We start from the raw sequence: 234388 nt of genomic DNA, 5'->3' as shown, positions 1-234388 counted from the left end.
TCCTTACCTTGGACCAGGGTAACTATGGAGGTAGTCCTTACCTTGGACCAGGGTAACTATGGAGGTAGTCCTTACCTTGGACCAGGGTTACTGGGTTAATGATGTCGCTCTTGTTGCTGGTGAATCTCTGATCCACCTCTACGCAGATGACACCATTCTGTATACTTCTGGCCCTTCTTTGGACACTGTGTTAACAACCCTCCAGACGAGCTTCAATGCCATACAACTCTCCTTCCGTGGTCTCCAACTGCTCCTAAATACAAGTAAAACTAAATGCATGCTCTTCAACCGATCGCTGCCTGCACCTGCCCGCCTGTCCAGCATCACTTCTCTGGACGGTTCTGACTCAGAATTTGTGGACAACTACAAATATCTAGGTGTCTGGTTAGACTGTAAACTCTCCTTCCAGACACATCAATCATCTCCAATCCAAAGTTAAATCTAGAATTAACTTCCTATTTTGCAACAAAGCACCCTTCACTCATGCTGCCAAACTAACCCTCGTAAAACTGACCATCCTACCAATCCTCGACTTCGGCGATGTCATTTACAAAATAGCCTCCAATACCCTACTCAACAAGCTGGATGCAGTCTATCACAGTGCCATCCATTTTGTCACCAAAGCCCCATATACTACCCACCACTGCGACCTGTATGCTCTTGTTGGCTGGCCTTCGCTTCATAATCGTCGCCAAATACATTGGCTCTAGGTCATCTACAAGACCCTGCTAGGTAAAGTCCCCCCTTATCTCCGCTCACTGGTCACCATAGCAGCACGCGCTCCAGCAGGTATATCTCTCTGGTCACCCCTAAAGCCAACTCCTCCTTTGGTCGTCTCTCCTTCCAGTTCTCTGCTGCCAATGACTGGAACGAACTACAAAAATCGCTGAAACTGGAAACACTTATCTCCCTCACTAGCTTTAAGCACCAGCTGTCAGAGCAGCTCACAGATCACTGCACCTGTACATAGCCCATCTATAATTTAGCCCAAACTACTACCTCTTCCCCTACTTTATTTATTTATTTAATTTATTTTGCTCCTTTGCACCATATTATTTATATTTTAACTTTGAACTTTCTTCAAATAACAAATCTACCATTCCAGTGTTTTACTTGCTATACTTGATTTACTCTGCCACCATGGCCTTTTTGCCTTTACCTCCCTTATCTCACATCATTTGCTCACATTGTATATAGTCTTATTTCTTTCTACTGTATCATTGATTGTATGTTGTTTTACCCCATGTGTAACTCTGTGTTTTTGTATGTTGTCGAACTGCTTTGCTTTATCTTGGCCAGTTCGCAATTGTAAATGAGAACTTGTTCTCAACTTGCCTACCTGGTTAAATAAAGGTGAAATAAAATAAATAAATAAAAATACTATGGAGGTAGTCCTTACCTTGGACCAGGGTTACTATGGAGGTAGTTCTTACCTTGGACCAGGGTAACTATGGAGGTAGTCCTTACCTTGGACCAGGGTTACTATGGAGGTAGTCCTCACCTTGGACCAGGGTAATTATGGAGGTAGTTCTTACCTTGGACCAGGGTAACTATGGAGGTAGTCCTCACCTTGGACCAGGGTTACTATGGAGGTAGTCCTCACCTTGGACCAGGGTAACTATGGAGGTAATCCTCACCTTGGACCAGGGTAACTATGGAGGTAGTCCTTACCTTGGACCAGGGTAACTATGGAGGTAGTCCTTACCTTGGACCAGGGTTACTATGGAGGTAGTCCTTACCTTGGACCAGGGTAACTATGGAGGTAGTCCTTACCTTGGACCAGGGTAACTATGGAGGTAGTCCTTACCTTGGACCAGGGTAACTATGGAGGTAGTCCTTACCTTGGACCAGGGTAACTATGGAGGTAGTCCTTACCTTGGACCAGGGTTACTATGGAGGTAGTCCTTACCTTGGACCAGGGTTACTATGGAGGTAGTCCTCACCTTGGACCAGGGTTACCATGGAGGTAGTCCTCACCTTGGACCTGGGTAATTATGGAGGTAGTCCTTACCTTGGACCAGGGTAACTATGGAGGTAGTCCTTACCTTGGACCAGGGTAACTATGGAGGTAGTCCTTACCTTGGACCAGGGTAACTATGGAGGTAGTCCTTACCTTGGACCAGGGTAACTATGGAGGTAGTCCTTACCTTGGACCAGGGTTACTATGGAGGTAGTCCTTACCTTGGACCAGGGTAACTATGGAGGTAGTCCTTACCTTGGACCAGGGTTACTATGGAGGTAGTCCTCACCTTGGACCAGGGTTACTATGGAGGTAGTCCTTACCTTGGACCAGGGTTACTATGGAGGTAGTCCTCACCTTGGACCAGGGTTACCATGGAGGTAGTCCTCACCTTGGACCAGGGTAATTATGGAGGTAGTCCTTACCTTGGACCAGGGTAACTATGGAGGTAGTCCTTACCTTGGACCAGGGTTACTATGGAGGTAGTCCTTACCTTGGACCAGGGTAACTATGGAGGTAGTCCTTACCTTGGACCAGGGTTACTATGGAGGTAGTCCTCACCTTGGACCAGGGTAATTATGGAGGTAGTCCTTACCTTGGACCAGGGTAACTATGGAGGTAGTCCTTACCTTGGACCAGGGTTACTATGGAGGTAGTCCTTACGTTGGACCCATTTCAAACTGAATTGATCCAGACTAGTCTGAGGAGATCAGATTAACTAGGGATATTTCAGTGTACAGTAGTTTGTGTCTGTGTGTTGTGTAGCTGTAGTGTGAAAAGGACTGTGTTCTGTGTCTAATCTCTTCTCACAGCCAGTGTGGATGACTGTGGACAGGCCTGGTCCTCATTAAATGCATGTCATTGGCGGTGTGTTCATTAGGCAGGTGACAGGCAGGGTGAAGGGGTGATTGAAGAGGTGCAGAAAGTGGTGATGTATCCAGGGGTGACAGAGGTGTTCAGACTGCTGTCTGTCTGTCTGTCTGTAGCTCAGTAATGATATTTAGGACCTCTCTCTCCCCTCTTTCTCCCCCCCCCCCTCTCTCAATTCAATTTAAGGGGCTTTATTGGCATGGGAAACATGTTTACATTGCCAAAGCAAGTGAAATAGATCAAACAAAAGTGAAATAAACAAAAGTGAACAGTAAACATTACACTCACAAAAGTTCCAAAGCAATAGAGACATTTCAAATGTCATATTATGTATATATACAGTGTTGTAATGATGTGCAAATAGTTAAAGTACACAAGGGAAAATAAATAAACATCAATATGGGTTGTATTTACAATGGTGTTTGTTCTTCACTGGTTGCCCTTTTCTTGTGGCAACAGGTCACACATCTTGTTGCTGTGATATAACACTGTGGTATTTCACCCAGTAGATATGGGAGTTTTTCGAATTCTTTGTGGATCTGTGTAATCTGAGGGAAATATGTATCTCTAATATGGTCATACATTTGGCAGGAGGTTAGGAAGTGCAGCTCAGTTTCCACCTCAATTTGTGGACAGTGTGCACATAGCCTGTCTTCTCTTGAGAGCCAGGTCGGCCTACGGCGGCCTTTCTCAATAGCAAGGCTATGCTCACTGATTCTGTACATAGTCAAAGCTTTCCTTAAGTTTGGGTCAGTCACAGTGGTCAGGTATTCTGCCACTGTGTACTCTCTGTTTAGGGCCAAACAGCATTCTAGTTTGCTGTTTTTTTGTTAATTCTTTCCAATGAGTCAAGTAATTATATTTTTGTTTTCTCATGATTTGGTTGGGTCTAATTGTGTTGATGTCCTGAGACTCTTGTGGTGTCTGTTTGTGAACAGAGCCCTAGGACCAGCTTGCTTAGGGGACTCTTCTCCCAGTTCATCACTTTGTAGGTGATGGCCTTGTTATGGAAGGTTTTGGAATCACTTCCTTTTAGGTGGTTGTAGAATTTAACGGCTCTTCTCCCTCTCTCTATAACGAACAGCATGAAGGTATGTACTGCTACAGCAATATAAATGAATCCACCACCGACTGGGAAATGTATGAATGATACTAAGCACCTTGTCCTCTCTTTCCCTAGATCCATTACTTTGTGAATTAATTGTGTTTTTGGTCATCATCCTATTCTCTGCATGCAACACATCCTGGAGGTAGACTACAGAGAGCCTCTTCAATAAATAGGTTTAGCCAGGGATGGTCTATCATTTAACAGGCTTTGGTTTAGCATCTAAAAGATATCTGCTCCCTGTATGGTATTGGAAGGATGGTTACTGTATATCCCATCTAGAGATCACCTCCCTGTATGGTACTGGAAGGATGGTTACTGTATATGCCATCTAGAGATCACCTCCCTGTATGGTACTGGAAGGATAGTTACTGTATATCCCATCTAGAGATCACCTCCCTGTATGGTATTGGAAGGATGGTTACTGTATATCACATCTAGAGATCACCTCCCTGTATGGTACTGGAAGGATGGTTACTGTATATCCCATCTAGAGATCACCTCCCTGTATGGTACTGGAAGGATGGTTACTGTATATCCCATCTAGAGATCACCTCCCTGTATGGTACTGGAAGGATGGTTACTGTATATCACATCTAGAGATCACCTCCCTGTATGGTACTGGAAGGATGGTTACTGTATATCACATCTAGAGATCACCTCCCTGTATGGTACTGGAAGGATGGTTACTGTATATCACATCTAGAGATCACCTCCCTGTATGGTACTGGAAGGATGGTTACTGTATATCACATCTAGAGATCACCTCCCTGTATGGTACTGGAAGGATGGTTACTGTATATCCCATCTAGAGATCACCTCCCTGTATGGTACTGGAAGGATGGTTACTGTATATCACATCTAGAGATCACCTCCGTGTATGGTACTGGAAGGATGGTTACTGTATATCACATCTAGAGATCACCTCCCTGTATGGTACTGGAAGGATGGTTACTGTATATCACATCTAGAGATCACCTCCCTGTATGGTACTGGAAGGATGGTTACTGTATATCCCATCTAGAGATCACCTCCCTGTATGGTACTGGAAGGATAGTTACTGTATATCCCATCTAGAGATCACCTCCCTGTATGGTACTGGAAGGATGGTTACTGTATATCCCAATGTTGATCATTGCTGTTGTGCTAGCACAGACTGGAATATGTTCCGGGATTCATCCAATGGCATTGAGGAATACACCACCTCAGTCACTGGCTTCATCAATAAGTGCATCGATGACGTCATCCCCACACTGACTGTACGTACATATCCCAACCAGAAGCCATGGATAACAGGCAACATCCGCATCAAGCTAAAGGCTAGAGCTGCCGCTTTCAAGGAGCGGGAGACTAATCCGGACGCATATAAGAAATCCCGCTATGCCCTCTGACAAACCATCAAACAAGCAAAGCATCAATACAGGATTAAGATTGAATCCTACTACACCGGCTCTGACGCTCGTCGGATGTGGCAGGGCTTGAAAAGTATTACGGACTACAAAGGGAAACCAAGATGCAAGCTTCCCAGTGACGCAAGCCTACCAGACAAATTAAATGCCTTTTATGTTCGCTTCGAGGCTAGCAACACTAAAGCATGCACGAGAGCACCAGCTGTTCTGGATGACTGTGTGATAACGCTCTCGGTAGCCGATGTGAACAAAACCTTTAAACAGGTCAACATTCACAAAGCCGCTGGGCCAGACAGATTACCAGGACCTGTACTCAAAGCATGCGCGGACCAACTGTCAAGTGTCTTCACTGACATTTTCAACCTCTCCCTGACCGAGTCTGTAATACCTACATGTTTCAAGCAGACCACCACAGTCCCTGTGCCCAAGGAAGTGAAGGTAACCTGCCTAAATGATTACCGCCTGTGGCACTCACTTCGGTGGCCATGAAGTGCTTTGAAAGGCTGGTCATGGCTCACATCAACAACATCCTCCCAGACACCCTAGACCCACTCTAATTCGTATTCCGCCCCAACAGATCCACAGATGACGCAATCTCAATTGCACTCCACACTGCCCTTTCTCACCTGGACATAAGGAACACCTATGTGAGAATCCTGTTCATTGACTACAGCTCAGCATTCAACACTATAGTGCCCACGAAGCTCATCACTAAGCTAAGGACTCTGGGACTAAACACCTCCCTCTGCAACTGGATCCTGGACTTCCTGACGGGCAGCCCCCAGGTGGTAAGAGTAGGCAATAACACGTCTGACACGCTGATCCTTAACACTCTGGGCCCCTAGGGGTGTGTACTTAGTCCCCTCCTGTATTCCCAGTTCACCCACGACTGCGTGGCCAAACACAACTCCAATACCATCATTAAGTTTGCTGATGACACAACAGTGGTAGGCCTGATCACCGACAACGATGAGACGGCCAATAGGGAGGTGGTCAGAGAACTGGCAGTGTGGTGCCAGGACAACAACCTTTCCCTCAATGTGAGCAAGACTAAGGAGCTGATCGTGGACTACAGGAAAAGGCGGGCCGAACAGGCCCCCATTAACATTGACGGGGCTGTAGTGGAGCGGGTCGAGAGTTTCAAGTTCCTTGGTGTCCACATCACCAACGAACTATCATGGTCCAAACATACCAAGACAGTCGTGAAGAGGGCACGACAAAACCTTTTCCCCCTCAGGAGACACCACTTTGAGGCATTGAGGAATACACCACTTCAGTCATCGGCTTCATCAATAAGTGCATTGATGACGTTGTCCCCACAATGACTGTACGTACATATCCCAACCAGAAGCCATGGATTACAGGCAACATCCGCATCGAGCTAAAGGCTAGAGCTGCCGCTTTCAAGGAGTGTGAGACTAATCTGGACGCTTATAAGAAATCCCACTATGACCTCAGACGAACCATCAAACAAGCAAAGCGTCAATACAAGATTAAGATTGAATCCCTGATCCTCAAAAGGTTCTACAGCTGCACCATCGAGAGCATCCTGACCGGTTGCATCACTGCCTGGTATGGCAACTGCTCGGCATCTGACCGGCATCTGACCGTAAGGCACTACAGGGGGTAGTGCGTACAGCTCAGTACATCACTGGGGCCAAGCTTCCTGCCATCCAGTACCTATATAATAGGCGGTGTCAGAGGAAAGCCCATAAAATTGCTACTGCACGGCATGCGATACCGGAGCGCCAAGTCTAGGACCAAAAGGCTCCTCAACAGCTTCTACACCCAAGCCATAAGTCTGCTGAACAATTCATAAAATCGCCACCGGACAATTTACACTGAACCCCCCCTTTTGTACACTGCTGCTACTCGCTGTTTGTTTGTTACCTATGCATAGTCATGTCACCCCACCTACATGTACAGATTACCTCAACTAACCTGTACCCCTGCACACTGACTCGGTACCGGTGCCCCCTGTATATAACCTCGTTATTGTTATTCTTATTTTGTTACTTTTTATTTTAGTCTACTTGGTAAATATTTTCTACTTCTTGAACTGCACTGTTGGTTAAGGGCTTGTAAGTAAGCATTTCACGGTAAAGTCTACACTTGTTGTATTCGGTGCATGTGACAAATAAAGTTTAATTTGAATTGCTGTAAATGTAATTTGCAAAGGCTATCAGACAGTTATAGTAAAACTAACCACCCATCAGACAGACAGGATGGACATTGGACAGACTGAACACCTACTGACAGTGATGTTGTTTTTCCCAGGGCCTGGCGGGAGGGGCTGGAGTTTACCCAACACCAACAGACGAAGCATCACGTGACTCTGGCTGCTCTTTAATCAACGGGCCCTCTGGGAAGAGAGAGAACGCTGTGATGCAGCCGCACGTCTTCATCTGCTGCCAGGACGCTCCATACGGCTCCCTCCATACGGCTCCCTCCGTCTGCGCTCGGCGTTATTAAAGTTCTCCCCCCTCTCTCCCCCCAATCCTCCCTCCTGGCTTGAGTGTAATAAAAGAAGCAGGGAGACAGCCGTATGAGGGGAGGGAGAGAGAGGCCCGGCTGCAGTAACCTTTGTAAAGTTCCATCCATCTACAGGTGTGGACCGAAGAAAGCAGGCCGTGGAGCGCTGGCTGCCAGCTGACAGGGACAGAAAGGGCATGTCAGGATGCTGCCTCCCTGTGAGATGTCCAGTACTCAAAGTGAGCCTGCCGGCTCAGTCAGACAGACAGCAGAGGGACAACTGCCATATTAAGTGGAGACCTGGCTGGAGCCCTTCAGCAGATGTAGAGGACTGAGGACGAGGCACAAGGCTCCCGATAAAGATGTTAGTCGTCTCGCATGGAATCCAAACTGAGAAGCTCAGTTGAAATAATGCTGAACCAGGAAGTTAGCATTCCAGACTAGAAGTGGTCTTAGCTGGGCTGGGGATACCTTTATCTGATGTGATTGATTGACATGAGCTGTATTAGGGATACTGAGGTCCCATTATCTGTGCACATCATCCTCCCTTTGTCCTTTGTCTGGTCTGAGCCAGTCAACCAGGTCTGGTGTGGATGTGTTCTATCAGGAGGGTTGGGATCTGCAAGCTCAGCTGCAAACTCCCAGAACCAACATGGCCTACTCATGTTTCCACTGTACAACGAGCTGGATGGACCACCTGAGACTGTTGAGCAGAGATACTCTGATGGCAGACTGATACAGACAGGAGGCTGGTGAGATACTCTGATGGCAGACTGATACAGACAGGAGGCTAGTGAGATTGATTGCAGCCAGCTGCTGATCTGTAGCCTGAACTCTAAACAGAGGAGCTGTGAAAATGGTTCAATATTCTCCCTCCGCAATGCCGATCACCAACACACAGGTCTACTGTTTCCATAGTAACCTTTCCTTCCTCTCTCTCTCTTCTTTATTGAGTTAAGTCCTTTCAGAAGAACACAGGGGGGCAGGAAGATGGATAGACTGTCAGAATGGGGATATTAGTACCTTTCTGTTGGTCTTTAAGCGATGCACATTTGCACAGTACATTTTATGCTGTGAGATTAAGTTCTTCTGTACATTCCTAATACTGATCAAATGGTTTGCCTGGGAAAGTCCTCCTACACTCCAGACCCTGGTTCGATCCCGCTGTATCACAACCGGGAGTCCCATAGGGCGGCGCACAATTGGCCCAGCGTCGTCCGGGTTAGGGAGGGTTTGGCCGGGGGTAGGCCTTCATTGTAAAATAACAATTTGTTATTGACTTACTTGCCTAGTTAAATAAAAGGTAAAAAAAAAATATATACATATATATTTATTAAGAGACGTTTGGCTTTGAAACATCCATTTACATTTACATTGTAGTCATTTAGCAGACGCTCTTATCCAGAGCGACTTACAGTAGTGAATGCATACATTTCATAAAATGTCATACATTTTTTTCTGTGCTGGCCCCCCGTGGGAATCGAACCCACAACCCTGGCGTTGCAAACACCATGCTCTACCAACTGAGCTACAGGGAACCATCACAACCACACAGACAACAGTCAGATCACTAAACAGAAGAGAGAAAAATAGTTTTTATTTTCATTTCAGTCAAGTTTGTTCATCCATTCATGCTCAGTCTAACAAATCCAAGACTCCTGCTAAAACAGTAGACATCACAGAAAACCTTTCAACTAGACTACATGTAGAGGACATAAAGACATTACCAACTAGACTACATGTAGAGGACATAAAGACATTACCAACTAGACTACATGTAGAGGACATAAAGACACTATCAACTAGACTACATGTAGAGGACATAAAGACACTACCAACTAGACTAAATGTAGAGGACATAAAGACACTATCAACGAGACTACATGTAGAGGACATAAAGACACTATCAACTAGACTACATGTAGAGGACATAAAGACACTACCAACTAGACTACATGTAGAGGACATAAAGACACTACCAACTAGACTACATGTAGAGGACATAAAGACTATCAACTAGACTACATGTAGAGGACATAAAGACTATCAACTAGACTACATGTAGAGGACATAAAGACACTATCAACTAGACTACATGTAGAGGACATAAAGACACTATCAACTAGACTACATGTAGAGGACATAAAGACACTATCAACTAGACTACATGTAGAGGACATAAAGACACTACCAACTAGACTACATGTAGAGGACATAAAGACACTATCAACTAGACTACATGTAGAGGACATAAAGACACTATCAACTAGACTACATGTAGAGGACATAAAGACACTATCAACTAGACTACATGTAGAGGACATAAAGACTATCAACTAGACTACATGTAGAGGACATAAAGACTATCAACTAGACTACATGTAGAGGACATAAAGACACTATCAACTAGACTACATGTAGAGGACATAAAGACATTACCAACTAGACTACATGTAGAGGACATAAAGACATTACCAACTAGACTACATGTAGAGGACATAAAGACACTACCAACTAGACTACATGTAGAGGACATAAAGACACTATCAACTAGACTACATGTAGAGGACATAAAGACTATCAACTAGACTACATGTAGAGGACATAAAGACTATCAACTAGACTACATGTAGAGGAGATAAAGACACTATCAACTAGACTACATGTAGAGGACATAAAGACTATCAACTAGACTACATGTAGAGGACATAAAGACACTATCAACTAGACTACATGTAGAGGACATAAAGACACTACCAACTAGACTACATGTAGAGGAGATAAAGACACTACCAACTAGACTACATGTAGAGGACATGAAGACTATCAACTAGACTACATATAGAGGACATAAAGACACTATCAACTAGACTACATGTAGAGGACATAAAGACACTATCAACTAGACTACATGTAGAGGACATAAAGACACTATCAACTAAACTACATGTAGAGGACATAAAGACTATCAACTAGACTACATGTAGAGGACATAAAGACACTATCAACTAGACTACATGTAGAGGACATAAAGACACTATCAACTAGACTACATGTAGAGGACATAAAGACACTATCAACTAGACTACATGTAGAGGACATAAAGACACTATCAACTAGACTACATGTAGAGGACATAAAGACACTATCAACTAGACTACATGTAGAGGACATAAAGACACTACCAACTAGACTACATGTAGAGGACATAAAGACACTACCAACTAGACTACATGTAGAGGACATAAAGACACTACCAACTAGACTACATGTAGAGGACATAAAGACACTATCAACTAGACTACATGTAGAGGACATAAAGACACTACCAACTAGACTACATGTAGAGGATATAAAGACTATCAACTAGACTACATGTAGAGGAGATAAAGACACTATCAACTAGACTACATGTAGAGGACATAAAGACTATCAACTAGACTACATGTAGAGGACATAAAGACACTATCAACTAGACTACATGTAGAGGACATAAAGACACTACCAACTAGACTACATGTAGAGGAGATAAAGACACTACCAACTAGACTACATGTAGAGGACATGAAGACTATCAACTAGACTACATATAGAGGACATAAAGACACTATCAACTAGACTACATGTAGAGGACATAAAGACACTATCAACTAGACTACATGTAGAGGACATAAAGACACTATCAACTAAACTACATGTAGAGGACATAAAGACTATCAACTAGACTACATGTAGAGGACATAAAGACACTATCAACTAGACTACATGTAGAGGACATAAAGACACTATCAACTAGACTACATGTAGAGGACATAAAGACACTATCAACTAGACTACATGTAGAGGACATAAAGACACTATCAACTAGACTACATGTAGAGGACATAAAGACACTATCAACTAGACTACATGTAGAGGACATAAAGACACTACCAACTAGACTACATGTAGAGGACATAAAGACACTACCAACTAGACTACATGTAGAGGACATAAAGACTATCAACTAGACTACATGTAGAGGACATAAAGACACTATCAACTAGACTACATGTAGAGGACATAAAGACTACCAACTAGACTACATGTAGAGGACATAAAGACACTATCAACTAGACTACATGTAGAGGACATAAAGACACTACCAACTAGACTACATGTAGAGGACATAAAGACACTACCAACTAGACTACATGTAGAGGACATAAAGACACTACCAACTAGACTACATGTAGAGGACATAAAGACACTACCAACTAGACTACATGTAGAGGACATAAAGACTATCAACTAGACTACATGTAGAGGACATAAAGACTATCAACTAGACTACATGTAGAGGACATAAAGACACTACCAACTAGACTACATGTAGAGGACATAAAGACACTACCAACTAGACTACATGTAGAGGACATAAAGACACTATCAACTAGACTACATGTAGAGGACATAAAGACTATCAACTAGACTACATGTAGAGGACATAAAGACACTATCAACTAGACTACATGTAGAGGACATAAAGACACTATCAACTAGACTACATGTAGAGGACATAAAGATAATACCAACTAGACTACATGTAGAGGACATAAAGACTATCAACTAGACTACATGTAGAGGACATAAAGACACTATCAACTAGACTACATGTAGAGGACATAAAGACACTATCAACTAGACTACATGTAGAGGACATAAAGACACTATCAACTAGACTACATGTAGAGGACATAAAGACACTATCAACTAGACTACATGTAGAGGACATAAAGACACTATCAACTAGACTACATGTAGAGGACAAAAAGACACTACCAACTAGACTACATGTAGAGGACATAAAGACTATCAACTAGACTACATGTAGAGGACATAAAGACTATCAACTAGACTACATGTAGAGGACATAAAGACACTATCAACTAGACTACATGTAGAGGACATAAAGACACTATCAACTAGACTACATGTAGAGGACATAAAGACACTATCAACTAGACTACATGTAGAGGACATAAAGACACTACCAACTAGACTACATGTAGAGGACATAAAGACACTATCAACTAGACTACATGTAGAGGACATAAAGACTATCAACTAGACTACATGTAGAGGACATAAAGACTATCAACTAGACTACATGTAGAGGACATAAAGACTATCAACTAGACTACATGTAGAGGACATAAAGACGCTACCAACTAGACTACATGTAGAGGACATAAAGACTATCAACTAGACTACATGTAGAGGACATAAAGACTATCAACTAGACTACATGTAGAGGACATAAAGACTATCAACTAGACTACATGTAGAGGACATAAAGACACTATCAACTAGACTACATGTAGAGGACATAAAGACTATCAACTAGACTACATGTAGAGGACATAAAGACTATCAACTAGACTACATGTAGAGGACATAAAGACATTACCAACTAGACTACATGTAGAGGACATAAAGACTATCAACTAGACTACATGTAGAGGACATAAAGACACTATCAACTAGACTACATGTAGAGGACATAAAGACATTACCAACTAGACTACATGTAGAGGACATAAAGACATTACCAACTAGACTACATGTAGAGGACATAAAGACACTACCAACTAGACTACATGTAGAGGACATAAAGACACTACCAACTAGACTACATGTAGAGGACATAAAGACACTACCAACTAGACTACATGTAGAGGACATAAAGACACTACCAACTAGACTACATGTAGAGGACATAAAGACACTATCAACTAGACTACATGTAGAGGACATAAAGACTATCAACTAGACTACATGTAGAGGACATAAAGACTATCAACTAGACTACATGTAGAGGACATAAAGACTATCAACTAGACTACATGTAGAGGACATAAAGACACTATCAACTAGACTACATGTAGAGGACATAAAGACACTATCAACTAGACTACATGTAGAGGACATAAAGACACTATCAACTAGACTACATGTAGAGGACATAAAGACACTATCAACTAGACTACATGTAGAGGACATAAAGACTATCAACTAGACTACATGTAGAGGACATAAAGACACTATCAACTAGACTACATGTAGAGGACATAAAGACTATCAACTAGACTACATGTAGAGGAGATAAAGACACTATCAACTAGACTACATGTAGAGGACATAAAGACACTATCAACTAGACTACATGTAGAGGACATAAAGACTATCAACTAGACAACATGTAGAGGACATAAAGATTATGAACTAGACTGCATGTAGAGAACATAAAGACACTATCAACTAGACTACATGTAGAGGACATAAAGACTATCAACTAGACTACATGTAGAGGACATAAAGACTATCAACTAGACTACATGTAGAGGACATAAAGACATTACCAACTAGACAACATGTAGAGGACATAAAGACTATCAACTAGACTACATGTAGAGGACATAAAGACACTATCAACTAGACTACATGTAGAGGACATAAAGACTACCAACTAGACTACATGTAGAGGACATAAAGACACTATCAACTAGACTACATGTAGAGGACATAAAGACACTATCAACTAGACTACATGTAGAGGACATAAAGACACTATCAACTAGACTACATGTAGAGGACATAAAGACACTATCAACTAGACTACATGTAGAGGACATAAAGACTATCAACTAGACTACATGTAGAGGACATAAAGACACTATCAACTAGACTACATGTAGAGGACAAAAAGACACTACCAACTAGACTACATGTAGAGGACATAAAGACTATCAACTAGACTACATGTAGAGGACATAAAGACACTATCAACTAGACTACATGTAGAGGACATAAAGACACTACCAACTAGACTACATGTAGAGGACATAAAGACACTACCAACTAGACTACATGTAGAGGACATAAAGACACTATCAACTAGACTACATGTAGAGGACATAAAGACATATCAACTAGACTACATGTAGAGGACATAAAGACTATCAACTAGACTACATGTAGAGGACATAAAGACTATCAACTAGACTACATGTAGAGGACATAAAGACACTACCAACTAGACTACATGTAGAGGACATAAAGACCTATCAACTAGACTACATGTAGAGGACATAAAGACACTATCAACTAGACTACATGTAGAGGACATAAAGACACTATCAACTAGACTACATGTAGAGGACATAAAGACACTACCAACTAGACTACATGTAGAGGACATAAAGACACTACCAACTAGACTACATGTAGAGGACATAAAGACACTATCAACTAGACTACATGTAGAGGACATAAAGACACTACCAACTAGACTACATGTAGAGGACATAAAGACTATCAACTAGACTACATGTAGAGGACATAAAGACTATCAACTAGACTACATGTAGAGGACATAAAGACACTATCAACTAGACTACATGTAGAGGACATAAAGACACTATCAACTAGACTACATGTAGAGGACATAAAGACTACCAACTAGACTACATGTAGAGGACATAAAGACTATCAACTAGACTACATGTAGAGGACATAAAGACACTATCAACTAGACTACATGTAGAGGACATAAAGACTATCAACTAGACTACATGTAGAGGACATAAAGACTATCAACTAGACTACATGTAGAGGACATAAAGACACTACCAACTAGACTACATGTAGAGGACATAAAGACTATCAACTAGACTACATGTAGAGGACATAAAGACACTATCAACTAGACTACATGTAGAGGACATAAAGACATATCAACTAGACTACATGTAGAGGACATAAAGACACTATCAACTAGACTACATGTAGAGGACATAAAGACACTACCAACTAGACTACATGTAGAGGACATAAAGACACTATCAACTAGACTACATGTAGAGGACATAAAGACACTACCAACTAGACTACATGTAGAGGACATAAAGACACTATCAACTAGACTACATGTAGAGGACATAAAGACTATCAACTAGACTACATGTAGAGGGACATAAAGACACTATCAACTAGACTACATGTAGAGGACATAAAGACACTACCAACTAGACTACATGTAGAGGACATAAAGACACTATCAACTAGACTACATGTAGAGGACATAAAGACACTATCAACTAGACTACATGTAGAGGACATAAAGACACTACCAACTAGACTACATGTAGAGGACATAAAGACACTATCAACTAGACTACATGTAGAGGACATAAAGACACTATCAACTAGACTACATGTAGAGGACATAAAGACATATCAACTAGACTACATGTAGAGGACATAAAGACACTATCAACTAGACTACATGTAGAGGACATAAAGACACTACCAACTAGACTACATGTAGAGGACATAAAGACACTACCAACTAGACTACATGTAGAGGACATAAAGACACTATCAACTAGACTACATGTAGAGGACATAAAGACACTATCAACTAGACTACATGTAGAGGACATAAAGACACTACCAACTAGACTACATGTAGAGGACATAAAGACACTATCAACTAGACTACATGTAGAGGACATAAAGACACTATCAACTAGACTACATGTAGAGGACATAAAGACACTACCAACTAGACTACATGTAGAGGACATAAAGACACTACCAACTAGACTACATGTAGAGGACATAAAGACACTATCAACTAGACTACATGTAGAGGACATAAAGACACTATCAACTAGACTACATGTAGAGGACATAAAGACACTATCAACTAGACTACATGTAGAGGACATAAAGACACTATCAACTAGACTACATGTAGAGGACATAAAGACACTATCAACTAGACTACATGTAGAGGACATAAAGACACTATCAACTAGACTACATGTAGAGGACATAAAGACACTATCAACTAGACTACATGTAGAGGACATAAAGACACTACCAACTAGACTACATGTAGAGGACATAAAGACACTACCAACTAGACTACATGTAGAGGACATAAAGACACTACCAACTAGACTACATGTAGAGGACATAAAGACACTATCAACTAGACTACATGTAGAGGACATAAAGACCTATCAACTAGACTACATGTAGAGGACATAAAGACACTATCAACTAGACTACATGTAGAGGACATAAAGACCTATCAACTAGACTACATGTAGAGGACATAAAGACACTATCAACTAGACTACATGTAGAGGACATAAAGACACTACCAACTAGACTACATGTAGAGGACATAAAGACATATCAACTAGACTACATGTAGAGGACATAAAGACACTATCAACTAGACTACATGTAGAGGACATAAAGACACTATCAACTAGACTACATGTAGAGGACATAAAGACACTATCAACTAGACTACATGTAGAGGACATAAAGACACTATCAACTAGACTACATGTAGAGGACATAAAGACACTATCAACTAGACTACATGTAGAGGACATAAAGACACTACCAACTAGACTACATGTAGAGGACATAAAGACCTATCAACTAGACTACATGTAGAGGACATAAAGACACTATCAACTAGACTACATGTAGAGGACATAAAGACCTATCAACTAGACTACATGTAGAGGACATAAAGACCTATCAACTAGACTACATGTAGAGGACATAAAGACACTATCAACTAGACTACATGTAGAGGACATAAAGACACTATCAACTAGACTACATGTAGAGGACATAAAGACACTATCAACTAGACTACATGTAGAGGACATAAAGACACTATCAACTAGACTACATGTAGAGGACATAAAGACACTATCAACTAGACTACATGTAGAGGACATAAAGACATATCAACTAGACTACATGTAGAGGACATAAAGACCTACCAACTAGACTACATGTAGAGGACATAAAGACACTATCAACTAGACTACATGTAGAGGACATAAAGACTATCAACTAGACTACATGTAGAGGACATAAAGACATATCAACTAGACTACATGTAGAGGACATAAAGACACTACCAACTAGACTACATGTAGAGGACATAAAGACTATCAACTAGACTACATGTAGAGGACATAAAGACCTATCAACTAGACTACATGTAGAGGACATAAAGACATTATCAACTAGACTACATGTAGAGGACATAAAGACACTATCAACTAGACTACATGTAGAGGACATAAAGACACTACCAACTAGACTACATGTAGAGGACATAAAGACACTACCAACTAGACTACATGTAGAGGACATAAAGACACTACCAACTAGACTACATGTAGAGGACATAAAGACACTATCAACTAGACTACATGTAGAGGACATAAAGACACTACCAACTAGACTACATGTAGAGGACATAAAGACATATCAACTAGACTACATGTAGAGGACATAAAGACATATCAACTAGACTACATGTAGAGGACATAAAGACACTATCAACTAGACTACATGTAGAGGACATAAAGACTATCAACTAGACTACATGTAGAGGACATAAAGACACTATCAACTAGACTACATGTAGAGGACATAAAGACACTATCAACTAGACTACATGTAGAGGACATAAAGACACTATCAACTAGACTACATGTAGAGGACATAAAGACACTACCAACTAGACTACATGTAGAGGACATAAAGACACTATCAACTAGACTACATGTAGAGGACATAAAGACACTATCAACTAGACTACATGTAGAGGACATAAAGACTATCAACTAGACTACATGTAGAGGACATAAAGACACTATCAACTAGACTACATGTAGAGGACATAAAGACACTACCAACTAGACTACATGTAGAGGACATAAAGACACTATCAACTAGACTACATGTAGAGGACATAAAGACCTATCAACTAGACTACATGTAGAGAACATAAAGACACTATCAACTAGACTACATGTAGAGGACATAAAGACTATCAACTAGACTACATGTAGAGGACATAAAGACTATCAACTAGACTACATGTAGAGGACATAAAGACACTATCAACTAGACTACATGTAGAGGACATAAAGACTATCAACTAGACTACATGTAGAGGACATAAAGACACTATCAACTAGACTACATGTAGAGGACATAAAGACACTATCAACTAGACTACATGTAGAGGACATAAAGACACTACCAACTAGACTACATGTAGAGGACATAAAGACCTATCAACTAGACTACATGTAGAGGACATAAAGACTATCAACTAGACTACATGTAGAGGACATAAAGACACTACCAACTAGACTACATGTAGAGGACATAAAGACACTATCAACTAGACTACATGTAGAGGACATAAAGACACTATCAACTAGACTACATGTAGAGGACATAAAGACACTACCAACTAGACTACATGTAGAGGACATAAAGACACTACCAACTAGACTACATGTAGAGGACATAAAGACACTATCAACTAGACTACATGTAGAGGACATAAAGACACTATCAACTAGACTACATGTAGAGGACATAAAGACTATCAACTAGACTACATGTAGAGGACATAAAGACACTATCAACTAGACTACATGTAGAGGACATAAAGACCTATCAACTAGACTACATGTAGAGGACATAAAGACACTATCAACTAGACTACATGTAGAGGACATAAAGACATACCAACTAGACTACATGTAGAGGACATAAAGACCTATCAACTAGACTACATGTAGAGGACATAAAGACCTATCAACTAGACTACATGTAGAGGACATAAAGACACTACCAACTAGACTACATGTAGAGGACATAAAGACACTATCAACTAGACTACATGTAGAGGACATAAAGACACTATCAACTAGACTACATGTAGAGGACATAAAGACACTACCAACTAGACTACATGTAGAGGACATAAAGACACTATCAACTAGACTACATGTAGAGGACATAAAGACCTATCAACTAGACTACATGTAGAGGACATAAAGACATATCAACTAGACTACATGTAGAGGACATAAAGACCTATCAACTAGACTACATGTAGAGGACATAAAGACGCTACCAACTAGACTACATGTAGAGGACATAAAGACACTATCAACTAGACTACATGTAGAGGACATAAAGACACTATCAACTAGACTACATGTAGAGGACATAAAGACACTATCAACTAGACTACATGTAGAGGACATAAAGACACTACCAACTAGACTACATGTAGAGGACATAAAGACCTATCAACTAGACTACATGTAGAGGGACATAAAGACACTATCAACTAGACTACATGTAGAGGACATAAAGACACTATCAACTAGACTACATGTAGAGGACATAAAGACCTATCAACTAGACTACATGTAGAGGACATAAAGACACTATCAACTAGACTACATGTAGAGGACATAAAGACACTATCAACTAGACTACATGTAGAGGACATAAAGACATATCAACTAGACTACATGTAGAGGACATAAAGACACTATCAACTAGACTACATGTAGAGGACATAAAGACACTATCAACTAGACTACATGTAGAGGACATAAAGACTATCAACTAGACTACATGTAGAGGACATAAAGACTATCAACTAGACTACATGTAGAGGACATAAAGACACTATCAACTAGACTACATGTAGAGGACATAAAGACTATCAACTAGACTACATGTAGAGGACATAAAGACACTATCAACTAGACTACATGTAGAGGACATAAAGACTATCAACTAGACTACATGTAGAGGACATAAAGACACTATCAACTAGACTACATGTAGAGGACATAAAGACTATCAACTAGACTACATGTAGAGGACATAAAGACTATCAACTAGACTACATGTAGAGGACATAAAGACATATCAACTAGACTACATGTAGAGGACATAAAGACACTATCAACTAGACTACATGTAGAGGACATAAAGACACTACCAACTAGACTACATGTAGAGGACATAAAGACACTATCAACTAGACTACATGTAGAGGACATAAAGACACTACCAACTAGACTACATGTAGAGGACATAAAGACCTATCAACTAGACTACATGTAGAGGACATAAAGACACTATCAACTAGACTACATGTAGAGGACATAAAGACACTACCAACTAGACTACATGTAGAGGACATAAAGACACTACCAACTAGACTACATGTAGAGGACATAAAGACACTACCAACTAGACTACATGTAGAGGACATAAAGACACTACCAACTAGACTACATGTAGAGGACATAAAGACACTACCAACTAGACTACATGTAGAGGGACATAAAGACTATCAACTAGACTACATGTAGAGGACATAAAGACCTATCAACTAGACTACATGTAGAGGACATAAAGACACTATCAACTAGACTACATGTAGAGGACATAAAGACACTATCAACTAGACTACATGTAGAGGACATAAAGACACTATCAACTAGACTACATGTAGAGGACATAAAGACACTATCAACTAGACTACATGTAGAGGACATAAAGACACTATCAACTAGACTACATGTAGAGGACATAAAGACACTATCAACTAGACTACATGTAGAGGACATAAAGACTATCAACTAGACTACATGTAGAGGACATAAAGACTATCAACTAGACTACATGTAGAGGACATAAAGACACTACCAACTAGACTACATGTAGAGGACATAAAGACACTATCAACTAGACTACATGTAGAGGACATAAAGACACTATCAACTAGACTACATGTAGAGGACATAAAGACCTATCAACTAGACTACATGTAGAGGACATAAAGACACTACCAACTAGACTACATGTAGAGGACATAAAGACCTATCAACTAGACTACATGTAGAGGACATAAAGACACTATCAACTAGACTACATGTAGAGGACATAAAGACACTATCAACTAGACTACATGTAGAGGACATAAAGACACTACCAACTAGACTACATGTAGAGGACATAAAGACACTACCAACTAGACTACATGTAGAGGACATAAAGACACTATCAACTAGACTACATGTAGAGGACATAAAGACCTATCAACTAGACTACATGTAGAGGACATAAAGACACTATCAACTAGACTACATGTAGAGGACATAAAGACTATCAACTAGACTACATGTAGAGGACATAAAGACTATCAACTAGACTACATGTAGAGGACATAAAGACACTACCAACTAGACTACATGTAGAGGACATAAAGACACTATCAACTAGACTACATGTAGAGGACATAAAGACACTATCAACTAGACTACATGTAGAGGACATAAAGACCTACCAACTAGACTACATGTAGAGGACATAAAGACACTATCAACTAGACTACATGTAGAGGACATAAAGACACTACCAACTAGACTACATGTAGAGGACATAAAGACACTATCAACTAGACTACATGTAGAGGACATAAAGACTATCAACTAGACTACATGTAGAGGACATAAAGACACTACCAACTAGACTACATGTAGAGGACATAAAGACACTACCAACTAGACTACATGTAGAGGACATAAAGACACTATCAACTAGACTACATGTAGAGGACATAAAGACACTATCAACTAGACTACATGTAGAGGACATAAAGACACTACCAACTAGACTACATGTAGAGGACATAAAGACACTACCAACTAGACTACATGTAGAGGACATAAAGACACTACCAACTAGACTACATGTAGAGGACATAAAGACTATCAACTAGACTACATGTAGAGGACATAAAGACACTATCAACTAGACTACATGTAGAGGACATAAAGACACTACCAACTAGACTACATGTAGAGGACATAAAGACCTATCAACTAGACTACATGTAGAGGACATAAAGACACTATCAACTAGACTACATGTAGAGGACATAAAGACACTACCAACTAGACTACATGTAGAGGACATAAAGACACTATCAACTAGACTACATGTAGAGGACATAAAGACCTATCAACTAGACTACATGTAGAGGACATAAAGACACTATCAACTAGACTACATGTAGAGGACATAAAGACACTACCAACTAGACTACATGTAGAGGACATAAAGACACTATCAACTAGACTACATGTAGAGGACATAAAGACACTATCAACTAGACTACATGTAGAGGACATAAAGACACTACCAACTAGACTACATGTAGAGGACATAAAGACACTATCAACTAGACTACATGTAGAGGACATAAAGACACTATCAACTAGACTACATGTAGAGGACATAAAGACACTACCAACTAGACTACATGTAGAGGACATAAAGACACTATCAACTAGACTACATGTAGAGGACATAAAGACACTATCAACTAGACTACATGTAGAGGACATAAAGACTATCAACTAGACTACATGTAGAGGACATAAAGACTATCAACTAGACTACTGGACATAAAGCACTATCAACTAGACTACATGTAGAGGACATAAAGACATATCAACTAGACTACATGTAGAGGACATAAAGACTATCAACTAGACTACATGTAGAGGACATAAAGACACTATCAACTAGACTACATGTAGAGGACATAAAGACACTACCAACTAGACTACATGTAGAGGACATAAAGACACTATCAACTAGACTACATGTAGAGGACATAAAGACTATCAACTAGACTACATGTAGAGGACATAAAGACACTATCAACTAGACTACATGTAGAGGACATAAAGACTATCAACTAGACTACATGTAGAGGACATAAAGACACTACCAACTAGACTACATGTAGAGGACATAAAGACACTATCAACTAGACTACATGTAGAGGACATAAAGACACTACCAACTAGACTACATGTAGAGGACATAAAGACACTACCAACTAGACTACATGTAGAGGACATAAAGACACTATCAACTAGACTACATGTAGAGGACATAAAGACACTATCAACTAGACTACATGTAGAGGACATAAAGACTATCAACTAGACTACATGTAGAGGACATAAAGACTATCAACTAGACTACATGTAGAGGACATAAAGACTATCAACTAGACTACATGTAGAGGACATAAAGACACTATCAACTAGACTACATGTAGAGGACATAAAGACACTATCAACTAGACTACATGTAGAGGACATAAAGACACTATCAACTAGACTACATGTAGAGGACATAAAGACACTACCAACTAGACTACATGTAGAGGACATAAAGACTATCAACTAGACTACATGTAGAGGACATAAAGACACTATCAACTAGACTACATGTAGAGGACATAAAGACTATCAACTAGACTACATGTAGAGGAGATAAAGACACTATCAACTAGACTACATGTAGAGGACATAAAGACACTATCAACTAGACTACATGTAGAGGACATAAAGACTATCAACTAGACAACATGTAGAGGACATAAAGACTATCAACTAGACTGCATGTAGAGAACATAAAGACACTATCAACTAGACTACATGTAGAGGACATAAAGACTATCAACTAGACTACATGTAGAGGACATAAAGACTATCAACTAGACTACATGTAGAGGACATAAAGACACTACCAACTAGACAACATGTAGAGGACATAAAGACTATCAACTAGACTACATGTAGAGGACATAAAGACACTATCAACTAGACTACATGTAGAGGACATAAAGACCTATCAACTAGACTACATGTAGAGGACATAAAGACACTACCAACTAGACTACATGTAGAGGACATAAAGACACTATCAACTAGACTACATGTAGAGGACATAAAGACACTATCAACTAGACTACATGTAGAGGACATAAAGACACTACCAACTAGACTACATGTAGAGGACATAAAGACACTATCAACTAGACTACATGTAGAGGACATAAAGACTCTCAACTAGACTACATGTAGAGGACATAAAGACACTACCAACTAGACTACATGTAGAGGACATAAAGACACTACCAACTAGACTACATGTAGAGGACATAAAGACACTATCAACTAGACTACATGTAGAGGACATAAAGACTATCAACTAGACTACATGTAGAGGACATAAAGACTATCAACTAGACTACATGTAGAGGACATAAAGACTATCAACTAGACTACATGTAGAGGACATAAAGACGCTACCAACTAGACTACATGTAGAGGACATAAAGACACTATCAACTAGACTACATGTAGAGGACATAAAGACACTATCAACTAGACTACATGTAGAGGACATAAAGACACTACCAACTAGACTACATGTAGAGGACATAAAGACACTACCAACTAGACTACATGTAGAGGACATAAAGACACTATCAACTAGACTACATGTAGAGGACATAAAGACACTATCAACTAGACTACATGTAGAGGACATAAAGACACTATCAACTAGACTACATGTAGAGGACATAAAGACACTATCAACTAGACTACATGTAGAGGACATAAAGACACTATCAACTAGACTACATGTAGAGGACATAAAGACACTATCAACTAGACTACATGTAGAGGACATAAAGACATATCAACTAGACTACATGTAGAGGACATAAAGACTATCAACTAGACTACATGTAGAGGACATAAAGACACTATCAACTAGACTACATGTAGAGGACATAAAGACATATCAACTAGACTACATGTAGAGGACATAAAGACCTATCAACTAGACTACATGTAGAGGACATAAAGACACTATCAACTAGACTACATGTAGAGGACATAAAGACTATCAACTAGACTACATGTAGAGGACATAAAGACACTATCAACTAGACTACATGTAGAGGACATAAAGACCTATCAACTAGACTACATGTAGAGGACATAAAGACTATCAACTAGACTACATGTAGAGGACATAAAGACATATCAACTAGACTACATGTAGAGGACATAAAGACACTACCAACTAGACTACATGTAGAGGACATAAAGACACTATCAACTAGACTACATGTAGAGGACATAAAGACACTATCAACTAGACTACATGTAGAGGACATAAAGACTATCAACTAGACTACATGTAGAGGACATAAAGACCTATCAACTAGACTACATGTAGAGGACATAAAGACCTATCAACTAGACTACATGTAGAGGACATAAAGACACTATCAACTAGACTACATGTAGAGGACATAAAGACACTACCAACTAGACTACATGTAGAGGACATAAAGACACTACCAACTAGACTACATGTAGAGGACATAAAGACACTACCAACTAGACTACATGTAGAGGACATAAAGACACTATCAACTAGACTACATGTAGAGGACATAAAGACACTATCAACTAGACTACATGTAGAGGACATAAAGACACTATCAACTAGACTACATGTAGAGGACATAAAGACTATCAACTAGACTACATGTAGAGGACATAAAGACACTACCAACTAGACTACATGTAGAGGACATAAAGACACTATCAACTAGACTACATGTAGAGGACATAAAGACACTATCAACTAGACTACATGTAGAGGACATAAAGACACTATCAACTAGACTACATGTAGAGGACATAAAGACACTACCAACTAGACTACATGTAGAGGACATAAAGACACTATCAACTAGACTACATGTAGAGGACATAAAGACACTATCAACTAGACTACATGTAGAGGACATAAAGACCTATCAACTAGACTACATGTAGAGGACATAAAGACACTACCAACTAGACTACATGTAGAGGACATAAAGACACTATCAACTAGACTACGTGTAGAGGACATAAAGACACTATCAACTAGACTACATGTAGAGGACATAAAGACACTATCAACTAGACTACATGTAGAGGACATAAAGACACTATCAACTAGACTACATGTAGAGGACAAAAGACACTATCAACTAGACTACATGTAGAGGACATAAAGACCTATCAACTAGACTACATGTAGAGGACATAAAGACACTACCAACTAGACTACATGTAGAGGACATAAAGACACTATCAACTAGACTACATGTAGAGGACATAAAGACACTATCAACTAGACTACATGTAGAGGACATAAAGACCTATCAACTAGACTACATGTAGAGGACATAAAGACACTATCAACTAGACTACATGTAGAGGACATAAAGACACTATCAACTAGACTACATGTAGAGGACATAAAGACACTATCAACTAGACTACATGTAGAGGACATAAAGACTATCAACTAGACTACATGTAGAGGACATAAAGACACTACCAACTAGACTACATGTAGAGGACATAAAGACACTACCAACTAGACTACATGTAGAGGACATAAAGACACTATCAACTAGACTACATGTAGAGGACATAAAGACACTATCAACTAGACTACATGTAGAGTACATAAAGACACTATCAACTAGACTACATGTAGAGGACATAAAGACACTATCAACTAGACTACATGTAGAGGACATAAAGACTATCAACTAGACTACATGTAGAGGACATAAAGACACTATCAACTAGACTACATGTAGAGGACATAAAGACACTATCAACTAGACTACATGTAGAGGACATAAAGACCTATCAACTAGACTACATGTAGAGGACATAAAGACACTACCAACTAGACTACATGTAGAGGACATAAAGACACTACCAACTAGACTACATGTAGAGGACATAAAGACACTATCAACTAGACTACATGTAGAGGACATAAAGACACTATCAACTAGACTACATGTAGAGGACATAAAGACACTATCAACTAGACTACATGTAGAGGACATAAAGACACTACCAACTAGACTACATGTAGAGGACATAAAGACACTATCAACTAGACTACATGTAGAGGACATAAAGAGACTACCAACTAGACTACATGTAGAGGACATAAAGACACTACCAACTAGACTACATGTAGAGGACATAAAGACACTACCAACTAGACTACGTGTAGAGGACATAAACGACTATCAACTAGACTACATGTAGAGGACATAAAGACACTATCAACTAGACTACATGTAGAGGACATAAAGACACTACCAACTAGACTACATGTAGAGGACATAAAGACACTACCAACTAGACTACATGTAGAGGACATAAAGACTATCAACTAGACTACATGTAGAGGACATAAAGACTATCAACTAGACTACATGTAGAGGACATAAAGACCTATCAACTAGACTACATGTAGAGGACATAAAGACACTACCAACTAGACTACATGTAGAGGACATAAAGACTATCAACTAGACTACATGTAGAGGACATAAAGACCTATCAACTAGACTACATGTAGAGGACATAAAGACACTATCAACTAGACTACATGTAGAGGACATAAAGACACTATCAACTAGACTACATGTAGAGGACATAAAGACACTATCAACTAGACTACATGTAGAGGACATAAAGACTACCAACTAGACTACATGTAGAGGACATAAAGACTATCAACTAGACTACATGTAGAGGACATAAAGACCTATCAACTAGACTACATGTAGAGGACATAAAGACACTATCAACTAGACTACATGTAGAGGACATAAAGACACTATCAACTAGACTACATGTAGAGGACATAAAGACTATCAACTAGACTACATGTAGAGGACATAAAGACTATCAACTAGACTACATGTAGAGGACATAAAGACATTACCAACTAGACTACATGTAGAGGACATAAAGACTATCAACTAGACTACATGTAGAGGACATAAAGACACTATCAACTAGACTACATGTAGAGGACATAAAGACTATCAACTAGACTACATGTAGAGGACATAAAGACACTACCAACTAGACTACATGTAGAGGACATAAAGACACTACCAACTAGACTACATGTAGAGGACATAAAGACACTATCAACTAGACTACATGTAGAGGACATAAAGACACTACCAACTAGACTACATGTAGAGGACATAAAGACACTACCAACTAGACTACATGTAGAGGACATAAAGACACTATCAACTAGACTACATGTAGAGGACATAAAGACTATCAACTAGACTACATGTAGAGGACATAAAGACTATCAACTAGACTACATGTAGAGGACATAAAGACTATCAACTAGACTACATGTAGAGGACATAAAGACTATCAACTAGACTACATGTAGAGGACATAAAGACACTATCAACTAGACTACATGTAGAGGACATAAAGACACTATCAACTAGACTACATGTAGAGGACATAAAGACACTATCAACTAGACTACATGTAGAGGACATAAAGACACTACCAACTAGACTACATGTAGAGGACATAAAGACTATCAACTAGACTACATGTAGAGGACATAAAGACACTATCAACTAGACTACATGTAGAGGACATAAAGACCTATCAACTAGACTACATGTAGAGGAGATAAAGACACTATCAACTAGACTACATGTAGAGGACATAAAGACACTATCAACTAGACTACATGTAGAGGACATAAAGACTATCAACTAGACAACATGTAGAGGACATAAAGATTATGAACTAGACTGCATGTAGAGAACATAAAGACACTATCAACTAGACTACATGTAGAGGACATAAAGACTATCAACTAGACTACATGTAGAGGACATAAAGACTATCAACTAGACTACATGTAGAGGACATAAAGACATTACCAACTAGACAACATGTAGAGGACATAAAGACTATCAACTAGACTACATGTAGAGGACATAAAGACACTATCAACTAGACTACATGTAGAGGACATAAAGACTACCAACTAGACTACATGTAGAGGACATAAAGACACTATCAACTAGACTACATGTAGAGGACATAAAGACACTATCAACTAGACTACATGTAGAGGACAAAAAGACACTACCAACTAGACTACATGTAGAGGACATAAAGACTATCAACTAGACTACATGTAGAGGACATAAAGACACTATCAACTAGACTACATGTAGAGGACATAAAGACACTACCAACTAGACTACATGTAGAGGACATAAAGACACTATCAACTAGACTACATGTAGAGGACATAAAGACTATCAACTAGACTACATGTAGAGGACATAAAGACTATCAACTAGACTACATGTAGAGGACATAAAGACTATCAACTAGACTACATGTAGAGGACATAAAGACGCTACCAACTAGACTACATGTAGAGGACATAAAGACTATCAACTAGACTACATGTAGAGGACATAAAGACACTATCAACTAGACTACATGTAGAGGACATAAAGACACTACCAACTAGACTACATGTAGAGGACATAAAGACACTACCAACTAGACTACATGTAGAGGACATAAAGACACTATCAACTAGACTACATGTAGAGGACATAAAGACACTATCAACTAGACTACATGTAGAGGACATAAAGACTATCAACTAGACTACATGTAGAGGACATAAAGACTATCAACTAGACTACATGTAGAGGACATAAAGACACTATCAACTAGACTACATGTAGAGGACATAAAGACACTATCAACTAGACTACATGTAGAGGACATAAAGACTATCAACTAGACTACATGTAGAGGACATAAAGACTATCAACTAGACTACATGTAGAGGACATAAAGACACTATCAACTAGACTACATGTAGAGGACATAAAGACTATCAACTAGACTACATGTAGAGGACATAAAGACTATCAACTAGACTACATGTAGAGGACATAAAGACATTACCAACTAGACTACATGTAGAGGACATAAAGACTATCAACTAGACTACATGTAGAGGACATAAAGACACTATCAACTAGACTACATGTAGAGGACATAAAGACTATCAACTAGACTACATGTAGAGGACATAAAGACACTATCAACTAGACTACATGTAGAGGACATAAAGACTATCAACTAGACTACATGTAGAGGACATAAAGACTATCAACTAGACTACATGTAGAGGACATAAAGACTATCAACTAGACTACATGTAGAGGACATAAAGACATTACCAACTAGACTACATGTAGAGGACATAAAGACACTACCAACTAGACTACATGTAGAGGACATAAAGACACTATCAACTAGACTACATGTAGAGGACATAAAGACGCTACCAACTAGACTACATGTAGAGGACATAAAGACTATCAACTAGACTACATGTAGAGGACATAAAGACACTATCAACTAGACTACATGTAGAGGACATAAAGACACTACAAACTAGACTACATGTAGAGGACATAAAGACACTACCAACTAGACTACATGTAGAGGACATAAAGACACTACCAACTAGACTACATGTAGAGGACATAAAGACACTACCAACTAGACTACATGTAGAGGACATAAAGACACTACCAACTAGACTACATGTAGAGGACATAAAGACATATCAACTAGACTACATGTAGAGGACATAAAGACACTATCAACTAGACTACATGTAGAGGACATAAAGACTATCAACTAGACTACATGTAGAGGACATAAAGACACTATCAACTAGACTACATGTAGAGGACATAAAGACACTATCAACTAGACTACATGTAGAGGACATAAAGACTATCAACTAGACTACATGTAGAGGACATAAAGACACTATCAACTAGACTACATGTAGAGGACATAAAGACACTATCAACTAGACTACATGTAGAGGACATAAGACTATCAACTAGACTACATGTAGAGGACATAAAGACTATCAACTAGACTACATGTAGAGGACATAAAGACACTACCAACTAGACTACATGTAGAGGACATAAAGACTATCAACTAGACTACATGTAGAGGACATAAAGACACTATCAACTAGACTACATGTAGAGGACATAAAGACTATCAACTAGACTACATGTAGAGGACATAAAGACACTATCAACTAGACTACATGTAGAGGACATAAAGACTATCAACTAGACTACATGTAGAGGACATAAAGACTATCAACTAGACTACATGTAGAGGACATAAAGACTATCAACTAGACTACATGTAGAGGACATAAAGACACTACCAACTAGACTACATGTAGAGGACATAAAGACACTACCAACTAGACTACATGTAGAGGACATAAAGACACTATCAACTAGACTACATGTAGAGGACATAAAGACACTATCAACTAGACTACATGTAGAGTACATAAAGACACTATCAACTAGACTACATGTAGAGGACATAAAGACTATCAACTAGACTACATGTAGAGGACATAAAGACTATCAACGAGACTACATGTAGAGGACATAAAGACACTATCAACTAGACTACATGTAGAGGACATAAAGACACTATCAACTAGACTACATGTAGAGGACATAAAGACACTATCAACTAGACTACATGTAGAGGACATAAAGACTATCAACTAGACTACATGTAGAGGACATAAAGACACTACCAACTAGACTACATGTAGAGGACATAAAGACACTACCAACTAGACTACATGTAGAGGACATAAAGACACTATCAACTAGACTACATGTAGAGGACATAAAGACTATCAACTAGACTACATGTAGAGGACATAAAGACACTACCAACTAGACTACATGTAGAGGACATAAAGACACTACCAACTAGACTACATGTAGAGGACATAAAGACACTATCAACTAGACTACATGTAGAGGACATAAAGACACTATCAACTAGACTACATGTAGAGGACATAAAGAGACTACCAACTAGACTACATGTAGAGGACATAAAGACACTACCAACTAGACTACATGTAGAGGACATAAAGACACTACCAACTAGACTACATGTAGAGGACATAAAGACTATCAACTAGACTACATGTAGAGGACATAAAGACACTATCAACTAGACTACATGTAGAGGACATAAAGAGACTACCAACTAGACTACATGTAGAGGACATAAAGACTATCAACTAGACTCATGTAGAGGACATAAAGACACTATCAACTAGACTACATGTAGAGGACATAAAGACACTATCAACTAGACTACATGTAGAGGACATAAAGACACTATCAACTAGACTACATGTAGAGGACATAAAGACACTATCAACTAGACTACATGTAGAGGACATAAAGACACTATCAACTAGACTACATGTAGAGGACAAAAAGACACTACCAACTAGACTACATGTAGAGGACATAAAGACTATCAACTAGACTACATGTAGAGGACATAAAGACTATCAACTAGACTACATGTAGAGGACATAAAGACACTATCAACTAGACTACATGTAGAGGACATAAAGACACTATCAACTAGACTACATGTAGAGGACATAAAGACACTATCAACTAGACTACATGTAGAGGACATAAAGACACTACCAACTAGACTACATGTAGAGGACATAAAGACACTATCAACTAGACTACATGTAGAGGACATAAAGACTATCAACTAGACTACATGTAGAGGACATAAAGACTATCAACTAGACTACATGTAGAGGACATAAAGACTATCAACTAGACTACATGTAGAGGACATAAAGACGCTACCAACTAGACTACATGTAGAGGACATAAAGACTATCAACTAGACTACATGTAGAGGACATAAAGACTATCAACTAGACTACATGTAGAGGACATAAAGACTATCAACTAGACTACATGTAGAGGACATAAAGACACTATCAACTAGACTACATGTAGAGGACATAAAGACTATCAACTAGACTACATGTAGAGGACATAAAGACTATCAACTAGACTACATGTAGAGGACATAAAGACATTACCAACTAGACTACATGTAGAGGACATAAAGACTATCAACTAGACTACATGTAGAGGACATAAAGACACTATCAACTAGACTACATGTAGAGGACATAAAGACACTATCAACTAGACTACATGTAGAGGACATAAAGACACTACCAACTAGACTACATGTAGAGGACATAAAGACACTACCAACTAGACTACATGTAGAGGACATAAAGACACTACCAACTAGACTACATGTAGAGGACATAAAGACACTACCAACTAGACTACATGTAGAGGACATAAAGACACTACCAACTAGACTACATGTAGAGGACATAAAGACACTATCAACTAGACTACATGTAGAGGACATAAAGACTATCAACTAGACTACATGTAGAGGACATAAAGACATATCAACTAGACTACATGTAGAGGACATAAAGACCTATCAACTAGACTACATGTAGAGGACATAAAGACACTATCAACTAGACTACATGTAGAGGACATAAAGACACTATCAACTAGACTACATGTAGAGGACATAAAGACACTATCAACTAGACTACATGTAGAGGACATAAAGACACTATCAACTAGACTACATGTAGAGGACATAAAGACACTACCAACTAGACTACATGTAGAGGACATAAAGACTATCAACTAGACTACATGTAGAGGACATAAAGACACTATCAACTAGACTACATGTAGAGGACATAAAGAGACTACCAACTAGACTACATGTAGAGGACATAAAGACTATCAACTAGACTACATGTAGAGGACATAAAGACACTATCAACTAGACTACATGTAGAGGACATAAAGACTATCAACTAGACTACATGTAGAGGACATAAAGACTATCAACTAGACTACATGTAGAGGACATAAAGACACTATCAACTAGACTACATGTAGAGGACATAAAGACACTATCAACTAGACTACATGTAGAGGACATAAAGACACTACCAACTAGACTACATGTAGAGGACATAAAGACACTATCAACTAGACTACATGTAGAGGACATAAAGACACTATCAACTAGACTACATGTAGAGGACATAAAGACACTATCAACTAGACTACATGTAGAGGACATAAAGACTATCAACTAGACTACATGTAGAGGACATAAAGACTATCAACTAGACTACATGTAGAGGACATAAAGACACTATCAACTAGACTACATGTAGAGGACATAAAGACACTACCAACTAGACTACATGTAGAGGACATAAAGACACTATCAACTAGACTACATGTAGAGGACATAAAGACTATCAACTAGACTACATGTAGAGGACATAAAGACACTACCAACTAGACTACATGTAGAGGACATAAAGACACTACCAACTAGACTACATGTAGAGGACATAAAGACACTATCAACTAGACTACATGTAGAGGACATAAAGACTATCAACTAGACTACATGTAGAGGACATAAAGACACTATCAACTAGACTACATGTAGAGGACATAAAGACACTACCAACTAGACTACATGTAGAGGACATAAAGACACTATCAACTAGACTACATGTAGAGGACATAAAGACACTATCAACTAGACTACATGTAGAGGACATAAAGACACTACCAACTAGACTACATGTAGAGGACATAAAGACACTACCAACTAGACTACATGTAGAGGACATAAAGACACTACCAACTAGACTACATGTAGAGGACATAAAGACTATCAACTAGACTACATGTAGAGGACATAAAGACACTATCAACTAGACTACATGTAGAGGACATAAAGAGACTACCAACTAGACTACATGTAGAGGACATAAAGACTATCAACTAGACTACATGTAGAGGACATAAAGACACTATCAACTAGACTACATGTAGAGGACATAAAGACACTATCAACTAGACTACATGTAGAGGACATAAAGACACTATCAACTAGACTACATGTAGAGGACATAAAGACACTATCAACTAGACTACATGTAGAGGACATAAAGACACTATCAACTAGACTACATGTAGAGGACATAAAGACACTACCAACTAGACTACATGTAGAGGACATAAAGACTATCAACTAGACTACATGTAGAGGACATAAAGACTATCAACTAGACTACATGTAGAGGACATAAAGACACTATCAACTAGACTACATGTAGAGGACATAAAGACACTATCAACTAGACTACATGTAGAGGACATAAAGACACTATCAACTAGACTACATGTAGAGGACATAAAGACACTACCAACTAGACTACATGTAGAGGACATAAAGACACTACCAACTAGACTACATGTAGAGGACATAAAGACACTATCAACTAGACTACATGTAGAGGACATAAAGACTATCAACTAGACTACATGTAGAGGACATAAAGACACTATCAACTAGACTACATGTAGAGGACATAAAGACGCTACCAACTAGACTACATGTAGAGGACATAAAGACTATCAACTAGACTACATGTAGAGGACATAAAGACTATCAACTAGACTACATGTAGAGGACATAAAGACATATCAACTAGACTACATGTAGAGGACATAAAGACACTACCAACTAGACTACATGTAGAGGACATAAAGACTATCAACTAGACTACATGTAGAGGACATAAAGACTATCAACTAGACTACATGTAGAGGACATAAAGACATTACCAACTAGACTACATGTAGAGGACATAAAGACTACCAACTAGACTACATGTAGAGGACATAAAGACACTATCAACTAGACTACATGTAGAGGACATAAAGACTATCAACTAGACTACATGTAGAGGACATAAAGACACTACCAACTAGACTACATGTAGAGGACATAAAGACACTACCAACTAGACTACATGTAGAGGACATAAAGACACTATCAACTAGACTACATGTAGAGGACATAAAGACACTACCAACTAGACTACATGTAGAGGACATAAAGACACTACCAACTAGACTACATGTAGAGGACATAAAGACACTATCAACTAGACTACATGTAGAGGACATAAAGACTATCAACTAGACTACATGTAGAGGACATAAAGACACTATCAACTAGACTACATGTAGAGGACATAAAGACTATCAACTAGACTACATGTAGAGGACATAAAGACACTATCAACTAGACTACATGTAGAGGACATAAAGACACTATCAACTAGACTACATGTAGAGGACATAAAGACACTATCAACTAGACTACATGTAGAGGACATAAAGACACTATCAACTAGACTACATGTAGAGGACATAAAGACACTACCAACTAGACTACATGTAGAGGACATAAAGACCTATCAACTAGACTACATGTAGAGGACATAAAGACACTATCAACTAGACTACATGTAGAGGACATAAAGACTATCAACTAGACTACATGTAGAGGAGATAAAGACACTATCAACTAGACTACATGTAGAGGACATAAAGACACTATCAACTAGACTACATGTAGAGGACATAAAGACTATCAACTAGACTACATGTAGAGGACATAAAGACTATCAACTAGACTACATGTAGAGAACATAAAGACACTATCAACTAGACTACATGTAGAGGACATAAAGACTATCAACTAGACTACATGTAGAGGACATAAAGACTATCAACTAGACTACATGTAGAGGACATAAAGACACTACCAACTAGACTACATGTAGAGGACATAAAGACTATCAACTAGACTACATGTAGAGGACATAAAGACACTATCAACTAGACTACATGTAGAGGACATAAAGACACTACCAACTAGACTACATGTAGAGGACATAAAGACACTATCAACTAGACTACATGTAGAGGACATAAAGACACTATCAACTAGACTACATGTAGAGGACATAAAAGACACTACCAACTAGACTACATGTAGAGGACATAAAGACACTATCAACTAGACTACATGTAGAGGACATAAAGACACTATCAACTAGACTACATGTAGAGGACATAAAGACACTACCAACTAGACTACATGTAGAGGACATAAAGACACTATCAACTAGACTACATGTAGAGGACATAAAGACACTATCAACTAGACTACATGTAGAGGACATAAAGACTACCAACTAGACTACATGTAGAGGACATAAAGACATATCAACTAGACTACATGTAGAGGACATAAAGACCTATCAACTAGACTACATGTAGAGGACATAAAGACACTATCAACTAGACTACATGTAGAGGACATAAAGACGCTACCAACTAGACTACATGTAGAGGACATAAAGACTATCAACTAGACTACATGTAGAGGACATAAAGACTATCAACTAGACTACATGTAGAGGACATAAAGACTATCAACTAGACTACATGTAGAGGACATAAAGACACTATCAACTAGACTACATGTAGAGGACATAAAGACTATCAACTAGACTACATGTAGAGGACATAAAGACCTATCAACTAGACTACATGTAGAGGACATAAAGACACTACCAACTAGACTACATGTAGAGGACATAAAGACCTATCAACTAGACTACATGTAGAGGACATAAAGACACTATCAACTAGACTACATGTAGAGGACATAAAGACTATCAACTAGACTACATGTAGAGGACATAAAGACACTACCAACTAGACTACATGTAGAGGACATAAAGACACTACCAACTAGACTACATGTAGAGGACATAAAGACACTATCAACTAGACTACATGTAGAGGACATAAAGACACTACCAACTAGACTACATGTAGAGGACATAAAGACACTACCAACTAGACTACATGTAGAGGACATAAAGACACTATCAACTAGACTACATGTAGAGGACATAAAGACTATCAACTAGACTACATGTAGAGGACATAAAGACACTATCAACTAGACTACATGTAGAGGACATAAAGACCTATCAACTAGACTACATGTAGAGGACATAAAGACACTATCAACTAGACTACATGTAGAGGACATAAAGACACTATCAACTAGACTACATGTAGAGGACATAAAGACACTATCAACTAGACTACATGTAGAGGACATAAAGACACTATCAACTAGACTACATGTAGAGGACATAAAGACACTACCAACTAGACTACATGTAGAGGACATAAAGACTATCAACTAGACTACATGTAGAGGACATAAAGACACTATCAACTAGACTACATGTAGAGGACATAAAGACACTACCAACTAGACTACATGTAGAGGACATAAAGACTATCAACTAGACTACATGTAGAGGACATAAAGACACTATCAACTAGACTACATGTAGAGGACATAAAGACTATCAACTAGACTACATGTAGAGGACATAAAGACTATCAACTAGACTACATGTAGAGGACATAAAGACTATCAACTAGACTACATGTAGAGGACATAAAGACATTACCAACTAGACTACATGTAGAGGACATAAAGACACTACCAACTAGACTACATGTAGAGGACATAAAGACACTATCAACTAGACTACATGTAGAGGACATAAAGACACTATCAACTAGACTACATGTAGAGTACATAAAGACACTATCAACTAGACTACATGTAGAGGACATAAAGACTATCAACTAGACTACATGTAGAGGACATAAAGACTATCAACTAGACTACATGTAGAGGACATAAAGACACTATCAACTAGACTACATGTAGAGGACATAAAGACACTATCAACTAGACTACATGTAGAGGACATAAAGACACTACCAACTAGACTACATGTAGAGGACATAAAGACTATCAACTAGACTACATGTAGAGGACATAAAGACACTACCAACTAGACTACATGTAGAGGACATAAAGACACTACCAACTAGACTACATGTAGAGGACATAAAGACACTATCAACTAGACTACATGTAGAGGACATAAAGACTATCAACTAGACTACATGTAGAGGACATAAAGACACTATCAACTAGACTACATGTAGAGGACATAAAGACACTACCAACTAGACTACATGTAGAGGACATAAAGACACTATCAACTAGACTACATGTAGAGGACATAAAGACACTATCAACTAGACTACATGTAGAGGACATAAAGACACTACCAACTAGACTACATGTAGAGGACATAAAGACACTACCAACTAGACTACATGTAGAGGACATAAAGACACTACCAACTAGACTACATGTAGAGGACATAAAGACTATCAACTAGACTACATGTAGAGGACATAAAGACACTATCAACTAGACTACATGTAGAGGACATAAAGAGACTACCAACTAGACTACATGTAGAGGACATAAAGACTATCAACTAGACTACATGTAGAGGACATAAAGACACTATCAACTAGACTACATGTAGAGGACATAAAGACACTATCAACTAGACTACATGTAGAGGACATAAAGACACTATCAACTAGACTACATGTAGAGGACATAAAGACACTATCAACTAGACTACATGTAGAGGACATAAAGACACTATCAACTAGACTACATGTAGAGGACATAAAGACACTACCAACTAGACTACATGTAGAGGACATAAAGACTATCAACTAGACTACATGTAGAGGACATAAAGACTATCAACTAGACTACATGTAGAGGACATAAAGACACTATCAACTAGACTACATGTAGAGGACATAAAGACACTATCAACTAGACTACATGTAGAGGACATAAAGACACTATCAACTAGACTACATGTAGAGGACATAAAGACACTACCAACTAGACTACATGTAGAGGACATAAAGACACTATCAACTAGACTACATGTAGAGGACATAAAGACTATCAACTAGACTACATGTAGAGGACATAAAGACTATCAACTAGACTACATGTAGAGGACATAAAGACTATCAACTAGACTACATGTAGAGGACATAAAGACGCTACCAACTAGACTACATGTAGAGGACATAAAGACTATCAACTAGACTACATGTAGAGGACATAAAGACTATCAACTAGACTACATGTAGAGGACATAAAGACTATCAACTAGACTACATGTAGAGGACATAAAGACACTATCAACTAGACTACATGTAGAGGACATAAAGACTATCAACTAGACTACATGTAGAGGACATAAAGACATATCAACTAGACTACATGTAGAGGACATAAAGACACTACCAACTAGACTACATGTAGAGGACATAAAGACTATCAACTAGACTACATGTAGAGGACATAAAGACACTATCAACTAGACTACATGTAGAGGACATAAAGACTATCAACTAGACTACATGTAGAGGACATAAAGACATTACCAACTAGACTACATGTAGAGGACATAAAGACACTACCAACTAGACTACATGTAGAGGACATAAAGACACTATCAACTAGACTACATGTAGAGGACATAAAGACACTACCAACTAGACTACATGTAGAGGACATAAAGACACTACCAACTAGACTACATGTAGAGGACATAAAGACACTATCAACTAGACTACATGTAGAGGACATAAAGACTATCAACTAGACTACATGTAGAGGACATAAAGACTATCAACTAGACTACATGTAGAGGACATAAAGACTATCAACTAGACTACATGTAGAGGACATAAAGACTATCAACTAGACTACATGTAGAGGACATAAAGACACTATCAACTAGACTACATGTAGAGGACATAAAGACACTATCAACTAGACTACATGTAGAGGACATAAAGACACTATCAACTAGACTACATGTAGAGGACATAAAGACACTACCAACTAGACTACATGTAGAGGACATAAAGACCTATCAACTAGACTACATGTAGAGGACATAAAGACACTATCAACTAGACTACATGTAGAGGACATAAAGACTATCAACTAGACTACATGTAGAGGACATAAAGACACTATCAACTAGACTACATGTAGAGGACATAAAGACACTATCAACTAGACTACATGTAGAGGACATAAAGACTATCAACTAGACTACATGTAGAGGACATAAAGACTATGAACTAGACTGCATGTAGAGGACATAAAGACACTATCAACTAGACTACATGTAGAGGACATAAAGACTATCAACTAGACTACATGTAGAGGACATAAAGACTATCAACTAGACTACATGTAGAGGACATAAAGACACTACCAACTAGACTACATGTAGAGGACATAAAGACACTATCAACTAGACTACATGTAGAGGACATAAAGACACTATCAACTAGACTACATGTAGAGGACATAAAGACACTACCAACTAGACTACATGTAGAGGACATAAAGACACTATCAACTAGACTACATGTAGAGGACATAAAGACACTATCAACTAGACTACATGTAGAGGACATAAAAGACACTACCAACTAGACTACATGTAGAGGACATAAAGACCTATCAACTAGACTACATGTAGAGGACATAAAGACTATCAACTAGACTACATGTAGAGGACATAAAGACATTACCAACTAGACAACATGTAGAGGACATAAAGACTATCAACTAGACTACATGTAGAGGACATAAAGACACTATCAACTAGACTACATGTAGAGGACATAAAGACTACCAACTAGACTACATGTAGAGGACATAAAGACACTATCAACTAGACTACATGTAGAGGACATAAAGACACTATCAACTAGACTACATGTAGAGGACAAAAAGACACTACCAACTAGACTACATGTAGAGGACATAAAGACTATCAACTAGACTACATGTAGAGGACATAAAGACTATCAACTAGACTACATGTAGAGGACATAAAGACACTATCAACTAGACTACATGTAGAGGACATAAAGACACTACCAACTAGACTACATGTAGAGGACATAAAGACACTATCAACTAGACTACATGTAGAGGACATAAAGACTATCAACTAGACTACATGTAGAGGACATAAAGACTATCAACTAGACTACATGTAGAGGACATAAAGACTATCAACTAGACTACATGTAGAGGACATAAAGACGCTACCAACTAGACTACATGTAGAGGACATAAAGACTATCAACTAGACTACATGTAGAGGACATAAAGACACTATCAACTAGACTACATGTAGAGGACATAAAGACACTACCAACTAGACTACATGTAGAGGACATAAAGACACTACCAACTAGACTACATGTAGAGGACATAAAGACACTATCAACTAGACTACATGTAGAGGACATAAAGACACTATCAACTAGACTACATGTAGAGGACATAAAGACTATCAACTAGACTACATGTAGAGGACATAAAGACTATCAACTAGACTACATGTAGAGGAGATAAAGACACTATCAACTAGACTACATGTAGAGGACATAAAGACACTATCAACTAGACTACATGTAGAGGACATAAAGACTATCAACTAGACTACATGTAGAGGACATAAAGACTATCAACTAGACTACATGTAGAGGACATAAAGACACTATCAACTAGACTACATGTAGAGGACATAAAGACTATCAACTAGACTACATGTAGAGGACATAAAGACTATCAACTAGACTACATGTAGAGGACATAAAGACACTACCAACTAGACTACATGTAGAGGACATAAAGACTATCAACTAGACTACATGTAGAGGACATAAAGACACTATCAACTAGACTACATGTAGAGGACATAAAGACTATCAACTAGACTACATGTAGAGGACATAAAGACACTATCAACTAGACTACATGTAGAGGACATAAAGACACTATCAACTAGACTACATGTAGAGGACATAAAGACTATCAACTAGACTACATGTAGAGGACATAAAGACTATCAACTAGACTACATGTAGAGGACATAAAGACATTACCAACTAGACTACATGTAGAGGACATAAAGACACTACCAACTAGACTACATGTAGAGGACATAAAGACACTATCAACTAGACTACATGTAGAGGACATAAAGACGCTACCAACTAGACTACATGTAGAGGACATAAAGACTATCAACTAGACTACATGTAGAGGACATAAAGACACTATCAACTAGACTACATGTAGAGGACATAAAGACACTACCAACTAGACTACATGTAGAGGACATAAAGACACTACCAACTAGACTACATGTAGAGGACATAAAGACACTACCAACTAGACTACATGTAGAGGACATAAAGACACTACCAACTAGACTACATGTAGAGGACATAAAGACACTACCAACTAGACTACATGTAGAGGACATAAAGACTATCAACTAGACTACATGTAGAGGACATAAAGACACTATCAACTAGACTACATGTAGAGGACATAAAGACTATCAACTAGACTACATGTAGAGGAGATAAAGACACTATCAACTAGACTACATGTAGAGGACATAAAGACACTATCAACTAGACTACATGTAGAGGACATAAAGACTATCAACTAGACTACATGTAGAGGACATAAAGACTATCAACTAGACTACATGTAGAGGACATAAAGACACTATCAACTAGACTACATGTAGAGGACAAAGACTATCAACTAGACTACATGTAGAGGACATAAAGACTATCAACTAGACTACATGTAGAGGACATAAAGACATTACCAACTAGACTACATGTAGAGGACATAAAGACTATCAACTAGACTACATGTAGAGGACATAAAGACACTATCAACTAGACTACATGTAGAGGACATAAAGACTATCAACTAGACTACATGTAGAGGACATAAAGACACTATCAACTAGACTACATGTAGAGGACATAAAGACTATCAACTAGACTACATGTAGAGGACATAAAGACTATCAACTAGACTACATGTAGAGGACATAAAGACTATCAACTAGACTACATGTAGAGGACATAAAGACATTACCAACTAGACTACATGTAGAGGACATAAAGACACTACCAACTAGACTACATGTAGAGGACATAAAGACACTATCAACTAGACTACATGTAGAGGACATAAAGACACTATCAACTAGACTACATGTAGAGTACATAAAGACACTATCAACTAGACTACATGTAGAGGACATAAAGACTATCAACTAGACTACATGTAGAGGACATAAAGACTATCAACTAGACTACATGTAGAGGACATAAAGACACTACCAACTAGACTACATGTAGAGGACATAAAGACACTATCAACTAGACTACATGTAGAGGACATAAAGACACTATCAACTAGACTACATGTAGAGGACATAAAGACTATCAACTAGACTACATGTAGAGGACATAAAGACACTACCAACTAGACTACATGTAGAGGACATAAAGACACTACCAACTAGACTACATGTAGAGGACATAAAGACACTATCAACTAGACTACATGTAGAGGACATAAAGACTATCAACTAGACTACATGTAGAGGACATAAAGACACTATCAACTAGACTACATGTAGAGGACATAAAGACACTACCAACTAGACTACATGTAGAGGACATAAAGACACTATCAACTAGACTACATGTAGAGGACATAAAGACACTATCAACTAGACTACATGTAGAGGACATAAAGAGACTACCAACTAGACTACATGTAGAGGACATAAAGACACTACCAACTAGACTACATGTAGAGGACATAAAGACACTACCAACTAGACTACATGTAGAGGACATAAAGACTATCAACTAGACTACATGTAGAGGACATAAAGACACTATCAACTAGACTACATGTAGAGGACATAAAGAGACTACCAACTAGACTACATGTAGAGGACATAAAGACTATCAACTAGACTCATGTAGAGGACATAAAGACACTATCAACTAGACTACATGTAGAGGACATAAAGACACTATCAACTAGACTACATGTAGAGGACATAAAGACACTATCAACTAGACTACATGTAGAGGACATAAAGACACTATCAACTAGACTACATGTAGAGGACATAAAGACACTATCAACTAGACTACATGTAGAGGACAAAAAGACACTACCAACTAGACTACATGTAGAGGACATAAAGACTATCAACTAGACTACATGTAGAGGACATAAAGACTATCAACTAGACTACATGTAGAGGACATAAAGACACTATCAACTAGACTACATGTAGAGGACATAAAGACACTATCAACTAGACTACATGTAGAGGACATAAAGACACTATCAACTAGACTACATGTAGAGGACATAAAGACACTACCAACTAGACTACATGTAGAGGACATAAAGACACTATCAACTAGACTACATGTAGAGGACATAAAGACTATCAACTAGACTACATGTAGAGGACATAAAGACTATCAACTAGACTACATGTAGAGGACATAAAGACTATCAACTAGACTACATGTAGAGGACATAAAGACACTACCAACTAGACTACATGTAGAGGACATAAAGACTATCAACTAGACTACATGTAGAGGACATAAAGACTATCAACTAGACTACATGTAGAGGACATAAAGACTATCAACTAGACTACATGTAGAGGACATAAAGACACTATCAACTAGACTACATGTAGAGGACATAAAGACTATCAACTAGACTACATGTAGAGGACATAAAGACTATCAACTAGACTACATGTAGAGGACATAAAGACACTACCAACTAGACTACATGTAGAGGACATAAAGACTATCAACTAGACTACATGTAGAGGACATAAAGACACTATCAACTAGACTACATGTAGAGGACATAAAGACTATCAACTAGACTACATGTAGAGGACATAAAGACATTACCAACTAGACTACATGTAGAGGACATAAAGACACTACCAACTAGACTACATGTAGAGGACATAAAGACACTATCAACTAGACTACATGTAGAGGACATAAAGACACTACCAACTAGACTACATGTAGAGGACATAAAGACACTACCAACTAGACTACATGTAGAGGACATAAAGACACTATCAACTAGACTACATGTAGAGGACATAAAGACCTATCAACTAGACTACATGTAGAGGACATAAAGACCTATCAACTAGACTACATGTAGAGGACATAAAGACTATCAACTAGACTACATGTAGAGGACATAAAGACCTATCAACTAGACTACATGTAGAGGACATAAAGACACTATCAACTAGACTACATGTAGAGGACATAAAGACACTATCAACTAGACTACATGTAGAGGACATAAAGACACTATCAACTAGACTACATGTAGAGGACATAAAGACACTACCAACTAGACTACATGTAGAGGACATAAAGACTATCAACTAGACTACATGTAGAGGACATAAAGACACTATCAACTAGACTACATGTAGAGGACATAAAGACTATCAACTAGACTACATGTAGAGGAGATAAAGACACTATCAACTAGACTACATGTAGAGGACATAAAGACACTATCAACTAGACTACATGTAGAGGACATAAAGACTATCAACTAGACAACATGTAGAGGACATAAAGATTATGAACTAGACTGCATGTAGAGAACATAAAGACACTATCAACTAGACTACATGTAGAGGACATAAAGACTATCAACTAGACTACATGTAGAGGACATAAAGACCTATCAACTAGACTACATGTAGAGGACATAAAGACACTACCAACTAGACAACATGTAGAGGACATAAAGACTATCAACTAGACTACATGTAGAGGACATAAAGACACTATCAACTAGACTACATGTAGAGGACATAAAGACTACCAACTAGACTACATGTAGAGGACATAAAGACACTATCAACTAGACTACATGTAGAGGACATAAAGACACTATCAACTAGACTACATGTAGAGGACAAAAAGACACTACCAACTAGACTACATGTAGAGGACATAAAGACTATCAACTAGACTACATGTAGAGGACATAAAGACTATCAACTAGACTACATGTAGAGGACATAAAGACACTACCAACTAGACTACATGTAGAGGACATAAAGACCTACCAACTAGACTACATGTAGAGGACATAAAGACACTATCAACTAGACTACATGTAGAGGACATAAAGACTACCAACTAGACTACATGTAGAGGACATAAAGACACTATCAACTAGACTACATGTAGAGGACATAAAGACACTATCAACTAGACTACATGTAGAGGACATAAAAGACACTACCAACTAGACTACATGTAGAGGACATAAAGACTATCAACTAGACTACATGTAGAGGACATAAAGACCTATCAACTAGACTACATGTAGAGGACATAAAGACACTATCAACTAGACTACATGTAGAGGACATAAAGACACTACCAACTAGACTACATGTAGAGGACATAAAGACACTATCAACTAGACTACATGTAGAGGACATAAAGACACTATCAACTAGACTACATGTAGAGGACATAAAGACTATCAACTAGACTACATGTAGAGGACATAAAGACTATCAACTAGACTACATGTAGAGGACATAAAGACGCTACCAACTAGACTACATGTAGAGGACATAAAGACTATCAACTAGACTACATGTAGAGGACATAAAGACACTATCAACTAGACTACATGTAGAGGACATAAAGACACTACCAACTAGACTACATGTAGAGGACATAAAGACACTACCAACTAGACTACATGTAGAGGACATAAAGACACTACCAACTAGACTACATGTAGAGGACATAAAGACACTATCAACTAGACTACATGTAGAGGACATAAAGACACTATCAACTAGACTACATGTAGAGGACATAAAGACACTATCAACTAGACTACATGTAGAGGACATAAAGACTATCAACTAGACTACATGCAGAGGACATAAAGACACTATCAACTAGACTACATGTAGAGGACATAAAGACACTATCAACTAGACTACATGTAGAGGACATAAAGACTATCAACTAGACTACATGTAGAGGACATAAAGACACTATCAACTAGACTACATGTAGAGGACATAAAGACTATCAACTAGACTACATGTAGAGGACATAAAGACACTATCAACTAGACTACATGTAGAGGACATAAAGACACTATCAACTAGACTACATGTAGAGGACATAAAGACTATCAACTAGACTACATGTAGAGGACATAAAGACTATCAACTAGACTACATGTAGAGGACATAAAGACACTATCAACTAGACTACATGTAGAGGACATAAAGACTATCAACTAGACTACATGTAGAGGACATAAAGACACTATCAACTAGACTACATGTAGAGGACATAAAGACACTACCAACTAGACTACATGTAGAGGACATAAAGACTATCAACTAGACTACATGTAGAGGACATAAAGACACTATCAACTAGACTACATGTAGAGGACATAAAGACCTATCAACTAGACTACATGTAGAGGACATAAAGACACTATCAACTAGACTACATGTAGAGGACATAAAGACATATCAACTAGACTACATGTAGAGGACATAAAGACCTATCAACTAGACTACATGTAGAGGACATAAAGACACTATCAACTAGACTACATGTAGAGGACATAAAGACACTACCAACTAGACTACATGTAGAGGACATAAAGACACTACCAACTAGACTACATGTAGAGGACATAAAGACACTACCAACTAGACTACATGTAGAGGACATAAAGACACTATCAACTAGACTACATGTAGAGTACATAAAGACACTATCAACTAGACTACATGTAGAGGACATAAAGACTATCAACTAGACTACATGTAGAGGACATAAAGACCTATCAACGAGACTACATGTAGAGGACATAAAGACACTACCAACTAGACTACATGTAGAGGACATAAAGACACTACCAACTAGACTACATGTAGAGGACATAAAGACTATCAACTAGACTACATGTAGAGGACATAAAGACACTATCAACTAGACTACATGTAGAGGACATAAAGACACTACCAACTAGACTACATGTAGAGGACATAAAGACACTACCAACTAGACTACATGTAGAGGACATAAAGACACTATCAACTAGACTACATGTAGAGGACATAAAGACACTACCAACTAGACTACATGTAGAGGACATAAAGACACTACCAACTAGACTACATGTAGAGGACATAAAGACACTACCAACTAGACTACGTGTAGAGGACATAAAGACTATCAACTAGACTACATGTAGAGGACATAAAGACACTATCAACTAGACTACATGTAGAGGACATAAAGACACTATCAACTAGACTACATGTAGAGGACAAAAGACTATCAACTAGACTACATGTAGAGGACATAAAGACTATCAACTAGACTACATGTAGAGGACATAAAGACACTACCAACTAGACTACGTGTAGAGGACATAAAGACTATCAACTAGACTACATGTAGAGGACATAAAGACACTATCAACTAGACTACATGTAGAGGACATAAAGACTATCAACTAGACTACATGTAGAGGACATAAAGACACTATCAACTAGACTACATGTAGAGGACATAAAGACTATCAACTAGACTACATGTAGAGGACATAAAGACTATCAACTAGACTACATGTAGAGGACATAAAGACTATCAACTAGACTACATGTAGAGGACATAAAGACACTACCAACTAGACTACATGTAGAGGACATAAAGACACTACCAACTAGACTACATGTAGAGGACATAAAGACACTATCAACTAGACTACATGTAGAGGACATAAAGACACTATCAACTAGACTACATGTAGAGTACATAAAGACACTATCAACTAGACTACATGTAGAGGACATAAAGACTATCAACTAGACTACATGTAGAGGACATAAAGACTATCAACTAGACTACATGTAGAGGACATAAAGACACTATCAACTAGACTACATGTAGAGGACATAAAGACACTATCAACTAGACTACATGTAGAGGACATAAAGACTATCAACTAGACTACATGTAGAGGACATAAAGACACTACCAACTAGACTACATGTAGAGGACATAAAGACACTACCAACTAGACTACATGTAGAGGACATAAAGACACTATCAACTAGACTACATGTAGAGGACATAAAGACTATCAACTAGACTACATGTAGAGGACATAAAGACACTATCAACTAGACTACATGTAGAGGACATAAAGACACTACCAACTAGACTACATGTAGAGGACATAAAGACACTATCAACTAGACTACATGTAGAGGACATAAAGAGACTACCAACTAGACTACATGTAGAGGACATAAAGACACTACCAACTAGACTACATGTAGAGGACATAAAGACACTACCAACTAGACTACGTGTAGAGGACATAAAGACTATCAACTAGACTACATGTAGAGGACATAAAGACACTATCAACTAGACTACATGTAGAGGACATAAAGAGACTACCAACTAGACTACATGTAGAGGACATAAAGATACTACCAACTAGACTACATGTAGAGGACATAAAGACTATCAACTAGACTACATGTAGAGGACATAAAGACTATCAACTAGACTACATGTAGAGGACATAAAGACTATCAACTAGACTACATGTAGAGGACAAAAAGACACTACCAACTAGACTACATGTAGAGGACATAAAGACTATCAACTAGACTACATGTAGAGGACATAAAGACTATCAACTAGACTACATGTAGAGGACATAAAGACACTATCAACTAGACTACATGTAGAGGACATAAAGACACTACCAACTAGACTACATGTAGAGGACATAAAGACACTATCAACTAGACTACATGTAGAGGACATAAAGACTATCAACTAGACTACATGTAGAGGACATAAAGACTATCAACTAGACTACATGTAGAGGACATAAAGACTATCAACTAGACTACATGTAGAGGACATAAAGACGCTACCAACTAGACTACATGTAGAGGACATAAAGACTATCAACTAGACTACATGTAGAGGACATAAAGACACTATCAACTAGACTACATGTAGAGGACATAAAGACACTACCAACTAGACTACATGTAGAGGACATAAAGACACTACCAACTAGACTACATGTAGAGGACATAAAGACACTACCAACTAGACTACATGTAGAGGACATAAAGACACTATCAACTAGACTACATGTAGAGGACATAAAGACACTATCAACTAGACTACATGTAGAGGACATAAAGACTATCAACTAGACTACATGTAGAGGACATAAAGACACTATCAACTAGACTACATGTAGAGGAGATAAAGACACTATCAACTAGACTACATGTAGAGGACATAAAGACACTATCAACTAGACTACATGTAGAGGACATAAAGACATATCAACTAGACTACATGTAGAGGACATAAAGACTATCAACTAGACTACATGTAGAGGACATAAAGACACTATCAACTAGACTACATGTAGAGGACATAAAGACTATCAACTAGACTACATGTAGAGGAGATAAAGACACTATCAACTAGACTACATGTAGAGGACATAAAGACACTATCAACTAGACTACATGTAGAGGACATAAAGACTATCAACTAGACTACATGTAGAGGACATAAAGACTATCAACTAGACTACATGTAGAGGACATAAAGACACTATCAACTAGACTACATGTAGAGGACAAAGACTATCAACTAGACTACATGTAGAGGACATAAAGACTATCAACTAGACTACATGTAGAGGACATAAAGACATTACCAACTAGACTACATGTAGAGGACATAAAGACTATCAACTAGACTACATGTAGAGGACATAAAGACACTATCAACTAGACTACATGTAGAGGACATAAAGACTATCAACTAGACTACATGTAGAGGACATAAAGACACTATCAACTAGACTACATGTAGAGGACATAAAGACTATCAACTAGACTACATGTAGAGGACATAAAGACTATCAACTAGACTACATGTAGAGGACATAAAGACTATCAACTAGACTACATGTAGAGGACATAAAGACACTACCAACTAGACTACATGTAGAGGACATAAAGACACTACCAACTAGACTACATGTAGAGGACATAAAGACACTATCAACTAGACTACATGTAGAGGACATAAAGACACTATCAACTAGACTACATGTAGAGTACATAAAGACACTATCAACTAGACTACATGTAGAGGACATAAAGACTATCAACTAGACTACATGTAGAGGACATAAAGACTATCAACGAGACTACATGTAGAGGACATAAAGACACTACCAACTAGACTACATGTAGAGGACATAAAGACACTATCAACTAGACTACATGTAGAGGACATAAAGACTATCAACTAGACTACATGTAGAGGACATAAAGACACTATCAACTAGACTACATGTAGAGGACATAAAGACACTACCAACTAGACTACATGTAGAGGACATAAAGACACTATCAACTAGACTACATGTAGAGGACATAAAGACACTATCAACTAGACTACATGTAGAGGACATAAAGAGACTACCAACTAGACTACATGTAGAGGACATAAAGACACTACCAACTAGACTACATGTAGAGGACATAAAGACACTACCAACTAGACTACGTGTAGAGGACATAAAGACTATCAACTAGACTACATGTAGAGGACATAAAGACACTATCAACTAGACTACATGTAGAGGACATAAAGACACTATCAACTAGACTACATGTAGAGGACAAAGACTATCAACTAGACTACATGTAGAGGACATAAAGACTATCAACTAGACTACATGTAGAGGACATAAAGACATTACCAACTAGACTACATGTAGAGGACATAAAGACTATCAACTAGACTACATGTAGAGGACATAAAGACACTATCAACTAGACTACATGTAGAGGACATAAAGACTATCAACTAGACTACATGTAGAGGACATAAAGACACTATCAACTAGACTACATGTAGAGGACATAAAGACTATCAACTAGACTACATGTAGAGGACATAAAGACTATCAACTAGACTACATGTAGAGGACATAAAGACTATCAACTAGACTACATGTAGAGGACATAAAGACATTACCAACTAGACTACATGTAGAGGACATAAAGACACTACCAACTAGACTACATGTAGAGGACATAAAGACACTATCAACTAGACTACATGTAGAGGACATAAAGACACTATCAACTAGACTACATGTAGAGTACATAAAGACACTATCAACTAGACTACATGTAGAGGACATAAAGACTATCAACTAGACTACATGTAGAGGACATAAAGACTATCAACGAGACTACATGTAGAGGACATAAAGACACTATCAACTAGACTACATGTAGAGGACATAAAGACACTATCAACTAGACTACATGTAGAGGACATAAAGACTATCAACTAGACTACATGTAGAGGACATAAAGACACTACCAACTAGACTACATGTAGAGGACATAAAGACACTACCAACTAGACTACATGTAGAGGACATAAAGACACTATCAACTAGACTACATGTAGAGGACATAAAGACTATCAACTAGACTACATGTAGAGGACATAAAGACACTATCAACTAGACTACATGTAGAGGACATAAAGACACTACCAACTAGACTACATGTAGAGGACATAAAGACACTATCAACTAGACTACATGTAGAGGACATAAAGACACTATCAACTAGACTACATGTAGAGGACATAAAGAGACTACCAACTAGACTACATGTAGAGGACATAAAGACACTACCAACTAGACTACATGTAGAGGACATAAAGACACTACCAACTAGACTACGTGTAGAGGACATAAAGACTATCAACTAGACTACATGTAGAGGACATAAAGACACTATCAACTAGACTACATGTAGAGGACATAAAGAGACTACCAACTAGACTACATGTAGAGGACATAAAGATACTACCAACTAGACTACATGTAGAGGACATAAAGACTATCAACTAGACTACATGTAGAGGACATAAAGACTATCAACTAGACTACATGTAGAGGACATAAAGACTATCAACGAGACTACATGTAGAGGACATAAAGACACTATCAACTAGACTACATGTAGAGGACATAAAGACACTATCAACTAGACTACATGTAGAGGACATAAAGACCTATCAACTAGACTACATGTAGAGGACATAAAGACACTACCAACTAGACTACATGTAGAGGACATAAAGACACTACCAACTAGACTACATGTAGAGGACATAAAGACACTACCAACTAGACTACATGTAGAGGACATAAAGACACTATCAACTAGACTACATGTAGAGGACATAAAGACTATCAACTAGACTACATGTAGAGGACATAAAGACACTATCAACTAGACTACATGTAGAGGACATAAAGACACTACCAACTAGACTACATGTAGAGGACATAAAGACACTATCAACTAGACTACATGTAGAGGACATAAAGACACTACCAACTAGACTACATGTAGAGGACATAAAGAGACTACCAACTAGACTACATGTAGAGGACATAAAGACACTACCAACTAGACTACATGTAGAGGACATAAAGACACTACCAACTAGACTACATGTAGAGGACATAAAGACTATCAACTAGACTACATGTAGAGGACATAAAGACACTATCAACTAGACTACATGTAGAGGACATAAAGACACTACCAACTAGACTACATGTAGAGGACATAAAGACACTATCAACTAGACTACATGTAGAGGACATAAAGACACTATCAACTAGACTACATGTAGAGGACATAAAGAGACTACCAACTAGACTACATGTAGAGGACATAAAGACACTACCAACTAGACTACATGTAGAGGACATAAAGACACTACCAACTAGACTACATGTAGAGGACATAAAGACTATCAACTAGACTACATGTAGAGGACATAAAGACACTATCAACTAGACTACATGTAGAGGACATAAAGAGACTACCAACTAGACTACATGTAGAGGACATAAAGACTATCAACTAGACTCATGTAGAGGACATAAAGACATTACCAACTAGACTACATGTAGAGGACATAAAGACTATCAACTAGACTACATGTAGAGGACATAAAGACACTACCAACTAGACTACATGTAGAGGACATAAAGACTATCAACTAGACTCATGTAGAGGACATAAAGACATTACCAACTAGACTACATGTAGAGGACATGAAGGACAACACTTAACTAGGCTACATGTAGAGGACATGAAGGAAAAAACTTGCTTGTGATATCCTGTCAAGATGTAAACTAGAGCATCACACATATCAGGGTTTTTCTACCAAGTTTGCACAACCTAAAATAGCAGCGAGCGCTCGGCAGGCAGGCAGGCAGGCTGGCAATTGAAACAGGCAGCAGCCTGCCCAGCTTGGTTCAGTTCAGCCTGTATCTGAGCTAGATAAGCCTGTTATAAATCAACCCAGGCTCACTGCTGACGCTTCGGGGACAACATGGGAAGGAGCGTAGCTGCACATTTGGAACATTTGCATTTGATACAGGCAGCATTGTTTAGTTAAATCTATTCAGGTAACTCAACAAAAACAACCCTGAAAGAACAGTCTTCACACCAACAATCTCAATGATCCAACTTGAACATGATGAAATTAAAGGAAGGAGGCTCTGTTCCTCTACATTACATTGGATTGCTGGTGAATCCATAACATGGACAGTAGTGGCAGCATTGAGAACCCACTGTGACATGTAGCCTTCTTCACAGAGATGACAACACACTCAAGAAGCATCCTTCCTATGTCACTCAGTACTCCTCCAACTTTCCCTCCTTCCTTGGATGAGGAAAACATTTCATTTAATTTTCATTTCTTTATGAAGAAGCGAGTGATGTCTGAAGCCACCTTGGAGGCTGCCAGTCCTTTCTTCATCTGGCTTCTGTCTTTGGCTTGCTGAGCTGTCCTCTGTAAAACAAACAACATACTGTCATCAATACTCTGTAAAACAAACAACATACTGTCATCAATACTCTGTCCTCTGTAAAACAAACAACATACTGTCATCAATACTCTGTCCTCTGTAAAACAAACAACATACTGTCATCAATACTCTGTCCTCTGTAAAACAAACAGCATACTGTCATCAATACTCTGTCCTCTGTAAAACAAACAACATACTGTCATCAATACTCTGTCCTCTGTAAAACAAACAACATACTGTCATCAATACTCTGTCCTCTGTAAACCAAACAGCATACTGTCATCAATACTCTGTCCTCTGTAAAACAAACAGCATACTGTCATCAATACTCTGTCCTCTGTAAAACAAACAACATACTGTCATAAATACTCTGTCCTCTGTAAAACAAACAACATACTGTCATCAATACTCTGTCCTCTGTAAAACAAACAGCATACTGTCATCAATACTCTGTCCTCTGTAAAACAAACAACATACTGTCATCAATACTCTGTCCTCTGTAAAACAAACAACATACTGTCATCAATACTCTGTCCTCTGTAAAACAAACAGCATACTGTCATCAATACTCTGTCCTCTGTAAAACAAACAACATACTGTCATCAATACTCTGTCCTCTGTAAAACAAACAGCATACTGTCATCAATACTCTGTCCTCTGTAAAACAAACAACATACTGTCATCAATACTCTGTCCTCTGTAAAACAAACAGCATACTGTCATCAATACTCTGTCCTCTGTAAAACAAACAACATACTGTCATCAATACTCTGTCCTCTGTAAAACAAACAGCATACTGTCATCAATACTCTGTCCTCTGTAAAACAAACAGCATACTGTCATCAATACTCTGTCCTCTGTAAAACAAACAGCATACTGTCATCAATACTCTGTCCTCTGTAAAACAAACAGCATACTGTCATCAATACTCTGTCCTCTGTAAAACAAACAGCATACTGTCATCAATACTCGGTCCTCTGTAAAACAAACAGCATACTGTCATCAATACTCTGTCCTCTGTAAAACAAACAACATACTGTCATCAATACTCTGTCCTCTGTAAAACAAACAGCATACTGTCATCAATACTCTGTCCTCTGTAAAACAAACAACATACTGTCATCAATACTCTGTCCTCTGTAAAACAAACAGCATACTGTCATCAATACTCTGTCCTCTGTAAAACAAACAACATACTGTCATCAATACTCTGTCCTCTGTAAAACAAACAGCATACTGTCATCAATACTCTGTCCTCTGTAAAACAAACAACATACTGTCATCAATACTCTGTCCTCTGTAAAACAAACAGCATACTGTCATCAATACTCTGTCCTCTGTAAAACAAACAGCATACTGTCATCAATACTCTGTCCTCTGTAAAACAAACAGCATACTGTCATCAATACTCTGTCCTCTGTAAAACAAACAACATACTGTCATCAATACTCTGTCCTCTGTAAAACAAACAGCATACTGTCATCAATACTCTGTCCTCTGTAAAACAAACAACATACTGTCATCAATACTCTGTCCTCTGTAAAACAAACAGCATACTGTCATCAATACTCTGTCCTCTGTAAAACAAACAGCATACTGTCATCAATACTCTGTCCTCTGTAAAACAAACAGCATACTGTCATCAATACTCTGTCCTCTGTAAAACAAACAGCATACGGTCATCAATACTCTGTCCTCTGTAAAACAAACAACATACTGTCATCAATACTCTGTCCTCTGTAAAACAAACAGCATACTGTCATCAATACTCTGTCCTCTGTAAAACAAACAACATACTGTCATCAATACTCTGTCCTCTGTAAAACAAACAGCATACTGTCATCAATACTCTGTCCTCTGTAAAACAAACAGCATACTGTCATCAATACTCTGTCCTCTGTAAAACAAACAGCATACTGTCATCAATACTCTGTCCTCTGTAAAACAAACAACATACTGTCATCAATACTCTGTCCTCTGTAAAACAAACAACATACTGTCATCAATACTCTGTCCTCTGTAAAACAAACAACATACTGTCATCAATACTCTGTCCTCTGTAAAACAAACAGCATACTGTCATCAATACTCTGTCCTCTGTAAAACAAACAGCATACTGTCATCAATACTCTGTCCTCTGTAAAACAAACAGCATTCCGTCATCAATACTCTGTCCTCTGTAAAACAAACAGCATACTGTCATCAATACTCTGTCCTCTGTAAAACAAACAACATACTGTCATCAATACTCTGTCCTCTGTAAAACAAACAGCATACTGTCATCAATACTCTGTCCTCTGTAAAACAAACAGCATACTGTCATCAATACTCTGTCCTCTGTAAAACAAACAGCATTCCGTCATCAATACTCTGTCCTCTGTAAAACAAACAGCATACTGTCATCAATACTCTGTCCTCTGTAAAACAAACAACATACTGTCATCAATACTCTGTCCTCTGTAAAACAAACAGCATACTGTCATCAATACTCTGTCCTCTGTAAAACAAACAGCATACTGTCATCAATACTCTGTCCTCTGTAAAACAAACAACACACTGTCATCAATACTCTGTCCTCTGTAAAACAAACAGCATTCCGTCATCAATACTGTATTATATTATAACATGGTGTATTATATTATAACATGGTATTATACTATAACATGATACTATAACATGGTATTATACTATAACATGGTATTATACTATAACATGGTATTATACTATAACATGGTATTATACTATAACATGGTATTATATTATAACATGGTATTATACTATAACATGGTATTATATTATAAAATGTTATTATACTATAACATGGTATTATACTATAACATGGTATTATACTATAACATGGTATTATACTATAACATGGTATTATACTATAACATGGTATTATACTATAACATGGTATTATATTATAACATGGTATTATACTATAACATGGTATTATATTATAAAATGTTATTATACTATAACATGGTATTATACTATAATATGGTATTATACTATAATATGGTATTATACTATAATATGGTATTATATTATAACATGGTATTATATCATGGTGGTGGTTTGAGAGGGCATACGGCTAGGGTGTAATGAAACACCATGTGGGACTGAGTGTTTATGTGGACTCAGAGGAGCGGGGACCAGGACCCTTGTGGTTCTGTGGCAGACAGTGCGGGTTGTCCAGTGAACACTGTGTGTCTGTGTGTGATGGTGTGTGTGTGTCTGTGTGTACTGGACTCTTACGGTTCTGTGGCAGACGGTGCAGAGTGTCTGTAGGTTGTCCAGGGAACACTGTCCTCCCCCACTGTAGACGGGTCGGATGTGGTCCACCTGCCAGAACTGACCCTCCACGGGGGCACGAATCATCTCATTCAGCTGGACACAACACAGACAATTTTAATAAATACATTTTTCAGTAAAGAGGTAGTATAATGATTATATAATTTACAGTTTTAGTAGCTCAAACGGGTAAACAAACAATTTGGTGTAAGAAATATTTGTAAAATCCCTTGTGAGTTTTGTCCATGTGTTTTTCATAATAGGATCTTCTCAGCCTTCCCATGTCAGCATCACATTTCCTCAGGCTGGCTGTTTGTCTGTGTCCGTCTGTCTCTCTTCAGACAGTGAGAATGACAAGGCTCTAATGTCAGAGAACGAGCTGGGGACTCTGGGAACCGGTAGGAAATCAAACGCCTGTAATTCTAGTTCTATGGCCTGGAGCTGGGGAACACTAGAACCAAAATGGAGGCATTTCAATTTGAAGCTAAGCCTTTTCTTTTCTCCATTTTATGTGGAAAGAGCCAGAGAAGGGGAACCCTGGGGACAATTCAGCCCAGAAATCAATCTCCATTCCTGGGTAGAAGTGGTAGTTAGAGTATCGCTCTCCCAACATTAGCCACAAGAGAACCAGAGAGGAGAAGAAAAGCAAAGCTGTACTAAGGAGCAAGCCCCGTTCCCCCATGACTACCGACCCCCCCCCCTCCTCGCTCCATACAGAACATTCACTCTGCATTCCCCCCCTTCCTCGCTCCATACAGAACATTCACTCTGCATTCCCCCCCCCTCCTCGCTCCATACAGAACATTCACTCTGCATTCCCCCCCCCTCCTCGCTCCATACAGAACATTCACTCTGCATTCCCCCCCTCCTCGCTCCATACAGAACATTCACTCTGCATTCCCCCCCCTCCTCGCTCCATACAGAACATTCACTCTGCATTCCCCCCCTCCTCGCTCCATACAGAACATTCACTCTGCATTCCCCCCTCCTCGCTCCATACAGAACATTCACTCTGCATCCCCCCCTCCATACAGAACATTCACTCTGCACCCCCCCTCCATACAGAACATTCACTCTGCATTCCCCCCCCTCCTCGCTCCATACAGAACATTCACTCTGCATTCCCCCCTCCTCGCTCCATACAGAACATTCACTCTGCATTCCCCCCCTCCTCGCTCCATACAGAACATTCACTCTGCATTCCCCCCTCGCTCCATACAGAACATTCACTCTGTATCCCCCCCTCCTCGCTCAATACAGAACATTCACTCTGTATCCCCCCCTCCTCGCTCCATACAGAACATTCACTCTGTATCCCCCCCTCCTCGCTCCATACAGAACATTCACTCTGTATCCCCCCCCTCCTCGCTCCATACAGAACATTCACTCTGCATTCCCCCCCCTCCTCGCTCCATTCAGAACATTCACTCTGCATTCCCCCCCCTCCTCGCTCCATACAGAACATTCACTCTGCATTCCCCCCCCCTCCTCGCTCCATACAGAACATTCACTCTGCATTCCCCCACCCCTCCTCGCTCCATACAGAACATTCACTCTGTATCCCACCCCCTCCTCGCTCCATACAGAACATTCACTCTGCATTCCCCCCCTCCTCGCTCCATACAGAACATTCACTCTGTATTCCCCCCCTCGCTCCATACAGAACATTCACTCTGCATTCCCCCCCTCCTCGCTCCATACAGAACATTCACTCTGTATTCCCCCACTGGTGTACTAATGCCTTAGAAACCCTCTACTAAAGCCAGAGAAGGGGAACCCTGGGGATGATTCAGCCCAGAAACCAGCATGCACACACACCATCACACACAGACACAATTACCAGCGCACCAATACAATGTATTAATCAGCAGTTGTTCTCGGTGGTTTCTGTGCAGTACAGAGGTCCTGTTAGTGTCAGGCCAAATCCAGCCATTGATCTGTGAGCGAGACGGCACAAGGTCTTTACAGTAGAAATGGCAGAGCTGTGGGAGAAATCCATGGAGGATCTGACAGTACTGGCCAATCTATTTACTGTGAGCCGAGAGAGAGGAAGTCACACACGCACACAGGCTGAGAGAGGAACTTGTGTGTCCACAGTACAGTACACCCCCTCCACACACCCACACCCCCTCCACCCACCCACACCGCCTCCACCCACCCACACCGCCTCCACCCACCCACACCGCCTCCACCCCCTCCACACACACCCCCTCCACACACACCCCCTCCACACACACCCCCTCCACATCTAATGGTTTATCTTCCCCCAGCACAAAGCAGCAGATTCCAAGGAAGATAAGTGTCAGTCAGTAGTGGAGAGGACTGAGTGTTCTCCTCTTCTCTCTCCCCCTCCTCTCCCAGTGTATAATATAATGTCTACTAAAGCCTTTAGTGGTCTCTCTCCCCTCCTCTCCCAGTGTATAATATAATGTCTACTAAAGCCTTTAGTGGTCTCTCTCCCCTCCTCTCCCAGTGTATAATATAATGTCTACTAAAGCCTTTAGTGGTCTCTCTCCCCCTCCTCTCCCAGTGTATAATATAATGTCTACTAAAGCCTTTAGTGGTCTCTCCCCCTCCTCTCCCAGTGTATAATATAATGTCTACTAAAGCCTTTAGTGGTCTCTCCCCTCCTCTCCCAGTGTATAATATAATGTCTACTAAAGCCTTTAGTGGTCTCTCTCCCCCTCCTCTCCCAGTGTATAATATAATGTCTACTAAAGCCTTTAGTGGTCTCTCCCCCTCCTCTCCCAGTGTATAATATAATGTCTACTAAAGCCTTTAGTGGTCTCTCCCCTCCTCTCCCAGTGTATAATATAATGTCTACTAAAGCCTTTAGTGGTCTCTCCCCTCCTCTCCCAGTGTATAATATAATGTCTACTAAAGCCTTTAGTGGTCTCTCTCCCCTCCTCTCCCAGTGTATAATATAATGTCTACTAAAGCCTTTAGTGGTCTCTCCCCCTCCTCTCCCAGTGTATAATATAATGTCTACTAAAGCCTTTAGTGGTCTCTCCCCTCCTCTCCCAGTGTATAATATAATGTCTACTAAAGCCTTTAGTGGTCTCTCCCCCTCCTCTCCCAGTGTATAATATAATGTCTACTAAAGCCTTTAGTGGTCTCTCCCCCTCCTCTCCCAGTGTATAATATAATGTCTACTAAAGCCTTTAGTGGTCTCTCCCCTCCTCTCCCAGTGTATAATATAATGTCTACTAAAGCCTTTAGTGGTCTCTCTCCCTCCTCTCCCAGTGTATAATATAATGTCTACTAAAGCCTTTAGTGGTCTCTCCCCCTCCTCTCCCAGTGTATAATATAATGTCTACTAAAGCCTTTAGTGGTCTCTCTCCCCTCCTCTCCCAGTGTATAATATAATGTCTACTAAAGCCTTTAGTGGTCTCTCTCCCCTCCTCTCCCAGTGTATAATATAATGTCTACTAAAGCCTTTAGTGGTCTCTCTCCCCTCCTCTCCCAGTGTATAATATAATGTCTACTAAAGCCTTTAGTGGTCTCTCTCCCCTCCTCTCCCAGTGTATAATATAATGTCTACTAAAGCCTTTAGTGGTCTCTCCCCCCTCCTCTCCCAGTGTATAATATAATGTCTACTAAAGCCTTTAGTGGTCTCTCCCCCTCCTCTCCCAGTGTATAATATAATGTCTACTAAAGCCTTTAGTGGTCTCTCCCCTCCTCTCCCAGTGTATAATATAATGTCTACTAAAGCCTTTAGTGGTCTCTCCCCTCCTCTCCCAGTGTATAATATAATGTCTACTAAAGCCTTTAGTGGTCTCTCCCCCTCCTCTCCCAGTGTATAATATAATGTCTACTAAAGCCTTTAGTGGTCTCTCCCCTCCTCTCCCAGTGTATAATATAATGTCTACTAAAGCCTTTAGTGGTCTCTCCCCCTCCTCTCCCAGTGTATAATATAATGTCTACTAAAGCCTTTAGTGGTCTCTCCCCTCCTCTCCCAGTGTATAATATAATGTCTACTAAAGCCTTTAGTGGTCTCTCTCCCCTCCTCTCCCAGTGTATAATATAATGTCTACTAAAGCCTTTAGTGGTCTCTCCCCTCCTCTCCCAGTGTATAATATAATGTCTACTAAAGCCTTTAGTGGTCTCTCTCCCCTCCTCTCCCAGTGTATAATATAATGTCTACTAAAGCCTTTAGTGGTCTCTCCCCTCCTCTCCCAGTGTATAATATAATGTCTACTAAAGCCTTTAGTGGTCTCTCTCCCCTCCTCTCCCAGTGTATAATATAATGTCTACTAAAGCCTTTAGTGGTCTCTCTCCCCCTCCTCTCCCAGTGTATAATATAATGTCTACTAAAGCCTTTAGTGGTCTCTCCCCTCCTCTCCCAGTGTATAATATAATGTCTACTAAAGCCTTTAGTGGTCTCTCTCCCCTCCTCTCCCAGTGTATAATATAATGTCTACTAAAGCCTTTAGTGGTCTCTCCCCTCCTCTCCCAGTGTATAATATAATGTCTACTAAAGCCTTTAGTGGTCTCTCTCCCCTCCTCTCCCAGTGTATAATATAATGTCTACTAAAGCCTTTAGTGGTCTCTCCCCCTCCTCTCCCAGTGTATAATATAATGTCTACTAAAGCCTTTAGTGGTCTCTCCCCTCCTCTCCCAGTGTATAATATAATGTCTACTAAAGCCTTTAGTGGTCTCTCTCCCCTCCTCTCCCAGTGTATAATATAATGTCTACTAAAGCCTTTAGTGGTCTCTCCCCCTCCTCTCCCAGTGTATAATATAATGTCTACTAAAGCCTTTAGTGGTCTCTCCCCTCCTCTCCCAGTGTATAATATAATGTCTACTAAAGCCTTTAGTGGTCTCTCCCCTCCTCTCCCAGTGTATAATATAATGTCTACTAAAGCCTTTAGTGGTCTCTCCCCCTCCTCTCCCAGTGTATAATATAATGTCTACTAAAGCCTTTAGTGGTCTCTCCCCCTCCTCTCCCAGTGTATAATATAATGTCTACTAAAGCCTTTAGTGGTCTCTCCCCTCCTCTCCCAGTGTATAATATAATGTCTACTAAAGCCTTTAGTGGTCTCTCCCCCTCCTCTCCCAGTGTATAATATAATGTCTACTAAAGCCTTTAGTGGTCTCTCTCCCTCCTCTCCCAGTGTATAATATAATGTCTACTAAAGCCTTTAGTGGTCTCTCTCCCCTCCTCTCCCAGTGTATAATATAATGTCTACTAAAGCCTTTAGTGGTCTCTCTCCCCTCCTCTCCCAGTGTATAATATAATGTCTACTAAAGCCTTTAGTGGTCTCTCCCCTCCTCTCCCAGTGTATAATATAATGTCTACTAAAGCCTTTAGTGGTCTCTCCCCCTCCTCTCCCAGTGTATAATATAATGTCTACTAAAGCCTTTAGTGGTCTCTCTCCCCTCCTCTCCCAGTGTATAATATAATGTCTACTAAAGCCTTTAGTGGTCTCTCTCCCCTCCTCTCCCAGTGTATAATATAATGTCTACTAAAGCCTTTAGTGGTCTCTCTCCCCTCCTCTCCCAGTGTATAATATAATGTCTACTAAAGCCTTTAGTGGTCTCTCCCCTCCTCTCCCAGTGTATAATATAATGTCTACTAAAGCCTTTAGTGGTCTCTCCCCCTCCTCTCCCAGTGTATAATATAATGTCTACTAAAGCCTTTAGTGGTCTCTCCCCTCCTCTCCCAGTGTATAATATAATGTCTACTAAAGCCTTTAGTGGTCTCTCCCCTCCTCTCCCAGTGTATAATATAATGTCTACTAAAGCCTTTAGTGGTCTCTCCCCTCCTCTCCCAGTGTATAATATAATGTCTACTAAAGCCTTTAGTGGTCTCTCCCCCTCCTCTCCCAGTGTATAATATAATGTCTACTAAAGCCTTTAGTGGTCTCTCCCCCTCCTCTCCCAGTGTATAATATAATGTCTACTAAAGCCTTTAGTGGTCTCTCCCCCTCCTCTCCCAGTGTATAATATAATGTCTACTAAAGCCTTTAGTGGTCTCTCTCCCCTCCTCTCCCAGTGTATAATATAATGTCTACTAAAGCCTTTAGTGGTCTCTCCCCTCCTCTCCCAGTGTATAATATAATGTCTACTAAAGCCTTTAGTGGTCTCTCTCCCCTCCTCTCCCAGTGTATAATATAATGTCTACTAAAGCCTTTAGTGGTCTCTCCCCTCCTCTCCCAGTGTATAATATAATGTCTACTAAAGCCTTTAGTGGTCTCTCTCCCCTCCTCTCCCAGTGTATAATATAATGTCTACTAAAGCCTTTAGTGGTCTCTCTCCCCTCCTCTCCCAGTGTATAATATAATGTCTACTAAAGCCTTTAGTGGTCTCTCCCCTCCTCTCCCAGTGTATAATATAATGTCTACTAAAGCCTTTAGTGGTCTCTCCCCTCCTCTCCCAGTGTATAATATAATGTCTACTAAAGCCTTTAGTGGTCTCTCCCCCTCCTCTCCCAGTGTATAATATAATGTCTACTAAAGCCTTTAGTGGTCTCTCCCCTCCTCTCCCAGTGTATAATATAATGTCTACTAAAGCCTTTAGTGGTCTCTCCCCCTCCTCTCCCAGTGTATAATATAATGTCTACTAAAGCCTTTAGTGGTCTCTCCCCTCCTCTCCCAGTGTATAATATAATGTCTACTAAAGCCTTTAGTGGTCTCTCTCCCTCCTCTCCCAGTGTATAATATAATGTCTACTAAAGCCTTTAGTGGTCTCTCCCCCTCCTCTCCCAGTGTATAATATAATGTCTACTAAAGCCTTTAGTGGTCTCTCCCCCTCCTCTCCCAGTGTATAATATAATGTCTACTAAAGCCTTTAGTGGTCTCTCCCCTCCTCTCCCAGTGTATAATATAATGTCTACTAAAGCCTTTAGTGGTCTCTCCCCTCCTCTCCCAGTGTATAATATAATGTCTACTAAAGCCTTTAGTGGTCTCTCTCCCCTCCTCTCCCAGTGTATAATATAATGTCTACTAAAGCCTTTAGTGGTCTCTCCCCTCCTCTCCCAGTGTATAATATAATGTCTACTAAAGCCTTTAGTGGTCTCTCTCCCCTCCTCTCCCAGTGTATAATATAATGTCTACTAAAGCCTTTAGTGGTCTCTCCCCCTCCTCTCCCAGTGTATAATATAATGTCTACTAAAGCCTTTAGTGGTCTCTCCCCTCCTCTCCCAGTGTATAATATAATGTCTACTAAAGCCTTTAGTGGTCTCTCCCCTCCTCTCCCAGTGTATAATATAATGTCTACTAAAGCCTTTAGTGGTCTCTCCCCTCCTCTCCCAGTGTATAATATAATGTCTACTAAAGCCTTTAGTGGTCTCTCTCCCCTCCTCTCCCAGTGTATAATATAATGTCTACTAAAGCCTTTAGTGGTCTCTCCCCTCCTCTCCCAGTGTATAATATAATGTCTACTAAAGCCTTTAGTGGTCTCTCCCCCTCCTCTCCCAGTGTATAATATAATGTCTACTAAAGCCTTTAGTGGTCTCTCCCCCCTCCTCTCCCAGTGTATAATATAATGTCTACTAAAGCCTTTAGTGGTCTCTCCCCTCCTCTCCCAGTGTATAATATAATGTCTACTAAAGCCTTTAGTGGTCTCTCTCCCCTCCTCTCCCAGTGTATAATATAATGTCTACTAAAGCCTTTAGTGGTCTCTCCCCTCCTCTCCCAGTGTATAATATAATGTCTACTAAAGCCTTTAGTGGTCTCTCCCCTCCTCTCCCAGTGTATAATATAATGTCTACTAAAGCCTTTAGTGGTCTCTCCCCTCCTCTCCCAGTGTATAATATAATGTCTACTAAAGCCTTTAGTGGTCTCTCCCCCTCCTCTCCCAGTGTATAATATAATGTCTACTAAAGCCTTTAGTGGTCTCTCCCCCTCCTCTCCCAGTGTATAATATAATGTCTACTAAAGCCTTTAGTGGTCTCTCTCCCCTCCTCTCCCAGTGTATAATATAATGTCTACTAAAGCCTTTAGTGGTCTCTCCCCCTCCTCTCCCAGTGTATAATATAATGTCTACTAAAGCCTTTAGTGGTCTCTCCCCTCCTCTCCCAGTGTATAATATAATGTCTACTAAAGCCTTTAGTGGTCTCTCTCCCCTCCTCTCCCAGTGTATAATATAATGTCTACTAAAGCCTTTAGTGGTCTCTCCCCCTCCTCTCCCAGTGTATAATATAATGTCTACTAAAGCCTTTAGTGGTCTCTCCCCCTCCTCTCCCAGTGTATAATATAATGTCTACTAAAGCCTTTAGTGGTCTCTCTCCCCTCCTCTCCCAGTGTATAATATAATGTCTACTAAAGCCTTTAGTGGTCTCTCCCCCTCCTCTCCCAGTGTATAATATAATGTCTACTAAAGCCTTTAGTGGTCTCTCCCCCTCCTCTCCCAGTGTATAATATAATGTCTACTAAAGCCTTTAGTGGTCTCTCCCCTCCTCTCCCAGTGTATAATATAATGTCTACTAAAGCCTTTAGTGGTCTCTCTCCCCTCCTCTCCCAGTGTATAATATAATGTCTACTAAAGCCTTTAGTGGTCTCTCCCCTCCTCTCCCAGTGTATAATATAATGTCTACTAAAGCCTTTAGTGGTCTCTCCCCTCCTCTCCCAGTGTATAATATAATGTCTACTAAAGCCTTTAGTGGTCTCTCTCCCCTCCTCTCCCAGTGTATAATATAATGTCTACTAAAGCCTTTAGTGGTCTCTCCCCTCCTCTCCCAGTGTATAATATAATGTCTACTAAAGCCTTTAGTGGTCTCTCTCCCCTCCTCTCCCAGTGTATAATATAATGTCTACTAAAGCCTTTAGTGGTCTCTCCCCCTCCTCTCCCAGTGTATAATATAATGTCTACTAAAGCCTTTAGTGGTCTCTCTCCCCTCCTCTCCCAGTGTATAATATAATGTCTACTAAAGCCTTTAGTGGTCTCTCCCCCTCCTCTCCCAGTGTATAATATAATGTCTACTAAAGCCTTTAGTGGTCTCTCCCCTCCTCTCCCAGTGTATAATATAATGTCTACTAAAGCCTTTAGTGGTCTCTCCCCTCCTCTCCCAGTGTATAATATAATGTCTACTAAAGCCTTTAGTGGTCTCTCCCCCTCCTCTCCCAGTGTATAATATAATGTCTACTAAAGCCTTTAGTGGTCTCTCCCCTCCTCTCCCAGTGTATAATATAATGTCTACTAAAGCCTTTAGTGGTCTCTCTCCCTCCTCTCCCAGTGTATAATATAATGTCTACTAAAGCCTTTAGTGGTCTCTCTCCCCTCCTCTCCCAGTGTATAATATAATGTCTACTAAAGCCTTTAGTGGTCTCTCCCCCTCCTCTCCCAGTGTATAATATAATGTCTACTAAAGCCTTTAGTGGTCTCTCTCCCCTCCTCTCCCAGTGTATAATATAATGTCTACTAAAGCCTTTAGTGGTCTCTCCCCTCCTCTCCCAGTGTATAATATAATGTCTACTAAAGCCTTTAGTGGTCTCTCCCCCTCCTCTCCCAGTGTATAATATAATGTCTACTAAAGCCTTTAGTGGTCTCTCCCCCTCCTCTCCCAGTGTATAATATAATGTCTACTAAAGCCTTTAGTGGTCTCTCTCCCCTCCTCTCCCAGTGTATAATATAATGTCTACTAAAGCCTTTAGTGGTCTCTCTCCCCTCCTCTCCCAGTGTATAATATAATGTCTACTAAAGCCTTTAGTGGTCTCTCTCCCCTCCTCTCCCAGTGTATAATATAATGTCTACTAAAGCCTTTAGTGGTCTCTCCCCCTCCTCTCCCAGTGTATAATATAATGTCTACTAAAGCCTTTAGTGGTCTCTCCCCTCCTCTCCCAGTGTATAATATAATGTCTACTAAAGCCTTTAGTGGTCTCTCCCCCTCCTCTCCCAGTGTATAATATAATGTCTACTAAAGCCTTTAGTGGTCTCTCTCCCCTCCTCTCCCAGTGTATAATATAATGTCTACTAAAGCCTTTAGTGGTCTCTCCCCCTCCTCTCCCAGTGTATAATATAATGTCTACTAAAGCCTTTAGTGGTCTCTCCCCCTCCTCTCCCAGTGTATAATATAATGTCTACTAAAGCCTTTAGTGGTCTCTCTCCCCCTCCTCTCCCAGTGTATAATATAATGTCTACTAAAGCCTTTAGTGGTCTCTCCCCCTCCTCTCCCAGTGTATAATATAATGTCTACTAAAGCCTTTAGTGGTCTCTCCCCCTCCTCTCCCAGTGTATAATATAATGTCTACTAAAGCCTTTAGTGGTCTCTCCCCCTCCTCTCCCAGTGTATAATATAATGTCTACTAAAGCCTTTAGTGGTCTCTCCCCTCCTCTCCCAGTGTATAATATAATGTCTACTAAAGCCTTTAGTGGTCTCTCTCCCCTCCTCTCCCAGTGTATAATATAATGTCTACTAAAGCCTTTAGTGGTCTCTCCCCCTCCTCTCCCAGTGTATAATATAATGTCTACTAAAGCCTTTAGTGGTCTCTCTCCCCTCCTCTCCCAGTGTATAATATAATGTCTACTAAAGCCTTTAGTGGTCTCTCCCCTCCTCTCCCAGTGTATAATATAATGTCTACTAAAGCCTTTAGTGGTCTCTCTCCCCTCCTCTCCCAGTGTATAATATAATGTCTACTAAAGCCTTTAGTGGTCTCTCCCCTCCTCTCCCAGTGTATAATATAATGTCTACTAAAGCCTTTAGTGGTCTCTCCCCCTCCTCTCCCAGTGTATAATATAATGTCTACTAAAGCCTTTAGTGGTCTCTCCCCTCCTCTCCCAGTGTATAATATAATGTCTACTAAAGCCTTTAGTGGTCTCTCTCCCCTCCTCTCCCAGTGTATAATATAATGTCTACTAAAGCCTTTAGTGGTCTCTCTCCCCTCCTCTCCCAGTGTATAATATAATGTCTACTAAAGCCTTTAGTGGTCTCTCCCCCTCCTCTCCCAGTGTATAATATAATGTCTACTAAAGCCTTTAGTGGTCTCTCCCCTCCTCTCCCAGTGTATAATATAATGTCTACTAAAGCCTTTAGTGGTCTCTCCCCCTCCTCTCCCAGTGTATAATATAATGTCTACTAAAGCCTTTAGTGGTCTCTCCCCCTCCTCTCCCAGTGTATAATATAATGTCTACTAAAGCCTTTAGTGGTCTCTCTCCCCTCCTCTCCCAGTGTATAATATAATGTCTACTAAAGCCTTTAGTGGTCTCTCTCCCCTCCTCTCCCAGTGTATAATATAATGTCTACTAAAGCCTTTAGTGGTCTCTCCCCCTCCTCTCCCAGTGTATAATATAATGTCTACTAAAGCCTTTAGTGGTCTCTCCCCCCTCCTCTCCCAGTGTATAATATAATGTCTACTAAAGCCTTTAGTGGTCTCTCCCCTCCTCTCCCAGTGTATAATATAATGTCTACTAAAGCCTTTAGTGGTCTCTCCCCTCCTCTCCCAGTGTATAATATAATGTCTACTAAAGCCTTTAGTGGTCTCTCCCCTCCTCTCCCAGTGTATAATATAATGTCTACTAAAGCCTTTAGTGGTCTCTCCCCTCCTCTCCCAGTGTATAATATAATGTCTACTAAAGCCTTTAGTGGTCTCTCTCCCCTCCTCTCCCAGTGTATAATATAATGTCTACTAAAGCCTTTAGTGGTCTCTCTCCCCTCCTCTCCCAGTGTATAATATAATGTCTACTAAAGCCTTTAGTGGTCTCTCCCCTCCTCTCCCAGTGTATAATATAATGTCTACTAAAGCCTTTAGTGGTCTCTCCCCCTCCTCTCCCAGTGTATAATATAATGTCTACTAAAGCCTTTAGTGGTCTCTCTCCCCTCCTCTCCCAGTGTATAATATAATGTCTACTAAAGCCTTTAGTGGTCTCTCTCCCCTCCTCTCCCAGTGTATAATATAATGTCTACTAAAGCCTTTAGTGGTCTCTCTCCCCTCCTCTCCCAGTGTATAATATAATGTCTACTAAAGCCTTTAGTGGTCTCTCTCCCCTCCTCTCCCAGTGTATAATATAATGTCTACTAAAGCCTTTAGTGGTCTCTCCCCCTCCTCTCCCAGTGTATAATATAATGTCTACTAAAGCCTTTAGTGGTCTCTCTCCCCTCCTCTCCCAGTGTATAATATAATGTCTACTAAAGCCTTTAGTGGTCTCTCCCCCTCCTCTCCCAGTGTATAATATAATGTCTACTAAAGCCTTTAGTGGTCTCTCTCCCCTCCTCTCCCAGTGTATAATATAATGTCTACTAAAGCCTTTAGTGGTCTCTCCCAGTGTATAATATAATGTCTACTAAAGCCTTTAGTGGTCTCTCTCCCCTCCTCTCCCAGTGTATAATATAATGTCTACTAAAGCCTTTAGTGGTCTCTCCCCTCCTCTCCCAGTGTATAATATAATGTCTACTAAAGCCTTTAGTGGTCTCTCCCCCTCCTCTCCCAGTGTATAATATAATGTCTACTAAAGCCTTTAGTGGTCTCTCTCCCCTCCTCTCCCAGTGTATAATATAATGTCTACTAAAGCCTTTAGTGGTCTCTCCCCTCCTCTCCCAGTGTATAATATAATGTCTACTAAAGCCTTTAGTGGTCTCTCCCCTCCTCTCCCAGTGTATAATATAATGTCTACTAAAGCCTTTAGTGGTCTCTCTCCCCTCCTCTCCCAGTGTATAATATAATGTCTACTAAAGCCTTTAGTGGTCTCTCTCCCCTCCTCTCCCAGTGTATAATATAATGTCTACTAAAGCCTTTAGTGGTCTCTCTCCCCTCCTCTCCCAGTGTATAATATAATGTCTACTAAAGCCTTTAGTGGTCTCTCTCCCCTCCTCTCCCAGTGTATAATATAATGTCTACTAAAGCCTTTAGTGGTCTCTCTCCCCTCCTCTCCCAGTGTATAATATAATGTCTACTAAAGCCTTTAGTGGTCTCTCCCCCTCCTCTCCCAGTGTATAATATAATGTCTACTAAAGCCTTTAGTGGTCTCTCTCCCCCTCCTCTCCCAGTGTATAATATAATGTCTACTAAAGCCTTTAGTGGTCTCTCTCCCCTCCTCTCCCAGTGTATAATATAATGTCTACTAAAGCCTTTAGTGGTCTCTCCCCCTCCTCTCCCAGTGTATAATATAATGTCTACTAAAGCCTTTAGTGGTCTCTCCCCTCCTCTCCCAGTGTATAATATAATGTCTACTAAAGCCTTTAGTGGTCTCTCTCCCCTCCTCTCCCAGTGTATAATATAATGTCTACTAAAGCCTTTAGTGGTCTCTCCCCCTCCTCTCCCAGTGTATAATATAATGTCTACTAAAGCCTTTAGTGGTCTCTCTCCCCTCCTCTCCCAGTGTATAATATAATGTCTACTAAAGCCTTTAGTGGTCTCTCTCCCCTCCTCTCCCAGTGTATAATATAATGTCTACTAAAGCCTTTAGTGGTCTCTCCCCTCCTCTCCCAGTGTATAATATAATGTCTACTAAAGCCTTTAGTGGTCTCTCTCCCCTCCTCTCCCAGTGTATAATATAATGTCTACTAAAGCCTTTAGTGGTCTCTCCCCCTCCTCTCCCAGTGTATAATATAATGTCTACTAAAGCCTTTAGTGGTCTCTCTCCCCTCCTCTCCCAGTGTATAATATAATGTCTACTAAAGCCTTTAGTGGTCTCTCTCCCCTCCTCTCCCAGTGTATAATATAATGTCTACTAAAGCCTTTAGTGGTCTCTCTCCCCTCCTCTCCCAGTGTATAATATAATGTCTACTAAAGCCTTTAGTGGTCTCTCCCCCTCCTCTCCCAGTGTATAATATAATGTCTACTAAAGCCTTTAGTGGTCTCTCCCCCCTCCTCTCCCAGTGTATAATATAATGTCTACTAAAGCCTTTAGTGGTCTCTCCCCTCCTCTCCCAGTGTATAATATAATGTCTACTAAAGCCTTTAGTGGTCTCTCTCCCCTCCTCTCCCAGTGTATAATATAATGTCTACTAAAGCCTTTAGTGGTCTCTCTCCCCTCCTCTCCCAGTGTATAATATAATGTCTACTAAAGCCTTTAGTGGTCTCTCTCCCCTCCTCTCCCAGTGTATAATATAATGTCTACTAAAGCCTTTAGTGGTCTCTCCCCCTCCTCTCCCAGTGTATAATATAATGTCTACTAAAGCCTTTAGTGGTCTCTCTCCCCTCCTCTCCCAGTGTATAATATAATGTCTACTAAAGCCTTTAGTGGTCTCTCCCCTCCTCTCCCAGTGTATAATATAATGTCTACTAAAGCCTTTAGTGGTCTCTCTCCCCTCCTCTCCCAGTGTATAATATAATGTCTACTAAAGCCTTTAGTGGTCTCTCCCCTCCTCTCCCAGTGTATAATATAATGTCTACTAAAGCCTTTAGTGGTCTCTCCCCCTCCTCTCCCAGTGTATAATATAATGTCTACTAAAGCCTTTAGTGGTCTCTCTCCCCTCCTCTCCCAGTGTATAATATAATGTCTACTAAAGCCTTTAGTGGTCTCTCTCCCCTCCTCTCCCAGTGTATAATATAATGTCTACTAAAGCCTTTAGTGGTCTCTCTCCCCTCCTCTCCCAGTGTATAATATAATGTCTACTAAAGCCTTTAGTGGTCTCTCCCCTCCTCTCCCAGTGTATAATATAATGTCTACTAAAGCCTTTAGTGGTCTCTCCCCTCCTCTCCCAGTGTATAATATAATGTCTACTAAAGCCTTTAGTGGTCTCTCCCCCTCCTCTCCCAGTGTATAATATAATGTCTACTAAAGCCTTTAGTGGTCTCTCTCCCCTCCTCTCCCAGTGTATAATATAATGTCTACTAAAGCCTTTAGTGGTCTCTCCCCCTCCTCTCCCAGTGTATAATATAATGTCTACTAAAGCCTTTAGTGGTCTCTCCCCCTCCTCTCCCAGTGTATAATATAATGTCTACTAAAGCCTTTAGTGGTCTCTCTCCCCCTCCTCTCCCAGTGTATAATATAATGTCTACTAAAGCCTTTAGTGGTCTCTCTCCCCTCCTCTCCCAGTGTATAATATAATGTCTACTAAAGCCTTTAGTGGTCTCTCTCCCCCTCCTCTCCCAGTGTATAATATAATGTCTACTAAAGCCTTTAGTGGTCTCTCTCCCCTCCTCTCCCAGTGTATAATATAATGTCTACTAAAGCCTTTAGTGGTCTCTCCCCCTCCTCTCCCAGTGTATAATATAATGTCTACTAAAGCCTTTAGTGGTCTCTCTCCCCTCCTCTCCCAGTGTATAATATAATGTCTACTAAAGCCTTTAGTGGTCTCTCTCCCCTCCTCTCCCAGTGTATAATATAATGTCTACTAAAGCCTTTAGTGGTCTCTCCCCCTCCTCTCCCAGTGTATAATATAATGTCTACTAAAGCCTTTAGTGGTCTCTCCCCCTCCTCTCCCAGTGTATAATATAATGTCTACTAAAGCCTTTAGTGGTCTCTCTCCCCTCCTCTCCCAGTGTATAATATAATGTCTACTAAAGCCTTTAGTGGTCTCTCTCCCCTCCTCTCCCAGTGTATAATATAATGTCTACTAAAGCCTTTAGTGGTCTCTCTCCCCCTCCTCTCCCAGTGTATAATATAATGTCTACTAAAGCCTTTAGTGGTCTCTCTCCCCTCCTCTCCCAGTGTATAATATAATGTCTACTAAAGCCTTTAGTGGTCTCTCTCCCCTCCTCTCCCAGTGTATAATATAATGTCTACTAAAGCCTTTAGTGGTCTCTCTCCCCTCCTCTCCCAGTGTATAATATAATGTCTACTAAAGCCTTTAGTGGTCTCTCCCCCTCCTCTCCCAGTGTATAATATAATGTCTACTAAAGCCTTTAGTGGTCTCTCCCCCTCCTCTCCCAGTGTATAATATAATGTCTACTAAAGCCTTTAGTGGTCTCTCTCCCCTCCTCTCCCAGTGTATAATATAATGTCTACTAAAGCCTTTAGTGGTCTCTCTCCCCTCCTCTCCCAGTGTATAATATAATGTCTACTAAAGCCTTTAGTGGTCTCTCTCCCTCCTCTCCCAGTGTATAATATAATGTCTACTAAAGCCTTTAGTGGTCTCTCTCCCCTCCTCTCCCAGTGTATAATATAATGTCTACTAAAGCCTTTAGTGGTCTCTCCCCCTCCTCTCCCAGTGTATAATATAATGTCTACTAAAGCCTTTAGTGGTCTCTCTCCCCTCCTCTCCCAGTGTATAATATAATGTCTACTAAAGCCTTTAGTGGTCTCTCTCCCCTCCTCTCCCAGTGTATAATATAATGTCTACTAAAGCCTTTAGTGGTCTCTCTCCCCTCCTCTCCCAGTGTATAATATAATGTCTACTAAAGCCTTTAGTGGTCTCTCCCCTCCTCTCCCAGTGTATAATATAATGTCTACTAAAGCCTTTAGTGGTCTCTCTCCCCTCCTCTCCCAGTGTATAATATAATGTCTACTAAAGCCTTTAGTGGTCTCTCTCCCCTCCTCTCCCAGTGTATAATATAATGTCTACTAAAGCCTTTAGTGGTCTCTCTCCCCTCCTCTCCCAGTGTATAATATAATGTCTACTAAAGCCTTTAGTGGTCTCTCTCCCCTCCTCTCCCAGTGTATAATATAATGTCTACTAAAGCCTTTAGTGGTCTCTCTCCCCCTCCTCTCCCAGTGTATAATATAATGTCTACTAAAGCCTTTAGTGGTCTCTCCCCCTCCTCTCCCAGTGTATAATATAATGTCTACTAAAGCCTTTAGTGGTCTCTCTCCCCTCCTCTCCCAGTGTATAATATAATGTCTACTAAAGCCTTTAGTGGTCTCTCTCCCCTCCTCTCCCAGTGTATAATATAATGTCTACTAAAGCCTTTAGTGGTCTCTCCCCCTCCTCTCCCAGTGTATAATATAATGTCTACTAAAGCCTTTAGTGGTCTCTCTCCCCTCCTCTCCCAGTGTATAATATAATGTCTACTAAAGCCTTTAGTGGTCTCTCTCCCCTCCTCTCCCAGTGTATAATATAATGTCTACTAAAGCCTTTAGTGGTCTCTCTCCCCTCCTCTCCCAGTGTATAATATAATGTCTACTAAAGCCTTTAGTGGTCTCTCCCCCTCCTCTCCCAGTGTATAATATAATGTCTACTAAAGCCTTTAGTGGTCTCTCTCCCCTCCTCTCCCAGTGTATAATATAATGTCTACTAAAGCCTTTAGTGGTCTCTCCCCCTCCTCTCCCAGTGTATAATATAATGTCTACTAAAGCCTTTAGTGGTCTCTCTCCCCTCCTCTCCCAGTGTATAATATAATGTCTACTAAAGCCTTTAGTGGTCTCTCTCCCCTCCTCTCCCAGTGTATAATATAATGTCTACTAAAGCCTTTAGTGGTCTCTCCCCCTCCTCTCCCAGTGTATAATATAATGTCTACTAAAGCCTTTAGTGGTCTCTCCCCTCCTCTCCCAGTGTATAATATAATGTCTACTAAAGCCTTTAGTGGTCTCTCTCCCCTCCTCTCCCAGTGTATAATATAATGTCTACTAAAGCCTTTAGTGGTCTCTCTCCCCTCCTCTCCCAGTGTATAATATAATGTCTACTAAAGCCTTTAGTGGTCTCTCCCCTCCTCTCCCAGTGTATAATATAATGTCTACTAAAGCCTTTAGTGGTCTCTCTCCCCTCCTCTCCCAGTGTATAATATAATGTCTACTAAAGCCTTTAGTGGTCTCTCCCCCTCCTCTCCCAGTGTATAATATAATGTCTACTAAAGCCTTTAGTGGTCTCTCCCCTCCTCTCCCAGTGTATAATATAATGTCTACTAAAGCCTTTAGTGGTCTCTCTCCCCCTCCTCTCCCAGTGTATAATATAATGTCTACTAAAGCCTTTAGTGGTCTCTCCCCCTCCTCTCCCAGTGTATAATATAATGTCTACTAAAGCCTTTAGTGGTCTCTCTCCCCTCCTCTCCCAGTGTATAATATAATGTCTACTAAAGCCTTTAGTGGTCTCTCCCCTCCTCTCCCAGTGTATAATATAATGTCTACTAAAGCCTTTAGTGGTCTCTCCCCCTCCTCTCCCAGTGTATAATATAATGTCTACTAAAGCCTTTAGTGGTCTCTCTCCCCTCCTCTCCCAGTGTATAATATAATGTCTACTAAAGCCTTTAGTGGTCTCTCCCCCTCCTCTCCCAGTGTATAATATAATGTCTACTAAAGCCTTTAGTGGTCTCTCTCCCCTCCTCTCCCAGTGTATAATATAATGTCTACTAAAGCCTTTAGTGGTCTCTCTCCCCTCCTCTCCCAGTGTATAATATAATGTCTACTAAAGCCTTTAGTGGTCTCTCTCCCCTCCTCTCCCAGTGTATAATATAATGTCTACTAAAGCCTTTAGTGGTCTCTCTCCCCTCCTCTCCCAGTGTATAATATAATGTCTACTAAAGCCTTTAGTGGTCTCTCTCCCCTCCTCTCCCAGTGTATAATATAATGTCTACTAAAGCCTTTAGTGGTCTCTCTCCCCTCCTCTCCCAGTGTATAATATAATGTCTACTAAAGCCTTTAGTGGTCTCTCCCCCTCCTCTCCCAGTGTATAATATAATGTCTACTAAAGCCTTTAGTGGTCTCTCTCCCCTCCTCTCCCAGTGTATAATATAATGTCTACTAAAGCCTTTAGTGGTCTCTCCCCCCTCCTCTCCCAGTGTATAATATAATGTCTACTAAAGCCTTTAGTGGTCTCTCTCCCCTCCTCTCCCAGTGTATAATATAATGTCTACTAAAGCCTTTAGTGGTCTCTCTCCCCTCCTCTCCCAGTGTATAATATAATGTCTACTAAAGCCTTTAGTGGTCTCTCCCCCTCCTCTCCCAGTGTATAATATAATGTCTACTAAAGCCTTTAGTGGTCTCTCTCCCCTCCTCTCCCAGTGTATAATATAATGTCTACTAAAGCCTTTAGTGGTCTCTCTCCCCCTCCTCTCCCAGTGTATAATATAATGTCTACTAAAGCCTTTAGTGGTCTCTCTCCCTCCTCTCCCAGTGTATAATATAATGTCTACTAAAGCCTTTAGTGGTCTCTCTCCCCTCCTCTCCCAGTGTATAATATAATGTCTACTAAAGCCTTTAGTGGTCTCTCCCCTCCTCTCCCAGTGTATAATATAATGTCTACTAAAGCCTTTAGTGGTCTCTCTCCCCCTCCTCTCCCAGTGTATAATATAATGTCTACTAAAGCCTTTAGTGGTCTCTCTCCCCTCCTCTCCCAGTGTATAATATAATGTCTACTAAAGCCTTTAGTGGTCTCTCTCCCCTCCTCTCCCAGTGTATAATATAATGTCTACTAAAGCCTTTAGTGGTCTCTCCCCCTCCTCTCCCAGTGTATAATATAATGTCTACTAAAGCCTTTAGTGGTCTCTCTCCCCTCCTCTCCCAGTGTATAATATAATGTCTACTAAAGCCTTTAGTGGTCTCTCCCCTCCTCTCCCAGTGTATAATATAATGTCTACTAAAGCCTTTAGTGGTCTCTCCCCCTCCTCTCCCAGTGTATAATATAATGTCTACTAAAGCCTTTAGTGGTCTCTCCCCCTCCTCTCCCAGTGTATAATATAATGTCTACTAAAGCCTTTAGTGGTCTCTCTCCCCTCCTCTCCCAGTGTATAATATAATGTCTACTAAAGCCTTTAGTGGTCTCTCTCCCCTCCTCTCCCAGTGTATAATATAATGTCTACTAAAGCCTTTAGTGGTCTCTCCCCTCCTCTCCCAGTGTATAATATAATGTCTACTAAAGCCTTTAGTGGTCTCTCTCCCCTCCTCTCCCAGTGTATAATATAATGTCTACTAAAGCCTTTAGTGGTCTCTCTCCCCTCCTCTCCCAGTGTATAATATAATGTCTACTAAAGCCTTTAGTGGTCTCTCTCCCCTCCTCTCCCAGTGTATAATATAATGTCTACTAAAGCCTTTAGTGGTCTCTCTCCCCTCCTCTCCCAGTGTATAATATAATGTCTACTAAAGCCTTTAGTGGTCTCTCTCCCCTCCTCTCCCAGTGTATAATATAATGTCTACTAAAGCCTTTAGTGGTCTCTCCCCCTCCTCTCCCAGTGTATAATATAATGTCTACTAAAGCCTTTAGTGGTCTCTCTCCCCCTCCTCTCCCAGTGTATAATATAATGTCTACTAAAGCCTTTAGTGGTCTCTCTCCCCTCCTCTCCCAGTGTATAATATAATGTCTACTAAAGCCTTTAGTGGTCTCTCTCCCCTCCTCTCCCAGTGTATAATATAATGTCTACTAAAGCCTTTAGTGGTCTCTCTCCCCTCCTCTCCCAGTGTATAATATAATGTCTACTAAAGCCTTTAGTGGTCTCTCCCCCTCCTCTCCCAGTGTATAATATAATGTCTACTAAAGCCTTTAGTGGTCTCTCTCCCCTCCTCTCCCAGTGTATAATATAATGTCTACTAAAGCCTTTAGTGGTCTCTCCCCTCCTCTCCCAGTGTATAATATAATGTCTACTAAAGCCTTTAGTGGTCTCTCTCCCCCTCCTCTCCCAGTGTATAATATAATGTCTACTAAAGCCTTTAGTGGTCTCTCCCCTCCTCTCCCAGTGTATAATATAATGTCTACTAAAGCCTTTAGTGGTCTCTCCCCCTCCTCTCCCAGTGTATAATATAATGTCTACTAAAGCCTTTAGTGGTCTCTCTCCCCTCCTCTCCCAGTGTATAATATAATGTCTACTAAAGCCTTTAGTGGTCTCTCTCCCCCTCCTCTCCCAGTGTATAATATAATGTCTACTAAAGCCTTTAGTGGTCTCTCTCCCCTCCTCTCCCAGTGTATAATATAATGTCTACTAAAGCCTTTAGTGGTCTCTCTCCCCTCCTCTCCCAGTGTATAATATAATGTCTACTAAAGCCTTTAGTGGTCTCTCCCCTCCTCTCCCAGTGTATAATATAATGTCTACTAAAGCCTTTAGTGGTCTCTCTCCCCTCCTCTCCCAGTGTATAATATAATGTCTACTAAAGCCTTTAGTGGTCTCTCCCCCTCCTCTCCCAGTGTATAATATAATGTCTACTAAAGCCTTTAGTGGTCTCTCCCCCTCCTCTCCCAGTGTATAATATAATGTCTACTAAAGCCTTTAGTGGTCTCTCTCCCCCTCCTCTCCCAGTGTATAATATAATGTCTACTAAAGCCTTTAGTGGTCTCTCCCCCTCCTCTCCCAGTGTATAATATAATGTCTACTAAAGCCTTTAGTGGTCTCTCTCCCCTCCTCTCCCAGTGTATAATATAATGTCTACTAAAGCCTTTAGTGGTCTCTCTCCCCTCCTCTCCCAGTGTATAATATAATGTCTACTAAAGCCTTTAGTGGTCTCTCCCCTCCTCTCCCAGTGTATAATATAATGTCTACTAAAGCCTTTAGTGGTCTCTCTCCCCTCCTCTCCCAGTGTATAATATAATGTCTACTAAAGCCTTTAGTGGTCTCTCTCCCCTCCTCTCCCAGTGTATAATATAATGTCTACTAAAGCCTTTAGTGGTCTCTCCCCTCCTCTCCCAGTGTATAATATAATGTCTACTAAAGCCTTTAGTGGTCTCTCTCCCCTCCTCTCCCAGTGTATAATATAATGTCTACTAAAGCCTTTAGTGGTCTCTCTCCCCCTCCTCTCCCAGTGTATAATATAATGTCTACTAAAGCCTTTAGTGGTCTCTCCCCTCCTCTCCCAGTGTATAATATAATGTCTACTAAAGCCTTTAGTGGTCTCTCTCCCCTCCTCTCCCAGTGTATAATATAATGTCTACTAAAGCCTTTAGTGGTCTCTCTCCCCTCCTCTCCCAGTGTATAATATAATGTCTACTAAAGCCTTTAGTGGTCTCTCTCCCCTCCTCTCCCAGTGTATAATATAATGTCTACTAAAGCCTTTAGTGGTCTCTCTCCCCTCCTCTCCCAGTGTATAATATAATGTCTACTAAAGCCTTTAGTGGTCTCTCCCCCTCCTCTCCCAGTGTATAATATAATGTCTACTAAAGCCTTTAGTGGTCTCTCTCCCCTCCTCTCCCAGTGTATAATATAATGTCTACTAAAGCCTTTAGTGGTCTCTCTCCCCTCCTCTCCCAGTGTATAATATAATGTCTACTAAAGCCTTTAGTGGTCTCTCTCCCCTCCTCTCCCAGTGTATAATATAATGTCTACTAAAGCCTTTAGTGGTCTCTCTCCCCTCCTCTCCCAGTGTATAATATAATGTCTACTAAAGCCTTTAGTGGTCTCTCTCCCCCTCCTCTCCCAGTGTATAATATAATGTCTACTAAAGCCTTTAGTGGTCTCTCTCCCCCTCCTCTCCCAGTGTATAATATAATGTCTACTAAAGCCTTTAGTGGTCTCTCTCCCCTCCTCTCCCAGTGTATAATATAATGTCTACTAAAGCCTTTAGTGGTCTCTCTCCCCCTCCTCTCCCAGTGTATAATATAATGTCTACTAAAGCCTTTAGTGGTCTCTCTCCCCTCCTCTCCCAGTGTATAATATAATGTCTACTAAAGCCTTTAGTGGTCTCTCCCCCTCCTCTCCCAGTGTATAATATAATGTCTACTAAAGCCTTTAGTGGTCTCTCCCCTCCTCTCCCAGTGTATAATATAATGTCTACTAAAGCCTTTAGTGGTCTCTCCCCCTCCTCTCCCAGTGTATAATATAATGTCTACTAAAGCCTTTAGTGGTCTCTCTCCCCTCCTCTCCCAGTGTATAATATAATGTCTACTAAAGCCTTTAGTGGTCTCTCTCCCCTCCTCTCCCAGTGTATAATATAATGTCTACTAAAGCCTTTAGTGGTCTCTCCCCCTCCTCTCCCAGTGTATAATATAATGTCTACTAAAGCCTTTAGTGGTCTCTCTCCCTCCTCTCCCAGTGTATAATATAATGTCTACTAAAGCCTTTAGTGGTCTCTCCCCTCCTCTCCCAGTGTATAATATAATGTCTATTAAAGCCTTTAGTGGTCTTCCCAGGTCTGTTCTCGACGCTACACACTCTGCTTTACATCATAAGTGGCTTCAACTGTCTAAATGGGTCCTATCCATTTCAGCGGAGTGTTTTCTGTACAACTTCAGTAATGTGATATGCTAATTTGAGAAGAGAGAGATGATACTACTCTTTGATAAATCCAGTTGAAAATCAACCCACATCAATAGTATGACTTTTACCCTCCTGTTCTCTCTGTCTGTAGATTTGTGGACCTTTAAAAATCTCCTGTCTGTAAAGGGCTCATGAAGTCATGTAGAAGACTGTATTCTGGCTAAGAGAGCTCAGGTAGTGTAGGTCAGACCCCATACAGAGTAATGGAATGGTCCTAGGTCCCCCCATACAGAGTAATGGAATGGTCCTAGGTCCCTCTCTGTATCACAGACCTGGGGGGCTAAAGACATCCAAACCAACCAACCTGTTTGAGTGACAGCTGGGCCAGCCAGGTGTTCTCTAGCATCTCCTTCCTGTGTGTGGGCGGGGCATCGCGGACCTTCAGGTACAGCTGGTGGGCTTGCAGGCCGCAGCTCTGACACACCCCCTGCTCCGTCTGCAGTACCCGGGCACGCATGTAGGCCTGGCTGGAGCGTAGCTGGAACTCCTCCTGACATCTATGATAGGATAGATGAAGTAGAATACAACAGAATAACAATGTTTCCTTTGTAGAGCTTTAATAATGGAACACAGTAGACCTACGAGGCAACACTAATAATAGCAGGATATACAACACCACTAATGGGTGAACTTGGCTTTACTTTGATGATGCAGCGACTTACGTCTGGCTACAGAAGCAGGTGTCCCAGGCTCCTCCGGTGGACCCACAGGCCTTGTGGCAGGAAAGACACAAGGGTTGACCCTCACTGTCCAGCACCTGCAGGTACCCAGCTTCAGCCTCTGACGGGCCCTCAGGAGCACCAACAGGAGGCTCTGGGTGCACCTCAGATGGTCTGGGGGGAGAGATGGTAAGAGACAGCGATAGAGAGAGAGACAGAGACAAAGAGAGGGAGGGAGGCATGTCAGTCATCTGCCAAACAAGTTAATAAACAGTATTAATCCACTGGGCACAGACGTCAATTCAACTTCTATTCCACGTTGGTTCAACGTAATTTCATTGACATGATGATTCTGTCTGCCTTGCGGTCAGAGGCCAAGCAATTGCCGTACCAGGCAGTGAAGCAACCAGTCAGGATGCTCTCGATAGTGCAGCTGTAGAACCTTTTGAGGATCTGAGGACCCATGACAAATCTTTTTAGTTTTCTGAGGGGGAATAGGCTTTGTCGTGCTCTCTTCACGACTGTCTTGGTATGCTTGGACCATTCTAGTTTGTTGGTGATGTGGACACCAAGGAACTTGAAGCTCTCAACCTGCTCCACTACAGCCCCGTCGATGAGAATGGGGGCGTGCTCGGTCCTCCTTTTCCTGTAGTCCACAATCATCTCCTTAGTCTTGGTTACGTTGAGGGATAGGTTATTCTGGCACCACCCGGCCAGGTCTCTGACCTCCTCCCTATAGGCTGTCTGGTCGTTGTCGGTGATCAGGCCTACCACTGTTGTGTCGACTGCAAACTTAATGATGGTGTTGGAGTCGTGCCTGGCCATGCAGTGAGCACGTACCCCTGAGGGGCTCCAGTGTTGAGGATCAGCGTGGCAGATGTGTTGCTACCTACCCTTACCACCTGGGGGCGACCCGTCAGGAAGTCCGGGATCCAGTTGCAGAGGGAGGTGTTTAGTCCCAGGATCCTTAGCTTAGTGATGAGCTTTGAGGGCACTATGGTGTTGAACGCTGAGCTGTAGTCAATGAATAAAATTCTCACGAAGGTGTTATTTTTGTCCAGGTGGGAAAGGGCAGTGTGGAGTGCAATAGAGATTGCATCATCTGTGGATCTGTTTGGGTGATATGCAAATTGGAGTGGGTCTAGCGTTTCTGGGATAATGGTGTTGATGTGAGCCATTACCAGCCTTTCAAAGTACTTCATGGCTATGGATGAGAGTGCTACGGGTCTGTAGTCATTTAGGCAGGTTGCCTTCGTGTTCTTGGGCACAGGGACTATGGTGGTCTGCTTGAAACATGTTGGTATTACAGACTCAATCAGGGACATGTTGAAAATGTCAGTGAAGACACCTGCCAGTGCCCGGAGCACACGTCCTGGTAATCCGTCTGGCCCCACAGCCTTGTGAATAATGACCTGTTTAAAGGTCTTACTCACGTCGGCTACAGAGAGCGTGATCACACAGTCATCCGGAACAGCTGATACTCTCATGTATGCCTCAGTGTTGCTTGCCTCGAAGCTAGCATAGAAGTGACTGTGACGCGGCTGTGCTTCCCTTTGTAGTCTGTAATAGTTTGCAAGCCCTGCCACATCCGACGAGCGTCGGAGCCGGTGTAGTACGATTCAATCTTAGCCCTGTATTGACGCTTTGCCTGTTTGATGGTTCATCGGAGGGCATAGCAGGATTTCTTATAAGCTTCCGGGTTAGAGTCCCGCACCTTGAAAGCGGCAGTTCTACCCTTTAGCTCAGTGCGAATGTTGCCTGTAATCCATGGCTTCTGGTTGGGGTATGTACGTACAGTCACTGTGGGGACGACGTCCTCGATGCACTTATTGATAAAGCCAGTGACTGATGTTGTGTACTCCTCAATGCCATCGGAAGAATCCTGGAACATGTTCCAGTCTGTGCTAGCAAAACAGTCCTGTAGTTCAGCATCTGCTTCACCTGAAAACTTTTTTTATAGACCGAGTCACTGGTGCTTCCTGCTTTAATTTTTGCTTGTAAGCAGGAATCAGGAGGATACAATTGTGGTCGGATTTACCAAATGGAGGGTGAGGGAGAGCTTTGTACGCGTCTCTGTGTGTGGAGTACAGGTGATCTAGAATTTCTTTCCCTCTGGTTGCACATTTAATATGCTGGTAGAAATTAGGTAGAACTGATTTAAGTTTCCCTGCATTAAAGTCTCTGGCCACTAGGAGCGCCGCCTCTGGATGAGTGGTTTCCTGTTTGCTAATTTCTTTATACAGCTGACTGAGTGCAGTCTTAGTGCCAGGATCCGTCTGTGGTGGTAAATAAACAGCCACGGAAAGTATAGCTGAAAACTCTCTAGGCAAGTAGTGTCCTGCAATTTATCACAATAGACTCTACTTCAGGCGATCAAAATCTAGAGACTTCCTTAGATTTCGTGCACCAGCTGTTGTTTACAAATATGCACAGACCGCCCCACCCTGGTCTTACCGGAGTGTGCTGTTCTATCTTGCCGGTGCAGTGTATATCCCGCTAGCTGAATATCCATGTCGTCATTCAGCCACGATTCCGTGAAACATAAGATATTACAGAGTTCGATGTCCCGTTGGTAGGATATTCGTGATCGTACCTCATCTAATTTATTGTCCAATGATTGCACGTTGGCGAGTAATATTGACGGTAACGGCAGCTTTCCCAGTCGCCTTCTGCGGATCCTTACGAGGCATCCCGGTCTGTGTCCTCTGTACCTGCGTCTCTTCCTCTTGCAAATAATGGGGATGTTGGCCTTGTCGGGTGTTTGGAGAATGTCCTGCGCGTCCTGCTTGTTGAAGAAAAAATCTAATCCGAGGTGAGTGATCGCTGTCCTGATATCCAGAAGCTCTTTTTTGCCGTAAGATACGGTGGCAGAAACATTATTTACAAAATAAGTTACAAATAACGCGAAAAAACCGACATAGTAGCACAATTGGTTGGGTGCCTGTAAAACTGCTGCCAATTCTTCCAGCGCCATTTTATGCTACAGCTACTCTCTGTTTATCATATATGCATAGTCACTTTAACCATATCTACATGTACATACTACCTCAATCAGCCCGACTAACCGGTGCCTGTATATAGCCTCGCTACTGTTATTTTTCACTGTTGTTTTTATTTCTTTACTTACCTATTGTTCACCTAATACCTTTTTTGCACTGTTGGTTAGAGCCCGTAAGTAAGCATTTCACTGTAAGGTCTACACCTGTTGTATTCAGCATTTCACTGTAAGGTCTACACCTGTTGTATTCAGCATTTCACTGTAAGGTCTACACCTGTTGTATTCAGCATTTCACTGTAAGGTCTACACCTGTTGTATTCAGCATTTCACTGTAAGGCCTACTACACCTGTTGTATTCAGCATTTCACTGTGAGGTCTACTACACCTGTTGTATTCAGCATTTCACTGTAAGGTCTACTACACCTGTTGTATTCAGCGTTTCACTGTAAGGTCTACTACACCTGTTGTATTCAGCGTTTCACTGTAAGGTCTACTACACCTGTTGTATTCAGCGTTTCACTGTAAGGTCTACTACACCTGTTGTATTCAGCGTTTCACTGTAAGGTCTACTACGCCTGTTGTATTCAGCGTTTCACTGTAAGGTCTACTACGCCTGTTGTATTCAGCGTTTCACTGTAAGGTCTACTACGCCTGTTGTATTCAGCATTTCACTGTAAGGTCTACTACGCCTGTTGTATTCAGCATTTCACTGTGAGGTCTACTACACCTGTTGTATTCAGCGTTTCACTGTAAGGTCTACTACGCCTGTTGTATTCAGCATTTCACTGTAAGGTCTACTACGCCTGTTGTATTCAGCGTTTCACTGTAAGGTCTACTACACCTGTTGTATTCAGCATTTCACTGTGAGGTCTACTACACCTGTTGTATTCAGCATTTCACTGTGAGGTCTACTACACCTGTTGTATTCAGCATTTCACTGTGAGGTCTACTACACCTGTTGTATTCAGCATTTCACTGTGAGGTCTACTACACCTGTTGTATTCAGCATTTCACTGTGAGGTCTACTACACCTGTTGTATTCAGCATTTCACTGTGAGGTCTACTACACCTGTTGTATTCAGCATTTCACTGTGAGGTCTACTACACCTGTTGTATTCAGCATTTCACTGTGAGGTCTACTACACCTGTTGTATTCAGCATTTCACTGTGAGGTCTACTACACCTGTTGTATTCAGCATTTCACTGTGAGGTCTACTACACCTGTTGTATTCAGCATTTCACTGTGAGGTCTACTACACCTGTTGTATTCAGCATTTCACTGTGAGGTCTACTACACCTGTTGTATTCAGCATTTCACTGTAAGGTCTACTACACCTGTTGTATTCAGCATTTCACTGTAAGGTCTACTACACCTGTTGTATTCAGCATTTCACTTTAAGGTCTACTACACCTCCTGTATTCAGCATTTCACTGTAAGGTCTACTACACCTGTTGTATTCAGCATTTCACTGTAAGGTCTACTACACCTGTTGTATTCAGCATTTCACTGTAAGGTCTACTACACCTGTTGTATTCAGCATTTCACTGTAAGGTCTACTACACCTGTTGTATTCAGCATTTCACTGTAAGGTCTACTACACCTGTTGTATTCAGCATTTCACTGTAAGGTCTACTACACCTGTTGTATTCAGCATTTCACTGTAAGGTCTACTACACCTGTTGTATTCAGCATTTCACTGTAAGGTCTACTACACCTGTTGTATTCAGCATTTCACTGTAAGGTCTACACCTGTTGTATTCGGAGCATGTGACTAATAAACTTTGATTTGAAACAACGTTGATTCAACCAGTGTGTGGAAGCCTCTGTATTACTATACAGTTACATTCATTCAATAGGAACTTTAAGCATGCTCTGGGGAGCTGGGACATATGGTTGTTGTCTGCGTGAGTCTTCCTCCTGGCTGGAGAAGCAGAGGGAGAGGATGTGTTCTTACAGCGTTCCACCGGGTACTGCCTGTCCACACGTTAGGGAACAGATGGGACACAGCTCTCTGGGGCGTCCCCGATGATCCTCAACCAATCAGCAAGACTCACTGGGTGAGAGAGAAGGAGCCAGTCCCTGTGGTGGTTGCCATAGCGATGTGCTCCATCTATCCAACAAGCCTTCAGTCAATTGCCTCTAAAACAGTGGATTATAGCCTGGTCCCTCTGTGGTAAACACTCACTGGTCCCACAGTCTCTTGTACAGGCCAGGCCATACAGTCTAAGAAGACATAGACAAGAGTTCATTGAGCCTCACTGGCGAAACCCACAAAAAGACAGACTTACTTCAACCTTCTAAATGTCAACTGAGGACACATTTAGTTCCTTGGGTATTGAACAACAATTGTACAGACAGGACCGTGGTCTTTCAATGTAATATCATTTGAATGTGGAGGAGAAAGTTTGACACTATGAACTAGTGTTGCTATGACTCTCTAGGAGACTGAACACCTACTTCTCTGGGACGGAGGCAGAGGTGTTGGGTCGTGACATAGAGGTGGTTCTCCTCTTGGTGAAGAACATCTCCTTGTGGACCATGCGGACAGTTCCTCCATCACACTGGGCCTTACTGAGAGAGGCCTGGGACACATCTTCTTTGGTTAAATACCTGGATGGAGGGAGGAAGAGTATGGTTAGGTACCGGAATGGAGGGATGGGGGAGGAGAGTGGGACTTTGGTTAGGATGGAGGGAGGAGGAAGTTACCTGGGGGGAGGAAGGACGAGAAGGAGGAGAGGAAGAGTAAGGTCAGATAGCTGGTTGAGGAGAGGAAGGAGACACATCAAAGAGGAAGAATCTTGAAGAAAGGAGGAGGAGGAAGAAGAGAGGAAGGGGCAGATTTGCATGAAAGAGAGAAGGGGTGAGGGGACTGTTGGGCTTCAAACAGCCCAGTGTAGAGAGGCTGGATGAAAGGACATGAAAGCCAGGTCCATCTGACAGTAGTACTGAGAGGTGTTGGGCGGAGGGGTGTGTGTGTGTGTGTGTGTGTGTGTGTGTGTGTGTGTGTGTGTGTGTGTGTCTAAAAGGCTAAACTGATCCTATATCAGCAGCACTCCTACTCTGAGTCTCTTTGTGAAGACGGCCCTGATCCTTCAGGACAACGCAGCACAGCACTACAGTCTAACTAACCTCAGGATAATCACCTTCCCATCCATCTCCTTACTACACAATAATCACCTTCCCATCCATCTCCTTACTACACAATAATCACCTTCCCATCCATCTCCTTACTACACAAATCACCTTCCCATCCATCTCCTTACTACACAAATCACCTTCCCATCCAACTCCTTACTACATGATAATCACCTTCCCATCCATCTCCTTACTACACAATAATCACCTTCCCATCCATCTCCTTACTATACAATAATCACCTTCCCATCCAACTCCTTACTACACAATAATCACCTTCCCATCCATCTCCTTACTACACAAATCACCTTCCCATCCATCTCCTTACTACACAATAATCACCTTCCCATCCATCTCCTTACTACACAAATCACCTTCCCATCCATCTCCTTACTACACAATAATCACCTTCCCATCCATCTCCTTACTATACAATAATCACCTTCCCATCCATCTCCTTACTACACAATAATCACCTTCCCATCCATCTCCTTACTACACAAATCACCTTCCCATCCATCTCCTTACTATACAATAATCACCTTCCCATCCATCTCCTTACTACACAATAATCACCTTCCCATCCATCTCCTTACTACACAAATCACCTTCCCATCCATCTCCTTACTACACAATAATCACCTTCCCATCCATCTCCTTACTACACAAATCACCTTCCCATCCAACTCCTTACTACAAGATAATCACCTTCCCATCCATCTCCTTACTACACAATAATCCCCTTCCCATCCATCTCCTTACTACACAAATCACCTTCCCATCCAACTTCTTACTACAAGATAATCACCTTCCCATCCATCTCCTTACTACACAATAATCACCTTCCCATCCAACTCCTTACTACAAGATAATCACCTTCCCATCCATCTCCTTACTACATGAAAATCTCCTTCCCATCCATCTCCTTACTACACAATAATCACCTTCCCATCCATCTCCTTACTACATGATAATCCCCTTCCCATCCATCTCCTTACTACACAAATCACCTTCCCATCCAACTTCTTACTACAAGATAATCACCTTCCTATCCATCTCCTTACTACACAATAATCACCTTCCCATCCAACTCCTTACTACAAGATAATCACCTTCCTATCCATCTCCTTACTACAAGATAATCACCTTCCCATCCATCTCCTTACTACAAGATAATCACCTTCCCATCCATCTCCTTACTACATGAAAATCTCCTTCCCATCCATCTCCTTACTACACAATAATCACCTTCCCATCCATCTCCTTACTACATGATAATCTCCTTCCTATCCATCTCCTTACTACAAGATAATCACCTTCCTATCCATCTCCTTACTCCTGTATTGTATTAGCTCAGTTACAGTGTGAATCTCTACCTCTGTAGGAACCAGGGTTCCCAGTTGGACTTTGTTTCTACCATACGTTCTCAGCATGAAGTCTTTAACCAACATATCATCTCTGGAAATCAGCTTGATGTGCAGTCAATGGGGCAAACCTTGATTAGAGAATAAACCCCACATTCTGTCAAATGCTTTCCTCCTACATCCACTGTGATTGGCTCTTGAGACACCCACCCCACATGAAGCAGGATGAATCTGTGATTATCTGATGCCGTCTGGACACCAACACAGTAGGATGGAGACATAGGACAGGTTCAATCCCTCCCCCCACCTACCTCTTGGTGCTGCCGTGTTTGCGCTGGGTGCTGGTCAGTTGGTCCAGGACCAGGACTGGGCTGCAGAACAGGAGACCACTGCGGCGGTTCAGTCTCTGCTTCATGGCTGTCAGAGTGCTCCACTGCTGGACATACCTCAATATCTGACCCACACAGAGAGAGTCACAACACCACTTTAAACCTCAGTACCTAACCCACACAGAGAGTCACAACACCACTTTAAACCTTAGTACCTAACCCATACAGAGTCACATCAACACCACTTTAAACCTCAGTACCTAACCCACACAGTCACATCAACACCACTTTAAACCTCAGTACCTAACCCACACAGAGTCACATCAACACCACTTTAAACCTTAGTACCTAACCCACACAGAGTCACATCAACACCACTTTAAACCTCAGTACCTAACCCACACACAGAGTCACATCAACACCACTTTAAACCTCAGTACCTAACCCACACAGAGTCACATCAACACCACTTTAAACCTCAGTACCTAAACCACACAGTCACATCAACACCACTTTAAACCTCAGTACCTAACCCACACAGAGTCACATCAACACCACTTTAAACCTCAGTACCTAACCCACACAGAGTCACATCAACACCACTTTAAACCTCAGTACCTAACCCACACAGAGTCACATCAACACCACTTTAAACCTTAGTACCTAACCCACACAGAGAGTCACATCAACACCACTTTAAACCTCAGTACCTAACCCACACAGAGTCACATCAACACCACTTTAAACCTCATTGCCTGACCCACACAGAGTCACATCAACACCACTTTAAACCTCAGTACCTGACCCACACAGAGTCACATCAACACCACTTTAAACCTCAGTACCTAACCCACACAGTCACATCAACACCACTTTAAACCTCAGTACCTGACCCACACAGAGAGTCACATCAACACCACTTTAAACCTCATTGCCTGACCCACACAGAGTCACATCAACACCACTTTAAACCTTAGTACCTAACCCACACAGAGAGTCACATCAACACCACTTTAAACCTCAGTACCTAACCCACACAGAGTCACATCAACACCACTTTAAACCTCATTGCCTGACCCACACAGAGTCACATCAACACCACTTTAAACCTCAGTACCTGACCCACACAGAGTCACATCAACACCACTTTAAACCTCAGTACCTAACCCACACAGTCACATCAACACCACTTTAAACCTCAGTACCTGACCCACACAGAGAGTCACATCAACACCACTTTAAACCTCATTGCCTGACCCACACAGAGAGTCACATCAACACCACTTTAAACCTTAGTACCTAACCCACACAGAGTCACATCGACACCACTTTAAACCTCAGTACCTAACCCACACAGAGTCACATCAACACCACTTTAAACCTCAGTACCTAACCCACACAGAGTCACATCAACACCACTTTAAACCTCAGTACCTAACCCACACAGAGAGTCACATCAACACCACTTTAAACCTCAGTACCTAACCCACACAGAGTCACATCAACACCACTTTAAACCTCAGTACCTAACCCACACAGAGTCACATCAACACCACTTTAAACCTCAGTACCTAACCCACACAGTCACATCAACACCACTTTAAACCTCAGTACCTAACCCACACAGAGTCACATCAACACCACTTTAAACCTCAGTACCTAACGCACACAGTCACATCAACACCACTTTAAACCTCAGTACCTGACCCACACAGAGTCACATCAACACCACTTTACACCTCAGTACCTAACCCACACGAGTCACATCAACACCACTTTAAACCTCAGTACCTAACCCACACAGAGTCACATCAACACCACTTTAAACCTCAGTACCTAACCCACACAGAGTCACATCAACACCACTTTAAACCTCAGTACCTAACCCACACAGAGTCACATCAACACCACTTTAAACCTCAGTACCTAACCCACACAGAGTCACATCAACACCACTTTAAACCTCAGTACCTAACCCACACAGAGTCACATCAACACCACTTTAAACCTCAGTACCTAACCCACACAGAGTCACATCAACACCACTTTAAACCTCATTGCCTGACCCACACAGAGAGTCACTTTAAAGCATTCAAACAAAGACACAATCTGTAATTCATTTTACAGCCAAACGGCAGCCACATTAAACAGCACCTTTAAATGACTGCGCCTTTAAAATGACTGCGCCTTTAAAATGTCTACCTCTAGGTGACAGCTTCCCTCCTGTGACTAGACTACAGTGTGGTCTACCTCTAGGTGACAGCTTCCCTCCTGTGACTAGACTACAGTGTGGTCTACCTCTAGGTGACAGCTTCCCTGTAGTGACTGCAGCGATGTCTACCTCTAGGTCACAGCTTCCCTGTAGTGACTGTAGTGATGTCTACCTCTAGGTGACAGCTGCCCTCCTGTGACTAGACTACAGTGTGATCTACCTCTAGGTGACAGCTTCCCTCCTGTGACTAGACTACAGTGTGGTCTACCTCTAGGTGACAGCTTCCCTCCTGTGACTAGACTACAGTGTGATCTACCTCTAGGTGACAGCTTCCCTCCTGTGACTAGACTACAGTGATGTCTACCTCTAGGTGACAGCTTCCCTCCTGTGACTAGACTACAGTGTGGTCTACCTCTAGGTGACAGCTTCCCTCCTGTGACTAGACTACAGTGATGTCTACCTCTAGGTGACAGCTTCCCTCCTGTAACTAGACTACAGTGTGGTCTACCTCTAGGTGACAGCTTCCCTGTAGTGACTAGACTACAGTGTGGTCTACCTCTAGGTGACAGCTTCCCTCCTGTGACTAGACTACAGTGTGGTCTACCTCTAGGTGACAGCTTCCCTCCTGTGACTAGACTACAGTGTGGTCTACCTCTAGGTGACAGCTTCCCTCCTGTGACTAGACTACAGTGTGGTCTACCTCTAGGTGACAGCTTCCCTCCTGTGACTAGACTACAGTGTTGTCTACCTCTAGGTGACAGCTTCCCTCCTGTGACTAGACTACAGTGTGGTCTACCTCTAGGTGACAGCTTCCCTGTAGTGACTAGACTACAGTGTGGTCTACCTCTAGGTGACAGCTTCCCTCCTGTAACTAGACTACAGTGTGGTCTACCTCTAGGTGACAGCTTCCCTCCTGTGACTAGACTACAGTGTGGTCTACCTCTAGGTGACAGCTTCCCTCCTGTGACTAGACTACAGTGTGGTCTACCTCTAGGTGACAGCTTCCCTCCTGTGACTAGACTACAGTGTGGTCTACCTCTAGGTGACAGCTTCCCTCCTGTGACTAGACTACAGTGTGGTCTACCTCTAGGTGACAGCTTCCCTCCTGTGACTAGACTACAGTGTTGTCCACCTCTAGGTGACAGCTTCCCTCCTGTGACTAGACTACAGTGTGGTCTACCTCTAGGTGACAGCTTCCCTCCTGTGACTAGACTACAGTGTGGTCTACCTCTAGGTGACAGCTTCCCTCCTGTGACTAGACTACAGTGATGTCTACCTCTAGGTGACAGCTTCCCTCCTGTAACTAGACTACAGTGATGTCTACCTCTAGGTGACAGCTTCCCTCCTGTAACTAGACTACAGTGATGTCTACCTCTAGGTGACAGCTTCCCTCCTGTGACTAGACTACAGTGTGGTCTACCTCTAGGTGACAGCTTCCCTCCTGTGACTAGACTACAGTGTGGTCTACCTCTAGGTGACAGCTTCCCTCCTGTGACTAGACTACAGTGATGTCTACCTCTAGGTGACAGCTTCCCTCCTGTGACTAGACTACAGTGATGTCCACCTCTAGGTGACAGCTTCCCTCCTGTGACTAGACTACAGTGATGTCTACCTCTAGGTGACAGCTTCCCTCCTGTGACTAGACTACAGTGATGTCTACCTCTAGGTGACAGCTTCCCTCCTGTGACTAGACTACAGTGATGTCTACCTCTAGGTGACAGCTTCCCTCCTGTGACTAGACTACAGTGTGGTCTACCTCTAGGTGACAGCTTCCCTCCTGTGACTAGACTACAGTGTGGTCTACCTCTAGGTGACAGCTTCCCTCCTGTGACTAGACTACAGTGTGGTCTACCTCTAGGTGACAGCTTCCCTCCTGTGACTAGACTACAGTGATGTCTACCTCTAGGTGACAGCTTCCCTCCTGTGACTAGACTACAGTGTGGTCTACCTCTAGGTGACAGCTTCCCTCCTGTGACTAGACTACAGTGTGGTCTACCTCTAGGTGACAGCTTCCCTCCTGTGACTAGACTACAGTGATGTCTACCTCTAGGTGACAGCTTCCCTCCTGTGACTAGACTACAGTGATGTCTACCTCTAGGTGACAGCTTCCCTCCTGTGACTAGACTACAGTGTGGTCTACCTCTAGGTGACAGCTTCCCTCCTGTAACTAGACTACAGTGTGGTCTACCTCTAGGTGACAGCTTCCCTCCTGTGACTAGACTACAGTGTGGTCTACCTCTAGGTGACAGCTTCCCTCCTGTGACTAGACTACAGTGTGGTCTACCTCTAGGTGACAGCTTCCCTCCTGTGACTAGACTACAGTGTGGTCTACCTCTAGGTGACAGCTTCCCTCCTGTGACTAGACTACAGTGTGGTCTACCTCTAGGTGACAGCTTCCCTCCTGTGACTAGACTACAGTGATGTCCACCTCTAGGTGACAGCTTCCCTCCTGTGACTAGACTACAGTGTGGTCTACCTCTAGGTGACAGCTTCCCTCCTGTGACTAGACTACAGTGTGGTCTACCTCTAGGTGACAGCTTCCCTCCTGTGACTAGACTACAGTGATGTCTACCTCTAGGTGACAGCTTCCCTCCTGTAACTAGACTACAGTGATGTCTACCTCTAGGTGACAGCTTCCCTCCTGTGACTAGACTACAGTGTGGTCTACCTCTAGGTGACAGCTTCCCTCCTGTAACTAGACTACAGTGTGGTCTACCTCTAGGTGACAGCTTCCCTCCTGTGACTAGACTACAGTGTGGTCTACCTCTAGGTGACAGCTTCCCTCCTGTGACTAGACTACAGTGTGGTCTACCTCTAGGTGACAGCTTCCCTCCTGTGACTAGACTACAGTGTGGTCTACCTCTAGGTGACAGCTTCCCTCCTGTGACTAGACTACAGTGTGGTCTACCTCTAGGTGACAGCTTCCCTCCTGTGACTAGACTACAGTGATGTCTACCTCTAGGTGACAGCTTCCCTCCTGTGACTAGACTACAGTGTGGTCTACCTCTAGGTGACAGCTTCCCTCCTGTGACTAGACTACAGTGTGGTCTACCTCTAGGTGACAGCTTCCCTCCTGTGACTAGACTACAGTGATGTCCACCTCTAGGTGACAGCTTCCCTCCTGTGACTAGACTACAGTGTGGTCTACCTCTAGGTGACAGCTTCCCTCCTGTGACTAGACTACAGTGTGGTCTACCTCTAGGTGACAGCTTCCCTCCTGTGACTAGACTACAGTGATGTCTACCTCTAGGTGACAGCTTCCCTCCTGTAACTAGACTACAGTGATGTCTACCTCTAGGTGACAGCTTCCCTCCTGTGACTAGACTACAGTGTGGTCTACCTCTAGGTGACAGCTTCCCTCCTGTAACTAGACTACAGTGTGGTCTACCTCTAGGTGACAGCTTCCCTCCTGTGACTAGACTACAGTGTGGTCTACCTCTAGGTGACAGCTTCCCTCCTGTGACTAGACTACAGTGTGGTCTACCTCTAGGTGACAGCTTCCCTCCTGTGACTAGACTACAGTGTGGTCTACCTCTAGGTGACAGCTTCCCTCCTGTGACTAGACTACAGTGTGGTCTACCTCTAGGTGACAGCTTCCCTCCTGTGACTAGACTACAGTGATGTCCACCTCTAGGTGACAGCTTCCCTCCTGTGACTAGACTACAGTGTGGTCTACCTCTAGGTGACAGCTTCCCTCCTGTGACTAGACTACAGTGATGTCTACCTCTAGGTGACAGCTTCCCTCCTGTGACTAGACTACAGTGATGTCTACCTCTAGGTGACAGCTTCCCTCCTGTAACTAGACTACAGTGATGTCTACCTCTAGGTGACAGCTTCCCTCCTGTAACTAGACTACAGTGTGATCTACCTCTAGGTGACAGCTTCCCTCCTGTGACTAGACTACAGTGTGGTCTACCTCTAGGTGACAGCTTCCCTCCTGTGACTAGACTACAGTGTGGTCTACCTCTAGGTGACAGCTTCCCTCCTGTGACTAGACTACAGTGTGGTCTACCTCTAGGTGACAGCTTCCCTCCTGTGACTAGACTACAGTGTGGTCTACCTCTAGGTGACAGCTTCCCTCCTGTGACTAGACTACAGTGATGTCTACCTCTAGGTGACAGCTTCCCTCCTGTGACTAGACTACAGTGATGTCCACCTCTAGGTGACAGCTTCCCTCCTGTGACTAGACTACAGTGATGTCTACCTCTAGGTGACAGCTTCCCTCCTGTAACTAGACTACAGTGTTGTCTACCTCTAGGTGACAGCTTCCCTCCTGTGACTAGACTACAGTGTTGTCTACCTCTAGGTGACAGCTTCCCTCCTGTGACTAGACTACAGTGTGGTCTACCTCTAGGTGACAGCTTCCCTCCTGTGACTAGACTACAGTGTGGTCTACCTCTAGGTGACAGCTTCCCTCCTGTGACTAGACTACAGTGTGGTCTACCTCTAGGTGACAGCTTCCCTCCTGTGACTAGACTACAGTGATGTCTACCTCTAGGTGACAGCTTCCCTCCTGTGACTAGACTACAGTGTGGTCTACCTCTAGGTGACAGCTTCCCTCCTGTGACTAGACTACAGTGTGGTCTACCTCTAGGTGACAGCTTCCCTCCTGTGACTAGACTACAGTGATGTCTACCTCTAGGTGACAGCTTCCCTCCTGTGACTAGACTACAGTGATGTCTACCTCTAGGTGACAGCTTCCCTCCTGTGACTAGACTACAGTGTGGTCTACCTCTAGGTGACAGCTTCCCTCCTGTAACTAGACTACAGTGTGGTCTACCTCTAGGTGACAGCTTCCCTCCTGTGACTAGACTACAGTGTGGTCTACCTCTAGGTGACAGCTTCCCTCCTGTGACTAGACTACAGTGTGGTCTACCTCTAGGTGACAGCTTCCCTCCTGTGACTAGACTACAGTGTGGTCTACCTCTAGGTGACAGCTTCCCTCCTGTGACTAGACTACAGTGTGGTCTACCTCTAGGTGACAGCTTCCCTCCTGTGACTAGACTACAGTGATGTCCACCTCTAGGTGACAGCTTCCCTCCTGTGACTAGACTACAGTGTGGTCTACCTCTAGGTGACAGCTTCCCTCCTGTGACTAGACTACAGTGTGGTCTACCTCTAGGTGACAGCTTCCCTCCTGTGACTAGACTACAGTGATGTCTACCTCTAGGTGACAGCTTCCCTCCTGTAACTAGACTACAGTGATGTCTACCTCTAGGTGACAGCTTCCCTCCTGTGACTAGACTACAGTGTGGTCTACCTCTAGGTGACAGCTTCCCTCCTGTAACTAGACTACAGTGTGGTCTACCTCTAGGTGACAGCTTCCCTCCTGTGACTAGACTACAGTGTGGTCTACCTCTAGGTGACAGCTTCCCTCCTGTGACTAGACTACAGTGTGGTCTACCTCTAGGTGACAGCTTCCCTCCTGTGACTAGACTACAGTGTGGTCTACCTCTAGGTGACAGCTTCCCTCCTGTGACTAGACTACAGTGTGGTCTACCTCTAGGTGACAGCTTCCCTCCTGTGACTAGACTACAGTGTGGTCTACCTCTAGGTGACAGCTTCCCTCCTGTGACTAGACTACAGTGTGGTCTACCTCTAGGTGACAGCTTCCCTCCTGTGACTAGACTACAGTGTGGTCTACCTCTAGGTGACAGCTTCCCTCCTGTGACTAGACTACAGTGATGTCCACCTCTAGGTGACAGCTTCCCTCCTGTGACTAGACTACAGTGTGGTCTACCTCTAGGTGACAGCTTCCCTCCTGTGACTAGACTACAGTGTGGTCTACCTCTAGGTGACAGCTTCCCTCCTGTGACTAGACTACAGTGATGTCTACCTCTAGGTGACAGCTTCCCTCCTGTGACTAGACTACAGTGATGTCTACCTCTAGGTGACAGCTTCCCTCCTGTAACTAGACTACAGTGATGTCTACCTCTAGGTGACAGCTTCCCTCCTGTAACTAGACTACAGTGTGATCTACCTCTAGGTGACAGCTTCCCTCCTGTGACTAGACTACAGTGTGGTCTACCTCTAGGTGACAGCTTCCCTCCTGTGACTAGACTACAGTGTGGTCTACCTCTAGGTGACAGCTTCCCTCCTGTGACTAGACTACAGTGTGGTCTACCTCTAGGTGACAGCTTCCCTCCTGTGACTAGACTACAGTGTGGTCTACCTCTAGGTGACAGCTTCCCTCCTGTGACTAGACTACAGTGTGGTCTACCTCTAGGTGACAGCTTCCCTCCTGTGACTAGACTACAGTGTGGTCTACCTCTAGGTGACAGCTTCCCTCCTGTGACTAGACTACAGTGTGGTCTACCTCTAGGTGACAGCTTCCCTCCTGTGACTAGACTACAGTGTGGTCTACCTCTAGGTGACAGCTTCCCTCCTGTGACTAGACTACAGTGTGGTCTACCTCTAGGTGACAGCTTCCCTCCTGTGACTAGACTACAGTGTGGTCTACCTCTAGGTGACAGCTTCCCTCCTGTGACTAGACTACAGTGTGGTCTACCTCTAGGTGACAGCTTCCCTCCTGTGACTAGACTACAGTGATGTCTACCTCTAGGTGACAGCTTCCCTCCTGTAACTAGACTACAGTGATGTCTACCTCTAGGTGACAGCTTCCCTCCTGTGACTAGACTACAGTGTGGTCTACCTCTAGGTGACAGCTTCCCTCCTGTAACTAGACTACAGTGTGGTCTACCTCTAGGTGACAGCTTCCCTCCTGTGACTAGACTACAGTGTGGTCTACCTCTAGGTGACAGCTTCCCTCCTGTGACTAGACTACAGTGTGGTCTACCTCTAGGTGACAGCTTCCCTCCTGTGACTAGACTACAGTGTGGTCTACCTCTAGGTGACAGCTTCCCTCCTGTGACTAGACTACAGTGTGGTCTACCTCTAGGTGACAGCTTCCCTCCTGTGACTAGACTACAGTGATGTCCACCTCTAGGTGACAGCTTCCCTCCTGTGACTAGACTACAGTGTGGTCTACCTCTAGGTGACAGCTTCCCTCCTGTGACTAGACTACAGTGATGTCTACCTCTAGGTGACAGCTTCCCTCCTGTGACTAGACTACAGTGATGTCTACCTCTAGGTGACAGCTTCCCTCCTGTAACTAGACTACAGTGATGTCTACCTCTAGGTGACAGCTTCCCTCCTGTAACTAGACTACAGTGATGTCTACCTCTAGGTGACAGCTTCCCTCCTGTAACTAGACTACAGTGTGGTCTACCTCTAGGTGACAGCTTCCCTCCTGTGACTAGACTACAGTGATGTCTACCTCTAGGTGACAGCTTCCCTCCTGTGACTAGACTACAGTGTGATCTACCTCTAGGTGACAGCTTCCCTCCTGTGACTAGACTACAGTGATGTCTACCTCTAGGTGACAGCTTCCCTCCTGTGACTAGACTACAGTGTGGTCTACCTCTAGGTGACAGCTTCCCTCCTGTGACTAGACTACAGTGTGGTCTACCTCTAGGTGACAGCTTCCCTCCTGTGACTAGACTACAGTGTGGTCTACCTCTAGGTGACAGCTTCCCTCCTGTGACTAGACTACAGTGTGGTCTACCTCTAGGTGACAGCTTCCCTCCTGTGACTAGACTACAGTGATGTCTTCCTCTAGGTGACAGCTTCCCTCCTGTGACTAGACTACAGTGTGGTCTACTTGCAGGTCAAACAAACCGACCTGTGCCCTGTTCTCTCTGCGTCTGAAGGCTTCAGGCAGGTCCTCCCAGTTGTCCAGTTGAATGTCCAGAGGAAGGAAGTTCCAGTGCAGTGGACTGTCCTCCTGATGAAGGGAGAGACACAGAGATTAGATAAGACAGCTGAAAACACATTCACACACTTCAACTGGGCATTGCAACCAATTGAAAAAAGACATTTGTCAGCCAATTCCTCATACGTAATACTTTACATTTCACCCAGACTGACAAATCTGATCACATTTTTATTTAGCAGTTGATTAAATCCCTTTGTGAATAATGTGAGTGGCCTAGGATTAAGCAAATCAGACATGATTTAAAAGGGTAAAACACATCTGATGTATGCCTTAAAAGGGTATTGTTATGTTGAAGAAGGTAGATAGATGCTTATCCTTTGATGGTACATAAGAGGTGTGTCACAGAAAATATTACATTTCCATTTTAATTGGTCACTCATATCAAAGACATATTGGACTACAGGTATTAAAGAGGGGAAGGAGGAGAGAGGAGAAGGAGGAAGAGGAGAGAGGGGAAGGAGGAGGAGGGAGGAGGAAGAGGAGAGAGGAGGAGGAAGAGGAGAGAGGGGAAGGAGGAGGAGGGAGGAGGAAGAGGAGAGAGGGAAAGGAGGAGGAGGGAGGAGGAAGAGGAGAGAGGGGAAGAGGAGAAGTAAGAGGAGGAGAGGGAGAGGGGAAGGAGGAGGGAGGGGGAAGGAGGAGGAAGGAGAAGTAAGAGGAGGAGGAGAGGGGAAGGAGGAGGGAGGAGGAAGGAGGAGGAAGAGGAGAGAGGGGAAGAGGAGAAGTAAGAGGAGGAGAGGGAGAGGGGAAGGAGGAGGGAGGGGGAAGGAGGAGGAAGGAGAAGTAAGAGGAGGAGGAGAGGGGAAGGAGGAGGGAGGAGGAAGGAGGAGGAAGAAGAGGAGAGGGGAAGAGGAGAAGTAAGAGGAGGAGGAGAGGGGAAGGAGGAGGGAGGAGGAAGAGGAGAGAGGGGAAGAGGAGAAGGAGGAGGAGAGGGGAAGGAGGAGGAAGGAGGAAGAGGAGAGAGGGGAAGGAGGAGGAGAGAGGGAAAGAGGAGAAGTAAGGGGAGGAGGAGAGGGGAAGGAGGACGGAGGAGGAGGAAGCAGAAAGAAGGGAATGAGGAGTAGGAGAGAGGGGAAGGAGGAGGAGGGAGGAGGAAGAGGAGAGGGGAAGATGAGGAGGAGAGGGGAAGGAGGAGGAAGCAGAAAGAAGGGAATGAGGAGTAGGAGAGAGGGGAAGGAAGAGGAGGAAGAGGAGGAGGAGAGGGGAAGGGGGAGGGAGGAGGAGGAAGCAGAAAGAAGGGAATGAGGAGTAGGAGAGAGGGGAAGGGAGGAGGAAGAGGAGGCGAGAGGGGAAGAGGAGGCGAGAGGGGAAGAGGAGGCGAGAGGGGACGGGGAGGCGAGAGGGGACGGGGAGGCGAGAGGGGACGGGGAGGCGAGAGGGGACGGGGAGGCGAGGGGGGATGGGGAGGCGAGGGGGGACGAGGAGGCGAGAGAGGAAGAAGAAGGAGGATTGTTGAGTACAGAGTAGAAGCATCGTCATGTACCTGGGAGTAAAGGTAGATACGCTCAGTGTTCTTGCTGGCGCAGAACTTCATGTTGGGGTACAGGGGGAGACTGGCCGTAGTGTCAACACCATCAGCAGGACAAGATACACTGTCTGTCTGGGCTGCAGGGAGGGAGAGGAGAAAGGTCATTACACTCTAGGGGTGAGGCGCCCTAATGATGACAATGCCTGCAAGAAAAGGTCAATTGGTGGAAATTAGACTCCATAATACATCTATGAGGGACCGCCACAGTACACAGCAGCGTTAGTTAGAATAGACAGGATATCTATCTAGGTGGCGACAGCAGCTTTAGTTAGAATAGACAGGATATCTATCTAGGTGGCGACAGCAGCTTTAGTTAGAACAGACAGGATATCTATCTAGGTGGGCGACAGCAGCTTTAGTTAGAATAGACAGGATATCTATCTAGGTGGCGACAGCAGCTTTAGTTAGAACAGACAGGATATCTATCTAGGTGGGCGACAGCAGCTTTAGTTAGAATAGACAGGATATCTATCTAGGTGGCGACAGCAGCTTTAGTTAGAATAGACAGGATATCTATCTAGGTGGGCGACAGCAGCTTTAGTTAGAATAGACAGGATATCTATCTAGGTGGGCGACAGCAGCTTTAGTTAGAACAGACAGGATATCTATCTAGGTGGCGACAGCAGCTTTAGTTAGAACAGACAGGATATCTATCTAGGTGGCGACAGCAGCTTTAGTTAGAACAGACAGGATATCTATCTAGGTGGCGACAGCAGCTTTAGTTAGAACAGACAGGATATCTATCTAGGTGGCGACAGCAGCTTTAGTTAGAACAGACAGGATATCTATCTAGGTGGCGACAGCAGCTTTAGTTAGAACAGACAGGATATCTATCTAGGTGGCGACAGCAGCTTTAGTTAGAACAGACAGGATATCTATCTAGGTGGCGACAGCAGCTTTAGTTAGAATAGACAGGATATCTATCTAGGTGGCGACAGCAGCTTTAGTTAGAACAGACAGGATATCTATCTAGGTGGCGACAGCAGCTTTAGTTAGAACAGACAGGATATCTATCTAGGTGGCGACAGCAGCTTTAGTTAGAACAGACAGGATATCTATCTAGGTGGCGACAGCAGCTTTAGTTAGAACAGACAGGATATCTATCTAGGTGGCGACAGCAGCTTTAGTTAGAACAGACAGGATATCTATCTAGGTGGCGACAGCAGCTTTAGTTAGAACAGACAGGATATCTATCTAGGTGGCGACAGCAGCTTTAGTTAGAACAGACAGGATATCTATCTAGGTGGCGACAGCAGCTTTAGTTAGAACAGACAGGATATCTATCTAGGTGGCGACAGCAGCTTTAGTTAGAACAGACAGGATATCTATCTAGGTGGCGACAGCAGCTTTAGTTAGAACAGACAGGATATCTATCTAGGTGGCGACAGCAGCTTTAGTTAGAACAGACAGGATATCTATCTAGGTGGCGACAGCAGCTTTAGTTAGAACAGACAGGATATCTATCTAGGTGGCGACAGCAGCTTTAGTTAGAACAGACAGGATATCTATCTAGGTGGCGACAGCAGCTTTAGTTAGAACAGACAGGATATCTATCTAGGTGGCGACAGCAGCTTTAGTTAGAACAGACAGGATATCTATCTAGGTGGCGACAGCAGCTTTAGTTAGAACAGACAGGATATCTATCTAGGTGGCGACAGCAGCTTTAGTTAGAACAGACAGGATATCTATCTAGGTGGCGACAGCAGCTTTAGTTAGAACAGACAGGATATCTATCTAGGTGGCGACAGCAGCTTTAGTTAGAACAGACAGGATATCTATCTAGGTGGCGACAGCAGCTTTAGTTAGAACAGACAGGATATCTATCTAGGTGGCGACAGCAGCTTTAGTTAGAACAGACAGGATATCTATCTAGGTGGCGACAGCAGCTTTAGTTAGAACAGACAGGATATCTATCTAGGTGGCGACAGCAGCTTTAGTTAGAACAGACAGGATATCTATCTAGGTGGCGACAGCAGCTTTAGTTAGAACAGACAGGATATCTATCTAGGTGGCGACAGCAGCTTTAGTTAGAACAGACAGGATATCTATCTAGGTGGCGACAGCAGCTTTAGTTAGAACAGACAGGATATCTATCTAGGTGGCGACAGCAGCTTTAGTTAGAACAGACAGGATATCTATCTAGGTGGCGACAGCAGCTTTAGTTAGAACAGACAGGATATCTATCTAGGTGGCGACAGCAGCTTTAGTTAGAACAGACAGGATATCTATCTAGGTGGCGACAGCAGCTTTAGTTAGAACAGACAGGATATCTATCTAGGTGGCGACAGCAGCGTTAGTTAGAACAGACAGGATATCTATCTAGGTGGCGACAGCAGCTTTAGTTAGAACAGACAGGATATCTATCTAGGTGACGACAGCAGCTTTAGTTAGAATAGACAGGATATCTATCTAGGTGGCGACAGCAGCTTTAGTTAGAATAGACAGGATATCTATCTAGGTGGCGACAGCAGCTTTAGTTAGAACAGACAGGATATCTATCTAGGTGGCGACAGCAGCTTTAGTTAGAACAGACAGGATATCTATCTAGGTGGCGACAGCAGCTTTAGTTAGAACAGACAGGATATCTATCTAGGTGGCGACAGCAGCTTTAGTTAGAACAGACAGGATATCTATCTAGGTGACGACAGCAGCTTTAGTTAGAACAGACAGGATATCTATCTAGGTGGCGACAGCAGCTTTAGTTAGAACAGACAGGATATCTATCTAGGTGGCGACAGCAGCTTTAGTTAGAACAGACAGGATATCTATCTAGGTGGCGACAGCAGCTTTAGTTAGAACAGACAGGATATCTATCTAGGTGGCGACAGCAGCTTTAGTTAGAACAGACAGGATATCTATCTAGGTGGCGACAGCAGCTTTAGTTAGAATAGACAGGATATCTATCTAGGTGGGCGACAGCAGCTTTAGTTAGAACAGACAGGATATCTATCTAGGTGGCGACAGCAGCTTTAGTTAGAACAGACAGGATATCTATCTAGGTGGCGACAGCAGCTTTAGTTAGAACAGACAGGATATCTATCTAGGTGGCGACAGCAGCTTTAGTTAGAACAGACAGGATATCTATCTAGGTGGCGACAGCAGCTTTAGTTAGAACAGACAGGATATCTATCTAGGTGGCGACAGCAGCTTTAGTTAGAACAGACAGGATATCTATCTAGGTGGCGACAGCAGCTTTAGTTAGAACAGACAGGATATCTATCTAGGTGGCGACAGCAGCTTTAGTTAGAACAGACAGGATATCTATCTAGGTGGCGACAGCAGCTTTAGTTAGAACAGACAGGATATCTATCTAGGTGGCGACAGCAGCTTTAGTTAGAACAGACAGGATATCTATCTAGGTGGCGACAGCAGCGTTAGTTAGAATAGACAGGATATCTATCTAGGTGGCGACAGCAGATTGTTGGTGTTTTAGTTCTAACTGAATTTGGTGTGATGTCACTACTGCATTAAATGGGGCGGTTTATAATACTAGAATCTAATGCCTCTCTGTGGTCCAGAATCTAATGCCTCTCTGTGGTCCAGAATCTAATGCCTCTCTGTGGTCCAGAATCTAATGCCTCTCTGTGGTCCAGAATCTAATGCCTCTCTGTGGTCCAGAATCTAATGCCTCTCTGTGGTCCAGAATCTAATGCCTCTCTGTGGTCCAGAATCTAATGCCTCTCTGTGGTCCAGAACCTAATGCCTCTCTGTGGTCCAGAACCTAATGCCTCTCTGTGGTCCAGAATCTAATGCCTCTCTGTGGTCCAGAACCTAATGCCTCTCTGTGGTCCAGAATCTAATGCCTCTCTGTCTTCTAGAATCCTCTCCCTCTCTCCATGGGAAATATATGTTAACATTGCCAAAGCAAGTGAAGTAGATAATAAACAAAAAAGGTAAATAAACAATAAAAATGATCAGTAAACATTACACTCACAGAAGTTCCAAAAGAATAAAGACATTACAAATGTCATATTATGTCTATAAACAGTGTTTTAACAATGTGCAAATGGTTAGTACAAAAGGGAAAATAAATAAACATAAATATGGGTTGTATTTACAATGGTGTTTGTTCTTCACTGGTTGACCTTTTCTTGTGGCAACAGGTCACACATCTTGCTGCTGTGATGGCACACTGTGGTATTTCACCCAGTAGATATGGGAGTTTATCAAAATTGGGTTTGTTTTCGAATTCTTTGTGGATCTGTATAATCTGAGGGAAATATGTGTCTCTAATATGGTCATACATTTGGCAGGAGGTTAGGAAGTGCAGCTCAGTTTCCAACTCATTTTGTGGGCAGTGTGCACATAGCCTGTCTTGAGAGCCAGGTCTGTCTACGGCTGCCTTTCTCAATAGCAAGGCTATGCTCACTGAGTCTCTCTCGCTCTCATTAAGCTGCTCCGAACCCGATAGGTCACTTATTGGTCCACTGCAGTGTTCCACATTAACCCTGAGCTTGAGGAATGTCTGTCTGGAAATAGAACACCCAGCCACCAGTGTCACATCACCATCAGAAGTGAGTGACATACACAAGGCCATTAACTGTGCTTTAGGAAAAGACCCGAATGGGAAAGACAAGACAGGACTAACAGAACAGAACATATTTCTGGATCAGAATGTGTGATGATGTGTTATGATGACTGGGTGAAAGCATGCAGGGGTGTCTGGAGCAGGTCGGTGCTGTTGAGGGTGTTAATTCATGTAGAGACAGAGACAGACAGACAGACAGACAGACAGACAGACAGAATGACTCATTCTTATGGAGTTTTTCAGAGCAATTAAAAAGCAATTAAAAACTTGAGGTAAATGCAAAACACACAAAATAAAAGCAATTTCATGAACCTATAGTTCAGAGCCAGTTGTAATCCCATAAGGCCATGCTGTGAAGAGAAGAAACAATCCCCTTCTATAATGATACTAACAATAATAATATGTCACACCCTCCCTTACCCAATCACCACACAACGGAGGGAGGCAGCTGGCGGCATATGGATGACTACCTCAGTGATACACAGCATTATAACATATTGATGACTACCTCAGTGATACACAGCATTACAACATATTGATGACTACCTCAGTGATACATAGCATTATAACATATTGATGACTACCTCAGTGATACACAGCATTATAACATATTGATGACTACCTCAGTGACACATAGCATTACAGCATTATAACATATTGATGACTACCTCAGTGATACATAGCATTATAACATATTGATGACTACCTCAGTGATACATAGCATTACAGCATTATAACATATTGATGACTACCTCAGTGATACATAGCATTATAACATATTGATGACTACCTCAGTGATACATAGCATTATAACATATTGATGACTACCTCAGTGATACATAGCATTACAACATATTGATGACTACCTCAGTGATACATAGCATTACAGCATTACGACATATTGATGACAACCTCAGTGATACATAGCATTATAACATTCCCAGTTACATAGCATTATAACATATTGATGACTACCTCAGTGATACATAGCATTATAACATATTGATGACTACCTCAGTGATACATAGCATTATAACATATTGATGACTACCTCAGTGACACATAGCATTATAACATATTGATGACTACCTCAGTGATACACAGCATTACAGCATTATAACATATTGATGACTACCTCAGTGATACACAGCATTACAGCATTATAACATATTGATGACTACCTCAGTGACACATAGCATTATAACATATTGATGACTACCTCAGTGATACATAGCATTATAACATATTGATGACTACCTCAGTGACACATAGCATTATAACATATTGATGACTACCTCAGTGATACATAGCATTATAACATATTGATGACTACCTCAGTGATACATAGCATTACAACATATTGATGACTACCTCAGTGATACACAGCATTATAACATATTGATGACTACCTCAGTGATACACAGCATTATAACATATTGATGACTACCTCAGTGACACATAGCATTATAACATATTGATGACTACCTCAGTGATACATAGCATTACAGCATTATAACATATTGATGACTACCTCAGTGATACACAGCATTATAACATATTGATGACTACCTCAGTGATACACAGCATTACAGCATTATAACATATTGATGACTACCTCAGTGATACATAGCATTATAACATATTGATGACTACCTCAGTGATACACAGCATTACAGCATTATAACATATTGATGACTACCTCAGTGATACACAGCATTACAGCATTATAACATATTGATGACTACCTCAGTGATACATAGCATTATAACATATTGATGACTACCTCAGTGATACACAGCATTATAACATATTGATGACTACCTCAGTGATACATAGCATTACAACATATTGATGACTACCTCAGTGATACACAGCATTACAGCATTATAACATATTGATGACTACCTCAGTGATACATAGCATTACAGCATTATAACATATTGATGACTACCTCAGTGATACATAGCATTATAACATATTGATGACTACCTCAGTGATACATAGCATTATAACATATTGATGACTACCTCAGTGATACATAGCATTACAACATATTGATGACTACCTCAGTGATACATAGCATTACAACATATTGATGACTACCTCAGTGATACATAGCATTATAACATATTGATGACTACCTCAGTGATACATAGCATTACAACATATTGATGACTACCTCAGTGATACACAGCATTACAGCATTATAACATATTGATGACTACCTCAGTGATACATAGCATTATAACATATTGATGACTACCTCAGTGATACACAGCATTACAGCATTATAACATATTGATGACTACCTCAGTGATACATAGCATTATAACATATTGATGACTACCTCAGTGATACACAGCATTACAGCATTATAACATATTGATGACTACCTCAGTGATACATAGCATTATACCATATTGATGACTACCTCAGTGATACATAGCATTATAACATATTGATGACTACCTCAGTGATACATAGCATTATACCATATTGATGACTACCTCAGTGATACACAGCATTATAACATATTGATGACTACCTCAGTGATACACAGCATTATAACATATTGATGACTACCTCAGTGATACATAGCATTACAGCATTACAACATATTGATGACTACTTCAGTGATACACAGCATTACAGCATTACAACATATTGATGACTACCTCAGTGATACATAGCATTACAGCATTACAACATATTGATGACTACCTCAGTGATACATAGCATTACAGCATTACAACATATTGATGACTACCTCAGTGATACACAGCATTATAACATATTGATGACTACCTCAGTGATACACAGCATTACAGCATTATAACATATTGATGACTACCTCAGTGATACATAGCATTATAACATTTTCCTACATAGCATTATAACATATTGATGACTACCTCAGTGATACATAGCATTATAACATATTGATGACTACCTCAGTGATACCTAGCATTATAACATATTGATGACTACCTCAGTGATACACAGCATTATAACATATTGATGACTACCTCAGTGATACATAGCATTATAACATATTGATGACTACCTCAGTGATACATAGCATTACAGCATTACAACATATTGATGACTACCTCAGTGATACACAGCATTATAACATATTGATGACTACCTCAGTGATACACAGCATTATAACATATTGATGACTACCTCAGTGATACATAGCATTATAACATATTGATGACTACCTCAGTGACACATAGCATTATAACATATTGATGACTACCTCAGTGATACATAGCATTACAGACATATTGATGACTACCTCAGTGATACACAGCATTACAGCATTACAACATATGGGTGACTATTCACCCTAGACAATATCCCCCAGATATGTTGGAGGGTAGGAGGAAAGGAGGGTAGGAGGAAAGGAGGGAAGGAGAAAAGGGAAGATTAAAGTTGGATTACCATCAGTGTGCTCATGAGGGGCTGACTGGTTCTCTCCTGGTGATTGTTTGCCTTTGAGCTTCTCCTCCTCCTGCTCTCTCTGTTGACCGTCTGTCTGTCTCTCCTCCTCCTGCCCTCTCTGTTGACCGTCTGTCTGTCTCTCCTCCTCCTGCCCTCTCTGTTGACCGTCTGTCTGTCTCTCCTCCTCCTGCCCTCTCTGTTGACCGTCTGTCTGTCTCTCCTCCTCCTGCCCTCTCTGTTGACCGTCTGTCTGTCTCTCCTCCTCCTGCCCTCTCTGTTGACCGTCTGTCTGTCTCTCCTCCTCCTGCTCTCTCTGTACCTTTTCTCTCCTCCTCCTGCCCTCTCTGTTGACCGTCTGTCTGTCTCTCCTCCTCCTGCCCTCTCTGTTGACCGTCTGTCTGTCTCTCCTCCTCCTGCCCTCTCTGTTGACCGTCTGTCTGTCTCTCCTCCTCCTGACCGTCTGTTTGTGGTTCAGTTGTCCCGGGAGAGGCAGGACCAGGACAGGGGGGGTCCTCCTGCTCGCTGTCCAAGTCAGAGTGGAGGATCCAGGGGTGTTCTCTAGGGGTGGACTGATCAGGCCTGGAGCCTGGGGACACAGCAGGTGAACCTGTAGACTGTGTATCTGGAGCTGAGAGGTGGAAAAGAGAAAACACAACAAGGTTTTTTATAGATTTACATGTAGCCTAACAGTTCATATCAGTGTAGAAAACATGTACAACTACACAGATTCGTTTTGTACAGTTGTGTTCAGTGAAATGTACATAGGCCAAGATTTCAGTAAGTAGTTCAAAGAACTGTTAGGGGAGCAGAGAAGCAATGCGTCACACAGTCACTAAAATAATGCGTGAATTCAAATGTGAGCAGCTGCTTGTTGAGAGAAACAGATTCTTGTCATTCTGCTCAGACAGTGTGGAATATTTGTGACTTGGTAACACATGGTGAAAACTAATAAAATGCTGCTGATATGTTGAAAATGAGCAGGATACGGACCATCAATATGTAACTGATTCTCAACTAAAATTTCATCTGTGGGCAATTATGGCCCCTCCTTTGATAAATTGTGACATCCTGAACGTGTTTTGTTTTGTCGTGGAAGAACAGTGGAAGAACTGGAACTAACAGACTAATTCATGATGTTTCCATTGTAAGGTTTGTTTATGAAAGGCCATCCTCTTATAGATTTTCTAAAATGTCACCTGAATTTCCCAGCGCCCGACGCCGAGCCCCTACAACTAACGAGCTGAGGGGACAAGAGACTGAAGCTCAATTCTCCTCAGACTAGACCACTGCCTGCCAAACAAGACATTCTCCTCAGACTAGACCGCTGCCTGCCAAACAAGACAGTCTCCTCAGACTAGACCACTGCCTGCCAAACAAGACATTCTCCTCAGACTAGACCACTGCCTGCCAAACAAGACAGTCTCCTCAGACTAGACCGCTGCCTGCCAAACAAGACATTCTCCTCAGACTAGACCGCTGCCTGCCAAACAAGACAGTCTCCTCAGACTAGACCGCTGCCTGCCAAACAAGACATTCTCCTCAGACTAGACCACTGCCTGCCAAACAAGACATTCTCCTCAGACTAGACCGCTGCCTGCCAAACAAGACATTCTCCTCAGACTAGACCGCTGCCTGCCAAACAAGACAGTCTCCTCAGACTAGACCACTGCCTGCCAAACAAGACAGTCTCCTCAGACTAGACCGCTGCCTGCCAAACAAGACATTCTCCTCAGACTAGACCGCTGCCTGCCAAACAAGACATTCTCCTCAGACTAGACCACTGCCTGCCAAACAAGACATTCTCCTGACGATTCTAAAAAAGTGATCTTTGTCAAAAGTCCGTGAATGCAATATGCATTTATTTACTAATGCTGTGATATAGTAGTGCTTATTTTCTCTGCATTTCCTGTTTGGTTACAGTGATTACAGTGTCATGTTTAGAGAGATGTGAAGTCTTAATACCATCAGAGTTGTTGTTCTGCCTCGGTTGTCATTACAGATCTGACGGCCTGGTAAATTCCCCTTCTAACATGCTGCCTGTGGTGCCAGCAGTACCATAACAGAGAACTGGGTTTGTTTGCTGATTAGATATCAAACACTACACACCTCAGTCAAGCATGAAATGGAGCAGATTTTGTTAATGGATTGTGTGTGTGTGTGTGTGTGTGTGTGTGACAAAAAAACACAATTGTAATGGTGTGTTTGATCAGTCCTTGATGATCGAGCTAGTCTAGCGTAGAAGTACAATGTATGTTCTAGTGATCCTATTTCTATGATTGAGACAACCCTCCTCTAGTGTTGACAGACAGTCAGGTGCCTGTATAACATCCCCTACACCAGCGCTATTCAGATCCCACCTGGAGGTCCTGAGTACTGCTGCATTTCTGTTCTATCTCATAACTATACTGAACACAAATGTTAATGCAACATGCAACAATTTCAACAATTTTACTGAGTTAAAGTTCATATAAGGAAATCAGTCAATTTAAATAAATTCATTAGGCCCTAATCTATGGATTTCACATGACTGGGCAGAGGCGCAGCCATGGGTGGGCCTGGGAAGGTATAGGCCCACCCACTTGGGAGCCAGGCCCACCCACCGAGGAGCCAGGCTCAGCCAATCAGAATGAGTTTTCCCCCACAAAAGGGGTTTATTACAGAAAGAAAAACTGCTGTTTCATCAGCTGTCCAGGGGGCTGGTCTCAGACGATCCCGCAGGTGAAGACGGATGTAGAGGTCCTGGGCTGATGTGGTTACACCTGGTCTGGTCTGAGGCAGCTTGGACGTATTGCCAAATTCTCTAAAACTTAGTTGGAGCCAGCTTCTGGTTGAGAAATGAACATTCAACTCTCTGGCAACAGCTCTGGTGGACATTCCTGCAGTCAGCACGCCAATTACACACTCCCTCAAATCATCTGTGGCATTGTGTTGTGTGACAAAACTGCACATTTAAGAGTGACCTTTTACTGATGGTCATTATTGATATGCCACAGCAGCAAGCCAGCCTTACAGAGCAGCAAGCCAGCCTTACAGAGCAGCAAGCCAGGCTTACAGAGCAGCAAGCCAGGCTTACAGAGCAGCATCCCAGCCTTACAGAGCAGCAAGCCAGGCTTACAGAGCAGCAAGCCAGGCTTACAGAGCAGCATCCCAGCCTTACAGAGCAGCATCCCAGGCTTACAGAGCAGCATCCCAGGCTTACAGAGCAGCATCCCAGGCTTACAGAGCAGCAAGCCAGGCTTACAGAGCAGCAAGCCAGCCTTACAGAGCAGCAAGCCAGGCTTACAGAGCAGCAAGCCAGGCTTACAGAGCAGCAAGCCAGGCTTACAGAGCAGCAAGCCAGGCTTACAGAGCAGCAAGCCAGGCTTACAGAGCAGCAAGCCAGGCTTACAGAGCAGCAAGCCAGGCAGGTAGAAGGGTTATTATTACTGAGAGACAGACAGGAGGGATGCTGAAGAACAGGTAATCCTTTAAAGACTGAGGAGTGATCTCAACCCTCCCTCACCCCCCTCTTTACGCCCTCCACTTCCCCCGGTACTGCCAACTGAACCAGGAGGTGTCTGTGTTTGAGGTGAGACAGTTACCTTCCTTCTCCCAGTCTTATTAGATAGTCAGCCAGAGTGCCTTGGGGAACTTTAACTTCAGCCCAGCCAATTCATCAACTTTACTTTGTAAACTTTGAGACACGCGGCACAACGAGAGCAGGCCTTGTGACTGTTTCTCACTTGACAGTGAGGTGAACAATGTGTTGCGTCCTCTTCTCCTCGTTGTCATCTAGCAGAGACACGTTGTCACGCTGGTCTATTTCTGACTTGGTGTATGTTACGCCTGCCAACGTGTGTGTGTGTGTGTGTGTGTGTGTACACTCACCAGTGCTGGGCCTGTGGAGTGGGGACTCACACATCTCACAGTAAAGGAGCAGGATGCTGTTGGAGTAAGTACAGGCCCCACAGCTCCACTCATCTCCCTTCTCCTGATCTGGTGGTCCTGGTCTGGGGCTCAGCCTTGGTTTCGGGGTCCCTTTCTCAGAGAGCCGACGGGGGGTAAACAGAGAGGCCAGGGGGCTGCTGCTGGTGTCTCTGCCCCCATGGAGGGACCTCCTCTTCCCCCCAAGACAAGACCTGGGGCTGTGGGTAGCGCTGGGGGTGGGGGTGGGCAGACACAGCCTCTTCACCTGGGGCGAGAAGTCTTGGTCCTGGAGGTCAGGGGGATCTTGGGAGTTGTAGTTTTGCTCCTTGTCGTTCTCTGGGTTCTCCACGTCTATAGAACCCTCCTCCTCTGAGGGGGTAACGGGGGATAGGCAAACCTCACCCTCTGTTCTCTTCCTTTTCTTCTCTTTAGCCGCGTCCGGAGAGAAGAAGAACGAACGGATGTCGTGCTGTTTGTCCTTCTCAAACTGCAGAGAGGAGGGATAGAGTCACGGTAAGACTGTTGAAAAGCACATCATTCATCTGATCTGTTGTAAAGCCTGTCATTCATCTGATCTATTGTAAAGCAGGTCATTCATCTGATCTGTTGTAAAGCAGGTCATTCATCTGATCTGTTGTAAAGCAGGTCATTCATCTGATCTGTTGTAAAGCAGGTCATTCATCTGATCTATTGTAAAGCCTGTCATTCATCTGATCTGTTGTAAAGCAGGTCATTCATCTGATCTGTTGTAAAGCAGGTCATTCATCTGATCTGTTGTAAAGCCTGTCATTCATCTGATCTGTTGTAAAGCCTGTCATTCATCTGATCTATTGTAAAGCCTGTCATTCATCTGATCTGTTGTAAAGCCTGTCATTCATCTGATCTATTGTAAAGCCTGTCATTCATCTGATCTGTTGTAAAGCCTGTCATTCATCTGATCTGTTGTAAAGCCTGCCATTCATCTGATCTATTGTAAAGCCTGTCATTCATCTGATCTGTTGTAAAGCCTGTCATTCATCTGATCTATTGTAAAGCAGGTCATTCATCTGATCTGTTGTAAAGCCTGTCATTCATCTGATCTGTTGTAAAGCCTGTCATTCATCTGATCTGTTGTAAAGCCTGTCATTCATCTGATCTGTTGTAAAGCCTGCCATTCATCTGATCTGTTGTAAAGCAGGTCATTCATCTGATCTGTTGTAAAGCCTGTCATTCATCTGATCTGTTGTAAAGCCTGTCATTCATCTGATCTGTTGTAAAGCAGGTCATTCAGCTGATCTGTTGTAAAGCCTGTCATTCATCTGATCTGTTGTAAAGCCTGTCATTCATCTGATCTGTTGTAAAGCCTGTCATTCATCTGATCTGTTGTAAAGCCTGCCATTCATCTGATCTATTGTAAAGCCTGTCATTCATCTGATCTGTTGTAAAGCCTGTCATTCATCTGATCTATTATAAAGCAGGTCATTCATCTGATCTGTTGTAAAGCCTGTCATTCATCTGATCTGTTGTAAAGCCTGTCATTCATCTGATCTGTTGTAAAGCCTGTCATTCATCTGATCTGTTGTAAAGCCTGCCATTCATCTGATCTGTTGTAAAGCAGGTCATTCATCTGATCTGTTGTAAAGCCTGTCATTCATCTGATCTGTTGTAAAGCCTGTCATTCATCTGATCTGTTGTAAAGCAGGTCATTCAGCTGATCTGTTGTAAAGCCTGTCATTCATCTGATCTGTTGTAAAGCCTGTCATTCATCTGATCTGTTGTAAAGCCTGTCATTCATATGATCTGTTGTAAAGCCTGTCATTCATCTGATCTGTTGTAAAGCCTGTCATTCAGCTGATCTGTTGTAAAGCAGGTCATTCAGCTGATCTGTTGTAAAGCAGTGCCTCACATGGTTAAAGAACCCAGATCACTAGACCAGTGCCTCACATGGTTAAAGAACCCAGATCACTAGACCAGTGACTCACATGGTTAAAGAACCCAGATCACTAGACCAGTGCCTCACATGGTTAAAGAACCCAGATCACTAGACCAGTGACTCACATGGTTAAAGAACCCAGATCACTAGACCAGTGCCTCACATGGTTAAAGAACCCAGATCACTAGACCAGTGACTCACATGGTTAAAGAACCCAGATCACTAGACCAGTGACTCACATGGTTAAAGAACCCAGATCACTAGACCAGTGACTCACATGGTTAAAGAACCCAGATCACTAGACCAGTGCCTCACATGGTTAAAGAACCCAGATCACTAGACCAGTGACTCACATGGTTAAAGAACCCAGATCACTAGACCAGTGACTCACATGGTTAAAGAACCCAGATCACTAGACCAGTGCCTCACATGGTTAAAGAACACAGGATCTTTGTCATTGTCAACCACTCCTCCTGCTGCCAGGGTCGTCTTGCTTGGTGTCCACGCCTCGGCGAAATTCAGGAAGTCCCATTTGTCCTTATCCCCCAACTCTGCCTTTAAGTACTCCTTCTTACCGTTCAGAGTAGTGCCAGTTACCGTTTCCTGTCAACAACACAGACACACACACAGTCTCCTATCAGAACAACACATACAGGGAAACTCCACTCAAAAATAAAATGTTTTGGACTTTCAAGAAGCATTTTCCTTTTAAGTACTTAATGGCAGAAAATTGACAAAATCAGGGAGGCGCAATCAGGACTTGTCCAATAAGAAACACTTGTTTTGCTACAATGTACACTAATGAATGTGACCATAAACTGCTCTGTTCTTTGCAGCATAATTAACAACAACAAGGTCAATAAACAACAGAAACACACCAAGGTCAACAACCTCACTCTGATACTTCTGTAATGGTCTTTAAACGTTTTTTTTCTAAAGAAGGAAGGCAGTCATTTTATTGATTCAAATCCAGTTCATTGGAAACTGTGGTCCTGCAGTGGATATTAGTACCCCATAGAATTACAGATATATTGAGTGTACCCGCCATTCAACCCACTGTGTTCCAGTCAAAATGACAAGGTGGTCTCGGGGGCTTTGTGCTGTCCCTTTAAGTAAATCTACAGTACTAGTCAAAAGTTTGGACACCTACTTATTTCATAGTTTTTCTGTATTTTTACTATTTTCTACATTGTAGAATAATAGTGAAGACATCAACACTATGAAATAACACATATGGAATCATGTAGTAACCAAAAAAGTGTTAAACAAATCAAAATATATTTGAGATTTGAGATTCTTCAAAGTAGCCACTCTTTGCCTTGATGACAGCTTTGCACACTCTGGGCATTCTCTCAACCAGCTTCATGAGGTCGACACCTGGAATGCATTTCAATTAACAGGTGTGCCTTGTTAAAAGTTACATTTGTGGATTTTCTTTCCTTCTTAATGCGTTTGAGCCAATCAGTTGTGTTGTGTCAAGGTAGGGGTTAGCAGGTAGGGGTACACAGAAGATAGCCCTATTTGGTTAAAGACCAAGTCCATATTATGGCAAGGACTGCTCAAATAAGCAAAGAGAAACGACAGTCCATCATTACTTTAAGACATGAAGGTCAGTCAATCCGGGAACATTTCAAGAACATTGAATATTTCTTCAAGTACAGTTGCAAAAACCCTCGCTTTGATGAAACTGGCTCTCAAGAGGATCACCACAGGAAAGGAGGACTACTGCAGAGGATCAGTTCATTAGAGTTAACTGCACATCAGATTGCAGCCCAAATAAATGCTTCACAGAGTTCAAGTAACAGACACATCTCAACATCAACTGTTCAGAGGACAGAATCAGGCCTTCATGGTCGGATTGCTGCAAAGAAACCACTACTAAAGGACACCAATAAGAAGAAGCGACTTGCTTGGGCCAAGAAACACGAGCAATGAACATGACCGGTGAAGCATGGAGGAGGTGGTGTGATGGTGCTTTGCTGGTGATACTGTCAGTGATTCATTTAGAATTCAAAGCACACTTAACCAGCATGGATACCACAGCATTCTGCAGCGACACACCATACCATCTGGTTTGAGTTTAATGGGACTATCATTTGTTTTTCAACAGGACAATGACCCAACACACCTCCAGACTGTGTAAGGTCTATTTGACCAAGGAGAGTAATGGAGAGCTGCATCAGATGACCTGGCCTCCACAATCACTCGACCTCAACCCAATTGAGATGGTTTGGGATGAGTTGGACCGCAGAGTGAAGGAAAAGCAGCCAACAAGTGCTCAGCATATGTGGGAACTCCTTCAAGACTGTTGGAAAAGCATTCCTCATGAAGCTGGTTGAGAGAATGCCAAGAGTGTGCAAAGCTGTCATCAAGGCAAAGGGTGGCTACTTTGAAGAATCTAAAATCTAAAATATATGTTGATTTGTTTAACACTTTTTTGGCTACTACATGATTCCATATGTGTTGTTTCCTAGTTTTGATGTCCACTATTATTCTACAATGTAGAAAATAGTAAAAATAAAGAAAAACCCTTGGATAAGTAGGTGTGTCAACTTTTGACTGGTACTGTATTTCTATGAAAAGTACCTACCTTCCAGTTAAAACGAAACACACGCACACGCACGCACACACACACACACACACACACGCACGCACACACACACACACCTTCCTGTTGAGCATGGCCCACATGACGGTGTCAAAGGTGCCCTTGGCAATGAGGTAGTGCACGTGGACGGAGGCGGTCTGTCCGATGCGGTGCGCCCGGTCCTCAGCCTGCTTCACATGGCCAGGGTTCCAGTACAGCTCAGCAAACACCACGTGAGTGGCCGCTGTGAACGTCAGGCCCTGGACAGCACAGAACACACTCACTTAAGGGAAAAACTCACCGGAAGCAGACAGGTGGAGAAAGCAGAGCGAGGCGGGTGAAAAGTACAGGAACAGGCAGAGCAGTGACTGTATGCTAGCAGGATAGTACATATACAGTTGAAGTCGGAAGTTTACATACACTTAGGTTGGAGTCATTAAAACCCGTTTTTCAACCACTCCACAAATTTCTTGTTAACAAACTATAGTTTTGGCAAGTCAGTTAGGACATCTACTTTGTGCTTGACACAAGTATTTTTTCTTACAATTGTTTACAGAAAGATTATTTTGCTTATAATTCACTGTATCACAATTCCAGTGGGTCAGAAGTTTACATACACTAAGTTCACTGTGGCTTTAAACAGCTTGGAAAATTCCAGAAAATGTCATGCTTTAGAAGCTTCTGATAGGCTAATTGACATTATTTGAGTCAATTGGAGGTGTACCTGTGGATATATTTCAAGGTCTACCTTCAAACTCAGTGCCTCTTTGCTTGACATCATGGGAAAATCAAAAGAAATCAGCCAAGACATCAGAAAAAAAGACATTGGAGACCTCCACAAGTCTGGTTCATCCTTGGGAGCAATTTCCAAATGCCTGAAGGTACCACGTTAATCTGTACAAACATTAGTACGCAAGTATTAACACCATGGGACCACGCAGCCGTCATACGTCTCAGGAAGGAGACGCGTTCTGTCTCCTAGAGATGAGCGTACTTTGGTGCAAAAAGTGCAAATCAATCCCAGAACAGCAGCAAAGGACCTTGTGAAAATGCTCGAGGAAACAGGTACAAAATTTCCACAGTAAAACGAGTCCTATATCGACATAACCTAAAAGGCCACTCAGCAAGGAAGAAGCCACTGCTCCAAAACCGCCATAAAAAAGCCAGACTACGGTTTGCAACTGCACATGGAGGACAAAGATCGTACTTTTTGGAGAAATGTCCTCTGGTCTGATGAAACAAAAATAGAACTGTTTGGCCATAATGAGCATCGTTATGTTTGGAGGAAAAAGGGGAAGCTTGCAAGCCGAAGAACACCATCCCAACAGTGAAGCACGGGGGTGGCAGCATCATGTTGTGGGGGTGCTTTGCTGCAGGAAGGACTCGTGCACTTCACAAAATAGATGGCATCATGAGAAGGAAAATGATGTGGATATATTAAAGCAACATCTCCAGACATGAGTCAGGAAGTTAAAGCTTGGTTGCAAATGAGTCTTCCAAATGGACAATGACCCCAAGCATACTTCCAAAGTTGTGGCAATATGGCTTAAGGACAACAAAGTCAAGGTATTGGAGTGGCCATCACAAAGCCCTGACCTCAATCCAATAGAACATTTGTGGGCAGAACTGAAAAAGCTTGTGCGAGCAAGGAGGCCTACAAACCTGACTCAGTTACACCAGCTCTGTCAGGAGGAATGGGCCAAAATTCACCCAACTTATTGTGGGAAGCTTGTGGAAGGCTACCTGAAACGTTTAACCCAAGTTAAACAATTTAAAGCCAATACTACCAAATACTAATTGAGTATATGTAAACTTCTGACCCACTGGGAATGTGATTAAAGAATTAAAAGCTGAAATAAATTATTCTCTATACTATTATTCTTTATTTCACATTCTTAAAATAAAGCGGTGATCCTAACTGACATAAGACAGGGAATTTTTACCAGGATTAAATGTCAGGAATTGTGAGAAACTGAGTTTAATGTATTTGGCTAAGGTGTATGTAAACTTCAACTGTAATATTATAATATCATCTATGCTTTTATCTTACAGTCATTCATACATTTGACATTTGGGTGGTCCCGGGAATGGAACCCCCCCACCCTGGCTTTACAAGCGCCATGCTCTACCAACTAAGCTACAAAGGACCATACCTCCAATCAGCTTTGCTGATAGCGATGTTGTTTCCATAAGTGGATGAATTGGTGTAACTTAGCATGTATAGTAAAGCCTCAACCCTTAGCTACCTCTTCCAATTAAAATGAGCTCGGGAAAAAAGTGAATCATTAAATTGGTATTGTTTTGTGTGACTACAGCTCTAGCGATACAACACAAAAATAGAGACGTTTTAATTGAGTGAGGCGTCAAAGAGGACAACCTGCCTGCCCCGTTTCGGTTGGGTCATTAGAATTCAAAACAACAGATTCTAAAATAAATCACACACGCTTCGCATGCTCGCCTTCAGTGAGTTTAGGCCATTAGTCAAGAACTTTCTCACTCTTTTTAATGCTCTTTTTAATTTGAGAGCTCTGGAAAGAAAGACTTCCTATCTATTTACTACATATGACAAACTGGAACAGGTCTTGGAAGATATCAATCAAAAAGTGCTACTTTGGGACTGGAATTAGAACACATGGTGGATGTATACAGTGCTACTGGGACTGGAATTAGAACACATGGTGGATGTATACAGTGCTACTGGGACTGGAATTAGAACACATGGTGGATGTATACAGTGCTACTGGGACTGGAATTAGGACACATGGTGGATGTATACAGTGTTACTGGGACTGGAATTAGAACACATGGTGGATGTATACAGTGCTACTGGGACTGGAATTAGGACACATGGTGGATGTATACAGTGTTACTGGAATTAGGACACATGGTGGATGTATACAGTGTTACTGGGACTGGAATTAGGACACATGGTGGATGTATACAGTGTTACTGGGACTGGAATTAGGACACATGGTGGATGTATACAGTGTTACTTGGACTGGAATTAGGACACATGGTGGATGTATACAGTGTTACTGGGACTGGAATTGGGACACATGGTGGATGTATATGCCCAGTAGATGGTCTGTACCGTAGAAATATAATTACTATTCTATCATCACTGTTTCTATGGTCTGTACGTGCAGTACCTGCCCAGCAGCCTGTATGCTGAGGACGGCCACGCGCGTCTCAGGGTCATTCTGGAACTGGTGAACCAGGTGGATACGCTCTGAGGACGGAACACTGCCATCGATACGGATGTAATTGGCCTGAGAGAGATGGGGAGAGAGGGGGAGATGGGGAGAGAGGGGGAGATGGGGAGAGCGTGGTCATTACTGATGGGACACTGCCAATGATATGGATGTAACTGGCCTGAGAGAGAGAGAGGAGATAGGGAGAGGTAAATGTCAGCGCTGATTAAAACCTTGACCTCTGAACCCACCACTAAAACAACAGCAACATCCTATAGCATTGTTGTATAGAAAAATAACAATTTACTAATACATCGGCGTACACGTCACTGACAAACTGAAATGGTTCACTCACACAGACAGTGTGGTGAAGAAAATTTGGCTTGTCACCTAAAACCCTCAAACTTTTACAGATGCACAAATCGAGAGCATCCTGTTGGGCTGTATCACCGCCTGGTACGGCAACTGCACCGCCCGCAACCGCAAGGTTCTCCAGAGGGCAGTGAGGTCTGCCCAACACATCACCGGGGGGGCAAGCTACCTGCCCTCCAGGACACCTATAGCACCCAATGTCACAGGAAGGCCAAAAAGATCATCAAGGACATCAACCCCCTGAGCCACTGCCTGTTCACCCCGCTATCATCCAGAAGGCGAGGTCAGTACAGGTGCATCAAAGCTGGGACAAAGAGACTGAAAAACAGCTTCTTTCTCAAGGCCATCAGACTGTTAAACAGCATCACTAACATAGAGAGGCTGCTGCCTACATACATAGACTTGATATCACTGGCCACTTTAATAAATACAACACTAGTCACTTGAATAATGTCTACATATCTTACATTACACATCTCATATGTATATACTGTCTCCTATTCTACTGTATCTTATTCTATACTAATCTCACATTGCATGTCCATATGTTTGTATATTCTTAATTCCATTCCTTTACTAGATGTGTGTGTACTGGGTATATGTTGTGTAATTGTTAGATATTACTTGTTAGATATTACTTGTTAGATATTGCTGCACAAGCATTTCGCTACACCCGCAATAACATCTGCTAAACACGTGTATGTGACCAATTCAATTTGATTTGACATTTAGTCAATTCCACTCCACACAGACTGTACCCATATACAGGAAGAACAATTTTGTGTTCTAATACACCTGTCACAGTGATGTCATTGATTTCATTATTTTTTTATTAGATTAGTCGTCTCTCTCTCTGTCTCCCCCTCTCGGTCTCCCCCTCTCTCTCTCGGTCTCCCCCTCTCTCTCTCCGTATCCCCCTCTCTCTCTCTGTCTCCCCCTCTCTGTCTCCCCCTCTCTCTCTCTGTCTCCCCGTTCTCACAGCTGTAGTTCATCACAGCAGCATGCAGCTCCTTATTTTAGTATTTTTCCTGTTAATGGGTGATGATGCTTCTGCGAGTGGGAGACTTTTCAAATTAGAAGGTGTGATCACACTTGATCACGTATCATAACAGCAGACGACATACCCTTCCTCTCACATCACTGCCATCGAGCTGAGAAACGCGTGAAACTGGCTTAAAATAAAAACAGTGTGTGTGTATTTTCTGTTTTGAGTTTCTACATAAGTGGAGATGAGATTCAGCAACACTTGGAGAACAATGGAATTCAATAAAAAAAGAAGCTTCTTTAGTAGAACCAACATTGGTTAATAAAAAATAAAATTAATAAATTCCACTTTCCTTCAAGTGTTGCTGAATCTCTTCTCTCCTTGGTTGGAAAGCGAGGGAGCGACAGTGATCCCTTCCCTTTGACTTTCTACATAGACAGTCTGTTCTAGTGAAAACACAAGCCGTTGGAAGTGTGTGTGGTATCACTGCCAGTGGCTGGTTCAACATGTATAGACTTGAGGGGAAAGCACACACGTATATAACACTAACATGTATCTGCTGCTGTGTGCACTGTATCTGACGTTCTGTACTCGGAGCCAAACACACAGAGTGCATTTACATTTGATTCATTTAGCAGACGCTCTTATCCAGAGTGACATACAGGAGCAATTAGGGTTAAGTGCCTTGGTCAAGGGCAGATCGACAGATTTTTCACCTAGTCCGCTCGGGGATTGGAACCTTTCGGTTACTGGCCCAATGCTCTGAACCGCTAGGTTACCTGTAGCTACAGGGTGGAACTCACTGGTGTGTGTAAACAGTAGCAGTCTATGACCCCCACGCCTGGGAATCATGGTCCCTACAGGGCTGTGATGACAACATCAGGGTTTTGTGACGCCTGTCCAGTAGGAACACAAGGTTACATTTCTCTAGCCCATTTCTTCAGCTTTATGGTAAAAACAGTGGTGGACTGCTGTTCAACTGAAAATCTAATTAAAGAACAGTCGATTTAAAAGGCCCAGTGCCTTCAAAAGTATATTTTTCTTGTGTTTTTTATTTATTTATCGTATTATACAACAGTTGATAAAACACTGTAAAAGTGTGATACATTTTTTTTAATTCGGTGTTATTTCAACACAGTTGCTGGTTGAAAATACAATCTACCGGTACACAGGATCTTCTAATCAACCGGTTTGCATGGGCAGGTGTTTCGGCTGGGGACATACCAGGCGGCAAATTGGTTAATAGACCAATAACAAAGAGAGTTCCAAACCTCTCTGCCAATAACAGCTAGTTTTAAGTTTCCCCCTCCCCACCCAGAAATGATTTGATATACACTAATGTCCATTGCTTCCATTGTTTCTTGGCCCAAGCAAGTCTCTTCTTCTTATTGGTGTCCTTTAGTAGTGGTTTCTTTGCAGCAATTCGACCATGAAGGCCTGATTCACACAGTCTCCTCTGAACAGTTGATGTTGAGATGTGGTTCTTTCTTGAACTCTGTGAAGCATTTATTTGGGCTGCAATTTCTGAGGCTGGTAACTCTAATGAACTTATCCTCTGCAAGAGAGGTAACTCTGGGTCTTCCTTTCCTGTGGCGGTCATCATGAGAGCCAGTTTCATCATAGCGCTTGATGGTTTTTGCGACTACACTTGAAGAAACTTTCAAAGATATTGAAATGTTCCCGGATTGACTAACCTTCATGTCTTAAAGTAATGATGGACTGTCGTTTCTCTTTGCTTATTTGAGCAGTTCTTGCCATAATAGTCAATCACCACCTTCCGGAGACACCTGAAACCCCACCTCTTTAAGGAATACCTGGGATAGGATGAAGTAATCCTTCTAAACCCCCCCCCAAAAAAAAGATATAGATGTACTATTGTAAAGTGGTTGTTCCACTGGATATCATAAGGTGAATGCACCAATTTGTAAGTCGCTCTGGATAAGAGCGTCTGCTAAATGACGTAAATGTAAATGTATACCGTAATTTCCGGACTATTAAGTGCACCTGAATATAAGCCGCACCCACTGAATTTAATTTTTTTTTTTTTTTTGAACATAAATAAGCCGCACATGTCTATAAGCCGCAGGTGCCTACCGGTACATTGAAACAAATGAACTTTACACAGGCTTTAACGAAACACGGCTTGTAACAAAAAAAAAAATTTGCAGTAAACTTTAGTTGTCTTTTTGCACTGAGTCCATTCCTCATGCTGCTGTTTCCAACGTCTTATCATCGACTCATTAAGACCAAGCTCCCGTGCAGCAGCTCTATTTCCTTTTCCAACAGCCAGATCAATCGCCTTCAACTTGAAAGCTGCATCATATGCATTTCTCCGTGTCTTTGCCATGATGAGGGTGACAAAATGACTACCGTAATCAGAATGATGGGAAGTTTGAGAGCGCTCGATTTAATCTAAACAGTAATCAAAAAAGTTGTTTGACCGTAACCCGTTCGGCAATTTCATTGGTCTAATGAAAGCTTCATGCCGCCAAAAAACTGAGCACGTCACAGAATGTGTTTTTTTGGAGCAAAAAAAAATTGAAAGCGGGAAAAATCCATATATTAGCCGCGTCATCGTTTAAGCCGCGAGGTTCAAAGCCTGGGAAAAAAGTTGCGGCTTATAGTCCGGAATTTACGGTAATATGAACTTGGTCTTTTACCAAATAGGGCTATCTTCTGTATACCACCCCTACCTTGTCACAACACAACTGATTGGCTCAAACGCATTAAGGAAAGAAATTCCACAAATTAACTTTTAACAAGGCACACCTGTTAATTTAAATGCATTCCAGATGACTACCTCATGAAGCTGGTTGAGAGAATGCCAAGACTGTTCAAAGCTGTCATCAAAGCAAAGGGGGGCTACTTTGAAGAATCTCAAATCTAAAATATATTTAGATTTATTTAACACTTTTTTTTGGTTACTACATAATTTAATGTGTTATTTCATAGTGTTGATGTCTTCACTATTATTCTACAATGTACAAAACAGTAAAAATAAAGAAAAACCCTTGAATGAGTAGATTTTTTAAAGCTTTTAACCAGTAGAACACTGAACTAAAATATTAACACAACATGTAAAGTGTTGGTCCCATGTTTCATGAGCTGAAATGCTCCATATGCACAAAAAGCTTATTTCTCTCAAATTTTATGCACATCCCTGTTAGTGAGCATTTCTCCTTTGCCAAGATAATCCATCCATCTGACAGGTGTGGTATATCAAGAAGCTGATTTAACAGCCTGGTCATTACACAGGTGCACCGTGTGATGGGGACAATAAAAGGCCACTCATTTTTTTTTTACATTTAAAAATAAATAATATATTTCACCTTTATTTAACCAGGTAGGCTAGTTGAGAACAAGTTCTCATTTGCAACTGTGACCTGGCCAAGATAAAGCATAGCAATTCGACACATACAACAACACAGAGTTACACATGGAATAAACAAAACATACAGTCAATAATACAGTACAACAATAGAAAACAAAAAGTCTATATACAGTGAGTGCAAATTATGTAAGATAAGGGAGTTAAGGCAATAAATAGGCCATGGTGGCGAAGTAATTACAATATAGCAATTAAACACTGGAATGGTAGATGTGCAGAAGGTGAATGTGCAAGTAGAGATACTGGGGTGGAAAGGAGCAAGATAAATAAATAAATAAATACAGAATGGGGATGAGGTAGATAGATGGGCTGTTTACAGATGGGCTATGTACAGGTGCAGTGATCTGTTAGCTGCTCTGACAGCTGGTGCTTAAAGCTAGTGAGGGAGTGCAGTTCTGTCACACAACACAATGCCAGAGATGTCTCAAGTTGAGAGAGCGTGCAATTGGCATGCTGACTGCAGGAACGTCCACCAGAGCTGTTGCCAGATCATTTTATGTTCATTTCTCTACCATAACCCACCTCCAATGTCATTTTAGAGAATTTGGCAATAGGTCCAACAACTGCAGACCACGTGTATGGCGTCATATTCGCGGGCAGTTTGCTGATGTCAATGTTGTGAATGGTACGGGCAGGCATAAACTACGGACAACGAACACAATTGAATTTTAGCGATGTCAATTTGAATGCACAGAGATACCGTGACGACCATGGCCCATTGTCGTGCCATTCATCTGCCGCCATCAGCTCATGTTTCAGCATGATAATGCACAGCCCCATGTCGCAAGGATCTGGACATAATTCATGGAATCTGAAATTGTCCCAGTTCTTCTACGTACAAAAGCTGAAGAACATACCCACATCCAGGTACTTTCTGCAGGTGCTGGAGTTGTAGACAAACTCATGGAAAACAGAGAGGAAAACGCTGCACACTGCTGCTCATGCTCCCAGGTGATATTTGTTTATAACAACATTTTGACCCTTAGGTCTTCATCAGGCATCCATATCCCAGTTCTTCCATGGCCTGCATACTCACCAGACATGTCACCCATTGAGCATGTTTGGGATGCTCTGGATCGACGTGTACGGCAGCGTGTTCCAGTTCCTGCCAATATCCAGAAACTTCGCACAGCCATTGACGAGGAGCAGAACAACATTCCTCAGGCCATAATCAACACCCTGATCAACTCTATGCGAAGGAGATGTGTCGTGCTGCATGAGGCAAATGGTGGTCACATCACATACCGATTGTTTTTTCTGATCCACGCCCCTCCTTTTTTTTTTTTTTTTAAAGGCATCTGTGACCAACAGATTCCTATCTGTATTCCCAGTCATGTGAAATCCATAGATGCATTTCTTTCAATTACTGTTTTCTTTATATGAACTGTAACTCAGTAAAATCTTTGAAATTGTTGCATATTGCTTTATATTTTTGTTCAGATTAGTTATTTTGTTAGATACTTTTCCCTATTAGCTGAAATCTTATTTTCTTCAAAGCCCTTTGCTAGCAAACATGTTTCACTATGAAACAAAAAAGAATACTGCACTCTGAACCACAAAACTTTGCTAGATTCATGAAAGTGTTGTTGGACAAAGCAAGACAAGTGAACTTCAAAGTGGGATGTAGTTTTAGTGGGATTTGCAGCTGTTGTTGGTAAGTAATGAATCTGCTAGCTTCTAGAGTAACTTCCTCAACCTGTAAGTGTTTTAGGATTTGAAGACAGGTATGGAATCAACTCCACAATAGTTTGACAGGTCTGAGAAAGTACCTGAGGGCACATCTGTGTGCTGTGTCAGGGAGAGGGAGAGAGATGGCCCCTTAATGGTGAATTTGTGACAGAAGGGGCTGCTGAACAGTGGGAGAGGTGTGCGTGTCCATTAGTTGTGATGAGTGAACAACAGTTACCTTGGCTTCGATGACAGCCTCGGTACATGCCTGTAGCATGGTCAGGTGATGAGCGAACACCAGGAACTTTAACTTCTCAGTCTCCAGCAGCATCTTTATGTAGTCTTTCACCGCTCCGGCCTATAGGAGGAGACCACAGAGGGGCCAATAGAAATGCAATAACAACATATTACAATACATCTCTATGCAAAGGCCATACAGGGGAAATCAACCAATGGAAGGAAGGGAATGAATCATGAATTGCTATGAGACACATACTCAAGACTTCACATATATTTGTCATGAAGGACCACTTATACGACCCCCCCCCAATCGACAGTCTTGTCCTGCTGTCCACATGCCACACACCTCCTGGACTTCAGACCTCTGTCACCAGTCTCTCACCAGTCTCTCCTCGCTCACCTAGAGAGATGGACTGTTAATTATGAGAAGGCCTTTCCTCTCAGAGGGGGATAATGAAAGTAGGTCTAAGCAGGTCTAGCTAGAAGCCCCCTCCTCCATCTGCTAATGGGAACTTCTCATTACTGGGTTGCTTTTAACTCTGCAGAAGTTTAATTAGTGCAACACAAACTTCCTGTCCACTGAAGCAGTGATATGTTATCTCTCTTTAAAGTCCATCATCAGAGGCAGCAGGGTCTCTGGGTAATTGGGAGCATCTGCTGCTGCTGGTAGACGGGGTAAAAATAAAAACCCTGTCCCCCTCCACACTGCCAAACTCGGTCCCAAAATGACACCCTATTCCCTATGTAGTGCACTACTTTTGACCAGGGCCCAATGAGCTCTGGTCAAAAGTAGTGCACCATGTAGGGAATAGGGTGCACTTTGGGATGCATCCATGGTCCACTCGCCAGGCATTCACATACGCTTCAGAAGTGACATGAGATGTGTGTGTGTGTATCCACTCACCTCCCCAAAAAGTTATTTTCTGTCAGTGTGTGTAGCAGCAGCCAACCAAAAGGGATGGGCGAGGAAATGAGACAGGAGGATGACACGTCTACAGCGACGCAACGGTGAACTTTAATCAAGCGGAGGAGGAGGAAGGGAAACCGAGAGAAAAAAACAATCAGCAAACAAGACGGAGCGAAACAAGCCAACCGGTGAGGAAGGATTCCTCCGCTGATTACGTTCAGCAGGCTGAGGCTGTCTGAGGCTTTGTTAACCTTGGTGCAGGGTCCTTATTACAGAGGAGCCTGGGTCATGTTCAGTTAGACACCAAACAAAAGTAAAACTGTCCAAAACAGAGCGAAACAGGGGGAGGTACTATCTGTGCTTGTTTTCTGTTGACTGTTGAAAAACGTTTGTATCCTGCGTACCAAGCCAGCTTCCTTCACTTAAAGTCACCTGGAAGTTAACGGCTGACATTCTTGCCTGGTGGTGTTACCATGGCAACCCCATTAGAATTAACACCTTGGAAAGGTTCTGCTATATTTGGGTTCGGTCTGCTGTGCGAAAAGGTTTACTTTAGAAAAAACAGAGGAATTGAAAGGCCACAGTTATAGCTGTCCAGAGTTATGATGGCCAGCCAGAATGCTTTCACTAAGGGGTGGCAGACCTTCACTCTGTTCCCATGGCGATGCGCTCTGAGTAATGTGAAGCATAATAACCTATGGGAGGGAGGGCCTTGCACCTAAGAAGAAAAAAACATGCTTTTCACCTTTTGACACCGCCCTTCAACAAACAATCTCTCTAGAGAGAGAGAGCGAGAGAGTGCGAGAGAAAGAGAGAGCGAGAGAAAGAGAGAGAAAGAGAGACCCTTTTCTAGAACGGTGCAGAAGTGCTGGGCCAGGAGGGGGTTAGGTGCCTGTGTGTGTATATACACTGTACCTTAGCGATGGCGGTCTGTTTGTACATGCGTGTCACGAGCCCCATGACTTCAGTGAAGGGGTTGTCTGTGGCAGAGACCCCCGAACCCATCGTCCTCATCAGGCGCTCCCACTCCTCCAAGCTGCCGCTCGCTTCCTGCACACACACACACACACACACACACACACACACACACACGTGTCAAAAGGCCTGTCTGTTTCCTTCTCTTCCCCCTCTTCTCTGTTTGCAGCTCTAAGGGCAGAACATGCTGCTGTGGATGGTAGCCTACTTCTCCTCCTTCAGGTGGAGAGAAAGGAGGGAGAAAAGAAGACAATTCCCAAAGACGCTGCTCCTCTCCTCTCCTCTCCTCTCCCTCTCCTCTCCCTCTCCTCTCCTCTCCTCTCCTCTCCTCTCCTCTCCTCACGTCAGTAGTGCCTAGGTAGGTCACATGGGCTAGCCCAATTATAGCTGGATTGTGACAAGGGGATGTTGAAGATGGAGAACACACTGGCCCAATACAATAAATCACACACACAGTCTGCTCTCAAGGTGAAACACAATGAGGATTTAGGGGAGTTACTGTACAACGGCAGTATGAAGGAGTATTTAGGGGAGTTACTCTACAACGGCAGTATGAAGGAGTATTTAGGGGAGTTACTCTACAACGGCAGTATGAAGGAGTATTTAGGGGAGTTACTGTACAACGGCAGTATGAAGGAGTATTTAGGGGAGTTACTGTACAACGGCAGTATGAAGGAGTATTTAGGGGAGTTACTCTACAACGGCAGTATGAAGGAGTATTTCGGGGAGTTACTGTACAACGGCAGTATGAAGGAGTATTTAGGGGAGTTACTGTACAACGGCAGTATGAAGGAGTATTTAGGGGAGTTACTGTACAACGGCAGTATGAAGGAGTATTTCGGGGAGTTACTGTACAACGGCAGTATGAAGGAGTATTTAGGGGAGTTACTGTAGAAAGGCAGCATGAAGGAGTATTTAGGGGAGTTACTGTACAACGGCAGTATGAAGGAGTATTTAAGGGAGTTACTGTACAACGGCAGTATGAAGGAGTATTTAGGGGAGTTACTGTACAACGGCAGCATGAAGGAGTATTTAGGGGAGTTACTGTACAACGGCAGTATGAAGGAGTATTTAGGGGAGTTACTGTACAACGGCAGTATGAAGGAGTATTTAGGGGAGTTACTGTACAACGGCAGTATGAAGGAGTATTTAGGGGAGTTACTGTACAACGGCAGCATGAAGGAGTATTTAGGGGAGTTACTGTACAACGGCAGTATGAAGGAGTATTTAGGGGAGTTACTGTACAACGGCAGCATGAAGGAGTATTTAGGGAGATAGGGGTATTACTGTAGAAAGGCAGTAGGAAGGAGTATTTAAGGGAGTTAGGGGTATTACTGTTGAAAGGCAGTAGGAAGGAGTATTTAAGGGAGTTAGGGGTATTACTGTAGAAAGGCAGTAGGAAGGAGTATTTAAGGGAGTTAGGGGTATTACTATAGAAAGGCAGTATGAAGGAGTATTTAAGGGAGTTAGGGGTATTACTATAGAATGGCAGTATGAAGGAGTATTTAAGGGAGTTAGGGGTATTACTGTAGAAAGGCAGTAGGAAGCAGCTCTGAGAGGACAACAGATACACCAGACAGATACATCTGAATTATACATATCTGAGGCACCTTTATTTAACCAGGTAGGCCAGTTGAGAACAAGTTCTCATTTACAACTAAGACACAGTCACATACATGTCCCCTTAACTTTGGTATGTAAATACAAAGACATATATTATGATATTTAGACACACAGGGCATTTGGAAAGTATTCAGACCCCTGGACTTTTTCCACATTGTTACATTACAGCCTTATTCTCAAATTAATTAAATTGTTATTTTTCTCCTTCAATCTACACACAATACCCCATAATGACAAAGCAAAAACAGTTTTTTAGAAATGTTTGCTAATTTATAAAAAATAGAAAACTGAAATATCACATTTACATAAGTATTCAGACCCTTTACCCAGTACTTTGTTGAAACACCTTTTGCAACGATTACAGTCTTGAGTCTTCTTGGGTATGACGCTACAAGCTTGTCACACCTGTATTTGGGGAGTTTCTCCCATTCTTCTCTGCAGATCCTCTCAAGCTCTGTCAGGTTGGATGTGGAGTGTCGCTGCACAGCTATTTTCAGGTCTCTTCAGAGATGTTCGATCAGGTTCAAGTCCGGGCTCTGGCTGGGCCACTCAAGGACATTCAGAGACTTGTCCTGAAGCCACTCCTGTGTTGTCTTGGCTGTGTGCTTAGGGTCGTTGTCCTGTTGGAAGGTGAACCGTCGCCCCAGTCTGAGGACTTTGCACCGTTCATCTTTCCCTCGATCCTGACTAGTCTCCTAGTCCCTGCGCTGAAAAGCATCCCCACAGCATGATGCTGCCACCACCATGCTTCACCGTAGGGATGGTGCCATGTTTCCTCCAGACTTGACACTTGGCATTCAGGCCAAAGATTCCATCTTGGCTTCATCAGACCAGAGAATCTGGCCACTCTACCATAAAGGCTTGATTGGTGGAGTGCTGCAGAGATGGTTGTCCTTCTGGAAGGTTCTTCCATCTCCACAGAGGAACTCTAGAGCTCTGTCAGAGTGACTATCAGGTTCTTGGTCACCTCCCTAACCAAGGCCCTTCCCCAGATCTGTGCCTCGACACAATCCTGTCTCGGAGCTCTATGGACAATTCCTGTGCCTCTGATATACACTGTCAACTGTGGGACCTTATATAGACAGGTGTGTGCCTTTCCAAATCATGTCCAAACAATTGAATTTACCACAGAGGGACTCCAATCAAGTTGTAGAAACATCTCAAGGATGATCAATGGAAACAGGATGCAGCTGAGCCTCATAGCAAACAGTCATTATGGGGTATTGTGTGTAGATTGCTGAGGATTAAAAAAAAAGTAATCGATTTTAGAATAAGGCTGTAACGTAACAAAATGTGGAAAAAGTCAAGGGGTCTGAATACTTTCTGAATGCACTGTAGATAAACCCCATACATGCATATATTCATTATTTCATTCACACTGACTGCATACATACAGTCCATTAATTAGCCAGCCAGTGGAGAGCGTAGGCTGAGGAGTGTGTGTGTGTGTTGACAGCATGTGATTTTGGAGTGCAGCAGCAGGTGAGGTCTCTTTGTACTGAGAGAGAGAGAGAGAGAGAGAGAGAGAGAGAGAGAGAGAGAGAGAGAGAGATCAGAGTGAGATCAGAGAGATGACAGAGAGAGATCAGAGTGAGATCAGAGAGATGACAGAGAGATATCAGAGAGATGACAGAGAGAGATGACAGAAAGAGTTCAGAGTGAGATCAGAGAGATGACAGAGAGACGACAGAAAGAGATCAGAGTGAGATCAGAGAGATGACAGAGAGAGATCAGAGAGATGACAGAGATGACAGAAAGAGAGCAGAGTGAGATCAGAGAGATGACAGAGAGAGATGACAGAGAGAGATGACAGAGAGAGATGACAGAGAGAGATGACAGAGAGAGATGACAGAGAGAGATGACAGAAAGAGATCAGAGTGAGATCAGAGTGAGATCAGAGTGAGATCAGAGAGATGACAGAGAGAGATCAGAGAGAGAGAAAAGAGGGAATGTGCTGGCCATGCATTCCGTTGGCTGACGGAGGTAACAGAGGATGAGAGGGAACAGAGGATGAGTTCTACCTCATTACTTCAGCCTTACACAGCAGCACAGAGAGGAGCGTAGCGGAGGACAGAGGGCACAGAGTTTAGAGCTCACAGAGTAGTTTACACACTAGACTAGAGAGCTCACAGAGGCTAATTAAGAGATTATGCGTAGCAGAGTATAGAGTACACAGAGTTTAGAGCTCACAAGGTAGAGCTATAGAGCTTACAGGGTATAGAGCTCACAGAGTTTACACACTAGACTAGAGAGCTAGTTCAGAGATTATGGAGTTCACACAGAGTTTATACAGCTCAGAGTATAGAGCTCACAGGATATAGAGATCAGAGTTTAGAGCTCACACGGTATCGAGTTCTAGAGCTCACAGAGTATAGAGCTCACACGATATAGAACTCACCAGGTATAGAGCTCACAGGGTACAGAGGTACAGTGCCTTGCGAAAGTATTCGGCCCCCTTGAACTTTTCGACCTTTTGCCACATTTCAGGCTTCAAACATAAAGATATAAAACTGTATTTTTTTGTGAAGAATAAACAACAAGTGGGACACAATCATGAAGTGGAACGAAATTTATTGGATATTTCAAACTTTTTTAACAAATAAAAAACTGAAAAATTGGGCAAGCTAAATTATTCAGCCCCTTTACTTTCAGTGCAGCAAACTCTCTCCAGAAGTTCAGTGAGGATCTTTGAATGATCCAATGTTGACCTAAATGACTAATGATGATAAATAGAATCCACCTGTGTGTAATCAAGTCTCCGTATAAATGCACCTGCTCTGTGATAGTCTCAGAGGTCCGTTTAAAGCGCAGAGAGCATCATGAAGAACAAGGAACACACCAGGCAGGTCCGAGATACTGTTGTGGAGAAGTTTAAAGCCGGATTTGGATACAAAAAGATTTCCCAAGCTTTAAACATCCCAAGGAGCACTGTGCAAGCGATAATATTGAAATGGAAGGAGTATCAGACCACTGCAAATCTACGAAGACCCGGCCGTCCCTCTAAACTTTCAGCTCATACAAGGAGAAGACTGATCAGAGATGCAACCAAGAGGCCTATGATCACTCTGGATGAACTGCAGAGATCTACAGCTGAGGTGGGAGACTCTGTCCATAGGACAACAATCAGTCGTATACTGCACAAATCTGGCCTTTATGGAAGAGTGGCAAGAGAAAAGCCATTTCTTAAAGATATCCATAAAAAGTGTCGTTTAAAGTTTGCCACTAGCCACCTGGGAGACACACCAAACATGTGGAAGAAGGTGCTCTGGTCAGATGAAACCAAAATCGAACTTTTTGGCAACAATGCAAAACGTTATGTTTGGCGTAAAGGCAACACAGCTCATCACCCTGAACACACCATCCCCACTGTCAAACATGGTGGTGGCAGCATCATGGTTTGGGCCTGCTTTTCTTCCGCAGGGGCAGGGAAGATGGTTAAAATTGATGGGAAGATGGATGGAGCCAAATACAGGACCATTCTGGAAGAAAATCTGATGGAGTCTGCAAAAGACCTGAGACTGAGACAGAGATTTGTCTTCCAACAAGACAATGATCCAAAACATAAAGCAAAATCTACAATGGAATGGTTCACAAATAAACATATCCAGGTGTTAGAATGGCCAAGTCAAAGTCCAGACCTGAATCCAATCGAGAATCTGTGGAAAGAACTGAAAACTGCTGTTCACAAACGCTCTCCATCCAACCTCACTGAGCTCGAGCTGTTTTGCAAGGACGAATGGGCAAAAATTTCAGTCTCTCGATGTGCAAAACTGATAGAGACATACCCCAAGCGACTTACAGCTGTAATCGCAGCAAAAGGTGGCGCTACAAAGTATTAACTTAAGGGGGCTGAATAATTTTGCACGGCCAATTTTTCAGTTTTCTATTTGTTAAAAAAGTTTGAAATATCCAATAAATTTCGTTCCACTTCATAATTGTGTCCTACTTGTTGTTGATTCTTCACAAAAAATTACAGTTTTATATCTTTATGTTTGAAGCCTGAAATGTGGCAAAAGGTCGAAAAGTTCAAGGGGGCCAAATACTTTCGCAAGGCACTGTATATGTGATGGGGCCACAGTGTCTCCTGACCCCTCCTGTCTCAGCCTCCAGTATTTATACTGCAGTAGTTTATGTGTCGGGGGGCTAGGGTCAGTCTGTTATATCTGGAGTATTTCTCCTGTCTTATCCGGTGTCCTGTGTGAATTTAAGTATGCCCTCTCTAATACTCTCTCTCTCGGAGGAGGACCTGAGCCCTAGGACAATGCCTCAGGACTACCTGGCCTGATGACTCCTTGCTGTCCCCAGGCCACCTGGCCGTGCTGCTGCTCCAGTTTCAACTGTTCTGCCTGCGGCTATGGAACCCTGACCTGTTCACCGGACGTGCTACCTGTCCCAGACCTGCTGTTTTCAACTCTCTAGAGACAGCAGGAGCGGTAGAGATACTCTCAATGATCGGCTATGAAAAGCCAACTGACATTACTCCTGAGGTGCTGACCTGTTGCACCCTCGACAACTACTGTGATTATTATTATTTGACCATGCTGGTCATTTATGAACATTTGAACATCTTGGCAATGTTCTGTTATAATCTCCACCCGGCACAGCCAGAAGAGGACTGGCCACCCCTCATAGCCTGGTTCCTCTCTAGGTTTCTTCCTAGTTTTTCCTAGCCACCGTGCTTCTACACCTGCATTGCTTGCTGTTTGGGGTTTTAGGCTGGGTTTCTGTACAGCACTGAGATATCAGCTGATGTAAGAAGGGCTTTATAAATACATTTTATTTGAGGTATAGAGCTCACAGGGTAGAGAGCTCACAGGGTAGAGAGCCGAGTATACTGTCCACAGAGCTCATCGTGGATAAAACTGTAGCTCAGTTGGTAGAGCATGGTGTTTGCAACACCAGGGTTGTGGGTTCGATTCCCACGGGGGGCCAGCACAGAAAAAAAAAAAATGTATGAGTTGTATGAAATGTATGCATTCACTACTGTAAGTCGCTCTGGATAAGAGCGTCTGCTAAATGACTCAAATGTAAAAATGTAAATAAAAGAGCCCACAAAATACAGATATGATGGAAATATAGCTCAATGAAATAGAAATGACCTGGCTAATGTTTGAATATTAATTCAGTTTTATAGAACAGACAGCTAGTGCTGATCAGAATGAAAGGCTACTTTACTTATGAACAGAAAAGGGCAAGACTGAAATAAAAACCATATGGCAATGGGAGATAAAATGATAATTAGTGTAAATTGGATACTATTGCCGAGCAACAGGATGGGAGAGCAAGAGAGGGAGGGTGGGGAAGTGTGAGAGAGAGAGATATGATAATGATGGGATATTTTCAGAATATTTAGCACCCCGTCTCCCCTCTGCCTAGAGGGGTCCGTCCGTCCGTCCAGCCGTTTGTCAGCGTGTGTGTGTGTTTCGGTCTGTCTTCCTGTCTGTCTGTCCGTCCGTTACCTTGGCAGCGTCTTTGGGCAGGTCGAAGGGGATCCGCTGGCGTATTTTGGGGGGTAGCTGGGGGAGGACGTGGACCTTCAGCCTCCGGATCATGATCTCACTGAGACGCTGGTGGAGATCCTCCAGATGAGAGGCACCACGACAGTCCCACTGTCTCCTGTTACCACAGAACCTGGGAGGGACAGACAATAACAGTCCCACTGTCTCCTGTTACCACAGAACCTGGGAGGGACAGACAATAACAGTCCCACTGTCTCCTGTTACCACAGAACCTGGGAGGGACAGACACCAGGGTTTGGGTCAGTGTGTCTGTCTGCTGCAGTGTCATTATGCCCAGTATGTACACACTGCTGTTTGTCATTTTGGGAGGAAAGTGGGAGATGTAACATTTTCACCATGTCAATATTACTGTGTCTTTGTATGTGTGCGTAGGGCGTTACCTGTAGTGGGCGTTACAGTATTGTTTGGCGTAGTCACTCCACGTTCCAAACATCCTAGGATAGAGAGCCTCTATCTGCATAAAGAGCTGTGGAAACATAATAAATGGAATATATATATATATATATATACATACATAAATAAGAGAGAGAGAGAGAGAGAGAGAGAGAGAGAGAGAGAGAGAGGTGTGGCAGATGTGTTCTTCCCCCTCCATTCTAACCATCATCACTCTTCAAGGCACTAAACGGAACATTTCTGCCATGATGATAATAATGGACAATTATTCAAATGGAGCTTTTCAGGCAGCAACCATGTGAATAAGTACAGTCAGTGTGAATGTCCTCATCAAAGCCCTGCAGCGGCACAGTGGAGCCAAGAATACTCTGCTGTTCAACAGGGGAGTGAAAGCTTTGCTGTAGTGAACAATAGTAACGTGTGGGTGGAAGGAAGGGAGGGATGCTGCTTCTCTGGCACGGGCTCTGTGGTGTGTGTGTCATTTTAAAGTTAGAAATACTACAGAAAGAACAGAGCTGCAATGGCTTCCAGACCCTTTAAATCCCAGACCATCTGTATTTAACCAGCCCTTCATGCTTCCTCTAGGTACAGACAGGTTCAATACCTATCTGTGTCTGTGAAATACTGAAGGCAGACAAAAGGAATGTATAGGATCCCAGCAGGCCAAGCTGGTTGAAATGTCAGAATAGAACAGAAATGTGTGATCGGGGGATGGCGTGTTCAGATGTTTGGACCTTCGGGGGTACCGTACCTCCTCTGGCCGTCCCAGGGCCGGGGTGCCCGTCAGTAGGATGGCCCGCTTGGCGTTCTGGATGAGTGGTACCAGTATCTTAGACCTGGCTGCGTTCCTGGACTTGAGGTAGTGGGATTCATCCACCACCACCACATTAAACCTCTGTCTGGTCAGAGCCTCCACCAGGGGGCATACTTCTGTGGTGAGCAGCCCGTAACCCAACACTGTTACCTTACTGCTACTGATCCCCCTATATAACAGACACAGAGGGTTATAATGTGTTATAATGGGTCTTTGGTGTATGGGTTATAGTGTGTTATAATGGGTCTGTGGTGAGCAGCCCGTAACCCAACACTGTTACCTTACTGCTACTGATCCCCCTAAAGTGGTTGTTCCACTGGATATTATAGGTGAATGCACCAATTTGTAAGTCGCTCTGGATAAGAGCGTCTGCTAAATGACTAAAATGTAATGTAAAATAACAGACACAAAGGGTTATAATGTGTTATAGTGTGTTATAATGGGTCTGTGGTGAGCAGCCCGTAACCCAACACTGTTACCTTACTGCTACTGATCCCCCTATATAACAGACACAAAGGGTTATAATGTGTTATAGTGTGTTATAATGCTTCTGTGGTGAGCAGCCCGTAACCCAACACTGTTACCTTACTGCTACTGGTCCCCCTATATTATCAGACAGAGGGTTATAATGTGTTATAGTGTGTTATAATGCTTCTGTGGTGAGCAGCCCGTAACCCAACACTGTTACCTTACTGCTACTGATCCCCCTATATAACAGACACAGAGGGTTATAATGTGTTATAGTGTGTTATAATGCTTCTGTGGTGAGCAGCCCGTAACCCAACACTGTTACCTTATTGCTACTGATTCCCCTATATAACAGACACAGAGGGTTATAATGTGTTATGTATGGGTTATAGTGTGTTATAATGGGTCTTTGGTGAGCAGCCCGTAACCCAACACTGTTACCGTACTGCCTCTGTAGAGTGGACAGAGACACCGATGATCAATAATCTCTAACAATGTTACCGTACTGCCTCTGTAGAGTGGACAGACACACCGATGATCAATAATCTCTAACAGTGTTACCGTACTGCCTCTGTAGAGTGGACAGACACACCGATGATCAATAATCTCTAACAGTGAAAACATTGACTGCTGCTGTGCTGATACTGTCAACTTGAACTAAATTGATTGAGAAAATAGACATTCATTTAGCAGGAATGAAAATATACATTTTCACATTTACAATTTTAAACTGCAGGTTAACGTTTATTGTCATGAGTCTTGTCCAGGAGGCAGAACTGAAAGATCTCCCTTAGATAGACCAGCTGCAAAGTCAACATGTACTATGTTGTAAAAATCATGAAAACAAAAATTAGCTTTTTGGTCTTAATTGAAGGTTATAGTTAGACATTAGGGTTAGCAGTGTGGTTAAGGTTAGGGTTAGACATTAGGGTTAGCAGTGTGGTTAGGGTTAGACATTAGGGTTAGCAGTGTGGTTAGGGTTAGGGTTAGACATTAGGGTTAGCAGTGTGGTTAGGGTTAGACATTAGGGTTAGCAGTGTGGTTAGGGTTAGCAGTGTGGTTAAGGTTAGACATTAGGGTTAGCAGTGTGGTTAAGCTTAGGGTTAGACATTAGGGTTAGCAGTGTGGTTAGGGTTAGACATTAGGGTTAGCAGTGTGGTTAAGCTTAGGGTTAGACATTAGGGTTAGCAGTGTGGTTAGGGTTAGACATTAGGGTTAGCAGTGTGGTTAGGGTTAGGGTTAGACATTAGGGTTAGCAGTGTGGTTAGGGTTAGACATTAGGGTTAGCAGTGTGGTTAGGGTTAGCAGTGTGGTTAAGGTTAGGGTTAGACATTAGGGTTAGCAGTGTGGTTAAGGTTAGACATTAGGGTTAGCAGTGTGGTTAAGGTTAGGGTTAGACATTAGGGTTAGCAGTGTGGTTAGGGTTAGACATTAGGGTTAGCAGTGTGGTTAGGGTTAGACATTAGGGTTAGCAGTGTGGTTAGGGTTAGACATTAGGGTTAGCAGTGTGGTTAAGGTTAGGGTTAGACATTAGGGTTAGCAGTGTGGTTAGGGTTAGACATTAGGGTTAGCAGTGTGGTTAGGGTTAGCAGTGTGGTTAAGGTTAGGGTTAGACATTAGGGTTAGCAGTGTGGTTAAGGTTAGGGTTGGACATTAGGGTTAGCAGTGTGGTTAGGGTTAGACATTATGGGTTAGCAGTGTGGTTAAGGTTAGGGTTAGACATTATGGGTTAGCAGTGTGGTTAAGGTTAGACATTATGGGTTAGTAGTGTGGTTAAGGTTAGGGTTAGACATTAGGGTTAGTAGTGTGGTTAAGGTTAGGGTTAGACATTAGGGTTAGCAGTGTGGTTAGGGTTAGACATTAGGGTTAGCAGTGTGGTTAAGGTTAGGGTTAGACATTGGGTTTAGTAGTGTGGTTAAGGTTAGGGTTAGACATTATGGGTTAGCAGTGTGGTTAAGGTCAGGGTTAGACATTGGGTTTAGTAGTGTGGTTAAGGTCAGGGTTAGACATTAGGGTTAGCAGTGTGGTTAAGGTTAGGGTTAGACATTAGGGTTAGTAGTGTGGTTAGGGTTAGACATTAGGGTTAGCAGTGTGGTTAAGGTTAGGGTTAGACATTGGGTTTAGTAGTGTGGTTAAGGTTAGGGTTAGACATTAGGGTTAGTAGTGTGGTTAAGGTTAGGGTTAGACATTAGGGTTAGCAGTGTGGTTAAGGTCAGGGTTAGACATTAGGGTTAGCAGTGTGGTTAGGGTTAGACATTAGGGTTAGCAGTGTGGTTAAGGTTAGGGTTAGACATTAGGGTTAGCAGTATGGTTAGGGTTAGACATTAGGGTTAGCAGTGTGGTTAGGGTTAGACATTAGGGTTAGCAGTGTGGTTAGGGTTAGACATTAGGGTTAGCAGTGTGGTTAGGGTTAGGGTTAGACATTAGGGTTAGCAGTGTGGTTAAGGTTAGGGTTAGACATTAGGGTTAGCAGTGTGGTTAAGGTTAGGGTTAGACATTGGGTTTAGTAGTGTGGTTAAGGTTAGGGTTGGACATTAGGGTTAGCAGTGTGGTTAAGGTTAGGGTTAGACATTAGGGTTAGCAGTGTGGTTAGGGTTAGACATTAGGGTTAGCAGTGTGGTTAGGGTTAGACATTAGGGTTAGCAGTGTGGTTAGGGTTAGACATTAGGGTTAGCAGTGTGGTTAGGATTAGACATTAGGGTTAGCAGTGTGGTTAGGGTTAGACATTAGGGTTAGCAGTGTGGTTAGGGTTAGACATTAGGGTTAGCAGTGTGGTTAGGGTTAGACATTAGGGTTAGCAGTGTGGTTAGGGTTAGACATTAGGGTTAGCAGTGTGGTTAAGGTTAGACATTAGGGTTAGCAGTGTGGTTAGGGTTAGACATTAGGGTTAGCAGTGTGGTTAAGGTTAGACATTAGGGTTAGCAGTGTGGTTAGGGTTAGGGTTAGACATTAGGGTTAGCAGTGTGGTTAAGGTTAGGGTTAGACATTGGGTTTAGTAGTGTGGTTAAGGTTAGGGTTAGACATTAGGGTTAGCAGTGTGGTTAGGGTTAGACATTAGGGTTAGCAGTGTGGTTAGGGTTAGACATTAGGGTTAGCAGTGTGGTTAGGGTTAGACATTAGGGTTAGCAGTGTGGTTAGGGTTAGACATTAGGGTTAGCAGTGTGGTTAGGGTTAGACATTAGGGTTAGCAGTGTGGTTAGGGTTAGACATTAGGGTTAGCAGTGTGGTTAGGGTTAGACAGGGTTAGCAGTGTGGTTAGGGTTAGACATTAGGGTTAGCAGTGTGGTTAGGGTTAGACATTAGGGTTAGCAGTGTGGTTAGGGTTAGGGTTGGACATTAGGGTTAGCAGTGTGGTTAGGGTTAGACATTATGGGTTAGCAGTGTGGTTAAGGTTAGGGTTAGACATTATGGGTTAGCAGTGTGGTTAAGGTTAGGGTTAGACATTATGGGTTAGCAGTGTGGTTAAGGTTAGACATTAGGGTTAGCAGTGTGGTTAAGGTTAGGGTTAGACATTATGGGTTAGCAGTGTGGTTAGGGTTAGACATTAGGGTTAGCAGTGTGGTTAAGGTTAGGGTTAGACATTGGGTTTAGTAGTGTGGTTAAGGTTAGGGTTAGACATTAGGGTTAGCAGTGTGGTTAAGGTTAGGGTTAGACATTATGGGTTAGCAGTGTGGTTAAGGTTAGGGTTAGACATTATGGGTTAGCAGTGTGGTTAGGGTTAGACATTAGGGTTAGCAGTGTGGTTAAGGTTAGGGTTAGACATTGGGTTTAGTAGTGTGGTTAAGGTTAGGGTTGGACATTAGGGTTAGCAGTGTGGTTAGGGTTAGACATTAGGGTTAGCAGTGTGGTTAAGGTTAGGGTTAGACATTATGGGTTAGCAGTGTGGTTAAGGTCAGGGTTAGACATTAGGGTTAGCAGTGTGGTTAAGGTTAGGGTTAGACATTATGGGTTAGCAGTGTGGTTAGGGTTAGACATTAGGGTTAGCAGTGTGGTTAAGGTTAGACATTAGGGTTAGCAGTGTGGTTAAGGTTAGGGTTAGACATTAGGGTTAGCAGTGTGGTTAGGGTTAGACATTAGGGTTAGCAGTGTGGTTAAGGTTAGACATTAGGGTTAGAGTGTGGTTAGGGTTAGACATTAGGGTTAGCAGTGTGGTTAGGGTTAGACATTAGGGTTAGCAGTGTGGTTAAGGTTAGGGTTAGACATTATGGGTTAGCAGTGTGGTTAAGGTTAGGGTTAGACATTAGGGTTATCAGTGTGGTTAAGGTTAGGGTTAGACATTAGGGTTAGCAGTGTGGTTAGGGTTAGACATTAGGGTTAGCAGTGTGGTTAAGGTTAGACATTAGGGTTAGCAGTGTGGTTAAGGTTAGGGTTAGACATTAGGGTTAGCAGTGTGGTTAAGGTTAGACATTAGGGTTAGCAGTGTGGTTAGGGTTAGGGTTAGACATTAGGGTTAGCAGTGTGGTTAAGGTTAGGGTTAGACATTGGGTTTAGTAGTGTGGTTAAGGTTAGGGTTAGACATTAGGGTTAGCAGTGTGGTTAGGGTTAGACATTAGGGTTAGCAGTGTGGTTAGGGTTAGACATTAGGGTTAGCAGTGTGGTTAGGGTTAGACATTAGGGTTAGCAGTGTGGTTAGGGTTAGACATTAGGGTTAGCAGTGTGGTTAGGGTTAGCAGTGTGGTTAGGGTTAGACATTAGGGTTAGCAGTGTGGTTAGGGTTAGACAGGGTTAGCAGTGTGGTTAGGGTTAGACATTAGGGTTAGCAGTGTGGTTAGGGTTAGACATTAGGGTTAGCAGTGTGGTTAGGGTTAGGGTTGGACATTAGGGTTAGCAGTGTGGTTAGGGTTAGACATTATGGGTTAGCAGTGTGGTTAAGGTTAGGGTTAGACATTATGGGTTAGCAGTGTGGTTAAGGTTAGGGTTAGACATTATGGGTTAGCAGTGTGGTTAAGGTTAGACATTAGGGTTAGCAGTGTGGTTAAGGTTAGGGTTAGACATTATGGGTTAGCAGTGTGGTTAGGGTTAGACATTAGGGTTAGCAGTGTGGTTAAGGTTAGGGTTAGACATTGGGTTTAGTAGTGTGGTTAAGGTTAGGGTTAGACATTAGGGTTAGCAGTGTGGTTAAGGTTAGGGTTAGACATTATGGGTTAGCAGTGTGGTTAAGGTTAGGGTTAGACATTATGGGTTAGCAGTGTGGTTAGGGTTAGACATTAGGGTTAGCAGTGTGGTTAAGGTTAGGGTTAGACATTGGGTTTAGTAGTGTGGTTAAGGTTAGGGTTGGACATTAGGGTTAGCAGTGTGGTTAGGGTTAGACATTAGGGTTAGCAGTGTGGTTAAGGTTAGGGTTAGACATTATGGGTTAGCAGTGTGGTTAAGGTCAGGGTTAGACATTAGGGTTAGCAGTGTGGTTAAGGTTAGGGTTAGACATTATGGGTTAGCAGTGTGGTTAGGGTTAGACATTAGGGTTAGCAGTGTGGTTAAGGTTAGACATTAGGGTTAGCAGTGTGGTTAAGGTTAGGGTTAGACATTAGGGTTAGCAGTGTGGTTAGGGTTAGACATTAGGGTTAGCAGTGTGGTTAAGGTTAGACATTAGGGTTAGCAGTGTGGTTAGGGTTAGACATTAGGGTTAGCAGTGTGGTTAGGGTTAGACATTAGGGTTAGCAGTGTGGTTAAGGTTAGGGTTAGACATTATGGGTTAGCAGTGTGGTTAAGGTTAGGGTTAGACATTAGGGTTATCAGTGTGGTTAAGGTTAGGGTTAGACATTAGGGTTAGCAGTGTGGTTAGGGTTAGACATTAGGGTTAGCAGTGTGGTTAAGGTTAGACATTAGGGTTAGCAGTGTGGTTAAGGTTAGGGTTAGACATTAGGGTTAGCAGTGTGGTTAGGGTTAGACATTAGGGTTAGCAGTGTGGTTAAGGTTAGACATTAGGGTTAGCAGTGTGGTTAGGGTTAGACATTAGGGTTAGCAGTGTGGTTAGGGTTAGACATTAGGGTTAGCAGTGTGGTTAGGGTTAGACATTAGGCGTGGTTAGGGTTAGACATTAGGGTTAGCAGTGTGGTTAGGGTTAGACATTAGGGTTAGCAGTGTGGTTAGGGTTAGACATTAGGGTTAGCAGTGTGGTTAAGGTTAGGGTTAGACATTAGGGTTAGCAGTGTGGTTAGGGTTAGACATTAGGGTTAGCAGTGTGGTTAAGGTTAGGTTTAAGATTTGATGACTTTGTGGCTGTGCTAGTTAGTGACCACTCTGCAGAGGTGCCTCCAGAACAAACAAAAACATGAACCTGCATTTTAACAGGTGGAGAACTTCAGTAGGACAACCAGGACCACAACCAAGTAGCGCAGGAAAAGCAGACCAGAGTCCAGGTCCAGGTCAAGTTAAAATGGGTAACGTACAGTGTGTCACTCTTGGTCTCCACCAGGTTAATATCTCCAGGGTTGAGCTCAGGGATCCACCTCTCCAACTCCTCGATCCAGGGGTACTTTAGAGAGGAGGGCACCACGATGAGCAGAGGCCACTCCTGTCTGTAGGCGTAGGCCACAGAGATAGCCTGCATTGTCTTCCCTAGACCCATCTGGAGAAGAGGATTAACAATACAATATGGAGGATGAAAACAATGCTGTATGTATATAATCGATGAAAACTCATTTCAAAAACAAAATAAACCGAACACAATCATTGCCTGGCTCAAAAGTAAGCAAACAGCATGTGATGGAGTGTTCATGAAATTCTGAGACACCAACACATTCTACAATGACTGTGTCAAAAATGATTACATGGCTAGGAAGGTTTCTTAAACTTGACAAATGAATTCAGAGGGAGCATAGCATCTATTATTTGAGGAAAATAGATTTGATAGGACGGGGGAGTTGGGTTGTGTGTGCTTCACGGCTTACCTCATCTGCGATCATACACCTGAAACAGAGAAGAGAACGGCGGGGGTTGAGAGTGGAGGACATAGAATACTTCATGTGTTCACGCAATATTGCACTAGCAATCAAATCAAAATGGATTGATCACATGCGCCGAATACAACTGGTGTAGACTTTACTGTGTAATGCTTGTTCACGAGCCCTTCCCAAAAACGCAGAGTTTAAAAATAATAATATAAATAAAAAATTGTAACACAAGAGGAATACAATTAAATACACAAGAATGGAGTTATACAGGAAGTACCAGATCAATGTGCAGCTATATACAGGAAATACCAGTACCAGAGCAATGTGCATCTATATACAGGAAGTACCAATACCAGATAAATGTGCAGAGGTACGAGGTAGATATGTACATGAAGGCAGGGTAAAGTGACTAGACATCAGGATAGATAATAATAAGGTATTTGAGGTAGGTATGTACATGAAGGCAGGGTAAAGTGACTAGACATCAGGATAGATAATAATAAGGTATTTGAGGTAGGTATGTACATGAAGGCAGGGTAAAGTGACTAGACATCAGGATAGATAATAATAAGGTATTTGAGGTAGATATGTACATGAAGGCAGGGTAAAGTGACTAGACATCAGGATAGATAATAATAAGGTATTTGAGGTAGATATGTACATGAAGGCAGGGTAAAGTGACTAGGCATCAGGATAGATAATAATAAGGTATTTGAGGTAGATATGTACATGAAGGCAGGGTAAAGTGACTAGACATCAGGATAGATAATAATAAGGTATTAGAGGTAGATATGTACATGAAGGCAGGGTAAAGTGACTAGACATCAGGATAGATAATAATAAGAGTAAAATAAAGAACAGAGTAGCAGTAACAATGATGAGTGTAGAAGTGTGTGTTAGTGTATGTAGTGTATATGAATGTGTGTGGGTTTGTGTGGGAGTGTCAGTGTAGTGTGTGAGTGAGTATGTATGTACAGTGTCTTCAGAAAGTATTCACACCCCTTGACTTATTCCACATTTTGTTGTGTTACAGCCTGAATCTCTCTACCCATAATGACAAAGTAAAAACATGTTTTTAGAAAGCTGCTAATTTACTGAAAATTAAATACAGAAATATCTAATTTACATACTGTAAGTATTCACACCCCTTTGCTATGACACTCCCAATTGAGCTCAGGTGCATCCAATTTCCTTTGATCAACGATGAGACGTCACCACAACTTGATTGGAGTCCACCTGCGACCAATTCAATTGTTTGGACATAGAAAGAAACCCACCTGTCTATATAAGGTCCCACAGATGACAGTGCATGTCAGAGCAGGAACTATACCCTGAAGTCCAGGGAACTGTCAGTAGAGCTCCAAGATATAATTGTGATGAGGCATATATCTGGGGAAGGGTATAAAACAATTGTTTCCAAGAGCACAGTGGGTCTCCATCATTGAGAGAAATACAGAACTACCCAGACTCTGTCTACAGTTGGCCATCTGACCAAACTGAACAACTGGGCAAGAAGGACCTTGGAACTACCCAGACTCTGTCTACAGCTGGCCGTCTGACCAAACTGAACAACTGGGCAAGAAGGACCTTGGTCAGAGAGGTGACTAAGAACTCAATGACCACTGACAAAAGTACAGAGTTCCTTGACTGAGATGAGAGAACATGCCAGAAGAACAACTGTGTATCTACAGCATTTCACCAATGTGGGCTTTATGGGAGAGTGGCCAGACGGAAGCCACTCCTGAAAAAAAGGCACTTGACAGCACGACTGGAGTTCGCAAAAAGGCACCTGAGACTCTGAGATCATAAGGCAAAAGATTCTGTGGTCTGATGAGACTGAAATTGAACTTTTCGGCCTGAATGCAAAGCGATATGTCTGGAGAAAACCAGGAACAGTGCATCACCCGTCTAACACAGTCCCAACGTGAAGCATGGTGGTGGCAGCATCATGTTATGCAGCATGCAGGGGTGTGTCCTTAGTCCCCTCCTGTACTCCCTGTTCACCCACGACTGCGTGGCCAAGCATGACTCCAACACCATCATTAAGTTTGCTGACGACACAACAGTGGTAGGCCTGATCAACAACGATGAGACTGCCTATAGGGAGGAGGTCAGAGACCTAACGTTGTTGTCCTGGCACCACACCCTCAATGTGAGCAAAACAAAGGAGCTGATCGTGGACTACAGGAAAAGGAGGGCCAAACAGGCCCACATTAACATCGACTGGGCTGTAGTGGAGCGGGTCGAGAGTTAAGTTCCTTGTTGTCCACATCACCAACGAACTAACATGGTCCAAAAACACCAAGGACTTGAAACTCTCGACTAAAGGTTAACACCTTCAGTTGGCGCTTCCTATTGTGATTTTTACACAAACATTCCTTCATCTGATGTTTAGTTTGTTTCCTGTCTTCAAGTTGTGGGTTTGTCCTTTTGTTTGCCTCTTCTTGGGAAAATTTAGTTGGCGCTCATGGTGGGTGTCTTTTAGGTCCCAGTTGTTGTTGCTAGTCAACTTCCAGTGGACACCCCCATGAGTGTCTTTCAGAACCCCTCCTAAACCTCACCTGTTTTGGCTGTTGTCAGTGACTCTGTTAGTTCCCTCTTCTGTTTGAGCGACATTCTTGCTGGGGAACGTAACACTAACACAACAAAATGTGGAATAAGTCAAGGGGTATGAATACTTTCTGAAGACACTGTAGTAATATATATATATATATATATATATATATTTTTTTTTTTATGAGAGATATTAGTCTAGTGAGAGATATTAGTCTAGTGAGTGTGCAGTAACAATATAGCCTAGACTATGGTCACCATTTCAAACTAAGAATCAAGTTGATATTGCTAAATGTATTATGACATAAGCAATATCAGCACAAATAAGAGATATGATTTCCATTCAGGTCTTTCCATCAGCTGGATACAACAGAGCCACTGCCACTCCAAAAATAATCACACAACAGCTTCCTCCCTTTGCAATTCTAAGTGTAGTACCTCCACAGATCAATGATGACAGTTTTATTACCGTGCTCACAAGGTTATAAGCTGTTAGCCTGTTCCCTCCACCAGCCTTCACAAAACAGGCTTTATCTACACTTCCCTGTTCATAACGGATTCCACCAACACTCTTTCTAGCATTTATTTTTCAGATAGTAGCTACAGCGCATTCGGAAAGTGCATTTGGAAAGTATTCAGACCCCTTCCCTGGGGATAGAAAACCAAAGGGAGGGGGAGGTCGAAAGGGAGGTCAGAGAGGTGACCAAGAACCCAATGGTCACACTGACAGAGCTCCAGAGTTCTTGTATGGAGATGGGAGAACCTTCCAGAAGGACAACCATCTCTGCAGCACTCCACCAATCAGGCCTTTATGGTAGAGTGGCCAGACGGGCCTTTATGGTAGAGTGGCCAGACGGAAGCCACTCCTCAGTAAAAGGCACATGACAGCCTTCTTGGAATTTGCCAAAAGGCACCTAAAGGACTCTCAGACCATGAGAAACAAGATTCTCTGGTCTGATAAAACCAAGATTGAACTCTTTGGCATGAATGCCAAGTGTCACGTCTGGTGGAAACCTGGCACCATCCCTACGGTGAAGCATGGTGGTGGCAGCATCATGCAGTGGGGAGGTTTTTCTGCGGCAGGAACTGGGAGACTAGTCAGGGTCGAGGGAAAGATGAACAGAGCAAAGTACAGAGAGATCCATGATGAACACCTGCTCCAGAGTGAAGGTTCACCTTCCAACAGGACAACGACCCTAAGCACACAGCCAAGACAACACAGGAGTGGCTTCGGGACAAGTCTCTGAATGCTCGAGTGGCCCAGCCAGAGCCGGTCTTGAACCCGATCGAACATCTCTGGAGACCTGAAAATAGCTATGCAGTGACGCTCCCCATCCAACCTGAAAGAGCTTGAGAGGATCTGCAGAAAAGAATGGTAGAAACTCCCCAAATACAGGTGTGCCAAGCTTGTAGCGTCACACCCAAGAAGACTCAATGTTGTAATCTCTGACAAAGGTGCTTCATTTGCAAACATTTCTAAAAACCTGTTTTTGCTTTGTCATTATGGGGTATTGTGTGTAGATTGATGAGGAGGGAAAAAACTATGTAATCAATTTTAGAAAAAGTCAAGGGGTCTGAATACTTTCAGAATGCACTGTATATTGAAATAGGTTTTAGGCTACTCCTAATTATGATTATCATGGCTGTTCGTGGTGGTTTGGGCTTCTTTAGTAGAATGGACTGATTGTAAGTCTCTTTGGATAAGAGCGTCTGTTAAATTACTAGAATGTAAAATGTAACACAGGTAGGCAACACCAGTCTGCAATGATCATGAGATGTTGTATTCAAAATGTAACCCAGGTAGGTAGAGCTAGTCTGCAATGATCATGAGATGTTGTATTCAAAATGTAACCCAGGTAGGTAGAGCTAGTCTGCCCATGAGAAAAGCAGTTGTGATCCCCCTCCCTCCACTTCAGTTGAACAGCACTTCCACTGGTGTTTCTTCTAATTGCCAGCCCACTCTGCTCAACCAGCATAATGCATACACACACAATGGGAGTAGAGAGATGGAGAGAGGGAGGGAGAAATGGAGAGAGAGAGAGAGAGATAGAGAAAACAGAGGGAGAAAGACAGCGAGAGAGGCTCCTTTCAGCCAGGTACTTTCCATTTCTCCACGCATTAATCATTCTTCTTTCAATAACCTGGGTGCATCCCAAAATGCACCCTGATCCCTATATAGTGCACTACTTTTTAGCCCAGGCTGTTGTCAAAAGTAATGCACTATACAGGGAATAGGACGCCGTTCAGCCAGACAGCTAGTTTCATGGAGGATGCTCTGACTGCCACCGTTGCTTGACAACAGCACGTTGAACAACTTTTTTATGTTATCTGTGAAACCCACCAGCACCACGATGTCTGTAAAGGTAGCTCTTCCTCCCAGGATGGAGGCGGGGTCTTTGACCTTCCACACAATCATTTAAGTCTTTTGTCTTGTCTTCAATGAATGGAGCATCGACTAGACTACTTACACTGAGCCTCATACATTACCATACATTCATTTTATTCATGCTTTCTTATCAACGGGCAGGTAGGCTATTTAAGTACTGGGATTATCTTTCTGGGACCTCTTTCAATATCAACAATCTTATGTTATTTTTAGTATTACACAGTTATTGATTACTGTATTGTCGGGTTTAGAGTTAGCAAAAAAAAGGCATTTCACTGTACTTGTGCACGTGAAAACAATAAAACTTCAAAACTTTTTTTAAAATGGGAACACACCTCACTAATCCTATGAGATCTACAAGCTCTAGGATCATTAAGCTAAGTCATTCATTAGGCCTATGTCAGCATGCAAATAAAGTTATTTTACATACTTGTCACATTTTCCTCATCAGTGCATCGTGATGAATCAGCATTTTGTAATTAATTCAATAATAAGCCTTTATAATTGATGTAGAGCTGTTTCTGCTTAGTCTGGCTCAGCAAAGCAAATGCCTGGCTGACAATGACACCCCCATCTCAAATTAAACACTGTTTATATCATACAATAAGGAGGGGGGTAGTTTAAACTTATTTTAAGTCATATCTTTAAATCTATTGGCTAAGGATGTGACAAATCACACATGATATCCAAACTGAGAATATCATCGGGGACCAGTTGTGTGTTTGGGGACCTGTGTTGGGCTCCGGGGATTTGATGCACACATCAACATCGGCTGTGGTATTGAATTTCACAGTAATTTTGAAGCTCAGGCAAGAGAAGCAACAACACAGTCTATCTGTCTATTGATCTGTTGTAACACCAGCGTCGGCGTGGCAACCCTTACAAGTGGCCCGGCAGACACTTACAATAACGCTTTAGTTAGATGGCATGTGATGTACTTCGCACAACCTCATTCAAATAGAATTTTTAAGCCAAGTGACATTATGCCCGAGTGGAATGCAATGTAACTGACATTATGCCTGAGTGGAATGCAATGTAACTGACATTATGCCCGAGTGGAATGCAATGTAACTGACATTATGCCCGAGTGGAATGCAATGTAACTGACATTATGCCCGAGTGGAATGCAATGTAACTGACATTATGCCTGAGTGGAATGCAATGTAACTGACATTATGCCTGAGTGGAATGCAATGTAACTGACATTATGCCCGAGTGGAATGCAATGTAACTGACATTATGCCTGAGTGGAATGCAATGTAACTGACATTATGCCCGAGTGGAATGCAATGTAACTGACATTATGCCCGAGTGGAATGCAATGTAACTGACATTATGCCTGAGTGGAATGCAATGTAACTGACATTATGCCTGAGTGGAATGCAATGTAACTGACATTATGCCCGAGTGGAATGCAATGTAACTGACATTATGCCCAAGTGGAATGCAATGTAACTGACATTATGCCTGAGTGGAATGCAATGTAACTGACACTACATTATCCTGAGAAGATTAGTATCAGGCTCCCAGATTAGTGGCAGGCTCCCAGATTAGTGGCAGGCTCCCAGATTAGTGTCAGGCTCCCAGATTAGTGTCAGGCTCCCAGATTAGTGTCAGGCTCCCAGATTAGTATTAGGCTCCCAGCCTTTCTAAATTGCATTACAAATAAATAAATTGGCATCAACTTAATTCCAAACCAGGCTACATATTGATGCGAGGTGGGCAATCAAACAACCTGATTCTCTATTAGAAGTGTCTGTATAATTTATAACTATTAGCTAGAGTTCTTCAATACAAACATGTCAACCTCTGTCCACGGAGGGTGTCCTAAAAGACAAACCAAACTTGGCAGTCAATGTGTGTGTTGCTCTGATCTGCCTCAGCCTCTGGTCCCACTACTACAACAACTCCAACACAGCACCTGGCCCTGCTCTCCTGATTGCTAACAGCTTGCATCACTAGTCTCCATGGAGAAACCGTACACAGAGCCCTACAAAGCCAAGATAGTGTTTACTGTCACATTGATACCTCCAACATATTGACTGGATGACTAATCCTCACAGTACAGCACTTCTACTGTCCCTGTATTGATCTACTGCTCAGGCTGACTACTCTGACCTGACTGTCCCCTGGGATTCTTACATCCACTGACTGACTGGCTGGCTGGCTGGGACGGACAGACGGACGAGTAGTCTGGCTCTGGCTGGCTTTTTCTTCTGCTGCTCACATTGTGTGAGGCTGAGGTGATTCAGGCTACAGGCTTAATACAAATGTTAAGTATTTTTTTTGCTTTTAAAGTAAAAATGACTTAGTGAATAAAGTGAGCACAAACTGTGCTTCTGCTTACTGTTTGGGGCCTTGGCCGGGTTACTGTAAAGTACATTGTGACAAAGCTGTTGATGTAAAAAGGGCTTTAGAAATCAATTCATTTGATTGATAACCAGTTCACTAACAACCACCTACCTTCCATTCTTTGATAGGGCGAATTTGACCCCCTCCTTTTGGAATGGCATCAGTCTCTGTTGTAGCTTGTCTGGGAGGACTGACAACTGACTGTCCCATCTCCTGTCAACATGGGAGTTCTGGGGATCACAATCCCTATCCTGGACCTCACTCATGGCCGTCTTGACTTTTAGATGCCTTTGCAGAGAATGAAAAGAGAAAGCGAAAAAACAACAGTAAGAAGAAAAAACAACCCTGGCTGACAATTAATAATCTGGCCTGGCTTTGGCATTTTGCAAAAATGGAGGCACTACTCAAATTTGCCTCCATGGGGGTTCGATTCCCACGGGGGCCAGTATGAAAATGTATGCACTCACTAATGTCAGATGGATAAGAGCGTCTGCTAAATGACTAAAATGCCTTCAGTGTTGTTTTACAGCTTGGTGATGCACCATGTCTCAGCTCAACTGTCATCTCAAGGCATGTATTTACCTGCGACAATATGAGGAACATGCTGCTGAACTGCCACGAGACGACCGCTCCTCTGCTCACATTGGTATGGTGCTAAGAGACTGTTGGGTTACCCAGTGCAAGGATATCTGTTCAGGTAAGACAAAGAACGAGAAGACTATTGATGCTAGGAAGAATAGGGATACAGGAGGATGGTTACAAAGGTACTCTGACAAATACGGTTACATTAACTTCCACGGTAACGTTAGCTAACTTTGCACAGCAAATACTCTCCACGTTTTTAGCTACAGCTCAACTAAATTCAAACCATGTACAAGAGATTATACATGCTAAGGCTTGCACTTGTTAGTTTGAAAAAAATCATTAGTAAGAGGATACAGACCACCAGTGCAGAAATGTTTTGAGACAGATTTACATGTGCAGAAGTTTCGCGGGAAACTTTGACAGTAGCTACGTAGTTTGCGTAGCGAATTCCATAGGAGTTGCGTTCAAGATAAGAAGCCTGCAACTTTCTAGAATCTTGAATAAAAAGCAGTTTTTATTTTTTTCCAACGATACTTTTCTAAGTGATTTCAAATGCATATCGACTTTTCTATCAGACTCAAAAGCATGCTCAATTACATCTAATTTTAGTAGTACATGACCCCTACAGTAGAACGATCACTGGACGCTCATTCGGATTTGCTGGGCAAACTGTCAGTCCCAATGCTTCCTGCTGTACTCTCCAATGTCCCGGATTTTCTGTTTCGTCTTGTGCCGAATGTTAGCCTCAGTCTGTTGTCGCTACACACTGATCTTTTCCGTGGGCACACGCCGCTACAGCTGTTTTTATACATCATTCTGTTTTGTCAACGTTTCTGGTAAGACAACATGTGTTTGTTTCTTCGCACACGTTCTTTGTGGGGATTAACGGTGAATTTGTGTAGTTAGGTTATCAAATTACAATCTTAGTGGCAAATTTAGCTAGCTTAGTTAGCTAACTAGCTAAGGTCGGAATAATTTGTCGAGCCGAAGGGCTACCTTAGCTAACTAGCTTGTTGGCTACCTAGCTAAACTCAAAGGAATTCAAAGTTCAACTTGGCACAGGTAAGAGTTGCGTTTAGATTGCTTGATTTGAATACAAACAAGTCATTGGTAACGAGCTAGTTAGCTAAAATAGTTCTCATTTATCGTGGTTAGCTAACGTACCTAGCGTCCCCCGAAGCGCCGCAAACAAGGCCTGCTCGTTTGCATAATCAATAACTAGCTAGCTTTACAAACTCGCTGTTGGCTAGTCAACAATAGTAACTAGCTAGTTAGCTATGTATTTTAGGCATGCAGGGAGGATACCTCTGTACAAACTAAATATATATGTTTGAAATAACACTGTTCTAGTTGGTAGAACTAAGGAACACTAACGTTATATCCTGCAGTTCGTGCCTTTTGAAGTAACTTTGTTTTCGCGTTAGCTGTCCACAAAGGGCAATGGTTCACAGCCTGTATATGTCAATGTGAGAATAAATAACATGCTAAGATGGTGGAGAGACCGTTTCTCCCCAGTCCGAGGTACCTGTTGAGAACATCCACAAGAGGTGTCCTTCCACCGCAGTTCTCTCACCCGTTCACAATACACAAACAAAACACCTTCACATAGTCCTCGAGCTCTGGTGCAGTTCATAATTGGAGCATGGGCAACATCTTATTTCAAGGCATGTCATGACCATGACGCTAAAGCCCCACTAACTATTTGGGCTAATTGTGTTTGACATATTCTGCATGACACTTCTCTTCATGTATCATGTTCAGCTGTCCTCATATCGCTTGCTATTCCTCTTGTCAGAGGGATGGAGTGCTGAAAGAACGGTCACTGACAGGGCTTGTTTTCAGGCTTTCATTCTAAAGTAGGGAATGTATTAATGTTCAATCACTATCATGCCACCAATAACGTGTAATTTGATTGCCAATTTGCTGGGATCTCTCTATGCAGGCACACCTGGGCTCCCGAGTGGTGCAGCGGTCTAAGGCGCTGCATCTCAGTGCTAGAGCCGTCACTACAGACACCCTGGGTCGAATCCAGGCTGTATCACAACCGGCCGTGATTGGGAGTCCCATAGGGCGGTGGACAGTTGGCCCTGCTTCGTCCGGGTTTTGCCGGTGTAGGCCGTCATTGTTAAAAAATAATTTATTCTTAGCTGACTTGCCTAGTTAAATAAAGGTAAAAACATAAAAATACCTACAGTAATTATGGTGCCTACCATTGGCTTGGCTGGTGTGATGAAGTGTTTTATTCTACTAAAGTAAATGGGTGACATGTTGTCAGCTCAGTCTTTCCTACCGCTTCTATAATGAGGATGCAGAGTCTACTACATGAGTGTTTCCCTGCTGCCTGTTCAACCCAAGGGAGGCTCATTAGGATAGTGTTATGCTGTTGCCGTAAATGGAGAACTGTGAATATAGCCTAACTAAGCACATCCGTCACTTCTCACAGCAAATTAAAACGCAAGGCCTAATAGGCTAATGTATGAAGCGTTGCCGAGACACCGCAGTTTTGTTGAAATAGTGGTCCCTTTTTTGTCTGGCTTTGACGTTCGTTAATCAAAGAGGAAATGCTCCAGTTAGCTAATAGCTAGATGCAGAACCCCACTGTGGGTTTGTTTGAGTAGTTATATTGTTCTGTAAACATTAGGGCTATAGCTTGGTTTGAGAGTGACTTATTCTAGGCTACAGTTTTATAACTTTCACTGCCGTATTTTATTTTAATGTCTATTTATAAAGTCAAGGAGGCACACTTCTTGCCTGAGCTATGAACTATCTATCCTGGTTGTCTAGTGCTGCCATTCATTCTGAGACAATGCGCAACGATTCGGCTTTCATAGCTGGAGGCTCTGCCGTTAGGAGTGCAGTGACACAACTCTTGATTTATGTCCAAATTAGGGGTGTAAATTCAGAATATTGAATAGCCTGATGCTGTGTTAATTACTCAGGTGTGTGTGCTCGCGCGCAAGCGTGCGTCTGTGTGTGGTGGTGGGGGGGATCATGATGAAATTGTACGCTAAATGCTTTATGTTCTTATCCAACTTCCTCCTCATGGTATTGTCAGACGTCAGTAACGTAGGTAGGCCCATCCTGTTTCACATCTTGACACAGTGAACATTGCAACGTGGTTGATTCCTTGTTGTTTATTGATTGGGTGCATAACAGGAGACTACTGGCAGTTTGCTAGGCTGTTGGGTTTATGAGATTCAGTGGCCGTGTTGGTGGCGTAGCTACTGTAGTTGGTGAACTTGTAACTGTAGTGACATGTGATCAGATCAGTTGTCACCAGCGTCTCTTGCTAAGGGACAGGGAGAGCTTTCCTCCTCCTACTCTGACAGCATCTAATATTTACTTCCGTTTTTAAGGGATTGGAACAAATAACACATGATGTCCCCTATAACTGCGTTTTATATTCGCTCTGAACATCTCCATTAATTAGTAGCACTCTAATAACATATTACAATTGACTTGAGCATATTTTCTGTGGTTAGTTGTAGAGCTGGGCGGTACACCGTATTTTACCATATACTGGTATTGATGCATGGACCGGTTTGGGTTTTTACTTTACCTTCTATAGCGGTATTTGAATGTTTGGTTTGTTAAATGTGATACACCGTGTGTAAAGTCGTCTCTCTCTGCTCTCCATCTCTCCATGCCGCTTTCCACACAGACCTAGCCCCACCTAGCCCCATTTGTTGTTGCTTGACCACAAGACACTTGTGTTCAGTCTGCATGGTCAATGTAGCACATGCAAAAATGTTGATGACAATGATGCTGTTTTCACTTTGCTTCTTAATGTAAATCCCCTAGTGTTCTATAATTACACTATTAGCTTGTGTTTCTTACATCTGACAACCGCTAGTTTGTCTTGACAAGTTTGGCCTAAATCTTGTTTGCCACTAATCGCTAGTTAGCTGGCTAGCTAGCTAACTAGTTCAAATCTAAATCAAATTGTATTTGGTCACATACACATGGTTAGCGGATGTTAATGCGAGTGTAGCGAAATGCTTGTGCTTCTAGTTCTGACAGTGCAGTAATATCTAACAATTCCACAACTACCTTTATACACACAAATGTAAAGGGATGGAATAAGTATATATAAATATATGGATGATCGATGGCCGAGCGGTATAGGCAAGATGCAGTAAATGGTATAGAGTACAGTGTATATACATATGAGATGAGTAATGTAGGGTATGTAAACATTATATAAAGTGACTTGTGATCCATTTATTAAAGTGGCCAATGATTTGAGTCTGTATGTAGGCAGCAGCCTCTCTGTGTTAGTGATGCTGTTTAACAGTCTGATGGCCTTGAGATAGAAGCCATTTTTAAGTCTCTTGGTCCCAGCTTTGATGCACCTGTATTGGCTTTGCCTTCTAGATGGTAGTGGGGTGAACAGGCAGTGGCTCGGGTTGTTGTTGCCCTTGATGATCTTTTTGGCCTTCCTGTGACATCGGGTGCTTCCCTGGAGGGACACCTACACCTTCGGTGATGCGTTGTGCAGACCTCACTACCCTCTGGAGAGCCTTGCGGTTGAGGGCGGTGCAGTTGCTGTACCAGGCGGTGATACAGCCCAACAGGATGCTCTCAATTGTACATCTGTAAAAGGTTTTGAGGGTTTTAGGTGAAAAGCAACATTTCTTCAGCCTCCTGAGGATGAAGAGGTGCACTTGTAGTTAATAAATGTATTGAGTCTGAGCAAACGTAATTAGCTTTACAGCCTGATACTACCAGTGATGGTTTAGACCTAAATCAGCATGTTTGTGCAACAGTATCTTCTAAATCAGAGGAATACGCAAAGCATGAATATGTTCGCTACATGAAGTAGCTAAGAGAACATTCAATGTAGCCAAAGGTTATAGGGTCCCCTTGGAAACAACACTTTGGTTCCTACCTTGTCACAATAACTCCTCCCTGGCATTTTCATTTGTTGTCATGTCAAACAACACTGTATTAAAAGTCCCCACTATTATATTCTAACTATAAAATTAGAATAGTCATTCTATTTCCATGATTCCAACAGGTCACAAGTGTTTTACTCTAAAGTCAAAGTCAAGTCAAATTCCAATTGCAACTTTTGGTTAAAAATAAGGCCTATATTGTTTGTCCATATCGTGCAGCCCTACGTGGCAGTGTGGAATGATCTCAAATGATTGCAGGAATTTACAAAAATGATGAAAATGATTTTTGTTTGAATTTGAACAGTATAAAACAATCAGAATGGAGAAAGATCCATTTTGAAATCACTTAGTATGTATGTGTTGCCACCCTAGGATCACTCCCTACTCATAAAGAAAATGTACAACTTTTATTATTCAAAAACCTAAAATAGTGGCAAATACCATCCATTTTTTAAATTTGTATGCAGTAATATGATATTTGGGCCATATCGCCCGGTCCTAGTTGGTTGGAGCAGTCTTGTACCTTGTCTCCGTCTGGTTGAAATATACCCAACTGTAATGGGCAAGGTCCACTTTGAACAGCCTGTCCTCTCATTGGCCACCATCCCCTCCCATGGTGTCGTGTTCTCTCATTGGCCACCATCCCCTCCCATGGTGTGTCGTGTTCTCTCATTGGCCATCCATCCCATGGTGCATGGTTTGTCCTGTTCTCTCATTGCTGTATATGGGGAGACAGACGCCCCTCCTGTCTCTCTCGTCTGTCTCGCTCCTCTGTCCCCCTACTCACTCTCTCTCTCTCCTCTCTGTCTCCCTCCTCCTTTCCTTTGTCCCTCGCCTCCCTCCTCTGGTGTAAGCGCATGGCAGGGCAGCAGAATCGGTAATGAAGAAAGTGCCCAATTTAGCCTTCTCAGCCGCACACTCCTCTGAGATGTGCTTGCTGCCCCTGCCTGGGTGCAGCGAGGCGGGGTGCTGTGAGTGGCTGAGCTAGAGCTGACATCACAGGGGCCAGCTGTTGATTTGGTGCTGTCTGAGGCTGGGGCGAGTCACTGACTCCGTCAGGCGCCTACTGAGGGGCTCTGGCAGGTAGACTCACACACACACGAACCCAAGACGATAGGAGGCTGTGTGAGACTGCTGCTGCTGCAGGGAGCGAGTCGCTCCGAGCAGCTACGTCCTCCTCAACCAATGCTGCCTTGGGTACTACGGACTCCTCCAACAGCTTGCAATGAACATAAGGAGGGCTACTATGTGGAAGGTAGGTCTTGGTTTCTGTCCTTACCAAAGAGTATGTATTTGGTGAAGGAAGGAGCACGTTGGAAAGTCAGGCGTAATGGTTTAAGTGCCAGATAATACCTACTAAGGCTTTTGGTAGCCTTTTCAGACTTGAATCATTCAGACATTGTGCTGGGTTCTCAATCATCTGTCTGTTAGTGTCTTGGACCTTCATTTTGAAAGCTGTGATTTATTGTTGAGATTTTGTTTTGGTGGTTATGTTTTCAATATGATCCTTTTGAGATGCAATTAAACTTCACAGCAGTCTTCTGCAGTATGTTCTAAGCTACAGTTGTGAATGTCATTGACCATTTAGGCTACAGGGTTTATCTGGTGACGATAAGGGCTCGGTTTCCAAGAGGATGCACGGCAAGGCTGCGTTCAGTGAACAGGGGATCTGTAGACTGTGTTCAGTGTGTTGGGGGGATCTGTAGACTGTGTTCAGTGTGTTGGGGGATCTGTAGACTGTGTTCAGTGTGTTGGGGGGATCTGTAGACTGTGTTCAGTGTGTTGGGGGGATCTGTAGACTGTGTTCAGTGTGTTGGGGGGATCTGTAGACTGTGTTGGGGGGGATCTGTAGACTGTGTTGGGGGGGATCTGTAGACTGTGTTGGGGGGATCTGTAGACTGTGTTCAGTGTGTTGGGGAACGGGGGATCTGTCGACTGTGTTCAGTGAATCCCCAATATGAATTTATCAGCAGCGCACCTACACTGCTAAATCGTGGGCTAAACTACAAATGTAAAATATATATATATATATACATACATACATGCATGCATGCATACACACTTCTCGGGATAGGAAAACATTTTCCGTGTAAACTTAAACGACTAAAACCAGATATAAATTATGTAGAAAATATAATGGAGCAATACATTTATAAATAAGATCATCTTTGAGAACTAACAATCAGCAGAATAAAAACTAGACGGTCAGGGAGAATCTAAAATTACCAAAATGTCATGACACTTTGCCACCGCTGCTGAAAAAAATCCTAGGAGAAACACTGCAATGTATTGGTGAACAGGGGCTGTGTTCTGATTACCGTTGTGTCTTGGCGTCGCTTTCTTTCATCAGTACACTAATTACCATAGATAAGCCATTAAGAGGCTTGTGTTGCGTTGTCTCTGCACAGCTTGCATTTCTGCTCCTCAGTATATTGTTTCTGCAGGTGTTTCTGTTATTACAAATGAGTTTTTAATGACTGACTCCACTAGAGTGCCTTCAGAAAGTATTCATACCCCTTCACTTATTCCACATTTTGTTGTTACAGCCGGAATTCAAAATGGATAAAAAATATTTTTTTCTCACCCATCTACACTCAATACCCCCATAATGACAGTGAAAATGTTTTTAGGAATGTTAGCTAATTTATTTTTAATAAAATACTTTAATATTTAATTTACATAGTATTCACACACCATGAGTCAATACTTTGTAGAAGCACCTTTGGCTGCGATTTACAGCTGTGAGTCTTTCTGGGTAAGTCTCGAAGAGCTTTCCACACCTGGATTGTGCAACATTTGCCCATTTAAAAAAAATAGAATAAATAAATAAATAAAAATGATTTTCATAATTCTTCAAGCTCTGTCAAATTGGTTGTTCATCATTGCTAGACAACCATTTTCAGGTCTTGCCATAGATTTTCAAGCAGATTTGAGTCAACTTGTTTTAGGTTATTGTCCTGCTGGAAGGTGAATGCATCTCCCAGTGTCTGGTGGAAACCAGACTGAACCAGGTTTTCCTCTAGGATTTTACCTGTGCTTAGCTCTTTAAAAAAAAAATCCTAAATAACTCCCCAGTCCTTAACGATTACAAGCATACCCATGACATGATGCAGCCACCACTATTTGCCCTAAACATAACACTTTGTATTCAGGACAAACAGTTAATTGCTTTGTCAATTTGTTTGCAGTATTATTTTAGTGCCTTGTTGCAAATAGGATGCATGTTTAGTATTTTTTGAAATTATTTTTTTAAAGAATATTTTGCATGATTTTTTTTTCACTCTGTCATTTAGGTTATTATTGTAGAGTAACTGCAATGTTGTTGATCCATCCTCAGTTTTCTCCTATCACAGCCATTAAGCTCTGTAACTGTTTTAAAGTCACCATTGTCCTCATGGTGAAATCCCTGAGCGGTTTCCTTCCTCTCCGGCAATTGACTTAGGAAGGACGCCTGTGTCTTTGTAGTGACGGGGTGTGTTGATACATCATCCAAAGTGTAATTAATAACTTCAACATGCTCAAAGGGATATGCAATGTCTGCTTTTATTTGCCCTGCTTTGAGAGGCATTGGAAAATCTCCTTGGTCTTTGTGGTTGAATCTGTGTTTGAAATTCACTGTTCGACTGAGGGACCTTACAATTATCGGTATGTGTGGGGTACAAAGATGAGACAGTCATTCAAAAATCATGTTAAACACTTATTGTACACACAGTGAGTCCATGCAACTTGTTATGTGACTTGTTAAGCACATTTACCTGTAATTGAGGCTGAGCGATGAAATGAATACCTTTAGTCTGCACTTTATACCCCAGAGGGCTTAAGTCTGAATTATCATCAGCTCTCTCTAATCAATAACTCTCCTTATTAGCAGAAATGGCTCTGAGCTGGGATACGGGTTTATTTACCCTGTTCAACACGCTGATAATCAATGTCATTTATTGGGATTAAAGTAAACAGTATTACTATTCCTGTGAATTGATGGTTGGTTACGTGCTACATTTTATCTTTCTATGCTTTCCCACGCTTGTTTTCTGTGTGACTGTAGAGCTGGAGAAGACCGCCTCATGGATGTGTCTGTCTGTTAGCTACACAGTATGTTGGATGGATGGATGGCTTTGGCTGCTTTTCTCTGCTCTTGTATTGTTCCATCCTCCTACACAAAGTCTGGGCGGGAGGGAGGGAGAGAGTCTCCTCTCGCTGCTCCCTCCCGCTCTTCCCCCCCCAGCACTTGGGCAGGGGGCGAGGTACCGCCCAAGCCTGGTGTGGACCGCCCTGTCTGTGCGTGCAATCAGAATGGCCTCTTGTGCATTCCACAGGAGCAATTTCCTATTCGCTGTGCTAACATAATTGTCATTGAGTGGTCCATTTACAGCCGGCATATGATTAGTTAGCTCCCATTCCCCTGGCTGGCAGAGTGGCTGTGCCCTTCTGACCTCATTGTAGCTTTTTGAGAATACATTTTCATGGGCAGAAAAGTATAGCGTGGAAAAAGGCTTAGGCACTTATTCACCACTTCTACAGGCAGGCAGTATGGGTGTGTTTGTACCGTGGGGAATGGAGGTAAAGGGACTGTGAAGTGAAGAGGCTCTTAACGGTTCAACCACTCAGATCAACTCAGAGCCTCAGATTCTGTTGTCAAATACAGAGGAGCTGCTCAGTAACAGGAGACCCAGAGGATTCTACTGGGCTGTGTGTGTGTGTGAGATCTCTTGGGTATGTATAGACTTCTGGTCTGTTTGTGCCTGCCAGTGTTTATTCGTGTGTGTCACACTGCGTTCCATCTGCATGCATTAAGCCCACTGTCCCTGACACCCCCTCCCCCATGTGTCACACAGACTGTCCCTGACACAGACCTGTCCCTGACACCCCCTCCCCCATGTGTCACACAGACTGTCCCTGACACAGACCTGTCCCTGACACCCCCTCCCCCATGTGTCACACAGACTGTCCCTGACACAGACCTGTCCCTGACACCCCCTCCCCCATGTGTCACACAGACTGTCCCTGACACAGACCTGTCCCTGACACCCCCTCCCCCATGCGTCACACAGACTGTCCCTGACACAGACCTGTCCCTGACACCCCCTCCCCCATGTGTCACACAGACTGTCCCTGACACAGACCTGTCCCTGACACCCCCTCCCCCATGTGTCACACAGACCTGTCCCTGACACAGACCTGTCCCTGACATCCCCTCCCCCATGTGTCACACAGACCTGGCCCTGACACAGACCTGGCCCTGACACAGACCTGGCCCTGACACAGACCTGGCCCTGACACAGACCTGGCCCTGACACGGTGATCTCCTGAACTCAGTGGCTAGCTCAGCCCTGCTGTTCCTCCCTGTCCGTGCAGCACAGCTCTGACTCCTAATGCAGCTTGTGTCTCTTGCTGTCTGTCTGGTTGGTTGAGTTCTACTGGTGTCACCAGCTATTAGGGCTGAGTGTAGTCATGTGAAGTTCCACACCTCTCTTTGTGTTGCTGCTGACTGCCAGACTGGAGGTTACCTTTGGTCTAGTAGTGTCTGCAGTTTACTGTCAAACCAGGATTTGCATACACAGCAAGGTATGGTGAGGTAGGGTAAGGTATGGTGAAAAAGGATTATAAAGAGAGCAGGAATCCACCACTTGACCTTTTGACGGGACTGTGTGGAGACGGGACTGTGTGGAGACGGGACTGTGTGGAATCGGGAGACGGGACTGCCTACTGGGTGCCAGAGAGAGCTTACTGTGGCGGGCGCTCTGCCCGGTAGATAGCTCTGGGACTAGGAGGAAGGTTGGAGTGGAGTAGAAGAACATGGGCAAAGATGTAGAGCCCTTCTGACTGAAGATGGAGAGTCTGTTACAGCCCATCTGTTACCTTCGATGTGAAGCTTCCATGTGGAAAATGATATGTCTGTCAGTGTCCACTCCAAAATTGGTATTCTAAATGTCATAGGGTTTTGATTGAAAAGTGTTATCTTCTGTTTTTTACGGCTGTTATTCCTGAATATGTAATGCTGCTCTGTTTTACATAACTGTCACGACAGAGTGGGTTTAGCACGACCCTCCATGCACTCAATGGCTCTGATGGATGAAACCTGTTTTACACATAGGCATGCACAGCCACAATATCACTGTCTCTTTCCCTGTCTCTCTCTCTTTCCCCATTTTTCTCTCTCGCACTCACACACGTGATATCCCCTGGACTCTGTCTGTCCATGTCAGCTCTGTCACTGTCAGCGACCTATAACCCCATTCCATCAGTGTTCCCCAGTTCTCTAAGGGTCCTGACCCCCTGACCTCTCCCTTCTCTCCCTGTGACAGGTCTGTGATGGCCATGAGCAGCTTGGAGGGCAGTGCCACCGAGGCCGTTCCGATCTGGACACCAGAGACTCCGAGCTGGTGCTAAGGACATGGGACTCTCCCTCAGAGTTAGCGACAGGCTCCGCAGCACGAGACGTTACAGTGACAAACCAGCGGTGGCACAGGACTGCTGCTCCCAGAGGCTTCTCACCCCCTGTAGGACGTCACCACCACAGGCCCAGCAGCACCCAGTAAGTAGCTTCCTGTAAGGAGCATAGGCCATTGGCCACAAAGTACATTGGTGGGCCGGGGGGAAATTTTAAAAACAGCATTGACATCACTTCAGTTGAGATAGACTGACAGATATTTCAAATCAGCAACGCTGCACTTGACTAGAAAAGATGTCGTTTGTGTGCCGGAATAACTTAGACCAGCCTGGTGTTATAGTTCTTTCTCTTCAAGATGAACATTTTTGATCTGCCTCTCAGCCAGTTTCCACTCAGTATTCAGTAAAATAACTCAAATAGCACTGCAGAACAAAAGAACATACATTTTGTTATTGAAGAGAGCATGTAAAGGCTTGAAGATGGGTGTGAGAGGAGCAGGTTTGGGGGAGTAACTGAGTACAATGTAATCTGATTTACAAAAAAAAAAATGTATCAGTTACAATACCAGCTAAAATATTGTAATGAGATACCTTTGAAAAACTAGATGATTACTTTCAAATTCAGAAAGGATGTTTGTGAGAGAAAGAAATGCATTTTGACACCTTTCGGTTTCTCAGTGACATTCAATTCAGCATGGAAAAAAGGTGTTTCAGTTTGTTCTACGAGAGAGTCTGACCACCAATCAGAGACCATTATGATGACCACCAATCAGAGACCACTATGATGACCACCAATCGGAGACCACTATGATGACCACCCAATCGGAGACCACTATGATGACCACCCACTCGGAGACCACTATGATGACCACCCAATCGGAGACCACTATGATGACCACCCAATCGGAGACCACTATGATGACCACCCAATCGGAGACCACTATGATGACCACCCAATCGGAGACCACTATGATGGATCCTTTTCTAAAAGCCGGTGTGACGCGCTTTACATCATACCTGCTGTATTTCTGTATTTTGGAACTTCTGTATCTTGAAAATTGTATTGTTTATATACCAAACATTTTGGAAATATATCAACAATGAAACAAATTATTGGGGAAGTAATCCAAAGGTAACGGAACATAATCAGATTACATTACGGAGTTTGGGTAATCTAAAACTTACATTACTGAATCCAATTCTGGACAGGTAAGGTGCTGTTTTCAAGGGATTGTTAAATATATGAACTATTTGGTTATAATATCAGCACCTCTTGAAGAGCAGAGTCCGACTAACACATCCCATTATTCCATGTTTATCTCTATCAGAGTTCTACAGCAAGGAACTGCATGCTTTTCTTCACTAAACATCAATTGATCATTTAGCCTCACATTATCGTTCAATATTGGCCACCATTAATTGGATATGAGTGATATAAAATAAATGAAATATACTTGCCTAGTATGAGTGGTTTTAGGTGAATTTCCCATCCTTTGTGGGCTCTGCCTGTCAAGCAGCAGAAGGGCGAATTCGCCTATGTACTGTTATCTGACATTTACTTTGCTAGCTACCTGATGATAATGTTTGCTTTGCTAGCTACCTGATGATAATGTTTGCTTTGCTAGCTACCTGATGATAATGTTTGCTTTGCTAGCTACCTGATGATAATGTTTGCTTTGCTAGCTACCTGATGATAATGTTTGCTTTGCTAGCTACCTGATGATAATGTTTGCTTTGCTAGCTACCTGATGATAATGTTTGCTTTGCTAGCTACCTGATGATAATGTTTGCTTTGCTAGCTACCTGATGATAATGTTTGCTTTGCTAGCTACCTCATGATAATGTTTGCTTTGCTAGCTACCTGATGATAATGTTTACTTTGCTAGCTACCTGATGATAATGTTTACGTTACAAGCTTCCGGGAGAAACAGTTGGCCAGACATATAGTGATAAGTAGACCTAATGTAGTTTTTTTTCTCCAACCTAGCCTACCTAGCGAAGTTGGCTAACATTATCCCCGTTTCAACATTGTTAATAAGGGTTTAATCAGGATTGCTGCTGACAGATGTGATAGACGACATTGACTGAGGGACCACGTCAAATTGGCTAGTTGGTTGACAACAAATCACGTCAATATGGCTAGTTAACATTCAGGGGATAAACTAGATGGCTGTATATAAATATCTATAGTAGGGTTGGGCGGTTTCCAAATTGTCATATCCTCATACCGTCCTTCTCTCACACCGGGATTTACGGTACTACTGGCTTAGTACACACAAATGCAAAGAAGCCCATTGGGCGTCTATTAGCAGAATAAAAACAAAATTAGCACAAGTAACAGCACATTTCCATGGAGGTTGCTAGCTAAATATGCTAACGAGTGCAAACGAAAATAAACAAATTGCGAAGGCAGGCAATGCAGCTCATAAAGTGATACATATATAGGTAGGAGCTACCGAATGATATTTTTGTTGCGTTTAGACATTTTACAAGCGAATGTGAGTGAGAGACATTGTGCAAATGAAAAGTTTTGACCACATGCTTGTCTGAAGGACACTGTGGCGTCGCTAGGGCAACGGGCCTGCTCTGTTCTGAAGATGGGGGAGCAGCAGACAGCCCAGATCTGAGAGGAAAAACACAAGGAAGTCAAGCTGCAGTGGCAGCTGTACAGATAACTCATCCAACGGGCTTTGACACCTCAAACACGGCAGAAAACTAACACAATATGATGCCCTGTGACGTTATTAATTCAGCCACGTACTTAGATAACGAGCAAGTTAATCTTAGGTGTCACCCTAACGCAGAAAGATTAAACTTCCTGTGTTTTGTAAACGCAGATCTACAATGCTTCTTATTGTAATATCTGCTCCGCATCAGACTCATTTCGTTCTTCAGTTGCACTTCTCCACTCAGATGAGAATTCACAAACGGCCAATTCTATCAGCAGACTGCTTTGACTGATGTGGAGCTACGGTTCTCCAGTACTTTTCTCTGTGTAGCCAGCCTACTGATCTCCAGTACTTTTCTCTGTGTAGCCAGCCTACTGTTCTCCAGTACTTTTCTCTGTGTAGCCAGCCTACTGTTCTCCAGTACTTTTCTCTGTGTAGCCAGCCTACTGTTCTCCAGTACTTTTCTCTGTGTAGCCAGCCTACTGTTCTCCAGTACTTTTCTCTGTGTAGCCAGCCTACTGTTCTCCAGTACTTTTCTCTGTGTAGCCAGCCTACTGTTCTCCAGTACTTTTCTCTGTGTAGCCAGCCTACTGTTCTCCAGTACTTTTCTCTGTGTAGCCAGCCTACTGATCTCCAGTACTTTTCTCTGTGTAGCCAGCCTACTGTTCTCCAGTACTTTTCTCTGTGTAGCCAGCCTACTGTTCTCCAGTACTTTTCTCTGTGTAGCCAGCCTACTGTTCTCCAGTACTTTTCTCTGTGTAGCCAGCCTACTGTTCTCCAGTACTTTTCTCTGTGTAGCCAGCCTACTGTTCTCCAGTACTTTTCTCTGTGTAGCCAGCCTACTGTTCTCCAGTACTTTTCTCTGTGTAGCCAGCCTACTGTTCTCCAGTACTTTTCTCTGTGTAGCCAGCCTACTGTTCTCCAGTACTTTTCTCTGTGTAGCCAGCCTACTGTTCTCCAGTACTTTTCTCTGTGTAGCCAGCCTACTGTTCTCCAGTACTTTTCTCTGTGTAGCCAGCCTACTGTTCTCCAGTACTTTTCTCTGTGTAGCCAGCCTACTGATCTCCAGTACTTTTCTCTGTGTAGCCAGCCTACTGATCTCCAGTACTTTTCTCTGTGTAGCCAGCCTACTGATCTCCAGTACTTTTCTCTGTGTAGCCAGCCTACTGATCTCCAGTACTTTTCTCTGTGTAGCCAGCCTACTGTTCTCCAGTACTTTTCTCTGTGTAGCCAGCCTACTGATCTCCAGTACTACTCTCTCTGTGTAGCCAGCCTACTGTTCTCCAGTACTTTTCTCTGTGTAGCCAGCCTACTGTTCTCCAGTACTTTTCTCTGTGTAGCCAGCCTACTGATCTCCAGTACTCCTCTCTCTGTGTAGCCAGCCTACTGTTCTCTGGTAAAATGCTACCTTCACCTATCTGAAATTACATGATCAATTGCTAAACTTATGGATCATGAAAAGCATGCAGTTCCTTTCTGTATAACTCTGATGAAGCTAAATGTGGAATTCTGTGAAATGTGTAGTTCTGACTGGTCTTCAGGACGTGATGATATTGAAACCAACTAGTTCCATTTATTTAACAATCCCTTCAACGGCACATAGTTGTCAATGGTTTAGAGGAGCTGGTGGTCTCCTTGCCCATCAGCAGTCAAATGGAATGTTCTACACTGTATTGTGCCGTTTTATTGATGACTGCCTATAGAGGGCTGTAGAGTCATGGAGTCATTGCACTCTTTGAACATTCTGGAATCCAGGGTGTCAGTGGTATTTATCTATAGCCACAAGTTCTGTCCTCCAATAGTACTGGCTGTCTCTTTCTCAGTGTGTCTTTCTGGGATTCCTCTATCCTCAAAATGAATTGGTCACTCCCCTCTGACCTTCTCCGCCACGGAGTTTGAGAAGGAATCAAGGAAAGCCAAATTGAGACAGAGGCACAGAGCTACAGTGTTAATGTCAGGGACTGAATCAGATGGGGCCTCTCAACCTCTAATTAAAATCATTAATCACAGCTCTCATAAACCAGATGTCTCCTTCCCTACCCCTCCCATCATGTCCTCTCTATGATGTCTCCTTCCTTCTTCTCCTCTCTCTGCCTCCTTCCCTAAGCCTCCCCACCCCTCTTCTCTATGCTGCTGCAAGAGAGACTTGCTGCATAATTAGGCCACATTATTACCAGAAACCACTGCCTTGTCACTGTCCCTGCATTAGCCCCATTACAGTAGTCATTAGATTTCAGATGTTCTAACTAATATTGTAAACGTCTATCTCTTTAGCCCATGTTTTCTCTCTTTCTCTATTCTCTGTAAATGCATGATATTTCAATGCCCATGTTTTCTCTCTCTTCTCTGACTGTAGGTAAAATATGTGTTTTAGCTGTAATGGAAAATGATTTGCATTTTGATTAGTAAAATCCCAGTCTCTCTCCATCGTCTGTCTCTGTCTCTTTCTCCATCTCTAGGACCCCAGTAACAGCAGTGTTGTATAGAGACTCTCTGTAAGCTGTGCGTCTGATGAGGATGTCTGATCCTGTTACTGTAAAGGACATCAGTAGGACTGAGACCATGAAGGTTTGTGAGGCTGGAGTGGAGCTGGAGGCAGCAGACTGGACCGGAACCACAACACTAGGAGCAGACAGCAGGCGGAACGGTGTGAAGGACAAACCCAAACAGGCTGGGAGCCTGGTGCTGGAACACAATGCCACCGGTCACCAAGACGGAAGCTGCTGTGACAACAAGAGGGAAACGTCACAGGTAAACACACCGGTGTAAACACAAACAGAGCCTTTTAGTGTGGACCAATGAGAAGATCAGTTTTCCATTATCACATCCACAATTTGAACATGTTTTACCACTACTCTGGCAGAAATGTAAATATGGTAATATAATTTAACTATAGTAATGTCATTGAGCTCAGGATCAGTCATTAAAATACTCTACTGTAACAGCTAAAATACGTTGGTGGAAGATGTGCTGATACAGTGCAGCAAAATGTTCCTTTGTCTCAGGGTTGGAGGTAATGTGACGGGGTGTTGTCTCAGGGTTGGAGGTAATGTTGACGGGGTATTGTCTCAGGGTTGGAGGTAATGTGACGGGGTGTTGTCTCAGGGTTGCAGGTAATGTTGACGGGGTATTGTCTCAGGGTTGGAGGTAATGTGACGGGGTGTTGTCTCAGGGTTGCAGGTAATGTTGACGGGTATTGTCTCAGTTAGGTAATTTGACGGGGTATTGTCTCAGGGTTGATATTTGACGGGTTTTCTCAGGTTGGAGTATGTTGACGGGGTATTGTCTCAGGGTTGCAGGTAATGTTGACGGGGTGTTGTCTCAGGGTTGCAGGTAATGCTGGAGGCAGGAGGGAGGGTAATGTCTCAGGGTTGGCGGTAATGTCTCAGGGTTGGAGGTAATGCTGGAGGCAGGAGTATAAATGGGAAGCAGGACAAGTAAAAGCGGTTGGTGGCTGGCACCCCAGCCAGACTGAAGAAGACAGATAATCTGGATCTCAAATCCTGGCTTATCTACAAACTTCCTGTGTGTCACCCTGAGAGAGAGACTGCATGGGTGCTGGGTGGGGGGAGAGAGGGAGGGGTGTGTGTTTCTCTCTGTGTGTCTCCTCTGTGACTTTGCCACCATCTGCCCCTGCCGCGTTCTCTCTCTCAGGCCAGGTACCTTGTAGTGCAGACGTCAGCGTTTCCTTCTCTCTCCTCTCTCATTGTTCCTTTCCTTTCTGCCCTGTTCAATTATCTGATCTACTGGTGCGTTCACACCTACTGTGAGACGCGTGCGCACGCACACACACACGCCACTCTCTGTCTCTAAGGGTCATACACATGCCTGGAAATGGAAACGGTCCATTTCCATCTTTATTTCATGAATGTTATCTGACCCTCCAGCGCAGCGGGGAAAGGAACTGTCCTCTGGTTGGTTTTAGAGGACGGGACCAAGAGAAGAGGGAGTGTCTGTGTGTGTGTGTGTGTACAGACGGTGTCTCAGCGGCAGCCCGAGAGGAGCATGGGGCCTGCCATCCGTTCTGTCTAAATCAGACTCAGCCTTCGCCTCTGACTCTCTAGGACTTCTCCCTGTTCCTCTCCAACCTCAGAACACTGCTCTGTCTCACCACACCATTCCTCTCCTGCTTCCTGTTCCTCTCCAACCTCAGAACACTGCTCTTTGCTCTAGTCTACATGACAGGAAAATGGGTCTGAGACGGAGGGAGATGTGAAAATGATCTGACAGAAAATTCAGTTAAATGTACATAGTAGTGAGACAGAACTCTGGGTCTAATTTCTCAGACAGGAAGGTGTTTGAATCACTAGGGTGAGAATTCATCTTGGCCCAAAAAGGGCTCCTCTTCGTGTTTTGTCACATGCCTATATTGATTGGCTGAGCTCTTTAGTAGGATGTACGTTGACGTCCAACATGTATGACGTATGTATTCAGCCTTCCTGTTGTTCTGGACCACAATATTATTTAACCTTGTAGTTTTGTTAGCTAAACTCCTCCTTTTTGGTCTGTTTGGGACAGCAGCAGTCTCCTGTATCAGCTGGCCAGCCCGTGAGGGGCTCTAAGGTACAGTCGGTGGATTAGCATGATGCCTGGTATGTCTGCCTGGCAACTACCACATACATTATCATTTTATCTCAAGTGTTTCTGCTCAGAAGACTATCTATATTTGCCTGCTGTTGACTTGGTTCTTGTTCTGTAGTGAACAGGGGGGTTCATACTCATTCCGTGGAGGCCCTAGTGTCAGAGGGTTTGTCCTTTCAGTTCAGACCTAGACAACCAGGTGAGTTCTTTACTAATTAGTAACCTTCATTTATCAATCCAGTACAAGGGACATGCAGACACTCGGCCCTCTGTGGAATGAGTTTGACACGTGATTTAGTCATCCCTTTAAAACCATCCGGTGGAATGAGTTTGACATGTGATTGAAGTCATCCCTTTAAAACCATCCGGTGGAATGAGTTTGACACGTGATTTAGTCATCCCTTTAAAACCATCCGGTGGAATGAGTTTGACATGTGATTGAAGTCATCCCTTTAAAACCATCCGGTGGAATGAGTTTGACACGTGATTTAGTCATCCCTTTAAAACCATCCGGTGGAATGAGTTTGACACGTGATTGAAGTCATCCCTTTAAAACCATCCGGTGGAATGAGTTTGACACGTGATTTAAGTCATCCCTTTAAAACCATCCGGTGGAATGAGTTTGACACGTGATTGAAGTCATCCCTTTAAAACCATCCGTGGAATGAGTTTGACACGTGATTTAAGTCATCCCTTTAAAACCATCCGGTGGAATGAGTTTGACATGTGATTGAAGTCATCCCTTTAAAACCATCCGGTGGAATGAGTTTGACATGTGATTTAAGTCATCCCTTTAAAACCATCCGGTGGAATGAGTTTGACACGTGATTGAAGTCATCCCTTTAAAACCATCCGGTGGAATGAGTTTGACACGTGATTGAAGTCATCCCTTTAAAACCATCCGGTGGAATGAGTTTGACACGTGATTGAAGTCATCCCTTTAAAACCATCCGGTGGAATGAGTTTGACATGTGATTGAAGTCATCCCTTTAAAACCATCCGGTGGAATGAGTTTGACATGTGATTGAAGTCATCCCTTTAAAACCATCCGGTGGAATGAGTTTGACATGTGATTGAAGTCATCCCTTTAAAACCATCCGGTGGAATGAGTTTGACACGTGATTGAAGTCATCCCTTTAAAACCATCCAGACTTGTGGTGCATTAGTATTATTTATCTTCACTTGCATGATGATCAGATGTTTAAACTGACTTATTTACGTGTATTTACGTGTTTGCTAACCATCACGTTAGTTACATGCATGGATTGGATTTGATTCACCCAACTCATTTTGAGGTCTGAACATTTTCTGTTGGACGTGATTGCTTGGTGCTTGCTGGCCTTTACGTCTTGGTTTGTATTTTTACTTGGTCGGTTCGCGTTGGCGTTTTGAAATGATCAACGCACGCCATCTAAAGGAATATATTTTGAACCGTTGTCAATACACTGCACTCTCTCTCAGTCCAAGGCCAAGGTAAAGTTAGTACGGAGCCTGGCTGTCTGTGAAGAGTCCTCTCCTCCCTTTCTAACTGCACACCAGCTGACACCAGATCCTCAGGTAAACCTTTAGACACACACACACACACACACACACACACACACACACACACACACACACACACACACACACACACACACCCCTTTGGGTAAACCCCCAGACGACGACTCCTACCCCATTAGCTGTGGCTCATTTCACAAACATCACTCTGCCTTCACACCAGACACACACAGGAGCCAGCAGCTAGAGGGCCTTGCATTTCATCCAGTCAGCACTAACTTCATCAAAACCACGAGGGTGTTCACCACCACCAGCCGGTGTGTGTGTGTGTGTGCGCGCGTCCTGTATTACTCACATCCATTTTGGAGAACATTGTATTTTCACGTGTCAGAACATGGAGACCTGTGGATTGATATAATTGAATAGTATGGTTGTCACTATGATGTTAGGCTTCCTTCAACCTATTCCTTTGTCACCACTCAAACATGTCTATGGCTAATGGTGTTTGAAGTGATATAGGTTATCTTTTTTGGGGGGTTTGTCTTTCTGTGTTAAGCTGCAATTTTGTATGCCAATTATTTCTTTTTGAGTGAAAATGTTACCTTGGTGTGGAGGAGAAAATAAATGATTGTACTTCTCTGTAAAGATGCATTGTCCTGGCTGGGAAACGGGTTACTAGGAAACCCTGACTGTGTGTTTAAATGGATAGACTTCCTTGAACTAATGTGTGAGATTTAACCCCCTCCTTCTGAGTTCTACTTTCACTCTTTATCTTTCTTTCTCTTCTTCCTCCCTCTCTTTTTCCTCATCTTTCTCTCTTCTTCTCTCTCTTTTGCCCTCTCTCCACCTGCCCTCCATTCCTCACATCTCTCTTTCATTGTTGCTTTTCTGTAGCAATGTTGGTTGTTTCTTTTGTTAACCTGTTGTGCTGTATCACTACAGCAAAGCCTCCCTGAGAGGCAGAGTATATATCTTTTTGTATTTAACCTTTATTTAACTAGGCAAGTCAGTTGGGAACAAATTCTTATTTTCAATGATGGCCTAGGAACAGTGGGTTAACAGCCTTGTTCAGGGGCAGAAGGACAGATTTGTACCTTGTCAGCTGGGGGATTTGATCTACCAACCTTTTGGTTACTGGCCCAACGCTCTAACCACTAGGCTACCATTTTATATCACTAATGTAAACATGACATCTCCCTTCCAGAAACCACTGGCTCCCAACTTCTTTACCTAGTTGCTTCTATCCTGAAGTCTAACTATCCTAATTTAAGCTTCTTGCCGCCAGCACTATGGGCGCTGGTCTAAAGTAGTGCCCTATATAGGGAATAGGGTGTCATTTAGGTCGCAGGCTGAGTTTCAGTGTGCTGTTCAGCTTTTAGCTCCTCTCTGCTTTTTGTACTAGTGTTGAATAGTGAATCAGAGCAGGTAATGAAGCAGAGATTAAGATGAGTAGCAGGGTTAAACCAAAGGCTGGGATGCTGAAAAGGCCTTGAAACACACAGAATTTGAATGATTGGATTGTACATTTTCATTCAAGTGAGTACTGTCAAGGGGTTGTTATATTCTCCTGAACTAACCGTTATTTCCATGCTCGCTAAGCCTTAGACATTTTCCAATTCATATTTTAGTAATTTAGCAGACTCTTATCCAGAGCGACTTACAGGCACAGTGAGGGTTAGGGCAAGGGCACATGAACAGATTTTACACCTAGTCAGCTCGGGGATTCACACCAGCGACCTTCCCATTACTGGCCCAACGCTCTTAACCACTAGGCTACCTGCCACCATTATAAAATAGAATCATTCAAGCGAGTGTCAAATGGCTGTGATATGAGGGGCTTTCCCCCCCATTCTAGTCATTTTATTTCTATGCTTGTCTTCCAAAGGGAGTTATTTTATGTGGTACAATAAAGGCAATGATGGATGTTAAGGTGTGGAAGATGGGACGGGCTTTCTATTGGTGGATGTGAAGGTGTGGAAGATGGGACGGGCTTTCTATTGGTGGATGTGAAGGTGTGGAAGACAGGACAGGCTTTCTATTGAATGTATTCTCTTCCCCCAACATAAAGCAGATCTATATTTGACTCCGTATTCACTCCTCTGTAGGTCCATGTACTGTTTGTTTAGTCACATTGTAATGTCAAAATGATGTCTGATTTTCAGGTGTTTAATGACTAAATAAAACAATGTTAACGTTGTGATTGACGAGGGGATTATTGTCCGTAGAGCAGGAAAGTTTATCGCTCTGTGCAGCACAGGGTTTTAGTTGAGCTGTTATTTGAAATGAAAACGGTGCTCTCGTAGTAAATCAGATGGTTTTTTAAATGAGGTCGGTCGGCATTGTACTTGTTTGCACAAGCGAAACATGTAAAACCCTTAAATATTTTTTCATTAACTTCTATGGGCTACCCTAGTCAACAGCCAGTGGAATCGCGTGGCGCGAAATACAAATACCTCAAAAATGCTAACTTCAATTTCTCAAACATATGACTTTTACACCATTTTAAAGACAAGACTCTCGTTAATCTAACCACATTGTCCAATTTCAAAAAGGCTTTACAGCGAAAGCAAAACATTAGATTATGTCAGGAGAGTATCCTGACAAAAATAATCACACAGCCATTTTCAAAGCAAGCATATATGTCACAAAAACCAAAACCACAGCTAAATGCAGCACTAACCTTTGATCTTCATCAGATGACACTCCTAGGACATTATGTTATACAATACATGCATGTTTTGTTCAATCAAGTTCATATTTATATCAAAAACCATCCTTTTACATTGGCATGTGATGTTCAGAACTAGCATACTTCCGGTGTATTTACTAAATTACTCATGATAAACGTTCACAAAATACATAATTATTTTAAGAATTCTAGATACAGAACTCCTTTATGCAATCGCAGTGTCAGCTTTTAAAATAGCTTTTCGGCGAAAGCACATTTTGCAATATTCTGAGTACATAGCTCGGCCATCACGGCTAGCTATTTTGACACCCACCAAGTTTGGAGCTCACTAAACTCAGAATTACTATTAGAAAAATTGGATTACCTTTGCTGTTCTTCGTCAGAATGCACTCCCAGGACTTCTACTAAAACAACAAATGTGGTTTTGGTTCCAAATAATCCATAGTTATATTCAAATAGCTCCGTTTTGTTCGTGCGTTCAGGTCACTATCCGAAGGGTGACGCGCGAGCGCATTTCGTGACAGAAAAATTCAAAATATTCTATTACCGTACTTAGAAGCATGTCAAACGCTGTTTAAAATCAATTTTTATGCTATTTTTCTCGTAAAATAGCGATAATATTCCAACCGGGCAACGTTGTATTCATTCAAAGGCTGAAAGAAAAAAAATTGAGTAGTCTCGTGAACACGCATCTGTCTCACTGTCCCCAGGCTGACCACTCACAAACTCTGCTGCTGTTCTTTGCCCAGAGACAGCAGACACGCCATTCCACTTTCTGGTGGCTTTAGAGAGCCAATGGAAGCCTTAGAAAATGTCACGTTACAGCACAGATGCTGTATTTTTGATAGAGATGCAACAGAAGGACAAATTGTCAGACAGGGCACTTCCTGTATGGAATCTTCTCAGGTTTTGGCCTGCCATATGATTTCTGTTATACTCACAGACACCATTCAAACAGTTTTAGAAACTTTAGAGTTTTCTATCCAAATATACTAATTATATGCATATTCTCGTTTCTGGGCAAGAGTAGTAACCAGTTTAAATTGGGTACGTTTTTTTTTTATCCGGCCGTGCAAATACTGCCCCCTAGCCCCAACAGGTTTAACTTCCAACCAAGTGCGTGATTGTGAAGCTAATTAGATGCAAATTCTTAATGTGACATGCTAATTAATTCTCTCTGTATTTTAATTTTAGTGTACTTCTCATATGGCACCCTATTCCCTATGTAGTGCACTACTTTTGACCAGGGCCCATAGGGAATAGGCTGCAATTTAGGATACAGACTTAATCATTGGGATATTAGCTAGTAGCTACCACTGAAGTTTTTATTTCTTACTCTTCAAATTCACATCCAGATATCCCAGTCCTTTGATAAGGAGGAGCTGTCTGCCAAGGAGGAGAAAGAGAAGGTGGAGAAACCAGAGAAGATACCCAAGAAAATACTGTCAAGAGGTGTGTGGGTGTGGGAGAGTTGGCGCAGAGGTTGATTGTTATCTTTGTGTTGTAAATAGTGAGAGAGAATATAATGGTCATCCCTGCCTTCACAGACACGGTTGTGTTTGTATGTTACAATACAAGACCTTGGCGACATGTTGTGAGGTTTAGTCTAGAGAACTAATGAACTGATTCCAGAACATGGAGCTCTCTGAGAAATCCAATATAGAATCCTAGGAGACTATGGGTGCGTTCGTGAATTCACTCTGGCTATCTACTCCCGATTTCAGAGCACTCACGTCGGAGTGTGCCAGAGCGCACAATAACCGATTTATTTTTATTTCTTTATTTTTAATTTTTTTTTCTTAATTTACTAATGCACAACACCCATTGAATATCAATATAGTATTGAATATGACCGGTGTCAGTAAACGTAAGCCCAGTTAAAGTGTATTTGGAAAGTATTCAGACCCCTTGACTTTTCCCACTTTTGTTACGTTACAAACTTATTCTAAAATTGATGAAATTGATGAGGGGAAAAAAACAAATCTCCACACAATACCCCATAATGACAAAGCATTTTTTGCAAATGTATTAAAATATCACATTTACACAAGTATTCAGACCCTTTACTCAGTACTTTGTTGAAGCACCTTTGGCAGTGATTACAGCCTTGAGTCTTGGGTATGACGCTACAAGCTTGGCACACCTGTATTTGGGGAGTTTCTCCCATTTTTCTCTGCAGATCCTCTCAAGCTCTGTCAGGTTGGATGGGGAGCGTCGCTGCACAGCTATATTCAGGTCTCTCCAGAGATGTTCAATCGTGTTCAAGTCCGGGTTCTGGCTGGGCCACTCAAGATCATTCAGAGACTTGTCCCGAAGCCACTCCTGCGTTGTCTTGGCTGTGTGCTTAGTGTCACTCCAGAGTGAATTTACGAACACAGCCCATAGTCCACAAAGATGTGTTGTGTATAGAGCACCATTACCAGAATGATTGGTCCTCTTGTGTCTAGATTCCAGCCAGGACTACACAGACTCTACTGGAATAGACCTGCATGAGTTCCTGGTCAACACTCTTAAGAACAACCCCAGAGACAGAATGATGCTGTTGAAGTTGGAGCAGGACATTCTGGATTTTATCAGTAATAATGAGTAAGTTATTTAATAAATACATTTATTGATTTAATGTATTTTATTAATTTATAGTTAATGCAATTTTATTCGAATTCAATTCTATAGTTGTATTATTTTAGCCTTTCAGCAAAGCTCATTCAGCTCTTGTGTTTCCTAGAAGCCAGAAGAGGAAGTTCCCTCCCATGACGTCGTACCATAGAATGCTGCTACACCGAGTGGCTGCCTACTTTGGCATGGATCACAATGTTGACCCCACTGGGAAGTCTGTCATCATCAACAAAACTAGCAATACAAGAATGTATGTTTTTCATTTGGTACCAGTCAGTTTTAAAACATTTTATAATACATTATTTTCAGGATTTATACTGAACCACAATAATACATTTTTATTAGATTCTATGAAGCTTAAATACATCAAATTGCTTTGAAAGTAGAAAGTATGTATTTGGTGTAGATTTTTTCCCCCCACGCCTCTAAACTTCCAGCAATGGAATTCTCTTCCACAGACCAGATCAAAAATTCTCAGAACACATAAAAGACGACAAAACAGATGATTTCCAAAAACGCTACATTCTCAAAAGAGACAACGCCAGCTTCGACCGGGAAGACGGCATGGTAGGGGGTTTCTGTGTTCCAATCAAATGTCACGCTGTGTCCCAAATGACACCCTATTCTCTATATAGTGCCCTATGGGCCCTGGTCAACAGAAGTAAACTATATAGGGAATAGTGTGCCATTTGGGATGCATTCTCAGCGATATGTCTTTGAGAGGGTGACAATCTGGTGCTGCTGTTCCAGCTGCTGGCTAGGCTAAGCTGTGCGGAAGCTGCTGGCTAGGCTAAGCTGTGCGGAAGCTGCTGGCTAGGCTAAGCTGTGCGGAAGCTGCTGGCTAGGCTAAGCTGTGCGGAAGCTGCTGGCTAGGCTAAGCTGTGCGGAAGCTGCTGGCTAGGCTAAGCTGTGCGGAAGCTGCTGGCTAGGCTAAGCTGCTGGCTAGGCTAAGCTGCGCGGAAGCTGCTGGCTAAGGTTGTGCATGTGCTTGCAGATACGAATGCGCCTGAAAGACGACAGGAGAAGCAAATCTATCGAGGAGAGAGAGGAGGACTATCAGAGAGCCAGGGACAGGATATTTGCACCAGATGTGAGATTTTGGCTAATCAATTTAGATTAATGATGCATTTGTGTTTTTTTGAAGTAAAATATGGATATGCTTTATGGACTGCAAATGACATGTAAGTAAGACATTGAAATAGATGTATTTTTTTCCACAGGGAGATCATTTCCATCTAGATGGAAGGTAAATATCATTCACATATCAGTCTAATCTGACACTTACAACGTTTGGCTGGTTGGTCCAACGTGGACGGTTTGGCTGGTTGGTCCAACGTGGACGGTTTGACTGGTTGGTCCAACATGGACCGGTTTGGCTGGTTGGTCCAACATGGACCGGTTTGGCTGGTTGGTCCAACGTGGACCGGTTTGGCTGGTTGGTCCAACGTGGACCGGTTTGGCTGGTTGGTCCAACGTGGACCGGTTTGACTGGTTGGTCCAACGTGGACCGGTTTTGCTGGTTGGTCCAACGTGGACCGGTTTAACGGTTTGACTGGTTGGTCCAACGTGGACCGGCACGTGGACCGGTTTGGCTGGTTGGTCCAACGTGGACCGGTTTGACTGGTTGGTCCAACGTGGACCGGTTTGGCTGGTTGGTCCAACGTGGACCGGTTTGGCTGGTTGGTCCAACGTGGACCGGTTTGGCTGGTTGGTCCAACGTGGATTTGATATCCTTTGATAATGTTGCATGGTCGTCTCCCCATGCAGGAGCCCTGATGAAGAGGCTTGTATCAGCACACAACAGAGACGGCAACTCTTCAGGTACTTCCTTTCTGTCACAGATCTCTCTCTCTCACACACACACACACACACACACACACACACACACATATATCCATCCATCCCTTGTTTTCTCAGACTAGGGGACGGGCGATCAGCCAGCAGTAGACAGAGCAGCTCTGAAAATGACCCCAAGAACTGTGATGCCCGGCCGTGGAGCAGCACTGATTCAGACAGCTCCAACCGTAACCTGAGGCCGACCATGACCAAGGCCAGCAGCTTCAGCAGCATCTCTGTCCTCATCAGAGGAGACAGCTCAGCCAGCAGCAAGAGCACCGGACGCCTCTCCAAAACAGGCAAGTATTAGGGGGAGGGGGGGCACTGGCTCATGCACACGTAGTCAAATGCACGTGCGACGTATCGTGTCCAGTCTGCTTTGTTCCACAGCACAGTGAAGCACCTGTTTTAATGACAGAATGAACCCTAAGAATGAAGAAAAAAAATGTGTTCTGTGTCCATGACTACTTGGTGGTAACCGATTTACCCCAAGTGTGGTCAGTCACCCCTAGACAATGTGATACACTAGTTTCTGACTGACATGAGTTGGAATTGGTCCTTCACTGTGTGAGTGTGTGTGTGTGTGCACCATCCCTGTTTAATACAGGCATACTGGGGGAATGGAGAGCCAGTTTTCTTTGTTTATGCTGTTTTGGTTCCTCCTCCGTTCCTTGTCTTTTCGATCATATTTTTTGTTGTTGCTGCCTCTGTTCTAGAGGCTTTTCTTTTAGGTTTCATGTGATTCCATTTTCACAGTGCACTGACTGCCAGACAGACAGCTTTTTCCTTGAGTTTTTTTCTTTAACGTTGTTTACGAAGATGGGGCTCACTTTGTGCAGCACAACATCTGCTGTGCTGCTACTGGGAGGCCGTTTTGTGTTCCTGTTAGCTCTGTCCTGTGGCTCATCTCTTCTGCATGCAGTGCATGTCATCTTTTTGGTTCTTTGGCATCGTTTAGCATCTTTGGTTTTAGCTTTTTTTCTCTTTTTGTTTTAGTATCCCCCATTTCTTTAAGTGCTGGTTGTTTAGTTTGTGTAGAAAACATGAAGAATGATGGCCATCACAATTCTGAATTCATTGGCTTTTACTGTTGGCAAGACGGAGACGTCTTTCTCACCTCTCCAGTAATACGTCCAGAGAGACCAAACTTGAGCCCAGTTTTCCTCTTTTGTCTGTCCAGATTTCAAAGCGCCTGATGGCTTTGCTTTTGACATCAAATATTGGAGGTTTGCGTACATGCCAGAAGACCAACTTTGACGTTGTAAACCAGGGAAATGTTTCTGTGGCTGCATTACTGACAAACTAATAACATGTTTGTGGTTATACTCTTTAAGATATGGACCACTTAAAATTACAGTTGATATGGGCTCATGCAAGATGCCCACAGAGGGACAAATATCACCTATAGCCAATGAATTCACTCACCGTGTGTCCCACTTTTGAATGGACCAATGGCTATCCTGCTTCTACTCCTGTTACCGCAGAAGTGACCAATAGCTGTCCTCCTTGTACCCCTGCCCGGAGGCTGGCTGTGCATGTGCTACAAGCCGCTGCCTCTATTTTTACTTTTATTGACCTTTTATTTAACTAGGAAAGTCAGTTAAGAACAAATTCTTATTTACAATGATGGTTACACTATGGGACGTCTTTCGTGATCCTCTCTGTAGGACGTTTAGTGATCTTTTCATCCCTCCCTCCTCTAGGTTCTGAGTCTTCTAATAGTGTAGGGTCTTCTACGAGTTCCATCTCTCGCCCCCAAGTACTCCACCTGCCTCTCCCTGTCCCAGCTGCTCTAACCCAGGCAGCCGGCCCTGTCAGGGGCCCCAGCACGCTGCAACCAACACCTTCCTCCTCCTCTGCCTCCTCCGCTGCCACGGCCCCCAGCTGTAGTAGGACTTCTGTGCACTGTGATCGGGGCAGCAGGAATGGCCCGGCGCCTGCATCCGGCCCAGCGCCAACCCAGGCCACTGCTAATGCTACTAGTTACTATTTTCTTCCCCCGGAAGCCACAGGGATACCGCCTGGCAGTATACTGGTCAACCCACACACAGGTTGGTATCTTCTGATCAGGGTTGGTCCTCATCCCTCAGTTCATATCGGCTGGATTGGCCTGTCTCTGTGTGCTGTCTTTATATAGGCTGGATTGGCCTGTCTCTGTGTGCTGTCTTTATATAGGCTGGATTGGCCTGTCTCTGTGTGCTGTCTTTATATAGGCTGGATTGGCCTGTCTCTGTGTGCTGTCTTTATATAGGCTGGATTGGCCTGTCTCTGTGTGCTGTCTTTATATAGGCTGGATTGGCCTGTCTCTGTGTGCTGTCTTTATTTTGGTTTTGATCATAGTTCTTGTAAAACAAACTTCTTATTCAGTCTATTAGTCTGTCTGCTCTTCTCTTAGACTGTTGCTGAAATTTCTCAAACTACATATTTTGTTTTGGGTCAAATATATATCAAAGCCTTTCCAGATTGAATGAATGGACTAAGGGAGTTGGTAAACTGTATATATTCATGGTTTAGTCATTATTCAGGATACATGTTACTATAGCATAACTCCTACTGACTAAATTATACTCAAATATCCTGTAGCCTCTACTGCAGGGCTGTCCAACCCTCTTCCTGGAAATCTACTGTCCTGTAGGTTTTCAGTCCAACCCTCTTCCTGGAGATCTACTGTCCTGTAGGGCGGTAGATCTCCAGGAAGAGGGTTGGACTGAAAACCCACAGGCGGTAGATCTCTAGGAAGAGGGTTGGACTGAAAACCCACAGGACAGTAGATCTCCAGGAAGAGGGTTGGACTGAAAACCCACAGGCGGTAGATCTCTAGGAAGAGGGTTGGACTGAAAACCCACAGGCGGTAGATCTCCAGGAAGAGGGTTGGACTGAAAACCCACAGGGCGGTAGATCTCCAGGAAGAGGGTTGGACTGAAAACCCACAGGGCGGTAGATCTCCAGGAAGAGGGTTGGACTGAAAACCCACAGGGCGGTAGATCTCCAGGAAGAGGGTTGGACTGAAAACCCACAGGGCGGTAGATCTCCAGGAAGAGGGTTGGACTGAAAACCCACAGGGCGGTAGATCTCCAGGAAGAGGGTTGGACTGAAAACCCACAGGGCGGTAGATCTCCAGGAAGAGGGTTGGACTGAAAACCCACAGGGCGGTAGATCTCCAGGAAGAGGGTTGGACTGAAAACCCACAGGCGGTAGATCTCTAGGAAGAGGGTTGGACTGAAAACCCACAGGGCGGTAGATCTCCAGGAAGAGGGTTGGACTGAAAACCCACAGGGCGGTAGATCTCCAGGAAGAGGGTTGGGCAGCCCTGGTCTACAGTGTATCTAAGTTTGTGTTCCCCACCTGCAGGCCAACCCTTTGTGAACCCTGATGGCAGTGCTGTGGTCTACAACCCCTCGATGACCTCACAGCAAGTTGGGAGGAGCCAGCAGCCCTTGGCCCCTCCCCTACCAGCCCCGCACCAGCCAGCCAATCACGTCCTCTCCCAGGTCAGTCAATGAGTCTACAGCCCATGTATCCCTTCTTTCTCCAGAAAGCCCATTCACTCCCTGCTTGCAGTCATTTCTTTACTCTACCTGTTCTCAGTTAATATAGTAGATTAGAATCCATCATTCTTTAATTCATGCCTCCTAATTTCCCAGAGAACATTCATCATCTACGAGCTAGGGCTGAGTGAATTATCTAGATATCAATCAGGTTCAATTAATTGTGATATTAATCAGCCAGCTCTAGTTCCTCCTATTCAATCACCTCTGACTTCTTAACTTATGGAGGTCTCTCTCCTCTCTTTCCCTCTGTTCTGTCCTTTTCTCCTCCTTCAGCCGGTTCGGCATCTCCAGCCCTCTGCTCCACAGCCGATCCAGTACTCAACCATCTCTTACCCTCCTCCTCAGTTCCTGCCACTCTCCCCTAACCAACACTACACTTTGGTACCTATCAATCCTCTCTCCTCTCCTCCCCTCTATCTCCCACCTGTCTGTTTCTGTCCAGTTGCCTCTTCAGCGCCTTAATTAGGTGGTCTTTTATAAGACATGGTTGTTACGTGTGTTAATTCCAGAAGTTTATATTTTTATACAGTCTTTGATGTAATGTATGATGGAAACCCATCTTTATCTGGGAAGACTTTGTGATTGAAGAAGTGTTCAGCAGGATCCTGGATCATGTTCATTAGGCAGAAGACATTTGAAAGCAGCAGTTTGCCCAATGGGAACCCAGGATCTTGTTTTCTGTTGCAAAATGTCTTGCAACTGAGTGCTTGTTGAACATGACCCTGTTAGCCCTATGACCCAGTTGGGTAGAACATGACCCAGTTAGGTAGAACATGACCCTGTGACCCAGTTGGGTAGAACATGGCCCTGTGACCCAGTTGGGTAGAACATGGCCCTGTGACCCAGTTGGGTAGAACATGGCCCTGTGACCCAGTTGGGTAGAACATGGCCCTGTGACCCAGTTGGGTAGAACATGGCCCTGTGACCCAGTTGGGTAGAACATGGCCCTGTGACCCAGTTGGGTAGAACATGGCCCTGTGACCCAGTTGGGTAGAACATGGCCCTGTGACCCAGTTGGGTAGAACATGGCCCTGTGACCCAGTTGGGTAGAACATGGCCCTGTGACCCAGTTGGGTAGAACATGGCCCTGTGACCCAGTTGGGTAGAACATGGCCCTGTGACCCAGTTGGGTAGAACATGGCCCTGTGACCCAGTTGGGTAGAACATGGCCCTGTGACCCAGTTGGGTAGAACATGGCCCTGTGACCCAGTTGGGTAGAACATGGCCCTGTTAGCCCTATGACCCAGTTGGGTTGAACGTGACCCAGTTGGGTTGAACGTGGCCCTGTGACCCAGTTGGGTTGAACGTGACCCAGTTGGGTTGAACGTGGCCCTGTGACCCAGTTGGGTTTAACGTGGCCCAGTTAGCTCCCGAGTGGCACAGCGGTCTAAGGCACAGCATTACAGTGCTAGAGGTGTCACTGCAGACCCTGGTTCGATCCCGGGCTGTATCACAACCGACCGTGATCGGAAGTCCCATAGGGCGGCACACAATTGGCCCAGCGTCGTCCAGGTTAGGGGAGGGTTTGGCCGGGGGTAGGCCGTAATTGTAAAATAAGAATTTGTTCTTAACAGACTTGCTTAGTAAAATAAATGTTAGATAAAACCACCCTGTTAGGTAGACTAGATCTGGCTGCGTTCTGTTAGGTAGACTAGATCTGGCTGCGTTCTGTTAGGTAGACTAGATCTGGCTGCGTTCTGTTAGGTAGACTAGATCTGGCTGCGTTCTGTTAGGTAGACTAGATCTGGCTGCGTTCTGTTAGGTAGACTAGATCTGGCTGCGTTCTGTTAGGTAGACTAGATCTGGCTGCGTTCTGTTAGGTAGACTAGATCTGGCTGCGTTCTGTTGTCCTCCTTTCCTGACCTGGTTTCACCCAACACATCCCTCTATGGCTGATTTAAAGCACTGAAACTAACAGTTTTTAATCATTAATTCAATACCAGATGTTGAATAATCCATGAGTAGATACGCTAAACTTCCAATTTACTGCCACTGAACAGCTTGTCATAGATGACCTAGACTGAGGTAGCCTACTCTGGTGCTATAAATATCCCAGTTTGGGTTCCCTGGGTGGTGTTCGGCATCAAACAGTAGAAAACTGACTGAAACAGGGAGAGACTACTAGAACTTGACTCCAATAAGACGCATTCATTTTCTGTTTGAAAATGTTTTGCTACGGTGTGCCCTAATAATTTTGGCTGTGGTCTTGATGCCCATTGCCTCTGGCCCTGTCTATTGATTGATTGGATTTGACCATTTTAAAGGACATGTCCAGACAGTACATATATTTGAAACATATGTTTTCAGCATTATTCTCTCCCCACAGCAAGAAGGGCTTGCTGCCCAGTTCAGCCACATGAGTGTGGTGCGCCAGGCGTCCAGCGACGGCACGAACGGCGGCCCCCACCCTGCCATGTACCCCTCGGGCCCTGTGGTGCTCCAGGGCCCCCTGCAGCACCAGCAGACTGGCTACATGGTGGCCCCTCCAGGGCCCCCTGTGGTGGGACAAACCCAGGCCTACCCCACCCCCGGCCCTGCACACCCTTTGAGCCAGCCGGTCATGCAGCAACAGGGCTACATGCCACAGCAGGTACAACGTTACAGTACAGTCACTCACATGGTCAGTCAACACACCATCTCATGGCATCGTCTACTTCAACTACCTACTTGTTGGTCTCAGTCTCCTTCAGTAATAGTCAATCACATTATCCACCACTTTATCCAAGGATGATCACAATCTAGATTGACCTCAGATCCTCTATGAGGAAAGTGTTCAGATTCCAAGGTGACCAGAGAAACTCTGTGTCTGCTTGTTGTCCTTCCTCTCCTGTAGATGCACACATGTTACTGTGCTCCAGCCCAGGACCCCCACTCCAACCAGCACTATCGCCCTGTCAGCCCCGTGCACTACACCAGCCCCCAGAACCAGCCTCTACCCCAGCAGCCAGGTAAACACACACACACACACACACACTGCTATCTCTCTGTGTTTGTCTTGATTAGCTGAGCTGTCTCCCAGTGAGCTGCTTGCTGAGTGTGTATTCTGTTTCTCTGCACCCTGGGGGTCACACGATTGTTATCTACAGCCTCCTGCCTCCTCAACACAGCTCTTTTACTGGTTGTTATCTACAGCCTCCTGCCTCCTCAACACAGCTCTGTTTTACTGGTTGTTAGCTACAGCCTCCTGCCTCCTCAACACAGCTCTGTTTTACTGGTTGTTATCTACAGCCTCCTGCCTCCTCAACACAGCTGTTTTACTGGTTGTTATCTACAGCCTCCTGCCTCCTCAACACAGCTCTGTATTACTGGTTGTTAGCTACAGCCTCCTGCCTCCTCAACACAGCTCTGTTTTACTGGTTGTTAGCTACAGCCTCCTGCCTCCTCAACACAGCTCTGTTTTACTGGTTGTTATCTACAGCCTCCTGCCTCCTCAACACAGCTCTTTTACTGGTTGTTAGCTACAGCCTCCTGCCTCCTCAACACAGCTCTGTTTTACTGGTTGTTAGCTACAGCCTCCTGCCTCCTCAACACAGCTCTTTTACTGGTTGTTATCTACAGCCTCCTGCCTCCTCAACACAGCTCTGTTTTACTGGTTGTTAGCTACAGCCTCCTGCCTCCTCAACACAGCTCTGTTTTACTGGTTGTTATCTACAGCCTCCTGCCTCCTCAACACAGCTCTGTATTACTGGTTGTTATCTATAGCCTCCTGCCTCCTCAACACAGCTGTTTTACTGGTTGTTATCTACAGCCTCCTGCCTCCTCAACACAGCTGTATTACTGGTTGTTATCTACAGCCTCCTGCCTCCTCAACACAGCTCTGTTTTACTGGTTGTTAGCTACAGCCTCCTGCCTCCTCAACACAGCTCTGTTTTACTGGTTGTTATCTACAGCCTCCTGCCTCCTCAACACAGCTCTTTTACTGGTTGTTATCTACAGCCTCCTGCCTCCTCAACACAGCTCTGTATTACTGGTTGTTAGCTACAGCCTCCTGCCTCCTCAACACAGCTCTTTTACTGGTTGTTAGCTACAGCCTCCTGCCTCCTCAACACAGCTCTGTATTACTGGTTGTTAGCTACAGCCTCCTGCCTCCTCAACACAGCTCTGTTTTACTGGTTGTTATCTACAGCCTCCTGCCTCCTCAACACAGCTCTGTATTACTGGTTGTTATCTACAGCCTCCTGCCTCCTCAACACAGCTCTGTATTACTGGTTGTTATCTACAGCCTCCTGCCTCCTCAACACAGCTGTTTTACTGGTTGTTAGCTACAGCCTCCTGCCTCCTCAACACAGCTCTGTATTACTGGTTGTTAGCTACAGCCTCCTGCCTCCTCAACACAGCTGTTTTACTGGTTGTTATCTACAGCCTCCTGCCTCCTCAACACAGCTCTGTATTACTGGTTGTTAGCTACAGCCTCCTGCCTCCTCAACACAGCTCTGTTTTACTGGTTGTTAGCTACAGCCTCCTGCCTCCTCAACACAGCTCTGTATTACTGGTTGTTAGCTACAGCCTCCTGCCTCCTCAACACAGCTCTGTATTACTGGTTGTTAGCTACAGCCTCCTGCCTCCTCAACACAGCTCTGTATTACTGGTTGTTATCTACAGCCTCCTGCCTCCTCAACACAGCTGTTTTACTGGTTGTTATCTACAGCCTCCTGCCTCCTCAACACAGCTGTTTTACTGGTTGTTAGCTACAGCCTCCTGCCTCCTCAACACAGCTCTGTATTACTGGTTGTTATCTACAGCCTCCTGCCTCCTCAACACAGCTCTGTTTTACTGGTTGTTAGCTACAGCCTCCTGCCTCCTCAACACAGCTCTGTTTTACTGGTTGTTAGCTACAGCCTCCTGCCTCCTCAACACAGCTCTGTTTTACTGGTTGTTAGCTACAGCCTCCTGCCTCCTCAACACAGCTCTGTATTACTGGTTGTTATCTACAGCCTCCTGCCTCCTCAACACAGCTCTGTTTTACTGGTTGTTAGCTACAGCCTCCTGCCTCCTCAACACAGCTGTATTACTGGTTGTCTCCTGCTGAACGCAGCACTGTGGTCATTTACTGGCTTTAATGTGGAGGAATGCTACTCCATCGTGTGTTGGGGGAATTAGGAGGCATCTCTTGGGGCTGAGCAGAGGAACAAATTAGGCTATATACTGTTAGTCTACTAGTGCATAAACAGTGGAATATCCAGCCACAGTGAAAATAATGACTGTTTCCAAACCACTTGCATAAGGAATTTGCTTCTGCAATCAAACAGTTTTGCTGAAGGCTTCAGTATAAATGATGCTTGTGGGAATTGAACCTACAACCTCACCACACTCTTAACTCAGCCACACTGGAACACAGAGCTGTTGGTGATGAAGACCAGGAGTCTGGACTGGAACACAGAGCTGTTGGTGATGAAGACCAGGAGTCTGGACTGGAACACAGAGCTGTTGGTGATGAAGACCAGGAGTCTGGACTGGAACACAGAGCTGTTGGTGATGAAGACCAGGAGTCTGGACTGGAACACAGAGCTGTTGGTGATGAAGACCAGGAGTCTGGACTGGAACACAGAGGTGTTGGTGATGAAGACCAGGAGTCTGGACTGGAACACAGAGGTGTTGGTGATGGGGAAACCTGGAAAGCAGAGTGGCAGAATGCGGGGCCGGGACGCTGTCTGAGAGTTCTATGATTCTCACAGTGAACCGGTCTCTTTTTCAGCCCCTCACTTCTCTTCAGTCTCTCACTCCTCTCTTCTCCAGCGCTCTATTTTCAGCCCCTCAACTCTTCTTCTCCAGCGGTCATGATGATGACTACCTGTTCCTTCAGGGTCGTCATCTGTGTTATTACAATGTGTCTTTTTGGAAGCGTTCAGTCCTGCAGATTACAACATAAAGCCACACTGACAATGGGCATAAAGCACCTGTTAGCAGCTTCCTATTTCACCTGCTGTACCAAGGCAGTCTAATCCCATTCTCTGTGTGCTCAGGTGGAATGGTGTGTGTGGGATTTAATGGGAGAGTCATTTCATGCTTGGTTTGTGAGCAGAGGTCAGGAGAGAGACTGGAGGACGGTCAAAATAGTGTCCTGCTCTTTCACATATGAAACCATTCATCGACTATTGGTCTCGTCTTGTTCCACTTTTCCTCATTGGGGCTAAAGAATGTTCCAGTCACCTTTTTACAAAAGGACGACTAATGCGGTCCCTGGATTTCTCTGTGAGATGAGTCTGTAACCTTGACATTCAGCTGTCCACTATGGAACAAGCACTACTATTTCTACCACCGTTTTTACTTTGCCAGCGAGACCACCGTTTTTACTTTGCCAGCGAGACCACCGTTTTTACTTTGCCAGCGAGACCACCGTTTTTACTTTGCCAGCAAGACCACCGTTTTTACTTTGCCAGCGAGACCACCGTTTTTACTTTGCCAGCGAGACCACCGTTTTTACTTTGCCAGCGAGACCACCGTTTTTACTTTGCCAGCGAGACCACCGTTTTTACTTGCCAGCGAGACCACCGTTTTTACTTGCCAGCGAGACCACCGTTTTTACTTTGCCGGCGAGACCACCGTTTTTTACTTTGCCAGCGAGACCACCGTTTTTCTATGTTGCGCATTTTGCGTTGTCTGTTTTTGTAATTTGCTCATGTGTTAGTCTTTTGTTTTCGCTATTTTTTTTTCCCACTATGCTCTTCCTTCCTTGGATTCAATATTGTATGATTTTCTCCATGTTTTAGATGTCTTCTACATTGTAATGGGTATTATAAACTGGGTGGTTCGAGCCCTGAATGCTGATTGGCTGACAGCCGTGGTATATCACACAGTTTACCACATGGATGACAAAACATGTATTTTTACTTCTCTAATTATGTTGCTAACCAGTTTATAGTAGCAATAAGGCACCTCGGTGGTTTGTGGTATATGCCAATATACCACAGCTAAGGTCTGTATCCGGGCACTCCACGTTGCGTCGTGCCTAAGAACAGCCCTTAGCCGTGGTGTATTGGCCACATACCACACCCCCTCAGGCCTTATTGATTAATTCTAATACAAGTAAAGAGAGAAGATCATCTCCCAAGACAACAGAGGCTTATTAAATATGTTTCTCATTTCACTTCGGCTCATTCATTCATAGTCGTTATGAATAGAATTAATGTCACCATTTTGTTTAAAAACAATGAATTCAAATGTTCTGTATCTCACTAGATATGTCAATAGAAGTGAATTGTAACGTCCTAATGTTACTGAAGGTTACCATGCTGTGATGCCAAATCAGCCCCAGGGCCCTCAGCATCAGAACCTGGTGAACAACCAGCAGCACAGCAATATGGGAAATCACATGACGGCCTTCATGGTCCAGTACCCTTCAATGCCGTCTTATCAGGTACGTTCTTTTTGGCTTATCATTATTAAACTGTTGTTTTTCAATTAAATAATCAAATTGATTTGTCCTGTCCTTTTACTTTGACATGGTTTGATCTTCAATTGTGAACATCTTGCTCTTGTGAACATCTTTGCCTGACTGAAAATCTTCTAATTATATCAATCGAACCCTGACATGTTAAATAGTTTGAAGATTGAATTGAAAAGAGATTTGAAAGGGACCTGACATCAGATGTAAATGTAAAAAAGAGATACTCCTGCTTAATCCTATTTTTCCATATGGTCTGTGTGCATCATGCAGGTATCAATGTCCCAGGGCTCTCAGAACATGCCTCCACATCAGCAGGCATGTCAACAGCCAATGATGATCCAGAGCCATCCAAGCCAAGGTCCCATGGCCATGTCAGGCATGCAGGTCTACTACAGTGTCATGCCTCCAAATCAACACAGCACCATGAGGTAGGAGCTGAGCTGTTCTATTGTTGACACCAGGAACATGGACTGTGTATTAAATAGTCTAAGTGTTAGGTCTGTAATCTGGTACTGTTTCATATTCCAGAGTAGTTCAATGTTGATGAAAGCGCCGCAGATACCGGTGTACCAACCAACCTGCCAACACCATTTACAACAGTCCATTATAGTAGCTTGTAGCTAGACTCTATAGAGCCATAGTTCTCCTATAGTGTGGTTGATGAAGGGCGTTATTGCCGGTGTAGAAACCGGTCCTCATGGGAGCTGAGGTGTACTATTAAGACTGGGCTGCACTGCACCTGTATCATCAGCCTTATAAGTCATCCTCCAGACTGACCTACTAACAGAAGCTCCACTGAGCTGAAAGTGACCTCCAGACTGACCTACTAACAGAAGCTCCACTGAGCTGAAAGTGACCTCCAGACTGACCTACTAACAGAAGCTCCACTGAGCTGAAAGTGACCTCCAGACTGACCTACTAACAGAAGCTCCACTGAGCTGAAAGTGACCTCCAGACTGACCTACTAACAGAAGCTCCACTGAGCTGAAAGTGACCTCCAGACTGACCTACTAACAGAAGCTCCACTGAGCTGAAAGTGACCTCCCTCCCTGTTGTACTGGTTCCTCTATACCGCCCCACAGCATCGGTACTGTCAGTGTTAATATTAAGTGTCCCAAATAAAACCCTATTCCCTATATAGTGCACTAGTTTTAACCAGAGCCCTATGGGTCCAGTACCAGGCAGCTGTAATGTAATCCTTCAGTCTGATGCCAGAGTGATTCAGGTCATAAAGAGGAAATGATTGACATGTTTGTTTTTCTCTTGGACTGTCACCATTAATCCGAGATCATTACCAGACCTTTAATACAAGACTATTTCTGAAACATTGTGTCAGGGCTCTTTAAACCTCTTCAGCGTCTCATCCCGTCAGCGGGATCAAAATCCAGCGAAAAATCATATCGCCAATTAGCATGAAAAAAAATCCTAATTAAAAAATATATATATAATTAATATATATATATTTTTTTTATAGATACACCTCTCCTGAATCGACCCACGTCGTCCGATTTCAAAAAGGTTTTACAGGAAAAGCAAATCATTAGATTATGTTAGATGAGTCCATCGTAAAAAGCAGCAACATAGCCATTTTCCGACCAACCACTTGCATCACATATAACCAAAAAACAGCTAAATGCAGCACTAACCTTTTACAAACTTCATCAGATGACACACCTAAGACATCATGTTACACAATGCATGCATTCTTTTGTTCAATAAAGGTCATATTTATATATAAAAACAGCATTTTACATCGGCGTCTGACGTTGACTAACGAATTTCCCCTCAAATGCGTCCCGGGAAACAATGCTACAATTCCCTAAATTACTATCCTATAACGATTTTTTAAATTTATATTGTCAATCTAACATTTATAGATGAATATCTCTTGAGAACACCTGTCATACCAGATTTTAAATTAACTTTACTGGGTAATCACACTTTGCGATAAAAGGAGATGCGATACTCAGAAAATTAGCTAATATACAGAGCTCGGCGCCATCTTGGAACAATCGCATGTCACATCTCATCTTGTATAATATTGTCAATAATCGCCTACCTTTAGTTGTCTTCATCAGAAAGAATCCCAGGTCCACAACAGATGTATTTTCGGTCGAAAAAAGTCCATACTTCACGTTCCATTAGCCTGCTGTTGGTAGCGCGTCCTTGGGCTCTCTCCAAATTCTCCGATGTGCGCAGGGCTGAAGTTTCGGATAAAATGATTCTCCCGCCTGTAGGTTCGTTCAAACATGTCAAACGTTGTAAAACATTAATCTTCAGGGCCTGTAACACCAAGAGAGCCAATACGATTCGAGGGGGATGATTTAATTGTCTTTCAAACCGTTTCCAAAGGTGGGGGTAGACATGGCCGCCGGCGTCATAATGGTGATGGCCCATCCCCTGTGACCAATTTCCAATGAGTCTCATTCACTGAGTTTCGACTGTATAAGGCTCAAACCACTGTGAAAAGACTGGCGACATCTAGTGGAAGCAATAGGAAGTGCTCACTGAACCATGGTTAACGGTGTGATTTATAGGGAAAGATGAGAAGTCGAGTCCACAATTCTGAATTCCACTTCCTGTTTCAATCGGTCTCGGGGTTTTGACTGCCATTTGAGTTCTGTTATACTCAGACACCATTCAAACAGTTTTAGAAACTTTAGGGTGTTTTCTATCCATATATAATAAGTATATGCATGTCCTAGCTTCTGAGTTTGATTAGTAGGCCGTTGAAAATGGGAACGATTTTTTTTCAAAATGCGCTGTGGCGCCCCCTATCCTAGGGTATCCTCAAGAGGTTTCTTTAAGGGACACTTTGACAGCAAATATAAAGTGTCTGGCTGCTGGTGCTATCAATGTCTTTTAATTGATTCCTCATAGAGCTCCATAAATATATTGACTAGGCCAAGTGTGTGTCCACAGTTCATCGATGGGTTTCTTACCACCTCCTGGGGCAGAGCAGATGCAGTTTCCCCGGGCTTCGTCTCCGTGTGGAACCCAGCAGCTACCAGGACAGCAGTGTGCAGGTAACATTACCCCTCCTCTCAGCAACACCAAGGTCGTGGGTTCAATTCCCCCCGGGATCACAGACATACTGAAATAGATACTGTTCGCTTTGAAAGACCCTTAAGTATGAGATTTGATACCATTAAAATGGTTTTCCTGCCTTGTGTGTCCATCCGAGGATGGAAAACATCCTTTGACAATGAAGCTGTGATTTTGACGTCGTTGTAACTGTGTGTCTGTAGGTGTGCTCCCCGGTCCTCACAGTGGTGGTATGGTGATGATGCAGCTGACCCTGCCCCCTAACCACCAGCCCAGAGCCCATTCCCCTCCACAGTGGAAACACAACAGATACTACAGTCTGGATCACACACGCAGCCAGAGGTCCTCAGAACAACTAGACCACTCACAGGTAACTACTCAGAACAACTAGACCACTCACAGGTAACTAACTACTCAGAACAACTAGACCACTCACAGGTAACTAACTACTCAGAACAACTAGACCACTCACAGGTAACTAACTACTCAGAACAACTAGACCACTCACAGGTAACTAACTACTCAGAACAACTAGACCACTCACAGGTAACTAACTACTCAGAACAACTCACAGGTAACTACTCAGCTGCTGATAATTAGACATAACCATTCAGGAGTCTTTGTAATATTCTGCATGCTGGAGAGAGGGCAGGATCAGCCTGAGAGAGGGCAGGATCAGCCTGAGAGAGGGCAGGATCAGCCTGAGAGAGGGCAGGATCAGCCTGAGAGAGGGCAGGATCAGCCTGAGAGAGGGCAGGATCAGCCTGAGAGAGGGCAGGATCAGCCTGAGAGAGGGCAGGATGACTGATCTACACATCTTGCATCCCAAATAACTGCTCATTGTGTTATCAAGATAAGCGACTCCGAGCAGCGCATCTTGCTCAGGCCCGTCTCTTTGAACTAAGGATACACTTTCCCTCTGATCGACTATATTAAAGGGTTTCTGTGTCCCCTCCTTTCTGCCTCTGTCCTATAGAACAGTCCCCAGCTGGGTGGCCCCAGCACGCCTCCGGCACAGCCCCAAGCCCCAACCCATCAACTCACCTCCATAAAGAACCTCCGCTCGGCCGGCCTCACCCCCATCCCCATAATGACCCAGTTCCCCAGACCCTTCGGCCCAGGGCAGGCAGTGGACGGCAGATACCCATTACTGGGTCAACCCCTCCAGTACAACCCTGCCATCAGGCCTCCGCTGATCCACGGCACACACCACATGGTCCCCAACCACCACCACCACGTGAGTCCTCAGAACACACACCACATGGTCCCCAACCACCACCACCACGTGAGTCCTCAGAACACACACCACATGGTCCCCAACCACCACCACCACGTCAGTCCTCAGAACACACACCACATGGTCCCCAACCACCACCACCACGTCAGTCCTCAGAACACACACCACATGGTCCCCAACCACCACCACCACGTGAGTCCTCAGAACACACACCACATGGTCCCCAACCACCACCACCACGTGAGTCCTCAGAACACACACCACATGGTCCCCAACCACCACCACCACGTGAGTCCTCAGAACACACACCACATGGTCCCCAACCACCACCACCACGTGAGTCCTCAGAACACACACCACATGGTCCCCAACCACCACCACGTGAGTCCTCAGAACACACACCACATGGTCCCCAACCACCACCACGTGAGTCCTCAGAACACACACCACATGGTCCCCAACCACCACCACCACGTCAGTCCTCAGAACACACACCACATGGTCCCCAACCACCACCACCACGTGAGTCCTCAGAACACACACCACATGGTCCCCAACCACCACCACCACGTCAGGCCTCAGAACACACACCACATGGTCCCCAACCACCACCACCACGTGAGTCCTCAGAACACACACCACATGGTCCCCAACCACCACCACCACGTGAGTCCTCAGAACACACACCACATGGTCCCCAACCACCACCACCACGTCAGGCCTCAGAACACACACCACATGGTCCCCAACCACCACCACGTCAGTCCTCAGAACACACACCACATGGTCCCCAACCACCACCACCACGTCAGTCCTCAGAACACACACCACATGGTCCCCAACCACCACCACCACGTCAGTCCTCAGAACACACACCACATGGTCCCCAACCACCACCACCACGTGAGTCCTCAGAACACACACCACATGGTCCCCAACCACCACCACCACGTGAGTCCTCAGAACACACACCACATGGTCCCCAACCACCACCACCACGTGAGTCCTCAGAACACACACCACATGGTCCCCAACCACCACCACCACGTCAGTCCTCAGAACACACACCACATGGTCCCCAACCACCACCACCACGTCAGTCCTCAGAACACACACACACACGTGACAAAGGAGGTTGTTTCATACGACAAAATGAACCAAATCTGTGAAATGAAAATGTAAGATTAAAAGATGAAAAAAGTAGACAATAGAATCTCAGACCAGTCAACATGTCTGTCTCCTTTTCCCTCAGGGCCCAATGGGAATCCGGCATCATGGGGGTCGAGGGAAGAGACCACCGCCTAGGAAGTCATTATCATCAGATCTTAGTGTAGGTGACCCAGGTAATAGAGAGGAGAGACCATGACTCAGGTAATGGAGAGGGGAGACCATGACTCAGGTAATGGAGAGGGGAGACCATGACCCAGGTAATGGAGAGGGGAGACCATGACCCAGGTAATGGAGAGGGGAGACCATGACCCAGGTAATGGAGAGGGGAGACCATGACCCAGGTAATGGAGAGGGGAGACCATGACCCAGGTAATGGAGAGAGACCATGACCAGGTAATGGAGAGGGGAGACCATGACCCAGGTAATGGAGAGGAGAGACCATGACCCAGGTAATGGAGAGGAGAGACCATGACCCAGGTAATGGAGAGGGGAGACCATGACCCAGGTAATGGAGAGGGGAGACCATGACCCAGGTAATGGAGAGGGGAGAGAGCCTACCTGTTCATGGTGGGTTGATCAATAGGACTGTGATGTTCCCAGATGGAAGAGGACTCCCGTGGTATTTACATATTGGCATGTATCCATTCAGGTGTATTTTGTGGCTTTTGCTGAATGTGTTCTAATGGTCTAAAGTTGCGCTGTTGCTACTGCCTGTAAACACACAGTCCAGTTCATAGTGAATGATGGCAGGTCCTACTGCCTGTAAACACACAGTCCAGTTCATAGTGAATGATGGCAGGCCCTACTGCCTGTAAACACACAGTCTAGTTCAAAGTGAATGATGACAGGTCCTACTGCCTGTAAACACACAGTCCTGTTCAAAGTGAATGATGGCAGGTCCTACTGCCTGTAAACACACAGTCCTGTTCAAAGTGAATGATGGCAGGCCCATGTGGCAAATGGCTTATTTGCATATATGCCTACTGTAGCTTTGATTGGCTCTGGCGCACCAGTCTGTGTAGAGTCTGGTTCTGGACAAGACATACACGTTCTTATTGGGGTTTATTTACTGCCGTGTCTATTAATTGTCCAAACGCACGGCCACTTTCCCACTATATGTTGTTATAGATTTTTAACAAATGCCTTACTCAATGTCAGTTCCCAAACATTCTATTAAGTATGAAAATGTGAAAATAACCATATCTAAGTGCTCGTCAGAGAATGTAAAGAAATGTTTTTTATGAAAGTGCCATTCTCCCTGTGTGATCAGATTTTTATAAGATTTCATGTTGCTAAAACGCTGTCAGTTCCACATCAAACGACTAAAACCGGATATTAGGCACATAGATCATATAATGGACCTATATATTTTTAAATAATATCGTCTTTGAGAACTAATAATAACCTAAATAAAAGCTAGACGAGGAGAATTTTTTATAAAATGGTTCATTTTATTTGTCACTCAGATAGCATAAGCCTTGGCAAAATGTGTAGAATTTCAGGAAATTAGCTTTTAAACAACATTTTGTCACTCTGGCCAATAGGACAGCCTCAAATGTAAGTTGGTGACCGCACCATTGGCCAAGCCCATAGCCACACCCACCACCTAAGCCCCGTTTTGATCCATAAAAAGCCTGTATATGTGATTATGTAACCCTGTTCAGTTTATTTATTTTGGAGCATAAATAATAATGGTCTGAATGGATTCCTGTGGATCATCACACTTGAGTCTTAGAACAATATTTTTTCTAATACAATATTTATAAACAACCTAGTTAAAAAACAATATATACAGTACCTGTCAAAAGATTTGGACACACCTACTCATTCAAGGGTTTTTCTTTATTTTTACAATTTTCTACATTGTAGAATAATAGTGAAGACATCAACTGAAATAACACATCAAATCATGTCATAACTAAAAACATGTTAAACAAATCAAAATAGATTTTAGATTCTTCTAAGTAGCCACCCTTTGCCTTGATGACAGCTTTGCACACTCTTGGCATTCTCTCAACCAGCTAGTTGAGCTGTTCCCACATATGCTGAGCACTTGTTGGCTGCTTTTCCTTCCCTCTGCAGTCCAACTCATCCCAAACCATCTCAATTGGGTTGATGTCAGGTGATTGTGGAGGCCTCATCACTCTTCTTCTTGGTCAAATAGGCCTTATACAGCCTGGAGGTGTGTTGGACCATTGTCCTGTTGAAAACAAATGAAAGTCCCACTAAGTGAAAACCAGATGGGATTGCATATCGCTGCAGAATGCTGGTTAAGTGTGCCTTGAATTCTAAATAAATCACAGACAGTGTCACTAGCAAAGCACCTTCACACTACCTTCTTCATGGTGGGAACCACACATGCGGTGATCATCCGTTCACCTACTCTACGTCTCAAAGACCAAAAATCTCACATTTGGATTTCCACCCGTCTAATGTTCATAGCTCATGTTTCTTGGCCCAAGCAAGTATTTTCTTGATTGACTGACCTTCATGTCTTAAAGTAATGATGGACTGTCGTTTCTCTTTGCTTATTTGAGCTGTTCTTGCCATAATATGAACTTGGTATTTTACCAAATAGGGCTATGTTCTGTATACCACCCCTACCTTGTCACAACACAACTGATTGGCTCAAACGCATTAAGAAGGAAATAAATTCCACAAATAAACTTTTAACAAGGCACACCTGTTAATTGAAATGCATTCCACCTCATGAACCTGGTTGAGAGAATGCCCAGAGTGTGCAAAGCTGTCATCAAGGCAAAGGGTGGCTACTTTGAAGCATCTCGAATATAACATGTATTTTGATTTGTTTAACACTTTTTTTGGTTACTACATGATTCCATATGCGTTTCATAGTGTTGATGTCTTCACTGTTATTCTACAATGTAGAAAATAGTAAAAATAAAGAAAAACCCTTGAATGAGTAGGTGTGTTAGATTTTGACTGGTTCTCTATGTGTGTATATATATATATTCTCATTAAAAACCACTTGCTGTGCACTGAAGGACCATACGGGAATGTATTTGTTCATGTAAGAAGAATTTAAAGACTAGGTAGAATTCACACCTGGCTAAATAAATAAACTGGTGTACCTAGGTGTTAGGAATATAAGGATTCTCTCACATACTGGATTGGATTCCACTCAGCAAGATTTTATTTTAGAAGGAAAAATGATCCTTATTGAAATGACTCTAGTAGTGTTTATTGGTCCACAATTACTCCCCCAACAGCTAAACCTAATGTCATCCCTGTTGCCACTAGAGATGATCAGCTTCCGTTGGTCTCCGTGCAGTAAGTGGTAAAAGATCGTGTTGTCAATAACTGACCTGGTGAATCAATCAATTCTCTCTCCGTGCAGTGAACGGTGGAGTCCTGGAGGTGCTGGAGCTACCAGAGGGCATCAGTCGTACGGAGGCAGACTCTCTCCTGGGGGAGCTGTACAGAGGAGGGGCCATGATCAAGTGGTTGTCTGAGACCCAACAGCACCAACACCAGAACCAGTCTGGTGAAACCCTGCTGAAGCACTGTGGGGCTGGGGGGGACAGTAACAACGGTGACACAAACACTGACACTACTTCCTGTTCCAAACCCCCCAGTAGTAACCATAATGACCTGGCGTCCACTTACACCATCCTGGCTGTGTTTCCCTCCAGGTACGCAGCTCAGAACGCCTTGCTCAGACACAGTGGCCCTGCCGGCCCTGGGCCCCTCCTTACCACCACGTACAAACTCAGAACTAGCAAGAGACACTCTGATGAGTTTCACAACCTGGAGAGGACCAGCTCTCAATAGCAGGTTGGGATGCTCTAGCCAGCCAACCTGGAGAGGACCACCTCTCAATAGCAGGGTGAGGTGATATGTTACGAGGGCTCCTGAGAGATTGTTCTAGGGGCTCCCACGGGGTGCTATGAGGGGCTGCCCGTCATGGGCCCTCGCCATGGCCCCTCCACCCCACCACCACCTCCTCCACTGCTGCCATCGGCCAACCAACCAGACACCCCTCTTCTGCAAGCATCACTCACTAGTCTCCACTTCCCACCGGACTGACAGACAGACTGATGGAGTATCACTTGGTTGGCATTATCTAACAGCTTTTTCACTTGTTGTAGAGGCTTTCTGGGAATGTGTTAATGCCTTTGGAATGTTCTCTACTTTGTGAGATGAAAATGTGTAAAAAGGATCTGACAACACACCAATGTTGAAACACAAAGACACAGACAGAAAAACAAGAATAAAGTTCCAAAAGTGTGATATTATTTTATTTGCAGACAGAACATGGTAAAGGAGCAACATGTTTTATTTAGTTTTATGTTTGTTAAAAGCTGCAGTCAGAACACCCAAAGCAGGGTTGTACTCATTCATTACAAGAGGATAAAATACCAAGTGTCTCTCATTGGACAAGAGTGTCTCTTTGGGCCGGATTCTGATTTGAGATCTGCGATGGATAACTCCAGATTTCAGTTTAAAATGTCCCATTGACGTAAAAGCTTGATTTACACGAAAGCCTGAGTTGTGCCGGTGTATAATATGAAGTTAGGATTCGGCCCGTAGAGTCACTCCTGTTAGTCAGTTGGTGTGCTACTACAACAGCAGATTAGGGTCTTCTAGAACAAGGATGTGTTCCAAATGGCACCCCATTTCCCTATACAGTGCACTACTTAGGTCCCATAGGGCTATGGTTTTATGAGCCCTATGGGACCTGGTCTAAAGTAGTGGACTATCTAGAGAATAGGGTTCCATTTGGGACTTAGCCCAACAGAATGTTTTTTTTTTTTGTGCCTTCTAACTGGACTCTGGTGCCACTATCCATCCCTCTCCCAAACACCCCTAAAGACAAGATACCCCATCCAATTCCATTTGTATAAACTCTGGCCCACCAATTTCATTCACAATAAATCATCACTGATATGGTAGCTAAATTATTCTGACTTTTCTACTTTGTAAATGGTATCTTTGCACTGGCACAAGGGAGAAATGTTTGTTTTGGTAGTGGTTTATCGTTTTTAAGTTAAGATGAGAAGAACCTTGGTGCATCTCATTGATGGTTTATTCTATTTGAGCTATTTTAAAATGAATGGCCTTCTCACCAACCTCCAACCCTCTCTGTTCAGTCCACCCATTCCCTGGTTCCGTATCAAATGGCACCCTATTCCCTATGGGCCCTGGTCAAAAGTAGTGCACTATATAGGGTGGCCAGGCCAAATTCCTTTCATGTTTAGTTCGTTTTACCATTTGTATCCTATCAGAAGGGTCACTGGAAAAGTATGCATTATTCACAACACACCCCCAACCCCATCATACCCAAACATTTCTATTTAAGATGGTTGTTGATGGTGGATTCAGGAGAGATGTACAGTCTGCTGGTGCAAGATGTTTTCATTTCTGTTTGAAACCAATAAATGTTTACACCAAAACGATGTGCTTTGTCATTTCAACAACACTCCTGTCGTTTGACAAAATATGAGATTCTTTCTGCTTGCTTCATTACCACCAAGGGCATACAGGTAACTGCCAACATAGTGTCTTCATAGGGTGGTGGGCCACCATGAATCAGAACAGCTTCAATGCACCTTGGCATAGATTATACAAGTGTCAAACTCTTGTCGGAGGGATGCGACGCCATTCATCCACGACAATTTCCATCATTTGGTGTTTTGTTGATGGTGGAAAATGCTGTTTCATTCACTTCTCCAGAATCTCCCATAAGTATTCAATTTTGTTGATATCTGGTGACAGACGGCCATGGCATATGGTTTAGATCGTTTTTCATGCTCATCAAACCATTCCGTGACCACTTACTTGTGCATGGGGACATTGTCATCCTATGGAGGCATAGCCATGGTTACCAAGATAATGACCTACCCAGCATTTTTATACACGTTAGCATGATGGGATGTTAAATGAACCACACATGTGTGGAAGCACCAGCTTTCAATATACTTTGTATCCCTCATTTACTCTAAAGTGTTTTCATTATAATTGGCAGTTACCAGTATAGTTTATCATATTAGCTACAGTAATTGTGTTCTTGTATAAACATTGAATTTAACGTGGTTTGTTCTCTATAGTATATCATCATCCAACGTAAAATATAAAAGCCCCAGAGAAATGCTACCTTCAATATTGTGGTTGTCATCCTACAAGGAGAATCTGTGATATATTTTTGTTTATTGTGCCGATAGTATGAACCGAATTTCAAGGTTGGAGCGACAGTGCCCACTGGTGGACTTATTATTGCATTTTCACTACCAATGGAGAAGACCAGAGGCTCAACTGGGCGGAAAATCTGTCTTCCTCCGGTAGGTGGCGTAAAAACATCTTGCACCAGCAGACTGTACATCTCTCCTGAATCCACCATCAACAACCATCTTAAATAGAAATGTTTGGGTATGATGGGGTTGGGGGTGTGTTGTGAATAATGCACACTTTTCCAGTAGACAGTACTTGCTACAAAGTTACAGAAAGCTAAACCAACAACTACACAAACTGATATTGGATACATTGTAAACGCAGGTCCAACGAGAAAAAAACGTAGCTAGCTAAGAGACATTTTTTGGAGCATCTGATGACCTAACGTTGTGAGTGATGAACATGAACTTCTCTGGTCGCTGTACTGTACTGTCAAATCCTCCCACATGTTTCTAGTATGACCAGCGGTTTTCAGTAACAAGTATTTGTTTATTTATTCAGTTGTCATATTGGCAGGTTTGATAGCTTCTAGCGTAGTGTTTTATATGCAATGCGACCTCCTCGTAATTAACAGTCAGTGTTCACGAGTGTCCTGACGAGAAGGAAAACTTGTATAACTATGTCAGGCAAAATCGGGCATTATCAGCTCATTGTTGTAGATGTATCTTAATGAATTGTTAGTCGTAGCTAGTTGGCTAGCTAGCATACAAGAGATGGTAAGTTGGCTAGTTGGCTAGCTAGCAAACAAGAGATGGTAAGTTGGCTAGTTGGCTAGCTAGCAAACAAGAGATGGTAAGTTGGCTAGCTAGCATACAAGAGATGGTTAGTTGGCTAGCTAGCATACAAGAGATGGTAAGTTGGCTAGTTGGCTAGCTAGCAAACAAGAGATGGTAAGTTGGCTAGTTGGCTAGCTAGCAAACAAGAGATGGTAAGTTGGCTAGCTAGCAAACAAGAGATGGTAACGGAACATAAGGACGACTGGGTCGCGTCTCTAGCAACTAAAATATGAGAAAGTATGAATTCGCTTATATAAATGAAAATATCAACGAAACAAATGTTATTTCTACGGGTAAATATGTGCTTAGTATTGTTTTCTTTGGCAACCGTGGTATAAGCGGGATAAACAGCTTAAACAAACGTTATTCTTGGTGCGGAGGTGGTGACTGTGTGTAGCCGTAGCTAGCTAGCAACAGGCAAGGGGTGATAATGTTTTCACTGAGCATGGCAACGGAACTTAAAGAACGAACGACTGGGTCGCGTCTCTAGCAACCAAAATATGACAAAGTATGAATTCGCTTCTACAAATGAAAATATCAACGCAAAATAAGTATTTCTACCGGCAAATGTGTGCTTTCATATTGTTTTATTTGGCAACTGTGATATAAGCGGGATAAACGCCTCTGTACATTATTTTTGAAAAATGAACTCCGCAAAGGGACCATTATTTCCAAGGTAACGTTAATGTACAGAACGGAGGCGTTTACGTATCCACCAATCCAAAGAAAGGATAGACGGGAGATAGTCAGCCCGCGGTGCCGCTTTGGGCGGAGAGACAGACCTGTATTGTCTTGTCATGCAGCGTTCAAAACAACTGGGAACTGGGACTTCAGTGTGTTTAAAACAAGATCACTGACCTCATCATTTGACCTCGTATTTTTCAGAGTTCCCAGTTGTTTTGAAATCGGCATCAGTATATCGATAATTATTGAGTAGACGCAGGTCTAGCATCCGCGTATCCACCTGAAATCCATGAAGCAGAAATGCTAAACTGACCTTAGATCAGGCACTCTACTACGATTCACATATTGAAACCGAAACAAGGTAAATGCGTTTGGTTTTCATATTGTCAATAGCAGTCGAAATAAACTACATCTCGCTCTGAGTTGAAATTAGTGTTGTTTAAACTGAAACGGGTAAGTTCTACTTCATGCATGATAGATCAAGTTTTCTGCTAAGTTATGGCATGATTTAGGGTGCGTTCGTAAATTCACTCTGGCTATCTACTCCGATTTCAGAGCAGTTTCGTCTGAGTGTGCCAGAGTGCAGAACAACGGAGGAATTTACGAATGCTCAACACAGGTTAAATATGACAGGTGTCAGTCAACGTCGGCCAAAAAATTTTGCCAGCAGCACAGTTACAGGCACCAATGCTCTAGATAAGGTGACAACAGCCTAACCAGCTCTGCTAAGGTGAGTAAAATGGTCAGAGTGAGGCTTTCCCTAATTCTTGTCTGGACGTAGCTAGCTAACTTTAGCTAGTTAGCTTGGGTGTTTGACTGCCATTGTGTGGTCAGAACGCTCGGATCAGCCCTACTCCTGACCAGAGCGTCCAGTGTGCGCTCTAAACGCACCAAGAGCGAAACGCTCTGAATTTACAACGCCCAGAGGCCACTCAGACACTCCAGGGTGAATTTACGAATACACCCTTAAAATCATTCAAGAGCAGTTTTTGGTTATTTGTTTTAACATCCACGGCATTATAAGAGATCAGTTCAAAGAGAATACAGTTTAAGAAGAGATACGTTTTACAATCTGAATTATTTGTATCTTTTTAGTCATAGATAGGCTAAACCTCCACATGACCATGGTTTATTTGCAGGTGATGAACCTCTCAGAGGAGAACAGAACAGTCGTGGTCTCTGGTGTACCAGACACACTGTCCAGCTGTCGCATGGCAGACAAACTGGTTATTCACTTCCAGAGCTCCAGAAGCCACGGAGGAGATGTAGAAAACATCAAGTACCCGACCAGCTTCAAGGGGGTGGCTTTTGTTACATTTGAAAACACCAGAGGTAACAGAAATACTGTAACAAAAGTTTTCTTAGCTGGGATGTAGTTTTGTTACATATATGCCTATAGGTCATAACAAAAAATGTATTCTAACAGATGCTGAGATGGTAACCAGGAAGAAACAGATCATGTGTGATAAGGAGTTCCCTCAAGACTACCCTATCACTGTATACAAATTCACCCAAGACGTGAGTACAGTCAAGCAATCAAATCAATCAACAGTAAATCAATACAGTAAATGTTTATTCCTGCATGGAAGGAACAGTAGCACACAGTACAGTACACATACTGACTGATCCTATGTTCATCATGCCATAGGTGTTGTTCTACGTGAACGCTAAAGTGGACCTGTCAATCTTCGGTGACGAGGAACAGCAGGAGTCTGTGATCCAAAGCTTGCAGCCTGCTCACAGATCAGTGAGGATCTGCCTTCTACCCAGCCAGGAGGGTAAAGCTTCAGTGGAGGGGCCCTTCTCTGCTGTCAGGGCCCTGAGAGAGGACCTGCTCCAGCGGGCCACTGCCAGCAGCAGCAGTCACCCAGAGGAGAAGCACAGGGCTCCATCGAGCTCTGGTTACTCCCTGACCTCAGTGGCAGCAGGGAATGGGGTATCCCAGGTCAGCAGCAGTCATGCCTTGGAAAAGCACAGAGCTCCATCTCCATCAAACCATGATCATTCCCTGAGCTCTGTGGTAGCAGAGAGTAGGTCTTCCAGGGTCAGATCTGCTGATGGTGCTGAGGTGGACTTCCGGGTCAGCGGTTACACCTGGGAGAAGAAGAACGGGGCAGCTCCATCAAGTGCTGATCATTCTCTGTCAAGCTCTGTGGCAGGAGGGAGTGAGGCTTCTACAATAAATCAATCCTTGGAAAAGCACCGCAGGGCAGCTCCATCAAGCTCTGATCATTCTCGGAGCTCCATGGCATCTGGGAGTGGGGAATCCAAGGTCGTCAGCAGCAGTCACACATTAGAGAAGTACATCGCTCCGTCAAGCCGTGATCAATCTCTGTCAAGCCCAGTGGCAGCAGGGACTTCCAAGGTCAGCTCAGGGGGTGATGTTGACGTGGAAGAGGAGTCCATGTGGGTGGACACAAACATATTTCTTTACATTCAGAGATTTTCTAAAGATCAATTTGACCAATGCTTTAGGAACCACGGTGTGTCGGCTGTGTTCGATGACAATGATGTGGCCGACCTGACTCTGATATCCCTGAGAGGAGGACGCAATAGCAAGGGTCTCTCTGAAGTCCAGCTGACCATGTCAGAGCTGACTGATTTGGTCGCTGTTTGGCAGTCAACCCTGAGAATCCACACTATAGACTATAGAAGGCAGGACGTGCTTGAGAGAAGGAGGCTGCTGCAAATCTGTGCCGAGGTAAACAACCTTTATGAAGACGTTCTGTACGTGCAGAAGGAGTTTAGTGTCCAGGTCATCGGTCCCTCTATGTCCAGTCATCTCTTTAGTGAGTGTGTGAAGGATAGAATGGATCAACTGGATAAAGAGAACTTGTAGTCAGAAGGTGAATCATTTTACCATTCTGCAATAGCAGCTATGCACGAAGAGCTTTTTGCGCGGTATATATTGATAGCACTGTGAGACGTTTTCAAGAGATTTCTGTGACAACTAAATAGTGTTGAGTTTGTGTTATTTGCTGTGCCTCAACAAGGATGCTGTTTTGTGTCAAGCTAGCCATGAAGGAATATCTAGATAATAGACTAAAAACGACGTTAATGAGTCAACACTAGAGGGTACTGTTGTACTGAATATACACTATTTGTTCCATTAAATCAATTATTTCTGTGTCCTGACTGTCGATCCACCTGTGTATTTATTTGGGGCTGTAAGCCGCCACCTCAGCTGAGATCATGCATGGGACAAATAAACTATGTCACAAGGCCAATATCTCCTGTCCTAACCATGATTAACTAAGTACAGTACCAGTCAAAAGTTTGGACACACCTATTTTCTACATTGATGAATAATAGTGAAGACATCAAAACTATGAAATAACACATATGGTATCATGTAGTAACCAAAAAAATGTTAAACAAATCAAAATATATTTGAATTTCTTCAAAGTACCCACCCACCAGGTCGCTGTTGTAAATGAGAACTTGTTGTCAACTAGTCTACCTGGTTAAATAAAGGTGAAATAAAACAAAAAATGTTTTTTTTAAATTGCCTTCCAGGTGAAGCTGGTTGAGAGAATGCCAAGAGTGTGCAAAGCTGTCATCAAGGCAAAGGGTGGCTACTTTGAAGAATCTCAAATATATGTTGATTTGTTTAACACTTTTTTGGTTACTACATGATTTCATATGTGGTTTTTCATAGTGTTGATGTCTTCACTATTATTCAACAATGTAGAAAATAGTAAAAATAAAGAAAAATCCTTGAATGAGTAGGTGTGTCAACTTTTGACTGGTACTGTATGTCATTAAGGCCAATATCTCCTATCCCAATCTCATTACTATGCACAGTGCATTCGCAATGTATTCAGACCCCTTGACTTTTTCCATATTTTGTTACATTACAGCCTTATTCTAAAATGGATTCATATTTTTTTCTATCATCAATCTACACACACGCTCTTATCCAGAGCGACTTACAAATTGGTGCATTCACCTTATGATATCCAGTGGAACAACCACTTTACAATAGTGCATCTAAATCTTTTAAGGAGGGGGGGGGTTAGAAGGATTACTTTATCCTATCCTAGGTATTCCTTAAAGAGGTGGGGTTTCAGGTGTCTCCGGAAGGTGGTGATTGACTACATTGTTGAAACACCTTTGGCAGCAATTCTAGCCTTTTTGGGTATGACGCTACAAGCTTGGCACACACATTCAGAGACTTGTCCCGAAGCAACTCTTGCGTTGTCTTGTTTGTGTGCTTAGGGTCGTTGTCCTGTTGGAAGGTGAACTTTCACCCCAGTCTGAGATCCTGAGCTTTCTGGAGCAGGTTTTCATCAAGGATCTCTCTGTACTTTGCTCTGTTCATCTTTCCCTGGATTCTGACTAGTCTCTCAGTCCCTGCCGCTGAAAAACATCCCCACAGCATGATGCTGCCACCACCACGCTTCACCGTAGGAATGGTGCCAGGTTTCCACCAGACGTGACGCTAGGTATTCAGGCCAAAGAGTTCAATCTTGGTTTAATCAAACCAGAGAATCTTGTTTCTCATGGTCTGAGAGTCCTTTAGGTGCCTTTTGGCAAACTCCAAGCGGGCTGCCATGTGCCTTTTACTGAGGAGTGGCTTCGGTCTGGCCACTCTACAGAGATGCTTGTCCTTCTGGAATGTTCTCTCATCTCCACAGAGGAACTCTGGAGCTCTTTAAGTGAGACCATCGGTTTCTTGGTCACCTCCCTGGCCAAGGCCCTTCTCCTCCGATTGCTCCGTTTGGCCGGGCGACCAGCTCTAGGTGGAGGCCACTGTGTTCTTGGGGACTTTCAATGCTGCAGAAATGTTTTGGTGTGCTTTCCCAGATCTGTGCTTCGACACAATCCTGTCTTGGAACTCTACGGACAATTCCTTCAACCTCACGGCTTGGTTTTTTTCTCTGACGTGCACAGTCAACTGTGGGAGCTTGTATAGACAGGTGTGTGCCTTTCCAAATCATGTCCAATCAATTGAATTTCTCACAGGTGGACTCCAGTCAAGTTGTAGAAACATCTCAAGGATGATCAGTGGAAACAGGATGCACCTGAGCTCAATTTCAAGTCTCATAGCAAAGGGTCTGAATACCTATGTAAATAAGATATTTAAGTTTTTTATTTTTTTTATAAATTTGCAAACATTTTCAAAAACCTGTTTTTGCTGTGTCATGGGTTATTGTGGGTAGATTGATGAAAATGTTGTATTTGGTGAATTTTATAACAAGGCTGTAATGTAACAAAATGTGTAAAAGGTCAAGGGGTCTGAATACTTTCCGAATGCTCTGTACAGTATGTCATCATGGCCAATATCTCCCGGCAGGTAGCCTAGTGGTTAGAGCTTTGGACTTGTAACCGAAAGGTTGCAAGATCAAATCCCTGAGCTGACAAGGTAAAAAATATATATATAAAAATGTGTTGTTCTGCCCCTGAACAAGGCAGTTAACCCACTGTTCCTAGGCTGTCATTGAAAATAAGAATTTGTTCTTAACTGGCTTGCCTAGTTAAATCATAAGGTTGGAATGGGAGATATTGGCCTTGATGACATAGTTAATCATGAGGTTGGAATGGGAGGTATTGGCCTTGATGACATAGTTAATCATGAGGTTCGGATGGGAGATATTGTTCTTGATGACATAGTTAAATCATAAGGTTGGAATGGGAGGTATTGGCCTTGATGACACAGTTAAATCATAAGGTTCGGATGGGAGGTATTGGCCTTGATGACATAGTTAAATCATAAGGTTGGAATGGGAGGTATTGGCCTTGATGACATAGTTAAATCATAAGGTTGGAATGGGAGGTATTGTCCTTGATGACATAGTTAATCATGAGGTTGGAATGGGAGGTATTGGCCTTGATGACACAGTTAAATCATGAGGTTCGGATGGGAGATATTGTTCTTGATGACATAGTTAAATCATCAAGGTTGAATGGAGGTATTGGCCTTGATGACATAGTTAAATCATAAGGTTGGAATGGGAGGTATTGGCCTTGATGACATAGTTAAATCATAAGGTTGGGATTTCTATTATTTTACCTTTATTTAACTAGGTCATCAAGGCCAATATCTCCCATCCGAACCTCATGATTAACTATGTCATCAAGGCCAATATCTCCCATCCCAACCTCATGATTAACTATGTCATCAAGGCCAATACCTCCCATTCCAACCTCATGATTTAACTAGGTCATCAAGGCCAATATCTCCCATCCCAACCTCATGATTAACTATGTCATCAAGGCCAATATCTCCCATCCCAACCTCATGATTAACTATGTCATCAAGGCCAATATCTCCCATCCCAACCTCATGATTAACTATGTCATCAAGGCCAATATCTCCCATCCCAACTTCATGATTAACTATGTCATCAAGGCCAATATCTCCCATCCCAACCTCATTATTTAACTATGTCATCAAGGCCAATATCTCCCATCCCAACCTCATGATTAACCATGTCATCAAGGCCAATACCTCCCATTCCAACCTCATGATTTAACTATGTCATCAAGAACAATATCTCCCATCCCAACCTCATTATTTAAATAGGTCATCAAGGCCAATATCTCCCATCCCAACTTCATGATTTAACTATGTCATCAAGAACAATATCTCCCATCCCAACCTCACTATTTAAATATGTCATCAAGGCCAATATCTCCCATCCCAACCTTATGATTTAACTATGTCATCAAGGCCAATATCTCCCATCCCAACCTCATTATTTAACTATGTCATCAAGGCCAATATCTCCCATTCCAACCTCATGATTAACTATGTCATCAAGGCCAATATCTCCCATCCCAACCTCATTATTTAAATATGTCATCAAGGCCAATATCTCCCATCCCAACCTCATTATTTAAATATGTCATCAAGGCCAATATCTCCCATTCCAACCTCATGATTAACTATGTCATCAAGGCCAATATCTCCCATCCCAACCTCATTATTTAAATATGTCATCAAGGCCAATATCTCCCATTCCAACCTTATGATTTAACTAGGTCATCAAGGCCAATATCTCCCATCCCAACCTCATGATTTTGTGTTGTTCTTCTTTAATGCAACAGGCCGGATCTCTGTCCCTTTTGACATTTCTTTCATGCTTGTTTTCATTTTGTGGTCATCTGGTATCAGAGCACGTTATGGAACGGGTTGACACAAGGCGGCCAAAACAAGGTATGAAATTATTATTATTGTCATATACAACCTCTTTTTGGGCTTAGTTGTGGTCAATTTGCAGTGTGCAAATTATTTTAATTATGTTCCGACCATCCGCTCCGACAAAAATCGTCCCGCTGCTGAATCTAGTTGCCTACCCCTGTCATATAAGATCAACTATGATTTGCTTTCATACACAAATGGCATCTTCTTCCACACAGGGGTTCACCCAATTATGATTTAATGGCCAGGCTAGCCAGCCAGGCTAAAGTCTAGAAACACAGTAACTTGTTTGTCATTCTACACCAAGCTTTGTTCTTTATACAATGTTTTCCCCTCACACAAGCAGTTTAATTTGTTTTTGGCAACTGTTCTTTAAACACGTTGTCGATTTTAATACATTTCCATTTGAACCCGGCCCTTAATTAAGAAGACAAGCTCATAATTAATACCTCAGAAGTCATTCAAATAGCAGATGCTGACCCAGCAATACTCATTATTACTGCAGTTGATTAATAGATATATTCAGGCCAGTATTTGTAGTATTTTAATCTGTGGGCAATGAGACGTTCTCTACACAAACATGTCTGGTACAGTGTGGTTAATTTGAGATCTATTGCATTCCCACAAATGTCCATGACTATGTTTGGAATATGTATTTCTCCCTCAAAAAGGACAAGTGGACCAATTTAACTTTTGTACTATGGGGGATAGTAGATTGACATAAGCTAGTGCTTTTTTCTGTTGGTGAGGCCTACTCATCTTGTTGGCTGATGAAAGTAAATGTGGACAGTTCTTCTAGCATCTTCAATATGAACCTTGGTATTGGATAAGGACGCGCGGAGTTGCGTCGCTTGTTCAGTTCTGGTCCTTGTTCAGTTCTTGTCTGGTCCTGGTCTCTCCCCAGTTCTGGTCTGGTCCTGGTTCAGTTCCTGGTTTTGGTCCTGGTCAGGGAATAGGGTGCATTTGGGATGCAGTCTTACACACTCAGACCATTCCAAGCCAGAATATTTATGCTACAGTATATGCACCTGTACTATATGATGGATGAAAGCCAAGGGTTTGTGGTGCTTGGTAATGCAATCATATAAGATAGAGATGTTGTGTGGTGGTGGAGGACTGTAGAATATCTCCAGACAGTCTGTCCCTGTATGGAGGTGTGGTGGTGGAGGACTGTAGAATATCTCCAGACAGTCTGTCCCTGTACGGAGGTGTGGTGGTGGTGGAGGACTGTAGAATATCTCCAGACAGTCTGTCCCTGTATGGAGGTGTGGTGGTGGTGGTGGACTGTAGAATATCTCCAGACAGTCTGTCCCTGTATGGAGGTGTGGTGGTGGTGGAGGACTGTAGAATATCTCCAGACCGTCTGTCCCTGTGTGGAGGTGTGGTGGTGGTGGTGGACTGTAGAATATCTCCAGACTGTCTGTCCCTGTATGGAGGTGTGGTGGTGGAGGACTGTAGAATATCTCCAGACAGTCTGTCCCTGTATGGAGGTGTGGTGGTGGTGGAGGACTGTAGAATATCTCCAGACAGTCTGTCCCTGTGTGGAGGTGTGGTGGTGGTGGTGGACTGTAGAATATCTCCAGACAGTCTGTCCCTGTATGGAGGTGTGGTGGTGGTGGTGGACTGTAGAATATCTCCAGACAGTCTGTCCCTGTATGGAGGTGTGGTGGTGGTGGTGGAGGACTGTAGAATATCTCCAGACAGTCTGTCCCTGTATGGAGGTGTGGTGGTGGAGGACTATAGAATATCTCCAGACAGTCTGTCCCTGTATGGAGGTGTGGTGGTGGTGGACTGTAGAATATCTCCAGACAGTCTGTCCCTGTATGGAGGTGTGGTGGTGGTGGTGGACTGTAGAATATCTCCAGATAGTCTGTCCCTGTATGGAGGTGTGGTGGTGGAGGACTGTAGAATATCTCCAGACAGTCTGTCCCTGTATGGAGGTGTGGTGGTGGCGGTGGTGGAGGACTGTAGAATATCTCCAGACAGTCTGTCCCTGTATGGAGGTGTGGTGGTGGAGGACTGTAGAATATCTCCAGACAGTCTGTCCCTGTATGGAGGTGTGGTGGTGGTGGAGGACTGTAGAATATCTCCAGACTGTCTGTCCCTGTATGGAGGTGTGGTGGTGGTGGTGGACTGTAGAATATCTCCAGACAGTCTGTCCCTGTATGGAGGTGTGGTGGTGGAGGACTGTAGAATATCTCCAGACAGTCTGTCCCTGTATGGAGGTGTGGTGGTGGTGGTGGACTGTAGAATATCTCCAGACAGTCTGTCCCTGTATGGAGGTGTGGTGGTGGTGGTGGACTGTAGAATATCTCCAGATAGTCTGTCCCTGTATGGAGGTGTGGTGGTGGAGGACTGTAGAATATCTCCAGACAGTCTGTCCCTGTATGGAGGTGTGGTGGTGGCGGTGGTGGAGGACTGTAGAATATCTCCAGACAGTCTGTCCCTGTATGGAGGTGTGGTGGTGGAGGACTGTAGAATATCTCCAGACAGTCTGTCCCTGTATGGAGGTGTGGTGGTGGTGGAGGACTGTAGAATATCTCCAGACTGTCTGTCCCTGTATGGAGGTGTGGTGGTGGTGGTGGACTGTAGAATATCTCCAGACAGTCTGTCCCTGTATGGAGGTGTGGTGGTGGAGGACTGTAGAATATCTCCAGACAGTCTGTCCCTGTGTGGAGGTGTGGTGGTGGAGGACTGTAGAATATCTCCAGACAGTCTGTCCCTGTATGGAGGTGTGGTGGTGGTGGTGGACTGTAGAATAACTCCAGACAGTCTGTCCCTGTACGGAGGTGTGGTGGTGGAGGACTGTAGAATATCTCCAGACAGTCTGTCCCTGTATGGAGGTGTAGTGGTGGAGGACTGTAGAATATCTCCAGACTGTCTGTCCCTGTGTGGAGGTGTGGTGGTGGTGGACTGTAGAATATCTCCAGACAGTCTGTCCCTGTATGGAGGTGTGGTGGTGGTGGAGGACTGTAGAATAACTCCAGACTGTCTGTCCCTGTATGGAGGTGTGGTGGTGGTGGAGGACTGTAGAATATCTCCAGACAGTCTGTCCCTGTATGGAGGTGTGGTGGTGGTGGTGGACTGTAGAATATCTCCAGATAGTCTGTCCCTGTATGGAGGTGTGGTGGTGGAGGACTGTAGAATATCTCCAGACAGTCTGTCCCTGTATGGAGGTGTGGTGGTGGTGGTGGAGGACTGTAGAATATCTCCAGACTGTCTGTCCCTGTATGGAGGTGTGGTGGTGGAGGACTGTAGAATATCTCCAGACTGTCTGTCCCTGTGTGGAGGTGTGGTGGTGGAGGACTGTAGAATATCTCCAGACTGTCTGTCCCTGTGTGGAGGTGTGGTGGTGGAGGACTGTAGAATATCTCCAGACAGTCTGTCCCTGTATGGAGGTGTGGTGGTGGTGGTGGAGGACTGTAGAATATCTCCAGACAGTCTGTCCCTGTATGGAGGTGTGGTGGTGGTGGAGGACTGTAGAATATCTCCAGACTGTCTGTCCCTGTATTGAGTTGTGGTGGTGGAGGACTGTAGAATATCTCCAGACAGTCTGTCCCTGTGTGGAGGTGTGGTGGTGGTGGAGGACTGTAGAATATCTCCAGACAGTCTGTCCCTGTATGGAGGTGTGGTGGTGGAGGACTGTAGAATATCTCCAGACAGTCTGTCCCTGTACGGAGGTGTGGTGGTGGAGGACTGTAGAATATCTCCAGACAGTCTGTCCCTGTATGGAGTTGTGGTGGTGGAGGACTGTAGAATATCTCCAGACAGTCTGTCCCTGTATGGAGGTGTGGTGGTGGAGGACTGTAGAATATCTCCAGACAGTCTGTCCCTGTATGGAGGTGTGGTGGTGGTGGAGTACTGTAGAATATCTCCAGACAGTCTGTCCCTGTGTGGAGGTGTGGTGGTGGTGGAGGACTGTAGAATATCTCCAGACAGTCTGTCCCTGTATGGAGGTGTGGTGGTGGAGGACTGTAGAATATCTCCAGACAGTCTGTCCCTGTATGGAGGTGTGGTGGTGGTGGAGGACTGTAGAATATCTCCAGACAGTCTGTCCCTGTATGGAAATGTGGTGGTGGAGGACTGTAGAATATCTCCAGACAGTCTGTCCCTGTATGGAGGTGTGGTGGTGGTGGAGGACTGTAGAATATCTCCAGACAGTCTGTCCCTGTATGGAGGTGTGGTGGAGGTGGTGGACTGTAGAATATCTCCAGACAGTCTGTCCCTGTATGGAGGTGTGGTGGTGGAGGACTGTAGAATATCTCCAGACAGTCTGTCCCTGTATGGAGGTGTGGTGGTGGTGGTGGAGGACTGTAGAATATCTCCAGACTGTCTGTCCCTGTATGGAGGTGTGGTGGTGGAGGACTGTAGAATATCTCCAGACAGTCTGTCCCTGTGTGGAGGTGTGGTGGTGGAGGACTGTAGAATATCTCCAGACTGTCTGTCCCTGTGTGGAGGTGTGGTGGTGGAGGACTGTAGAATATCTCCAGACAGTCTGTCCCTGTATGGAGGTGTGGTGGTGGTGGTGGAGGACTGTAGAATATCTCCAGACAGTCTGTCCCTGTATGGAGGTGTGGTGGTGGTGGAGGACTGTAGAATATCTCCAGACAGTCTGTCCCTGTATTGAGTTGTGGTGGTGGAGGACTGTAGAATATCTCCAGACAGTCTGTCCCTGTGTGGAGGTGTGGTGGTGGTGGAGGACTGTAGAATATCTCCAGACAGTCTGTCCCTGTATGCAGGTGTGGTGGTGGAGGACTGTAGAATATCTCCAGACAGTCTGTCCCTGTACGGAGGTGTGGTGGTGGAGGACTGTAGAATATCTCCAGACAGTCTGTCCCTGTACGGAGGTGTGGTGGTGGAGGACTGTAGAATATCTCCAGACAGTCTGTCCCTGTATGGAGGTGTGGTGGTGGAGGACTGTAGAATATCTCCAGACAGTCTGTCCCTGTGTGGAGGTGCGGTGGTGGAGGACTGTAGAATATCTCCAGACAGTCTGTCCCTGTATGGAGGTGTGGTGGTGGAGGACTGTAGAATATCTCCAGACAGTCTGTCCCTGTATGGAGGTGTGGTGGTGGTGGTGGAGGACTGTAGAATATCTCCAGACAGTCTGTCCCTGTATGGAGGTGTGGTGGTGGTGGAGGACTGTAGAATATCTCCAGACAGTCTGTCCCTGTATGGAGGTGTGGTGGTGGAGGACTGTAGAATATCTCCAGACAGTCTGTCCCTGTATGGAGGTGTGGTGGTGGAGGACTGTAGAATATCTCCAGACAGTCTGTCCCTGTATGGAGGTGTGGTGGTGGTGGAGGACTGTAGAATATCTCCAGACAGTCTGTCCCTGTATGGAGGTGTGGTGGTGGTGGTGGTGGTGGTGGACTGTAAAATATCTCCAGACAGTCTGTCCCTGTATGGAGGTGTGGTGTTGGAGGACTGTAGAATATCTCCAGACAGTCTGTCCCTGTATGGAGGTGTGGTGGTGGAGGACTGTAGAATATCTCCAGACAGTCTGTCCCTGTATGGAGGTGTGGTGGTGGAGGACTGTAGAATATCTCCAGACAGTCTGTCCCTGTATGGAGGTGTGGTGGTGGTGGAGGACTGTAGAATATCTCCAGACAGTCTGTCCCTGTATGGAGGTGTGGTGGTGGAGGACTGTAGAATATCTCCAGACCGTCTGTCCCTGTACGGAGGTGTGGTGGTGGAGGACTGTAGAATATCTCCAGACAGTCTGTCCCTGTATGGAGGTGTGGTGGTGGAGGACTGTAGAATATCTCCAGACAGTCTGTCCCTGTATGGAGGTGTGGTGGTGGAGGACTGTAGAATATCTCCAGACAGTCTGTCCCTGTATGGAGGTGTAGTGGTGGAGGACTGTAGAATATCTCCAGACAGTCTGTCCCTGTATGGAGGTGTGGTGGTGGTGGAGGACTGTAGAATATCTCCAGACAGTCTGTCCCTGTATGGAAATGTGGTGGTGGAGGACTATAGAATATCTCCAGACAGTCTGTCCCTGTATGGAGGTGTGGTGGTGGTGGTGGAGGACTGTAGAATATCTCCAGACAGTCTGTCCCTGTGTGGAGGTGCGGTGGTGGAGGACTGTAGAATATCTCCAGACAGTCTGTCCCTGTATGGAGGTGTGGTGGTGGAGGACTGTAGAATATCTCCAGACAGTCTGTCCCTGTATGGAGGTGTGGTGGTGGTGGTGGAGGACTGTAGAATATCTCCAGACAGTCTGTCCCTGTATGGAGGTGTGGTGGTGGTGGAGGACTGTAGAATATCTCCAGACAGTCTGTCCCTGTGTGGAGGTGCGGTGGTGGAGGACTGTAGAATATCTCCAGACATTCTGTCCCTGTATGGAGGTGTGGTGGTGGTGGAGGACTGTAGAATATCTCCAGACAGTCTGTCCCTGTGTGGAGGTGTGGTGGTGGTGGTGGAGGACTGTAGAATATCTCCAGACAGTCTGTCCCTGTATGGAGATGTGGTGGTGGTGGTGGAGGACTGTAGAATATCTCCAGACATTCTGTCCCTGTATGGAGGTGTAGTGGTGGTGGAGGACTGTAGAATATCTCCAGACAGTCTGTCCCTGTATGGAGGTGTGGTGGTGGTGGAGGACTGTAGAATATCTCCAGACAGTCTGTCCCTGTATGGAGGTGTGGTGGTGGTGGTGGACTGTAGAATATCTCCAGACAGTCTGTCCCTGTATGGAGGTGTGGTGGTGGAGGACTGTAGAATATCTCCAGACAGTCTGTCCCTGTATGGAGGTGTGGTGGTGGAGGACTGTAGAATATCTCCAGACAGTCTGTCCCTGTATGGAGGTGTGGTGGTGGAGGACTATAGAATATCTCCAGACATTCTGTCCCTGTATGGAGGTGTGGTGGTGGAGGACTGTAGAATATCTCCAGACAGTCTGTCCCTGTGTGGAGGTGCGGTGGTGGAGGACTGTAGAATATCTCCAGACAGTCTGTCCCTGTATGGAGGTGTGGTGGTGGAGGACTGTAGAATATCTCCAGACAGTCTGTCCCTGTATGGAGGTGTGGTGGTGGTGGTGGAGGACTGTAGAATATCTCCAGACAGTCTGTCCCTGTATGGAGGTGTGGTGGTGGTGGAGGACTGTAGAATATCTCCAGACAGTCTGTCCCTGTGTGGAGGTGCGGTGGTGGAGGACTGTAGAATATCTCCAGACATTCTGTCCCTGTATGGAGGTGTGGTGGTGGTGGAGGACTGTAGAATATCTCCAGACAGTCTGTCCCTGTGTGGAGGTGTGGTGGTGGTGGTGGAGGACTGTAGAATATCTCCAGACAGTCTGTCCCTGTATGGAGATGTGGTGGTGGTGGTGGAGGACTGTAGAATATCTCCAGACATTCTGTCCCTGTATGGAGGTGTGGTGGTGGAGGACTGTAGAATATCTCCAGACAGTCTGTCCCTGTATGGAGGTGTGGTGGTGGTGGAGGACTGTAGAATATCTCCAGACAGTCTGTCCCTGTGTGGAGGTGTGGTGGTGGAGGACTGTAGAATATCTCCAGACAGTCTGTCCCTGTATGGAGGTGTGGTGGTGGTGGTGGACTGTAGAATATCTCCAGACAGTCTGTCCCTGTATGGAGGTGTGGTGGTGGAGGACTGTAGAATATCTCCAGACAGTCTGTCCCTGTATGGAGGTGTGGTGGTGGAGGACTGTAGAATATCTCCAGACAGTCTGTCCCTGTATGGAGGTGTGGTGGTGGAGGACTATAGAATATCTCCAGACAGTCTGTCCCTGTATGGAGGTGTGGTGGTGGAGGACTGTAGAATATCTCCAGACAGTCTGTCCCTGTATGGAGGTGTGGTGGTGGAGGACTGTAGAATATCTCCAGACAGTCTGTCCCTGTATGGAGGTGTGGTGGTGGAGGACTGTAGAATATCTCCAGACAGTCTGTCCCTGTATGGAGGTGTGGTGGTGGTGGAGGACTGTAGAATATCTCCAGACAGTCTGTCCCTGTATGGAGGTGTAGTGGTGGAGGACTCTAGAATATCTCCAGACAGCCTGTCCCTGTATGGAGGTGTGGTGGTGGTGGAGGACTGTAGAATATCTCCAGACTGTCTGTCCCTGTATGGAGGTGTGGTGGTGGAGGACTGTAGAATATCTCCAGACTGTCTGTCCCTGTATGGAGGTGTGGTGGTGGAGGACTGTAGAATATCTCCAGACTGTCTGTCCCTGTATGGAGGTGTGGTGGTGGAGGACTGTAGAATATCTCCAGACTGTCTGTCCCTGTAAGGAGGTGTGGTGGTGGAGGACTGTAGAATATCTCCAGACAGTCTGTCCCTGTATGGAGGTGTGGTGGTGGAGGACTGTAGAATATCTCCAGACAGTCTGTCCCTGTATGGAGGTGTGGTGGTGGTGGAGGACTGTAGAATATCTCCAGACAGTCTGTCCCTGTATGGAAATGTGGTGGTGGAGGACTGTAGAATATCTCCAGACAGTCTGTCCCTGTATGGAGGTGTGGTGGTGGTGGAGGACTGTAGAATATCTCCAGACAGTCTGTCCCTGTATGGAGGTGTGGTGGAGGTGGTGGACTGTAGAATATCTCCAGATAGTCTGTCCCTGTATGGAGGTGTGGTGGTGGAGGACTGTAGAATATCTCCAGACAGTCTGTCCCTGTATGGAGGTGTGGTGGTGGTGGTGGAGGACTGTAGAATATCTCCAGACTGTCTGTCCCTGTATGGAGGTGTGGTGGTGGAGGACTGTAGAATATCTCCAGACAGTCTGTCCCTGTGTGGAGGTGTGGTGGTGGAGGACTGTAGAATATCTCCAGACTGTCTGTCCCTGTGTGGAGGTGTGGTGGTGGAGGACTGTAGAATATCTCCAGACAGTCTGTCCCTGTATGGAGGTGTGGTGGTGGTGGTGGAGGACTGTAGAATATCTCCAGACAGTCTGTCCCTGTATGGAGGTGTGGTGGTGGTGGAGGACTGTAGAATATCTCCAGACTGTCTGTCCCTGTATTGAGTTGTGGTGGTGGAGGACTGTAGAATATCTCCAGACAGTCTGTCCCTGTGTGGAGGTGTGGTGGTGGTGGAGGACTGTAGAATATCTCCAGACAGTCTGTCCCTGTATGCAGGTGTGGTGGTGGAGGACTGTAGAATATCTCCAGACAGTCTGTCCCTGTACGGAGGTGTGGTGGTGGAGGACTGTAGAATATCTCCAGACAGTCTGTCCCTGTACGGAGGTGTGGTGGTGGAGGACTGTAGAATATCTCCAGACAGTCTGTCCCTGTATGGAGGTGTGGTGGTGGAGGACTGTAGAATATCTCCAGACAGTCTGTCCCTGTGTGGAGGTGCGGTGGTGGAGGACTGTAGAATATCTCCAGACAGTCTGTCCCTGTATGGAGGTGTGGTGGTGGAGGACTGTAGAATATCTCCAGACAGTCTGTCCCTGTATGGAGGTGTGGTGGTGGTGGTGGAGGACTGTAGAATATCTCCAGACAGTCTGTCCCTGTATGGAGGTGTGGTGTTGGAGGACTGTAGAATATCTCCAGACAGTCTGTCCCTGTATGGAGGTGTGGTGGTGGAGGACTGTAGAATATCTCCAGACAGTCTGTCCCTGTATGGAGGTGTGGTGGTGGAGGACTGTAGATTATCTCCAGACAGTCTGTCCCTGTATGGAGGTGTGGTGTTGGTGGAGGACTGTAGAATATCTCCAGACAGTCTGTCCCTGTATGGAGGTGTGGTGGTGGAGGACTGTAGAATATCTCCAGACAGTCTGTCCCTGTATGGAGGTGTGGTGGTGGAGGACTGTAGAATATCTCCAGACCGTCTGTCCCTGTACGGAGGTGTGGTGGTGGAGGACTGTAGAATATCTCCAGACAGTCTGTCCCTGTATGGAGGTGTGGTGGTGGAGGACTGTAGAATATCTCCAGACAGTCTGTCCCTGTATGGAGGTGTGGTGGTGGAGGACTGTAGAATATCTCCAGACAGTCTGTCCCTGTATGGAGGTGTAGTGGTGGAGGACTGTAGAATATCTCCAGACAGTCTGTCCCTGTATGGAGGTGTGGTGGTGGTGGAGGACTGTAGAATATCTCCAGACAGTCTGTCCCTGTATGGAAATGTGGTGGTGGAGGACTATAGAATATCTCCAGACAGTCTGTCCCTGTATGGAGGTGTGGTGGTGGTGGTGGAGGACTGTAGAATATCTCCAGACAGTCTGTCCCTGTGTGGAGGTGCGGTGGTGGAGGACTGTAGAATATCTCCAGACAGTCTGTCCCTGTATGGAGGTGTGGTGGTGGAGGACTGTAGAATATCTCCAGACAGTCTGTCCCTGTACTGAGGTGTGGTGGTGGTGGTGGAGGACTGTAGAATATCTCCAGACAGTCTGTCCCTGTATGGAGGTGTGGTGGTGGTGGAGGACTGTAGAATATCTCCAGACAGTCTGTCCCTGTGTGGAGGTGCGGTGGTGGAGGACTGTAGAATATCTCCAGACATTCTGTCCCTGTATGGAGGTGTGGTGGTGGTGGAGGACTGTAGAATATCTCCAGACAGTCTGTCCCTGTGTGGAGGTGTGGTGGTGGTGGTGGAGGACTGTAGAATATCTCCAGACAGTCTGTCCCTGTATGGAGATGTGGTGGTGGTGGTGGAGGACTGTAGAATATCTCCAGACATTCTGTCCCTGTATGGAGGTGTAGTGGTGGTGGAGGACTGTAGAATATCTCCAGACAGTCTGTCCCTGTATGGAGGTGTGGTGGTGGTGGAGGACTGTAGAATATCTCCAGACAGTCTGTCCCTGTATGGAGGTGTGGTGGTGGTGGTGGACTGTAGAATATCTCCAGACAGTCTGTCCCTGTATGGAGGTGTGGTGGTGGAGGACTGTAGAATATCTCCAGACAGTCTGTCCCTGTATGGAGGTGTGGTGGTGGAGGACTGTAGAATATCTCCAGACAGTCTGTCCCTGTATGGAGGTGTGGTGGTGGAGGACTATAGAATATCTCCAGACAGTCTGTCCCTGTATGGAGGTGTGGTGGTGGAGGACTGTAGAATATCTCCAGACAGTCTGTCCCTGTGTGGAGGTGCGGTGGTGGAGGACTGTAGAATATCTCCAGACAGTCTGTCCCTGTATGGAGGTGTGGTGGTGGAGGACTGTAGAATATCTCCAGACAGTCTGTCCCTGTATGGAGGTGTGGTGGTGGTGGTGGAGGACTGTAGAATATCTCCAGACAGTCTGTCCCTGTATGGAGGTGTGGTGGTGGTGGAGGACTGTAGAATATCTCCAGACAGTCTGTCCCTGTGTGGAGGTGCGGTGGTGGAGGACTGTAGAATATCTCCAGACATTCTGTCCCTGTATGGAGGTGTGGTGGTGGTGGAGGACTGTAGAATATCTCCAGACAGTCTGTCCCTGTGTGGAGGTGTGGTGGTGGTGGTGGAGGACTGTAGAATATCTCCAGACAGTCTGTCCCTGTATGGAGATGTGGTGGTGGTGGTGGAGGACTGTAGAATATCTCCAGACATTCTGTCCCTGTATGGAGGTGTGGTGGTGGAGGACTGTAGAATATCTCCAGACAGTCTGTCCCTGTATGGAGGTGTGGTGGTGGTGGAGGACTGTAGAATATCTCCAGACAGTCTGTCCCTGTGTGGAGGTGTGGTGGTGGAGGACTGTAGAATATCTCCAGACAGTCTGTCCCTGTATGGAGGTGTGGTGGTGGTGGTGGACTGTAGAATATCTCCAGACAGTCTGTCCCTGTATGGAGGTGTGGTGGTGGAGGACTGTAGAATATCTCCAGACAGTCTGTCCCTGTATGGAGGTGTGGTGGTGGAGGACTGTAGAATATCTCCAGACAGTCTGTCCCTGTATGGAGGTGTGGTGGTGGAGGACTGTAGAATATCTCCAGACAGTCTGTCCCTGTATGGAGGTGTGGTGGTGGTGGAGGACTGTAGAATATCTCCAGACAGTCTGTCCCTGTATGGAGGTGTAGTGGTGGAGGACTCTAGAATATCTCCAGACAGCCTGTCCCTGTATGGAGGTGTGGTGGTGGTGGAGGACTGTAGAATATCTCCAGACTGTCTGTCCCTGTATGGAGGTGTGGTGGTGGAGGACTGTAGAATATCTCCAGACTGTCTGTCCCTGTATGGAGGTGTGGTGGTGGAGGACTGTAGAATATCTCCAGACTGTCTGTCCCTGTATGGAGGTGTGGTGGTGGAGGACTGTAGAATATCTCCAGACTGTCTGTCCCTGTAAGGAGGTGTGGTGGTGGAGGACTGTAGAATATCTCCAGACAGTCTGTCCCTGTACGGAGGTGTGGTGGTGGAGGACTGTAGAATATCTCCAGACAGTCTGTCCCTGTACGGAGGTGTGGTGGTGGAGGACTGTAGAATATCTCCAGACAGTCTGTCCCTGTACGGAGGTGTGGTGGAAGACTGTAGAATATCTCCAGACAGTCTGTCCCTGTACTGAGGTGTGGTGGTGGAGGACTGTAGAATATCTCCAGACAGTCTGTCCCTGTACGGAGGTGTGGTGGAAGACTGTAGAATATCTCCAGACAGTCTGTCCCTGTATGGAGGTGTGGTGTTGGAGGACTGTAGAATATCTCCAGACAGTCTGTCCCTGTATGGAGGTGTGGTGGTGGAGGACTGTAGAATATCTCCAGACAGTCTGTCCCTGTATGGAGGTGTGGTGGTGGAGGACTGTAGAATATCTCCAGACTGTCTGTCCCTGTATGGAGGTGTGGTGGTGGAGGACTGTAGAATATCTCCAGACAGTCTGTCCCTGTACGGAGGTGTGGTGGAGCTGCATGCTGGTGATGGATTACTTCCTCTGGGCCAGACAGTGGTAGGCAGGGACGCCTTCTGCCGCTGAGTGATAATTTAGACCTGTGTGTGTGTGTGTTTGTGTGTGAAGCTTTCTGTGTGTGATCGTGTGGAAACCTCTGACAGATAGCTCCATTACCAAGCTCTGTTCAGAGCATCAATCCAAAGAAAGGGGGAGATATATGACTGAAATATAATGCTTTTGCCTGCTGTAAATGTTGAAAGGAATTGGGACCAAGTGGGGTTACGGCAGGGGCGGACTGGCCATTTGGCATTTCGGGCAAATGCCAGATGGGCTGGTCCATTTTTAGCCCAGTGGGCCTCATTATCTGGCTAATAATGGGTCCTCAAGGGAGAAAATGGGCCGGTGTGTTAGAAATGCCAGGGCCAACTTCTGCTCCCAGATCGCCGCTGGGTTACGGGAGCGTGGAGGCCTGTTAGGGCCCTTACCCAGGTTAGCAGCAGGGTGTTTGGGGGGAACCAAGAGGCGGCAAATAATGGATGGAGACTATTTATCCATTTACTTAGGCCGGGTGAAGATTCATTAATGTTTGTTTCACCCTGTTTTCTTACATCAATGCACTGGACTGATTTTAAATGAGCAGTTGGTTAAAGATAATTGGCATTTTAACCCCAAAAATGTAAATAAACTAAAATCTGTACTAAGTTTCAGAATTTCCAAATTGTCTTATTCATCAATGTGGCAATAATACTGTATAGTCATATTATAAATCATGCATGTGATGTGGTCTAAATACATGTTGTCATGGTGATTTAGGCATAATTGAGTGTAAAATGCATTTTGTTTGTCTACATTTCTTCCCAAACAACTCATAATAACTAGAAAGGTTTTCAGAGAATTTCTGCACAGTCCTGTGTGTGCTGAGAGGCATTTACAAACATGACTACTGGTATAAGGGGTCATGCAGCACACAGGACTCCGGTCCGCTGTTTGCATTGCAAAGAAAGCAATCTCCATTTAAGCTCCACTTTAAATGGACCTGACCCAGAGTCAGAGTGATGCTTTAAATGGACCTGACCCGGAGTCACAGTGATGCTTCAAATGGACCTGACCCGGAGTCAGAGTGATGCTTTAAATGGACCTGACCCGGAGTCAGAGTGATGCTTCAAATGGACGTGACTCGGAGTCAGAGCGATGCTTCAAATGGACATGACTCGGAGTCAGAGCGATGCTTCAAATGGACGTGACCCGGAGTCAGAGCGATGCTTCAAATGGACGTGACCCGGAGTCAGAGCAATGCATTTAAATGGAGTCAGAGCGTCAGAGCGATGCAAGCAGGGACTCCAAGCAGAGGAAAAAAGGTCTGTATTTAACTTGTCTCCTCCTGAAACAAACCCATCTGTTTGACTTCATCACCAAGACAAGGAAACAGGCCAGGATTCAGGAAGCTCTTTATTAACATGCTGCTTGATGTGCTGCCTGTACTCAGAACATTTGAAATATCGCGCTATGGTCAGACCTCACTGTAAATGTGGCCAGACCTCACTGTAAATGTGGTCAGTCCTCATTGTAAATGTGGTCAGTCCTCATTGTAAATGTGGTCAGTCCTCACTGTAAATGTGGCCAGACCTCACTGTAAATGTGGCCAGACCTCACTGTAGATGTGGCCAGACCTCACTGTAAATGTGGCCAGACCTCACTGTAAATGTGGCCAGACCTCACTGTAGATGTGGTCAGTCCTCATTGTAAATGTGGCCAGACCTCACTGTAAATGTGGTCAGCCCTCACTGTAAATGTGGCCAGACCTCACTGTAAATGTGGTCAGTCCTCACTGTAAATCTGGTCAGTCCTCACTGTAAATGTGGTCAGACCTCACTGTAAATGTGGTCAGACCTCACTGTAAATGTGGCCAGACCTCACTGTAAATGTGGCCAGACCTCACTGTAAATATGGTCAGACCTCACTGTCAGACGGTCAGACAAGAATGTGACTCCCACTGCTAGAGGTTCACAGCCAGAGGCAGCAGAAGCTCCAGCATAGGGAGAGCGCATGGTAAAACAACAAGTACATTACCAGGACCAGAACACAACACAGTGGATATGGGGTCAGAACACAACACAGTGGATATGGGGTCAGAACACAACACAGTGGATATGGGGTCAGAACACAACACAGTGGATATGGGGTCAGAACACAACACAGTGGATATGGGGTCAGAACACAACACAGTGGATATGGGGTGAGAACACAACACAGTGGATATGGGGTGAGGACACAACACAGTGGATATGGGGTGAGAACACAACACAGTGGATATGGGGTGAGGACACAACACAGTGGATATGGGGTGAGAACACAACACAGTGGATATGGGGTGAGGACACAACACAGTGGATATGGGGTGAGGACACAACACAGTGGATATGGGGTGAGGACACAACACAGTGGATATGGGGTGAGAACACAACACAGTGGATATGGGGTGAGGACACAACACAGTGGATATGGGGTGAGGACACAACACAGTGGATATGGGGTGAGGACACAACACAGTGGATATGGGGTGAGGACACAACACAGTGGATATGGGGTGAGGACACAACACAGTGGATATGGGGTGAGAACACAACACAGTGGATATGGGGTGAGGACACAACAGTGGATATGGGGTGAGGACACAACACAGTGGATATGGGGTGAGGACACAACACAGTGGATATGGGGTGAGAACACAACACAGTGGATATGGGGTGAGGACACAACACAGTGGATATGGGGTGAGGACACAACACAGCGGATATGGGGTGAGAACACAACACAGCGGATATGGGGTGAGACCACAACACAGCGGATATGGGGTGAGAACACAACACAGCGGATATGGGGTGAGGACACAAAGTGGATATGGGGTCAGAACACAACACAGTGTATATGGAGTGAGACCACAATACAGTGGATATGGGGTGAGAACACAACACAGCGGATATGGGGTGAGAACACAACACAGTGGATATGGGGTGAGAACACAACACAGTGGATATGGGGTGAGACCACAACACAGTGGATATGGGGTGAGGACACAACACAGTGGATATGGGGTGAGGACACAACACAGTGGATATGGGGTGAGAACACAACACAGTGGATATGGGCTGAGAACACAACACAGTGGATATGGGGTGAGACCACAACACAGTGGATATGGGGTGAGAACACAACACAGTGGATATGGGCTTGCATAAATAACTATTAGAATCTCTAGGCTGCCATAAGTCCCTGAAGGCAGTTGATACAACAGTCTATAATGTGAATGTTTACAGTGCAGAGGAAGGAGGGGAGTACCTCATCAGAGGATCAGAGACAAGTCATTGACCTGTTAAACCTCCAGTAGTCAATACAATTCAGTACACGTGTTACATACACCTCTTTGTAAAATGACTCTAATTACCTTTAAGTTCTATATTCAGCCCATAGTATAATGATGAGGATACGAGGTATTATAAACCAGGTAGTTTGGGTCCTGGATGCTGATTGGCTAAAACAGCCATTCAGCTGTGTGTCAGACAATATACTAGTAGTATGACCCAAAAATACTTGTTTACTGTTCTACTTATGTTGGTGACCAGTTTATAATAGCAATGAGGTACTTTGGGGGTTTGTCGTATATGGCCAATATACCACGTTTAAGGGCTGTATCCAGGCACTCCGCTTCGCATCGTTCATAAGAACAGCCCTTGGCCAATACACCACACCCCCTCGTGCCTTAATACAGACAGACTGTTAGTGTAGGGTTAATACAGACAGACTGTTAGTCTGGGTTAATACAGACAGACTGTTAATGTAGGCTTAATACAGACAGACTGTTAGTCTGGGTTAATACAGACAGAGTGTTAGTGTAGGTTAATACAGACAGACTGTTAGTGTAGGGTAATGCAGACAGACTGTTAGTGTAGGGTTAATACAGACAGGCTGTTAGTGTAGGGTAATACAGACAGACTGTTAGTCTGGGTTAATACAGACAGACTGTTAGTGTAGGGTAAATACAGACAGACTGTTAGTCTGGGTTAATACAGACAGACTGTTAGTGTAGGGTAAATACAGACAGACTGTTAGTCTGGGTTAATACAGACAGACTGTTAGTCTGGGTTAATACAGACAGGCTGTTAGTGTAAGGTAAATACAGACAGACTGTTAGTGTAGGGTTAATACAGACAGACTGTTAGTGTAGGGTTAATACAGACAGACTGTTAGTGTAGGGTAATGCAGACAGACTGTTAGTGTAGGGTTAATACAGACAGACTGTTAGTGTAGGGTTAATACAGACAGACTGTTAGTGTAGGGTTAATACAGACAGACTGTTAGTGTAGGGTAAATACAGACAGACTGTTAGTGTAGGGTTAATACAGACAGACTGTTAGTGTAGGGTTAATAAAGACAGACTGTTAGTGTAGGGTAATGCAGACAGACTGTTAGTGTAGGGTTAATACAGACAGACTGTTAGTGTAGGGTTAATGCAGACAGACTGTTAGTGTAGGGTAAATACAGACAGTGTGTACAGTACAGTAACTGTAACGTCATGCTCATTGACCTCATGATGAGTCTCCCAGTGTGGAATACCTCTCCAAGCTCTTTATTAGTCATGCTATCATGTTATTTAGGGCTACTGTATGTACTGTAGGTTGTTAGAAGAATACAAGGGCTTTTACCTTCATTCTTCATTCACTATGTTTCTCTAACAGATGGTCAGCAGAGTGGAACAGGGATATAAGTTTATTTTAGAAATAGTGGCTGGGTTCTAAATGGCTTGTATATATCTTATTATGTCGGTCTTCATCAGGTCTTTTCACAAAGGTCACTCATATGCTGCACCATGAATTGTATTCTCAAAAATCTTTGTGAAAACCTTTCTGACCTGAAGTTGAAAACACAGAAATATGCTGCTATTATTTAAACCATAAATAAACTGGTATTGAGATCATCAGTTTCGGTCGTGAAGGCAGATCTGGTTTATATAAGAATGTGGAGGGTCTGTGTCAGACTGAGAAAACATCTGTAAAAGGACTTTGTAATGGAGGGTTGGGTTAAGGGAAGGGAATGATGGGAGGATGGGCGAGTCCATCACTCAAATGGCATGGGACTGGCGACTGGTGATTTCTGACAGAATCTGAAATGAATATTTTCATGATGAATGGCAGCGGTTTATAAAGATGTTATCACAGTGAGGAGAGAGGGGGAGAGGGAGAGAGCGAAAACTAATTTAGAAGCTCATGTTCCAGGGAATCACAAGGAATCTTAATTTCCCATCCTCCACCATTTTGAGGGGAACAGTTCAGTGCCCCATAAATATTATAAATATACAGTGTGTATAAACTGATCAAACAAAGGCATAAATGTACCTGCAATTGCAGTTTTCAAAGTGTCAGAAAAACCCATTGTTTTCATTAAAACTCCTGACTTTTAAAAGTCCTCAACATGTTAGCAGAAATCATCTAAGGCCTTCTTCATAAAGCCCTTCATCAAAGACATTCCTGCCATACTGCTTCTGTTATATAGCTGGCTGACAGGCTGGATGTCTGCATCTGTACAGCAGGATTGCTTTTATGGAGGCTCAGACTCCTGTAGACAGAGAGGAGGGAGAGAGCGAGAGAGAGGAAGGAGAGGGTGAGAGAGACAGGAGAGAGAGCGGAGGGAGAGAGTAGAGTGAAGTGACATTTCCTTTCCTCAGAGCTCAGTCCCTCCCTGCTGCCATAGAGATGTAATAGCTTTATCTATGATTCTATGAATAGTTAAGTAGTTTGGGGTTGGGAGTGCTGAGAATTATTTTGTCTATTTCTGATTTATCGGGGGTGCTGCAGCACCTCTCAGTACTCCTACTTCCCTCTGCAATGTCTCTATGGCTCCTTGTCTCTATGGCTCCTTGTCTCTATGGCTCCTTGTCTCTATGGCTCCTTGTCTCTACGGCTCTACGTCTCTACGGCTCTACAGCTCTAGTACAAATGTACGAATGTCAAGTGTTAATACACCCTTAGAAAAAAGGGTTCTGTGGCTGTCCCCATAGGAGAACCCTTTTAGGTTCCAGCCAGGTAGAACCCTTTTTTTCTACATGGAACCAAATGGGTTCTACCTGGAACCAAAAGGTGTTCTTCAAAGGGTTCTCCCATGGGGACAGCCGAATAAGCCTTTTTTCCCTAATACTCAGTACACACTGAGTGGACAAAACATTAAGAACGCCTGCTCTTTCCAAGACACAGACTGACCATGGGAAAGCTATGATCCCTTATTGATATCAGTCGTTAAATCCACTTCAATCAGTGTAAATGAAGGGGAGGACACAGGTTAAAGAAGGATTTTTAGCTCTGAGAGGAGACCTGTAGCTCTGAGAGGAGACCTGCAGCTCTGAGAGGAGACCTGTAGCTCTGAGAGGAGACCTGTAGCTCTGAGAGGAGACCTGTAGCTCTGAGAGGAGACCTGTAGCTCTGAGAGGAGACCTGTAGCTCTGAGAGGAGACCTGTAGCTCTGAGAGGAGACTTACAGCTCTGAGAGGAGACCTGTAGCTCTGAGAGGAGACCTGCAGCTCTGAGAGGAGACCTGTAGCTCTGAGAGGAGACCTGTAGCTCTGAGAGGAGACCTGTAGCTCTGAGAGGAGACCTGCAGCTCTGAGAGGAGACCTGTAGCTCTGAGAGGAGACCTGTAGCTCTGAGAGGAGACCTGTAGCTCTGAGAGGAGACCTGTAGCTCTGAGAGGAGACTTACAGCTCTGAGAGGAGACCTGCAGCTCTGAGAGGAGACCTGCAGCTCTGAGAGGAGACCTGCAGCTCTGAGAGGAGACCTGCAGCTCTGAGAGGAGACCTGTTGCTCTGAGAGGAGACCTGTAGCTCTGAGAGGAGACTTACAGCTCTGAGAGGAGACTTACAGCTCTGAGAGGAGACCTGCAGCTCTGAGAGGAGACCTGCAGCTCTGAGAGGAGACCTGCAGCTCTGAGAGGAGACCTGCAGCTCTGAGAGGAGACCTGCAGCTCTGAGAGGAGACCTGCAGCTCTGAGAGGAGACCTGCAGCTCTGAGAGGAGACCTGCAGCTCTGAGAGGAGACTTGCAGCTCTGAGAGGAGACTTGAAGCTCTGAGAGGAGACTTGCAGCTCTGAGAGGAGACCTGCAGCTCTGAGAGGAGACCTGCAGCTCTGAGAGGAGACCTGCAGCTCTGAGAGGAGACTTACAGCTCTGAGAGGAGACTTACAGCTCTGAGAGGAGACTTGCAGCTCTGAGAGGAGACTTGCAGCTCTGAGAGGAGACTTGCCGCTCTGAGAGGAGACCTGTGTTGGATTGGAGGAGGCTGACATGCTGTATCCATGTACACTCATCTGGTGGTGGTTTCCAGGCTGCTGCTCTGTGCTGGGCCGTCCCATCCTGGCTGGGGCTGCGGAAGACATCCAGACTATGGTGGAGCAAAGGCATGCTGCAGAAAGAGAGAACAGCCCCAGTACCAGAGCCTGTTACTTCTCCCTCTCATCTGACAGAGAGAACAGTCACAGTACCAGAGCCTGTTACTTCTCCCTCTCATCTGACAGAGAGAACAGTCCCAGAGCCTGTTACTTCTCCCTCTCATCTGACAGAGAGAACAGTCCCAGTACCAGAGCCTGTTACTTCTCCCTCTCATCTGACAGAGAGAACAGTCACAGTACCAGAGCCTGTTACTTCTCCCTCTCATCTGACAGAGAGAACAGTCCCAGTACCAGAGCCTGTTACTTCTCCCTCTCATCTGACAGAGAGAACAGTCCCAGAGCCTGTTACTTCTCCCTCTCATCTGACAGAGAGAACAGTCCCAGTACAGCCTGTTACTTCTCCCTCTCATCTGACAGAGAGAACAGCCCCAGCAGCCTGTTACTTCTCCCTCTCATCTAACAGAGAGAACAGTCCCAGAGCCTGTTACTTCTCCCTCTCATCTAACAGAGAGAACAGCCCCAGAGCCTGTTACTTCTCCCTCTCATCTGACAGAGAGAACAGTCCCAGAGCCTGTTACTTCTCCCTCTCATCTAACAGAGAGAACAGTCCCAGTACCAGAGCCTGTTACTTCTCCCTCTCATCTAACAGAGAGAACAGTCCCAGAGCCTGTTACTTCTCCCTCTCATCTGACAGAGAGAACAGTCCCAGTACTAGAGCCTGTTACTTCTCCCTCTCATCTGACAGAGAGAACAGTCACAGAGCCTGTTACTTCTCCCTCTCATCTGACAGAGAGAACAGTCCCAGAGCCTGTTACTTCTCCCTCTCATCTGACAGAGAGAACAGTCCCAGAGCCTGTTACTTCTCCCTCTCATCTGACAGAGAGAACAGTCCCAGTACCAGAGTCTGTTACGTCTCCCTCTCATCTAACAGAGAGAACAGCCCCAGAGCCTGTTACTTCTCCCTCTCATCTGACAGAGAGAACAGTCCCAGTACCAGAGCCTGTTACTTCTCCCTCTCATCTGACAGAGAGAACAGTCCCAGTACCAGAGCCTGTTACTTCTCCCTCTCATCTGACAGAGAGAACAGTCCCAGAGCCTGTTACTTCTCCATCTCATCTGACAGAGAGAACAGTCCCAGTACCAGAGCCTGTTACTTCTCCCTCTGATCTAACAGAGAGAACAGTCCCAGTACCAGAGCCTGTTACTTCTCCCTCTCATCTGACAGAGAGAACAGTCCCAGTACCAGAGCCTGTTACTTCTCCCTCTCATCTGACAGAGAGAACAGTCACAGAGCCTGTTACTTCTCCCTCTCATCTAACAGAGAGAACAGCCCCAGAGCCTGTTACTTCTCCCTCTCATCTGACAGAGAGAACAGCCCCAGAGCCTGTTACTTCTCCCTCTCATCTAACAGAGAGAACAGCCCCAGAGCCTGTTACTTCTCCCTCTCATCTAACAGAGAGAACAGCCCCAGAGCCTGTTACTTCTCTCTCAGCACTAATGCTCACAGAATTCTTCTCCTTTTCTCTCCTCTCTCCATTCATGGTACAGTAAATCCATGGTGACTTTTGAAGTGAAGGAGAGATTAGGAAAGGGATTAAAGGTCTATCATATCTAATCTGATGTTAATTCTGACAAGCATCTGACGAGAGACAGAGTACAATGAAACACTGTGCTGTGTAACATGTTTCA

At 43.4% G+C, this 234388-nt stretch overlaps 3 protein-coding genes across 17 annotated transcripts; 2 read left to right on the top strand and 1 right to left on the bottom strand.

The window, feature by feature from the left end:
• Positions 1–55550: 55550 nt before the first annotated feature.
• Positions 55551–154833, bottom strand: LOC106592442 (DNA annealing helicase and endonuclease ZRANB3). Its single transcript, XM_045696729.1, has 24 exons — positions 154544–154833; positions 154183–154289; positions 153712–153888; positions 146307–146325; positions 145806–145984; positions 138886–139117; positions 138122–138207; positions 137682–137853; positions 130540–130674; positions 128716–128835; positions 122023–122142; positions 118954–119133; positions 116716–116889; positions 114336–114861; positions 110828–111096; positions 110469–110748; positions 102449–102570; positions 100876–100977; positions 90965–91107; positions 88612–88764; positions 83159–83329; positions 82801–82993; positions 59530–59661; positions 55551–56255 (listed from the first exon to the last, which is right to left on the bottom strand). The coding sequence occupies exons 3-24, from the start codon at positions 153864–153866 to the stop codon at positions 56157–56159; spliced, it is 3762 nt and encodes a 1253-aa protein (XP_045552685.1). The 5' UTR covers positions 153867–153888; positions 154183–154289; positions 154544–154833; the 3' UTR covers positions 55551–56156.
• Positions 154834–154860: 27 nt separating this feature from the next.
• Positions 154861–203162, top strand: LOC106574832 (R3H domain-containing protein 1). 10 transcript variants are annotated; one of them, XM_045698236.1, is made up of 26 exons: positions 154861–155021; positions 165386–165615; positions 166149–166464; positions 170599–170890; positions 172658–172702; positions 174182–174277; positions 178262–178358; positions 179354–179492; positions 179632–179772; positions 179981–180089; positions 180517–180612; positions 180743–180768; positions 181290–181343; positions 181440–181657; positions 183062–183409; positions 184710–184849; positions 185183–185290; positions 187236–187499; positions 187743–187857; positions 192133–192266; positions 192567–192724; positions 195219–195322; positions 195545–195711; positions 196318–196578; positions 197831–197921; positions 201107–203162. In XM_045698236.1, the coding sequence occupies exons 4-26, from the start codon at positions 170651–170653 to the stop codon at positions 201538–201540; spliced, it is 3585 nt and encodes a 1194-aa protein (XP_045554192.1). In that variant the 5' UTR covers positions 154861–155021; positions 165386–165615; positions 166149–166464; positions 170599–170650; the 3' UTR covers positions 201541–203162. The 10 variants fall into 10 exon arrangements, with proteins under 10 accessions (XP_045554192.1, XP_045554194.1, XP_045554190.1 ...); XM_045698238.1 differs by lacking the exon at positions 166149–166464 and having other exon boundaries at positions 172661–172702; XM_045698234.1 differs by lacking the exon at positions 166149–166464.
• Positions 203163–204062: 900 nt separating this feature from the next.
• Positions 204063–208533, top strand: LOC106574852 (uncharacterized). 6 transcript variants are annotated; one of them, XM_014150967.2, is made up of 5 exons: positions 204063–204326; positions 205953–206127; positions 206537–206729; positions 206824–206915; positions 207046–208533. In XM_014150967.2, exons 3-5 carry the CDS (start codon positions 206540–206542, stop codon positions 208234–208236), a joined length of 1473 nt encoding a protein of 490 aa, XP_014006442.1. In that variant the 5' UTR covers positions 204063–204326; positions 205953–206127; positions 206537–206539; the 3' UTR covers positions 208237–208533. The 6 variants fall into 6 exon arrangements, with proteins under 6 accessions (XP_014006442.1, XP_014006444.1, XP_014006440.1 ...); XM_014150960.2 differs by lacking the exon at positions 204063–204326 and adding an exon at positions 204362–205758; XM_014150961.2 differs by lacking the exon at positions 204063–204326 and adding an exon at positions 204362–205850.
• The last annotated feature ends 25855 nt before the right edge of the window (positions 208534–234388 follow it).

This window comes from Salmo salar, chromosome ssa16 (genome assembly GCF_905237065.1).
Source record: "Salmo salar chromosome ssa16, Ssal_v3.1, whole genome shotgun sequence".
Taxonomy (NCBI): Eukaryota; Metazoa; Chordata; class Actinopteri; order Salmoniformes; family Salmonidae; genus Salmo; species Salmo salar.
Note: the sequence above shows the minus strand (reverse complement) of the source record. Positions and strands in the feature narration are given on the sequence as shown.

Bases quoted from the DNA above. Each gene is read 5' to 3' on its own strand.
- LOC106574852 (XM_014150969.2), top strand. From the start codon at position 206,540: ATGAACCTCTCAGAGGAGAACAGAACAGTCGTGGTCTCTGGTGTACCA. The intron at 206,730-206,823 runs GTAACAGAAATA...GTATTCTAACAG, and splicing joins TACATTTGAAAACACCAGAG to ATGCTGAGATGGTAACCAGG. The intron at 206,916-207,045 runs GTGAGTACAGTC...ATCATGCCATAG, and splicing joins TATACAAATTCACCCAAGAC to GTGTTGTTCTACGTGAACGC.
- LOC106592442 (XM_045696729.1), bottom strand. From the start codon at position 153,866: ATGAGTGAGGTCCAGGATAGGGATTGTGATCCCCAGAACTCCCATGTT. The intron at 116,890-118,953 runs GTGTGTGTGTGT...TGTTGTTGACAG, and splicing joins GGGCCATGCTCAACAGGAAG to GAAACGGTAACTGGCACTAC. The intron at 110,749-110,827 runs ACAGACGGTCAA...CAGACAGACGGT, and splicing joins GGCAGGAGGAGGAGAGACAG to CAACAGAGAGGGCAGGAGGA.
- LOC106574832 (XM_045698234.1), top strand. From the start codon at position 170,651: ATGAGGATGTCTGATCCTGTTACTGTAAAGGACATCAGTAGGACTGAG. The intron at 170,891-172,657 runs GTAAACACACCG...TGTTTGGGACAG, and splicing joins ACAAGAGGGAAACGTCACAG to CAGCAGTCTCCTGTATCAGC. The intron at 174,278-178,261 runs GTAAACCTTTAG...ATTCACATCCAG, and splicing joins AGCTGACACCAGATCCTCAG to ATATCCCAGTCCTTTGATAA.